The sequence below is a fragment of the Leptodactylus fuscus genome, chromosome 6 (assembly GCF_031893055.1).
Source record: "Leptodactylus fuscus isolate aLepFus1 chromosome 6, aLepFus1.hap2, whole genome shotgun sequence".
Classification (NCBI taxonomy): Eukaryota; Metazoa; Chordata; class Amphibia; order Anura; family Leptodactylidae; genus Leptodactylus; species Leptodactylus fuscus.
Genome location: NC_134270.1, coordinates 152,719,380 through 153,007,737, shown reverse-complemented (window position 1 = coordinate 153,007,737; position 288,358 = coordinate 152,719,380). Strand labels below are relative to the sequence as shown.

Genomic DNA, 288,358 nt, shown 5'->3' with positions numbered 1-288,358 from the left:
GCCCCTTTGCAGAGAAACAGCCCCAAAGCATGATGTTTCCACCCCCATGCTTTACAGTAGGTATGGTGTTTGAGGTGAGTTGCCCCGGCTCGGCCTATGTAGATTCACGGTGCGAGCAGGCCCGACACCGGGGGCGGCAGCGCCTTGAAAAAGGGGAGTTTTAAGCAAAAATGGATGAAATTAAAATAAAGAAAAATAAAAGTTTGTCGTGACGCCAGTTGGGGTTTTGGCTTGAGGTGAAGCCGGGCACTGTAGATAGGGCCTCTGGGAATAGGTGGTGATGCAGTGCCAGATGTTATACCCTCCCCAACCAGGGCAGGTCCCAGGGCCTGATGATATAGGTGAGGATGGGGAGATTTCCAGGAGGAGTAACAGAGGATCAATGAACGAACACAGTCCAGACAGGGGTTAACCAAACACTTACAGTTTACTTCTGTAGTCAGCAGGAGATAACAGATGTTACAGGAGGGTTCACCTTGCTCCAGTATAGTGAGATGCCAGTCTTCCCTTTTACCATTAGTAGGATTCAGCCTTCCATTGCTGCTCAAACTCTCTAATAGATTTCCTCTGGTCCTGGGTTCCAGGAGCTCAAAGGTTAATTACAACTGGGTAGATCCCCCTTCTGGACAGCAGGTAACGCGAGTTCTTTGGGATGCTGGATACACTCACCCCAACTCTGTATGTTACTGAGCCTCCAGGAATCTTGCATTCACTAGGCCTCGGTCCAGTGACTTTCTCAATTTTCTAAGTGTTTCTCACACTAGTTAGGAATTGAGGGTCCTATAACTGCAGCTCCGTGCCTGTGAGGTCTTGTCTCACCTCTGCAGGTCTCCGGCCTCCTGTGCTGTCACACCATGCGGCTGCAGCACACACTGCACCTCCACACACCTCTCCTCTCTCTTGCACACTCTGATCTGGAACTAAAAGAGAGACCCTCTTCCAGTCTGTAGCTCCACCCCTTTTCTTAAAGAGATAATGGCTGTGGAACTTTGTGTGTGCTAACAGGGTGACTGGATCTCACTATACCTTCACAGTACACAGTATAGATCACATAAGATGACATTTGTAGTGACCCACTCTGTGGGGCGCTACAGATGGATGCAACTCAGTATTCTTTTTCCTCCAAACACAAAAAGTTGTGTTTCTACCAAACAGTTCCAGTTTGGTTTCATCAGACCATAGGACATTCTCCCAATACTCTTCTGGATCATCCAAATGCTCTCTAGCAAACTTCAGACGGGCCTGGACATGTACTGGCTTAAGCAGTGGGACACGTCTGGCACTGCAGGATCTGAGTCCCTGGCGGCGTAGTGTGTTACTGATGGTAGGCTTTGTTACATTGGTCCCAGCTCTCTGCAGTTCATTCACTAGGTCCCCCCGCGTGGTTCTGGGATGTTTGCTCACCGTTCTTGTGATCATTTTGACCCCACGGGGTAAGATTTTGTGTGGAGCCCCAGAGCGAGGGAGATTATCAGTGGTCTTGTATGTCTTCCATTTTCTAATTATTGCTCCCACAGTTGATTTCTTCAATCCAAGCTGGTTGCCTATTGTAGATTCAGTCTTCCCAGCCTGGTGCAGGGCTACAATTTTGTTTCTGGTGTCCTTTGACAGCTCTTTGGTCTTCACCATAGTGGAGTTTGGAGTCTGACTGTTTGAGGGTGTGCACAGGTGTCTTTTTATACTGATAACAAGTTTAAACAGGTGCCATTACTACAGGTAATGAGTGGAGGAAAGAGGAGACTCTTAAAGAAGAAGTTACAGGTCTGTGAGAGCCAGAAATCTTGATTGCTTGTAGGTGACCAAATACTTATTTTCCACCATAATTTGAAAATAAATTATTACAAAATCAGACAATGTGATTTTCTGGATTTGTTTTCTCATTTTGTCTCTCATAGTTGAGGTCTACCTATGATGTAAATTACAGACGCCTCTCATCTTTTTAAGTGGTGGAACTTGCACTATTGGTGACTGACTAAATACTTTTTTGCCCCACTGTATATATATATATATATATATATATATATATATATATATATATATATATATATGCCACACTGGTCATGGTCCTACTATTCTTAGGACATTTCGATTTTCCTTCACTTTGGTTGTTGCCTATAGACCAACCAAGCAGGTAACTGGTCCTATTTACTTACCGATCCCCGCTTTTATTCACAGCTTCCCCTTCTGCGGACGTGACGTCTGGTCCAACATTGAAGATGGTCGAAAGTAGCAGGGAGTACGCCAGAGCCCAGGAGAGGTAAGAGTGTTTTTGATGTTTGTATCCTCCACCGGGTCTCCAATCTTTATACTTTGGGGTCTGAAAAGACCCCAGAGTATAATAATTATTCATGGGCCATCCACAATGGGGCATAATTCTGTGTGCAGGGGTCACTATAGGGCATAAAACTGTGTGCAGGGGCCACTATGGGCCATAATACTTTGTGGAAGGGCCACTATGGGGCATAATAGTGTGTGCAGGGGCCACTATGGGGCATAATACTGTGTGCAGGGGCCACTATGGGGCATAATACTGTGTGCAGGGGCCACTATGGGCCATAATACTTTGTGGAAGGGCCACTATGGGGCATAATACTGTGTGCAGGGGCCACTATGGGGCATAATACTGTGTGCAAGAGCCTCTATGGGGCATAATACTGTGTGCAAGAGCCACTAAGAGGCATAGTAGTGTGTGCAGGGGCCACTATGGGGCATAATAGTGTGTGCAAGAATGCAGTTTGTTCATGGGGGGGGGGGGGGGGGTGTTCAGGATCATGGGGGGCCGTGTCAAATGTTCGCCTCGGAACCCAGCCATTCCTAGTTACCCCACTGGCTCCATAGACTTCTATAGGTGAGAAATTACAGCTATGCTGAGGGCATTTGCAATACCATCTGGTGGCCATGGTTTTGGCTGAACTTGGCGACAATCGTGTAATCCCACCAAAAATCTAGTAGTGGTTAAACTTGGTTGATGTACAGTATACTTTTTCAACCTATATATGTGTATAATATACTATATACTGTATATGGGTAATGACCCTGGCAGCAGTGGATATGGGTTATACCATGTTATTAACCAGGACACTAAGTCAATTAGCGTTTACATAGAGAATCATCATTGGCACCACGCCAGCTCAGCTCCTCTCATACTTCTCATTCTTGGCGGTCATTATTCACCTCCAGCCCCCTCCCTACATGGCACCTTATAACACCCTACCAGGCCGGGCGCTCAGATAACTATACACAGTGATAACTTACAATAAACATGGAAGATTGCGAGGTTTACTTTGTAGTCTACACAATATTCGCCGGCGCGATGAACACGCCACGCACGTATTAAGCAGAGTATGGAATGTTTATGTCGGCAATGTTTAGTTTCCCCCCTGCTTTCAGCGTTTCTGCTCTCGCTGCAGCAGAATTCTTCATTAATAATGGATTCAGGTCTCTTAGTCACAGGAGTTCCCATTTATCACTCTCTATCTAAGCCTTCACCAAGCCATGGAAGAATTTCCTCCAGGTAAATCAATGGGCGGCATGTTTAATGCCAATATGCTATCTCCAAAGTAGTCCAATGATGGTCTCGTGCCACGGGCAAAAACATTCACTAAATGTCCTTTGAGACCCTTCTTCAGAATTAGAACATTGACAGATTCTGGTATAAAGAGAATCCCGGTATAACAGTAATAACTCGCTGCTTGAGTCTACTGACTGCACTAGTATCGCAGCTCAATGGCTCGATATAGTATATATTATATGTATTTTAATTACTATAATTACTTTAATTATCCTCTATCCGTATGCATTGCTGATCGGCGAGGGCCTGAGTACTGAGGCACCCATCAATCCTGAGAGGGAGGATGTTTAACCCCTGTTCTGAAAGTAGCAGTGAAGACTACAAGGGCGACCTAGAAAAAGTTGAAGGACAGCAATTGGCTATCTCCAGCGTTCCCATTGAAATGAATGGAGCAGGGGCATTCTATGTCTGCTGCTATGCTCAGAACGGGGGTAAAACACCCCTGTTCTCAGGATAGGTAGGCTCTCAACAGTTAGACCCCACCAATCCGGCTTATCTCACATCCATAAATAATTTTCTGCATATAACCCCATTAAAGTGTGTGGCAGGTAACGGGCCCTATTTACTTACTGATCCCCGCTCCTTCTCATGGTAAGTGGAGGCGGCTGTGAGCAGGAGTGGGGATCGGTAAGTGAGACTGCGAGCCCATGAACCCCATCAAACACTGCTATCTTTATACTCGGGGTCTTTTCAGACCCTAGAGTATAATGATCGGAGACCCAGGGCAGGGGCCACTGTGAGGCATAATACTATGCACAGGGGCCACTATGGAGCATAATAGTGTGTGTGCAGGGGCCACAATGGGACATTACACTGTGTGGAGGGGCCAGTATGGGACATTAAACTATCTAGGGGCCACTATGGGACATTATAGTGTGTGTAAATGGGGCATTATACTGTTTGGGGGTCAGTAAAGGGTCGGCTATGCCATGGGGGGGCCCCCAAGTCAAAAATTGCTGGGGAGCCCAGTCTTCGCTAGTTATGCCACTGACGTAAACATGTCGCAGTGTGGCGCAATGTGGTGCAGTATGGTTCATATTTGGCGCAGCATGGTGCAACTAGTTTGGGCTAAAATTTTGAAAATATTTCTAAATATTTTGGGCTTCTCCAAAAAAAAGATGTAGTGTAAAATGCATGCAGATGTCCAAAAATGTGCTTAGAATATGTCATAAAATTTTACCCGAAAGAAAATGAAATAAAACTATGCCAGTTGCAGTATAAGGGAGCATTCACACGGTGTAACGTCCCGCGAGATTTGGCACGTGTACGCCGCGTGACCCTTTGCGTGCCGTACACGCTCCCATTCATTTCAATGGGAGCGGGGATCGTATGCGCCGCGCTAGTTTGCGGCCGTGCATTTATTCACGGCCGCAAACTAGCGCGGCGCATACGCTCCCCGCTCCCATTGAACTCAATGGGAGCGTGTACGGCACGCAAAGGGTCACGCGGCGTACACGTGCCAAATCTCGCGGGACGTTACACCGTGTGAATGCTCCCTAAATGTAGACTAAACAGATTAAAGATATACCAGATTTATCATCCAACATAAACCACTGGGATAAACCGGGCATATTTCCAGACTACTTGTATATGTTTGCACTGTCTATTAGTAAATTTGGGTCTATATATTTTTAGGTTCACATCTTATCTTACTTCTTATCTTATCTTATCTTACTAATCTTATCTTACTAATATTATAAATTATGTTTGGATGTTTGTTCCTCAATCACACAAAAACGGCTGAACGGATTTGCATGAAATTTGCCACATACATAGATAGGAACCCCAATTAAAACATAGGCTACTTTTTATCCCAGTAAATGACGTCACTACATGACCACAGTGAAGGAATTTAGGTTTACACTACACTAAAGGACCTGTGATGACGTCATCACAGGTCCTTGAGCCATTCTCAGATAGGATCATTCTAGGCAGTGGGCGGAGCTAAACTCTATTTTGTAGGCAGAGCTATATAGGATGAAGCTGGGTAGTGTGAAAGCTGAAGAAAATGGAGTCTCATAGAAGATCAGGAGACTACAGAACATGCAGGCTGTGTGAGGGCAAGAGGACTATATCGGGTGTAGAGTTTCAGTGAGTACTACAGGGAATGTGTTGTTCTGCCTCTGATGGGGGAGGGGGGAGAACTTTGGCACATTTCAACAACATCCGTTCAGCCCTTTGTAACACAGAAGCTACTCAGACAGTCACATAACAAAACCCCTGTAATCACAATTGCCCGATGTAGCAGAATTTAGGCAGCGCTGTAGCACACCTCTATAGGCTCTCCATATGCAAACATGTACATACAGCTGGGTATCCTATGCATATACATTGATGTAGCAGAACCGAGACGTGGGAGCAGGCTGATCGAACTGTAGCAAATTTCTGCAACATCCGTTCAGCCGTTTCCAACACAGAAGTTGCTCAGACACTGACATAAGAACACCTCTCTAATCCAAATGGCCAGATGTAGCAGAGCTTAGGCAGCGCTGTAGCACAGCTGAGTATGCTCTCGATATGCAGAGATGTACATACAACTGAGTATGCTGCGCATATTCAGCGATGTAGCAGAGCCGAGATGCGGGAGCAGGCGGATCATCCACAACAGCAATTGGCTAAATATAAGTGCCAACACCAACATGCAGACGAAGTCACTGGCAGATGCTAGTAATAAATCAATCCAAAATTCTGGGCCAATGGGCTTAAAAAATTACAGTCATATACAGTACATTGGTAAATATAGTTAAGACTAGGAAGGGTTGTGCCATCAATACTAAGTACACTCAATGTTCATGCTAGAGTACTTTTGTAGAGTACTGTTACTAAAATGCGGTGCGAAATGTATTTTCTGTGCATATTATACTAGTGAGGCTATGTTAGACATGTATGCCCAGCAGTGAAAAAAAGCAGGTTGGATCATTTAGACTGGACATGGGCTTGAAGGCCCAATACGGGTAGAAGTATTTTTAACAGTAAAAAGTAGAGATTCTGATGACATGAACATTTGTCTTAAAGAAGCCAAATTATGCCAAAATGTTGGCCCAAAGTAAGCCAAATAATAGCAGTATAAACTTAGATTAGACAACTTAAAGATGCCCCAGATTTGCCATCCAGCATTGACTACTGGGATCTGGCACATTTTCAGACTCCAGATTTGGAGTCAGGAAGGAATTTTTTCCCCTGAAATAGAGCAATTGGCATGAGCCTCATGGGGTTTTTTGCCTTCCCGGGGATCAACACTGTAGGGATTGTAGGGTTATAGGTTGGACTTGATGGACTAATGTCTTTATCCAACCTCATCTACTACAGTATGTAACTCTGTTAGTAAATGTGGTCCAATGTCGTCTTATCCAAGTACCATTTCCATTTCACGTGCTTGGGACTGTTTGCAGTAAGTTATGTTGCTTACGCCCAGACAGCTGGCATTTTACTGCTGAGTACTAAGAATTTCAGCAATTCCTCCATTCGCATATATAAGTCCTGAACCCACGGTATGTGTAGTGGCAGTGACATAACCAATTGTGCTTCCCTCTGATGACTACAAGATGTGATACGCTATATTCTTCCCACATGCATAATACACACGACTCACAGAGGACTTAATGTGTCATGCTTACAAGTTATCCCCAATCCTCATGGATCATAAAAATGGGGGTCCCTAGAACCTCCGACTGAATAAAGCAGCGACCACCCAGGTCTAGTGCAGTTAACTATATAGGACTGTGGATACTGTCAGGCTCTATAGATATTAGATAAGTTGGAAACTTGACACAACCCCTTTAAAGAAACATAATGATGTTATTCTATGCCCCAAAAATGTGAGTATCTTATATTTAAAGGGGGTTTTGCAGGCTAAATAATTCCTTAGGATAGGCTATCAATAAAGGTTTGGCAAAGCTCAAGATTTATTTCATGTTTTAGTTTCAGGAAAAACAAGTTTGGGATGAACCACACTTGAAATTGGCTTAGAACATAACCTAAGCATGAACTCTTAGTATAATGTGGTGGCCATTTTAGTTCGCCCAAGACTAATCTCCATTTGTTGGGTTTCGTTAAAAAAAAATCAACAATTTGGAATATTCAGGAGGAACCCAGGTGTCAGAACTCTGGGCCGGAGCCTGCGCTGCGCTGTACGGAACCTGCCGGCCCGCTCTGTCTTCATCGCCTGGTCGGCGCTTCCAGTCCCTAGTGGAGGTAGGCCAGAACCTCCGCAATAGTCTGCAGGGGATTCCAGTCTCCTCATTTACGGGCTCAATGGGTCAGTGGCGAGCCGGAGGCTATTTAGGCCTCATTTTGGCTCCAACCCGCTGCTGGTTATTCATTATATTCTGGTGACAGCTTCTTCTGTGGTTTCTTACTCCTATTCTGATCCCTGTACCTCCTGTGTGCCCTCCTGTTGTTCCTGTGTATGACCTCGGCTTGCTTTCCAGACTACCTCTTCTTGACCTCCTGATTTGGCTACCTCCTGAACTCTTGTGGATGACCTCGGCTTGTTTCTACTTCTCTTTGACTTCTGCTTGGCTACTCCATGACTTCTTGTGCATGACCCGGCACTCCTGACTACGCATCTGCTCCTCCCTCATGCTACCACATGGCCTCCTGTGTACCGACCCAGCTTGATAAACTACGTTTTTTGGCTATCCCTGGAACCTGCATTGACCTCTGGTGTACCAACTTGGCCTGAACGACTTCCCTTCGGTGTTTCTGCTCCTGCCTGGCAAACCTCAGACTTCCGCTTTCTACGCTGACCAGCTCTCTTGATTATTCATCCGCAGAGGTTAGTTTTCTGTGTTTTTTGGGTCCTCTATTTGCTCGAGGTTCGCTGAGTGTGCGGTGCTCTCTGGGCAGTTGCGGTTCTTGGTTCCAGAATTTACCAAGTCCAACTGCACCATCAGGAGCTCTGGTGAAGAACTCCGGGGCCTGGATCCGCTCTGGTTAGGAGAGTGTAGTAGGGCTGTTTTTGCCTTAGTGTTTTGGGATTCTGGTTGCCCAGGACTTAATTGTCACATCAGGTTCTTAACACCAGCTCATTACTAGCCAATTTACCCACCTCTAATGAAATATTGACAGCGGTTCAACACCTAGGCCCCCAGTTGTTCAGCTGTTTCAAGAGGCTACCGTGTTCACATGAGCTGTGGTCAGGTCATGTGACTGATGAACGTGACGTGGTCCATGAAGTGGAAGCAACACTAAGGGACCAATGCCACGTAAATCGCTGATATGCAAGGGTTCCAAGTGGTGGATTCCCAAGGATCTTCATTGGATGAGCTATCGTAATGATCTCATCATCAATTAAAAGTCCCTCTTTTCATGAGTTGGCCCTTGAAGCTCCCTGAAATCTTATAAAGTAGACACAGCAATAGCTCTGGATATATCTGGTATCACAATAATATATTTTCTTAGAGTGAATACTGAGAAGAGTCAGTGATTATTATGAAGCTCAACGTGTTGGCCATACGGCAATGAAAGTTCTGTTATTTAGCAGAACTAATGTTCTCTATCCCATAAAACAGATAAGTACTCCAGCACGGTCACAATGGATTCCTTTCCCAGCCTAAAATGTCCGTGTCCAATGTTCTGTAAACCACCACCGTCGTAGACATAGCCACTGGCAATAGTGAAGTGTTGTGACCTTATTCCAGCATTCATTATGCAAAGTGTTGACTATGGAGGTCACAGACTATGTAAATGTTCAGCACAACTAACCAAGCGTAAATGACTGAACAAACACCAGCAAACCTAATGTCCTCCACGGAGAGCTAAGAATATTCTCATTTATATAGGACATACCATTTAGAGAACACAATGTGGAACCAAACCCATTCCTCATACTGGAAAATGTCACCAAACTGGGGTGGTCGTGAATTCCTTAAAGGGTACCTGTCATATGGAGAATGCTGTCCAATCTGTAGACAGTATGTTATAGAGCAGGAGGAGCTGACTGATATATAGGTTTAGTATAACTTGTCTATTATCTAAGTCATGTCCTCCATGTTATTCATAGAGCTAAGATCTTCTCTTACGTAGCAGATGGACACCAGGGCCTAGATGTGACTACATCGCCTATAGCTAGGACCCCGGACTTACAATGTATCAATTATTCATGCACTTGTACAATAAATCTCACAGCATCTTGTCATGATGTCCAGGATCTTTTCTATGACCCCATACTCAAAGGGAGTCTGTCACCAAATCCATCCATATAAAACCAGCCTTACCGATAATTTGGTTTGGTTTCCCTAAAACCAGATTTCTTTCCCCATCTTTATTCATGTCGCCATTCCCAACATATCGTTGTTTTACTATATATGCAAAGGAGCTGTTTGGTGCAACAAGGGCTTAACCATTGCTCTTGTTGCTCCAAAAAGCTATGCCCCCCTCTGCTGAGCACTACCCTCCATCTCTCCTCTTCTTGTATGATTGACAGGGCCAGGCAACATAGACAAAATCTCACCTAAGCCTGAGTTCTTGCCCAGATTATTGGCGCATGCGCTGTAGGGCTGACTCAGTTCTGACAAGCTTCAGAGCTGTATTGTGCATGCGCGAATATTCAGAGTCACAGTAAAGGGGCAAGAACTCAGTTCCAGATTAGATTTGAGCTACACTACCTAGCCCCCTCAATCAGAGAAGATAGGTGGGATAGAGGGAGGTACTGAATGGGGGGGAGGCACATCTTTTTGGAGCAATTAGAGCAATGGTGACATCCTTGTGGCTCATTTGTGTGTCTATCCAAATAGCTATAGCTCAGGAATGGAGGCACAAATCAAAACGCAGAAAACATTACTGGGTCAGGTGGCCCTAATCTATGGATGGATCTAGAGATGGAGTCCCTATACTAACAGTGGCCAACGTCATTTACCAGCAACAAGTAGATTACCATCTCCCTTCACTTCCATAGAGAACAAAGATATTGTCTGTCACATCTATCGCGCAGTCACTGAGTCACTCTCTCCATAGTGGTTGTTGATCTAGTACAAAAACTATTCTGGTTCTTGTGTGTGACTCTCTTTCATTGAAATCGAATGTCCAAAAAACTTTTAGTTCAAAGTGCCCTTGTAAAAGAAAATGGAATCTGAGAACAGACGCCTTCTGTTCACTGGAGAATACATGTTTTGTTCTATGAATCTTGTAAAATATGATTGGAGAAGAAAGCCGGCGTACAGTGTGTGCAGCTGATATCATAGCCCCAAATAGAAGATCCTATCTGACTACTGCGGAATGTCATTGTCTCTCAGAGTCTCACAGATCCTTACATTAATGAATGTCTACCAGGCTATTGTATTGGAAAAAAGACACTTTAGCAGAAGGTATAACAAAAAAAAAAAATTCATTTCTATAGCACCAACGTGTTCTGCATATTCTTTACAACTGGGAAACAAGTAATAGGCACAAGGGAACACAAAAAGCGTTGAGGGGCGAATATTTGTGACCAGGCCAGGTTGTATATGACCCATGGACAAGACATGTTTAACGCAGGGAATGTTAAACATACCTCCCAACCGTCCCAATTTCCGCAGGACATTCACGATTTCGGTGACGTGTCCCGTGGTCCTGGTTGGAGGGAGGTATGTCCCGATTTCAACTCAGATCTGCGTCCAGTGAACACGAGAGAGAGGCGCGGAGAGAGTGGCGGGGGAGTGAGGAGAAGGTAAATGTAATATGTACACTGAGGTGGAATGTGAAACTGGGGGCAGATGAAGGAGAGGACGGCATGACACTGGGGGCAGAGATGGGGGGACATGAATCTGGGGGCAGAGATGTAGAGGACATGAATCTGGGGGCAGAGATGGGGGGACATGAATCTGGGGGCAGAGATGGAGGGGACATGAATCTGGGGGAAGAGATGGGGGGACATGAATCTGGGGGCAGAGATGTGGGGACATGAATCTGGGGACAGAGATGGGGGGACATGAATCTGGGGGCAGAGATGGAGGGGGGACATGAATCTGGGGGCAGAGATGGGGGACATGAATCTGGGGACAGAGATGGAGGGGACATGAAACTGGGGGCAGAGATGGAGGGGGGACATGAAACTGGGGGCAGATGAAGGGTGTATATGAGACTGGGGGAGAGATAGAGGGGGGACATATAATTTACAGGTGACTGTAGGAGGATTATACTGTGTGTGGGCACATGAAAAATTAATGAGTGGGCGGAGTCAACACAAAAGTGGGTGGGGCTTAATATACCGTGGTGCGCTACGCACATTTTGTCCCTCTTTCGGTTCTTCAAAAGTTGGGAGGTATGTGTTAAAGTAGGCGCGCACAAAATTTTCTTGTCCACTGGCTGATCAGTAAGTCCAAAACGTTCATTTTAGTGAAGGTAATGTGATTAGCGGGGCTGTATTTTGTCCACTTTATTCGGGTCCTCAGTCGAGTCATGTGACCAGAAATCAGACTCTCCAATAGACACAGCATCCTAAGAAAGTCAGGTTCTCCATTCATTGCTATCACTCACGTTCACATAAAATGGTCAGATAGGTTAGGGCCACCTGAATCAAACAGTGAATTGGGGCCGCCATTGCTATGAGGTCACCATTTTGGTCAATAATGCAAATGAGTTCTTTGGAACAATGGTGTTGTTGCGAATGGAAGAGACTGGAAGACGCTCTGGAAAGAACAGGAGAGAGGAGGGAAGGTGAGTGTTAGTATTTTTACACCTCACCCGGACAGTCAATGGTTATCCACTGAGGTATGAAGATACCCCCGAGTATAATAACAGCACTTTCAAGTTGGGCCGAAACAAAACTTACAAATGAACCCTGAGGAATCTCATGAGGTTTGCCCATCTCTAGAAATCAGCAATAATGCCTGGACCTTTTGTGGTATACGGGCTCCTATGTGTCAGGAATGGAGACAATGGCAAAAGTTCCTACTTTTTTTAATAAATATTTCTATTACTGGAGTGGAAAGAGCTCCTATAGCGATGGTTGTTGATGGAGGGGTCATGGGGATGGAAATGGCAAGGATTTATCCTTCTCTTCCAAGGTGGTCCATAAAGCCCCGGGTCTCATATATAAAGGGATTCAGTCTATGATTGGTCTTTGTTCCTATTCACCTTGTATGAAGTTCTTCAGTACTTCTACCTGCAGGTAACCACCAGTTATTGCCTGCTGACAGTATATAGAGGCAATGCTACCACTGCAGTAGAGGAAACCTATTGGATTATCTAAGGGTTTTTACGTAGATGGTAAGTCACACATTCTCATGTTCTCAGCCTACAAAGGACCTCATTCATATCTTGTCTACAACAGCATAAATAGCAATAAAAATAAGCCCAAATCATCTGATTTTGTATGTTTATGACTTGTTAGCTTAACATTTAAAGAGGACCTGTCATGTCCTGTGACCTTGTGAGTTGTGTGCGGAATCCTATTATTTATTGTTTGATTTGCAAATTTTTGCAAGGATATCAGTGCTATTACTGATAGAAGTATACAAGAAGATAGCAAAGACAATAAGCTATGGAGTCCACCAGTACAAGTGTACAGTCACATGGGTGGTCTTCCACTAACTAACTATAACCTCCCACCCCTTGACAGTACATTTCTAAAGTAACACTAGGAATACTTGAGAGCAGCGGTATAACTAGGAATGGCTGGACCCCAAGGCAAACATTTAACATGGGCACCAACTCCCGTGTGTATGGAAGGTCATAAGAACAGCTCTTGGCCAAATACTAAATAGTCTTAGTGTAGATTTACCAAATATAGGGAACTGTGGACACTGCATGTATCTGCTTATAGGGTCGGCCCAACTCGAGACATAAGAGACGTCATTGCTTGTGTACGTTGGTGTCATATAAACAATAACAATAGAAATAACAGTAAAATGAATCCCCAGTGGCTTGTCCATTGCTTTCCGCCAGTCTCACAGCAGTATTTGTACGTGAAGAGTATTCTAACACATGTACAGACTGGTCATAGGAAGGAAAACACCAATGGCCTTGACTCAGACAATAGATTTTACAAGCCACTTACCAGAACTATTAACATAGTTTTTCATGTAGTCATCTCTTTACAAGAATGGACAACATAGCAATGGCTTATTGTACATCCACATTGGTCATTTTCAGGCTTTGGCTCATCATCAGAAGTTGAAATTTTACTAGTATGTGAATCCATCTGAATTCCCATCATTGGAGCAAATCAATACTCGCTAATATGTCGTTCATGAGTCTCCCGTCATTCCTCTTTCTATAGCTTATTCCAGTAGATTTCTGGTTATAGGTGTAACTGGAGGTAGTAGTAGTACCTGGGTCCTGGAGCTCTGTCCATAAGATGACACTAGTATGATACATGGCACATAGTACGTGGGGACCTGTTACACATTGGGGCCAATGGGCTTCCAGTTATGCCTTTGCTTATGAACTCTAAAAGCTTGAACTGACGACATTTTTCCTTCCTGACATCCACATCTGAACCCTGTAGCCTTGCTAAACTTTAAAGGGAGTCGGTCACCACAACCCAGCTTATCAATCCAGCTCTGTAGATGGATATGTTAGAGGCACCTGAATCATACATTCAAAAACAGTGATATCTCAGTAATGGAAGCAGCGATTCACAATGGGAAAACACTGTATGTGACCCTAACCTATCTATCTGTAGGGCTGGGGTGATAGATAGGTTAGGGTCACCAGAACCCAGTCTATCTGCAGAGCTAGATTGAAATTCTGGGTTCTGGTGACCCTAACCTATCTATCTGCAGGGTTGGGTTGATATGATGGGTTCTGGTGACACTAACCTATCTATCTGCAGGACTGCAATGATATGCTGGAATTCTGGTGACCTAACCTGTCTATCTGCAGGGCTGCAATGATATGCTGGGTTCTGGTGACAGTAACCTATCTATCTGCAGGGCTGCAATGATATGCTGGGTTCTGGTGACAGTAACCTATCTATCTGCAGGGCTGCAATGATATGCTGGAATTCTGGTGACACTAACCTATCTATCTGCAGGGCTGCAATGATATGCTGGAATTCTGGTGACCCTAACCTATCTATCTGCAGGGCTGCAATGATATGCTGGAATTCTGGTGACCCTAACCTATCTATCTGCAGTGCTGGGGTGATATGCTGGGTCTGGTGACAGTAACCTATCTATCTGCAGGGCTGGGGTGATATGCTAGATCTGGTAACGCTGGGTTCACACCTGCGTTCATGTCTCTGTTCTATGGTTTCCGTCTTCTGCATGGCAGAAGACGGAAACCATAGACCGGGTCCGGCCGTGAGCGGCGGTGAGCGTTTTAGGCTCTCTGCCGCGAAACCGGATTTTTTTATCCGGACACAGAGTACTGCATGTCCGACTCTGTGTCCGGACCCGGTTTCGCGGCGGAGAGCGCAAAACGCTCACTGCCGCTCACGGCCGGACAGCTTTCTCACCCATTCAAATGAATGGGTGAGAAAGTCTCCTGCAGGTTTCCGTCTCCTGCATCTGTTTTATGCAGGAAACGGAAACCTGCAATAAGGACAGTGAACGCAGATGTGAACGAGCCCTGACAGTAACCTATCTATCTGCAGGGCTGGGGTGATATGCTGGGTCTGGTGACAGTAACCTATCTATCTGCAGGGCTGGGGTGATATGCTAGATCTGGTGACAGTAACCTATCTATCTGCAGGGCTGGGGTGATATGCTGGTTCTGGTGACAGTAACCTATCTATCTGCAGGGCTGGGGTGATATGCTGGTTCTGGTGACACTAACCTATCTATCTGCAGGGCTGGGGTGATATGCTGGTTCTGGTGACAGACTCTCTTTAAGTTGTGGGTATCTGACCTATGTAAAGAATTGGATCACTTGCACAGAAATGTTTCCTGTTGTTTTCCTTGGCTTCTCCCATGCTTTGCCCTCATCTCATCTTTTTCTTCCTGAATTTTTTTTAATTTCAGTAGTATTGGCAAGTATGCTGTTAATAATGTAGGCGGTAGGAATAATTCCATGTGTCGGCTGGAGTTTTTATACCTTCGCCATAAAACACGAGGGGAATCAACTATTCAATCTGTCAGACAAAAATTCCAGAAGGCTTCTACTTGCGAGTCTTATCAGTTAATAACCTTGTGACAACACAATATTTTACTTTCATCTGAAATAACTGGAAAAATTCCAAATCATGTAAAAAGTCAGAATTTCTTATTGAGGGAGGTTGATTGAGCTTAGGATTTATGCGGATGGCAGAGACCTGTCCATAGAGGGTGTGGGGCAGTGCACAGAGGTTGTAGGGAAGTGTATGGGGGCTGTAGTGCTCTGAGTATGGGGTCACATGGTTTGAGTTCATTGCCGTAATGTCTCATATATATTATAGGAGGGCCCAATATACTACTTATACTACTATGGAATTCCTATGTACAAAATTGAGCCCTGTGACCAGGCGGAATGTGGTACAACTACAAAGGAAACCTCCTCCCACGGCTGTTAACCCCAACATACAATAAAAAACTCTGACACGCTCTTGGATGGTAAAATAGTGGGGGTCGGCCACAGCTTTATTAAACTATAAACATATCGGCAGGCCCTGCTATCCCCCTCCCCTTTACTCTTGGACCAAGCGCGTCACCGGAATGCCCCGCCACCGCCTGCGGTGTGCATGTGTATGATGTTCAGCGGGTGACGCGCTCCATCTTCTACCACCGATGACCAGAAGGGGGAAGGGAGGGGAAAGGCGCAAGGTCCCGCCAACATGCAAGCTGTGACACCTGAAAACATAAACCGGAATAAATAACAAGGTAAGGAAACAACGAAACCAATAAATAATAAACAACCGTAATAACACAAAGAGAACAAACAACAGTGGGGAGGGTGGGAGGGAGAATCGTCCTGCTCCGACGCTGGCGGGGATCCGAAAGGAAGTCCCCGCCCAGCGCCGGAAGTTACATAGGACGCGTAACTCCGCCTCCTCCGAAAACCCCACCCCGGCCAGCAACAGCCGCCGGGAGGGGAAAAAGAGGAGGGGAGGGGGGAGCCACACGCCCGGTCAAGACCCGGACAGCTTAGGCAGCCGTCCGGGTCGCAGACCGGGCGGAATGTGGTACAACTACAAAGGAAACCTCCTCCCACGGCTGTTAACCCCAACATACAATAAAAAACTCTGACACGCTCTTGGATGGTAAAATAGTGGGGGTCTGCCACAGCTTTATTAAACTATAAACATATCGGCAGGCCCTGCTATCCCCCTCCCCTTTACTCTTGGACCAAGCGCGTCACCGGAATGCCCCGCCACCGCCTGCGGTGTGCATGTGTATGATGTTCAGCGGGTGACGTGCTCCATCTTCTACCACCGATGACCAGAAGGGGGAAGGGAGGGGAAAGGCGCAAGGTCCCGCCACCGGACCCCGACGTAAACCTACAAAGGGGTCCGACCCCCCTCCAAGAGCATAAAGAGCGCACGCTCGATGCCATCCTGAAGCCCAGACAAGAAAATGTCTAGGCCAATGTCAGACAGATGGACACCATCCCTCCGGAGCAGCGCCCTGTTATCACCCTCAAGCTGCCTGTGCCGAACCACGACTCCCGATCGGGAGCGCACATGGCGCGACACACGCAAATTGAGCAGGCGCCTTGCACGCTCCAAAGCTTCTGGGTCACGAGCATCACGCCATCTGGCCCGAGGAACAATTTCGGACCATACAATAACAACATCCTGAAAAAAGGCAGGAAAGCGGTCAATATCAGATCTGATCAGCGAAATCAATTCGGACAAGCGTATCACGCCCAAATCGTTACCACCGGCATGAAACACCAGCACCACTGGGGCCTGGGAGGTCCTTCCAATTTCAACGACCTGAGGCAACATCTGCGACCAACTCATCCCTCTGACTCCATGCCAGCGCAGCAACGTTTCTTGAAAACCAAGCTGCAAACCTCCAGGCCGGATGGCAGCGCGCCGCGCCGCCCAATAGATGTACGAGTGGCCTAGAATCCAAACCACCGGATATGGACCTAAAATAGAGAACAACATTAATGATTTTTTTTTTTTTTTTTTTTTTTTATATTAAGGGGAACTAACCACCACAAAACCGCAAAAAAGGCAAAAAACAAAGCTAGGCCGTGAGAAGACCCGGGCGGACGTAACGCCGATAACAACTAAACCGCCAGCGGCCAATACGCTTAATTTCCTCCTCAGTGAGGCCCGCCGCATCGGCCGCCGTAGCTGCCCCGATGCGAAAAGAGTGGGTGCCAAAATCCTCAGACGGAACCCCTAAAGCCGCAAGACAGCGCTTAAACAACGATTCGAACTGGAATCTAGTAAAAAATGAGCCATCAGCATGAACTAAAAACTGGCTAGACAAGGGGCGAACCGCAACAAAACAACGCACTCGATCAACGGGGCATAAGGGGCCTTCTAAACGCGAGATAGTCAACCAAGTACCTTGCCCGTAGGGATCCGTTTTAGACCGTTTAACCCGGACCCGGATGGAATCCTGCAACAGCACCACATCGTCCACAGCCAACCCACCCGCTGCCCGCCGAGACGGGGCGACTAATTCACCCTTGCGCAACGCCCGAAAAAGGCTAAAACAAAAGCGCAACCCAACAATAACGCCTCAAACGGGGACGAACATACCGACTCAGATATCCCGACCAGGCGACGCAACAGGAAAAACTAAACCGGGCGACGTTTATCAACCGGGCGTGCCGCCTTCTTCCAACCCCGCAAAATCAACTGAAAAGCAAACTCTTTCGTCACATCCGGAAAACCCAACAATTTAAGCCCAAAGGCTACACCCGACAACCTCCTGGCCGCGGTAGCAGCCAACACGGCCTCTGACCTCAAACGGGCTAAGTAAGCAAATGTTAAGTCCCTACAGCAGTCAGGATCTAACAATCTCTCCGGGGGACCAAAGGACAGCCACTCATTCCACGCCTTACCATGCGCTGACCACGTCGCCGGCGTAACAGAATCTTGCAATAACGGGCTCAAGACTGCAGAACCAGGTCCCACAGCGAAGGAGGGCACGGGCAGCCCACCAAATCCGCTCTCGGGTGCATGTCTCTGAAGCGCTCCCACTGAAAACGAGAAAGAGAATCAGCAACAGTATTATCAACACCCGGGACATGGCGAGCCCTGAAAACCAAATTAAACTGTAAACATTTCAAGACCAAACGCCGCAGCAAAGACAAAACAGGCAAAGAGCTGGACGAGAGGCTATTTATAACAGACACCACGCTCTCATTGTCACACCAAAACAAAACTCGCTGGTTTGCCATGTCCGCGCCCCATAACTCCAAAGCCACAACAATGGGAAACAACTCCAATAAAGTGAGATTACTAGTAAAACCAGCAGACAACCAGCTTTGAGGCCATGGAGCAGCGGACCAGCGGGAACCAAAAACGGCTCCATAACCAGACGAACCCGCAGCGTCAGTGAAAAGCTGAAAGTCGGAATTGCACAACTCCTTCTCGGGGAAACAAGAAACACCGGTATAATCTAAGAGAAAGGACTTCCAAACCTTCAAATCCTCCCGCAGCACACTCGTTATCCGCACATAATGATGCGGCATGCGGACTCCAGCCGTGGCCATAGACAGGCGGCGAGAAAAAACACGCCCCATAGGAAAAATCCTACACGCAAAGGCCAGCTGACCCAGCAATGACTGCAAACGGGACAGCTGGACCTTGCGGGCCGACAGGCAAAAATCCACATCCGCCCTGAGGCGAGACAACTTGTCCTGCGGAAGCTGAAGGATCATACGGTCCGAGTCAATGAGTATACCCAAGAAGGAGAGAGACGAAACCGGACCCTCAGTCTTATCAAGCGCGAGGGGAACACCAAAATAACCTGTGAAAAAACGAAAGGTGTTAAGTAAGTATTCACACAAACGAGAAGAAGCAGGACCAACAAAAAGAAAATCATCTAAATAGTGAATTACCGATTGAGACCCCGTCTCTTGCCGAACCACCCACTCTAAAAACGTGCTAAACAACTCAAAGTAACGGCAAGAGATGGAGCACCCCATGGGCAAACACATATCGTAGTAAAAGGAACCCCTAAACTGACAACCCAAGAGATGATAACAATCGGGATGTACCGGCAACAGACGAAACGCAGATTCGATATCCGATTTCGCCATGAGGGCACCAGAGAGACCGCTTTATCAAAAGAGACATAGGACACCATCGTCTCCTCCTTCGGGATACCATCATTCACGGATTCACCCGGAGGAAAGGACAAGTGATGTATCAATCTGTATTTACCGGCCTCCTTCTTCGGGACCAAACCCAGCGGGGACACCCTGAAATTTGGAAAAGGGGGTTGTGCAAATGGACCAGCTAAACGGCCCAACTCAACTTCTTTATCAATTTTGGCCTGAGCCACAACTAAATCCTTCTGAACAGAACGTAAATTATCGGTAAACGTAACAGAACAACTAGGAACATGAGGTATATAGAAGCCGAACATAAAACCGTTAAGCAGTAGGTCTGCTTCCTGTCTCTTGGGGTACCTGTCGAGCCAGGGGCGCATCCTTACTGCGCTCACCGGCGTCCTCGGGTTTACCCGCACCAGACTTGGCGGCTCTGCCGCGCTTGGCGCATCGCAAGGCGGAATGCGCTCCTCCGCAAATTGAACATTCATGCTTGAAACGGCATGAAGTGAAGAAACGACAGTGTCCTTCATTAAACATCCAGCAGGCGCCTGGCCTGCGAATGGCTGCGGAGGGAGAACCAGCTCCCCCAGCGGCCGCGGATGGAAAGGGAGAAGAAACCGGCTTCGGCGAGAGCATCAGCTGAATCCAAATGTCGGTAGCCTTAGAGGCCCAACCAACTTCGGGCTGAAGCGCCAACCTACGCCGGAACTCCTCGTCGTACCTCCACCATGCCGTTCCGCCATAGAGCTTGTGAGCAGTAAAAATAGTTTCTAAATAAACAAAAAGATCAGCCGCCAAAGATGGAGCTGACTGACACAATACACATGAATAAATAGCAAAGGCTTGTAACCAATTGGAAAACGTCTTCGCTACTTTGGGCTTCTTATCGTCACCCCGACCAAACCCTCTCTCTTTATCTACTGTCATCTGGTCGGGGGACAACTAGAGCCAGATGTCAATATACTCATTAGCCGTGATCTTATGGCGAAGCTCCGCTGAGACATGAGTACCCAACGGAGCCACCGCACAGAAATAAGAATCACGGAATTTCAAACCAGAAGGAGGGGGAACCGGCTCAGGCTGCGTACCAGCCGCCCCTGGAGAAGCAAGTGACTGCCCCCTATCTTCCAACTGACTAACCATAGCCTTTAAGACGTCCAACACATCACCGCCAGCAGGTGGCGTTTGAGAAGACCAAGCCTGTGAACATGATAACTCACCAGCCGGAATCACTGGAATCTGCGACGAAGCGACCAGGGGTGGAGGCAACGGAGCCACAACAGGAGGAGGATCAGGAACCACAACAGCAGGCACGACTGGAACGCCCTGGGCGGAACCATATTCTCTCCTCCCACTCCGCCTCCTGGAACTCCTGCTATAATGCGATCGCCGGGACCTACGGGAATCACGTGAGGAAGAGGACGAACGGGACTCTGACCGACGCCGACTATAACGAGACCCACGCCGCCTGCGGCGACTTCGCGACCTAGAACGACTACAATACCGCCGAGACCGCCCGGAACGCATAGACACATCATCCTCAGGCCCAAAGCTCCTGTAGGAGCGGGCCCCAGACCCCGGCGCGTGACTAGACAGGGAACGGGAGTGAGCATGTGGCAAAACGAGTTCCAGGCACATAATCTACATCAAAGAACTCCTCCTCACTCTCCTGAAACAAAACCGGGGAGGCTGCGGCCGGCAACGGAGCCAGAGCAGAAGCCTGAGCGGATATGCCAGCCGCCGTATCCTGGGCTGGTGCGGCACTGTCTGCCCCGGCAGAGGCGGTAGTTGCCCTCCCAAACCACCGCGCCAATCTACTCGGCGGCGGTGGGGGTGCCACAGGAGGAACTGTAGAAACTGCAACACTAGGCCCCACAGGGGGCACAATCACTAAGGCCTGTTGGGAGGCTTCCATAGGGGGAGCACTCCCTGAAACATGCTGGGAGGGGAGCGGGGGGCCCATCACCGGCATAGGGACCGATGGGCCGCTATCAATTAAGGCCGGAGGAGGGGGGGGCGCCCCCCCTACACTGGCAGCAACAGCAGAGACCGGTACGCGCAGGAGCCCGGGCAGCACGCGACACTGAGCGCACGGCCCCCCGTGCCGGAGCCCTGCTCCGGCTACTGGGGGCCGCATCGGGAGACAGCCGCACGGGAGGCCTTGCCGTCCTACTAGGCCGGGTAGAGGCCTCACGCTGCGGCACCGGTGGAGCGGGAGGCAGGCTGGAGCCGCCTCTCGCAGTGAGCAGCGTCTCCAACCAAGCCGTCCCCTCGTCCCTTACCCGCTGTTGCAGCAGCTCCATGAGCTGCTGTTGCCGGGTCGTCGCATCCATCGGAGCTCGCGGAGAATCGTCCTGCTCCGACGCTGGCGGGGATCCGAAAGGAAGTCTCCGCCCAGCGCCGGAAGTTACATAGGATGCGTAACTCTGCCTCCTCCGAAAACCCCGCCCCGGCCAGCAACAGCCGCCGGGAGGGGAAAAAGAGGAGGGGAGGGGGGAGCCACACGCCCGGTCAAGACCCGGACAGCTTAGGCAGCCGTCCGGGTCGCATACTAGTGGCATAATGAGGAATGGCTGGTCATCAAGGCAGATGGGCACCCCCCACACACACAACCCCAACCGACCCCGCCCCCCCCCCCCCCCCACACACACACACACACAAACTGCATTCCTGCACACACTTTTATGCCCCATGGTGGCCCCTGTACACAGTATTATGCCCCATAGTGGCCTCTGTACACAGTGTTATGCCCCATTGTGACCCCTGCACAGAGTATTATGCCCCATAGTGGCCCATTCACACACTATTATGTCTCATTGTGGCCCTGCACACAGTATTATGCCCCACAGTGGCCCCTGTACACAGTATTATGTCCCACTGTGGACCACCCATGAACAATTATTATACTCTGGGGTCTTTTCAGACCCCAGAGTATAATGATCGGAGAGGGGAGAATGAGGGGAGGATACAAACAAAAAACAATGTTACTTACCTCTCCTGTTCTCTGGTGCATTCCCCACAGATTTTGGCCATCTTCAATGTTGGTACAGACGTCACATGAGTCAGGCCTGTGTCGCAACTCATAATGACGCAGCCCTGGCCCACGTGATGTCTGTAATGTCACCAAACAGGCCCAAAGCCTGCCGGAGTGCAGGAGAGGTATGTAACACCATACCGTCCCAACCGACACTCACGCTTTCCTACCCCTTTCCCACCATCTCACGCAGCTCCCTACATGTCCCGCTATGTCCCTTTAATGATTTACTGATCAATCATTCCTCCGATGACTGAGGGGGAAGGGGGGATGTGAGATGCAGGATGGAGAGAGAGAGTGTGTGTGTGTTTGTGTGTGTCTGTCTGTGTTTGTCATTATACTGGGGGCAGAGATGGAGTGAGGACATGAAACTGGGGGCAGATGAAATTGGATATGAAACTTAGGGAGAAATGGAGGGGAGAGATGAATCCAGGGGGCAGAGATGGAGGAGGGGGACATGAAATGGAGCAGATAAAGGGGGCACTTAAACTGGGGGACAACTGTAGAGGGCATTAAACCGTGGGAGGAGCTGGAGGGGGACCTGTCTGCCTCTAGTTGCCCCCAGTTTAATGTCACCCTCCAGCTACCCCTACGGTTTAATGTCTGCTTCTAGTTGCCCACCGTTTAATGTCCCACTTCATCTGCCATTTATTTATTGCCCCCTCCAACTACCCCCATTGCTACTGTCCCCTCCAGCTGATCCAGTTTCATGTTTAAACTGGGGCACCAGGAGAGGGACTTAATACTGTGGGGCAGTTGAAAGGGGGACATTACAATGTGGGGGCATATAATGTGCGTGTGACTGTAGGAGGATTATACCGTGTCGGGGGATATGAAAAAAATGAATGAGAATGGGTGGAGTCATCATAAAAGTGGGCGCCACACATTTTGTCCCTTTTTCTGTTGTTCAAAAGTTGGGAGCTATGTGTAACAGTGTTTTTATGTTCCCTCTGATGGCCATCAGATCATTATATTCTGGGGTCTGAAAATACCCCAGAGTATAATGATAGCAGTGTTTGTGGGGTTCATGGGCCTGCGGGCCAGACCCTATGGCAACCTCTACCTGATAGTTATGCCACTGCCTGATACAGCTGTATTCAACTCAAATTAGTACTTTGCACAATAATTTTGGAACTTTTTGCCTTTTCCACTTCTTTCACCAGTTTTATAGTGAATGGGGTTTAGTGAATTGGGAGAAGCCTCTGCAGGCAGAAAATTTTTACATAACTTTCAGCAAAAATTGCCATAAACTAAACAGCCAGAGATGCTCCAAATGTATGAAGAGCCAGGCATCTCTTAATAAATGTGCCATATTTTAATACAGTACTACTTCAGTTTAACCCATGAATTTTTTTAATTTTTTTTTTTTGCTTTTTAGTTTTTCTACTTCTGCCTTCTAAAAGCTATAACTTTTTTATTTCTCCATTCACAGAGCCCTATGAAGACTTATTCTTCTCATTATTCTGTAATGGTGCCATTTAATATTCCATACGATGTACTTAAAAGCTGAAAGAAAAAATCAGAATAGGGCAGAATGAAAAAAAAGTGCAATTGTGCGATTTCTTATGGGTTTTGTTTTTACGGCATTCGCTGCGCATTAAACTTGACACATTACCTATATACAGCGGGAAAATACAATCACAGCGATACCAGATTTATATTGTTTTTGGTATAATTACGTTTTAATACAAAAATTTGAAACGTTTAAAAATTGAAAAAAATTTACCATATATACTCGAGTATAAGCCGAGTTTTTCAGCACAGTTTTTGTGCCAAAAAAGCCCCCCTCGGCTTATACTTGAGTCAAGCAAAAGACATTTAATTTTTTTTTTTTTTTTTTTTTTTGGGGGGGGGGGGGTCTATGACCAGCCGCAGTATTTCCCTAGAATACAAATAAAAGTAGAAAATGACTGTGAAACACAAACACATTAGGTATCCCTGTGTCTGACAGTGCCCGGTCTACTGAATATAGGGGATCTGCAGTGCACCTGTTCCGTCGGGAAGGGGTTAATAGGAGCACTGCAGATCCCCTATATTCAGCCAGGCTGAATTCCAAGTGGGGGAAAAAAAAAACCAGTCCTCAGGCTCAGGGGGCAGACAGACAACCAAAACACCCCCTCCCCTTCCCCAGCAACTACTGCACCCAAAAACTCCGACCATTTTAATTTTTGAAATTTTCCAGTAGCTGCTGCATTTCCCCCCCCCCCCCCCCTCGGCTTATACTTGAATCAATAAGTTTTCCCAGTTTTTTGTGGTAAAATTAGGGGCCTCGGCTTATATTCGGGTCGGCTTATACTCGAGTATATACGGTAACTTGATTTGTCAAATTTTTACACCCATAATTTATTTTTATTTCCATGTATGGTGTAAGGAATCTCTTTGTGCAGGGTAAGTTGTAGTTTTTATTTCTATTATTTAGTGGATTATCGACATTTTGTTTGCTGTTATTTAGTTTTTTAAAGAGGCAAAACAGCCCCAAAAAATTATAGTTTGGCCATTTTGATTTTTTTTTCACAATTTAGTATAAATATATTTACATTCTCATTCCCCTCTGTTCAGACACAGGAAAATCTACATGTTTGTTTTTATTTATTTTTTTAATTTTTATATGTGATCTAGGGAAAGGAGAGTGATTTGATTTTTTTATTTTTTTTATTTAACCACTTCAATATCAGGCCAATTTCCCTGGCTCAGCACCAGACACATTTAGGTTTTTTTTTTTACGTGTATGTGATTTTGAGGGCTCTAACATTTTTTTGGGGTTACATACATGGGGCTTTATTTTTATCCTATTATTAATTTTTTTTGTTTTTTATTTTTTTATATTTGGGAAAAAGAAAAAAAGATAGAGGGCCTGAATTTCATGTTTTAAAATAGTTTTCCCCCTCTGTTACAGTAATTTTTATTTTGTATTGTGTCTTCGGGGGTGGGGCTAGAACCTTTCATAGAGGTCATAATAGCCTCTTGTCCATAACTGCTGAGCTTATCTGGATCGAGTAGCTGTAACAGGATCTAATCCATGTTGGAACACATGACCAACAGGTTAGAGGAGAGCCGCATCATGGTGGCTCCCATAGCTGTGTATACAGCACTCATCGAGCACAGTGTACACAACAATTGGGAAGGAGATCCCCAGATCTGCATCATTTTATGCAGCTGTAACACTAAAAGGAGTTCATTCTTGCAGTGTTAAGATTTTACTTTTAGACTTTAAGGGTTTGATCCTCTTTACAATATACGGCAATAGAAATGTGTTGCGGTATATAGTATAATCCATTGACTTGTCCATTGACGCTGTCATAAGCAGCCTATAATAGAAGTACAGTGATGACAGGCCTGGAACGCTTCAATATTCTCTGGAACTCATTAAAAAACTTTTATTAACTTTTACTTTTAGACCCTAAGGGTTCTGATCATCCATACAATATACTGCAATAGCAATGTGTTGCGGTATATAGTATAATCCATTGACTTCTAATCTACATTTAATAGAAGTACATTGATGACAGGCTTGGGACCCTTCAATAGACTCCCGACTATCATGGTACCAACTCACCACCCCAAGATCTCAATCCTATGGCAGCGCCCAAAACCTGCCTCTCTTCAAGTTACCTATCCCTTTAACCTCATATTATACAGAAGTAAAAGCAATGGCCCAGTGCAGCTGATGCAATTTCCTTCCGCCAGTACCTAGGCCTGGTGTGCTGGGAGCGGGCCTGTAAGCAGCTTGTAATTTATAATGGACTCTTTTATTGAACTCTGTTTCATTTTCATTGCATTGTGTATTTAATTTGAGAAGCTGAATGTCAAAACTGAACCGTAAGCGCCAAACATTTCATTCCCATATAAAGGGAGACGTTTTAATAACTCGGAGACTGAGAAAAATAAAAGACACAATAAATTTAATGGCTGCTCGGTTTATTTACTGAAATATAGCCAAGAGTCGTCGATGAAACATGAATGCGTGAAATCCTCCAAACAAATAGGATTTTCATATTGCACTAACATTTGACCAATAGGACATGGCTTAAGTAACAAATCTAGGCCTCATGTAAAGTTAGCACAGACCAGAACTGGAGATGTTGCCCCCAGCGAGCTGGATTCTGATTGATTTTCTAACTCTTTTCACATCTTTATCTAGTTTTCTGTTCTGACAGGGATGAATCTTCATATGGACTCTCGATGGACCTCATTGACTATGATGGTGTCCAGCTGGTATCTATTGTCCATCTTTTTTGACAGATGATTAAGTCCAGTGTGGAGTCCTGTGTGCAGAACTTTCAGTGGATGAAGATTTTTTTTAATGTGATGTTAGCACAAGTACAAGGGACATTAAAAGAGAATGTGAAAGAGGTTTTATATGCAAAAATATTAGGATGGGATATCAATATCATATCACACACCAAACCTGGCACCCTCACCCATTAGCTGTTCTCTGCAGTTGATACACAGAGAATGGAGCAGAAAGTAGACAGCGCCGTTCCCTGTTTAGTGGTCACACCAAGGTATTGCACATCAGCTCCCATTCATTTGAAAGCATCCTAAGCTTCAAAAAGTGCTTCCTGCTCAATGCTCTTTGTATCAGCTTCTAGGAATAGCTGATCGTGGGGGTGCCAGGTATTGGAATTTAGAATCTATAAGATAAATCCCCCTGACGAAGCCAGGAAGTGGCGAAACTCCATAAGTTCGGGTAGGCTCATTATATTGTGGACTATATTCTGTACCGGGTCTCTTTACATTTTACCTCAGGGTTGTGTGGTTCACTGTTGTTACATGCACTGTGTTACACTTTATTATTGGTATGCTTTTGGCACTTTAGTTTATTCAGCTATTTATAGGTTGTTTACACAGTTCTTTATATATGACCCAGTCCAGTTATACCACTATTATATTATAGCATACTAGCCACCCTACTATGGTATACATTTTTATATTGGTCCTTCCCATATTTAATATATTGTGGTTAATTGTGTATTATTGTTCTTATTTATTTCAATAAATACTTGAATTTTATTCATTTATAAGTAATCCTGTCTTTTTGACATTGTATTTTGTATTGCATAGTGGATTTACTTTTCAGCCTTATTTTTGCTTTTGTGGTTTGAGTCTCCATCTAACATGTTCATACTACTGTATACCTCTATACGGCTCTGGCGTCATACTTCTCCTATACTCCATTAGATGGTGTATTAGGGATCACTGTCTCTGTGTAATTCAGCGTGCACCATACTTTGGTCACTCTGCCCAAGACTTTTATATATACAGATAAATTTATTGAGAACATGCAAAAGTTATCCATCTTTGACATACTATTGACAGACACCATAAAATACTGAGCCATGTACATCAGTTAGGTATGTGCAGGTTTGTGCAAATTCTCTACAAACCAGTGCCGGCAGGTTCCTGCATATCTTTGTCGGGGCACTTACATGCTGCTATAGGCTGAATCCCATATGCATTATGTTCTCAGTTCCCCCGCCAACAGGGCTGTGCCCATCCTTTGTTACTATAATAGATTAATGGCTGCGTGCAATCTCTACTTAGCAGGCTGGCAGGATTATAAAAGGAAATTGCACATAAGCCCCTAGCAAAGTTTGTCCTTGTATATAGGAATAAATAATTTCCTTAATGAAGAGCTAATGAGCTGGCGTAACGCCACCCCGATCTGATTTACCTAAGATAACCCATAGCCCCTGGTGTGCTAGGTGAGAGCCATCATCAGCAACAAGATCAGGCCTCCGAGGTACATCTGTGAATTTTAATGATATAGGGACTCATCTGTATGCATGATAATACGGATTCATTATAATATATACTCAACAGCAGATTTTGCTATCCTTTATTTAAGAAGCACAGGCTAGAGGAGTAATTTAATCTGCTTCTCTGTCGATGAGATATAGCCATAAAGCCAACAATATTACTTGATGGAAAAACAGAAAAATCCATCTCAATTATACGACCGATATAAATCATCACAATATTACATAAAGGTAAGCTAGAAACGGGACAGAAAACCGAGAAAGTGCCCATAACAACAAGAAAAAAATAAGAAAAGTCCAGGTACATGGGGACTGTGATATGTATATCTACCAGTAGGGGCAGTGTCAGCGCTGCACCTCCCATGAGGCGACCTGAAGCGACCGCTTCAGGCGGCGCTATGCCAGGGCCTAGGGGAGGGCGGCATTTTTGCTTACCAGGCTTGCTGTCATCCGCATCGGGCGGCAAAACAGGTAGGTTCACCCCTGGGCAGTGTTAAACAAGAAACTGCATGGGGCCCCAGAAATGGATAAGGCCCACAGTGACCACATAATGATCTATTATACTGTGTAGGAACAATAAGGGGGCAGTATTCTATATGTGGCGGCAGTAACAAAGACCATATAAGGGAGGCCTCCAGACTAGGGTTGAGCGATCGGGATTGGGAAAGATTGGATCCCGATCGGCAATCGAGCAAATTTCACGATCGCGATCGGCTGGAAAATGATCGGGAATTGGATTTTAAAATCAATTCTGAATTCTCAAGATCAGCTCAACCCTACTCCAGACATAACTATGCATGGCCAAATCCAGTCCAGTCTCTTAGTCCACTTATAAGGGTGAATTTATCATACTAGACTTAGATGGCACCCATGTACTGGCTTCAAATAAAGTCATACTCACTTATCCCCAAACCAGTCCCATTTCCCATTCTCTCATGTACCCTCTTGTGGTTGCTAGAGAGGGACTGATGACATCACTTACATATGTAACCAGTTCCTTACCAGCGACCACTGAGGACCTTGATTGGTCACAATGGTCTTTTAAGGCTCTCTGATTCTGGAGTGGTGAGCCCAGGGATGAGATTGAAAGGGGACCACGATGGGCCAAAGGAGCACTGGGAATAGATGGGTATGGTTTTTTGTTTGTTTTTACAGCCATGCCTGAATTTGCTCAAAATCCTGTAAAACCCTTTAATAATTTAATAAGTAATACTAAACTACTAGAAACAACCCCGATAACACCTGCTAATGCGTCCAAATCCCTGATGTAGTTCCCTAACTAGGCCATGTTATATAGCAGAATAAATGTCTATTTTACGGTTCCTCTACGGGCATACCAGCACATTCTACGTTATTTGCCTTGGGATTCTCCATTCTTTTAACCCAGTGTTTGCAAATCCCAATTCTTATCAATTAAGAGCATCATATTGTCCAACAATTCCATTCGGATGGTACTGAAACAGTTAACAAGAACCTGCATGTTGCTGGAAAGCTAAAGAGATGGCTCACCCAATGTACAGCTGTTCAGGAAGGAAAAAATACAATTGTCCTTCATTAAAAACATGAGATCTTTTCATTGCTGGATGTATAGACATAAAATACTGGAAAGGTTCCATGTAGATTTAACGGCCCTATGGACAGCCTTGGACGCGGTGCGCTCCAGCTAAACAAAAAGTCTAAACATAGCAATTGGCCGTCTCTTCCTCGCTGCTGCTTTCAAAGCTAATCCCAGATCAAGCAATACCGGTTCACATTGAGAAGTAAAGCAGCGATCTTCAGACTTGGCAGCTCCCTTTGTGATGTTATCGTCTTGAGAAAGGTTTCTCTGCTGAAAGGGTTTGCATTTATATCGCTGTTTTAGATCAGTTTCTATAATGGAGAGCAGAAGTAGTAAATGGTTTCTACAGCCAGACCTTTAGAAGAATTGAAGTTAATCACCAGTTCTTGGCAGCATATATTATTCTCCAAAAAAGACTAGATTTCACTGCAAAGACCAGTCAGTGGGCCGTCTGATGCTGGTATGGATAAAAATGTTGCATAAAAGCAGATGTGGAAGCTGAAACAGATTGCTATGTCTAATGGTGATGGACAAGAGAGTCCACCACCGAAAGAACCTAGTAGAGGAAAGCAGAGAGGCCGGGAGTTGTAGTCAGTCATGGTTGGGTTCATGGTGGCTGTAGCTGGCTCAACCAACCCCTCAGCAATTCACAGGTGGAAGGTGGTGAAGGTAAGATCCTCCAGGACACTTCCAAAGTTACCCAAAACACACAGTCCCATAAAACATGAGCAGAGTGATGGCCAATCTCCTGACTTCCAATTGACATATGACATGACCATAGCTAACAGATTGACAACTTGATGAAGATACTCCAGCTCCTTCCTCCTCTCTGACTAGAGATGGAGGCACTTCTCCTTACCTGGGAAAGAAGAAAACGTCTCCCAATGGAGAAAAACTGACTAGTACCATCTGTTCGTCTTCAGCCAAAATGATTTGTCCCACTTGAAGCAGCACATAACAAAAATATATGTGCAAATTCACTTGGAGCATCATGTTCCCTTATGGTCACCACATAGGACTACCATAAAGATTAATAGGTCCTGATGTGTCGCAACCACAAGAGAAGCCAGATGTTCCAGCAGATGTAGCCATCGATCCTTTGTACTCTGAAGAGCTCATTTGCATATGAATCAAAATCAAATTTTCTCTGCAACAAGGTTGTACTTTTACACAAACAAAGGTTCACTGTTAGAGATGAGCGAGTAATATTCAATCAAGTAGGTATTCGATCGAATACTACGGTATTCGAAATACTCGTACTCGATCGAGTACCACTCGCTATTCGAATGGAAAAGTTCGATGCAGAACCAGCATTGATTGGCCGAATGCTATACAGTCGGCCAATCAACGCTGGTTCTTCTCCTACCTTTAGAAGTCTTCTCCTTGCAGCTTCCCCGCGGCGTCTTCTGGCTCTGAATTCACTCTGCCAGGCCGGCTTTACGAGCGCTCCCATTGAAGTGAATGGGAAGTGTTTCAAAGCGCTCGCGTGTACGACTCGGAATGAGCCGAGCGCTTACACCATGTGAAGGGGCCCTTACTCACTTCTCCTGGGCTCCGGAAGTCCCTTGGCATCCTTTTCAGGCTTATTCTGGCATCCTGATTCAAAATAAGTGGTCACGTGGGACATGCCAAGGTCATAACACTTGTCTCTAAACGTCATAAGGTTGGCATGCCCTACATGACTGCTAAGGCCCAACTACTGGTATAATGTTTTGTGGGTTGTGAACCCCAAGAATTTTGGATTCTGCTGAACCCAGAACTTTTGTAAAATTAGAAAAAAAACCTGGCTTGTTACAAATCGGTTCACTAATGCCTACTTTTAAGATGTCTAAATTAAAATGCATTTTATTGGCAAATTGGCACAGATATATATGGAGCCTGTAGCTTTAAGATGGAGGGGAGGTAGTCATGTTTGGCGGAAAGCCTCCTCAACGTCATAAGAAGACATCAGAATTACAAGTTGCATATGTTAATGGTGAATTGGAAGCAGCTTCTTACAGAATTTTGCATTGAAGACAAGGAACACTCCTAATGACTTATATACATAGTTATCTCCTTCATAAACAACAGGATCTCAACTCCCCCATTGTCTAAATGTCTCTACTGTTCAGTACAATGAAGATAATGCTTTGTTGGGATATGAGATTGACTTATGAGAAGTGACATTTTTAAAGGGCATACTTCACAGCTTTCCTTGAGAACTTAACATTCGCACAACTGATAAAAAAAGATCATTTGCAATCCATTGTTATTCACATAAACGTCACGCATAATATTTCCCGATGAAAGTCATATGTTTAGTTAATAAAGAGATTATTGCGATGTATGTTTCTTCTAGATTAGACTAAATTCACACAGCTTAGTTTGCAGAGGTATTTGGGGTGGTCTCCCACCTGAGTTACCTCTACAAGTTCCAATCCTCGGTTGGCCCACTGTTTAGCCTCAGATACAATGAAGCTTATTAACCTGACCCTCACACCGTGGGTTCCGTGGGTGAAGATTGAGCAGGACGCGTCTTTCTTCAAAATCCTGAAAAAAAGAAGAATCATCCGCCACTGATTTCCATTGAAAAAAATTTGTTACAAAATCAGCTCCAAATTCCTTGGAGTGAACGGCAGCTGAGATATAGTAAAGGAATATTCCAAACTCTACCTATTGTGATAGCCTGTTTTGATGACTTGTAAGTGCTACAGGCTTGTGATATGGGAGGCAAATTTGTGGTTGTGTTGAAAAGTGGTGAAAATAAAAGCCATCAAAAATTATCCCTTTATGGGAGCAGATCTGAAATCACAATGGTTTTGTTTTTTTTTGTTTTTTATGCCAGTACTGTGGCACCAACATTGTGGTGTAGTGGAATGTGGTGGTCTTATGTTTCAGCAAATATCACGAAATATCAGGATCTGGCTGATATAGAGAGCAGTAGAACTTTAATCTTATATAGTGCTAAGAGATAGGTCGAGACACCCAGCTGCAAGGCCAGATGGACTTTGCTGAATTTAAGGTCTGAGTTATCATCCCCAGAAACAGTAAGAGTAAGTTTCCTGTCGTCCTCAACAGCGGCACAATGTGGGGTATTTCTGCCCCTGTGTGCTGGTAGGACAGGCGGATATTTAATTAGCCAATCAAATGCGTGGCAGGCCCTATAAGAGGGCACAAGAACCTCCCCTCTGCGTGTTTTTTTCTGTCCTGTGTGGACAGAGGACAGGTGGGAGGACTTGTGTCCTCTTTGAGAAGCTCAGCAGGATCACTCACCTCCTGAGCGGTTGTTTTCTTCTTGTCACCTTCTGTGCCCTGCGGGGAGAAGGTGCTTGTTAGCCATGTGTGGCTACCCCCCTCTATCCCCCCTGCCCCCCCTCTCCTCCGCTTCCCCTGCTCCTTGTGACTTACCTGACATTTTGGTGAGAGTCCGGGGACTCCGCATGCCGCCTCTGGTGGCCGCGCGGACTGCCGGCGGGTGGAACCACACTGTTGTGTATCCTGTTCCCCGCCGGCCGCTGTAAGCGCGCACTTCCGGTTTCGCCGGAAGTATCATAGCGCCATGGCAACGGCCTGGCGCTGGCGGCCGCTCACTCAGGGAAGATTCAGGCCTTATTAAAGGCCGGAAAAGACGGGGAGATGTGGGGGTAAGTGCCCGTGTTAAGGGCCTCTTGGTGGGGGGGAATGTATATCTTTGCAGACCCCTGATTACAGGGTTAGTTGTCTGGGCAGGTTGCCTCACCTGCTTTGATTGTGGCTCCGCCCACTTCCAGCCGGCCAGAATTAAGAGGCTGGCTGGCCTGGTGTCAGAGACCTTCCTGCAGTATCTGCTGAAGGCGTGCGATTGTGGTGTTCATTGATCTTGAACTCTTTTCCAGTTTGCAAACTTTATTGGGAACCGGCTGTGATGGCCGAGTGGTTAAGGTTTTGGACTCGAAATCCAATGGGGTCTCCCCGCACAGGTTCAGATCCTGTTCACAGTGCCAGCCCGGCTAGCTCAGTCGGTAGAGCATGAGACTCTTAATCTCAAGGTCGTGGGTTCGAGTCGCACGTTGGGCGCCAAGTCACCTCTCTGTCCGGTCTACAGGACCTGGATATGTCATCCTCTACTACCCCTCCTGGGGATGGTAGGAGGAAAACCTCTTCCAAGAGGAAACATCTTTCCTGCTTCGATTGCGACACACCGTTCCCTGATGGTAGGTAGCGGCTTGAAAGGTTGTGCTCTGCGGGGTACTACTGGTCCTATAACTTGCCTATTTTCAGGCTATGAGTGGGCCCGTTGTCGCGGGTGCAGAGGTCCTCCTCCTGTGGAGCCCTCTCCCAGAGATATGATGGCATGGGTCAAGGAGATGGTGAGTTTGGGCATCGCTTGGGTAAATAGTTTTTCCCTTGCTTGTACTCTCCTTTTTGTTTTGCAGGATGATTCCCTCAAAGGGATCCATTGCACCTTGTCTCAGCTCACCAGGAGACCATGCTCTGAGCTCCGTTCCTCGTCTCTCCCCCCCCCCCCCCTTGTAACACCTGCGGGTGGCAGAGGATGATTCCTCCGAGGACGACTCAGTTATTCCAGCAGAACTGCGTTCCATTATGAACAAACGGGCAGGCTGCTGAAGTCCATCCGGTCTACAGTGGGCCGAGATGTTGACGGGGAAGCCTCCACGTCTGCCTCTGGGGGACATATTGCCTTCCATGCGGACGCCACGCTGACCGACCTTATGGTGCAGCAGTGGAAACAGCCAGAGAAAGGACATTCACTTTCCAGGATCTTCAAGTGGGATTCCTGGGGGCCTCCCCCGAAGGTGGATTTGGCCGTAGCAAAGCTGTCCCGCAGAACCTGGTGCCCTTGGAAGATGGTTCAAATCTTCAGGACCCTCTGGATCGTAGGGCGGACTCCGTTCTGAAGAAGGTCTACTCAGCTTCCTCCGCGCAAGCCTCTGTGGCCATAGCCTCCTCTATGGTTGGTGACTTTTTCCGCAACCGCTTAGCCGCCTTGGAGCGGGATATAGACTTGGGCATAGACAGAGATGAGATTCTGGCCTCTATGAAAAGAGTTCATAGGGCTGCAGCTTATTTGGCGGAATCCTCCTGCCATCAATTTAAAATCTCTGCCAAATCTATGGCGTTGTCTACTGCGGCCCGTAGACCCCTTTGGCTAAAGCCTTGGCGGGCAGATTTTGCGTCTAAAGCAGCACTCTGTGCTCTCCCCTTTGAGCCGGGAAGGGTGTCTGGCCAAAGCTTAGACGCCATTATGGAGGGATTAGCTGAAGGTAGGGGAAGGTCCCTACCTCAAGCATCCAGGGGCAGACGTGCTCCCCCTAGAGGCAGAGGTTCTTCCTCTAATTATAGACGCCCTTCCCAACAACGGCGTTTTAGATATCGCCCTAGGGGAGCTGGTCGTGGCGCTTCCAAGGAGGACACCAAGAGGAAGCCTGAGTTTTGACGTGGGGCAGCTCCCTGTGGCCCCCCTTCCTGTGGGAGGACGTCTTTCCTCCTTTTCCAGAGCATGGTTCACCCATATCCAAGACCCATGGGTGTTGAAGATCATACAACATGGGTATCACATCGACTTTCATCTTCCACCTCCAGATCGGTTCGTTTCCACCCGAACTCTTCCACCTTCTCAGCAGGCCAGTCTAGAAGCCTTGGTTGCCGAATATGTTACCAAGGGCGCCCTGGAGAAGGTACCAGCCTCAGACCTCGGTCTGGGAGTCTACTCCCCCGTCTTTCTGGTCCCCAAGTTCACCGGGGGCTGGAGGATGATAATAGATCTGAGGTACCTCAATCGGTTTATCAGGAAGAGGTCATTTCGAATGGAAACCGTGGATTCCGTGGCTGTGTTTCTTCAGCCAGGAGAGGTGATGGTTACCCTCGATTTGAAGGACGCCTATCTACATGTCCCCATTGCTCATTTCCACAGGAAGTTCCTCAGGATTGCCGTCGCTATGGCCGGCCACAGGGAGCACTATCAATTCACAGCTCTGCCATTCGGCATCACATCCGCCCCACTGGTATTCACCAAGGTGATTTCTCCGGTCGCTGCGGCCCTCAGACTTCAGGGTCTTTTCATCGTCCCTTATCTAGACGACTGGCTACTGAAAGCTCAGTCTCCTGCTGCTCTCCTCCAGCAGCTCAACCTTGCCATCAACTTCCTACAGGAGTTAGGATTATCAATTGGGAGAAGTCCGAAATCGTTCCATCCACCTGAAGAAAATTCCTCGGATTTATAGTGGATTCAGAAGCGATGCAGATCTTCCTCTCCAGTCCAAGGAAGGAAAGAATCCAAGCCAGTGCACGATTCCTATTGCGCACTCGGCAGGTAACCATCCGGACCGCCATGAGAGTCCTGGGCCTGATGTCATCCTCGGCCAGGGCGGTGCCTTGGACTTTATGGCATTTGCGTCCCCTGCAGATGGAAGTGTTGAGAACCTGGAACAGGTCTCCACGGGGATTGCACAAGAAGATCTGCCTTTCTCCCGCTACCCGTCTTTCCCTCAGATGGTGGATACACCTGAAAGACGGAAGGTCCATGGTCCCGACAGTGTGGACCCTGTTGACAACAGATGCATCCCAGTGGGGATGGGGAGCCCATTGTCAAGACAAAACTGTACAAGGACGATGGAGATGTCCGGTGCTGGGGTCATCCAATCTCAAGGAACTCAGAGCAGTGTACCTGGCCCTAGTACACTTTGCCCCAGAATTGAAAGGCAAGTCTGTCAAAAACCGGTCAGACAATATGACGGTGGTAGTCTATATAAACAAACAAGGGGGCACCAGGTCACCAACCTTGCTGAGAGAGACGAATCTCATATTTGCCTAGGCGGAGAAGAATCTGGTCCAGTTATCCGCTGTTCACATAAAGGGCTCCCTGAACATAGTAGCGGATCAGCTGAGTCAGGGTATTACCGTATCAGGAGAATGGTCTCTCAATCCAGACGTATTTCAACAGATCGTCCAGAGATGGGGTCTCCCGGAGGTCGATCTTATGGCTACCCGACTCAACGCCAAGGTGGGGACCTTCTGCTCTCTGTACCAGGAGGACAATCCCTTGGCGGTGGATGCCCTGTCCATCCCATGGAGGTTCAGGCTGTTTTACATATTCCCTCCAATTCCAATCATACCGAAGGTATTGATAAAAATAAGACAGGACCAAGCCTCGGGAATAGCCATAATCCCGTTCTGGCCAAAAAGGGCTTGGTTTGCTCAGCTCATACAAATGAGTCAGGGCATATATTGGAGGCTTCCCCCACTCCCAGACCTGGTAACCCAAGGAGAGCTGAGATGCCAGGATCTGAGGAGACTCAACCTGACAGCCTGGAGGTTGACCAGTCCCTATTGAGAAATAGAGGACTGTCACAAGCCGTCTTGAAGACCCTATCCAGCGCCAGAGCAGATTCGACTAACAGGAACTACCGTCGAATAGGTAACATCTTTAATGCCTGGTGTCTGCAGCATCAAGTGGACTCCACCGATCCCCCTACGGAGGTGATCCTGGACTTCCTTCAAGACGGACTAGACAGAGGTCTTGCTGCGGCCACACTCAAGGTACACGTAGCGGCCCTGTCCGCCTATCTGGGGAGGCGTTTGTCTCAGGATCCTTTAGTGAGCACCTTTATTAAAGGGGCAACTAGGCTGAGACCGGTGGTAAACACCCCTGTCCACCAATGGGACCTTATTCCGGTCCTGAACGCCCTATGTGGCCAGCCATTTGAACCTCTGGAAGAGGTCTCCCTCAAGTCGCTAACCGGCAAAATGGCGCTGCTATTGGCAGTCACACCTGCCAAACGCGTTAGTGAACTACAAGCTTTGTCCGCTGAGGAGCCATATACCACCTTTTTCTCTGACCATGTACAGCTTAGGTTCCTCCCTGGGTTTCGTCCCAAGGTGCCATCTGCTGTAAACAGGAACCAACTGATTTCCCTTCCAGTATTTTTTTCCGTTCCCTTCTTCTGCTGAAGAAGAAAGATGGCACAAGCTGGATGTGGTTAGATGCCTGCAGATCTACTTGCAGCGCACTCGCCCCTTTAGGTGGACTGAAAACCTGTTGGTCAGCTACACGGGGAAAAACAAGGGCGCCAAAGCCGCCAAAGCTACAATATCACGGTGGGTTACCGAGACTATTAGAGTCGCCTATACCGCCCAAGGGCTGTCGGCTCCATCTTTCCTTCATGCCCATTCAACCAGGGCAGTGTCCACTTCACGGGCAGAAAGAAGTGCTTTGTCTGTGGACCAAATATATGCAGCTGCCTCTTGGGCATCTGAATCCACCTTCATTCGGCATTACCGCCTGAAGGACCAAGTGGCAGATTCCACTGCCTTTGCCCAGACCAGTTTAAGTTCGGTCATGGGTTTGTCCCACCCATCTTGGGGACATGCTTGCTATATCCCCACATTGTGCCGCTGTTGAGGACGACAGGGAACGAGTGATTATGAAGATAATCTTGTTTCCCTTAGTCCTAACAGCGGCACAAGATTTCCCACCCTGGGAATCATATCTTATGTATAAAACTGTATATAAATGTAATGGAGGTACTTTTGTATTTACACGCAGAGGGGAGGTTCTTGTGCCCTCTTATAGGGCCTGCCACGCATTTGATTGGCTAATTAAATATCCGCCTGTCCTACCAGCACACAGGGGCAGAAATACCCCACATTGTGCCGCTGTTAGGACTAAGGGAAACAAGATTATCTTCATAATCACTCGTTCACACTGGGTTTTTTGGACAGGTTTCAATCCAAAAACCAGGTAGCCGCGACTGAAAGCCAGTGCGCTGCACCAGCACCCAGCCACGCACTCTGCTCAGGATTAGGCCCAATGAATGGGCCTAGTCTGGAGGAGGGAGTGTCTTCAAGCCGAATCGCGAGACGACTCGGCCTGAAGAATGAGCATTTTGCTTCTTTTTTCCGTGAGCCGATAGAAACAGCTCCTGGAAAAAAGACCTGAGCCGTATTCACCTCGAAACCCTGACCAAAAAACTCGGTGTAAATTTACCCTAAGAGAAATAAATCCCAATTAACTTAAATCAAACCAGAGCCCACAATTATGTTACAGGGCAGATCTGAACAGGAGAATAAAAGTCCAAGCCAATGGTCAGAACCAGGAGGTAACATCAGAGTTAGAATCAGGAGACAAAATAGATATCCAGTATAAAACCAAGTTTCAGTTCTAAAAGGTCACATCAGAAGCAGAATCAGGAAACAAACACATAAAAACTAGAGTACTAAATTAGCAGGCACCTGATTCAGGAGGAAAGGGTGTTTTATATACCTTCTCATATGCTAAATGGACAAGCCCAAGGAATTTCTGATGCTGCAGAAGCTTCTCAGGTTGACAAAGTAAACTTAAAGGAATAGCAGCTGAAATAAGATTCCTGAAAGATGGTAGCTGTGGCAGCACGAGTGGCAATACGGCATGGAATGATATAATGGATCAGGCCGCAGGACATTTATCACTTACAGGACTCACTTTTTCAGTAAAAATAATGAAAACATTCTCTCGACAGTCACAGAACAAATTGTTCTATTGTAAAACAGATTTAGACAAAATTAGTTTATCGGCACTGAAAGGGTTAACTGTCCTTTGTCTGTATTACTGCAGAAGCCAGACTCGCACAGCACACATATTCTCCCTCACGCCTATGATTTCTATCACTAGTCTGCCTGTAATTGATTAAATCTGACTAAACTTTGTTCTAATTCTCCTACTCCTATGATTCTCCAGCTGTATTGCAAGTCTTACTGCAGTCAGTGCTGTGTATTGAGTAATTGATAGGGGTCATCCATTCCCTTCTTCCACCATCACTGCAATGCCTCATGTTCCTACGTACAGTATCGTATATATTGTATGTGATATCAGCACTGTAAGGTAATAGTTATAACCAAATTATAGTATTTTATCACATAATGGTGGTGGGCAAGAGGACGAGCTGGGTGACTAGATAGGATCACCTCCTTGTTAGTACTGGGTGACAACATAAAGCAAAGGTTTGCTTGCCGCCCAACAGGAACATACCCTAAATGTTGCTCTGCACTCCCTTGTTGAAGCAAAAAAGCAGAGAGCTTATAGGTATCCATTATTAAGAAGGGGAAATTATCCAAACTCCATGTAGGTGTTACCAAGGTGAACTTCAAGCTTTAGTGCTAACCACCTCCCTACCACATTGCATAAATCACCTTGATTCACCACCAGTCCACAAAACATGGTGGCAATAGTACTTTATATGTATGTAGAATAGTAGAGGTCTTTGGGTAAGGACAGTAGGACTTTGGTGACATTGCTCTGCTTTTTACTTGTCTCAATTCATCTGGATTGTGCAGATTCCTAATAATTCTAGCAAAACCTAAAAAGTGAAAAGTCTTGTTCACATTGTTCTACTGCCAGGTGGCCATTCCCATTTGAGGTCCGGGAATATGGCGTAAAATGGACATAAGCTGCGACAACAGATAGCCCTGAATAGGTGTGGTCCTGTTTTTTGAAGAGGTCATCAGTAATGGGTGTGGTCCAGTTTGTGGCAGCCATCAGTAACTCCTGTACACTGTTCTAACTTTTCTAGTTAGATAGATAGATAGATAGATAGATAGATATATGATAGATAGATAGATAGATAGATAGATAGATAGATAGATAGATAGATAGATAGATAGTAGAGATGAGCGAACACTGTTTGGATCAGCCGTTCCCATAGAAATGAATGGAAGCAGCTGGCACGTACACTTTGCCAGCGGCCAGTCACTTAACCCCCCGCGTGCCAGTTACGTCCATTCATTTCTATGGGAGCGGGCTGTTCAGAACGGCTGTTCCGAACAGTGTTCGCTCATTTCTAATAGATAGATAGATAATGAGACACAGACAAGATAAAAGCAATATACCATTTAAAGCTATTTATACACCTGGCACCCTGACCCCAGTAGACATCTTAAAGTTGACCCTTATTTTGCTCGTCTTCTTCTTCTTTCCTCCCTTAGATTTGCCGTGATTAGAGAATTACTGAATAATTGATTGTCACCGCAGCTTCATAAGACAAAAAGAGAGTTTTTACCAAGTCTCAGCCATGCATGTCGTATTGGAGGCTTCATAAGGTCAGCAATAATTGCCGTCTACTTCTTAATGGCCCGGGGTCTACATAAAGCATCTTAATAGGACAGAATCTAAAGCTGTGAGTAGTGAAGTGCGCCCGCTGATTAATGGCAGGTCCATGGGGAGCAGCTACAGGTACAGGCTTTATACACTGAGCAGTAAGCCTGCCTCTTCACCCTGCCAATTACGGAGGCAGAAGTCCTAATGGTGGTCCATCTGACAGCATTAGGTGATGAATGAGAGGCGCACATTGTTCTTTTATGTAACAGCCAACATCATACACTTCTGGAACACGTCTCATTAGTCTTCGTTTCTTAGTTATCTGACGACTCTTAATGAGGTTGTGCCGGATTATAAACAAGTGCCGGCTTTATTTTAAAAAAAGCTGCTGAGTTTTATATTATTGGAGGCGAATTATTATATGGCAACCGTTCAGATAAATGACTATTTTGCTTACTTATATGGCGCCATCATATTCCAAAGCGCATTACAGATATTGTCTACACTGCCCCATATAGGGCTCATGATCTAAATTCTCAGATAGGATGTCTTTGGGGTCCAGGTAACGTTATTATATTATATTGTGTGGAGCTGGGGCAGGGCTTTGGTCATATGGGGCAGGGTTATAGGCGGGCGCCACCGTGTGGACGGGAAGGAACTCCACGGCACACAAGCATCTGAGTGGACATGGCGAATCACTAGACACTGAGGCTGCATATTTCACACTAGGCCCTGTTGTTATGGTAGTGTATAAACTACATGTTACGATAGTAACGCGGCCTAGTGCAAAGTATCCAGCTAAGACTGCGGCTAGCCTGCCATCCCACGGACCAGCGAAAACCCCCCAACAGCCCGGTCCTGGTCCGTAGACCGTTGGTTGGGGTCCCCTACTTTAGATACTTTGACAACATCTGACAATGACATTAGAAAGGTTAAATGTTTCTCATCATGGGCATTGCTGTCGAGTCCCTGCTGTGTAAAACATCCCAAACTCAGCGATCATGTTGCTAGCTCAGCTCCTGGGCCGGCAACATCCAGCCCAACATTCAGCAGGTTGTACATGTACGTCCTGGTGCACAAAGGGTTAATTATAGTTAGGTTTTATTTTGCGGCGATGCAAACTGTTCTGATATCCTCTTTTCTTTAATGCCCCGGATTCTTCATCATACCAAGTTGACATACCCTTATGTTCACAAGCACCAGAGATCCCATTGACTGTAAAATGTTCCATTGGATCTCTATGTCTGTCATTTGCAAATTTTATATTAAACATATTTAGAAAGATTTTTTTTCTATCAATCTACCTTTTTAAAAAGGACTAAATTCTGAGATGTTCACTCTGACCACTAAGCCTAATAATAGACTGACACTTGGCAATTCTGTTTCTTTGTGGTAGTGACCTCATTTTGATCACAAAACAATATTACAATAGAAGATAACACCTCTATAGATAACACTACTGACCCATCATTACATCCGTTACTGATGATAGATGATTCCCCGTCCCTGCAGAGAGCATTTCTATAAAACTCTTCAGCCCCGTTCACACGGGGCGATTCACGTCATAATCCGCCCCCTCACAATGATGGTCTATGAAGACCACTAGCTTACTTTTTTCCGTGAGTGGCATATTGCCGCTCACAGAAAAAAGAAGCGAGCTGCCCTTTCTTCAGGCGGATTCTGCGGCTCATTGAGCTGCAGCGTTCGCCTTGCGGTAGCAACCTCCAGGCTAGACCCATTCATTTGGGCCTACTCCGGAGCGGGAAGCTGTGACTATCGGAAGCCGCGACAGTCGTGGCAGGCGGATTTCGCCCCTATTCTGACGTGGCTTCTCGCATCAGTATCAGGACCGAAATCCGCCATCCACGCCCCGTGTGAACGGGGCCTTCAATGGACTCAACGACTATTCCTGTCTATGGTCATGATCATACTGTAAAGCAGGTCACTAAATGCTGTTACCGGAGCGCAGGAGAGAACGTTCCCTTTAACCTCTAAGTCCCGCAGGCCACCAGGGATATTTTTCATTAACCCTTCCATACCACCTACCATGGTCAATAACCTGACAATGAGCTTTCTTATAAATCAGGCGCATTTCTACGTGCGTCCGATATAATACTGCGCTATTGTATGGCAGTCCTTTATTACCCTGACAACACAATCTTTTGATCCAGCTTTCTGTTTGTCTTGCCGTTCTCGCTTTGTAAGGAATACCTTTTTAATGAAATGAAGGAATTCAGAGTCTTTGAACAAAATGTTATCCAGACTTCAGGTTTCTTGCACCTGTTCTTCTCGCTAAGATACGTGTTTGCTTAGTAAGATCTCTTCAAAGATTTCATAGAAGATCAGGTATAAGGAGCAGTGTGGGCTCCATCTGCTAGAGAAGATATTCAGACGTCCAGCCAATGCTATTCGGGGGCTCGGAGACTGTGTAATTCATATTGCTAGATAGAATCTTTTTCATTGGAAAATTCTGTTTCGATTTTTTGGGGGATTTTCTTTAAAAACCTATTTGTAGTGAAGGAAATAGGATTTAGATAAAAGAGTTGGTTGTCATGTAGATAAATCATAGACACATATGCAGGATTGAGTTCAAGAGTCAAGATCAACCTCTGAAGACCAATAGGACAGGAAAAGAACATGGTTCGGGATGAGAATGGTGGTCCCAGGGCGTACACAGCGATTGCCCAATTCTGGCAGGGTCTTGGGCTAAACAGTAACTGGTTCTCAGACACACAATGGATTTGGCATGCTAGTCTTTGGAATCAACAGTTTTGGTTCTGGAATTTCTTGGAATGGCACGACGGCCCTATAACAGTGAATGTCTGAACCAAAGACTGGAAAGAGGGGGAGAAAAAGACCTTCTCAAAAAACGTTATTAAAGGAGTCAAGTGATAGTGATCAATCTGCACCAAGAGACACCACCTGCTGCCCAGACAATGGAGTTAGCCCATTTGGAGAGCCATCGCACCGCCCGCACACCAGACCACGGTTAACACAATGGGGCACATTTATCAATATTGTCAAATTTGGAATCCTGTTCGTAGTTTTAGACATATAGAGTCTAGATAGCGTTACCATATATTAGCATACAGGGATTTACTTTAGCTCAGATTTGGTTAAAGGGGTTGTCCAAGATCAGCTGCTCAGAGCCATTTCCAGAACCAATACTGTACACAACACAGGGCAGAAGCATTTGGCTTTGACCTCTTCATAGTGGCCGGATACTGCTGCTCAGCTGCCATTGACTTCACGGACTGCATTATTGGTGCCCTGTCACTATGCAGGACATGGGGCTATCTGCTTCTGGCTCCAGGTTGTGAATGAATGAATGAATGTTATGAATGAGTTTTATTTATATAGCACTAAGGGGGCGTTCACACTACCGTCGGTGTCCGACATGTAGTGTCCGCTCCTAGTGTCCGCTCAAAATCTGTCACGGACACTAGGAGCGGACACTAGATGTGTCCGTGACACCTGTCATTCACTTGAATGGGCATCGGGTGCGTTCTTTTGCACTCCGTGCCCGTCCTTCCCTGTCCGCAAGAGAAGATGTCCGACTTCTCAAACGGACAGAAAAACCCTGCATGCACGCTTGAGAAGTCGGACATCTTCTCTTGCGGACAGGGAAGGATGGGCACGGAGTGCAAAAGAACGCACCCGATGCCCATTCAAGTGAATGACAGGTGTCACGGACACATCTAGTGTCCGCTCCTAGTGTCCGTGACAGATTTTGAGCGGACACTAGGAGCGGACACTACATGTCGGACACCGACGGTAGTGTGAACGCTCCCTAACATATTCCGCAGCACTGTAACATTGTAGGGTTGAAATACAGACAAAAAGATACATTACAAAGAAATAGTCACTTCACACAATGGGACTGAGGGCCCTGCTCGCAAGAGCTTACAATCTATGAGGTAGAGGGGGTGACACAAGAGGTAGCAGGGGCGGCATTGTTTATACAGTGGTCAGGCAATTTTGTAATAGAGGTGACTGTCATTACACAAACAAAACTGTATGAGCCGTCACCAGTCGTGTCCTGTAACATGTGAATGGAGCTTGGACCTATGAAGTTACAGCATGAAACAGCATCATATCATGTGGGGTAATGTGGGAGCGGGGACAGAGGAGGGTTCATTTTAGGGATTCTAATTACAGTACAGAAGGGTTTACATTAGAAATTGTGATAGGCCTGTCTGAAAAGATGTGTCTTTAGTTTGCGCTCGAAGCTGTAGAAATTGGGCGTTAATCTGATTGTCCGGGGTAGAGCATTCCAGAGAAGTGGTGCAGCTCTTGAGAAGGCTTGTATATGAGCATGGGAGGTTCTGATAATAGAGGAGGTAAGTGAACGGAGAACCCGAGTATAATACAATATAATATAATAATATAATATAATACAAGCAACAGGAGCGTCCCCATACAGCTGATCTGTGCGGAGGAGGTATGTCAGTCCCCATATTAAGATATTTATGGTCTATCCTAAGGGAAGAAATTCCTGGAGAACCCCTTAAAGTACAATATAATATCACGTCATGCTAGCAGAGTCAGTGACAGGCTTCAATTTAACACAACTGCTGGGTGTCTACCCAGAGACATATATAGGACAGGCATACACTGCAAAATCATATTCTGCACACATCCTCAGTAGCACTGCCATGCGGTGCCAGTAAAATAAAGCCGCCATACAGGGGAATAAACATCAAGTCCTTCTGTTCTGGGCAGTAAAACCCATCATAATAATGGGGAGTTTGATATTTCTTAATACCCCCTCCTTTCTTCTAGGCACACCACAGAAGGGGAGAATCCCAGAGTTCTTCTAAATATACTTACATATCTGTACATGTACACATAATAGTCCATTGCATTCATCTCGTTCTTTCGCTTCTATTATTTAGGACATGCCCCAAAAATGTATTTTTAATCCCATGTGCCATTTTCATCAAAGAGCTCTTTGTAATATCCTTGCAAGAAAGCCAAAATCTAGTGAAATCTCCGTCTGTTGTGGAGTCGGAAATGAGAGAGTATTCCAGATATGTTGATATAAAGCTAAAATTATATGTATTAAGTTATTTGTGAGATCTGAAAGCTGTTTCATAGGGACAAAAGAAGCTAAGAAATATGTCCTCATCCGCTGGAAGCTTCTTCAATATCAGAATATAAGTACACAAAGAAACCTAAAGAATCGGTCATACATGGCACGCAACGGAATTATGTAGGAGAGGACACCCCCACGGGTCATTGCTAGTTTACTATTGTCTACTATTGTCTTATTGAACTTTGAGCCCTCCAAGGTATAGGCGGATTTCTGCACCAAGGGTGAGCGAAATCTAGCAGTTAGGGATGGTCAAACTTCCCAAGACTCGTTGGGGTTCGGGTGGCTCTGGTCAAAAAGTTTGTATAGAACCGGAAGGGAAATTATTATGTTCTGGACTCTCTTCAGACCTCAGAATCAGTGGCGTAACTACCGCCATAGCAGCAGAGGCAGCTGCCACAGGGCCCGGGACATTAGGGGCCCGGTGACAGTCGCTTCCGCTGCTATCATTATACTTGGGGGGTCTTTTCAGACCCCCGCGTATAATGATTGGCGGACCGAGAGAGGTAAGAAACATAAAAACCACTGTTACCACTGTTAGAGGGTGAGAACCATTACAGAGATGTTATTGTGGTGTAACCACTCCGCCACAGGCCGTGCAGTATGAACAGGTGCTCGATCGTGTTGAAAGATACAATCGCCATCTCCGAATTGCTCTTCAACAGTGGGAAGCAAGAAGGTGTTTAATACATCAATGTAGGCCTGTGCTGTGATAGTGCCACGCAAAACAACAAGGGGTGCAAGCCCCCTCCATGAAAAACACCACCACACCATAACACCACCGCCTCCAAATTTTACTGTTGGCACTACACACGCTGGCAGATGACGTTCACCGAGTATTCGCCATACCCACACCCTGCCATCGGATCTCCACATTGTGTACCGTGATTCGTCACTCCACACAACGTTTTTCCACTGTTCTATCGTCCAATGTTTACGCTCCTTACACCAAGCGAGGCGTCGTATGGCATTGACCTGCGTGATCTGTGGCACCCAATCACCTGACCACGTTCGAAGTCCATGAGTTCTGCGGAGAGCCGCATTCTGCTCTCTCACGATGTCTAATGTCTACTGAGGTCGCTGATATGGAGTACCTGGCAGTAGGTGGCAGCACAAGGCACCTAATATGAAAAACGGATGTTTTTGGGGGTGTCTGGATACTTTTGATCACATAGTGTATATACCTATCTACAATGAACTGCAGTGTTTATTATAGCAGTAGATAGTACAGGGGATCAAGCTGTAAAAGTTAGTAAAAGTATTAAAACATAATAAAATCAATATAAATATGGTGTTGCCGTAATCATATTGACCCACTGGACAAAGTTGCCACAACAATTTTTAATGCAGAGTGAATGCCATAAAGACAAAACTTAAAATTTAATGACGGAATGGAATGTTTACGTACAGGGCAATCCAAAAACTTTAATAAACATCATATGTGCCCCAAAATGGTGGCAACTAAAAGTACAACTCCTCACGCAAAAAATAAGCCCTAATAGAAATAAGAAGTTATGCATTTTGGAAGGCGGAGATAGAAAATATGAGACGCCTTAATGCCCAAATTACCGTGCCCTAAAAGGGTTAAGCATAGAATGCGGCTCAGAGATAGAGCAGAGGAAATGTTATGTATATGCAATGTATATAATCTTATTATATATTCTATATAGTTTGTTGTGTAGTTTTTTTAAATCAGGGAGGAATTTAGTTGTTACATGACTTTATCGAGATGGGAGATTTCCTAAAGGGCTCGAGGAGGAGGCCAGTATAATAACAGACACAAAACTACTACAATGTACCGTATAATACAAAAGAAACAGCTTAGTCTGGCTATAGTGGGGCAATGTGTGCTTCCACTACCAAGGTTTGGACCCTGATAGGGCCAAGAAGGTCCGTCTAACACATAAAATACACCACAGTACTAAATGGCACAAGGTAGGTAGTGGCCCCATTACAGATTTTGCATTGGGCCCATGAGCCTGAAGATACTCCAAGTCCGTGATACATCTGCTATTATAATGATTACCGTCTATATGGTAAATGGCAGACCTCACAGTCTTAGTTGATGGCGAGAGGAGAGGGTTCGGACCGATTTACTTTCCATTTGACTCATTATATAGAGCTCCATCACTGTAATTTACCGCTGGGACTTGAAAAGACTTTCTGGTGAATATATTATGTCTTTGCTCTTTCTGCATTTCCCACAAGACATGATCCTGTGGTCTCTGAATTATTATAAGCCAGAAGAAAGCATCGGAAAGTGACGGGATGAGGCATGCAAGTGACTGGCTAATTACAAGGTAATTATAAAGGACGGTCATTAGCGGGAATGAAAGCCTCCCACTGATTACATTTCCCACGGTTCTCCTTACAGAACTGCTAATCTACGGACTGCAGGGGGAGAGTATGCATAGAAAAGGAGAGCGCTGCATTGTCACCTGCCTCCATGGCCGCATTGTGGCGGTATTATTATACCTGGATAGATTTAATGGAGTAGAAGAAGAAAATGACTCTTCATTCAGAATTCATAACCCATTACTGGAGACCAATTTTGGAAAATCTAGAGAGAGCTACAGATATACAGATATTTTTTTCTTGAATGTCAGTGATACAACAATTTTTGATGGGTTACAATTGTCACACAAGGCACATAAGAGAGACTAATGGCACCGATATCTCGGTGACTGGGGAGCATACTAAGAAAGCTGAACTCTATGCACTGTTGGCTTTCTAGTGGTATGAAAGGTCCTCTGTAAAGAGAATCACCAGAACCCAGCATATCACCCCAGTCCTGCAGATAGATAGGTTATGATCACCAGACCTCAACATATCAACCTAGCCCTGCAGATAGATAGGTTAGGGTTACCAGAACCAGCATATCAACCCTAGCCCCACAGATAGATAGTGTGATGTACGGTGGATTCAGAATCTCTGGTTTCTTTCCCAAAAGCAGTCTTTATTGCAACAGACAAGCTTAAAGGTACAGGTAGTGCTGCTCAGCAGCTCAGCATGTCAAAACAAACAAGTGAAAATAAAGACCTACACCTCTCCGGCGGCTTACTAAACGAGTTATTCCCTCACTAACCAGGCGGTCAGCCTACCACTGACCTCCTAACAAACAGGGTTCACAAGTAAACAAGGGGTACACATACCCGGCCCTTTAACAGCGTCCTTTTTGGCAGAGCTTTCCCAGACTGGTTGAGTGTGTGTTTCAGTCTCTCTCCTCTCTCTCACTAACCAGCACACCTGTGCTACTTACAGAGCTCTGCTGGTCTGTTTCCAAGCCTGGAATGGATTGCCCTGCAGGACTGGCCCGAACTTTACTCCAGTCTGGGACCTACAAGCTAAACGCCTGTGCATACTGCAACAGTCTTGGGGGAAAATAGCGGTTCTCCCACACTATACCTCTCTCCACTTCACAATAGGTTAGGGCCACCTGAACCAGCATATCACCCCAGTCCTGCAAATAGATAGGTTAGTGTCACCAGAACCTCAACATATCACCCTAGCCCTGCAGATAGATAAGTTAGTGTCACCAGAGCCAGCATATCAACCCAGCCCTGCAGATAGGTTAGGGTCATCAGACCTCATAAAGGCTTATACATAGGATTTGATATAAAGTAGGACACAATATAACATAGATAATATACATGTTAATAATGGTAGACTAGATGTAGCAGATAAACCTACAGCCTTTTACTAAAGGGACAGATGTCTGAGGTTCACCCTAGACAAATACATGTAGAAATACCTCGATAGAGGACAGTTCCAAACATCTCAAGATGAGATACTGTAGAGATCCTGGAAGCAGCTGCTCCCGAAAATGTTATTCATCCTTATCTTGACCTTTGCAGTGATTAAAATGATATGAAAAGTTGGATACCTATGAAGGAAGTGAGTCCTGTCTAGGAAGGAAGTGAAGATCTTATTTTAGGTATGGTCAGTCTTAGGTCACTTCCTCTACTCTGTTGAGGAAAACTAAACTTTCCAAGTACAATATCTATGGACTCTCATAAATCCTTAATATTTGGTTGGAAATGAATTGCCCCCTTTCTTGGAAGCAGCCAGAATGACACTAGATCAGGAATCTATAGAGAATTAGTTCTGTCTCTGGTTTTTGGCACCCGCTAAATACTGAGATCAGTCTTCTGTCAGGGCCGCGTAATTAATTCTGCCGTCATATCGCGCCAGAAGCCCGGCTAAGGAGTCTCACAATTGGGTTCACATCATTTGTCCAGTAACTGGCAATGGTCCTGGATGTTGTCAAGATAGAAAATAGTTTTACAGAATACTCCCCTGGAGATAAGCATTTGTTAAGCGTCCGTTCAGAACGTTGATACAACCAGGGCTGCCTATTAATACCATGCCCATGGTGGTCCGCATCACAGATACATGGGCTGCCTATTAATACCATGCCCATGGTGGTCCGCATCACAGATACATGGGCTGCCTATTAATACCATGCCCATGGTGGTCCCTATCACAGATACATGGGCTGCCTATTAATACCATGCCCATGGTGGTCCCTATCACAGATACATGGGCTGCCTATTAATACCATGCCCATGGTGGTCCCTATCACAGATACATGGGCTGCCTATTAATACCATGCCCATGGTGGTCCCTATCACAGATACATGGGCTGCCTATTAATACCATGCCCATGGTGGTCCGTATCACAGATACATGGGCTGCCTATTAATACCATGCCCATGGTGGTCCGTATCACAGATACATGGGCTGCCTATTAATACCATGCCCATGGTGGTCCATATCACAGATACATGGGCTGCCTATTAATACCATGCCCATGGTGGTCCATATCACAGATACATGGGCTGCCTATTAATACCATGCCCATGGTGGTCCCTATCACAGATACATGGGCTGCCTATTAATACCATGCCCATGGTGGTCCATATCACAGATACATGGGCTGCCTATTAATACGATGCCCATGTTGGTCCGTATCACAGATACATGGGCTGCTTATTAATACCATGCCCATGGTGGTCCGTATCACAGATACATGGGCTGCCTATTAATACCATGCCCATGGTGGTCCGTATCACAGATACATGGGCTGCCTATTAATACCATGCCCATGGTGGTCCCTATCACAGATACATGGGCTGCCTATTAATACCATGCCCATGGTGGTCCCTATCACAGATACATGGGCTGCCTATTAATACCATGCCCATGGTGGTCCGTATCACAGATACATGGGCTGCCTATTAATACCATGCCCATGGTGGTCCCTATCACAGATACATGGGCTGCCTATTAATACGATGCCCATGTTGGTCCGTATCACAGATACATGGGCTGCCTATTAATACGATGCCCATGGTGGTCCCTATCACAGATACATGGGCTGCCTATTAATACCATGCCCATGGTGGTCCCTATCACAGATACATGGGCTGCCTATTAATACCATGCCCATGGTGGTCCCTATCACAGATACATGGGCTGCCTATTAATACCATGCCCATGGTGGTCCCTATCACAGATACATGGGCTGCCTATTAATACCATGCCCATGGTGGTCCGTATCACAGATACATGGGCTGCCTATTAATACCATGCCCATGGTGGTCCGTATCACAGATACATGGGCTGCCTATTAATACCATGCCCATGGTGGTCCATATCACAGATACATGGGCTGCCTATTAATACCATGCCCATGGTGGTCCATATCACAGATACATGGGCTGCCTATTAATACCATGCCCATGGTGGTCCCTATCACAGATACATGGGCTGCCTATTAATACCATGCCCATGGTGGTCCGTATCACAGATACATGGGCTGCCTATTAATACGATGCCCATGTTGGTCCGTATCACAGATACATGGGCTGCTTATTAATACCATGCCCATGGTGGTCCGTATCACAGATACATGGGCTGCCTATTAATACCATGCCCATGGTGGTCCGTATCACAGATACATGGGCTGCCTATTAATACCATGCCCATGGTGGTCCCTATCACAGATACATGGGCTGCCTATTAATACCATGCCCATGGTGGTCCCTATCACAGATACATGGGCTGCCTATTAATACCATGCCCATGGTGGTCCGTATCACAGATACATGGGCTGCCTATTAATACCATGCCCATGGTGGTCCCTATCACAGATACATGGGCTGCCTATTAATACGATGCCCATGTTGGTCCGTATCACAGATACATGGGCTGCCTATTAATACGATGCCCATGGTGGTCCGTATCACAGATACATGGGCTGCCTATTAATACCATGCCCATGGTGGTCCGTATCACAGATACATGGGCTGCCTATTAATACCATGCCCATGGTGGTCCCTATCACAGATACATGGGCTGCCTATTAATACCATGCCCATGGTGGTCCCTATCACAGATACATGGGCTGCCTATTAATACGATGCCCATGGTGGTCCGTATCACAGATACATGGGCTGCCTATTAATACCATGCCCATGGTGGTCCCTATCACAGATACATGGGCTGCCTATTAATACGATGCCCATGTTGGTCCGTATCACAGATACATGGGCTGCCTATTAATACGATGCCCATGGTGGTCCGTATCACAGATACATGGGTTGCCTATTAATACCATGCCCATGGTGGTCCCTATCACAGATACATGGGCTGCCTATTAATACGATGCCCATGGTGGTCCGTATCACAGATACATGGGCTGCCTATTAATACCATGCCCATGTTGGTCCGTATCACAGATACATGGGCTGCCTATTAATACGATGCCCATGGTGGTCCGTATCACAGATACATGGGTTGCCTATTAATACCATGCCCATGGTGGTCAGTATCACAGATACATGTAATAGGGGATATTTAGCACAAAAGGAAAATTGGAACTTCCCGAAAGCAAAGAACGAGAAGCTAACTTTTATATATTTTGTTTTTATCTTGTGGCATATTACACGTCTGTAGAGTCTTTGTACGCCGTCATATGGCGCAATGCTTCTATGGAAGGGTACCTGTGTAGCACAACATGCAAAATAAACCGACGCGTGCCTTCTTGCAAATAAGGGGTACCGTTTGGACCTATTGTGGCATATGGTGCGATATCACACATTGGTATGACACGGATTGTTGCATGCATGCATTCTATTAAAGGGCTACTGTATATTGTTACAATACTGTATACTATGACTACCAAAGCTAATTATTATGGCACTTTATTATGGTGCCTCTATGTACTGCCCACTTGAGTCTTTAGCCACTTCCCCAGTTTATTGGTTGGTGGCTCTTAAAGACTAAGGTTACAGTCAACCTAGCATTGTGTGATCATTTGGGGACTCTGTCCCCCATTCTGCTTCAGAAATGCAAGCAGGAGTTTTCAGGCAGAAATCGGATTGAAACCCAGCGGACCCCATTATAGTCAATCGCAGAGGTCCTCAAACTACGGCCACATGTGGCCTGCCAAGGACATTTTTAATGAAGCTCATAGGGCCACGAAGGCCTACATGTGTATGTATACTGTGTGTTTACTGTGTGTGCATGTGGGGGGACTACTGTGGAGCATTTAATACTGTGTGGAGGGGGCTACTGTGGAGCATTTGATATGGTGTGGGGAAGGAGGCTACTGTGGAGCATTTAATACTGTGTAGGGAGGGGGCTACTGTGGAGCATTTAATACTGTGTGGGGAGGGGGCTATTGTGGAGCATTTAATACTGTGTGGAGGGGGCTACTGTGGAGCATTTAATACTGTGTGGAGGGGGGCTACTGTGGAGCATTTAATATGGTGTGGGGAAGGGGGCTAGATTCACACAACCATGAAAGTTGGTACGTGTGTTCACTGGATATAACCAACCTGAACAGTATGTCAGGAGAGGGACTCTTACCATAAGTTATACTCTATTACTAGACTGCTTCCCAGTGACATATTGTACTGTACCCATTATAGTATGGAGGCAGGGACTCCTATCCTAGTAGGATACATAACTATAATGCCAGGAGTCATTCTCCCGCCATAATGTTCAGGTTGGTAAATCCCACACTGACCAAGTTATATGTGTTGTGTGAATACAGCCTAAGGGTGCATTCAGACTACGTAACGCCGGGCGTGTATGAGAGCCGTACACGCCGGCATTACGGCAGACTGCCGAACACTTCCCATTCACTTCAATGGGAGCGCTCGTAAACGCCGCTGTTACGAGCGCTCCCATTGAAGTGAATGGGAAGTGTTCGGCAGTCTGCCGTAATGCCGGCGTGTACGGCTCTCATACACGCCCGGCGTTACGTAGTCTGAATGCACCCTAAGGGTGAATTCACACTGAGTAAACGCTAGCTTATTCTGAACGTAAAACACGTTCAGAATAAGCGGCGTCTAAAGCAGCTCCATTCATTTCTATGGGAGCGGGGATACGAGCGCTCCCCATAGAAATGAATGGGCTGCTTCTTTCACTCCGTGCAGTCCCATTGAAGTGAATGGGGAGTGCCGGCGTATACGGCAAGCTCTGCTCATGCCGGAGCGTACACGCCGGCACTCCCCATTCACTTCAATGGGACTGCACGGAGTGAAAGAAGCAGCCCATTCATTTCTATGGGGAGCGCTCGTATCCCCGCTCCCATAGAAATGAATGGAGCTGCTTTAGACGCCGCTTATTCTGAACGTGTTTTACGTTCAGAATAAGCTAGCGTTTACTCAGTGTGAATGCACCCTAAGTCTCTTTAGCTTAGCCTAGCACTTCCTTACACCTACACTGTGCAGACTGAATAATGTAGGGATTTTGTAGACTTTAGAGTAAAATAACTCCCTGCTCCAGCCCAGAAGCCTTCAGTAAATTGTACCTCCATGAATGGCTCTCACTATAGGCTGTGCCCTAGGGATAAAACTACTACTGCCACCATTCACATTGTAGGCCCCCTAATCTCTGCACCAGCCTGGAGGAGTGTGGAAACTTTGGTAGAGACCACCCCAGCTACCCTGACTAGTCTATGGCATAGGACCACCACATCCATCCTCTCTTCACTTACCCCTGGGCTACTGCAGAAAGATGCCAATGCTAAGGGTCAGTGCACATGGAGTTTTTTGGGAGGCTTTTTTTGGTGGCTGATTTTGCGGTGGATTCAGCATCAAAATCAGCGCCAAAAAACTCTGTGTGCACTGACCCTAAGTCCCTGTACCTGTCTCTTCCTAATGAGAGGTATTAACCCTTCTGTCACATTATTCAATGGATATTTGCAAAAGACTGTATTGAAGACTCCATAGCTGATGTTGTTTGCAGATCCTAGATATTCGCTATCCCATGCAACTCTTCAATGTGTTATTTCTGTAACACTCTAATGACTTTAACTGAGTCACAGGATTAATCGGAGGAACCTCCTTGTGTCAGACAGACAAGCTGACACAACCTCACACAATCCACACCCAGCTACAGGCTAAATCCGTCACACTGACTCACAAACACTAATGCAATCCAATGGCTGCAAAGGTTCCTCGAGGTAGGTAAACAGAGGTGTGAAGACGTACAGGAGACACATGCAGCTACAACCAGGCAAGGCACATACATATATAGCTACTACCTGCACAGGACACGGATATACAGAGCTCTATGTGATGGACACTCAATACATAACTCAGCGTAATAAAATAGTAATAACTGCAGACATGCCTGGAAAGATGCATAAACTGCAGTTCCCTTATATACTGTATATACCTGCCCCCTGTACCAAGCACCTATGTTTAATTTGGCTCCAAGCTACAGATTAAGTTTTAAAGGGATCTGTACTCTTATAGGGGTAGGTTGTAAATATGCCATATGTGCAACCTGTGCAGCTGCATAGGGGCTCAATGGTTATGGGGGTTTTCCTCTCTATTGAAGGCAAATGGGCTCCCTTTCCAGCCCAAAATGCATTTCTTATACTGATGACCTATTCACAGGATATGTCTTTAATATCTGATCTGTGAGGGTCCGACACAAGAATTGAGGAAAACCTGGTAACAAACCACTAATGCATATTACTAGATGACAAGAGTGGCTGTGTCCACCCCTACAGCAGCATGGACTTCCACAATTTGGTTATTTTAGCAGGGATACATACCTCCCAACTGCCCCAGATTATACGGGACAGTCTCAAATTCAGGGTAGTGTCCAGCGGTCCCAGATTGTCTTGGATTTAACTCCTCTACATTCGGGGGGGACACAAAGGAGTTGAATACAGTGGTGAAGCAGGAGCGGACAGCCTCCGCCTCACCACTGTTCCCCTCCCTATGTGCAGAGGGGAGCTGTAGGTGCGATGTGATGACGTCACTTATATCGCGCTTTCAGCTCCTTCAACACTATGGAACAAGAGACCTAAGACAGAGCGTCAGGGCAGCGAGGAGACTTGAGTGTCAGTTTTTTATGTTACACTGGAGGCAGATGAAGAGGAACATTAAACTGGGTGGGGGGGGGGGCAGATAGAGGAGGATGTTCAACTTTGGGGAAAGATAAAAGGGGTATTAAACATGACGCGGGGAGGAGGAATATAGTTCACTCCCAGCGATTAAGCTAAATGAGATCATATACCGCCTGAACATGCCCATAACCCCTCCCCCTTCCCAAACAAAGACACATACACCTCTGACTGGATTTAATTTGGCCTGTTCAGGCCGATTTATTTAAACAATTAACATATTACGAAAATACTGTACAACAATTACAACACCGCCATCTGACTGGGCAGTGTATAATTACCCCCCATGTAAACCCTTACAAAGCGACCCCTTTTATCAGTGCAAACTAAAACACCCTAGCCACTCCCACCGAGGGGATAGGCACCACCCCGAATCTGCCCAGGCGCAAGAACACCAACCTCGAGCAGGACTTGACAATCTGACAGCATAAGCCTGAGACCCCATAGGGACCCGAGCCCAACTAGGAGACACCCCAGGCTTGAACCATACCCCACTAGGAACCCCATACCACAGATGAGGTCGTAAAAACAGCCTATTAGGCCTCTAACACCCCAACCCCCCCCAGGCAAACGAACCCAACACAACCAAAAACGAACCGAACAAACAAGGGGCGGGAGGGCGGGCCACTTCGCGCTGTGATGACTCACGACTGAGACCCACAGGCCACACCCCTACCTTAAGTAACCTCCGACCCCACCCACTATTTTCCCGCTCTTTACCATTAAATTAACCCTTCCGTTTCCTAATCCTCCCCCCTGTCATGCCGTCCCCAGTCCCCAGGGCCTAGGGCCTTTCCTGTGCGGACAGATAGAAGGGGAACAATAAACTGGGGGTGGGCATATGAGGTGAACATTAAACTTTGGAGGCAGATAAAGGGAGGACATTAAACTTTGCAGACAGATAGAGGGGGCATTAAACTGTGGGGGAAGGTGGAGGAGAACATTAAAATGGGGGAAACTGGAGGAGGACAATAAACTGGGGGCAACGGGAGGAGGACATTTGTCTCTGTTCAAAATAACTGTCTTATGAGGGACATTAAAGCAAAATCATACTGATAGAGCCCCACATATGCGTGAATAGCCTTTAAAAAGGCTATTCAGGCACCGTAAATGTTATATTAAACTACCCCCCAGTTTTAAAATAAAACCCTAAAAAAGAATGTGCTCTACTTACCGAATGTGCACCCTGGGCGGGCATTCAGGGAGTGTCTTCATCTTCATCCACGCCTCTTCTTCCTCCGATGTCCTCCGGTCCCGTCTTCCTCCGGCGCTCGCGAACTGACACTGATAAAAAAAAAATGGCCTGGGTGCCTGCGCAGTAGCCGTAGTAGAAGCCGCATGCTACTGCGCATGCGCCCAGGCCATTTTTTTATATCAGTGTCAGTTCGCGAGCGCCGGAGGAAGACGAGACCCGAGGACATCGGAGGAAGAGGAGGCATGGATGAAGAAGAAGACACATCCTGAATGCCCGCCCAGCGTGCACGATGCCTAGGTAGATCACATTCTTTTTTAGGGTATTATTTTAAAACGGGCGGGCGGTTTAATATAACATTTACGGTGCCTGAATAGCCTTTTTAAAGGCTATTCACGCATATGTGGGGCTCTATCAGCATGATTTTGCTGATAGAGCCCCTTTAAGCATCCGTTATTTCTTAACATTGATGTCTATGGCTAACAGACGGTATCTTATCATAACAGACATCCAACAGTAGTGTGAATACTCCCTAATAGGACAGGGGGCTCTATTACAGATTTTGTTCTGGGGCCCTGAACCTCCATCTTACACCTCCGCAGCTAGGTGAGATGTATAATAACGGATCCTCTGATATACAATCCTATTAATATTATAAATGTGAAAGTTTGTGAGTTTGTGGGTTTGTGGGTTTGTGTATTTGGATGTTTGCATGTTCGGATGTTTGTTCCTCAATCACGGAAAAACCGTTCCACCGATTTGGCTGAAATTTTCCACAAACATAGTCATTACACTCGATTAAACAATAGGCTACTTTTTGTCACAATAGCGCACATACGTTTGTGCCAGGACCCCCACAAAACCCAAACTCACACCACCATCTCTGCAATCTCACACACTTTGGACCATAGCAAGCCACAAAATTCCTATTGCCCTCTACAGCCTCGCCCCTAACCCCACACAATCACATATACATATACTTTACCACTTTGCCCCTCACCTTAACGATTCTCCAGGAGGCTCTCTTTAACACTCCGGAGCAGCCATGTTTGCCGACCCCCACCGCTCTGACAATCCGCGACACCGCCCACCCATGTCAATACCCCTAGGCGGTCTAATAAATGCAAAAAAAAAGTTTAAAAAAAGTAAAAAAAATATAAAAAAAATAAATAAAAGGATTAAAAATTCAAATCACCCCCCTTTCCCTAGAACACATATAAAAGTAGTTAAAAACTGTGAAACACATACATGTTAGGTATCCCCACGTCCGAAATCGCCCGCTCTACAAAGCTATACAAATATTTTTCCTGTTCGGTAAACGCCGTAGGGGGAAAAATGGTCAAAAGTGCCAAACCGCCGTTTTTTCACTGTTTTGATTCTGCTAAAAATTTGAATAAAAAGTGATCAAAGCAATAACATTTCCCGAAAATGGTAGAACTACAAAGTACACCCGTTCCCGCAAAAAAAGACGCCCTATACATCCCCGTACACGGACGTATAAAAAAGTTACGGCTGTCGGAATATGGCGACTTTTCAAAAAATAATTTTTTAACACAGTTTTGGATTTTTTTTAAGGGGTCAAAATGTAAATAAAAACATATAAATTTGGTATCCCCGGAATCGTAACGAAGCACAGAATACAGGGGACATGTCATTTTGGTTGCACAGTGAACGCCGTAAAACCAAAGCCCGTAAGAAAGTCGCAGAAATGCATTTTTTCTTCAAATCCACTCCATTCTGAATTTTTTCCCTGCTTCCCTGTACATTATATAGAATAAATAATGGTGGCAACATGAAGAAAAATTTGTCCCAGGAAAAATTAAGACCTCATATGGCTCTGGGAGCAGAGCAATAAAAAAGTTATGGGGTTTAGAAGGAGGGGAGTCAAAAACGAAAATCAAAAAATGCCATCGGCGGGAAAGGGTTAACTTCAAATACTTCTGTCCCAAAGTCACTATGTAAAGTTTCTCACAACACCGTATATATAGCAGCGCAAATACAAATTAACTTCAACACAAAAGTCTCACGTATTCTCTGAATTACAGCAACAACAAGATACAAAGTTACATTTCATATCCCATACCTTATACACACTACGAAAACCTTACCCATGCCTGTATATACCCACTGCTACAATCACCGCAGACGAAGTCGCGGGTACCAGCTAGTAGGTAATATTTTTCGTTCTTAAAGGTTCTTTGTATTTTGTAGCTTTAATGCCTCTGCAATGTTCTGCCTCAGGTAAAGTTCCATATTACTTACAAAACTTTTGCGGACACCACGTCTCCTTATATGTCGAGGATTAACCACAGGATTTGCTGTCTGGGATGGCTGTAAATATAGAAGGTTATCACTTTATGGTGTCTGTCTACAGAGTGAATAACCCATCCGAGCCTCTGCTCCGCCACAAACAAAGAGAGGACAAGAATTCCATTTTATAGCAAGAAGTTCTCTCTTTTTACAACCCCCCGGTCGCTTATAGACGTTGCATCAATTTTATGAACTATCACATGGTAAGCAAAACCCAAGATAAAGTATATTACGTATTTATCTCTATTAGAATGAAAGTCTTCAGTGAGAATCGGAAATTATGGCTGTAATCTCAATGAACCCTAAACCCAGCTCCTTTATGTTGCTTTCTCGCAGGAAGTCCTCATTTCTGTGTTATGGAAAGATTTTCTACAATAATATTCAGAAAATGGGTCTGGGGGAGGAAATCAAGATCAAAGATGAAACGGGCCATGTTTTGCCAGCTTAGTTATACTGATCATACCGAGCATTCGAGCGCAGCAGACCACTACAAAATGGCCGCTTGGACATGCGCAGTCGGCTCTGCCCGAACCCACAGTGGCAGAGCCGATTGTGCATGTCTGAGTGGCCATTTTGTGGTGGTCTAACTGAGTATACTGAGCATATGAGTGAAGCAGACTTCCACAAAATGGCCGCTCGAACATGCACAGTCGGCTCTGCCCGAACCCACAGTGGCAGAGCTGACTGCACACGTGTGCGTGGACATGTTGTGGTGGTTTAACTGAGATTTTAGATAGATACAGTATGGCATCAGAGACACAAGTTCCGGAGAAGAGGAGAAGGGCAGTGAGCACAAGTATGAAAGGGGCGGTGGACAGGTATGACACGGGGGTGCTCGGAGCACTAGGGGAGCCACTTCCGATGCTCCGTAGACTTCATTAGAATACCAGAAAAAAACAAATTTTGAAGAAACGGCGGGGAGAACCATACAGTAAAGGTAGGAGTGGAATAGCTTTTTTTTAAAGACTATTGCTGTCAGGATTCGCGGATGCCATGGCTTCCCTGCCAGGCGGCGCATGCCCCGGAGGCGTGTCAGTGATTCCTCTGGCCGTGTTTAGTACACTAAGGGGTTAAGTTGCCTCCTTGGTGTCGGCTTGACTGGCAGGGTGTCTGGCCAGTCATTCCCACCTGTGATGGGTGGGGTTGTTTCCCAGTTCCTATTTAACTCCACTCACCCATCTTCATTTGCCTGCTATAGGTTCTATATACTTTGGTATTTCCAGGTTCTGTATTCTTGTACACTTGCTACAAACTCTTAATCTTTGTTTTCCCTTCCTGTTCCTTGCCTGCTTCGTCTTCTGGTTTATTTCAGCATTCTACTTCTTACCTATACCTACTACTGGTCTAGCTTGAACTCTATACAGCTATTGTTCTCTGTTACCTGCCACTACTAGTTATTCCCTGTTTCATTTTACATCTCAGCCCACTGTAGGGTTATTATAGGGAATCTATTTAGGTTCCTGTGAGGGGCGCCCTTGTAAGGACGTTACTCTGACGTTAGGCAGGTTCAGTCAGGGGTTCTTATAGGGCAAGTTTCCCAACCTGCTCCCGCCCACGTTCCAGGACTTGCACTCAGCCGTCACCAATCCAGGTCAGTGTCTTACAATTGCAATGTGCCTTTAGTGGAGAATAAGTTTTTCCAATAATAGACTCCCTTTAAGATGGGTTGGGGTATCTCTTTTCTCCTCTGTCTTGAGGACCTGCATGGGAGAGTCATGTGACCACAGATCCTGCAGCACATCAAATAATAGAGATAGAGTTAATAAGTCCACAGTGGTATTGGGTATTGTTTATATCATATTTTTTATCATTGATCTCCTGTAAGATCTTATTAGTTTATGGTGTAATGTATCATCAATATGTAGGGCCAACACTCACTACATAGAAGACTCGAAGGAATGGGAAAACCTCTGTTTTATACAACAGGCCCCACACCTGACATGACTACAGGGTATACGTCAATAGTGAAGACTGTATATTGAGCGACACCACCTGCTGGACAACCACTGGGTACAACTAGATGTCGCCCCCTTGGGGAATCATTGGAACTACATCAGTCCAGAAACTACCAGACCAAGGTAGACGCTTTGACTGGGCAGCAAATACACAATGAAAGTGACGGCGTAACATCATACAGTGCCAAAAGTCATCAATAACATACAATGATGCAATAAAATACACATCATAAAATAGAATAATGCAAATAATAAAATTCAATAAAATAAAAAATGCAACAAGACGTACAAGTAAATCTACACAACAGTTACACAGGCCGATCTTGGGTATAGACCGAAAGCAATCGCCATTTTTGGAAGGTGGTGGTTCCCATTACTCATATATTGCTAATAATAAGAGAAGGAAACGGCATAAGAAGTATAAATTCAGGATATAGGATAAGGCCCTTACCTATAGCACAGTCAGCCGTATGACTTTCATCTATACTGTATATTTTTACAACCTTTTATTGACATTGTATAATTTTATGACTGTTTTATTCTGTATTATACACGTAGTGTTGTATTCCTGCCGGCAGTGATATATTACCGCACTATTCCTCCTTGTACCTTGATATCATTTATATCAATGCCTTGTATCACACCCAATAAAACACATCTACATTTTTACAATAATTATACGGTATATTCACTCATTTTTTTTATTACCGTAATCATTTCATATCAGTATCTTGAATTTCACGTATTATTTATATAAATATGTATTTATGTTCTGTATTATATGTAACATCTAGATTTCTGTAGCTACTTGGCAGTCCTATAGAGATGAATGGAGTTGCAGTGTATACACGCGAGTTGCAGCTTCATTGATACAGGGGGTCATGTACTCATTATCAATGGGGGTCCCAATGAACAGACACCTCCAATGTATCGACAACATATAACTACCAAAATATGAAGTCCCTTAATAACTAACTGACCAAGGAGTCAAAACTTTCTGATAAAGTGATCTGTCTGACATCCCAATAGAGCGCTAGAAAAGGAGCAGGTTGGTTGCATTGCCTTATGTGAGTCTGAACTTCATTATGGACACTTTAAGGGAATTTACATTGTAATGTGCTGCTGCCCTTTAAAAACGTGGAACCTACCATTGCTGAGAAAATTATACAGACCTCGATTTAAAATGTTCTAGTGAAGGGGACATGGAGTTCTTTCCCTCCTTAGTTAGAAATAAGGAGGGTGTTGAGTTCTTTCTGAAGCAAGATGGGGTTCCTGTTTGACAGCAGTCAGTTATAGTCAGAACCACGCATACCTCCCAACCATCCCGGATTCTGCAGGATAGTCCCATATTCCCGGTCGGTCCAGAGAGGATGCAGATGAGTTGAATACAGTGATGAACCGGGAGCGGACAGCCCCCGCCTCACCACTGTTCCCCCTATGTTCTCTGGTCCCGGGAGCTGTAGGCGTGATGTGATGACGTCACTCACGTTGCACCTGCAGCTCCCTGTACACTCCAGGAGAAGAGACAGAGCAGCAGGGGAGCGAAGAGAGGTGAGTGTCAGCGAAGGGGACAATTAAACTGGAGGCAGATGTAGGGAGTCAATCAAACTGGTGGTAGAAGAAGGGGGCATTAAATTGGTGGCAGATGAAGAGGGACAATAAACTGGTGGCAGATGAAGGGGCAAATAAACTGGGGACAGATGAAGGGGGCAAGTAAACTGGGGCCAGATGAAGGGGGACATTAAAATGGAGGCACATATAGGGTGGCAATTAAACTGGGGACAGATGAAAGGGGTCATTAAACTGGTTACAGATGAAGAGGGGCAATTAAATTGGGGTAAATGAAGGAGGATATTAATCTGGGAGAGATGAAGAGGAGATATTAAACTGAGGCAGATGAAGGGGGAATTAAATTGGTAGCAGATGATGGTGGGAGATTAAATTGGTGGCAGATGAAGGGAGGACATTAAACTGGTGGCAGATGAAGGAGGGCAATTAAACTGGGGGAAAATTAAGGGGCCAATTAAACTGGGGGAATATTAAAGGGGGCATTAAATTGGTAGCAGGTGAAGGGGGACATTAAACGGGTAGCAGTTGAAACGGGTAATTAAACTGCAGGCAGATGAAGGGAGAACATTAAGTTGGAGGCAGACATGTTGGGTTTTTCTGTCCGCTTGAAAAGTCGGACATCTTTACAAGCGGACAATGAAAGACAGGCACGGAGTGCAAAAGAATGCACCCGATCGCCATTTAAATGAATGACAAGTGTCACGGACACAGCTAGTGTCCGCTCCTAATGTCCATGCGAGATTTTGAACGGACACTAGGAGCGAACACTACCTGTCGGACACTGACGGTAGTGTGAACGCCCCCTAAGACTTGAGGATTGATACTCTTATCCTTTGCACACTCCTCTACTGGATTGCTACATCTGTAGCAGACTACTTGTATAAGACTATGTTCACACTAAATCTAATACTGTCCGTTGCTGTTACCCATCATAGGATGACAGCAATGGACATTAAAGAGGTTATCCAGCTTCCGACAATGATCTGCAAATACATCCACAGCCGCGCTAAATCCTCACTTTTCCCTTGTGCAGCCTTTTTTGGCTTTATATTACTTGAGACTATGAACAATTATAAATAACAATAAAGATAATGAAGACAATGTGACATATTCTAACTTGATAAACAAGGAGCATCCCTTTAAATCAGATGACTTGGGAGTCACAACAACATTTTTTCGCCCTGAGCTGCAGAACATTCCCTGAAGACACTTGTTATTTCCTGGGCTGTTTCAGCAGATTGCTCCAGGCCATGGCAAACACAGTTCTGCAAGGCTTCACTTTGTGTCCATAGTTTTCACAAGCCTTGTACATGTGTATCCAGCTGTTGCTGTTGAAGTCACACAGTAAATGAATACTTCCCTTTAGTTAGACAGGCTGTAGGACCCTGCAGAATCCCTGCTCTCCCTGTAGTCTGAGTCCACAGAGGGTGTGTAGACTGAAAATCAAACTTTTGCTTTTCCTTCCATGTGGGGCACAAGAAGCTTTGGATGACTTCACCGCTTGTCTTTGCAGTTGCTGCCACCTGCTCCTTAGCTGTGCACCAGGAGACCTGCATTCTGGTCCTCACATGGTTAAAGCTGGAGTCACTGGAGTAAACTTCTCATCTTCACAAGTGGGTGTAGCAAAGTTCCCCTGGCACTGCAAACACAAGGACTGGGCAGGAAAGGGTGTCAGTCATGAATTAAACTTGATCCGAAAGGTACCCCAGTGATGAGATCCTTAGAAGAAGAAGGAATCGGTGATGCCCCCTGCTGAAGAAGGCTATGTGTGATCTGGAGAAGTTGTTTCGGTAGCAGCGAGTCCCACCAACCTGCACTTTGATATGTTTGTCTTGCTAGTCTTCTACCTGCACTCACTGCTCCCTCCTGCCCTAGGACAGACTATCCCAGAAACAGGTAAGTGCCCTTATCTGGTGGCGTCTTCCGTATCTATTCACACTAAGGTCATGGTGCAGTTCTTCAGGTAGATGAGAACATAACCAGTCTGGTGACATTGTTGTCCAGAAGATGTAATAAGATCCTTGCAAATAGTTCCTTGAGTCCTAGGAAAACAGGTAATAATATTCCTAGTGTTCCTAGCAGTCTATGCCCTGATAAGGATGCTGAGAGTTGTAGTTGTGCAGGAGCTGGCAGCAACTTGATGGACGTTTGCGAATACGGTGAAGAAGTGTATGGGGTGTGACCAACATGTGGTGTATGTAGTGCCTTATTTATTGAAGTAAAACGTGCACCTGTGCCAGCTGTGTGCCATGTGTGTGCGCAAGGACTTAACATATAGGATAAAACAAGGGAATTTTTGAAAATTTTGCACAATTTCGTCAATATTCATTGCCAGTCCTATGTACAATGTGGGACCTCTATTTATACATGTGCCCAAGAGAATGAATACAGGTGTTGTATGTATTGTACTGGAAGGAATGTGCAGCACCTAAAATACCACCGATGGGGTAAAAAAATTATTTAAAATACATAAAAATTTATAGATAATTCTTTGCACAGCCAGTTGGATGTTATGTCTTATCTGCAGGTGATACTATAGGTACTGGGGTGCAGAGAGAGCTGCTATAAATGCCCACTGTCGATTAAAAATAGTGAGCGCCATACTACAGATATATGGCAAGGTGGTCATCTGTACATTGAGAACTGCACAGGCGCGGAGGGGAGGCGAATGGGGAGTATGTATTGTAAGGAGGAGCTCACAGAACTCAACTATATATCACAGAGCTAAGCTTCTCTCCTCTATCATATAATCCTATATATCACAGAGCTCAGCTTCTCTCCTCTATCATATAGCGCTATATATCACAGAGCTCAGCTTCTCTCCTCTATCATATAACCCTATATATCACAGAGCTCAGCCTCTCTCCTCTATCATATAACCCTATACATCACAGAGCTCATCTTCTCTCCCTCTATCATATAACCCTATATATCACAGAGCTCAGCTTCTCTCCTCTATCATATAACACTATATATCACAGAGCTCAGCTTCTCTCCTCTATCATATAACCCTATATATCACAGAGCTCGGCTTCTCTCTTCTATCATATAACCCTATATATCACAGAGCTCAGCTTCTCTCCTCTACCATATAACCCTATATATCACAGAGCTCAGCTTCTCTCCCTCTATCATATAACTTTATATATCACAGAGCTCAGCTTCTCTCCTCTATCATATAACTTTATATATCACAGAGCTCAGCTTCTCTCCTCTATCCTATAACCCTATATATCACAGAGCTCAGCTTCTCTCCTCTATCCTATAACCCTATATATCACAGAGCTCAGCTTCTCTCCTCTACCATATAACCCTATATATCACAGAGCTCAGCTTCTCTCCCTCTATCATATAACTTTATATATCACAGAGCTCAGCTTCTCTCCTCTATCATATAACTTTATATATCACAGAGCTCAGCTTCTCTCCTCTATCATATAACCCTATATATCACAGAGCTCAGCTTCTCTCCTCTATCCTATAACCCTATATATCACAGAGCTCAGCCTCTCTCCTCTATCCTATAACCCTATATATCACAGAGCTCAGCCTCTCTCCTCTATCATATAACCATATATATCACAGAGCTCAGCTTCTCTCCCTCTATCATATAACCCTATACATCACAGAGCTCATCTTCTCTCCCTCTATCATATAACCCTATATATCACAGAGCTCAGCTTCTCTCCTCTATCCTATAACCCTATATATCACACAGCTCAGCTTCTCTCCTCTATCATATAACCCTATATATCACAGAGCTCAGCTTCTCTCCTCTATCATATAACCCTATATATCACAGAGCTCAGCCTCTCTCCTCTATCATATAACCATATATATCACAGAGCTCAGCTTCTCTCCTCTATCATATAGCGCTATATATCACAGAGCTCAGCCTCTCTCCTCTATCATATAACCATATATATCACAGAGCTCAGCTTCTCTCCCTCTATCATATAACCCTATACATCACAGAGCTCAGCTTCTCTCCTCTATCATATAACCTATATATCACAGAGCTCAGCTTCTCTCCTCTATCCTATAACCCTATACATCACAGAGCTCAGCTTCTCTCCTCTATCCTATAACCCTATATATCACAGAGCTCAGCCTCTCTCCTCTATCATATAACCATATATATCACAGAGCTCAGCTTCTCTCCCTCTATCATATAACCCTATATATCACAGAGCTCAGCTTCTCTCCTCTATCATATAACACTATATATCACAGAGCTCAGCTTCTCTCCTCTATCATATAACACTATATATCACAGAGCTCAGCTTCTCTCCTCTATCATATAACCCTATATATCACAGAGCTCGGCTTCTCTCCTCTATCCTATAACCCTATATATCACAGAGCTCAGCCTCTCTCCTCTATCATATAACCATATATATCACAGAGCTCAGCTTCTCTCCCTCTATCATATAACTTTATATATCACAGAGCTCAGCTTCTCTCCTCTATCATATAACCCTATATATCACAGAGCTCAGCTTCTCTCCTCTATCCTATAACCCTATATATCACACAGCTCAGCTTCTCTCCTCTATCATATAACCCTATATATCACAGAGCTCAGCTTCTCTCCTCTATCATATAACCCTATATATCACAGAGCTCAGCCTCTCTCCTCTATCATATAACCATATATATCACAGAGCTCAGCTTCTCTCCCTCTATCATATAACCCTATACATCACAGAGCTCAGCTTCTCTCCTCTATCATATAACCTATATATCACAGAGCTCAGCTTCTCTCCTCTATCCTATAACCCTATACATCACAGAGCTCAGCTTCTCTCCTCTATCCTATAACCCTATATATCACAGAGCTCAGCCTCTCTCCTCTATCATATAACCATATATATCACAGAGCTCAGCTTCTCTCCCTCTATCATATAACCCTATACATCACAGAGCTCATCTTCTCTCCCTCTATCATATAACCCTATATATCACAGAGCTCAGCTTCTCTCCTCTATCATATAACACTATATATCACAGAGCTCAGCTTCTCTCCTCTATCATATAACACTATATATCACAGAGCTCAGCTTCTCTCCTCTATCATATAACCCTATATATCACAGAGCTCGGCTTCTCTCTTCTATCATATAACCCTATATATCACAGAGCTCAGCTTCTCTCCTCTACCATATAACCCTATATATCACAGAGCTCAGCTTCTCTCCTCTATCATATAACCCTATATATCACAGAGCTCAGCTTTTCTCCTCTATCCTATAACCCTATATATCACAGTGCTCAGCTTCTCTCCTCTATCATATAACCCTATATATCACAGAGCTCAGCTTCTCTCCTCTATCCTATAACCCTATATATCACAGAGCTCAGCTTCTCTCCTCTATCATATAACCCTATATATCACAGAGCTCAGCTTCTCTCCTCTATCATATAACCCTATATCACAGAGCTCAGCTTCTCTCCTCTATCATATAACACTATATATCACAGAGCTCAGCTTCTCTCCTCTATCATATAACACTATATATCACAGAGCTCGGCTTCTCTCTTCTATCACATAACCCTATATATCACAGAGCTCAGCTTCTCTCCTCTATCATATAACCCTATGACTTGTAAGTCTCCGTACTGCCTATGTAGGCGAACACTCTCCCTAATGTGGACGAGTGCCCCCGTCCATAGCTGGGAATCTGTTCCTTTTGGGACAGAAATACTGATTTAGCAATTAAATCCACATTATGATTAAAAGACTTTATAACTGAGTCGTTCATGATGTTAAGGATGCCGCCCTCTATAGGGTGGTGTACAGAGTGCACTCTGTTCTCCTAATTCTATCCAGGAGATTAGATTTGCATATTTTTTACCTATAACCCTATATATCACAGAACTCAGCTTCTCTCCTCTATCATATAATCCTATATATCACAGAGCTCAGCTTCTCTCCCTCTATCATATAAACCAAGGCTTTTTCTGGTCATATATCTAGTATACTGCTTCCAGTGGCTGAAACATCTGTCGGACCCCACTGAACTCATGCTGATGACCTATCCTATCCCTTCAGGTCCTGGACACCCCTGTAAATGACCACATGCTATAACTCTTCTCCGTGCATTATAGATACCATTAGTAATATCGAGATGCTACTGCACACAGGTACACAGACTTGCTCATGTAAATACATGTATTATATATTCTGGACATGGTTGGTTTCTCGGGATGCAGCAGCCATAGTTATATGATGCCTCGGGGTCCTATATATTTGCTGTGCACCACTATGATATCTGCTGATACACTTATTATATCACCTACATACTAATTTCCTTCTTGCTCTCCAAGGCATTTACGTGGAGTAAAATATAATGCCAGGATTAAGCTCGCCGCTCTCTCAGATATTAAAAACATAACATAATAATGATTATAGTCTGTTTGTCTGGGAGCGTCGGTATTATTGTGACATAAAACAGAATTTGCCAGGGGCGCCATAAAAAAATAACAAAGAATCATTGAACCTGGTTCAGAATAATAACACTCAGATTTGTCCTGGCGAAATATAATTGCTCTGTATTCTTCCTAATTACCCTTTGTGGTTCCCGTCCACCCACAGCATGTAATGAGACATTAGTATCCTGTACACTCCAGTCCTTATTTGGAGCTAACAAGCTTAGTCTAATTAAAATGTCCTGCAGATACTGAATTTTTGGCTGTATTTTGTGTGCCGACTGGCAATATATGATAATCACTCATTTTAATTTTATTGACAGTTGTAATTCTCATTGAGTCCTGCGGAGGCAGTGTGGGGAAATTAAACACTTGCAGCTAAGATCCTGCACAGCTGATCGCTGTCGATCCTGTGATCAGCTTATTGTCAGGGACCCTATTTTATGTCAAAATTTTTAGGAGTACATTACTTATACGAAAAAGCATGAAACGGGAGGGGAAGTAGGCCACTCGGGGTGTAAGGGAACAAAACCTTAAAAAGTTTAAGTGGGGATGCCTAAATTAAAGTTAAATTTTAGGTTTTGAGTGTAGTTTAAAGAGGATGTTCAAGACTACAATATTGTTGGCATAGGTCATCAATGGCAGGTGGATGGGGGTCCAAAACCCCGCACTGTTTAAAGAGCTGCTTCTGATTCACAAGCTAGTGACATAATGATTATCAGTCACATGTCCTGTTTGTAATTCAGTCCCCTTCAAGTGAAAGGTACTGAGCTGCAATACCAAGCACAGCCACTACACAATCTGTGGTGCTGTGTTTCATAGTCAGTGAGGAGGCCTACAAATAGTAGAGAGGTGGAACCCCATCAGTTTGATATTGAAGGAAACCTTTTAGTCCTATTTAGCATCTACCGCAGGAAGAGCCCCGGAGCGGATGCTCAGCCCAGGACAGGTGAGTATAAGTATTTTTTATTTTTATACACCTCCCCTGGGCTGGCATTTAATGAAACGGAGCCCAGTTAGGCCTCTTTCCATTAACAATATGTATAGCGGTCGGGGAACAAGGCTTTCCCTGGCCACTGTGGTCCATTTCCAGGTGGCCGTGGGCCCTGCACCTCTCTGGGCCAGGTCACGGACACTCTCCCTATGACCACGATCATTACCTCCCACAATCAAAAGGAGCTGAACTCTTTGTCATGTGACCGACCCTGCTCTCCATGGAGTACAGGTACCAGGTGTAGAGCAGGGTTGGGCCGAAATAGAAGACTTCTGGTCCCCTGGCAGCACTGTGAAAAGCTTGAACTCCATGCTCCTGGGGTCCGGCCTCCATATTAGTAACCTGCTTCGGGGTATGCACTGCAGAATTTTTTCCCAAACAGTGGGAACGCTCTATAAGGCCGGCATTCGTTTTTGTGTCACTTACGGTGCCCTGTTATTTCTTGAATACTGTATATACGCTGGATTTGGCAGAAAGGTATTTCCATATGGTGAATAAGTGCAGACTGTGATGTAAGTGAGAGATAAATGGAGGTTGCCAATACCTATGTGATCAGCCGGCAAATATTTTAGTACCATAAATCCTGTACATGGAGGATCAGATGTTTTTTTTTTTTTGATTGTCCATCTGTTTCCATTTATTTGGTCCGGTTTCTATGGAATGTAAATAAAAGCGCCAGCAATTTCCATTTTCCGTTTGGCGTACAACGATGTATATTATATATGCATGGATATAACACAACGGTGTTCTTGCCATAGAGACAGGTCACGTCGTTGATGGAGTGCCGGCTCGAAAGGGACAATTTCTGTTCCCGCTGGCTCATAGGCACCATTATGGGAGGACCTGAATATAGAGCAAGCAAACCTTCTGCAGCAGGGTCCTTGTTAGGTCACATGTGCACGTCCATGGTTGATCAAAAAGTTCTGAAAAAGTCTTCATAAGACCAAGGACCCAACCCCAGACGGTATTCATCCATCTCTACGATACTAGAAATCTTCATATACGTTATTTTGGAATATACCATGGCAACAGCAAGATCTAAGTCAGAAACGCAACTCGTAAAATAAATAGAGATTAAAATATTTCTTATTAAAATAAACTCCAAGAACTGGAATCCATCCCCTGAAGCTTCTAGGTGAGAGCTGTCATCTTTGTATAGTCTTCACAGCATCTCTATTGTACTCTATATGGTGAGTGACAGCGACGTATTAAGGGATTTACATTGACATATATATTACTAGCATGCACGGAAGAAGGTTTTATTAAAGGGCTGCAATGCTGCAGATGTTACAGTTTAGTCATTGCTACAGGACGTATAGAGGGCACTCTAATACATAGCATTGTGGGGTCCAATACTTGTTAGACATATCCCTTGACAAGAAGTTAATCACAAAGTGTCCTCCTTCTGGGACCTCCAGTGATCATCTATAGTGGGAAACCAGGCCAGTAAGTGTTCGATTTTCCTGCAGCGCCTCCGCAGTGAAGATGAAGAACTACACAGTGTCCATTGAAATCAATGGCTTGCCTGTGTCATGCAGGACAGGACAGGTCTCCAACATCAGAGAGCACTCTACACACTGGTCAAGAGATCAGAATCCGGGACTAGATATTAGAGATGAAAAAAAACGACTCATACCGACCCAGATTTGACTCAGGTATTCTAAAAAGAAACCAAACAAATGGAAATTTGTCTCAGGAGAAATAATATGGCCGATGCATTATATTTTGTGGTGTTTTCAGACCCTAGAATATAATACACAGTCCAGTCATATTAATGTGACCAGCGCCTACTTTTGACGTCAACGTTAAATAACCAATCGCAGAAGGCGCGTGTCATCAGCCATCTGGGTGCACTCATCATTGTGGAAGGCACGATGGATCAACACAAGTATGCATCTATCCTTGCGGACCATGTTCACCCCTACATGCGAGATGTTTTTCCTCAGGATGATGGCATCTACCAGCAGGACAATGTGATGTGTCATAAAGCTCGCAGTGTACGTGCGTGGTTCGAGGAGCCCCAGGATGAGTTTACCGTACTCCCTTGGCCAGCAAATTCCCCGGACTTGAATCCAATGGAGAATCTGTGGGACCACCTTGATTGGGTTGTTCGCACCATGGATGCTCAACCGCGTAACCTAGCGCAGCTGGCCATGGCACAGTCTGTACACCTTAGACCCAATCCCATTTTTGTAGGGTTGTGGAGATTTCAGACCCTTCATCCTGCATTATTTCAGTCGATTTTGGGATAAAGCAGCAAAGTGCGTCATATACCCCAAGTAAACTAGATTAGTCATACGGGGGGTCAGTACTCCAACATGCACTCCTTTAAATGTCACTTGGAGGTTGGGCATTCCCGCTGATCTGCTGGCTCGTTGGCAATGAAGGGGTTTCTTCAGCAAGTCTTTGTGCCACTTTGAGTCACAACAGGGCTTTGTATTCTGGGCCTGCCAGAGCAAGCATTGAATGTCGGCTACTTTTCACTTGCAGTGGAAAAATCTTGTTGGCATTTGCCGTTCTCTAGTGGAGTCCAGAGTCACAGAGAACGTCCTCCGAAATTAAGATTAGAACTTTCTTCCTTCTCGCTGGAAGCTACGACTGAGCGTTCCCCTGACACATAGACTCTGCCATACATTCCCTCATATACTATAGTTGTAATATTTGCAGCCAAGGTTCCATTCTCCTATGTTACTGCACTTATTACACATAATACTCCACAAGTCTTTCCTCCCACGGCTATTGGAGTGCCGTGGCTTTTAGCCCTGGCGTAATGACATCCTTCAGAAGTGCTAAGCCTTTTATTAATATGCTTCTGATTTACAATTTGGAAAGTGACGGGGAAAATGAGAAGAAATATTCTGCTATGTAGCAAATATATTGTATGAAAAGACTGCAAATGGGTCTATACAGAAAGAAATCTTAAGTTAACCTAAAAAGATTCTTATCAAGTTAGTTTTTTACATGGAAGTCTATGGACTGGGGAGGAGGCTGCTGTAAAACAGACATACATACCGCAGATGCTACACTTTGAGTGAGACAGCTCTTTGGCACATCTACGTATATCTTCATGATAAGACTCTACCACTGCACAGAATTAAACAATAAATCAATTAACCGCTGTCACCTTCCCTCTCCATAGACTTCAGTTTGTGAGATGAATATAGAGACAGACTGTATATAAATAAACAGTCTGGGTGAAGGTGAGGAGGAAGAGAGCAGTCTAAGGGCTAGTTTCGCCTCAAAATCCGCCTCCATACAATGGTGGTCTATGGAGACCACTAGTGTTCTTTTTGCCGCTAGCGGGAAAAAAAAAGCGAGCTGCCCTTTCTTCAGACGGATTCCACGGCTTCCCGGGCTGCGGCTTCCGCCTGGCGGCAGCATCCTCCAGAGTTGGCCCATTCATTTGAGCCAACTCCGGAGGGGGAAACCGCGACGGTCGTGGCAGGCAGGTTTTGACCAGAGAGTGACAAAGCTCCCCATGTTACTCTTGGTGCAAAATTCGCCCCACCGCCCTCCATGTGAACGAGCCGTGCTAAGTCAAGTCAAAAACAGATTTCCTTAATCCTACTATTATTATATATGTGAAAGTTTGGATGTTTGGATACTTGTTACTCGATCACGCGAAAACGGCTGAACGGATTTGGATGAAATTTGGCACATAGATAGTTTATAACCTTGATTAACACATAGGCTACTTTTTATTCCGATAAATGACATGGCTTTATGACTGTTATGTTATGTTATGCTTGAGCAGACTTCTCAAGCAGAGCAGGCAGATCATCAGCGCCAACAATACACTCATTATATGGCATCCCAGCGAGCTGCTGAGATGCCGGAACAATCACAGGCACATTGTAAGGAGCGAGTTCAGCATCAGGCCAGCTTGAGAGCTGCTGAAACGCCAGAGCAGTTGAACTATCGATGGCAGAAATTTGCTGATTATTGGTGGATCATCGACACCAACAACCCGCAGATGAAGTCGCTGGCAGAGGCTAGTATGATATATTACAAAGTTCCTTATAGTCACCTGTACTATTTATTTCTAATAAAGTAGTTATAATCGGAGGTACACTTTAAGTTAATTCCTATTTCCTAGAACTGGAGTGCCGGGGGCAGAGATATAGACGGCTGTATATAGGCTTTTCAAACTTTAAAGCTGCTTAAGCTGTTCTGGTGCTCACAAAATTGATGTTTAGGGAAGAAAGTAGTCACTGATGGATTTCTTTGATGAACAAAATAGCAGCTTTGCAGAGTACAAAAATCTATAATTTTCGGGTTTTAATAGAAAGTGCTTTTAAGTTCTCGAAATTGATACTTTATGCAATAAAGGTCTTTGGTTCCTGTACCTGGAAAAATGTATTTTCTGACTTTTTAACCAATTGCTGTCCAGTGGCCCTCACCTCTACCATCCAGTTTATTTAACTTTTACTGCAAGTACAGGGAAAGTCAGAAGGACGATTCTGTGACCACAGGGGAAGTTGGGGATGCTATGACTACTGGGGAAGGTGAGGGGCTACTGTGACTACTAGGGAAGGTGAGGGGCTACTGTGACTACTAGGGAAGGTGAGGGGCTACTGTGACTACTGGGGAAGGTGAGGGGCTACTGTGACTACCAGGGAAGTGACTATTCAGGAGGTTGGGGTGCAGCTGTGACTACTGGGGAAGTAAAAAAAAGGGCTGCTGTGGCTATAGAATAAATATTGGGGCTGCTATGACTATTGGGGAAGCTGGGGCTGCTGTGACTGCTGGGGTAGTAAAGAGGGGGCTGCTGTGACTACTGGGGTAGTAAAGAGGGGGCTGCTGTGGCTATAGAGTTGAATTTGGAGATGCTGTGACTATTGGGCTACTGTGACTACTGGGGTAGTAAAGAGGTGGCTGCTGTGGCTATAGAGTAGATTTTGGACATGCTGTGACTACTGGCGAAGCTGGGGCTGCTGTGACTACTAGGGAAGTAAAGAGAGGGCTGCTGAGGCTATAGAGTTGAATTTGGAGATGCTGTGACTATTGGGCTACTGTGACTACTGGGGTAGTAAAGAGGTGGCTGCTGTGGCTATAGAGTAGATTTTGGACATGCTGTGACTTTTGGGGAAGCTGGGGCTGCTGTGACTACTGGGGAAGTAAAGAAAGAGCTGCTGAGGCTATAGAGTTGATTTTGGAGATGCTGTAACTATTGGGAAAGCTGGGGCTGCTGTGACTATTGGGGAAGTAAAGATGGGGCTTCTGTGGCTATAGAGTAGATATTGGAGATGCTGTGACTATTGGGAAAGCTGGGGCTGCTGTGACTACTGAGGATGCCAGAAGGGCACTGCTCTGACTACAATTTCTATTTAGGGACTACTGGGGTAGTTAGGAGATGGCTGCTCTGGCTATAGAGTAGATTTTGTGACTAACGCTGTGACTACTGGGAAATTTGGGGGAGGGCTTTTGGGGGGATGTCAGGAGGGCACTTCCTCTGATTCTGACTAGTAGGGGGTAAAGAGGAATAGACACTGCTATAACTACAGGCAGGGTCGGACTGGGGTGTCTAGGGCCCACCAGTGGAATTGTTTCTAGGGGCCCACCACCAGGAACCTGCAGACCAGCGATGCCGAGACAGGGCAGCTAAAGGTAATACCATCTCGGGAGCTGTGCTGCTCACCTGCCATACAATGTGCAACAACACACTACCTAAACCTACTGCTACACTCTGTATGGAAAGTGATCAGCATGGCTCCTAGAAATGTTACCATTACCTATAGCTGCACTGTCCTGGAATAGCTGATCTGCAGAGGTCCTGGCTGTTGTATCATCACAGATGTAATATTGACGGCCTATCCTAAGGACAGACCATCAATATTATAAAGTTGGATAAATCCTTTAAAGATTTGTCCAGGAATTGGATCAACCCATTTGCCTGGCGCTGCTGGGAAAAAGAACGTTCCTGACTGACTGTCAGACATGCCCTTCTGACAGTGAAGAGTTACAGTACCGGGACCGATAGCTCTTCACCGGGGGCACAGAACGGGAAAGCTGCACTGAATTCAGCGCACTGTCGGCTTTCTAGCGGTATATAAAACCGCATGTGCCCCAGGTGGTAAGAGCTCCTCCTTAACATCTCAATATACTGTACGTTATACTACAAGGATAAGACCTAACACAGCGTCCCACAGCAAAAAAGCGCTGCGGGAAAACCCCCGGCGGCAACATGTCAGTTTTCCTGCAGCGCTTTTTGCAGAAACTCCACAGAGGTTTGCTCTGAGGACTTTCTGCTTCCATTATACCTATAGGGACACTGTAGGTGTTTCCGTAGGTATAAGTGCTGCGATTTCCAAAAACTGCAACAGTTACCTACACACTCATACATATACATTCATATATACTCACACACACACTCACACACACACACACATATATATATATATATATATATATATATATATATAGATATCTATATATAGATATATATCTAGCATATACACATTTATATACATTCATATACCATATATACTAACATATATACATACACTCACACATTATTATAGAATGCTGTATATATACACACACACATACCTGTATACAAACATACAGTCCTCACACAGTATACAAGACACATGCTTTAACCCTTAAGTACTATCATGGTGTCTATCATAGTGATATGTGTATGGTAGTGGTGTATGATAGACACCATGATAGCACTTAAGGGTTAAACAAATGTACACATATACATATTAAATATTACATTTTACCAAAAAAAAAAAAAGAAAAAAATATACTCACATTTGTGAAGCAGCAGCAGACTCCTCTGTCCCCACACAGGCCCCTAAGATTGCACTGGCAGGAGGCCCCTCTGTGTAAGTGTCGGGGCCCTGGGAAACTGCAGCAGCCGTGCTTCTTTATTCATTACAGCGCTGCCAGCAGCCTGGGGCCCCGAGCTTACTGTTCCAGCCCCTGCCACTAGCAGCATCGCTCAGCTTATCAATGCAAATGCACTGGACAGGGGCCCGAACCAGTCCCTGACATTCCGATCGGGCCCCTGACCATTGCTTCTATATAGTCGAGGCCTGGGGCCCACCGGGGGATTCCCCGGTGCTCCGGCGGGCCAGTCCGACCCTGACTACAGGAATGTTACAGTCCTATGAAAAAGTTTGGGCACCCCTATTAATCTTAATCATTTTTAGTTCTAAATATTTTGGTGTTTGCAACAGCCATTCCAGTTTGATATATCTAATAACTGATGGACACAGTAATATTTCAGGATTGAAATGAGGTTTATTGTACTAACAGAAAATATGCAATATGCATTAAACGAAAATTTGCCCGGTGCAAAAGTATGGGCACCTCAGCAGAAAAGTGACATTAATATTTAGTAGATCCTCCTTTTGCAAAGGTAACAGCCTCTAGTCACTTCCTGTAGCTTTTAATCAGTCCCTGGATCCTGGATGAAGGTATTTTGGACCATTCCTCTTTACAAAACAATTCAAGTTCAGTTAAGTTTGATGGTCGCCGAGCATGGACAGCCCGCTCTCAAATGATCTGAAAACAAAGATTGTTCAACATAGTTGTTCAGGGGAAGGATACAAAAAGTTGTCTCAGAGATTTAACCTGTCAGTTTCCACTGTGAGGACCATAGTAAGGAAATGGAAGACCACAGGGACAGTTCTTGTTAAGCCCAGAAGTGGCAGGCCAAGAAAAATATCAGAACGGCAGAGAAGAAGAATGGTGAGAACAGTCAAGGACAATCCACAGACCACCTCCAAAGAGCTGCAGCATCATCTTGCTGCAGATGGTGTCACTGTGCATCAGTCAGCAATACAGCGCACTTTGCATAAGGAAAAGCTGTATGGGAGAGTGATGAGAAATAAGCCGTTTCTGCAAGCATGCCACAAGCAGAGTCACCTGAGGTATGAAAAAGCACATTTGGACAAGCCAGCTTCATTTTGGAAGAAGGTCCTGTGGACTGATGAAACAAAGATTGAGTTGTTTGGTCATACAAAAAGGCGTTATGCATGGCGTCCAAAAAAACAGCATTCCAAGAAAACCACTTGCTACCCACTGTAAAATTTGGTGGAGGTTCCATCATGCTTTGGGGCTGTGTGGCCAATGCCGGCATCGGGAATCTTGTTAAAGTTGAGGGTCGCATGGATTCCGCTCAGTATCAGCTGATTCTTGAGAATAATGTTCAAGAATCAGTGACGAAGCTGAAGTTACGCCGGGGATGGATATTTCAGCAAGACAATGATCCAAAACACCGCTCCAAATCAACTCAGGCATTCATGTAGAGGAACAATTACAATGTTCTGGAATGGCCATCTCAGTGCCCAAACCTATATATCATTGAACATCTGTGGGATGATTTGAAGCGGGCTGTCCATGCTCGGCGACCATCAAACTTAACTGAACTTGAATTGTTTTGTAAAGAGGAATGGTCCAAAATCCCTTCATCCAGGATCCAGGAACTGATTAAAAGCTACAGGAAGCGACTAGAGGCTGTTATCTTTGTAAAAGGAGGATCTACTAAATATTAATGTCACTTTTCTGTTGAGGTGCCCATACTTTTGCACCGGTCAAATTTTGGTTTAATGCATATTGCACATTTTCTGTTAGTACAATAAACCTCATTTCAATCCTGAAATATTACTGTGTCCATCAGTTATTAGATATATCAAACTGAAATGGCTGCTGCAAATACCAAAATATTTAGAACTAAAAATGGGTGCCCAAACTTTCTCATAGGACTGTATATTCTGTCTACTGGGAGATACAAGGTCACGTGACATGTAAGGCCAAGCTCACCTTGTTACAGAGTATTTTCATTGTTTTGTATATTTGCCCCTACATTGTCCTGGTTTTGGCCCCTGCACCTGTATATGATTTATTCTGTTATTGTATAGATTTACGGATATATATAACTTACTGACAATGGTCGTGTTCACACTGACATCTCCCCTGATGTGAATGATGTTGTGTGTTTGGTATGTAATGGAAATGTTACTTGACAGTATCCTGGGGTAAGGAAAAGAAAGCTTCTGTATATCCCTGCCATAACGTGCTATTTATACGGCCATGAAGGCTGCAGGGGTTTGGAGTAAACCCGCAGTCACAGATGAAATACATCACATTTTCCACTGATGTGGGGACACTGCAGTTAGGAGATAAGCAGATCCCCAGCGGTATTAGGATTATATAGGAAGCCTTCATATATGACGGATAATCTGCTGAGCTGTGAGGGATCATCTCAGAGAAATAGTGCACCGTATCCAGCGTGGAGCCGCCAATGACTGCTATCATTTACAGCGCTGCGGCCAGCCATCGATCTGGAGACTGGATTTTGTCAGCAACTTCACCACCGGGATTGATAACCTGTCAGGTTCAGAGCCTTCGATTTCTATTGTCAGACGGCTTCAAAGCCATACGACGTAAAATGAAGGTTCATATAAGTGTATGGAGAGCCGTAGCCGTAGCTCATGTTGAAATGGAGTACCCCAACCAAGTCAAAGTGGTTTGCTAGCACTGAACACTGTGGCCCATTAAAATGAACGGGAGCCAAGCTGCAGGGGAGTAGCATGACCACTAGACAGTGTACAGAGCTGTCTGCTTCCTGCTCTGTCCACTGAGTAGTTATGGTATGTAGTTACGGTATGGACACCAGGTGTCAAATCCCCATCAATCTGGTATTGGAAGGCTGACAGTTCCTTTAACTTTCTAGTAAATTATAAGTTTACGTTATATGGACAGGACTAAAGACCGGCGAACCCCAGAAGATTTGTTTTGTTCTGTGTTCTGGTTTGGTTCAGTCCAAGCTTGTTTGGATAGAACCAGAAGGGAAGTTGTACTCGCCTTCTGTTACCTCTTCTGGGTCTCCTCGTGGTGTCTGGTGGTCTGTTTCTTCCTCCTTGCCAAGTCTGGAATTCTTCTCTGATGTCATGCTCCCGGGGTCACCCCCGATGATTGAGCCTCTGCAGTCACATGGGCACACCGAGCACCAATCACAGGACCCTGGGTGCATGACATCAGAGAAGAGCACATGACACCAGCTCTGGCGCTCTTCTGTGACGTCATCCTCCTGTATAAGGAAGACCTAGATCGCCGGACACCACAAGGAGGCCCAGGAGAGAACGCACGGTGAGTATAAATGTATTTTTATTTTGGTCACCTCCCCTGGACCCCCACCTATTATACCCTGGGGTGTGAAGAGTCCTCATATATAATAATTTATTGGTGGAGAAATTTAAATTGTTCAATTTCACTATAAATCAAACAATTTGGGATATTCAGGTTGACTCTGGGTCAAGTTGATTTGGCCTCCATTTCCATTCTGTTTGTAATGTCCACATTGCATCCGTTTCTATCCATGTTTAATGGACTGGCAAATAAAATAGATTTATTATATTGGTGGGGTTTTTTCTGCCCCACTCATCCATTTTTACACCCGTCATTTGGATATGAATCAGTCATTGCTACTGCCGCTACATCGTCTTCATTTGCATAGTCGTAAAGAGATGTCTTTGGCTTGCGTTGATGGCGTCCTGCGGATCTTCATTGAGAAGCGGCTAAGTTTCTCGGCAATAGGCCAAGACGACTCATTTAAAATCTTTAGCTATCTCAGGGAAATTCAGGTCACCGCGATTCTACATAAAGGCAACTAAAAGAGCAACTCAGGATAAAGACTGTGATTATTTAGGTCAATATGCTCACCGCCACTTCCTGACTTCTCTACTTTGGGTTAGAAAGAGTCACTTGTCTTCATTTTCCGGAGAGCTCCTGGGCGCCTGCTAATAATCCTCTCTCGTAACGCCTATGACCAGTGGTCGGCGACCTGTGGCTCCGCACTACAACTCTCAGCATGTTCAGTGCACGATTTATTACAGTATGGCAATAATCTAATAGAAATCTATAAAGAAATTCATGTTCTGACTCATCTCTGAAAGCCTTTTTATGCATGAATATACTGGTGAATATAAGAAACTTTGTAACATATAATGTTTCTTTCCTCCTCCTTTATCACTATCAGCACCCGTGACCATATCCAGCCTCACACACAAAAGTCTATGGATAACGGCCGGGGGTACAGCATTATCTTACTAGATTTAGTAGGGTCAAAAGTGTCATCTTACAAGTGTAGCAGAGCTTAGCAGATGCATTATTTGTGTGTCTTTTCCAACAGTCTTCTCCTCCCCATTCCCTCTCCATAGACTTCGTGTTAGACTGATGAGTGGAAACAAAATATTTTTCTTTACCCTCTTCTGAACTGCCCATAGACTATATAGGTCTATATATGACTACCTGTACTTGTAGATGGTTTATTACTCTCCCTGCCTTCCTGATCGCTATGAACACAGCACTCAATGAGTGCTGTCTGCACAGCTATAGGAGCTGCCATGTTGCATGGCTGTAATCATCAAAAAAAAAGTTTTAAAAAATCATCCCCCCCAAAAAAAAGGTGAGCAGTAATACCCTCATTGCATATTGACAAAAACTAATCACTCGCCAGCAAAGTCAGCGGTTCACAAAGGGAAAGCACTGTATGATTCAGGTGACACTGACCTATCTATACTGTGTTCTGGTAGCCATAACCTATCTATCTGTAGGCATGGGGTGATATACTGTATTCTGGTGGCTGTAACCTATCTATCTGCAGGGCTGGGTTGATATACTGTGTTCTGGTGGCCGTAACCTATCTATCTGCAGGGCTGGGTTGATATACTGTGTTCTGGTGGCTGTAACCTATCTATCTGCAGGGCTGGGTTGATATACTGTGTTCTGGTGGCTGTAACCTATCTATCTGCAGGGCTGGGTTGATATACTGTGTTCTGGTGGCTGTAACCTATCTATCTGCAGGCATGAGGTGATATACTGGGCCCTGGTGACTGACTCCCTTTATGTATAAAGGTAGTCATGAAGCAGTACTTATACAGTATGCTGCTTCCAGTAGGTGTTGCAGTATGAAGTTATTTAGTTATATGGATGACTGGAAGGTTTCCATGTTATACTATGACAACGCCTGAGTCAGAAAAATAATACCAACCATTTCCTTGGAAACTTGGATTTTATGGAAACTTTCCTTATTCCTAGAGCACTTATTTGCATGTGTAAGTCAAAGAGATTTTTACCACTATTTGCTACTAGTAACTGTAAAGTGAATTTTCACCCTTCAACACCCCTTTGGCTTTTTGTTCTAAAGAGGTTTCAATTCTGTGCTGGTTAATTTCTTAATATATCTTTAGAGTTTTTAGAGCTCCATTTCTCTGATGCAGAGCTTCAAATCTATCACATATACTAAAAGTTAAAGGGAGTCTATCATGAGAAGACAACATATGAACCCAGCCCCGCAGATAGATAGGTTATTGTCACCAGAACCAGCATATCACCCCAGCCCTGCAGATAGATAGGTTAGTGTCACCAGACCCAGCATATCACTCCAGCCCCGCAGATAGATAGGTTATTGTCACCAGAACCAGCATATCACCCCAGCCCTGCAGATAGATAGGTTAGTGTCACCAGACCCAGCATATCACTCCAGCCCCGCAGATAGATAGGTTATTGTCACCAGAACCAGCATATCACCCCAGCCCTGCAGATAGATAGGTTAGTGTCACCAGAACCAGCATATCACCCCAGCCCCGCAGATAGATAGGTTATTGTCACCAGAACCAGCATATCACCCCAGCCCTGCAGATAGATAGGTTAGTGTCACCAGACCCAGCATATCACCCCAGCCCTGCAGATAGATAGGTTAGTGTCACCAGAACCCAGAATATCAACCCAGCCCTGCAGATAGATAAGTTAGGGTCAACAGAACCAACATATCACTTCAGCCCCACAGATAGATAGTTTAGTGACACCAGAATCCAGCATATGAACTCAGCCCTATAGATAGATATTTTATGGTCACCAAATGGAGCAAGGAGGTCATTGACAATAACTTGGCAACAGAGGCAGCTATTCACAAGGGCAATACATTGATACAAATTACCCTAACCTAGCTATCTGTCTATCTGGATTCCGCTGACAGACTCCCTTTAAGACTACATTCTGACTACCTGCAGTCACCACTAGAGGGAGCTCTCAGAATCCTGTTTCTATATTAATGACACAGTATATAGGTGGCTATCTCTAGCATCATCTGCAGGTAAACATGCTCTCAATCATACAGGTTTTCTGGGTCTTGTGCTTCAAATAGCTGATCAGCAGAGGTATCGGGAGTCAGACTCCTAACAATCTGACATTAATGGTCTATCCTAAGGTTGGGTCATCAGTATTGAAGTCCAGGATAAAACCTTTAAATCTGTGTCTATGTACAGACTTGGTATTTCTATGTTACTAAAAAGCTTCAACTACTATAAAATATATTTTTAGACCTAAGCTCAGCACGGTGTTAAGAAGTGTGCATTTATTTGAAAGGAGTCTTCCCAGTTGCACAGATTCACTGCAGCTCCATTTATCTACGTGGGATTTCCGAAGATAAGACATTTAGACTACTCGGCTATCTATGCCAGTCTCATGGAGTTGAATGCTGTGGCAGTGCGCCTACAGTCCTATGAAAAAGTTTGGCCACCCCTATTAATCTTAATCATTTTTAGTTCTAAATATTTTGGTGTTTGCAACAGCCATTTCAGTTTGATATATCTAATAACTGATGGACACAGTAATATTTCAGGATTGAAATGAGGTTTATTGTACTAACAGAAAATGTGCAATATGCATTAAACCAAAATTTGACCGGTGCAAAAGTATGGGCACCTCAACAGAAAAGTGACATTAATATTTAGTAGATCCTCCTTTGGCAAAGATAACAGTCTCTAGTCGCTTCCTGTAGCTTTTAATCAGTTCCTGGATCCTGGATGAAGGTATTTTGGACCATTCCTCTTTACAAAACAATTCAAGTTCAGTTAAGTTTGATGGTCACCGAGCATGGACAGCCCGCTTCAAATCATCCCACAGATGTTCAATGATATTCAGGTCTGGGGACTGGGATGGCCATTCCAGAACATTGTAATTGTTCCTCTGCATGAATGCCTGAGTCGATTTGGAGCGGTGTTTTGGATCATTGTCTTGCTGAAATATCCATCCCCGGCGTAACTTCAACTTCGTCACTGATTCTTGAACATTATTCTCAAGAATCAGCTGATACTGAGTGGAATCCATGCAACCCTCAACTTTAACAAGATTCCCGGTGCCGGCATTGGCCACACAGCCCCAAAGCATGATGGAACCTCCACCAAATTTTACAGTGGGTAGCAAGTGTTTTTCTTGGAATGCTGTTTTTTTGGACACCATGCATAACGCCTTTTTGTATGACCAAACAACTCAATCTTTGTTTCATCAGTCCACAGGACCTTCTTCCAAAATGAAGCTGCCTTGTCCAAATGTGCTTTTGCATACCTCAGGTGACTCTGCTTGTGGCGTACGTGCAGAAACGGCTTCTTTCTCATCACTCTCCCATACAGCTTTTCCTTATGCAAAGTGCGCTGTATTGTTGACCGATGCACAGTGACACCATCTGCAGCAAGATGATGCTGCAGCTCTTTGGAGGTGGTCTGTGGATTGTCCTTGGCTGTTCTCACCATTCTTCTTCTCTGCCTTTCTGATATTTTTCTTGGCCTGCCACTTCTGGGCTTAACAAGAACTGTCCCTGTGGTCTTCCATTTCCTTACTATGTTCCTCACAGTGGAAACTGACAGGTTAAATCTCTGAGACAACTTTTTGTATCCTTCCCCTGAACAACTATGTTGAACAATCTTTGTTTTCAGATCATTTGAGAGCGGGCTGTCCATGCTCGGCGACCATCAAACTTAACTGAACTTGAATTGTTTTGTAAAGAGGAATGGTCCAAAATACCTTCATCCAGGAACTGATTAAAAGCTACAGGAAGCGACTAGAGGCTGTTATCTTTGCAAAAGGAGGATCTACTAAATATTAATGTCCCTTTTCTGTTGAGGTGCCCATATTTTTGCACCGGGCAAATTTTGGTTTAATGCATATTGCACATTTTCTGTTAGTACAATAAACCTCATTTCAATCCTGAAATATTACTGTGTCCATCAGTTATTAGATATATCAAACTGAAATGGCTGCTGCAAACACTAAAATATTTAGAACTAAAAATGATTAAGATTAATAGGGGTGCCCAAACTTTTTCATAGGACTGTATGTGACTATTCTATTCAGATGGGGTTATACGGGACTAACGTTCTTGTGATTGTGGGGATTATATTGGTTGGACTTCCAAAGATCAAACATTTATCACCAATCTTCTGATACAGTACTGTCAAATCCTGGAACAGACCCCTAGATAGATAGATAGATAGATAGATAGATAGATAGATAGATAGATAGAGTCCTATGAAAAAGTTTGGGCACCCCTATTAATCTTAATCATTTTTAGTTCTAAATATTTTGGTGTTTGCAGCAGCCATTTCAGTTTGATATATCTAATAACTGATGGACACAGTAATATTTCAGGAGTGAAATGAGGTTTATTGTACTAACAGAAAATGTGCAACATGCATTAAACCAAAATTTGACTGGTGCAAAAGTATGGGCACCCTTATCATTTTATTGATTTGAATTCCCCTAACTACTTTTTACTGACTTACTGAAGCACAAAATTGTTTTTGTAACCTCACTGAGCTTTGAACTTCATAGCCAGATGTATCCAATCATAAGAAAAGGTATTTAAGGTGGCCAATTGCAAGTTGATCTCCTATTTGAATCTCCTCTGAAGAGTGGCATCATGGGCTACTCTAAACAACTCTCAAATGATCTGAAAACAAAGATTGTTCAACATAGTTGTTCAGGGGAAGGATACAAAAAGCTGTCTCAGAGATTTAACCTGTCAGTTTCCACTGTGAGGAACATAGTAAGGAAATGGAAGTCCACAGGGACAGTTCTTGTTAAGCCCAGAAGTGGCAGGCCAAGAAAAATATCAGAAAGGCAGAGAAGGAGAATGGTGAGAACAGTCAAGGACAATCCACAGACCACCTCCAAAGAGCTGCAGCATCATCTTGCTGCAGATGGTGTCACTGTGCATCGGTCAACAATACAGCACACTTTGCACAAGGAGAAGCTGTATGGGAGAGTGATGAGAAAGAAGCCGTTTCTGCACGTACGCCACAAACAGTCGCCTGAGGTAAGCAAAAGCACATTTGGATAAGCCAGCTTCATTTTGGAAGAAGGTCCTGTGGACTGATGAAACAAAGATTGAGTTGTTTGGTCATACAAAAAGGCGTTATGCATGGTGTCCAAAAAAAAAACAGCATTCCAAGAAAAACATTTGCTACCCACTGTAATATTTGGTGGAGGTTCCATCATGCTTTGGGGCTGTGTGGCCAATGCCGGCACCGGGAATCTTGTTAAAGTTGAGGGTCACATGGATTCCACTCAGTATCAGCAGATTCTTGAGAATAATGTTCAAGAATCAGTGACGAAGTTGAAGTTACGCCGGAGATGGATATTTCAGCAAGACAATGATCCAAAACACCGCTCCAAATCGACTTAGGCATTCATGCAGAGGAACAATTACAATGTTCTGGAATGGCCATCCCAGTCCCCAGGCCTGAATATCATTGAACATCTGTGGGATCATTTGAGAGCGGGCTGTCCATGCTCGGCGACCATCAAACTTAACTGAACTTGAATTGTTTTGTAAAGAGGAATGGTCCAAAATACCTTCATCCAGGAACTGATTAAAAGCTACAGGAAGCGACTAGAGGCTGTTATCTTTGTAAAAGGAAGATCTACTAAATATTAATGTCACTTTTCTGTTGAGGTGCCCATACTTTTGCACCGGTCAAATTTTGGTTTATTGCATAGTGCACATTTTCTGTTAGTACAATAAACCTCATTTCAATCCTGAAATATTACTGTGTCCATCAGTTATTAGATATATCAAACTGAAATGGCTGCTGCAAACACCAAAATATTTAGAACTAAAAATGATTAAGATTAATAGGGGTGCCCAAACTTTTTCATAGGACTGTAGATAGGAGATGGATAGATAGATAGAAGAGAGAGGGAGATAGATAGATAGATAGATAGATAGAAGAAGCACTTTCTTCAGCATATTATACTCTTCTCCTAACAACATAATCATTTCTGAAGCTGATGGAATTCAGCCTATAATAACAGCGATAAAGAACGTGATCCGTCACAATTATTGAATTTTTGCTTGAAGAATTTTCCATGTTGCCCTCGCTCTCCTTTCTTCCTGTAAATGCTGCAGCGTCTTCCTGATTTATGAGCCCTGGCGTGATGACAGCAATATGTTCGATTATTTGTCCGCTCTTCCCCCAGCTTTGTCTGTAGCCCCTACCGTAGTCATTAGTCTAATCCATTGACTCACATAGCTCTTGAATGGAAATACAGAGTGCGGAATTGGATATGTAAGAGAATGTGCCAATGGGTCCAGACAGAGCACAGCGAGAGATCTTCTAATATTTTACAATCAGACAACAGCAGAGAGATTGATGTTTGTGCCTCATATCCAGAAGGGTGACTGGAATGATAAGCAGGTATAAATGGTGGAGGAGGGGAATTATAACTGAGTGCACATTTTGTGATTTTTTTTATTTTTTTTTCTGAATTTTATCTTATATTATCCAGGGTTTTAGACTGATTGTTGGATTTGGAGTCGGTGAGTATAAAATGCTGCGCGTTTTGCCACGGTGTTTCCGTGAGGCCAAACTGCAGCATTTATGCAACGTGGAGCCAGACCAAAAACAATATAATAATATTGTCATTTTGTCAGATAGTGTGTTGGATAGGGTTAGGTTATGTTCACATTTTCAGGCATCATAAGTTACATAATGTCTGCCTGATGCATCAGATGTCAACAGCACCTAGTAAACACAATTGACCATTGACCTAGGGGATCCTATTGGCCATTGACCTAGTGGATGCCATTGACCTAGTGGACCCAATTGACCATTGACCTAGTAGACCCATTTTACCATTGACCTAATGGATCCAATTGACCATTGACCTAGTGGATCCAATTGACCATTGACCTAGTGGATCCAATTGACCATTGACCTAGTGGACCCATTTGACCATTGACCTGGTGGACCCAATTGACCACTGACCTAGTGGTCCCATTTGACCATTGACCTAGTAGATACAATTGACCATTGACCTAGTGGACTCATCTGACCATTGACCTGTTGGACCCAATTGACCACTGACCTAATGGATCCAATTAACCATTGACTTAGTGGATCCAATTGACCATTGACCTAGTGGACCCAATTGACCTAGTGGACCCATTTGACCATTGACCTAGTGGATCCAATTGACCATTGACCTAGTGGACCCAATTGACCATTGACCTAGTGGACCCATTTGACCATTGACCTAATGGACCCAATTGACCATTGACCTAGTGGGCCCTATTAAGCAAGAACCATTAAGTTAAATTGGGCATGAGCACTGTATGCTGTGCAATTCTAGCTTTCAAATATGATGGCTGTGTGAACAGGGCCTAAGGCTATGTTCACATGTTATAGAAATAGTTTGACCAAAACTTCACCACTAATGCCCTATATGTTTTTAGTACTTTTGCAGGCAAATTCAATTTGTTCCACTTTTACCCCAACAATGGTTGTATAGAGGTTAGACAGGTGCCATATTCCTACTAGATTTGGGGCATGGCTATCCCCAGCACCCAGCATATCTACAAGCCCTGCAGATACATAGGTTATGGTCACCTGAATCATACAGTGTTTTCACATTGTGACGCGGTTCCTCTGTTACCAAAATATCACTTCATTTGTCAATATGCAAATGAGCCTTTTGGAGCAATGACAACGCCCTTGTTGCTAAAAACAGCTCATATACATATTGACAAGAACAGTAAAATCTCAGCAATGGCGGAAGCAAAGGGGAAACATTGTCTGATTCAGGTGACTGTAACCTATCTGGTGACATTACCTTTAACCGAGACTCCCAGGAAACAGTTAAATATTCCGGTGTATTATGTTCCTCGAGTGAACTGGAAGTGAGCAAGAAAGCAGACAGTGCGAGCGGGAAAACACTAACAAATATACAAATGTCTCTTATTCTGACCTTTTCAAGTGGACAAGTGTATAATACAGAATAAACAATGTGATATTTACAAAATGGAAATCCCCCCAGAGCGAGCGGGATGATAAATGTCTGTGTATTCCTCAATCCTTGTCCCTGCAGAGTATCTCACCTGCCATAGTGTTGTGCGAACCAAGTCTGCTGGAAGAGTTACAGCAAACATATCCAGCCATCGCTGCTACTATCTCTGCAGGACCCCTGCTAGCTGTCAGTGAATGGGAACAGCACTCGCTCATCCGGAGATATCAGCAGCACAAATATCTCCTGTCCTGAAGATTTACTATAGAGCTCTGTCAATAGTATAGTCAATGTACATGAAAGCTGTGTGTCATAAATCCATTACAGGACTTACCTTGTTCTAATCTCACGTTATAGCCTGTGTTATACTTCGGAGTGGCATTCACAACTCCAGACCCCAACATGCAATATGGGAAGTATCCCATTATACCCCAAACTGTAAAGTAATCTCATGTAGGAAAAGTAACTACAACCCCTATGACTGAATCTCAGCTTATCATAAAAGACAACAAAAAGTATAAGTAAGTAACAGTGTTTCGTTATGTTGGTACCCCCCTTGGTCTCCGATTATTATACTGTGGGGTATTTTCAGACCCCAGAGTATAATAGGTGCCCACAGTGGGGCATAATACTGTGTGCAGGAGCCACTATGGGACATAATACTGTGTGCAGGGGGCACTATGGGGCATAATAGTGTGTGCAGGAGCCACTATGGGGCATAATAGTGTGTGCAGGGGCCACTATGGGACATAATACTGTGTGCAGGAGCCACTATGGGACATAATACTGTGTGCAGGGGGCACTATGGGGCATAATAGTGTGTGCAGGAGCCACTATGGGGCATAATAGTGTGTGCAGGGGCCACTATGGGACATAATACTGTGTGTAGGGGCCACTATGGGGCATAATACTGTGTGCAGGGGCCACTATGGGGCATAATACTGTGTGCAGGGGCCACTATGGGACATAATACTGTGTGTAGGGGCCACTATGGGGCATAATACTGTGTGCAGGGGCCACTATGGGGCATAATACTGTGTGCAGGGGCCACTATGGGACATAATACTGTGTGCAGGGGCCACTATGGGGCATAATACTGTGTGCAGGGGCCACTATGGGACATAATACTGTGTGTAGGGGCCACTATGGGGCATAATACTGTGTGCAGGGGCCACTATGGGGCATAATACTGTGTGCAGGGGCCACTATGGGGCATAATAGTGTGTGCAGGGGCCACTATGGGGCATAATAGTGTGTGTAGGGGCCACTATGGGACATAATACTGTGTGCAGGGGCCACTATGGGGCATAATAAAGCGCGCAGGAATGCAGGGGCGGGGGAGGTGTCGGTCAGGGTCTTCGGCGTCGGTCAGGGAAGGGAGGATGCCCCATGTCAAAAGATCGCCACGGGACCCCGCCATTCCTAGTTACCCCACTGAGTCTATGGGACATCTGTTACATCCTCTCCTCTTAACCCCACTCACTCTTTATAAGGGGAGACTGACATAAAATAAAAAAAAGGAGGAAGGGACTTTCAGGGAACCAGAGAAGCTCGGACACCAGAGGGGTATAAAGGTGAGGAGATATTATTCCTTCTTACAGTTTTAAGGAAAAAAAAATGATGGCATTTGACGAGCCCTTTAAATTTTACTGACATAAGACATATTCACTAATGTCTATTCCTTCATATTAGATCCTGGGGCTGTGGAGCTTGCAATCTAATCTCACTTACTGTGGTTGATATTACATGCAGCTATGTAAATAAGGAAGTGTTATGGACTGGTAATGGTTAATAAGTCTATACCTTGCCGTAGGGGCGATTACCGGTCACATCGTGTCTTTGTAATAATAGTCCCGAAGATCAAAGAGTAACTGGAATAAATTTACATGAAATATTAATATGAGCCTTTCATATAGAATCTGCTTTCTTCTCTTTGTGTTCATATTGTCAGGCTAAGGCTACATGGGATCTCGTGTCACACTGGTGGGTGTAGAGTTGTCACATTGCTATATCGTATCTGATACATCAAGGGGTGATAAAGATCGGTGGCTTCTTATCATCCACTATACTGTAGCCATGATATTTGGCCTAATAACATCATCTGATTGGCACCATCACAATGATCAAAACCGTCACCCTGATCGGCTACTGTCACCCTGAGCATTTTGATGTTTTGTTTATCCAAATCCGTTCAGCCATTCCAAAGATATAAGTCCTGTTAGTGTTGATACAAATTAGGATATACTAGTCAAGTGGGCGGTAACATTGTGATTTTTCTGTCTGCTGTATGTCATGTAGTGTTACCACCCACTTGGCTAGTAGACCCTTATTTGCATCAACTTTTAAAGGGCTTATATCTTTGGAATAGCCGAATGGATTTGAATAAACAGAATACTAAAATACTCAAGGTGATAGTACTTAGTGTGACAGCACCTATCAGAGTGATGGCACCTATCAGAGAGACAGTACTTATCAAGGAAACAGCACCTATCAGGGTGACAGCACCTATCAGGGTGACAGCATCTATCAGGGGGACAGCACCTATCAGGGGGACAGCACCTATCAGGGGGACAGCACCTATCAGGGAGACAGCACCTATCAGGGTGACTGCACCTATCAGGGTGACTGCACCTATCAGGGTGACTGCACCTATCAGGGTGACTGCACCTATCAGGGTGACAGCACCTATCAGAATGACAGCACCTATCAAGGCAACGGCGCCTATCAGGGTGACAGCACCTATCAAAGAAGCAGCACCTATCAGGGAGACAGCACCTATCAGGGAGACAGCACCTATCAGGGGGAGAGCACCTATCAGAATGACAGCACCTATCAAGGCAACGGCGCCTATCAGGGTGACAGCACCTATCAAAGAAGCAGCACCTATCAGGGAGACAGCACCTATTAGGGCAACGGCGCCCATCAGGGAAACATTACCTATCAGGGTGACAGCACCTATCAGGGGAAACAGCACCTATTAGGGCAACGGCGCCCATCAGGGAAACAGCACCTATTAGGGTGAAGGCACCTATCAGGGAGACACAGCACCTATCAGGGTGATGGTGTCTATCAGGGGATATATGTCATTGGATTATTCAGACCTGGTGACAAGTTCTCTTCAATAAGTGCCTTGTTTGTAAGCACCACAACTGACTAAGGTGCGAGGAGGACCACTGGGCACTGCCCTAATTCCTGGATGGTCAGCTCGTACTTGCATCTCCTTGTAACATACTGAATTGTATTACATAGTGAGATGATAGTCCAGGCACAGCACTGATCCGGCACTTCACTGATAGTCCATCATTTTATTAGTAAGTTATTATAATGCATATATAGAAGAACGCCAGCGCAACGTATAACATCAATGCCGCGCACCCTGGGGGCAGTTATGTGTTTTGATGCTTTCTTTTGTGTCTTTTCTAACCATGTAGCATAAAATTTCTCCTGCTGCAGTACTACTCACAGCCTGTGGACAGGTGTGGCGCTGTTTTAGGAACACAGTTTTTATGTTTCTTTTTTAATCCCGGACATCCCTATTACCAAGAACAAATTACTAAAGAGCGGCGCAGCATACACGTGATGTGTTAACCCCACGCACATGAGTAAGCAGCAGACAATGAACCAGTTATAGGTCACACCTCGCACCGGCGTGTCTGCCAGACTGACACTTCCACAGGTCTCTTCAGGCCAAGCTGTTTTTAATCTCTGGCAGGATGTGTCTGTTTTTGCCAGAGTTCCTGGGTGTGTCGGCTTTATTGGCACACTTTTGGCTTGGAATGTGTTTGCTCTTGTTCTTTTTAACCCTTTGAAGGTGCGCTCCAATGTCTACTGCGGAAACCGTCATAGAGTACAGATCTGAACTTCTGAAAGGGTACGTCCCCTAAAAAACTTAAAAGGCATCTTCAGTAAAAGTTCTACTCTTGAAAAAGTTGGACGACTACCAATATGACCTTGAATATGGCTCCCACATGGAGACTTTCTAGGACCTGGCTAGTAATGAAGACATGGGGATTGTAGACATGTCTTGAAGGGTTGATGGCTTATCCGTAAGCTTGGTCAACATTGTGTGATCAGTAGGGGTCGTACGCCCAAGACCCCAAACATCAGGAAGGTGTAAGAGATAACAATGGTGCACCATACAATAGTGAATACAGGGGTGGAGTACACCATGGTTGGCCAAATGTGGGCTCATCTGTTATGGTTGTGCAACCGTTAGTCACATTATCAATCCTGTCGCCTCCTGCATTTCCCAAGAATCAGGAGGGGTGGACTATCAATGTACACAACCCCTTCAGTTTTGGATCCGACCCAAGTGCCCATATTTTTGCATCCATTTTGCATTTGCTTCTGATCAGTGTGTCCTTTCTCAATATCTATGTTGCATCTTTTTTCCATGCGTATGATCCATTTTTCTGACCATTTTTTTTCTGTCTCTTGGCAATGGATCAATGAAAAATAGAAGACAAAAAGAGCCGTGTGAATGGACGCTTAGTGTGCACCGATTGTCTTTCTGCCTGCTCCGACCACCTGCAAGCATTGGCACATTACCAATTTTTGGGGGTTATCAGTGATTACTTCCATACCTAAAATATGACTACCCACTTGTGTGCGCCCCTCGTAGAGCATACGTGTATATTTGGTAAAGTATGGTTTACACTGCCCTGCCAAGACAAGAAGTTGCAGAAAATCCAGATGGAAATGTATATAGCACAAATCCTACTTATTGTAAGTCAGTGTTTGCTCTTGGACTATGGCAGCGTCAAGCACCATCTATTCAGCGGCTTTTACAATAGGAGAGGACTTTGTTCAGGTTAAACACCAACTCCGTTCATATAAAAGAAGATCATTCCTCCCCCACCATACTCCGAGGTAGATGTGTAATAGAATATTGAGTTTTTGGGGTCAAAGGCCAGGTTTGTCAGATTTACACGACATTTTATGATGCGCAGAATTACTGAAGGATGAGGTAAGACTCCGAGCTTAAGAGATCTGTGTCTACAATTATGTCTGTCAAAAGACCTGCACGTGGCTAATCTGACAGTCCTGAAATACTAGAAGATATCTAGGGAATTCAGATACAGGTGTTAGCTATGTATGTCATCTGACCTTTCTGAATGTAGATGAACCTAAGAAAGATGACATATCACCAAACATCCTCCTGATCTTCTAATTCTGATCATCCCTCATTCATAACAATGGACATCAAACACAAGAGGGCTTGTGAGGTCCTACAGTACAATGAAAGAAGACAATCCACTTGGGCGGATGTTGGGCACTCAGTTTTACCTTGACATGGCGGATCACTTCATTCATGACAATGGACTCCAACCCCAACAGGGCTTGTGAGGTCCTACAGTACAATGAAAGAAGACAATCCACTTGGACAGATGTTGGGCACTTAGTCTTACCTTGACATGGCGGATCACTTCATTCAGGACAGTGGACTCCAACCCCAACAGGGCTTGTGAGGTCCTACAGTACAATGAAAGAAGACAATCCACTTGGACAGATGTTGGGCACTTAGTCTTATCTTGACATGGTGGATCCCTTCATTCATGACAGTGGACTCCAACCCCAACAGGGCTTGTGAGGTTTTACAGTACAATGAAAGAAGACAATCCACTTGGGCAGATGTTGGGCACTCAGTCTTACCTTGACATGGTAGATCCCTTCATTCATGACAATGGACTCCAAACCCAACAGGGCTTGTGAGGTCCTACTGTACAATAAAAGAAGACAATCCACTTGGACGGATGTTGGGCCCTTAGTCTTATTTTGACACGGTGGATCCCTTCATTCATGACAATGGACTCCAACCCCAACAGGGCTTGTGAGGTCCTACAGTACAATGAAAGAAGGGTATCCACTTGAGCCAATGTTGGGTATTCAGTCTTATCTTGACATGGTGGGCTCAAGGATGTAAAGTCTGATCATTTATACAATTGTAGGTTGGATTGAGCAGCTGTCTCCCTTCTGTCCCTTATAGTCAATAAAGCTCAAGAGCAGCCCACCCCCCTGATATCATTATATTTCTGTTTTACTGACAAATTCTCACACTATAAGACTATCTGCCAAGGCATTTTCCAGGGTAATGTTGAGGTTGGGGTTTGAGCATGGTTTCATACTTGACTATGGTTCTCAAGTAGGAGGGTAGGTCTTGAAGTTGAAGAATAAGTTAGGTAAGTCAGATTTTTTGAAGGTTTATGGAAATCGGCCCCAAAATTCTGCCGACACAGAAGTAACCGGAAGCATCTGGGTCTTGTCCCTCAGGCACCAGAGCCTCAGTGTGACTTTGCACTATCCATAGCTGTATTCCACCAAAACACAAAAGTAGACATTACTGAGGATGAGCGTAAAATCCATATGCAGATTTATGGTATAACATTGGGCCGCCATTAAACGGGGTTGACTGTTTATAATGCAAATTTTTGAATAATTTTAAGTTTTCAAGTGTATAAATACTTTTCTTTTTGGTTTTCAGATCATTCCAGCTTTGTCCCAGACTCAGAAGGTGATCTTTTCTTTCTACTGGACAGTTCTGGAAGCGTCACCTATGATGAATTTGCCAAAGTCAAACATTTCATTGGGGATCTTCTCCAACCTTTCAAGTTTGGTCCACAGCACGTTCAAGCTAGCGTTGTTCAGATCAGCACTGATCCTACACTGGAATTCAACTTGAACCAATACAGTTCTAGTAAGGATATCCAGAAAGCTATCCCGAAAATAAGACAACGCATGGGAGATACAAATACGGGCAAAGCTATTGATTATGTGAAGAAGAACCTATATGCAGAAGACTTTGGTTCTAGGGCTGATGTCCCAAAAGTTCTGGTGTGGGTGACAGATGGATTGTCCACTGATGACATCTCTTCGCCAATGAATCTTCTCAAGGACATGGGGGTTTCAGTATTTATTATTTCCACAACGGGTCGAGGAAATTTCCGGGAGTTATCTGCTGCCGCTAGTGAACCAAATGAGAAATTCCTACAGTTTGTAGACAAGGATGATCTAGGCATTATTACCAAGGAACTGCGAGACTCCATCATTGGTACGTAGATCTACCTAACACAGATTATGGAGAACGGTGAAACCTCTTTGAGACGACCCCCAAAATTGCAGTAAAAAGTAGTCTTAAAGGGGGGTGGTCTTCTCAAAGAAAATGGTTGGTATGGAAAACTGAAAATCATTGCAGAAAATGTGTCTTGGGTAAGGTCTTCTCGAAGAGGTTTCACTGTATGGGTCTGTTCACACAGAGATCACACTGACTTCAATAGGAGCGGTTTGCTTCTTTTTTCTGCTAGCGTGATCGCATTGCGGTTCTTGCCGCAGCGCTTTGAAGAGAAAGTTCACAGAGTTTTCCTCCACGGACTTTCTCTTCCCATTATATCTACGGGAAAGCCGCCGGCGTTTTCATCGATATAATTGACATGCTGCGATTTGCAAAGCCGCAACGGCTTTACAAATCGCAGCGTGTCCACACTGCGTTTTTTTCCCATGAATCCCACCCACTTTGCCTGCACTGTACAACGCCGCGACTTTTCCTGCAGCATCTCTGCTGTGGGCTAACCGTGGCGTTTACGTCCTGTGGGGTCCCGGCCTAAAACAGGGTATTTTATAGCATTGAGATCTCCATGTTTAAAGTGCACCTACATAGAAGTGAATGGAGAGAGTCACACATGTGCGCACACCTCTACCAGGCAGTAGAAGGAACCGCCATTCTGGAGATAAGTTTGGGGCCGTGAGATGGGACTTTTCTTGCCGCTGATTTTCTGCAGATGTGATCCCAGCCTTACTATGATGTTTTTCCATCGTATCTATTTATATATTTAGCGGAATAGTGCCAGATATAGATTATGACACAACAGCAATTTTTATCTTTAGACCCGAGCAGACACGCCTGTGAGTACGCGATACAGATCAGATTTTTATAGCCCTGGCTCTGCTTAGTTGTCTATGACATGGCAAGAACAAGGACCAGCTAAATACAGACACTCCTGAGTCACTGGGAATATGGGAACCCTACAGCGTCTCACCTGTGTCCATGTGTTATAGTTACAGACAGCCGGTCACTTATTCATGTTCCTGCCTCCATATCTACACACAACAGATAGGATGTCCTATATGACATAGACTGGCGTGTCACCATATATCAATAGCAAAGTCATACCTCCCAACTTTGGGCTCCACCTACTTACATATTGACTCCGCCCATTCCCATCCATTTCTCATTGGATACACCCTGCACCCCACATCTCTCCCCTCAAAGTATACCCATGCACCCCACATCTCTCCCCTCACAGTACACCCATGCACCCCACATCTTTCCTCCACTCACAGTCAACCTTGCACCCCACATCCCGCCACAGTACACCTTGCACCCCACAGTCCACACTGTACCCCATAACTCTCCCCTCACAGTTCACCCAAGCACCCCACAGTACACCCATGCACCCCACATCTCCCCCACACACAGTACATACTGCACCCCACATCTCTGCCCCCACAGTACACCCATGCACCCCACATATCACCCCCCATAGTACACCCATGCGACCCACATCTCTCCCCCTACCTACAGTCAATCTCGCACCCCACATCCCTCCATAGTACACCCTGAACCCCACATGTCCTCCCCACATAGTCCACCCTGCATCTCACATACCCCCCCTCCCCCCCCCCCCCCAGTACCTTAGACCACACATCTTTCCATCTCTTGCTGCGTTGTATGGGATACAAAGACACGCCCACCTAGTCACGTGACGTCTGATGTCACACAGGTCCTTCTGAGTACAGGAGTGAAGCTTTGCTGTAATGCTGTAAGCTGTGCAGGACTGTGGCACAGCAGTCTAAAATCGGGACTGTCCCGCGGGATGCGGTACGGTTGGGAGCTACGGCAAACTTATGGTTTGCTGAGAAGCAACTGACAACCAATATGGCTGCACTTTCCATACCTTGCTCTACCAACCAGGAAACTGTTCGGTCTGGGTCATCACATGCCAGTCCTAATATGTGAGCACTGGTGGCAAATGTGCCAGAATTCTTTTTTTGGAACGTGCCAAGTAGGTCCGATAACGGACAAAGTGCAAAATTTTTTGTCATTCTTAAGCCATGTTCTAATGTTCTACGCACTGAAACGGTAACTTTAATACATTTCTCCATTGATTCGGTCACCCAATATATAACTAAGCCCTACAGACAGGTTAGGGTCACCTGAATCACACAGCCCTTTCCCTTTGGGCCTCCATTTTGCTTACAACAATGAAAGTGTGACAGTCAAAGATACTACGCCATAGTTATATACGGCTGTAAAAATGACATATGCCGTCAGGTTCAAGCACGGGATGGGAAAGACATGACTGACGTATGTGCACCGACTTGCAGATACTAAAAGCATTCCTGTAAACTGGGACCTATAGCTACACCGACAAAGCTCATGGCGCAAATTCCTACTCCTACCCGATTGACAGGTTTATGTCAGGATCTGTCTTTCCAATGGGCAGACATTTTTCTGCATTGCTGATGGATCCACATTCACATACAACACAAGTCCATGGCGACAGGATACTACAGGTTAGACATCCTGTTACACCGTCCTGATAGACATCCATATACTTCTTTATACAAGGACGCAGGATATTCAACAGGATGAAAAAAACTTGGCTTGGAAAGGCAGCCTGCCTGGCGGGTATAATACGCAGTCGGTACAATATGCAGAGCGTCAGAATAACTTGGACACAGTATAAAGTTATATCAAATATAAAAGCTCCAGGCGTGTAATTATTCTAAAAAAAATGCAATATCTCAGCCTTGTTTTTTTTTTTGTTTTTTTTTTGCTTTTTTTTTAACGAGGTTTATTTATTTCTACAACCCATTTTAGTGAAGTATATTAAATCGTGAGTACGGCGAAGACCACGAAAATAAAGCCATTTACTCTATGGAGGAGACTCCGATATTTCACGAAGGAGAATCTTCGCTAGAGTCAATGCTGCCATCTTGTGTCTATTTTGAAGTGTTACATATCTAGAATAGTGGACGCCTTAAGTGGAATTGGGAACACGAAAGTGAACCTAGCCTAATGTAAATTACATATATTACGTATATTTCATATTTCAGAACTGATCCAAGCAAAGAGACTTCAAGCAGTGAATATAACAAACACCAGCTTCCGAGTGACCTGGCCAAGATTACTGTCCAAAGATATAGGACATTACGTTTTGGAGTACGCACCGGTAACTGACGCAAGCAAGAAGATTCATCACAATCTGCATGGGGATCAAACTAGTTTGGATATTACAGGGTTAACTGCGAATACTGCTTATAAGGTCACACTGTACCCCGAGTCCAATATTGAATATTTCCAGCTCCAAACCATAGAAGTCTCTACACTCCAAGGTAAAATGAATGTTGTTAGTGCTATAAATGTTATATTACTAGTCTCCACTTGTCAAGGTGAAATATATGTGATACTACATAGTGCCCAGGTAGATGAATGGGGAACCATGGAATACATGGCCAGGAATAGAGCGGGAGATGCTGCTTCTTAATGGCTTTCTGGTCGGGCTCAGATATATGGGGCACTCTTCACCCCCATGATGAACAAATGATCTCAGGTTACAGCCCCAGAACAAAGTGCTAGAAAATAGGCACAAAACCCCATTGCAGGCAGAGACCTGAGGTTCAGGCCTTGGTCTAGTCCAGGAGGTCAAAGATAAAGCCAAATCAACGAGAGAGTATAACCAGGAGATCAAGCCAAATGTAGTAAACTGTGGAAACAGTAGAAAACAAGGAAGGTACTGGGGGTAAAATCTAAGAACATAGAGCCAGAAAACTATGGCAATCACAGGCAGATAATAAGTGTCAGAAAATGGTTAACATATCATGCCTCAGCCTTAGATTGGATGCTAAAGTAAAGCCCTGTTTGGCTTTGCACCTCAAACCATTGACTGGCTCAACAGACCCTGCCAAAGTTTGACCCGAAGGTGTAGCAACTAGAGATGAGCGAACACTGTTCGGATCAACAGCTCTCATAGAAATGAATGGAAGCACCTGGCACGCAGACTTTGCCGGCGGCTGGCCGCTTAACCCCCCCGTGTGCCGGCCGCTTCCATTCATTTCTATGGGAGCGTGCTGTGAGCACTGTTCCGAACGGCCGAGCGGCTGTTCCGAACAGTGTTCGCTCATCTCTAGTAGCAACCTTAAATCGACAGTCTTGTGGCAGATCCTGCACAGAATCTTCCACCTGCAGCGTTGCATATAAGAGAATGGCAACTGCTTGGACAGGGATTTATTGGCTGAGACAATCCATGAGAAATACTGAATTTACGAGATCCGGAACCTGAATATTTTCCTATTTCAGAAGTGAAAGAAGAAAGGCAGCTGGTGGCTCAGAATATAACTACGACAAGTTTCTGGCTGACATGGTCGAGGTTATCTGGCGATACAGGGGTGTATGTTTTGGAGTATTCACCACTGTCTGACCCAAGGGGAAAGTTACAGAAGAGGACATCGGTGGAGGAGACTAGTGTGGTCCTTAGCGCTTTAACCCCAAATACCACCTACCAGGTCACACTCGTACCTGACTCGAATGACCCAGATATTCAACCTGAAACCATCCAAGTATCTACACTCCCAGGTACGTCCATGTTCCGTGTAGAGCGCTATTGGTCTTTGCTCCATTATATCAGAGTGTGTTGCTCTTAAAGGGAAATAGAAGGGGAGAGGGCCCATAGGCTATATTGTAGCCAGTCAGCGCTGTATTAATCTACCATACTCTGGTTTTACAGATTACATCCAAGCAAGAAACCTCCAGATCTTCAATGTCACAACCACCAGTTTTACTACCACCTGGTCCAAGTTAGTAGGTGACACAGGACGTTACTTTCTGGATTATGCTTTGCTGTCTTATCCAAGGAGGAAGACAAGGAAGACATTGTATGGCGACCAGACCAGCGTGGTGGTCAGCGGTTTAACACCGAACACGACCTACCAGGTCACATTCATTCCTGAATCCAAGCTGGAGGCTTTACAGTCACAGGTTCTCCCGGTCACCACCTTACCAGGTAGGTAGGCAGATTACTATAGTCATGAATAAGTACACAGCACCTAATGCCAAAGACTACCCTGCTACTGCTCCCATCAATGATAACTACTGGTTTGGATACCCATGATCAGATAGGGGGTTCCAGGGTAACATAGGGGTCCACCTGCCATATGGGTTCTGGTTCTAGAACTGACATGTCCATTGAAATCAATGGGGATCACAGATGGGCGTGTCCTCAGGAGTTATTATACATTTCATGGCCTCTACGAAAGAAGGCTTGACCACTTGTTTGGCCCTTACCTGCCTCATTTTCTATTACAGACATGATCAAAGCAAGAAATCTACAAGTCTACAATATCAGCTCAAGGGGTGTTTATTTAACCTGGTCCAGATTAGAAGGAGATACAGGACTTTATACAGTGAATTATGCCTCAACGTCCCAACCACACGTCATATCAAAGATGACATTGTACGATGAGAGCAGAGCCGTAATAGGAAACCTCAGACCCAACACCACATACGAGATCACCTTCATACCAGAATCCAACATGCCGCACATCCAGCTACAGACGATAGAGCTCACTACTCAACCAGGTAAGACGCCATGGGGAGACGTGTTACATGTAGACAGATTATGTGATGTCCTGTGATACAGTATATGTGATGTCCTGTGATACAGTATATGCGATGTCCTGTGATACAGTATATGTGATGTCCTGTGATACGGTATATGCGATGTCCTGTGATACAGTATATGTGATGTCCTGTGATACGGTATATGCGATGTCCTGTGATACAGTATATGAGATGTCCTGTGATACGGTACATGCGATGTCCTGTGATACGGTATATGTGATGTCCTGTGATACGGTATATGCGATGTCCTGTGATACGGTATATGTGATGTCCTGTGATACGGTATATGCGATGTCCTGTGATACGGTATATGCGATGTCCTGTGATACGGTATATGCGCTGTCCTGTGATACGGTATATGCGCTGTCCTGTGATACGGTATATGCGATGTCCTGTGATACGGTATATGCGATGTCCTGTGATACAGTATATGTGATGTCCTGTGATACGGTATATGCGATGTCCTGTGATACGGTATATGTGATGTCCTGTGATACAGTATATGTGATGTCCTGTGATACAGTATATGCGATGTCCTGTGATACGGTATATGCGATGTCCTGTGATACAGTATATGTGATGTCCTGTGATACGGTATATGTGATGTCCTGTGATACGGTATATGCGCTGTCCTGTGATACGGTATATGCGATGTCCTGTGATACGGTATATGCGATGTCCTGTGATACAGTATATGTGATGTCCTGTGATACGGTATATGCGATGTCCTGTGATACGGTATATGTGATGTCCTGTGATACAGTATATGTGATGTCCTGTGATACAGTATATGCGATGTCCTGTGATACGGTATATGCGATGTCCTGTGATACAGTATATGTGATGTCCTGTGATACGGTATATGTGATGTCCTGTGATACGGTATATGTGATGTCCTGTGATACGGTATATGTGATGTCCTGTGATACGGTATATGTGATGTCCTGTGATACAGTATATGTGATGTCCTGTGATACAGTATATGTGCTGATATTGATCCATCCCTACAGAACACACGCGCACAAGGAATTTTCAGGCTCGGGACATCACACATACAGGTTTTCTCTTGACCTGGACGAGGCTGCCTGGAGATGAAGGGTATTATATATTGGAGTATGAGCCCATTTCTGATCCAGGGAGGAGACAACGAAAAACTGGGCCTGGAGATGAGACCAGTGTGGCTGTGAGCGGACTAAGAGCAGATACTATGTACCGGATCACATTGGATTACAGTGCAAGCTATGCTCTTCCGGAAGTCATCATGGTTGCCACTCGATCAGGTAGGTGTATGGTTTCTTCAATGAGATAGAAACACTTATACTGGTTAAAGGGCAAGTGGAGTTGATAGTAGAAGCAGGATCCCTGTCACTTGTAACCAACGAGGCTGAGGCCCCACGTTACGGAAACGCAGCTTTTTTTGTTGCAGATTTTTCTGCGTTTTTTTGAGCCAGGAGTGGATTGAGCAGAAGGGAGCAGTATAAGAACTTCCTATATATTCCCCATTACTTCTGTAGCCATTCTTGGCTTTGGTTCAAAAAACTTAACAAAATCTGCAACAAAAAAAGTTGCATTTCCGCAATGTGGTGCCTTAGCCTACATATGCTGCTTGTTACCAGATCAGTGGGGTCCGACAGGAAGAATGGACAGCTCCATTTTCTGGTGGTGGCCAGACTAGGTACTGCAGATCAGCTCCCATTCATTTGAGTTCAGATCAGTACACAGAGAACAGCGCTGTCTGCTTCCTGCTCCATTCTCTGTGTATCCGCTGCTAAGGAGAGCTGATCAGTGTGGGTGCTTGGTGCCACCATGCATGTTGTATAATAACTTATCCAGATTTCCATCACTAATAATGACTCCATTTTGTCTTTAGAACCTTTGAAAAGAAATTTCCAGGTCATTAATGTAACAATGACAAGTTTCCAGTTGTCTTGGTCCAGACTTCCTGAAGATTGGGGAAATTATATTGTGGAATATTTCCCCATTTTGGATCCAAGTAGAAAAGTACAGAAGACTTTATCAGGGGATGTGACTAGTGCGATATTTAGTAACCTGCCCTCCAACACCACCTACCAGGTCTCCCTTCTCCATGAGTCCGGGGTCCCATATGGAAGTATTCAAGTCTCTACTCTCATAGGTAAGTATACGGGGGATGGAGGAGGGGCGTCGTATTGATTTATTGGGGATATTCTGTAACCTAAAAGTGAATCAGGTCATTTATAATCTGTTAATTCTTGTAAAAATATTGCATTTCTCATCACGTGCATTCATTAGCTGCATTCATTTTACTGGCTTCAGAGCTAAGAATTCCTTGCTGGAATTTGTGAAAACTGGTCACACACGATTGCCATAAAAATTCAACCAATGTGTCCACTGTTCATAGCTGTTTTAATCCATGGTTGTTGGAATATAGACTAGCTTAGAGGGATTAATAATCTACTGTTTCTAATAGTAACCAGCAGAATTATAAACGCAGCTCTGAGGTATAATCCAGACTGTAATTGGGGTCATTATGGGATGTTTAAGTGGACCTCACATAAGATCCATCTATATAAATACATCATTGTTATCAAATACTTCATGTTTGCAGATCCAGTTAAAGCAAGAAACCTGCATGTCCTGGACAGAACGTCTACAAGTTTCCAGTTTGCTTGGTCCAAGTTGCCTGGAGATACAGGGCGATATGTGCTGGAATATGCCCCATTGACGAACTTAAGCAAGTCCGTACAGGAGGTTTTATATGGGGAGCTGACTAGTATGATACTCAAGAACCTAACCCCGGATACCGTATACCAGGTCACCTTTATCCCTGACTCCAAGGGGCAGTTTAAACAAGTGCAGTATATCCGGGTTTCTACCCTTCCAGGTTTGTTTCTGTATCCTTGTATATGTCTTTGTTTGAGCACCGTGCACTAAGCCTAGATTTATGCAACCAACAGGTCAAACTGGGTCCGTGTGAGTGTCCAATTTCATGGCTTGACCAGTATTCCAGGAGAGGACGCCTAGCAATGGAGTTATCTATGATGTTATGAGTCAGAAGTGTAACTTGAGGGGTGCAGAGGGTGCAGAGGATGCAGTCGCACCGGGGCCCATAAGCACTGGCATCAGTATTGAGATTGCAGCTTCCATCTGGCCCATAAACCAAGGAGACCCCCAGATTACCCCTAACCACACTAAGGGGGATTAAACTCCTTAGCACCCAAAACCATCACTATCAAGAATTCACTGTAGGGATGAGGTAGGGGGCCCGGACAAAAGATTGCAGCGGGGCCCACAAGACTGTATAATCCGTGCTGTCCTATAGGGTCAGTACAGGATAAGTAACACAATGACAGTATATACCGTAGTATCAGCAGATCCCGGATTATTAGACATTGCAGAGTCACATACATGTGGTGAGGAAGTAAAGAGCTGACACAGTCGTCTTCATGTGAACCTCAGATGTCATGAGAGATGGCGCGACTATATAAATAATACATCATGATGGTTACCAAGGACTTTTATATGTTTGCAGATCCACTTAAAGCAAGAAACCTGCATGTCGTGGACAGAACGTCTACAAGTTTCCAGTTGTCTTGGTCCAGGCTTCCTGGAGATTGGGGCAATTATATTGTGGAATATTTCCCTATATTTGATCCAAGTAGAAAAGTACAGAAGATTTTGTCAGGGGATGCGACTAGTGCGATGTTTAGTAACCTGCCCTCCGACACCACCTACCAGGTCTCCCTTCTCCATGAGTCCGGGGTCCCATATGGATCTATTCAAGTCTCTACTCTTGTAGGTAAGTTTATGGGGGATGGGGAAGGAGCGTCGTATTGATTATTGGGGATACTCTGTAACCTATTCTTGCCCTTCCCCCTCTCACGCCAATCATAAAAACGGGAGACACCTGAATACAGTTTGTGATCAAATCTCCTCCCATGATAGTACAGTATAGCGCTATCATTCTTTTACCTTGAAGGGTATAGTCTAAGATATGGCTGCTGTAATAATTGCATATATAGCAATATAGCAGATCGCCAGGTGAGCCTGGCCCAGAGTACGCTTGTCATAACCAAACTATGTGAAACAGGGTAACAATGTAATAACCATAATTATATACCTTCACAGACCTGAACCTGAAGAGGGCGCTATATGCCCGGGATATTACAACATCAAGTTTCCAGCTGGCCTGGTCAAGGATGCCAGGAGACAAGGGACCCTACGTAGTGGAGCTCGCATTAGTATCAGATCCACGGAGGAAACTTAGGAAGACTTTGTCCCTTGACCAGACGAATATGATATTTAGTCATTTAAGCCCAAATACCCAGTATCAGGCCACAGTGTTCTCTGAGTCCAATTTCCACAATGTCCAACCACAGAGCGTTCACCTCTCAACACTTGAAAGTAAGTAGCAAGAGTGGTTATATGGGAGCTTGGCAATGCTAGGGAAGATGGAACCAGTAAGGTAGTAAGAATGTTATCAGCCATCACTATGGCTATGCAATATATTTACATATAATATATGCATGAAATATTAAAGGGATTTTTTTTTCTTTTTTTTTTTTTAAAGAGAACCTTTCGCCACCTCCACAAACTCCTTTCCTGAGCAATCAGTGCTGTTAGTTTTGGTGCCGGATATGATAAATAGACTCTCTAATGCCAAGAGAGTGGTGTCAGGCAGGAGTAGGCAAACAGTGAGATTCTGATCACTCCTGACTTAGACAGGCCCACTTTATAGTAGAAGCCTATATATCATATCTGGTACCAAAACTAACAGCACTGATTGCTTAGATATGGTGGGGCTAGGTGGGAGAGTGGCTGAAAGATCCTCTTTAATCCTTAATCATCTTTAGTGATTCTCTGTGATTTGTCTAATGCCTGGCATGTGTTTAGAATTAATTGTACTTTTGATCATATTGAAGGGGTTTTCCAGGATTAGAAAAACATGCCACTTCCAAAACCAGCAACTCTTCTGGCCACATGTGATGTCTGGTATTAGAGTAGGTTCACACATAGGAACAAGCCATTTGCCAGAATCTACCCCCAAATCCGCAGCAGATTTTGCCCTGAATGGGACGCAGAGATTACAGCAGAATGTTGAAAAAAATGTGTCCTGCTCGATCTTGCTGAGGATTCCGGGGCTGATTCCGCTCAGGATTCCATGGCTTATTCTGTGAGGATTCCATGGCCGATTCTTCTGAGGATTCCGTGGCTGATTCCGCTCAGGATTCCATGGCTTATTCTGTGAGGATTCCATGGCCGATTCTTCTGAGGATTCCGTGGCTGATTCCACTCAGGATTCCTTGGCTGATTCCACTCAGGATTCCGTGGCTGATTTCGCTCAGGATTCCGTGGCTGATTTCGCTCAGGATTCCGTGGCTGATTTCGCTCAGGATTCCGTTGCTGATTCCGCTCAGGATTCCGTGGCTGATTCAGCTCAGGATTCATTGGCTGATTCCGCTCAGGATTCATTAGCTGATTCTTCTCAGGAATCCGTGGCTGATTCCGCTGAGGATTCCGTGGCTGATTCCGCTCAGGATTCCATGGCTTATTCTGTGAGGATTCCATGGCCGATTCTTCTGAGGGCTAGTTCACACGGGGACATGGACGCTGATTTTGACAGCAGATTTTGCGGCCAAATCAGCGTCCATACAATGTCCACACTATGTGAACTGCTCCCGCCGCGACCATCGCGGTCGCGGCTCTCACCTCCGCTGTCGGCTCAAATGAATGAGCCGACATGGAGGGTGCTGCGGCTGGGCGGAAGCCGCGGCTCATCGCGAGCGGCTTCCGCCCGAAAGATAGGTCATGTCGCTTCTTTTTCTGCTAGCGAGCTAGCAGAAAAGAAAAAGCGAGCAGTTCACATAGGGATACATTGTATGGACGCTGATTTGGCCGCGAAATCCGCTGTCAAAATCAGCGTCCATGTCCCCGTGTGAACTAGCCCTGAGGATTCCGTGGCTGATTCCGCTCAGGATTCCGCGGCTGATTCCGCTCAGTATTCTGTGGCTGATTCCGCTCATGATTCCGTGGTGTATTCCACTCAGGATTCCGTGGGTGAATCCACTGAGGATTCCATGGCTGATTCCACTGAGGATTCCTTGGCTGATTCCGCTCAGGATTCCGTGGCTGATTCTGCTCAGGATTCCGTGGCTGATTCCGCTCAGGATTCCATGGCTGATTCTTCTGAGGATTCCATGGCTGATTCCGCTCAGGATTCCGTGGCTGATTCCGCTGAGGATTCCGTGGCTGATTCCGCTCAGGATTTATTGGCTGATTCCGCTCAGGATTCATTGGCTGATTCTTCTCAGGAATCTGTGGCTGATTCCGCTGAGGATTCCGTGGCTTATTCTGTGAGGATTCCATGGCCGATTCCGCTCAGGATTCCACGGCTGATTCCGCTCATGATACCGTGGTGTATTCCACTCAGGATTCCGTGGCTGATTCCGCTCAGGATTCCGTGGCTGATTCCACTGAGGATTCCTTGGCTGATTCCGCTCAGGATTCCGTGGCTGATTCCACTCAGGATTCCGTGGCTGATTCCGCTCAGGATTCCGTGGCTGATTCCGCTGAGGATTCCATGGCTTATTCTTCTGAGGATTCCGTGGCTGATTCCGCTGAGGATTCTGCTGCTCCCTGAGCCTAATCAGCAGCAGAAGCCACAACAGAACGCGGATCCTCTCCATCGGCATCCCATCACAGCAATACTGAAGCCGATTATGGCAGCATAAAATGAAGAAGAATTTCTCTTCATTTTCCGCTGTGTGAACATACCCTTACACTTCAATTTACTTCACTTTACTGAATAGCAATAGCAAGCACAATTCATGGACAGGTGTGACGCTGTTTCTAGAAGAAAGTGGGCATTTTTTCTAATCCCAGACAATCCCTTTAAGTGTATAATAATTGATTGATATTTTGGTTATTTACAGAACTGCCTTCTCCATCCCACATCCTAATATCTGACCCCACTGCACACAGTTTCCGGGTGAGCTGGGGTCCCAGTCTTGCCAGTGTCGCTGGATATGAAATACAATACGGACCAGTCCCCAGTAATACAGTACGGTCCTTGCAGGTGGACAGCAGGGTGAACAGCACTGTTCTGGAAAACTTGAAGCCCAATACAACATACCTGGTTACAGTGTCTGCCATATTTAAATCTGGTGGCGAAAGAACCTTGTCGGCCATTGCCTGCACCCTTCACAGTAAGTCATTGCGTACAGCCATACAAATTTATCATGAGCTCTAAAAGGATGTGAGTTATTGGATTGTCCATATAGAAGGATGGAATATAAATGAAAACATAAATGGAGGCCTTGTTCACATTAGGTCGCAAAATTAGCACCAGATTCCACCGAATGATCGGGCCTTTGGGGCTCCTTTCTGATTTCCTTTGATGGCGGCCGCTCTGGGTATTGCCCTCTGGTCCACTGGAGTGAGAAGAATTATGATACACAGCCTTCCACTGTCAGAAAGGTGAAAATGACCCTTTCACAGTAAAAACAGCAGTTGGTCAGCAGCATATAGTCTTATCAATGTAGTGGGGGCAACTGTGCTACCAAACCCCCCCTAAATTTTCCACTATGAAGCAATAAGAAATAAATTGGTAGTGAAAGTGGACAAAATGTCTGCATTTGTTTCCATGATAATCTCAGGTGTCGATATTATTTTCCCGTTTTTTTTTCAGACGACACAAAGGTAAAGTACCTGAACATCAAAGACCTAGGCTTCAGCAGTGTGAAGGCCTCATGGGGGTCTGCAGATGGAGAAGTACAGGGCTATCGTGTCCGCTGCCGCAGACAGGCAGGCCGCTCCTCGGTGATCAGTGTAGCTCCGCAGACGCACAGTGTATATCTAACAGACTTGGCAGAAGGAACCATGAACAAGATATGTGTCATGCCTATTTATAAGGATGGAAAGGGGAAAAACCTGTGCCGGAAGATTCAGATACAACCAGGTAGGTAACAGAACCGGTAGCTAGTCCTGACACTGCTCTGCCATGTATGATGCTAAAGGGAGGCATGATGATAAAGGGAGTGCCCTCTATTGGATGTCTTGACTGAGACTCTGTCTTCCTAATTACATCATGGAAGATAGACTTGCACATTCTCAGTGAGCGCCCTCTATTGGTGTGCATACTTGAGGCACTGGCTTCCTAATTACATCATGGAAGTCAGATTTGCATATTCTTCCCATGTTCCTTTGCACAGTGGAGCGCTCATGGCTTAATAAGACTCCACTCACCTAAATGGTGGTTCTCTCCCTAGGGATTGATGATATCCCCTCAACCCTGTCTAAGCCTCTCACCTCACCTCAGATCAGTCCTCTCTGCACCAAGCTGATGAGATGCAAATACGTTGAAACAGCTGTCCTTGGCTGAGAGACTGTATCTGGTATAATCCCAACATCATTGCAAACAAAGGCCTCTGAGAAGGTCGGCATGATGTTAAAGGGAGCGCCCTCTCTTGGTGTGCATACTTGAGGCACTGGCTTCCTAATTACATCATGGAAGTCAGATTTGCATATTCTTCCCATGTTCCTTTGCACAGTGGAGCGCTCATGGCTTAATAAGACTCCACATACCTAAATGGTGGTCTCTCCCTATGGAGTGACGATATCCCCTCAACCATGTATTATCAAGTGAATGAACTGACCTGCAGTACCTGGACTGGCAACTGCACAAAGATAGCGCTGTCTGCTTCCTGCTACATTCTCTGTGTATCAGCTGCAGAGAACAACTGATCGATGGTGGTGTCAGTTGTCAGACCCCCACTGTTTTGATATTGATGACCTATCCTTGTGGCCATCAATATTGTTAACCCATAAAACCCCTTGAATTCTCCCACCTAAGACGATACTAATGAAAGGTTGTAGTCTCCACCACCTACCAAGTTTTTGCTCTGGCCAGTGATGCAGGGGGTGGACGATGGAAGGTAAAGTGATGCTGAATCATACAAAAGTGGGGGAAGTGAAGTGACAACTGCTCTGACCATGTTTCTGACTTAGAAGGCGGTTGTCACTTTTAGGGTAAGTTGACATGGGGTTCTTTGGACCGCAACCTGAGGCGGAGGCCGCCTCAGGTTCCGGTCCAAAATACGGGTAACTGTGACTGGATGCTGGTGCAGTAAACCGACATCCAATCGCACACTCCGCTCCGGATTAGCCCCAAATGAATGGGCCTAGTCAGGAGGAGGGAGTGTCTTCAGGCGGATGTCACGAGGCGAATCGGACTGAAAGAATGAGCAAGTCACGGAACAAAGGGCCCCCGGAAAAAAAGAACTGACCGTCTCCCATTGATTTCAATGGGAGCCGTCTTTTTGGTCAGGATTTTGAGGCGGATACGGCCTGAAATTCTGACCAAAAAAACCCTGTGTGAACTTACCCTTATAAGCCAAATAATTTATTGGATTCACAAAGTCAGATTAACCCATTTAGTACCTCAGCTATGGCTACTAGCACAGGGATAGATCTGTCACTTTAACCGTTTGTGTCCCGGCTATCATGCAGAAGTTTCCCCCAAGCAACAAACTGCTAAATATAGAAATCATTTAATACAATAGAAAGAAATGGATCGGAGTCTTCAGCCAACCTTAATAATATTGAGTGACTGTAGCCAGGAAGGTTAGAGATTGTCACAGAGCGCTCTGTCCTTGAGAATAGACTATACAGATGGAAAGCAATAAGCAATTATACTCAGTGTTCAATACGATTAGCGATCGAGCCGTATCCTTGACAAATGCTGACGGCTCAGGCCATGAATCTCTATCTCTGCATTTAGCTAAATGCTCTACAAGAGATTCTCAAAGTGGAGATGATTTGATTTCTGCAGATGATCGGACCCAACGTAAAATGGCGGCCATGCGTCATTCATGGACGATATAGACGGTAAAATGCAACTGGGTTGAATCGGGTTAGTAAGAATCATGGTAGAGATCTGTATCGATCTTGATGCAGCAGCGGGGTCAAAATTCCAAAGAGATCACAATTGCCGCCATTATTATATGGGATACTATGATGTTAAAGGGGTTTCCAACCCTTAATAATTGTTTCATATTCATGGTCCATCCTTAGGATAGGTCCTCACTATCTGATCTGTAGGGGTCCAACACCCAGACTCTGCAAAGATCAGCTGTTCCAGAAGCCAGAGGGCCCAGGCAGATATAGCAGTAAAAAAGTGGTTACCTTATGAAACCCATGGACCCCGTAGACCGGGGTAGGGAACGTACGGCTCTCCAGCTGTTGCAAAACTACAACTCCCAGCATGCATACTGGCTCTGCTGTTCTTGGAAGTGAATGGAGCATGCTGGGAGTTGTAGTTTCACAGCAGCCAGAGAGCCGAAGGTTCCCTATCCTTGCCGTAGACTATAATGCGATCCACAGATGCGGACACAATTGCAGTCATGTGTCTTAGGCCTAAGCGCCTGTGCCTCAGTGCAATACTATATTACATCAGGACATCCTTAAAGACACCTTACAGCTATTGACCACATACTCATTTTTCTTAAGGAACATTAGCAAACAGCTACTCGAGGACATCGGCTCGGTAAAAGGAGGTTAAAGAGAAGCCACGGAGGCCGCCATGAATGGAGCCACATAAATGGCACAAGCTCTACAGGATGAGAAACCTGAGATGTTTCTGCAGAAGAAGTGCAAAGCCCCACGAGAAGAGCTTGGCCATTTAGGACTCAAGAAAGGAGGAGATTATTTTGGGGTAACCCATTTTACCATCCCGCGTGGTCAGCGAGATCTCTAGTGACTACAATGAACCTGTGTAATTTTCTCATAACCACTTCAGACTGTTCCTAACACAACCATTTAAAGGGGATCTCCAGGACTGGAATATGTGGCCATCAATATCGGATCACCTGTCCGGAAAGGGCCGAGTGAGTGCTGCTTCCTTACTATTAGTGGTGGCAAAGCGCCATACTCTTAGTGGTGGTTGCCCCTGGTATTACAACTCTGGTCAGCTCAGTCCCATCCAAGTGGCAGAGTTACTGCCAAAAGCCTAAAGCTGTGCCTGGTAAACAGTGAGTGGGACCACCACTGATCTGATATCGATGGCCCCTCCTATGTATACACCATCAATTGTCTAGTTCTAGAAACCCCTTTTTAACCTTTAATGTCAAATGGAAGAAAGAGACTGAACACAAGATGGAGGTTTACCTGCTGTATAAAAAAAAATGGACGTCTTGCTGCGACTTGGATCTAGGAAATGGTATGGGTTGTGGTCCTAGCAGAAGCAAAAGATTTAAGGGAGTCTGTCAGCAGGAAAATGGGTATCAAACTAATGACAGTACCTTGTAGGGTTGTGTCTACACCTTCCAAAGATGTCGTTCTTATTCTGAATTTTATGAAAATGGAGCTGTGATAGAGAATAAGAAAGGCATCTTTGGAAAGTGTAGAAGCCGTCCTACTGATATTCCTGCTGACAGACTCCCTTTAATGTTGTGTGTCTTCATATGAATGCAAATGAGGAGATTTGTTACAAGAGGAAAAAAATCCTGTGTTTGGGGACAAAACCAGTGGATGGTAAGTACTACCGCTATACACCCCCACCCCAAATCACAGGCCTAGTGCAGTAATACAAGAAATGTCAATGGAACCACACACTCAATGTAATGTTAGTCAAGGTGCTAGACACAAAGGGGTGTCCAACCTGGGGCAACACGGTGGCTCAGTGGTTAGCCTTGCAGCGCTGGAGTCCTGGGTTCAAATCCACCAGGAACAACATCTACAAGGAGTTTGTATGTTTTCCCCATGTTGGCATGGATTTCCTCCCATTCTACAAAGACATACTGTACAAAATATACATTGTGATCCCTTTATGGGGCTCACAATCTACATTAAAAAAATAAAAAAGGGTTCTCCAACCCGTAATCCAGGATACCGAGTGGAGTAGACTGGTGCAGCGAGAATAATCCCTGCAGGCCTCCTAGTCCATCTCATTTCAATGTTTAGGCCTTGTTCACATGAACTTCAAAAACGGCCATGTGATGACCATTTTTTTGACTGTTATCACAGATCTCTCAATAGACTTACCGTAAGTCTATGAGGAATTAGTGAAAAGGCGTCTCAGAAGGATGCAACATGGCGTGAAAAAAATGGCCGCTCATCCTTTCTTTCCCGGCCATAGTGTGCTCTATAGCAGACATATTTATCACCCACTGGTTTCATTCTATATGGATGTATTATAGCAGTCCTTATTTAAAGGGGTTTTCAGGCCCCAAATGCACATTTCATACTGATCTGTGGGGTCCAACTCCTGCACCCACACAGATCAGCTGTTCCAGCATCTATAGCAGTGGATGGGGAGCGGAAGCAATCGGCTACTATTCATGTAATAGGTTCGGAGCTGCACCGCTATACAGTGTATGGGGTTGCATCCCTGTGCCTATTACTTGACCAGGAGCAAACTTCACGCTGATTTAGGATACGCTGTTGTGTGTGTACATGAACAATTCTACTATATCTGTCCATTATATGGCTTGCGTCACCAGAAGCCTCTCTCTACAGATGTTCCCTCCTTCTCTTTTCTCCATAGATTTAGACGGGCACCAGCAGTAACCCGAACTATCTCAGCCCGGCCTCACCATAGACATATATTACCAGTATTAGTATTGCTAAGAATGAGTGATGATTGTGTAAGGAGAAGGAGAGGACTCTGATAAGTGGAGAAAGAGGCATTTTTCTGTATTGCTAAATTTCTTATCACTCCTTGTATTATTGAATTGTGGAAAGAAAAAAAAAATATGATGGCTGCCCTTTAACTCTTCACTCGTCCAGGCTGCTCTCAAATTCACATTAACCTTAGGTCTCCACAGAGAGATTACTATTGTGCAAATCTAATGTTTCTTTATGGAAAACAGAAAAAACCTGCATGCAACTTTGTGACCATCACGAAAAAAAAATCTGACAATGTCACACACTTTGTCACAAAGTTGCTGACCATTAAAAGCACTAAGGTCTGTTCACCATTACGGTAATCTCATCCTATGTCTGTCCTAACAAGGTCAAGGTAAAGTTGAACTTAAAGGGAGTCTGTCAGCACAAGATTGAGATATAACCTAATCCCAGTACCTCGTAGGGCAGTCTATCACCAGAACCCAGCCCTATAATAACCTATCTGGGTTTACATGCTGGGTTTTGGTGACAGACTCCCTTTAAGATGGCATACTCCTTATAAGATGTATTTGACTTGGTCCTATCTGCAACTATTAAAGTGTACTGCTGCATTGGTTCCAGAGCAAATGTCCTTATCGTACAGAAGGTCAAAGAGCATGGACCACAAGGGGGCAGACAGACCGACATGTTACAGGACCGGCACAGAGAACACGTCATGTGTATATCCAGTGCATGGCCTCACTGCCTGTAAACATTGGGGGTTGTGATAACTGGAAGCCGACAGCTGTGATACATGTCCTGTGATATAAGATAATTATCGAGAACCACTACATCCTTTTCTTCTGCCATGTCACCTTTCCTTTTTGTTATATCTGTACTGTATTCTTAAAGGGATTTTCCACAATAACAGAAAACGGTGTTTTTTTTCTTTTTCCAAAACTAGCGCCACTCCTGTTCAAAGGTTACATTTGGTAATGCAGCATAGCCTAATCCAAATGAACAAAAATTGGCCTATAAAGCCGAACCTTTTTAACTCTGGACCCCGCCCCTTTAATGTATACCTCCAATTTGGAATGCTGGGGGCATAAAAAACCACTAGGAAAACCAATTCCCTGCAGCTTCCTGTAACCCCTGGACAGCCTGTAGACATTTTTGTATTTTAAGTATTTTTTGCTAACTTTTATATTTGTTGCACAATAAAGTGTTAACAGCGGGTTGGACAAGAACAGTGATATTGTCAATTTTTTTAGTATAAATTTGACAAGAAGCTCATGAACCCATTCATGCATTCAACAGTAGTAATGGTCTACGATTTCCACCAAACCTAGCCATGTAGTTTGACCTCACTGAATATTTGACCTACCTATTATAATGATCCTGTTTACTCTCATGCAGCATATAAGAGAGAATTGAAGTGTACCTGTAATACAGATAAAGAATCTAGAACTTTCCTCAGGCAGCTGGATATGTATACTAGCATAGTGCAGGTAGGGATCTGGAGGTCCCTGCAGTGAAGACCAGACCCCAAATAGGGGTTAAAAAAAGGGATCCAGTTATTAAAAAGTAATTTTTTGTGATTAACACGTAGGAATAGCCTTAAGAAAAGCTATTCTTCTCCTACCTTTAGATGTCTTCTCTGCACCGCCGTTTGGAATAAATCCTGGTTTTCTTCAGTATGCAAATGAGTTCTCTTGCAGCACTGTGGGTGGGCCCCAGCACTCAAACAGCACTGGGGGTGTCCCCAATGCTGCGAGAGAACACTCCAGTGCCGCCTCCATCTTCTTCACACGTCTTCTTCCAGCGCTGGGGTCAAACTTCTAGGCCTCGGACAGAGCCGACTGCGCATGCCCACAGGCCACAAGAAAATGGCTGCTTACTTACTATGTAAGCGGCCATTTTTCTTGTTGCTTTCACACTTGTATATTTTGGTCAGTATTTTGCATAAATATTTCTAAGCCAAACCAGGAGTGGGTCCAAAACACAGAAGAGGGGAAAATCTTTATGTGAAAGTGGCCTTACCCGCAGGATACACTTCCTTGGACACCATTCACCACTCCTTTACCGACATACATTACTGGACATAAGATCTTTGTTCAGAGGTAATTTATTAGAAGTAGATCGATAGAATAATACAATTATACAGAGACGACACCAACATCCACCCTGGAATAAGGGCCCAACGTTTCTTCAGTAAGAAGACCTAGGAGTTCTAGATTGAGAGGACTTCGATATTATAGCAAATGGTCATTTTTTTTAAGGATCATAATGTTAAAATATGACATTTTCTGGATAGATTTCCTTATTATATACACATCTCCAAGTTTCATATATACAGTATATAATATACTGAGCCTGTGCATGTCTACATCTAAACAAGTGTCTAATTCATCATCACATTAAGGAAATCACAATGACAAGCTGCAGTAACATCGGAAGTGTCAGGAAGTTTCTGCGCCGCCCATGCTACCTCTAAGGGAGCGTGGCATAGGTGTCCTAAGGGGGGGCCACTGGCTCTGCCGGATTGATCATTTATGGCAGAAAACTGGTGCAAATGAAGACAGAAATCTACACCACCTAGGAGTTAGCGTTGATTTCGGGGCAAATGCATGACCTGGCGGAGGGCGCGTCTCATTGTGCCCCTTGACATCAATGGGCCACAGCCTTTGGCGGTGTAGAGGATATGAAGACTGGCACTGAAAACTCCAATCTTATACACAGTCCAGTCATATTAATGTGACCACCGCTTACTTTTGACGTCAATGTTAAATAACCAATCACAGAAGGCGCGTGTCATCAGCCATCGGGGTGCACTCATCATTGTGGAAGGCACGATGGATCAACACAAGTATGCATCTATCCTTGCGGACCATGTTCACCCCTACATGCGAATTGTTTTTCCTCAGGATGATGGCATCTACCAGCAGGACAATGCGACGTGTCATAAAGCTCGCAGTGTACGTGTGGTTCAAGGAGCACCAGGATGAGTTTACCGTACTCCCTTGGCCAGCAAATTCCTTGGACTTGAACCCAATTGAGAATCTGGGAGACCACCTTGATCAGGTTGTTGGTGCCATGGATGCTAGCGCAGCTGGCCATGGCACTGGAGTCGGCATGGCTCAACATCCCAGTGACATCATCACAACATCCCCTCTCTTCCTGCACGTCTCGCAGCGGTCCGCTCTGCCAAAGGTGGTTATTCTGGATTTTGACAGGTGGTCACATTAATGTGATAGGACTGTGTATATAAGGACATCTTAAAGATGCCGTAATTTAAAAGGATTGCTAAGATGACATCTTAGAGATACTCCCCAGCATCCCAAGACTGCAGACTTGTCTTCCCCATGATGGATCCTCTTTAAGTCATCATATTCATGGCACACAATATGGTTATTTGTCATATTTCAGATCACATTACAACACACACAAGATCTGATATCACGTCCTCACCTCTGTTTGGTAATAAATAGGATTGCACAGGTGGAGCAGTAGTATAGAAACGTAGGTCATTCCCATAATATAGAAACGTAGGTCATTCCCATAATATAGAAACGTAGGTCATTCCCATAATATAGAAATGTAGGTCATTCCAAATGTTGCCTTCCCATAGAGCAGTGAGATAAGATATTAAAGGGGTTGTCTTGCCATAGCCATTAGTGGCATACTACTGTGACACTGACCTTTATGGCCTCGTGACCACCGCAGACAGCTAAACCAAAAAGATATAAAGTGATTTGTTACTTTCCTAGTGCCGCTACCACTTTGTCCTAGATACCAGCAGCAGATCACTACCATTCAGTTACTGGTGGTGTATATCCGTGGTATGCCGCCAGTGTCTGCGTGGAGACAACCCCTTTAAAGAAGGGCTAAATCATACTAAAAATGTGCAAGTTAGAGCTCAGAAAATTGTAGCAAACCCACAGCACTGGTTACACACACACCCCTGAGTGACTGTAACACGTACACCCGTCTCCATGTACTGTATCCCAGGTGTTGCATTTACAGACCTGTATACAGTTCTCCTTTCATTCACCACACCTATAAATATTTGCACACTGCCTTATTACCATCCCCCACAACTCTTCACAGGTTCAGAAAGCAGAAACGCATCGTTTTCTGCAAGCCGACGTCCACTTTATACCGGCTCCAGGTGGGTGATCTTAAAGTGTTCCTGAAAATCCTTGGAGGAGGAGGTGAGATCCTGACGGTAATTGAAGATGGACTGGTAATCCTTGCTGGTCTTCAGGAGCTCATTATTCTTGTGCGCTTCATAATGGAACTGCGAGTTCTTCATCTCGTACCTGCCAGGTAAAAGGAAGGTGGAAGCTTGAGAACTAATAAAGTGACTTCCCATCATGTCGTTACCCCGATCAAGGAACCATCACCAGAACACAACAACATGAAAGCATCCGGACATTACTAAAGGGGGAGCAGAGCGTCTCCGGCAGACACGGCGTGTCCATGCATCATATAGGCTGCCATCGCAATAACCAGCTATACCTGCCCTGCAGGGACAGCATGGCCAGACCTGGAGGCACCTGTGGACTGCCAAGGGTTAAACAAGCAAGGCCCAGTACAGCATTATGTCTAAGGGAGGGTTCACCGACATGTCGGGTTTTGCTGTCCGCTTGAAAAGTCGGACGTCTTTGGGAACGGACAGTTAAGGACAGACATGGAGTGTAAAAGAAAGCACCCGATGTCCATTTAAATCAATGCAAAATGTCACAGACACAGCTAGTGTGCGATGATAATGTCCGCGCAAGATTTTGAACGGACAAAAGCAGCGGACACTAGCTGTCGGACACCGACACTAGTGTGAACGCCCCCTAAGCTAAATCAGTACCTGCATGTATGTCCTCTAATGGAAGAAGAGCATGTGAGGGGCGAAAGGGCGCAGAGTAATCTGAAGACAGTGTCTCATTTTTATGCTAAATTGCTCTGTAAAGTTAGAACATTTTCTATCACAGATCTCTAGATCCTATAGAGCTCAGCTTCTCTCCTCTATCATATAACCTATATATCACAGAGCTCAGCTTCTCTCCTCTATCATATAACCCTATATATCACAGAGCTCAGCTTCTCTCCTCTATCATATAACCCTATATATCACAGAGCTCAGCTTCTCTCCTCTATCATATAAGCCTATATATCACATAGCTCAGCTCCTCTCCTCTATCATATAAGCCTATATATCACATAGCTCAGCTCCTCTCCTCTATCATATAAGCCTATATATCACAGAGCTCAGCTTCTCTCCCTCTATCATATAACCTATATATCACAGAGCTCAGCTTCTCTCCTCTATCATATAACCCTATATATCACAGAGCTCAGCTTCTCTCCTCTATCATATAACCTATATATCACAGAGCTCAGCTTCTCTCCTCTATCATATAACCCTATATATCACAGAGCTCAGCTTCTCTCCTCTATCATATAACCCTATACATCACAGAGCTCAGCTTCTCTCCTCCATCATATAACCCTATATATCACAGAGCTCAGCTTCTCTCCTCTATCATATAACCTATATATCACAGAGCTCAGCTTCTCTCCTCTATCATATAACCCTATATATCACAGAGCTCAGCTTCTCTCCTCTATCATATAACCCTATACATCACAGAGCTCAGCTTCTCTCCTCCATCATATAACCCTATATATCACACAGCTCAGCTTCTCTCCTCTATCATATAACCCTATATATCACAGAGCTCAACTTCTCTCATCTATCATATAACCCTATATATCACAGAGCTCAGCTTCTCTCCTCTATCATATAACCCTATATATCACAGAGCTCAGCTTCTCTCCTCTATCATATAACCCTATATATCACAGAGCTCAGCTTCTCTCCTCTATCATATAACCCTATATATCACAGAGCTCAGCTTCTCTCCTCTATCATATAAGCCTATATATCACAGAGCTCAGCTTCTCTCCTCTATCATATAACCTTATATATCACAGAGCTCAGCTTCTCTCCTCTATCATATAACCCTATATATCACAGAGCTCAGCTTCTCTCCTCTATCATATAAGCCTATATATCACAGAGCTCAGCTTCTCTCCTCTATCATATAAGCCTATATATCACATAGCTCAGCTTCTCTCCTCTATCATATAAGCCTATATATCACAGAGCTCAGCTTCTCTCCTCTATCATATAACCTATATATCACAGAGCTCAGCTTCTGTCCTCTATCATATAACTATATATCACAGAGCTCAGCTTCTCTCCTCTATCATATAACCCTATACATCACAGAGCTCAGCTTCTCTCCTCTATCATATAACCCTATATATCACAGAGCTCAGCTTCTCTCCCTCTATCATATAACCCTATATATCACAGAGCTCAGCTTCTCTCCTCTATCATATAACCCTATATATCACAGAGCTCAGCTTCTCTCCTCTATCCTATATCCGTATATATCACAGAGCTCAGCTTCTCTCCTCTATCATATAACCCTATATATCACAGAGCTCAGCTTCTCTCCTCTATCATATAACCTATATATCACAGAGCTCAGCTTCTCTCCTCTATCATATAACCCTATATATCACAGAGCTCAGCTTCTCTCCTCTGTAATATAACCCTATACATCACAGAGCTCAGCTTCTTTCCCTCTATCATATAACCCTATATATCACAGAGCTCAGCTTCTCTCCTCTATCATATAACCCTATATATCACAGAGCTCAGCTTCTCTCCTCTATCGTATAACCCTATATACCACAGAGCTCAGCTTCTCTCCTCTATCGTATAACCCTATATATCACAGAGTTCAGCTTCTCTCCTCCATCATATAACCCTATATATCACAGAGCTCAGCTTCTCTCCTCTATCATATAACCTATATATCACAGAGCTCAGCTTCTCTCCTCTATCATATAACCCTATATATCACAGAGCTCAGCTTCTCTCCTCTATCATATAACCCTATACATCACAGAGCTCAGCTTCTCTCCTCCATCATATAACCCTATATATCACAGAGCTCAACTTCTCTCATCTATCATATAACCCTATATATCACAGAGCTCAGCTTCTCTCCTCTATCATATAACCCTATATATCACAGAGCTCAGCTTCTCTCCTCTATCATATAAGCCTATATATCACATAGCTCAGCTCCTCTCCTCTATCATATAAGCCTATATATAACATTGCTCAGCTCCTCTCCTCTATCATATAAGCCTATATATCACAGAGCTCAGCTTCTCTCCCTCTATCATATAACCCTATATATCACAGAGCTCAGCTTCTCTCCTCTATCATATAACCCTATATATCACAGAGCTCAGCTTCTCTCCTCTATCATATAACCTATATATCACAGAGCTCAGCTTCTCTCCTCTATCATATAACCCTATATATCACAGAGCTCAGCTTCTCTCCTCTATCATATAACCCTATACATCACAGAGCTCAGCTTCTCTCCTCCATCATATAACCCTATATATCACAGAGCTCAACTTCTCTCATCTATCATATAACCCTATATATCACAGAGCTCAGCTTCTCTCCTCTATCATATAACCCTATATATCACAGAGCTCAGCTTCTCTCCTCTATCATATAAGCCTATATATCACAGAGCTCAGCTTCTCTCATCTATCATATAACCCTATATATCACAGAGCTCAGCTTCTCTCTTCTATCATATAACCTTATATATCACAGAGCTCAGCTTCTCTCCTCTATCATATAACCCTATATATCACAGAGCTCAGCTTCTGTCCTCTATCATATAACTATATATCACAGAGCTCAGCTTCTCTCCTCTATCATATAACCCTATATATCACAGAGCTCAGCTTCTCTCCTCTATCATATAACCCTATATATCACAGAGCTCAGCTTCTCTCCCTCTATCATATAACCATATATATCACAGAGCTCAGCTTCTCTCCTCTATCATATAACCCTATATATCACAGAGCTCAGCTTCTCTCCTCTATCCTATATCCCTATATATCACAGAGCTCAGCTTCTCTCCTCTATCATATAACCCTATATATCACACAGCTCAGCTTCTGTCCTCTATCATATAACCCTATATATCACAGAGCTCAGCTTCTCTCCTCTATCATATAACCCTATGTATCACAGAGCTCAGCTCCTCTCCTCTATCATATAAGCCTATATATAACATTGCTCAGCTCCTCTCCTCTATCATATAAGCCTATATATCACAGAGCTCAGCTTCTCTCCCTCTATCATATAACCTATATATCACAGAGCTCAGCTTCTCTCCTCTATCATATAACCCTATATATCACAGAGCTCAGCTTCTCTCCTCTATCATATAACCTATATATCACAGAGCTCAGCTTCTCTCCTCTATCATATAACCCTATATATCACAGAGCTCAGCTTCTCTCCTCTATCATATAACCCTATACATCACAGAGCTCAGCTTCTCTCCTCCATCATATAACCCTATATATCACAGAGCTCAACTTCTCTCATCTATCATATAACCCTATATATCACAGAGCTCAGCTTCTCTCCTCTATCATATAAGCCTATATATCACAGAGCTCAGCTTCTCTCCTCTATCATATAACCTTATATATCACAGAGCTCAGCTTCTCTCCTCTATCATATAACCCTATATATCACAGAGCTCAGCTTCTCTCCTCTATCATATAAGCCTATATATCACAGAGCTCAGCTTCTCTCCTCTATCATATAAGCCTATATATCACATAGCTCAGCTTCTCTCCTCTATCATATAAGCCTATATATCACAGAGCTCAGCTTCTCTCCTCTATCATATAACCCTATATATCACAGAGCTCAGCTTCTCTCCTCTATCATATAACCCTATATATCACAGAGCTCAGCTTCTCTCCTCTATCATATAACCCTATATATCACAGAGCTCAGCTTCTCTCCTCTATCATATAACCCTATATATCACAGAGCTCAGCTTCTGTCCTCTATCATATAACTATATATCACAGAGCTCAGCTTCTCTCCTCTATCATATAACCCTATATATCACAGAGCTCAGCTTCTCTCCTCTATCATATAACCCTATATATCACAGAGCTCAGCTTCTCTCCTCTATCGTATAACCCTATATACCACAGAGCTCAGCTTCTCTCCTCTATCGTATAACCCTATATATCACAGAGTTCAGCTTCTCTCCTCCATCATATAACCCTATATACCACAGAGCTCAGCTTCTCTCCTCTGTCATATAATCCTATATACCACAGAGCTCAGCTTCTCTCCTCTGTCATATAACCCTATATATCACAGAGCTCAGCTTCTCTCCTCTATCGTATAACCCTATATATCACAGAGTTCAGCTTCTCTCCTCCATCATATAACCCTATATACCACAGAGCTCAGCTTCTCTCCTCTGTCATATAACCCTATATACCACAGAGCTCAGCTTCTCTCCTCTATCGTATAACCCTATATATCACAGAGTTCAGCTTCTCTCCTCCATCATATAACCCTATATATCACAGAGTTCAGCTTCTCTCCTCCATCATATAACCCTATATACCACAGAGCTCAGCTTCTCTCCTCTGTCATATAACCCTATATATCACAGAGCTCAGCTTCTCTCCTCTATCATATAACCCTATATATCACAGAGCTCAGCTTCTCTCCTCTATCATATAACCCTATATATCACAGAGCTCAGCTTCTCTCCTCTATCATATAAGCCTATATATCACATAGCTCAGCTCCTCTCCTCTATCATATAAGCCTATATATAACATTGCTCAGCTCCTCTCCTCTATCATATAAGCCTATATATCACAGAGCTCAGCTTCTCTCCCTCTATCATATAACCCTATATATCACAGAGCTCAGCTTCTCTCCTCTATCATATAACCCTATATATCACAGAGCTCAGCTTCTCTCCTCTATCATATAACCTATATATCACAGAGCTCAGCTTCTCTCCTCTATCATATAACCCTATATATCACAGAGCTCAGCTTCGCTCCTCTATCATATAACCCTATACATCACAGAGCTCAGCTTCTCTCCTCCATCATATAACCCTATATATCACAGAGCTCAACTTCTCTCATCTATCATATAACCCTATATATCACAGAGCTCAGCTTCTCTCCTCTATCATATAACCCTATATATCACAGAGCTCAGCTTCTCTCCTCTATCATATAAGCCTATATATCACAGAGCTCAGCTTCTCTCATCTATCATATAACCCTATATATCACAGAGCTCAGCTTCTCTCCTCTATCATATAACCTTATATATCACAGAGCTCAGCTTCTCTCCTCTATCATATAACCCTATATATCACAGAGCTCAGCTTCTGTCCTCTATCATATAACTATATATCACAGAGCTCAGCTTCTCTCCTCTATCATATAACCCTATATATCACAGAGCTCAGCTTCTCTCCTCTATCATATAACCCTATATATCACAGAGCTCAGCTTCTCTCCCTCTATCATATAACCCTATATATCACAGAGCTCAGCTTCTCTCCTCTATCATATAACCCTATATATCACAGAGCTCAGCTTCTCTCCTCTATCCTATATCCCTATATATCACAGAGCTCAGCTTCTCTCCTCTATAATATAACCCTATATATCACAGAGCTCAGCTTCTCTCCTCTATCATATAACCCTATATATCACAGAGCTCAGCTTCTCTCCTCTATCATATAACCCTATATATCACAGAGCTCAGCTTCTCTCCTCTATCGTATAACCCTATATATCACAGAGCTCAGCTTCTCTCCTCTATCGTATAACCCTATATATCACAGAGTTCAGCTTCTCTCCTCCATCATATAACCCTATATATCACAGAGCTCAGCTTCTCTCCTCTATCATATAATCCTATATATCACAGAGCTCAGCTTCTCTCCTCTATCATATAACCCTATACATCACAGAGCTCAGCTTCTCTCCTCCATCATATAACCCTATATATCACAGAGCTCAACTTCTCTCATCTATCATATAACCCTATATATCACAGAGCTCAGCTTCTCTCCTCTATCATATAAGCCTATATATCACATAGCTCAGCTCCTCTCCTCTATCATATAAGCCTATATATAACATTGCTCAGCTCCTCTCCTCTATCATATAAGCCTATATATCACAGAGCTCAGCTTCTCTCCCTCTATCATATAACCTATATATCACAGAGCTCAGCTTCTCTCCTCTATCATATAACCCTATATATCACAGAGCTCAGCTTCTCTCCTCTATCATATAACCCTATACATCACAGAGCTCAGCTTCTCTCCGCCATCATATAACCCTATATATCACAGAGCTCAACTTCTCTCATCTATCATATAACCCTATATATCACAGAGCTCAGCTTCTCTCCTCTATCATATAAGCCTATATATCACAGAGCTCAGCTTCTCTCCTCTATCATATAACCTTATATATCACAGAGCTCAGCTTCTCTCCTCTATCATATAACCCTATATATCACAGAGCTCAGCTTCTCTCCTCTATCATATAAGCCTATATATCACAGAGCTCAGCTTCTCTCCTCTATCATATAAGCCTATATATCACATAGCTCAGCTTCTCTCCTCTATCATATAAGCCTATATATCACAGAGCTCAGCTTCTCTCCTCTATCATATAACCCTATATATCACAGAGCTCAGCTTCTCTCCTCTATCATATAACCCTATATATCACAGAGCTCAGCTTCTCTCCTCTATCATATAACCCTATATATCACAGAGCTCAGCTTCTGTCCTCTATCATATAACTATATATCACAGAGCTCAGCTTCTCTCCTCTATCATATAACCCTATATATCACAGAGCTCAGCTTCTCTCCTCTATCATATAACCCTATATATCACAGAGCTCAGCTTCTCTCCTCTATCGTATAACCCTATATACCACAGAGCTCAGCTTCTCTCCTCTATCGTATAACCCTATATATCACAGAGTTCAGCTTCTCTCCTCCATCATATAACCCTATATACCACAGAGCTCAGCTTCTCTCCTCTATCGTATAACCCTATATATCACAGAGCTCAGCTTCTCTCCTCTATCATATAAACCTATATAAATAAAGCTCTTGTGAGCAGGGCCCTCAGTCCCATTGTGTGACGTGACTATTCCTTTGTAATGCATCTTTATTTCTGTACTTGAACCCTGCAAATTGTACAGCGCTGCAGAATATGTTGGCGCTATATAAATAAAAAGTATTATTATTAATAAATAACAACAAACCAAAAGAGGTTCCTAGTCCTTTTAACACATTAGAAATACAGATTCTTACCACTTTGGCTTTGGTCCTCGTGTCCGTTCCAACTCTTGCTGCCTTTTAATCTCCAGCAACAACTCCTCCTCCACACGTAGCCGCTCCAGTCGTAACCGAGCGAGCTCCTGCTGATAGGGAGACGCTTCTACTACAGAAAGCCCAACTTCCGCCCCTGCCAGCGTCTTCAAGAATCTAACACAACAAAGTCAGTACTTATTATCAACATATAGAGCACATCAGAGGCGAAAAGCACATCAGGGTAAGGAATGAATATGTCTTCTCCAAAGCAGTCATTATCATGTAAGGCTGGGGCTAAACTGCGATACTGATCATCGGTACCCCATGGCAGCTCTAGTTTACAGTCAGGGCCAGTTGTATTTCCTTGTTGGTTTGTCTCATTTTCCATAGCATCGGACCAAAATTTCATATACAAAAACAAGGAAGAGTTAAAAAATCTACACGCATCTGGATGTATAGATGGTGCCATAGCATCTAAAATGTTCACATGAAAGCTACCGACCCTTCCCATGGACCACTGACTATACATGATATGTCTGAAAGGGTGCAAAACGTTAGAACTTATTTTCTGCTAAATGCATGTACAATAGGTTAATAAAGTATATTACAAAAACGTGCAGCAAGCCCTTCCCTATATAGTAGCAAAAACAGTGAAAAGACATTACAGTACGTTTTAAAATTTTCTCCTATCCATGTGATAAGGTAAAGGTGTCTTATCGGTGAGGGTCTGACTGATAGAAGTCCCGTGATCAAGAAACCAGGGATCCTGAGTCCCTGTCTATAATGGCTACAACCACTCTATTCAATTCTACAAGACTACTGGAGATAGAGAAGATCCCCTTCTCTTACAGACGACCTTTCACAACCTACACCAACTAAGCCTATGTTCATCCTTTAATAGGCTCTGCTCCAGGGGCGTAAGTACTGGGGTAGCAGCTGCCACAGGGCCCACGACATTAGGGGCCCGGCGACAGCCGCAACCATTGTGTTTTGTTTTTCTTTTTTAAATAGGCCATTACTGGCTGGAGTTACTCAAGCCGGTAACGGGCCCTATTTACTTACCGATCCTGGAAGCCGGGATTGGTAAGTGATGCCGCGGGCCACAAAAACACTATTATTGGCCTCGGGAGGTGTTTTTAGACCCCCGAGTATAATGATCGGAGGCCCAGGAGAGGTAAGGGAACATAAAAAAAGCTGCTACTTACCTCTCCAGGTTCCAGACTGGCTTCGGGCCTACTTCTATGACTGAGGCCTGCGTCCCGGGTCATGTGTCGTCACACGACCGAGGAGTGTAGCAGAGCCATGAATAGGTAAGTAACAGTGTTTTTTATGTTTGTATCCCCCCCCCCCCTTCTGGGGTATCCGATTATTATACTCTGCAGTCTGAAAAGAACATACCCCAGAGTATAATAATTGTTCATGGGTGTCTACTATGGGGCATAATACTGTGTGCAGGGGCCACTATGGGGCATAATACTGTGTGCAGGGGCCACTATTGGGGATAATACTGTGTGCAGGGGCCACTATTGGGGATAATACTGTGTGCAGGGGCCACTATGGGGGATAATACTGTGTGCAGGGGTCACTATGGGGCATAATACTGTGTGCAGGGGCCACTATTGGGGATAATACTGTGTGCAGGGGCCACTATGGGGCATAATACTGTGTGCAGGGGCCACTATGGGGGATAATACTGTGTGTAGGAGCCACTATGGGACATAATACTGTGTGTAGGAGCCACTATGGGACATAATACTGTGTGCAGGGGCCACTATGGGACATAATACTGTGTACAGGGGCCACTATGGGGGATAATACTGTGTGCAGGGGCCACTATGGGACATAATACTGTGTGCAGGGGCCACTATGGGACATAATACTGTGTGCAGGGGCCACTATGGGACATAATACTGTGTGCAGGGGCCACTATGGGACATAATACTGTGTGCAGGGGCCACTATGGGACATAATACTGTGTGCAGGGGCCACTATGGGCTATAATACTGTGTGCAGGGCCACTATGGGACATAATACTGTGTGCAGGGGCCACTATGGGACATAATACTGTGTGCAGGGGCCACTATGGGGCATAATACCGTGTACAGGGGTCACTATGGGGCATAATACTGTGTGCAGGGGCCACTATGGGACATAATACTGTGTGCAGGGTCCACTATGGGGCATAATACTGTGTGCAGGGTCCACTATGGGGCATAATACTGTGTGCAGGGGCCACTATGGGGCATAATACTGTGTGCAGGGGCCACTATGGGGCATAATACTGTGTGCAGGGGCCACTATGGGGGATAATACTGTGTGCAGGGTCCACTATGGGGCATAATACTGTGTGCAGGGGCCACTACGGGGTATAATACTGTGTGCAGGGGCCACTACGGGGTATAATACTGTGTGCAGGGGCCACTACGGGGTATAATACTGTGTGCAGGGGCCACTACGGGGTATAATAGTGCGCGCAGGAATGTGTGGGGGTGGGGGGGGAATCAGTCAGGGTCTTCGGTGTCGGTCTGCCATTCCTAGCTACGCTACTGCTCTTCTCCAGTGATTCTTGCACAGGTGGATTTTTTTTCTCTAGCTACCACCGTTCCCGAGCTGTAAGTGCTGTTAGTTTTGGTGCTTGATATACTAACTAGACTCTCTAATGTGAAGTGGGTGGTATCAGGCAAGGGAATGTAACTCAGAGCTTTTACACCGCCTGCCTCTGACTGGAGCCCCCTTGCCCAACACCGCTCACATGAGGTTACAGAGTCACCTATTAACAGATGCAAAATATTGGGTGGAGGTGGTTAAAGGTTCCATAGAGATAAATGGAGCAGCAGTGCTTACACAACCACAAGTCCATTTAAAGAGGGGGACTTCTATTAAATTTATGATAAAACCCCTTTAAATACATGAAATAGTATACTGGAAGAAAAAATAAAGACTATACCTTTCACTAATCTCTTCTGCAGTCGGTGCCGATATTGCAGATGACGGGACACTATAAGGAGACCATGAATAGTTCAGACTGTTTTTGATCTTTCTTGGGGGAGTGAAGGACCTAGTAACCAAAGTTCCTGGTCTGTAGAAGCGAGAGCGCGACTGCCTGTTAGAAGATGACGTCTTGCCACTAGATTTCAGTCTTGGTGGGGGTTGAGCACAGGCGTTGGCTTTGGCAGAGTTTGGCCTCCAGATGGGTTTTGGTGATTGTGAGCGTGACCTCAGCCATCTGGTTCTCTTAGAGGCCGGTGAGAACGAGTGGGAACGGTCTAAGGACTGTGATCTTCCTCGTACCGCAGAGACTCTAGTTCTTTCTGGAGAACGAGAACGGACAGTAATCTTGGGAGGTAATAAGGATTTGACTCCAACAACATGAGGAGCTCCAAGCTTCACGGGGAAGGATTCTCCATATGCAATGTCTGATGGGGTCAAAGATGAAGATGTAGAATTCAACTCAAATGTACCGCTGACAGCTGGACGGCTAGGGGGGAACTTTGAAAATGTCGGCAGGCCAGAACTCTGTACAGCGGAGAACATTCTGTGTGGCTTGTTGAGATGATTTGATGTTAGAAACCAGTCAGAGTCTAGATCAGGGTCTTTAGATAAGGAGTCATTCATTTTCTTTGGCCATTCATCAATAATGGAGTTTGATCTTTTGCTTTCAAAATTTAGACTAGAAGCCAAACTATCCACTTGCACCTTGAGCTTCCGCAAATTCTCCTCCAGGTCATCGATGGTGAGATTGTCTTTGGTATATGAGGACAGTGTGTTACCTAGATATAATGCAGGGTGTCTGGTTAGAAATATATATATGGTGTGTGTATGTGTGTATATGTGTATATATATATATATATATATATATATATATATATATATATATATAAAAAAATATATATATATATATATATATATATACATATATATATATATATACTGTCATATTAATGTGACCATCGCCTACTTTTGACGTCAATGTTAAATAACCAATCGCAGAAGACACGTGTCATCAGCCATCTGGGTGCCCTCATCATTGTGGAAGCCACGATGGATCTACACAAGTATGCATCTATCCTTGCAGACCATGTTCACCCCTACATGCGAATTGTTTTTCCTCAGGATGATGGCATCTACCAGCAGGACAATGCGACGTGTCATAAAGCTCGCAGTGTACATGCGTGGTTTGAGGAGCACCAGGATGAGTTTACCGTACTCCCTTGGCCAGCAATTCCCCGGACTTGAACCCAATGGAGAATCTGTGAGACTACCTTGATGGGGTCATTCGGGCCATGGATGCTCAACCGCGTAACCTAGCGCAGCTGGCTACAGCGCTGGAGTCGGCATGGCTCAACATCCCAGTGACATCATCACAATAATATTACAACAGACACACAAACTGAAGACCGCTAAAACATAAAATAAGTCATTCCTACCGTTTGATTCATCGGAAAACGTAAGTCTCCCCCCTCGGCTGCCATACAATCTATGGTTGTTCGCAGACCCTTGAAAGCTAAGATTATGGGTGCTTGTGGTCTTCTGAGTATTGCTGAGGAATTCATAGGGCTTCTCTCTAAAAATGAAGGGTCATAAGACTTAGAAGGGTATACAGTACTCAGGGAGCAAGAATGGCACTTACATAAGACAAGAAACATGATGTCTGCTCCATAAAGTTTCATAACCCCTGTGTATGCAACATGTTATCCGTCATGTATATTACTTTTCCAATGGAAGAAACATTCCTGCATGCAGTAATATAACACGTACCACCTGTTCACTACCATAGACCACCAATAATAAAGTGCATTACATGGGTTTTATATTCTGCTGACAGGTATACAGAATCCATCCTGGGAACAGAGTTGTTTTACTCCTATTCATAATGTGATAGAACATCAATGTAAAGTCAATAATCTTATAATATGGTTATAATAGTAAAAAACACCTTTTGTGATATGCAAATCAATCTGCAAGTGCACTGGGGGCGGGACGGATTTGCCACAATTGCCGATAGGCAGCCATGACACAGGCCAAGGCTGAAAAAGTCAATCACGGCCAAAGGGACAGCATTGGTGGCAATTCCAGAGAGCTAGAGCACTTGTGGTAGGCAAATCCAATACAAAAGGCCCCGCCCACAGTGCACTTGCAGACTGATTTGCATATACATAAAAACGATAATAATCTCTGCAATTCTTCATCAGTCTGTGGCCACACAGATACGTTTCGGCTCCTATAAATGGTCCCTACAGTTAATGACGGGGGACATTCTGGGCCCAATAGACTCCCTTAATCATAGTGATTATCAGGGTAGAAGCCATGGACATACATATTTAGATAGCAGACAGTTGCTTGATATTGCTTTTCATACAATATACACTGCAGGTAATCCCTCCATATACAACCTCTAATAATTCAGCCCCGCAGGATGGCAAAATCTAATACAATATAATCATCACGTCTCAGCGTCAGCCCCGGATCCTCAATAATAGCAAAATCTCCTTCCCCGGCCCGGTTACTGAGGATGTGTGGGAGGGCTCCGGAGGTTTCCATGACAGTGAGCGGACCTACAGCAAAGCCCCCATTCACACAATGCATTGTTACTGACAATATGGAGGGAGCTACGGGAAACTGGAGGAGAGAAGACTCATCGGCGGCATCATACAAGGAGAGCAAGACGTAACATACCCAGATCTGCCAACACTCCAGGAAGTATTGTAATAGATAGGGAATATTTACTACTGGGACAGAGAGAGGGCGTAGATGAAAGAGGAAAGCAAGGGAAGGAGAAGGAAAGGAAGATAGATAGATAGATAGATAGATAGATAGATAGATAGATAGATAGATATTGGAAGTTATACATAGATAGAATAGGAAATACAGGGAAGGAAGGAAGGAAGGAAGGAAGGAAGGAAGGAAGGAAGGAAGGAAGGAAGGAAGGAAGGAAGGAAGGAAGAATAGGAAACAGAGATATAAAAACAGAAATAAAGATAGATAGATAGATAGATAGATAGATAGATAGATAGATAGATAAGAGATAGATAGGAGATAGATAGATAGATAGATAGATAGATAGATAGATAGGAGATAGATAGATAGATAGATAGATAGATAGGAGATAGATACTGTAGATAGATAGATAGGAGATAGATAGAGAGATAGATAGATAGGAGATAGATAGATAGATGATAGATAGATAGATAGATAGATAGATAGATAGATAGATAGATAGGAGATAGATAGATAGATAGATAGATAGATAGATAGATAGGAGATAGATAGATAGATAGATAGATAGATAGATAGGAGATAGATAGATAGATAGATAGATAGATAGATAGATAGATGATAGATAGATAGATAGATAGATAGATAGATAGATGATAGATAGATAGATGATAGATAGATAGATAGATAGATAGATAGATGATAGATAGATAGATAGATAGATACGAGATAGATAGATAGATAGATAGGAGATAGATAGATAGATAGATAGATAGATGATAGATAGATAGATAGATAGATAGATAGATAGATAGGAGATAGATAGATAGATAGATAGATAGATAGATAGGAGATAGATAGATAGATGATAGATAGATAGATAGATAGATAGATAGATAGATAGATAGGAGATAGATAGATAGATGATAGATAGATAGATAGATAGATAGATAGATAGATAGATAGATAGATAGGAGATAGATAGGAGATAGATAGATGATAGATAGATAGGAGATAGATAGATAGATGATAGATAGATAGATAGATAGATAGATAGATAGATAGATAGATAGATAGATAGGAGATAGATAGATAGATGATAGATAGATAGATAGATAGATAGATAGATAGATAGATAGATAGGAGATAGATAGATAGATGATAGATAGATAGATAGATAGATAGGAGATAGATAGATAGGAGAGAGATAGATAGATAGATAGATAGATAGATAGATAGATAGATAGATAGATAGATAGATAGATAGGAGATAGATAGATAGATAGATAGATAGATAGGAGATAGATAGATAGATAGATAGATAGATAGATAGATAGATAGATAGGAGATAGATGATAGATAGATAGATAGATAGATAGATAGATAGATAGATAGATAGATAGGAGATAGATAGATAGATAGATAGATAGGAGATAGATAGATAGATAGATAGATAGATAGATAGATAGATAGATAGATAGGAGATAGATAGATAGATGATAGATAGATAGATAGATAGATAGATAGATAGATAGATAGGAGATAGATAGATAGATAGATAGATAGATAGATAGATAGATAGGAGATAGATAGATAGATAGATAGATAGATAGATAGATAGGAGATAGATAGATAGATAGATAGATAGGAGATAGATAGATAGATAGATAGATAGATAGATAGATAGATAGGAGATAGATAGATAGATAGATAGATAGATAGATAGGAGATAGATAGATAGATAGATAGGAGATAGATAGATAGATAGATAGATAGATAGATAGATAGATAGATAGATAGATAGATGTAGGTTACAGATTCCCTATCCTCCCTGGCAGATGACAGCAGCGTGCTCTCACCATGAAAGCCTCCATGATCTAAGGGGGAGTCACAATACAAACAAACTCATCACCCCCTTGAATTACTTTGAGCCCAAACGTTGACCCTGCCACCAGCTTCTCACATGAATCAGTATTCCCACAGCTGACACCTGGTTGATACAGAGACAGATACATACATACAGTATATATATATATATATATATATATATATATATATATATATATATATATATATATATATTAGCAGCTCGGTCTCTTCTCAGTGATACTTTGTAATTTCTGGTTCTTCTTGGATTTGTCATCCACTGATGAATGGCTGACGTACATGAGAATGTCTGACATAGAGAGCTGTGGTCTACAATCTGCGTCTCTCCAGTTGTTGTGGAGCTACAACCCCCAACATGCTGGCAGCTGGAAGGGCATGCTGGGATTTGAGGTGCAGGTAGCAGCCATGTCCGGGGTTCTCACTGGTGGGTGGTCTGTTTGCTGGGACCATAACCAATAGCTAGAACATAGGTGCTCAGCAGGGACCTGCACTTCTTTGTCTTGGACACATATACTATAGTCTTAGGGTTCAGCCACGGCTTCTTCTTGTGCAGGTTCGGGGATTTGTAGCCACTATAGAGGCTTTAATAATCTTACCATTACATTTTCTATTATCACTTGCCTTGGTCATGTTACATACATACTGTGAGAGATTGATTGAATGGAGTGGTCACATGACCGGGTAACGTGATGTCACTGCAACTAAGAGCAGTCTCCTCAGGCTCCAGGACATCCCTTTAATGAAGATCAGCCACTACTATACTGATAATGGGGGAATCGGGGGCCAAAGAGGTCAGAGCCCTGACATTCAGACTCCTATGGTACACTAGGCCAACATGCCATACTACATACCAAGTGTTCCGGATTCAGCATTCACCACTCCGCCCCTATCTCTGCTGCGAGCGCTAAGTGTCATGTAGTGACATGTAGCAGGCCACAAAGAGGACAATATACTATGTAGGATCACTACAGGGATCTTATTCTGTATGGGGGCACTAAGGGAACATTATAGTGTGTTGTGGGCTACAAGGGTGGCATTATACCGTACGGGTAAATTATATTGTGTGGTGTCCACAAGGCGGACATTATGATTTGCAGGGGCCACAAGGAGAGCATTATACTGTGCAGGACCACTAGGGGGCTGTTATATTGTATAGGGGCACTAAGAGGACATTATACTGTGTAGGACCACTAGGGGGATGCCATACTGTATGGGGCATTAAGGGGGCATTATACTGTGTAGGACCACTAGGGGGATGCCATACTGTATGGGGCATTAAGGGGGCATTATACTGTGTAGGACCACTAGGGGGATGCCATACTGTATGGGGCATTAAGGGGGCATTATACTGTGTAGGACCACTAGGGGGATGCCATACTGTATGGGGCATTAAGGGGGCATTATACTGTGTAGAACCACTAGGGGGATGTTATACTGTATGGGGCATTAAGGGGACATTATAGTGTGTAGAACCACTAGGGGGATGTCATACTGTATGGGGCATTAAGGGGGCATTATACTGTGTAGGACCACTAGGAGAATGTCATACTGTATGGGGCATTAAGGGGACATTATAGTGTGTAGAACCACTAGGGGGATGTCATACTGTATGGGGCATTAAGGGGGCATTATACTGTGTAGGACCACTAGGAGAATGTCATACTGTATGGGGCATTAAGGGGACATTATAGTGTGTAGAACCACTAAGGGGATGTCATGCTGTAGGGGGCACTAAGGGGGCATTATACTGTGTAGTACCAGTAGGGGGATGCCATGCTGTATGGGGGCATTATACTGTGTAGTACCAGTAGGGGGATGTCATACTGTATAGGGGCATTAAGGGGACATTATACTGTGTAGGACCACTAGGGGGATGCCATACTGTATGGGGACACAAAGGGGAATATCAAATTGTATGGAGAACTAAGGATACATTATACTGAGTGGCGGGATACGAGGATGATATTATATTGTGTGGGGCCACAAGGGAGCATTATACTGTGAGTGGCACTGGGTATAATTGGGCAGTACCAGAGGGGTATAGGCAGGGTTAGAGGTGTGGCATATCATGGGCACCGCACATGTTGTCCCTCTATCTGCCCTCTGAAACTTGGGTCCCCCAAAAAATCATTTTTGCACAACTCAAAAAGGTGCAACCTGCATGTGAATGGCCATGTCACCAGCAAGTGGTTAACCCCAGGCCTAGGATGGCAGGGCATGCTGGGACTTGTAGTACTACCTACCTCCAGTATTAGACCTATGGAGTCTTGTTGAGCACAATGTCACTGTGTTTCATCTCCCATTCATCTCCTTCCCCACCTCTTACCTGAGTGCTGCTTTCCTGCCATGCAGGACGAACGCTCCCTCCGCTCCCTGAGCCATGGTGTCTTCTCTGCATCTATCTTCTGTTACTAGGGGAGGAGCCAAACAAGACGTTGCTAAGAGGAAGTCTCCTCTTCAACAAAACTTCGCTTTTCCGAAAAGTCTATGAGTTATGTCCCACTGCGCTTACCGTCCACAGGAAGCTGAATGCCGGTCTGAGCTCAGCCAATAGAGTTCTGGTATGTCTCGTGACGTCATCAGCCGGGCAGGTTGTACGGAAAGTGACCTTGTAGTGAGGTTGATGCGCATGCGCGGTGACTGGCTGACTACCCCACGTGTGTACTAGTGAGAGGAGATCAGTGATCTGAGTGTTTGCTGCTCCGCTACAACATGTCCTGGCTATTCGGCTACAACAAGGGGCAGCCTGCACCCCCAGATGTGCCAGGCCTGCCAGTGCCCCCGCCACCACCGGGGGGCAGTGGAGATGGGGGAGACAAGAACAAGCCCAAGGACAAATGGAGCAACTTCGACCCCACCGGCCTTGAGCGGGCAGCCAAAGCGGCCCGGGAGCTTGACCAGTCACGTAAGTGCAGGATGTGACCGTGCAGGCCAGCAGATCCTGGTGCAGAGATGACAGCTGTGACTTGTAGTTCTCCTCGCACTATCTGGTACATCTGCCAGTCATGTCACTGTCCGGGATGTCGTTACCGCTGTGACATGTCACCATCGAAATCTTAATGTCGTATTGATGTCACGTGTGACTATTCGTGACCTTTAGCCTCTAACATGGCATCACTCCTATATATGGTATATTCCTGTCATAAGTCGTGACCACTGGAAGGATGGGGTCGGTAGCCCTATGGCTATTATCTCAAATGGCGCCACCCCTAGTGGTAAATTATAGTGCGCCCTAATACCTGAGCTATTTTATGATTCCTGCAAGTGGCGCTATTTTAGAAGTTACTCCAAATCCTGCGGCATCTTACCAACTAGAATGCAACCTCCATCTCTGACTATGGGGGCGCAATTACATTCCGGTAATCTCCCCCCCTGCCAGTCTATCAGATATTGGCTATCGTGCACGCCACATCACAAGATGGCAGAGCGCAAGATGCCGCACCGATGTCCGGTCAGCTTTGTCAGCCCCGGTTTCTTTGCACAGATTAGACATTAGGGCTGGACAATTAATTGCAAATTAACCAAAACCAAAAGTCACCTTGATGTACTTGCTGAGATTGTGAATGAGTTATCTTCTGTCATTGCCATTGGTTGAGTGATTTGTCCCTAACTGTATATAATGCAGTCAGGGTGGCTGATATGTACTTACGGTATATACTGTGCACACTAACAGTATGTGCAGGCGATTACAAGGGCTATATAGAGATTGGGGTGCAGATGGGTGGTAAGGTGGCGCATTTTGGACACATTCACCTTTATTCACAAATGCAGGTTTTGATCAGGCTTCTATTTGCATGTTAAGGTTTTACTCAACCAGAGGAGGAGGATGACCTAGTCTTTATACTTTCTTACCTATGGTACAATCCTCACCTGATACTCTAAAAATGGCTGCGTGTATAAAGCCACCATCTATGTACTATAACCTCCAAACCTCCACAATGTCATGACCTGATGTATGTTGTGTCCTTGCCTTGTTACCTTGTATTTGTATCCCCAGCTCCGCACTGATGTGCTATGTCACTGTTTGCACAGGGTTTCATCATTCTTAGTCTGTGGGCTGCAGGTCACATGATGATGCTATTGCCTTCTGCTTGCTGCAGTATTGTGTCACTATTGCTATGCAGAAGACTTTGCAGATGTGATTTCTAACTATACTAGACCTTTGCTGGCTGTCAGTGAATGGAAATGTTCTTGTTCTTCTGTTGCAATGTATCAGACTAAAATGGAAGATAGGAGAGAGTTTGCAGCTGTTGCTTTGTATGGCTCACAGGGCATTGCTTAGACTGATACACTGTAACAAGACTGTGTAAGCAGGACTGGCTACTGAGTATATAACAATGTTTCCATTTACCAAGAGCTCACAAAGATCTTGAAAATTGAGCTGACTCTTCAAAGACATTGTAGGTAAATCATTGAGACCCTCAGATCACTAGAAGGAAGAGGCCATGGTGCAAATGTCAAGTGGCAAAGTCGGATCAGGGGGTGAGGGGGTCACAGTGGTTGGACCCCTTCATACTGGTAATAGGGAGAATATCTAAAGATACTTGGTCCTTGTATACACATAGCATGTAAGGCGAGCTGCCGGTATCAGCCACATGTATGTGTTCAAATGAATCTGCAGAACTGAGGTCATCTAAGATAAAGTGGCGATCACAAGGGCAAACAATACCCGGCTGACCCTGAAATGGCAGACAACAGAGAACAATAGATTGACAGTGGAATTACACATTGAAGTTAATGGGCTGTCTGAGATTCTATAAGAAAGTGCCTCCATCTTAAGGGCACAGTCCAGAAACCACATTTTATTCACATTTTTTCCATCTTGTATATTACAGGACATGCCAAAGATGCCCTCAACCTTGCAAAGATGCAGGAAGAGACCCTTCATTTGGAGCAGCAGGCTAAGATTAAGGTACGGGGCATTGCTGACAGGAAGTGCGTGCAGTCCTTCAAGGGGCTCTGTCAGCAAAATTATGCTGTATGAGCCCCACATATGCATGAATAGCCTTTAAAAAGGTTATTCAGGCACCGCTAATCTTATTTTAAACCCCCCGCCCATTTTCAAATAAAACTATAAAAACATATATGTAAATCATAGCTTTGCATGCACGCTGGGCAGTCGTGCACGATCCGACGTCATCTTCGGTCCCGCCTTCCTCTTCTTTCTTCTTCCAGTGACGTCCTCCTGTCCTGGCTCTTCTCCGCCTTCATCTTCTGTTCTTCCGGCAGGTTGTGTTCAAATCCCGCGCGTGCACAGTAGCACTCCCGCCGACACCATTTTTGTTGTAGTTCTAAGTATCCCTTACAACTACGCGAGCATGTGCAGTACGCTCGCGAATGTCTTCACTCCGGAAGAAAAGAAGATGAAGGCGGAGAAGAGCCAGGACAGGAGGACGTCGCTGGAAGAAGAAAGAAGGGAAAGGCGGGACCGAAGATGACGTCGGCTCGTGCACGACTGCCCAGCGTGCATGCAAAGCTATGATTTACAAATATGTTTTTATAGTTTTATTTTAAAACGGGCGGTTTGATATAACATTAGCGGTGCCTGAATAGCCTTTTTAAAGGCTATTCACGCATACGTGCGGCTCTATCAGCATAATTTTGCAAATAGAGCCCCTTTAAGGAGAGTGATAATGCCATGACATATGGAAGAGGAGCTGCAGTGAAATAAGATTGCATTTAACTCACTAGGGCGTTATTCAGACTGTGGTGAATGCAGCTGTTGGCATATATGGATGTAGTCACATCAAACAGCGGTTTCCTGCGGAACCCATAGACTATAATGAGGTCCATTAGGTTTCCACCATCTTTACACTGAAAGTGGCGCAGAGAACAGTACTTCGTGCAATACATGACTTATCTTATATTGGACCTGAATTACAGTTTGAATTACAGATCAGAGCTGCATTCACAATTTTGTATGCTTCAGAGCTGAAAGCCGTTACCATTATCTGCTTATTCAGTGTCTGCACAGTGCTTGGTCTAGTGACCTGCATTCTTAGACATTTGGTATTTGGAACAGGCTGTGTTATTTTAGTGTCAGAGAAATTAAAGGGGTTTTCCAGGATTTTAATATTGATGATTTAGCATTAGGACATTGACATTAGGTTGATGGGGGTCAGTGTCTCTGCACTTCTGCTGAGAAGCAGATTTTAGCTTTCAAACTCCAAAATCAAATCCCATAAGCTTTTCAGGTGTCGCGGACAACAAGATAGCCGACTTGTCTTCCAGTGATGGCCAGCAGAATTTTGAATGCAGCTCTGGAGTTAGCTGTAATTCAGTTATGCAGTAAGATACAGAGATGTGTATAAGAAGTTAGAATCTGTATATAGAACAGTAAGAATATCTCTTAAGTCATATCTAACATTTATACGTCTTTTTAAGGAATACGAAGCCGCCCTAGAACAGCTGAAAAACGAGCAGATCCGCGTGCAAGCTGAGGAGCGCAGGAAAACCTTAAATGAGGAGACAAAGCAAAATCAAGCGGTGAGTTGAGATTGTTGTAATATCCCCCCTGTGATATGTCCAGATCCACAATTTTTACCGGAGTGGGGCAGTATTATATAGGCCTCACGCACACGACCGTGTTTTTCACAGCTAGCATACTGACCCGTTCACTTCTATGGCCCCTACACATGACTGTGTATTTTCTTGCTCTGGTGTATGGGGCTGTGAGCTTGGAGAGATACTCAGGACAGGTCCTATTCCTGCCCGTTTTGCAGATCGTGCTCACTGGCCTTAATGAATGGGGCCGCTGAAGCACAGGTAGCCTACTGATGATATCCTTGTGCCGTTCAATCACAGTCCGGCGACACGGTCACAGTCATGTGCATGTCGCCTTACGTAGCGCAATTCCAGGGGTTGTAAAGTGACTGTTATGCTGTGAGCCAAAAATCTGCTCTTTTGTTATGACTTCACCCACTACTCCTAGCATGTCATACAAGTGGTGCGACCAGTGAGCACCAGGTGTACTAGTAATGGTACTAAATTCGAAGGCCGAGGCCCCACGTTGCAGATACGCAGCTTTCTTTATTACAGTTTTTTAAGTCAAAGCCAAGAATGGCTACAAAAGGAATGGGAACTCTATAAAAAGTTCTTATACTTCTCCCTTCTGCTCAATCCACTCCTGACTTTGGCTCAAAAAACCACAAGAAAATCTGCAACCAAAAAAGCTGCATTTCCGTAATGTGGGACCTCAGCCTAATAGTAGGTTATGTAATGCAGAGTGCCCATCCAGACAAAAGATCCCCCCTTCTTTCCTGAACACCTCCGTCCTCAAGGAGTTTTCCAGGAATTTGATATTGTTGGCCTATCTGCAGTCACCGGTATCAGAGCAGCGAGTGGGCATGTCAGCAGCCCCACCAATCAGATGTCCCTGTTGCCTGTAACAACAAAATTATAAAGTGGGAGATGGCGGAAGCAACGTCTCAATAAAGTCATATCCTTAATTAAAGGGGTTGTCCGGTCAAAAATGGACAACCCTTTTAAAGTTTGAATCAGCTGGAGTTTTTTGGGGGGGATTTCATGATACCATATGTTGATGATCTATCCTTAAGCCATTACCCAACACCTCTCCTATGTATGGGAGCTTTACTACCACCAAGAGATTCCAGTTGTCACTTAGGGGATGCGGTTACCCAATTGTTTTGCGAAGACAACAGTGATTTAGACAAAATGCTGCTGCCTTGAGGGGCCAGTCTATTCTAGGGTTTAAGGTGACTTGCCCAGGCCACAGCTCTATTGGCCAGATAGGAGAGACCCTACAAAGTGAACCTGACTACTTACTCATTGGAGGTCATTTATCAAGACTAGCGTTCTTCATTTCACTCTTAATCCCCTGTTCACCATATTGCAGATGCGCTTCATTTATTAATAAGCACGTCCATTCATAGGAGTGAATGGGAGCGGCTGCGCGCCGGCCGCCGCTTAACCCCTTGCAGTTCGCCCGCTCCCATTCATTCCTATGGGAGCAAGGTATTCCAAACTAGAGTTTGGAATAGTATTCATTCATCTCTAATCCCAAATCAATTTGACAGGTTCTCCTTACTTAATAAATAATACGAATCTACTCCTTGCTGAGTTCTCCTTTAGAGAAGGGATCATGAAGGTAGGAGGTCCCCTTTAAGCAGTGTGAAGTTATAAAATGTAGTTTCCCTTAATTTGGCTCAGTCGCCATTTTGTTAATTTGTGTCACTATCTCTTTATGCCTTATAGAGAGCCCAGTACCAAGACAAACTAGCAAGACAGCGGTACGAGGACCAGTTGCGACAACAGGTAAGTACTATATTCACCACCTCGATGGCCTCATTGTTATTCACGTTCTCACTTTCCTCGTGACTAACCAATATAAAAAGCAGGCGTGTGTATCTGCTCAAATTGAAGGGTGTAGCAAGGCTGCATGTATTTACATGGGTATCGAGGCCATAAGAGAGATGCGGGACAAAAGTCCTGATGCACTAAGGTTAGCTCTGGTATCGAGGGACTCAGACAACACTTCTCACCATGCTCTTCCCTTGAAAAGCGGAATGGTTAACCCACGTCCCTGTCCTCTGGTGTCAGCCGCTGTACTTATTCCGGGTACCAGATTTCTGCACACTAAGGCAAATTTTGACTGTCCCTCCTCATCTTTAACGGACTGAGATTAACCCCCTCTGTCCTACTTTATTAAAGGGATCCTATCATTAAAACACAATTTTTTGTGACTAACACGTAGGAATAGCCTTAAGAAAGTCTATTCTTCTCCTAGCTTTAGATGTCATTTCCACACCGCCGTTCGGTAGAAATCCTAGTTTTCTTCGGTATGCAAATGAGTTCTCTCGCAGCACTGGGGGCGTCCCCAATGCTGTGAGAGAACTCTCCAGCGCCGCCTCCATCTTCTTCAGGAACGGGCTCTTCACGCGTCTTATTCCAATGCAGGAGGTCAAACTTCTAGGCCTCGGGCAGAGCCGACTGCGCATGCCCACAGTCCACAAGAAAATGGCCGCTTACTTACTGTGTAAGCGCCCATTTTTCTTGTGGCCGCTGGTATGCGCAGTTGCATGCACAGACTTTTTTTGTCTTCTCCAAGAGTACCAGCCATAGTCTGTAAACTTCAATGACATATGGTACTCCCTGGCAACAAGTGTTGCGAGAAGATAGGATGCGGAAGATTTAGCTTCTGCTTAGTAGCTGTCAGGCAGCGCTGGCCCGTGCCTGCTTTACCCACCAATGCAGATGGGAATCCATGGCAGTCCCAAGACGTCCTTCTTTTTTCAGAATCCGGCCAAGAGTTTAGGCTCATGCTTCCAAGCTCCTGGTCCTGATGGCGAGAAGAAGAAAGATCACAAGAAATAAAATGGTGGTCTCTAGAAGTTACCTGACACTGGCTAAATATTATCATCCACCATTACTTTCCTCTTATGACCACTAGGGGGCACCGTTGTCTGTTGCAGAGCCCCAGTTACCGCGCGTTTTTTTTGCTGGGAGATGAATTTTTATTAGATTTCGGCTACATCAGCCATCACCTGTAGTTTTGCGATGTGTTTCCTAGCCATGGGGGCAGCACTGGACGCCTTCCTAAGGTTATGTACTGTTGCAACCAATGTTTTATTTCTCAGCACATCTAACATAAAAAGAAAATTTAAAACAGCTTTGCAAAAAAAGCTTCATACAAACCCTCTACCGTTTTCTGTACACGGCTTCTCTGCACATTTGGCTGTCTTTATGGTCGCCGACTACAAATCGACCCCGATCTGTGTTAGCCCCTTCCTCTGTCCACCACAGACAATAGATGGGCAGGGGGGAGGTCGCGTCCTTAGTGTTTTCCCCACGGTTAATATTTTATCTTCTGTTTCTATCTCTAAAGCAAGCGCTGAATGAGGAAAATCTACGCAAACAAGAGGAGTCCGTCCATAAACAGGAGGCAATGCGCAAAGGTATTGGGCCGCACTTTTCCTCTATGCTTCTTTTCAAATACTGGTTCTTGAATGGGACCTAGCTGCAATACCAGTAATAGCCCATGGGCAGGAGAGGCGCTGTTTCTGGGAGGGGGTACCACAGGTTGAGAACCACTAGGCTACGTGTTAAGAGTGACTTCTACTGTATATTTAATATGTAGTGCACCTTATAGGGTATGCATTGTGTCTGGTGTTTGTGGCACAGATGGGTACTACACCAGTATACCCAGTATGACTGCCCCCGTAACCAGTGATGAGCCCTCTGTGTGGTAGGGAAGTTTCTAGTCTGGCGAAAATGCTTAAGCCTAGCCCTTCACCCATCTATGTCTGAAAGTATAGCTGTGATCTCTTAGTATATGAAGCATAGAGATCATCCCTTATTATAAGGCGGCCATGTTTCTAGCTTACATGTGCTTTGTGCTCTCTGTTCAGCCACAATCGAGCATGAGATGGAGTTACGGCACAAGAATGAAATGCTGCGGATAGAGGCAGAAGCGCGGGCCCGGGCCAAGGTGGAGCGGGAAAACGCTGACATCATCAGGGAGCAAATCCGGCTGAAAGCCGCAGAACATCGGCAAACTGTCCTAGAGTCCATCAAGTATGTTATGGGAAAGTGTCCTGGTAAAGGAAGATCTTGTGTTATCTTAATCCACATAATTCATTTACTTCTTCCTGTAGGACGGCAGGGACAGTGTTCGGAGAAGGTTTCCGGGCCTTTGTATCAGACTGGGACAAAGTGACGGCCGCGGTGAGTGTTACAGTACTGTACGGTATAATGTTACTGCCGGATTAAAGTCTCATGTGACCCCCCTCGAATCTCTTCTTAGAAGACTTAGAAGGTTTCTTAAGAAGTCTTAAGATCTCTTTATGATCCACACCTGTCTGTCTGTCCTTCCTCTTAAAGGGTTTGTCCATGACTTTTGGAAACCCTGGAAGAGACCGAGGAACTGATGCCTGGTCCTGCGCACGCCGGTCCCTGTGCTAGCAGAAAGTCCTCGCGCTGTGGCCTCACAGGCGTATTCCATCTATAAGCATTTATTACCCACCTATTCCCCGGATAGGGATGAATATCAAATTGGTGGAGGGCCATTCAAGCAACCATTGGGACCTTCTCTGATCACCAAAATGGCAACCCAGTTGCAATGGCATTGAGAAGTTTGACTTTGTTCAAGATTAACCAGTGAATGTGTCTGGTTAGAATACCCCTTTAATGTAGATTGGCATACATGTGTGGAGTGGCGTTGTGCCGGATTTCGCTTACATCGATACATCTGGATAATTGTTGGCGTTCGCACTGCGATCCTTCTATGGTATCTGTGTACGGTCTTGCCGTTGTAGTCAAGTATTTCCTTTAGGGGTTTTAGGTACATTGAAGACTTGATGTACGTAAACCTCAGGGATCTTGCTGCAATAGATAGCTGCTGATTTTCTTTTCGGGAATGCACACGCAGTTTTGTCTCTCCACCAGAAGATGGGGCCACAGAGTTGGAGATCGGCTCTTATCTGCAGGTAGCAGCTTTCTGCAGTTAGGGATTTGCTGGTAAACATGGCGGATTTCTGTGTTGCTGAGCTGAATGTGTCTGTAGTGCAATGCAGAGCTCTGCTTTCGTGGCGTTACGCCTGGCGCCCTCCCTGCTCTTCTCTATGGACATCATGACTAAACAGTATACGTATATATTTATGTATACCTGCTACTATTTATTTTGTGCTGAAATATTATAGCTTATCTATTATCTCATGCGTCAGAGATGGCTTTTATACACAAGCCCCAATGTGTACACCCAGGGGTTAATTGATCAGTTTTGGTACGTTCCCATCATGGCTGTGGATTTGGAAGGCCGAGCTATTGACTCCAACTCCTCTAAATTTTTTTTATGGTCGGACTCTTGCTCTGACTTCATAAATGGCTGACGGTCATAGTCAGACAGTAGCGGTAAAGATCCTCTAATCTGATTCCTGCACCCTCCTCTCCCCCCTACCCTCCCTCCTACCCCAAAACACACACACACACACACACACACACACACACACACACACACACACACACACACACACTGTACTCAGTCGGAGGCAGCCAGTGCCAGAACTCAGAGTCACACCCCTTGTCTGCTCCTGCCTGAAACCGCCTACCTGACAGTACAGAGCCTAACGCTAGGTTCACACCTGCGTTCTACTCTCCGTTCTATGGTTTCCGTCTTCTGCATGCAAGAAGACAGAAACCACAGACCGGGTCTGGCCGTGAGTGTTTTATGCTCTCCGCCGCGAAACCGTTTTTTTTAATCCGGCCACAGAGTACTGCATGTCCGACTCTGTGTCCAGATTAAAAAACCCGGTTTCGCGGCGGAGAGCATAAAACGCTCACCGCCGCTCACGGCCGGACTGCTTTCTCACCCAATCAATGAATGGGTAAGAGAGAATCCTGCAGGTTTCCGTCTCCTGCTCTGTTTTGTGCAGGAAACGGAAACCTGCATAACGGAGACCGGGCGCAGATGTGAACGAGCCCTAAATAGTATATCGGGCACCAAAACTAACAGAATTGACTGCTCAGGAACGGTGGGGGATAGAGACAAAAGTCCAACTGTGCCAGAATCAGTGGAGTGTCACCTATTAAATGATGTAAAGAGCTGGACTTGTTTGAGGTGGGGAAATGCACGCCTGTTCAAATATGAGTATGTATTAGGCAAACGTCATGAGATTCATCTTACAGGGTTCCGCCATTGATTTTGTTCAGACCAAACACAAAATCATGTCGGTTAGTCGATGACATGTATCAAGGAATTGCTCAGAATGCAACTTCCTAATACGCAAGGAAAGGTTCACCTTAGGTAAGCCATGAAGAGCGGGCTAGATCTGGCCCTAGAGGCTGATATATGATGATATCACACCGCACAGCCACCTAGAGTGCCCTTCTGCCAATATACCGTCATAGCGATTTGTGAGGTTGCTCCTACTTCTTCTTCTCATCAATGTCTTAGTCCCACCTCCTCCCACCCCAAACAATATAAATCTGAGTCCCAAATAAACCTGGACGCTAACCGCTCGGCACTGCCTGTGAAAAGCGAGTTTAATTCCCCGCAGTTCCCCTGCAGCTCATTCTGTTAATGGAGAATCTTCCAAAGCAAAGAGGACGCGAAGTTGGATGTGATGAGCACGTAATTGTCTGTTTCCTAATGCATGCACAGATGTCAGATGCGGGATAAAAGCTCCGCTCCTTCCCGGCCCCCTGCATGAGCTTAAAAAGGAAACGGCTCGACAAAGCAAAATGTAATTCTCGTGCCAGTGATCGAAGTGGAAAGTCTTTTGATGGAAGCGAATGGAGATAATTAGTCGTCGTGATGCCAACGCACAGGTGCTCCCTTTCTATGGGGCATTGGGTGGCGAGGAATAATGGATGGCGGTAATAGCATCAGTTATGTAGGTGCATCACTTAACTTGGCCCCTGTTGACCTTTTAAAGTCTCCTCGCCCGAAAGTACGTCAGGGTGCCCAGGCAACTAGGCAAAGGCAAACTGAATAGGAGGAGCAGCTACTTCCCCTGCACTGGTATACCCCATTGATCTTCATTTTCCCATCATTCCTTCTGCTTGATTACATTTTTACCAAATAAACCATGTAACCTTGAAAGGGTTTCCCATCTTCCTCTCTCATCAGTTTGCTTGCTGTCTCTTCTACTCACTTCCTGTATTCTTCCACAAGCTGGTGAGCGGCTTTGACTGCTTGATGGACAGGACATTGTGAAGTACATCACCAGGGATAGACATTGTCTTTACCATGGGAAATTATTATCATTACTAGAAATCTAATATAAATGGAGATCGAATAATATTCACACTAAATATATATTACATTACACAGGTTTGGAGATAAAAAAAAAAACTTACATGCTGCCAGGACCAAGAGAGGAATTGCAGTTTTTTTCAGCTAGCGGAAAAAAAACAAAAAAAAACGGCATGACCTATCTTCAGGCGGATTCCACCTAGAAGAACCCATTGGGAGGCGTAAAAAACGCATGGCATGGTTTTTACAAAAACAACTTCAAAAACCGCTAGCTTTTTTTCTTTTAAAGAGAAGTTTCCAGGTCCATATAGTGTGCTAGAGCAAAAAAAAAAAACAGTGTCAAAAACCATGTCACGCCAAAAAACGCGTTAATTCCTGAAGATTTATTTCAGAATCCTGTCCAAAAAACGCCTCCCATTGACTTCAATGGGAGCCATTCACAGATTTGTGCCGGTCGTGGAAAAAAGAAGCGACCTGCCCTTTCTGGCCGCGGAATTCACTGCAGCGTCCGCAGCACGACACCTCCCTCCTAACTAGGCCCATTCATTTGGGCCTAATCCGGAGCAGAATACCACGACTGGATGTCGGTACACCGCACCGTATGCACCGCAGCGGCATCCAGTTGTGGCTAGCTGTTTTTTGGACCGGATTCTGAGGCAGCCTCAGCGTCAAAATCCACCCCAAAAAACTCTGTGTGAACCCAGCCTAAGAGAGGAAGGTGGTGGGAAAAAAAAAACATGAAAAACTGAGTGAGAATCCCGATGTAGGTGTATATGGCAGACTGTGTGGTAGTTTCTTCCCGAAACACAATGATGAGTATATGACAATATGACATTGTAAGCCCCTCCCCTTTGCCTATATAACAGGCACTGCAGAGGAGTGTCCCTTGAAGCAGGGCTGAATATTTTGGTCATTTGCCTCCATGTTATAGAAGTCACACTATTGATGGATGTCATTCCTTGTGCGTAGAGCTGCGTACCGGCGACTGTAGACACGACATGATATGACCATATGCAATGATACGTGTTGTGTAGGACGTTGTCATTTGCCTATAAGCCGTGTGTCTCACCCCAGACTGGGCAGGCTAGAGCCAGGGCCGCAGGGACCAGTGAGCCATGGCTAATGAGGAGAATTACTTTACCTGTGGTCTTCCATCACCGCACTAATGAGTCCTAACAAGGTCTGAAAAGTCATTTAGTTTTGCGCGAGGCACAGAAGGGGCCTCATTTAACCTCCATGGTTCCGGAAGATGCCGCAGTGATTCATGGAAACCTCCAAGATGTTTAGAGTGCAGGGTCTGGACGAAATGGTCTGCGGTGATGTGACCTATTAACCATTTCCACACTATCCACAGAGGCAGTGGCTTAGATCAGGGGTCTCCAAGTCGGCCGGGTAGGTGGGCCGCACGTTCAGATTCAGTATAATACAAAATGATTGGTTATCAGGTATTTGTACTCTATAAGAGTACTACATTACTGTAAGGGCTAGTTCACACGGGCATAGAGGGTGCGGATTATGGCGTGTAATCCATGTCATAATCCGCCCCCTCACAATGGTGGTCTGTGTGTACCGCCAGGCTGCTCTTTCTTCAGGCAAATTCTGCAGCTCGTTGAGCCGTGCGTCCGCCTCGCGGCAGCAACCTCCGGGGTCGACCCATTCATTTGAGCCTACTCCGGAGGAGGAAGCCATGACTGTCCGAAGCCGCGACAGTCGTGGCAGGCGGGTTTTGACCCGAGAGTGACACGGCTGCCCCCATCACTCTCGGTGCCAAAATCCTCGCTTCCGCTCAGCGTGTGAACTTACCCTAATAATAGCGCTCCGTTTACCTTACTGAAAACTGCTAGAGTCCCCATAGAAATCTAGTGATTCTGCCCTTATATACAGTCAGATGCTTGCATAGACTTACAAAGTGAGTCTACGCTTATATACTGCGCTTATATACTGCTGCCCCCGTTGCCATACATAGTGGCTCTGCCCTTATATACAGTCTGCTGCCCCCTGTCGCCATACATAGTGCCACTACCCTTATATACAGTCTGCTGCCCCCGTGGCCATACACAGTGGCTCTACTCTTCTATACAGTCTGCTGCCCCTATCGCCATACATAGTGCCTCTCCCCTTATATACAGTCTGCTGCCCCTGTCGCCATACATAGTGCCTCTCCCCTTATATACAGTCTGCTGCCCCTATCGCTATACATAGTGCCTCTACTCCTATATACAGTCTGCTGCCCCTGTCGCCATACATAGTGCCTCTCCCCTTATATACAGTCTGCTGCCCCTGTCGCCATACATAGTGCCTCTCCCCTTATACACAGTCTGCTGCCCCTGTCGCCATACATAGTGCCTCTCCCCTTATACACAGTCTGCTGCCCCTGTCGCCATACATAGTGCCTCTCCCCTTATACACAGTCTGCTGCCCCTATCGCTATACATAGTGCCTCTCCCCTTATATACAGTCTGCTGCCCCTATCGCTATACATAGTGCCTCTACTCCTATATACAGTCTGCTGCCCCTGTCGCCATACATAGTGCCTCTCCCCTTATACACAGTCTGCTGCCCCTGTCGCCATACATAGTGCCTCTCCCCTTATATACAGTCTGCTGCCCCTATCGCTATACATAGTGCCTCTACTCCTATATACAGTCTGCTGCCCCTGTCGCCATACATAGTGCCTCTCCCCTTATATACAGTCTGCTGCCCCTATCGCTATACATAGTGCCTCTACTCCTATATACAGTCTGCTGCCCCTGTCGCCATACACAGTGGCTCTACTCTTCTATACAGTCTGCTGCCCCATTGCCATACATAGTGTCTCTGCCAGTATACACAGTCTTCTGCCCCCATCGCCATACGTAGTGCCTCTACCCTTATACACAGTCTGCTGCCCCCGTCGCCATACATAGTGCCTCTGCCTTTATACACAGTCTGCTGCCCCCGTCGCCATACATAGTGCCTTTGCCCCTATATACAGTCTGCTGCCCCGGTCGCCATACATAGTTGCTCTACTCTTATATACAGTCTGCTGCCCCTGTTGCTATACATAGTGTCTCCACACTTGTATGCAATTTGCTACACCCCTAGCGTTGGTGCCCCATAGACATACATAGGGGCTCTGCTCTTATACAGTCTCCTGCCCCCATGGAAATGGTGACTAACTTTATATACAGTCTGCTATACTCCTAGCGTTACAGTGCCCGATAACCATACATAGTGCCTCTACCCTTATATACAGTCTGCTACACGCCTAGAGTTAGGGCTAGTTCACACAGGGGCAAGGAGGCAGATTTTGACAGCAGATTTTGCCTCAAAATTCGCCTCAATACAATGGTGGTCTATGGAGACCACTAGCGTTCTTTTTTCCACTATCGGCATGTTGCGAGCTGCGGTTTCCACCTGGCGGCAGCAACCTCTGGTATTAGCCCATTCATTTGAGCCGACTCCGGAAGGGGAAGCCGCGAACGCGACGGTCGTGGCAGGCGGGTTTTGACCCAAGAGTGACGTGGCTCCCCGCGTCACTCTTGGTGCCAAAATCCACCCCACCGGCCCCCCGTGTGAACGAGTCCTTAGAGATGGCGACTCTAACCTTATGTACAATCTGCTGCCCCTGTAGACATAACTAGGCCTAACTCCCTGTTCTCTTCAGGGCTTCTGCCTATTGTCAGGCCTGTGCCTGAGCGTTCATGTGGATGACGCGGCTTTGCAACAATTGCGTCTATGCATCACAATGCCACATGACGCTGAGGCCCAATCACAGGCGTCAGTGGTCTCTGACATCAGTTAGAAGCACCAAAGACAACGGGAAGTCGCACCAGAGCCCAGGAGAGGTGAGTAACACATTTTTTTATGGATTGTCACCTCCCCAGGACCTCCAATCCCTGAAGAGACCCCAGACTATAATAGCAGTTTTGGGCCATATTCAGCCTGAACTAAATTGTTGGGCTAACCTTATGAAGTTCGCCTAAAACTGTCATACTTTGAAAGGGGCGTGAACTAAATAATTACCATTAAAAGGATCCTATCCTACAAACACTCTTTTTTCTTAGTAACACGTCAGAGTAGCCTTAAAGAGGACCTTTCACCACTTTTGGGCACATGCAGTGTTATATACTGCTGGAAAGCTGACAGTGCGCTGAATTCAGCGCACTGTCGGCTTTCCCGATCTGTGCCCAGTGTAAAAAGCTTACGGTGCCGGTACCGTAGTGCTCTATGGTCAGAAGGGCGTTTCTGACCATTAGCCAGAGACGTCCTTCTGCCTCGCGGCACCTATCGCGCTGTGCTGTGGAGCGGGGAGGAACGCCCCCTCCCTCTGCTCACACAGCTCGTCCATAGACGAGCATTATCAGGGAGGGAGGGGGCGTTCCTCCCCGGTCTTCGAGCACAGCGTGATAGGCGCTGCTGGGCAGAAGGACGTCTCTGGCTAATGGTCAGAAACGCCCTTCTGACCATAGAGCACTACGGTACCGGCACCGTAAGCTTTTTACACCGGGCACAGATCGGGAAAGCCGACAGTGCGCTGAATTCAGCGCACTGTCAGCTTTCCAGCAGTATATAACACTGCATGTGCCCAAAAGTGGTGAAAGGTCCTCTTTAAGAAAGGCATTGTCTTCTCCGTTCCATAGGAATCCCAGTTCTTGTCGGTATGTAAATGAGTTCTCTCGCAGCACTGGGGGTGGTCCTCAGCACTCAAACAGCACTGGGGGCGTCCCCAATGCTGCCAGAGAACTAATTTGCATACCGACAAGAACCGGGATTCCTACGGAACGGCAGTGCGGAGAAGACAACGAAAGGTAGGAGACGAATAGCCTTTCTTAAGGCTACTCCGACGTGTTACTAAGAAAAAAATGTGTTTGTAGGATAGGATCCCTTTAATCGTAATCGAGGTAACTTGCGATATTGATTTAGCTCGTAATCGCCCAATCCTCATCTGTAATATGGCCCCTGGCCTGGAGCAATACGGACCGTATTCTATTCCCTGCCGTGAGCTGTAATCCTCACAGCCGCGGGGATCTACCGATATACGGCGCAGTGAAGGTTCTGCTATGATCAATACGTAGTCCTTATAAATATTCTATGTCGGCCATTCTGCCCGCTGCTACCATGGTGATGCGAGGATGATATTTATGGGATACAAACACCTAACCAGATCTTTATTCAAATGAGGTTTTCTTAAAAACAGATGGCTTGTACATATCTCACATCGCAAAGTTTTGAAGCCCCCCCGCCCCCATCCAAATTTAATTTCTGCATTTACATATTCGGCATGATATCCTTTTTGTTACACGTCCTCCGTTTATCTGAATCCAGGGGGACGAATTCCCAGCTGCCTGTATTTAGCTTATGGCGCAGTTCACACGGGCAGTCATAAAACTTCCTGTCATTGTTGGTGGGCCGCAGCACTCTCTATGATCGCCGTTTCCCTCACTCCTAGCTCATTACATCCTATAGGGAGATAGGAAGAAGAGTTTGCTCACTTTTTGCCACTATTTTTCTACTAGCCTGTATTGATCCTGATTTACAGTCTGTACAATAGCACAGAGCTGCATTCACCATTCTACCGGCTTCACAGCTGAAATCTTCCGGTATCTGCTTGCAAGCTCAGTCTTTAGTTTGTTCTGGCAATTTGATATGTATTCTTATAGATGGAGTGTCCCAATATCTTGTATTGATCTTGATTTACAGCATACGCAATAGTACAGGGCTGCATTCATCATTCTGCGAGCTTCACAGCTGAAATCTCCAGCTTTTGTTTTCAAGCTCAGTCTTTAGATTGCTTTGGTGAATTGATCTGTATTTTTATAGATGCTGTATTGATCCTAATTTACAGCATGTATAATTGCTCAGAGCTTCATTCAGCATTCTGGTGGCTTCACAGCTGAAATCTCTGTGTTGGCTTGCAATCTCAGGCTTTTTTAGGTCATTCTGGTGATTTAATCTCTGTTTATAGATAGATGGTGGGCCATGATATTCTATATTGATCCTAAATTACAGCATCTATAATAGCACAGTGCTGCATTCACCCTTCTGGTGGCTTCACAGCTGAAATCTCTGTGTCGACTTGCAAGCTCAGCCTTTTTAGATCATTCTGGTGATTTAATCTCTATGTTTATATAGATAGATGGTGAGCCCTGATATTCTGTATTGATCCTAAATTATAGCATATGCAGTACAGTGCTGCATTCATCATTCTGCTGGCTTCACAGCTGAAATCTTCCAGGTTTTGTTTTCATGCTCAGTATTTAGATTGCTCTGGGTTTTTTTTTAATCTGTATGTTTATAGATAGATGTGAACCCTGATATTCTGTAGTGATCCTGATTTACAGCGTGTGCAGTAGCACAGAGCTGCATTCACTAGTCTGCTGGCTTCACAGCTGAAATCTCACAGGTTTTGGTTTCATGCTCAGTATTTAGACTGCTCTGTTTTTTTATCTGTATGTTATAGCTAGATGTGAACCCTGATATTCTGTATTGATCCTGATTTACAGAGTGTATAATAGCGCAGAGCTTCATTCACCATTCTGGTGGCCTCACAGCTGAAATCTCCTAGTGTCAACAAGCAAACTTGGTCTCTGCATCATTCTGGTGATTTGATCTCTATCTTTATAGATAGATGGTGTACCCTGATATTCTGTATTGATCCTGAATTACAGCATGTATAATAGCACACGCTTATTCCATTCTGCTGGCTTCACAGCTGAAATCTCCTAGTTTCTACCTGCAATTTCAGTCTTTAGATTGTTCTGGTGATGTGATCTATGTCTTTAACATTGCCTCTTGATTTCTTGCGAAGATCAAGCTGCAAGTGGGCAGTAGAAGCGACTGCTGTGTGAATTCCCCGGTGACATCAGAGTCTGTTGTCTCTTCTGCGGTTTAGGCTTCCTCCGTTGCTGACCCAAGTTGGTCTCCTCTCCTTGGACTGTGAATTTACTATTGCAGAATGTGCTGTCACCCAGGTGTCTGGTGCCGCTTGTGACCTCTCGTCATGCCAGCGGCTGGTGATTTACTCTGCTCCCCTGGGAATATTGCAGTTTATCTGCTATGCTATGCATCCGTTCTCCTGGCTGCTGTGACACTTCCCTAATAGGAGCTGTCACATTCCCCCTCGTGCCTGATATTTCCTGGTGAGTGCAGGATGATTGCCGCTTGCCAAGCAGAGATGGCGAGCTTCTGTCACGGGGAAAGTAGCCCATTTGTCTTCTGTCTTTGCAGAAAAATAAAGGCATGATCTAAATTTAATCTCATAACATTAGCCGTTCCCCGGTCTCCGTGCTGCGGCGGGTCTGTGTGATCTTCCTGCAGGCGTGCAATAATCTGTTCTTGCCATACTGCTTTGGCACCTGAATTGTAACGCCCTACATGACATCACCTAGGCTGCCATAAATTATAGAACGCTCTGTATTTTCTTATGTAGACCTTTTACCTCTGCTTGTATTCTCAATGAAGCAATAAAACTAGAGCATCTATTCTTAAAACTCTGTGTTGCATCGTTCCTCTGTTGTTCCTCCTGGAAACAAACAAATACAATGTGATTTCCCCTTGTCATTGTGCCTCATCTCTATGCAATAAGTTCTGACCTTCGAATCTGTATAGGGAATGGGAACACCCAGTTATGGTTTAGATCTGGTAGAGATCTGCCTTAAGAGACCTGATTTATTTTTTCAATGGACCTTATGCACCTTGCAGACATACGAGGGGGGACCCAAAGGTTTCCAGAATGAGGCTGCAGCGCGCGCGGTTTTCGTAGTACGCGATTCTGCAGCTAGTTATTTGTTCAACCACGCCTTCTCAGTCAGTGTGCCAAGCGGCGTTGATGCGGAAGGTTTCGTCTACCCGCAGTGAATTTTCTTGCAAGAGCTGTTTTTGTCCAGCCTTCGTTTTTCTTCATGGCGCGCGGCTGTGACGTTTTGCTTTCTGCTCGGATAAAAAGCATCGGAAACCGTTCAAATGTTGAAGACCGCTTACAAGGATGACGCTATGCGTCAAGCTCAAGTTTACTCGTGGTTCACCCGCTTTAAAAATGGTGAAATGTCAATTGATGATCAACCGCGTTCTGGACGTCCGTCAATTTCCCGAACGGACGAAAGTGTCCAAAAAATCAACGAGCTCGTGCGTGAAGATCGACGACGAACCATTGAGGAACTCGAAGAGTTGTCTGGAGTTAGTTGGAGCTCGATTCAGCGCATTTTATCGGAGGATTTGGGCATGTCACGGGTCGCTGCAAAGTTTGTGCCGCGGCTCTTGACTGATCAACAGAAAGAGCGTTGCATCGAAACATGCCGTGCCATGAAAGAACATGCCGAAACCGACCCAGAATTTTTTTCTAAAATTATTAGGGGAGATGAGTCTTGGTGCTATGCTTACGACCCAGAAACCAAACAACAATCAAGCCACTGGAAGACGCCATCCTCGCCCCGCGCCAAAAAGGCTCGTCAAGTGAAGTCCAATGGTCATTTTTTTTTTTTTTTTTGATGCAAAAGGGATTGTGCACTCGGAATTTGTTCCAACATGTCTGACCGTCAACCAAGTTTCCTACTTGGGGGTTCTCAAGAGGTTGCGTAACAGTGTGCGGCGAAAAAGGCCCGAAATGTGGCAGTCTGGTGATTGGTTTTTCCACCACGACAATGCCCCAGCCCACACCGCCATCTCAGTGACCACTTTCATGGCAAGAAACGGCATGGCTGTCTTTCCCCACCCACCCTATTCACCCGATACGGCTCTCAGTGACTTATTTTTATTCCCACGAATGAAGAGGAACCTCAAGGGGAAGCGTTTCGCCGACGTGGAGGAGGTGAAGAGGAAAACGACGGAGGCGCTTGCACACATCAAAGTCGATGAGTTTAAAAAATGTTTTGAACAATGGCAGACGAGATTTGACAAGTATGTTGCCGCTAAAGGAGAGGACTTTGAAGGAATTTTGTACAAAAAAAAATAAATTCAAGCTTCAAAAACAACTTTTCTGGAAACTTTTGGGTACCCCCTTGCGTACCCAGGTGGGTGTCATGCAGAAATCATGTAGTCCTGCACATGCTGTGTACATTCATATGTGTATTGTATGTTGAAATGTATATATCAGCTGCATACCTGACCCGTCTCTTCCATCCTACAGGCTGCTGGGTTGACGCTTCTTGCATTAGGTGTTTATTCTGCCAAGAACGCAACGGGTGTAGCCGGCCGTTACATCGAGGCACGCCTTGGAAAGCCTTCATTGGTTAGAGACACATCCCGGATTACAGTAATGGAGGCTGTCAAGCATCCAGTGAAGGTAAGGGGGTTAAAGGGATGTTGTGTCAGGGGTTGAAATAACAATCCTGAGTGGCCCTTATGGAGAGGTCAGCTGTATCTGCCCTGTTCTGTAGACAATTCATGTATACAGGGGGAAAATCCCTTTATTAGGATTCCATTTTCTCATTGGGTTGTATGATATGAGAAAAAGTAAGGCCTACTCAAAGCTCTCAGGATCTGATCCCATTCTCGTCGCTAAATGTACAACATCAACGGTTTAAAGGGGAAGTCCAATAAAAATGGATTTTCTGACGTGATGAGTTCCATAGTTGGCGACCACCCCCTATTCTCTGAACCTATGGGCTCTATTGAACTTTTTTTAAAATAATAAATCTATTTAGCATATCGATAAAATACAATATTCTTATGTTTTATTTATAAATAGGTCACAAAACGTGTCTTCAGCAAAGCCCAGGATGCCTTGGAAGGAGTTGTGCTTAGTGTAAGTATATGCGGTATATTGAGCAGCAGGTGCCATGCTTAGCGATAATACGTTATAGTATAAGACCGTAGTAGGACATCTAGTCAGTGGGCCGGGGCTCCTGTATGTGTTAGATGGAGTTTACCGGGTCCTATCAGCTGCTGCCCCCATTGAAATGAATGAGAGGAAGATTTCAAGTAGAATTTGAGATTCCGCCCCAAATTCCGTCTTAATCTGACATTATAGGATAGCTTCACCATCTACAGTATCTTCCTTATCTATCATCTATGATCATCCTTCAGAGCTGCATTTAGAATTCAGCCAACTTCCTCCCTGAGCTCCTAGCACGTCCTGCCGTCTCAGTGTCTGGTTGTGTTCACCATTGGAAACTACTACCCCAGCCCCGATGTCGCTAATAATGGCCCCTTATTCTTGTTCCCCTGATCAGACACTCATGTCTTACCCAATGACCGGTGAAGTCATCCTCGTTTAATGTCCTAAACAGATTAATTGGCCGAGCGAGCCCTTCCCTCCCTCCAACAAGCCCGTCTGCCATAAAACACCCCGGCGTTTATCTTTTGAAGTGGTCGGTGACTACTATTGATTGAACCATAAAGATAGGCACCGTCCCCTTTGTCATGTAATGCTTCCACTTCTATGGGTGGCATCTCTGGGTGTGGAATGATCTATTTCTCTGTGTTGCAGCCAAAACTGGAGGAACGTGTAAGAGATATTGCAATTGCTACGAGGAACACGAAACAGAACAAAGGTCTCTACAGGAATATTTTAATGTACGGTCCTCCGGGGACAGGGAAGACTCTCTTTGCCAAGGTAAAGCCCATTATATTAAATTAGGAATTCAAGGCCTGCTTGGACGGTAGTAAAATTGTACAGTTGTGCAGGCAACTATTATGGTCAATGAAAGACGTTGTTTGGGATTAGAAAAACATGGCGACTTTTTTGCAAAAATAGTGGTATTGCAGATCAGCCCATTCACTTGCATGGAGATAAGCGTCAAACCCAGATGCAACCCATAGACCATGGTGCTCATATTTTTGGAAGGAATAAGCCATGTTTTTCTCCATTGTTCAGAACACTTATGGATGTTGTGCATTTTTGCCTCTGACGGAAAATACTTGTATCAGTACCAGTATACGATATTTGAGAAAGCTCGTCAAAAATCTGCATGTGGTTAGCAGTAGAGTCTTACAGCGCTCAAGTCCTAGTTTCCGATTCTGCCATGGACCAAATCTGCATGGACTTTATATGTTCTCCCCATGTTTGTGTGTGTTTTCTCCAGGTACTCAGGGTTTCCGCCAGGTACTCAGGTTTCCCCAGGTACTAGGGTTTCCCCCAGGTACTCGGGGTTTCCTCCAGGTACTCGGGGTTTCCTCCAGGTACTCAGGTTTCCCCCAGGTACTCGGGGTTTTCCCCAGGTACTCGGGGTTTCCTCCAGGTACTCGGGGTTTCCTCCAGGTACTCGGGGTTTCCTCCAGGTACTCGGGGTTTCCCCAGGTACTCGGGGTTTCCTCCAGTTACTCGGGGTTTCCTCCAGGTACTCGGGGTTTCCTCCAGGTACTCAGGGTTTCCCCCAGGTACTCAGGTTTCCCCAGGTACTAGGGTTTCCCCCAGGTACTCGGGGTTTTCTCCAGGTACTCGGGGTTTCCTCCAGGTACTCGGGGTTTCCTCCAGGTACTCGGGGTTTCCTCCAGGTACTCAGGTTTCCCCCAGGTACTCGGGGTTTCCCCCAGGTACTCGGGGTTTCCTCCAGGTACTCGGGGTTTCCCCAGGTACTCGGGGTTTCCTCCAGGTACTCGGGGTTTCCCCCAGGTACTCGGGTTTCCCCCAGGTACTCGGGGTTTCCCCCAGGTACTCGGGGTTTCCCCCAGGTACTCGGGGTTTCCTCCAGGTACTCGGGGTTTCCTCCAGGTACTCAGGTTTCCCCCAGGTACTCGGGGTTTCCCCCAGGTACTCGGGGTTTCCTCCAGGTACTCGGGGTTTCCTCCAGTTACTCGGGGTTTCCCCAGGTACTCGGGGTTTCCCCAGGTACTCAGGGTTTCCCCCAGGAACTCGGGTTTCCCCCAGGAACTCGGGTTTCCCCCTGGAACTCGGGTTTCCCCCAGGAACTCGGGTTTCCTCCAGGTACTCGGGGTTTCCTCCAGGTACTCGGGGTTTCCCCCAGGTACTCGGGGTTTCCTCCAGGTACTCGGGGTTTCCTCCAGGTACTCGGGGTTTCCTCCAGGTACTCGGGGTTTCCTCCAGGAACTCAGGGTTTCCCCCAGCTACTCGGGTTTCCTCCAGGTACTTGGTTTCTTCCCACACTCCAGACCTACTGATAGCGCTCACAATCTAAGTTCCCTATGTGGGAAGTCTAAGGAAAGGAGCCAGGATGTCTCTACCATACGTCACCTGTGACACCCCCATACGTCACCTGTGACACCCCGTGTCCCTTCCTTAGGCTGCTGGTTGGCCTCAGCGGTCACGCGCAGCACAAACAAGACCCAGTAGCGCCCCTCAGTGAGAGGCACCAGGTTTGTTTTTTTTATTTCCCACCTTTCCGAACCTCCTTGTGGGAAAACTGTATATATCCTGGACAACCCCTTTATTCCTGCATTAAGCTTTCAGTCCAAGCCTCTGCTGCAGAAGTCGTCTCCATTTATTTGCGATCTGAATAGGACTCTGCTGGTTCCTCCTTGTCTTGCACGTGTAGCGAGGTGACCATCACTTTGCTGTTAGCACTGACTACCGCATTACAGCGGAGCCGAGAAGCTGTGGCGGTGCTCGGCATGTTCTTAGGTGGCACGGTTGCTAAGCAACAGAGTCTGAGCACAAGAGAGGAATCTAAATTGGTAAAAAAAAAAAAAAAAAAAAACTAATAAAATTATATCCCTATTTTATGGTGATGCTGGCTGAAGTAGGGGGTTACCGAAGACCCGAAAAAGACCCTAACCCAGAGTTAGTGGACTTTGACGGTCAGTCTATTGAGGGACTACATGTCCCAGCATGCCCACTTGCTGAGCTTTTTTTTAGAATTCCCATAAAAGTAAATGGAGCATGATGGGAGTTGTAAAATGCAACATCCCTTGACCGTGTCGCCCAGTCTGAACGTTTAATAAGTATATTACCAACATTGGGTACAGTCGCTGTATCCAAGCCCTTCATCTGACTAAGAAGGAAGAATAAAGCAGAGATGTAGACGAGAGACTGGCTCCCTGTATAACTAATCCAGTCCGTGGGGTGCCATGTGGTTGTCCACTCTCATGTCCGTGTGTATTGGGGAGAAGTGAAGATCATAAGAAAACAAGTTATATGCTCCCCTACAGAGCGTTATATGCTCCCCTACAGAGGATTATATGCTCCCCTACAGAGGATTATATGCTCCCCTACAGAGCGTTATATGCTCTCCTACAGAGGATTATATGCTCCCCTACAGAGCGTTATATGCTCTCCTACAGAGGATTATATGCTCCCCTACAGAGTGTTATATGCTCCCATACAAATCAAATCAAAAAAAGCTTTATTGGCACGTCCGAATAGATATTTGGCATTGCCAAAGCTAGTAAAGTGTGTGTGGGGGGGGGGGGGAGTTGGACTCGGGTGGGTGAGTGGTGGGGGTGGGTGGTTTGGGGTATAACAGTTCATGGAGTTTCCTCTTAGTTGGTGACCGCTATATGGGGAGGTGGGGGTGGGGTGGGGCGGGTGTATTGGGATGAATATAACAGTCCGTGGAGTCTCATCTTCCTCTTGTTTGGTGACAGCTGGACACGTATTGGGCAGCGATCTCCACAGTGGCCTCTTCTTCTCCCAGTAGGATGTAGAGTTTCCTCTTCTCGTTTGCAGATATGAAGTCTGGGATGTGGGAAGAGAGTCTTTGGTAGTAGACGGCCCTCACAGCTGAGTATTTGGTGCAGTGTAGCAGGAAGTGGGTCTCGTCTTCTAGGGCCCCCTGGTCACAGTGCTGGCACAGTCTCTTCTCCCGTGGCTTGTACGTCTGCCTGTATCGCCCTGTCTCTATCTCTAGGTTGTGGGCGCTCAGTCTGTACAGAGCATTATATGCTCCCCTTCAGAGCACAGTATTTTCTGGAAGTACAGGAGGTCAAGTCCACTTTTGTAGTGTAAATGACTGTAAAATGTACACCAGCAAGGAGATTTTTCATAGATTTTCCTCAGCACAGGTACACTGGGAGGATATCCCTGACTTGTGATATCCTAAATTAATGGGGTTATCCCATGAAATGATATCGGGAAGACCTTTCGCCCCATATTTCTGACCAAAGCGAGGCCATATATGGGGGCGTGACTGGTGCTGGACAGTGCCACCATTTACTTTAAAGGGGGCGCCAGCGATAGCACTATAGCTGAGTGTTATATAGACCGCTGTCTCTTGCACTGCAATTGAAGTGAATAGGAACACCTGTAATACCCACATTCAGCCTGGCCTGCAGTGGAAGAGAACCCCTTTAACTGCATCCTCTGCTGGTGCAGGAGTCCTAAAACCTGGCGTACAATATGACCATTCACCTGTGTGCATTGGAATAGCAGAGAGGAGATGAATGCTCCAGAGGGGAGCAAATAACTTCACAATAAAGTTGTCAGTAGAGGGTTGACAATTATGTATGTTTGCTGGGCTACATACAATGACGCTAGGTTGTAAGGCCTACCCTTCTGACAGTGGAGGGATATTGGTACCAAAACTGACAGCACCGACATCTCCAGCCAGCAGTGTGCTGAATTCAGTCCGGTTTATATAATACCGCCGATCTGCGGGAACATAAAAGGTCCTCTTTTAAGTGTCAAACTGAAACAATGAGGTTATAAAGTAATCAGATTATAAGTGAGTGAGATGTAATGGTGTGGACAGCGAGGAGTTAAGCAGACACCCCGTGTTGTTTTTGGCAGCCTGCTCCGCCGTCCCCTGTGTGTGTGTAATCCAGAAGCTGCCGCTATTGATTTGTGGGCTGACAGTGCTGAGCCATGTTTAAGCCCAATGTTGGTCGTCTCCCTAATTGAGAGATGGGCTATATTTATGTGACACGCACACACAGCACATTACATTGATGGGATTAATAGCCCCCCTCCCCTTTCCCAAAAGAAAAGATCTATGAGATCGCTCCCTTGTGTGCATTACAGTATGTTTAACAAGATCATTGATGGAGGCAGCCATGACAAATGAATGGCTTTCAAGATCAAAAACCTCTTTATAAGTCGCAGGACTATGCGGGATATATATGGTGTACTTGTCTCGCTACCTTGTGCTGGTCGGAGGGGCTTTGAGTTCACCCTTTGCTTTCTTTTCTCTTTAGAAACTAGCCACGCATTCCGGCATGGATTACGCCATCATGACCGGTGGTGATGTCGCCCCCATGGGGCGTGATGGAGTTACTGCAATGCATAAAGTATTTGACTGGGCAAACACCAGCAAGAGAGGGTGAGTGATCGATAATATATCCAAGATATAAATATTAGCTTTAAATAAAGTACTTTTCCATTTTTACCACTAATTCCAGCACAGTTGGAATTTTTTCTCTAGCTCCCACCGTTCCTGAGCAATCAGTGCTGTTATTTTCAGCTCCCTATATGCTAATTAGCCTCACAACTGTCAGGTGGGCGGTCCTTGGCAGGAACAGATAGTCTAGGACAGCCCACTTGACAGTACTGAGGCTACTTAACATATTGCGTGCAGAAAATAACAGCACTGATTGCTCAGGAATGGTGTGGGCTAGAGAAGAATTACAACGGTGTCAAAATCAGTGGCACAGCACCGATTAAAGGATGCAAAGAGTTGGTGAAAGGTTTTCTTTAAAGTGGTTTACAGAATAGGCATCCTCTCCAAACGACAGTCATTTATTCTAATATGCTGGCAGGGGGTGCCTAACAGTATAACCTGTACACTCAACTAGACATACACATTAGCCGGCACATTATCCTCACCAGTAGCGTAACTAGAAATGGCGGGGCCCCGTGGGGAACTTATGACTTATGGCAGGATCTGTTTGTGGTCCAACAGGTGTCTCAGGGGTGACTATGAAAGCATCTATGTCTGCTGGGTCTGCGTCTGTAATGGCATAGTCCACCACGCTGTTGCCCACGTGGGAGTTTAGTGTGAAGCACCCTTGATAGTTCCCTCTGGTACGCCCATTCATTATGTACAGTCCCAGACTCCAGCACAGGTTTAGAAGCTGTCTCCCGCTCTTGTGGACGACTCTGTCATAGCTATTTCTTCATAGTTGGTAGACCTCACCTCTCAGGATGTGCGGGTTTCCATCACAGAACAGGTAGACTTTTGTCTGTGCCCGTCCTGGCGTTTAGGTCAACACTCGGCTTTGGGACTGGAACTGGGCGGCTTCCCTTTGTACAGTATATATATATATATATATATATATATATATATATATATATATATATATATAAATAATGTATTAGCAGGAGGACCCGGCTTCGCGCGGGTATATAAAATTTTTTGTTTGTGTAGTGGCCCCATAACAATTGTCCAGTTCTGCACTGGTGTATTTTGTATATTGTTTTTGTGTGTGTCCATAAGCGCGTATCTAATCCTCCAGCATGTGGTATTGTGTGAAGACGTGCGTATTTAATCCTCTGGCTTGTGGTACTTTGTGCAGATGCGCGTATCTAATCCTCTGGCCGGCGTGTGGTACAGTGTGAAGACCTGCATATCTAGTCCTCTGGTGTGTGATACGATGTGCTGACTTGTGTATCTAATCCTCTGGCGTGTAGAACTGTGTGCAGACGCGTATATCTAATCCTGTGCCGTGTGATACTGTGTGCTGACCTGTGTATCTAATCCTCCAGTGTGTGGTACTTTGTGTAGACTCATGTATATAATCCTCTGGCATGTGGAACCGTGTGCAGATGCACGTATCTAATCTTTTGGCGTGTGGTACTTTGTGCAGACATGTGTATCTAATCCTCTGGCATGTGATACTGTGTGCTGACCTGTGTATCTAATCCTCCGATGCGTGTATCTGAGTTTGGATATCAGTGTTGGATTGTACATGTGGAGTGACTGTGTGTATTGCAGTTGGAATATGAGTGAAAGACTTGCAGGTTTGTTTTGGCTAATGGGGGGTCAGGGTTTTGGGAAAGCTGTATCTCCAGAACGGTAGGTCCGAGCGAGTTAGGGCCTTGTCTAAAACCTTCCTGGAAACCTGAAGTATCTGTGTACCAAATGTGGTGAAAATTGGTCTAGCTGTTTGGTCGCGCATAAAGAACAGACAGACAGATAGACAGGAATTCATTTTTATATTATAGAGATAGATATAAACAGGTCTTGGGAGCCCCATTCTTTTGGTCAGTGGGGTCTCGGCAGTGGGACAAACCTTTCCATTGGGCTTAGTGACATATAATGATTGTTACATACTAATACACAAAGATTTTTATTGTAATTCTTTTCATTCAGTCTCTTGCTGTTCGTGGATGAAGCTGACGCTTTCTTGAGGAAGAGGGCCACGGTATGTAGTCACTTTACGGTCTATGAGCCACTAACGCAAATAATAAACTGCATATTGTACAGAGCTGTTATATAATATCACATATTGGGGTAGATGACACTTCTATGCTAGGAAACTTGTGCACACACATCGTATGTTGATGAATCCCCCCAACCCACCGACTGTCAGACCCTTCCCATTGTTCTTCTGGCCATTCTCAGAAAGGCAAAGGAGAAAAATCATTGATCGGGAAGAAATAGAATACAACGTAGTTTTAGTGCCTTTAAGGTCCCCTTATAAACTACCATATGAAGAAGCCCTGGACATGTAAAGGGGTTATCCGGGCTACAAATATTGATGACCTATTAACACCCAATTGATGGAGACCTTCACATGGCACCCCCATAAATCAGCTGATACACAGAGAATGGAGCAGGAAGCAGACAGTGCTGTTCTCTGTGTAGTGGCCAGAACACGTTACTGCGGAATCGTTCTAAGCAGCTGTGGCTTGAATCCTATGGGGGGAACATCCCTAGTCATTCCTCTGTAGGTATTAACAAGGGCCATGGAAACAAGCAAGGATGAAACAGAAGAAAAGCAGGACCCTCTAGTTCAGTCTGCGAGGGAGTTGAACCTTCAAATAGGATCCATGGGGTCCATAAGGAAGTGAGGAATGAGTGTCCTGAAGTAACATGTTAAGCTCCTTCATTTGTATAGCCTCTGCTTTGTGGGCCTAGTTGTCCAGGCATGGTAGGTAGGTAGATTTCTAGTTTCAGTAGATAGGGGGTTTCAGTAGATAGTTTATAGGTTCTTGTCTAGTGTCTGGACACTACAAACCTTATTTCAGCTTATTCATCTCCTTGCCGCCATATATGTGCACCATGCACTTCTTTTAGTGGAAAGACAAGTATAAGATGCTGCAGAAACTTTTACCCCAGTGTTTGGGGGCAAAGTTGGGACATCCCATATGAGATAGTTGGCCAATCTGCCATATATATGGATACTGTGTACAAGTGAAAACTTGATCTGGAAGGTGGTTTAGTGGGAATCCGGACCTTTGCGCCCCTATGTCCTGACAGGTTATAAGATTCGGCTTGCTACCTCTCCAGACTGGCCTCCCTGTCGATAGGTGAGCATGTTGCAGAGCGCAATATTGCCCCGTCAGCAGTCCATGTCCTGAAGTTGTACGGTCTAATTAATTCCTCCATGATGGCGGCCGTGGCGAGTATAGCGGACAGCTGACCGCCTCTCGCCAAATGAAGTGACTCCGCATGCAGATTTATAATTCTCCATCTAAATCATTATTGGCAAGAGCTCGTCTTCAGAATCCGGTCAGGGACTGAAAATCCCATATAGGGCTCCAGAATTGCATTTTGCTCCGACCACTTACTTTTATTACATTTCATATTCATTCCTATAACTTCTGAACAGTCAGGCTCATCTCTAAGCTGTTGTTAAAGGGATTGTTGGTGATATGGGGCGGCTGGGTTGGGGGTTAGAGAAAAAAAAAGACACTCGCTTATCTCACATGACCACTGAGACCAATCATTGGAAAGGATGACATGTGTGAGTGATGTCACTGGTCCCTCTCCAGCCATCGCTGAGGTCATTGATCATGTGAGGCCCACTGCTTTTGGCACAATGAGCCCCATGACGTGAAGGGGCCGGGACCACAACACACCTCTACAGGTAGTACATAAGTGGACACTTGCTTTCCCAGTTTTCGCTTTCTTGGGCTAATCCGGTTGGTGTCTTAGAATTTCACTTACAACTGCTCGGCGAGGAGAAGTTTGATGGCAGAATAAGACATACCGCCATCCTGAGCCCACTGCAGTCTAATGTGGAGAGTAATGAGGGACCCGAGGCAGGATTCCGCTGACTTTAACTCTCCAGCCTAGCTGTTATACAAGGCTGGATAGCAGGCGTCACCGTTTAATAAAGACAGATGTGATTGGACAGCTGCCTCCTCTGTTTTATGTTACAGGAGAAAATCAGCGAAGATCTGAGAGCGACACTAAATGCTTTTCTCTACAGGACCGGAGAGCAGAGTAACAAGTGAGTCACGTCTTCATGCCGCACATCAGAAGCTTCTATTTCTTTATTTAAAGGGAATGTGTCAGCAGAAAATGACCGATTGTTTAAATCAAGACTTTATCTTAAAGGGAACCTGTCAGGAGCTTTTCCATCCCTGATCCACCACTAGTGCCGCAGGGGCTCGGGTTCCTAAGCCAGTCACTATGCCAGTGGGGGGGGGGGGGGGAGGAAAGTTTTCAATGGGTTTTTCCATGAACTCAACCATATATAAAAGCTAAGCACTTTTGGAAATATAATTCAAAATTTTTGCAGAGTTAGAGATTTTCTGCAATTTCTTGTCTTGATCTGTGAATGCGACCATGAATGAAGGAACTTTCTGTGGTCTGGGACTTGTCAGAAACCCAGCCATGATGTCCTTATTGTGGTCAGGTTATCTTCTCATACATGTAGTGTCCTCCTGATAACCAGCCATGATGTCCTTATTGTGTCCGGGTTATCTTCTCATACCTCATACATGTAGTGTCCTCCTGATAACCAGCCATGATGTCCTTATTGTGTCCGGGTTATCTTCTCATTCATGTAGTGTCCTCCTGATAACCAGCCATGATGTCCTTATTGTGTCCGGGTCATCTTCTCATAGATGTAGTGTCCTCCTGATAACCAGCCATGATGTCCTTATTGTGTCCAGGTTATCTTCCCATACATGTAGTGTCCTCCTGATAACCAGCCATGATGTCCTTATTGTGTACAGGTTATCTTCTCATACATGTAGTGTCCCCTCCTGATAACCAGCCATGATGTCCTTATTGTGTCCGGGCTATCTTCTCATACATGTAGTGTCCTCCATGATAACCTGCCATGATGTCCTTATTGTGTCCGGGTTATCTCCTCATACATGTAGTGTCCTCCTGATAACCAGCCATGATGTCCTTATTGTGTCCGGGTTATCTCCTCATACATGTAGTGTCCTCCTGATAATCAGCCATGATGTCCTTATTGTGGCCGGGTTATCTTCTCATACATGTAGTGTCCTCCTGATAACCAGCCATGATGTCCTTATTGTGGCCAGGTTATCATCTGATACATGTAGTGTCCTCCTGATAACCAGCCCAGAATAAGGACATCATGGCTGGGTATCTGACAAGTCCAAGATCATAGAAAGTTCCTGCATTCATGGTCATATCTATTGGCAACCGATCAAGACAACAAAGGTCACCACGAAAATGGTTAGAGAAAATCTATAAAACTCCTCAAAATTTTTAATTATTTATATCTGGAAAAATGTTGAACTTTTAATTGTCTACAAATCTGGTTATGTTTATGGGAAAAACCCTTAAAAAACCATAAGTCACATAGAAGTTGCTCCTCAGTAGTCTCGGAGGTGGTCTGGCTCTTCTGAATAGTCACTCTGGCCAGCCCCTTCTTTCCCTTGATGGACATCCCCTGGTCAATATAAGTTATTATAAGCCAGCGTTGATGCGGGCACAGTTCACAGTTGAGGCTGAGATTAGTACACCTCTTTTTATTGCGCATGCACCAGGTGCCACCAGAACTGGATTCTGGTATGGTATTGGCCTATAAGAAATACCCTCTTGGCCACTGACTTAGTTGGGTCACTGCTGCAACCAGGGATTGGCTTAGTGGTCATTTCTTTTGTGTCAAGACCGGTCCAGGAACCGGTTCTCGCGGCATCTGGTGCATGCGCAGTGAAGGAGCTGCCGTCACATACATTGGTTACATGGTGCCATTCACTTGCAATACCAAGCACAGCTCCTACAGTATATATTGATTCTTAATGAAGAGGCCGCAGCTCTTATCCCCTTCAACCAGCTGATCGTGGGGGGTCCCTGGTGTCAGACCCTCCGACAATCATATATTAATGGCCTATACTAACTGGAAAACTCCCTTCAAGGTTATGTTTGCTATGAGTCAAGTAAAAACGTATCCTGGTCCTTTCCTTGACTTCTCATACATCTATATAGGTGACGATGCCAGATATCTAGATGCAGAGTGGTCACCGTCCTGCCGTGTCTGATGTTGATATACCGCTTGTGTGTACTATAAATGGTTAATGGAGCCCCCGAGCGCTGCCGCTGCCTGTGGCGTAGATTAATGTCTCGTGATAAAGACTTTTTGTTCTATAATGAGTAATGTTAATGGTCCAGATTATTAAATGACAGTGCGGGGCGTGGAAAACTCAGGACAAATAAAAACCTGCCCGGTATAATTCTGCAGATTTGTGATTGTTTTTAGGGTGTAGGGCTGTCCGTGTGGGGTGAGGATGGGATACAGCCTGCCATTATCCAGCACTGCTGTCCTCATCAGAATCGTACATATACCTGGGGTGTTCCCTTAGTTATTTAAAGAGGGTCGCACCATAACAACCCCTGTCCATATGAAATAGGACATATAGAGCTCAACATAGCCCTATTGACGTAGAGCCGGGTTACCCGTGGACGACCCATTGACTGTAATGGGGCCCGCCATTTTCATATTGAAAGCGATGGAGTGAAAAATTCTCTTCTCGCCGACGATTTCTGGCGGTCTCTACGGTGGAGTCTTCAATGGAGACTCCGGCACAGATGTGACCCCAAAGCTACTTGTGTACCAGTACTAGTGGGGTGATGGTTACGTCACTAGGCTAGTTTGCTGCTCTGGAGTCTGGAAAAGCTGAGTGATGGCACCGATGGGATCAGGCTTAAGATTCCAACAATGCCACATCAGAAATCTGAGGCTAACCCTAAAGCCACAGCTGAAATCCATTTGTACTGATCCACGTGTGGCTGCTCGCAAAGACCTTTAAGGGATTCTACCACTAAAACACATTTTTTTCTAGTTAACACGTCGGAATAGCCTTTAGAAAGGCTATTCGTCTCCTACCTTTAGAAGTGCTCTCCGCCCCGCCGTTCGTTCAAAATACCGGTTTGTACCAGTATGCTAATGAGTTCTCTCGCAGCGATGGGGGCGTCCCCCATCGCAGGAGCAGCGATGGGGGCGTCCCCATTGCAGCTCGAAAACCGACCGCAGCACCGCCTCTATGGTCTTGGGTATCCCTGTCCATATGAAATTTCCCCAAGGTGGGACTATTAAAGGATTATCTTATCTTATCCTCCCCTTGCTTCTTCAACGTCCTGTCGGACGCCTGCGCAGTACGCTCTGTTCGGCGAAGATTGCCGAACGTACTGCGCATGCGCGAAATTGCGGTCCCAGCCATAGTGCGGGCACTGCAATTTCGCGCATGCGCAGTACGTTCGGCAATCTTCGCCGAACAGAGCGTACTGCGCAGGCGTCCGACAGGACGTTGAAGAAGCAAGGGGAGGATACCCAAGACCATAGAGGCGGCGCTGCGGTCGGTTTTCGAGCTGCAATGGGGACGCCCCCATCGCTGCTCCTGCGATGGGGGATGCCCCCATTGCTGCGAGAGAACTCATTAGCATACCGGTACAAACCGGTATTTTGAACGAACGGCGGGGCGGAGAGCACTTCTAAAGGTAGGAGACGAATAGCCTTTCTAAAGGCTATTCCGACGTGTTAACTAGAAAAAAATGTGTTTTAGTGGTAGAATCCCTTTTAGTATCCATTAACCCTTTCAGGTCATTAGCATTGGGGATATATTCCACGAGTGCTATGATGTTATAACCTGTGTATATTTCTCTCTTCAGGTTCATGCTGGTGCTGGCCAGTAACCAGCCGGAACAGTTTGACTGGGCCATCAATGATCGGATAGACGAGATTGTCAATTTTGCTCTTCCGGGCCTGGATGAAAGAGAACGCCTGGTCCGTCTTTACTTTGATAAATATGTCCTCCAGCCTGCAAGCGAGGGGAAGCAGTAAGTGTCTACAACGCTTGGGATCAAATTAGAAGTATATTTTGGGCGTTCTCCCTCTTATCATTGTTTTCTACAAGTATAATACAGCCTAAACCGCACTAGGCTGGACTGCTGCCCACACGTTCCTGACCCCAGTGCTGCAGTGTTTCCCTCCACGGTCTGGTCCTGCTGTTCCGGGGTCTTGTTGTGGTAGGTCTCTACTACACACCAGCCCGGACCGGCCATCATTGGTGTCAGTGGTTTTGAGATAAAGACATTCCTGGATAGCCTTTAAAAAGTTTTCCATATTAACAACCATCTGTGAGAAGGCCCCCCTCCCCAGAAGACGACTTTTTAAATGTAATTTTGGGTCATCGTCTCAAAGCAGTCTGAAGATAGATACACAAGAAGATATATTGTGCTGATTATAGACACTTTTTGATGATTTTTTTTTCTTTTAAACCAAGTCTGTTTTCATAAATCAATAGTACAGGTGAAGGGAACAAACTGTTCTGTCTTTACTTCTTGTCTAAGTAATTTGATTCATACTCAAGGAGTATGGTTTACAGTGAAGTCGAGAAGGTGGGAGGAAGAGGAGGAGTGAGACAGAGACATGAGGCAGTCTATAGCCTTACGTTTTAATTCTGTCGGGAGACTAGGAGGTAATTCCTGACCAAGGAGGTATGTTGTGAAAGAATACTGTCTCTTTATAGTGCAGATGTCTATCTGCTTTTAGGAGCTCTCCTCTTTACCTCCCTCCCCTCTCCATAGACTTCTATTGTGGAGGCAGCATCAGGCCATTTTCTTTAATAAACTATGTAACAAAGTGGTTTTCCAGTAAATATCATACAGTATAGAGCAGTGATGGCGAACCTTTTAGAGACCGAGTGCCCAAACTGCAACCCAAAACCCACTAATTTCTCACAAACATGGTAATTTAACCTTAGAAATGTGCGGATCCTCAATTGCACACAATTACAAAATATGGTCATACGAATGGAGCTTTATAGAGCTTTCTGCTCCACAGTGGCCCCCACACAGTATAATCTGCTGCACAGTGCCCCCCACACAGTATAATCCGCTGCACGGTGGTCCCCACACAGTACAATCAGCTCCACAGTGGCCTCCACACAGTACAATGAGCTCCACAGTGGTCCCCAAACAGTATAATCAGCTCCACAGTGGCCCCCACACGGTATAATCAGCTCCACAGTGGCCCCCACACAGTACAATCTGCTCCACAATGGCCCCACACAGTATAATTTGCTCCACAGTGGCCTCCACACAGTATAATCTTCTCCACACTGACCTCCACACAGTACAATCTGCTCCACAGTGGCCTCCACACAGTATAATCTGCTCCACAGTGGCCCCCACACAGTATAATCTGCTCCACAGTGGCCTCCACACAGTATAATCAGCTCCACAGTGGCCCCCACACAGTATACTCAGCTCCACAGTGGCCCCCACACAGTACAATCTGCTCCACAGTACCCCCCACACAGTATAATTTGCTCCATAGTGGCCCCCACACAGTATAATTTGCTCCACAGTGGCCCCCACACAGTATAATTTGCTCTACAGTGGCCCCCACACAGTACAATCTGCTCCACAGTGGCCCCCACACAGTATAATCTGCTGCACAGTGGCCCCCACACAGTACAATTTGCTCCATGGTGGCCCCCACACAGTATAATCTGTTCCACAGATGGGTGCCCAAAGAGTGGGGTCTGAGTGCCACCTCTGGCACCTGTGCCATAGGTTTGCCATCATGGGTATAGAGTCTGTATAGGACTGGTGTATGGTCTGGAGAAGAGGGTTCAAGTTTGCTGTTTCCTTAAAAAATAGTGGAGATGAATATACACCCACATGTGATGTCTGTCTGCAGCGGAGAAGGATTTTTATATTTTTTCTGCTAAGTGAGTAACATTTGGGTGCATTACCCTATGAAGTGTTTTTCAGAACCATCTGATTCTATATAAATGTGTATTCATGGCTATTGTCAGTTCTCTCTTCTCCCGGTTCAATTTCGGCCGTCGAATATGTCTGAATGGCCCTGTGACGTAAGTGGGTTGTAAATGGAGAGCTTCATCTTGTCAGGCGGTAGCCTCGTACGCAATGGCTCGCTTCGTCTATGCATTAGCTATGTTTAGAAGCCATTGTCCTGTGCTGTGTACTTTCCCCCATGCAGAGAAAAGTGCACCATTAGTTTATGTCTCGGAGTCGTTACAATCTGCTTTCATTATTTTGTTTAGGCGGCTGAAAATTGCACAGTTTGACTACGGAAAGAAGTGCTCCGAGCTGGCAAAAGTTACTGAAGGCATGTCGGGCCGAGAGATCTCCAAACTGGGTGTTGCCTGGCAGGTACATTATAACTTGGCATGCAATGATGAGGAGCCAAAAACGTACTGGTATATGGTATGCTTAAATGGTCACCAACCAGCTTAGTCTCATTTAATAGACCATGTGCTTCTGGAACAAAACGTAATGCACTGTATTTAAAAATGTCGCTGTTTTCTGCCTGAAAAACCTCTTTAATTTTCCTGCCACTAGGTGTCTCTCTTCTTGCCAATTTTCTGTTGACTCTCTGTCACTAAGGAAGTTCTGTCTTTAGAAAGCAGCAGGCTCAAGATGGGAACATAGGAAGGGGAGGGGCAGGTCTCTCTTCAAACAGCTTCTGCATATTTACACACAGATAAGGGTGGGCTCAAACCTGTACTCGGTCTCCACTTTTGGGTTTCCATCTTCTGTCGAGAGAAACTGGGCAGGAGTCGGAAACCCGGTGGTCAGTTTTCAAACCCATTCACTTGAATGGGTTTGCAAAGTGACCGCCCGTGAGCGTCTTCTGTCTCTCTGCGGTGAGACCATTTTTTTTAACGGGGCACAAAGTCGGGCATACAGGACTTTGTGTCCGGTTAAAAAAAACAGCCTCGCCGCAAAGAGACAGAAGACACCCACGGGTGGGCACTTTGCAAACCCATTCAAGTGAATGTGTTTGAAAACTGACCACCGGGTTTCTGTCTCCTGTCCAGTTTCTCTCAACAGAAGACAGAAACCCAAAAGTGGAGACAGAGTACAGGTGTGAACCCACCCTTATCTGTGTGTAGGGATGCAGAAACTGTTTGACGAGAGACCTGCCCCTCTCCTTCCCATGTTCCCAACTTGAGCCTATCTACTTTGGACTAGCTGCTTGTGTTATTGCTGATAGGATGTTAGTCATATACTGTAAGCAACTTTCCCGATTTCCAGAATTCTCTTTATCTCTGTCAGGGATCTTTTTAGCTGCATCATAACCTGGATTTATAGTCTGATGTCCCTGGATCTCCTATAGTATTGTCAATTGGACTTTTTTTCAGCTACTTGTTTGCTATTTTAGTTACTTCTGGTAGAATTATGTGTAAAGAAACCAGTAGTAGTAATAATGGATAAGGGGAGGAGTCAAACTGCTCTGTATTGTCTCCTGCCTCAAAGAGAAATGTAAAATGTGCTGCAGGCATAATGGGACTATTAGCAGAAGAAAAACTGTTTTAAACCGTAAAGAGGGCCCCCGTCTCTCAACTGCTGAGATGGTCATGCCTACATGGGTCTCTTTATTAGTGTCTATGGGAGATCCCAAAAATAGCCAAGCAGCTGTGGGATTCAGGTCTATCTCACGACATATCTGGTGGCGATGGGAATTCCCCTTTAAGATTGCGATTGTATTTTTCTACCTTATACCTAATGGGATGTAACAGTATGTATCATGGTAATGTCTTAGAAGACCTTATCCAATTCCACCGGACCTTTACGATGTGAACTCCCGTGTCTGAGTAATGTTTGCGGTGGCGGCGGCGACTACCTCTAACATCGCTGTCTTTGGCGTAGCTGTACTAAAGGCCTGCGTATGTCACTCTAATTAGAATCTATTTGCTGTCGGATCCCAGCTTTCCCCATTATTTCTGCATGTTTTCATGTTCCTTGTAGAAAAATGCAGAACTAAATAATGGTATTAAAAAGGGAGAGGGAGCGCAAAACGATGCCGCGACGCCCGATTGAGCTCAGGCAGCTGAGCCTGTGTGACAAATTGCAGAAAATGACTGCAGAGCAGTGTTTCAAGACCATTATCTCCGCTGGGTGGATAACCATTTGCATTAGCGAGGGCCAGGGAGCAGGAGGCCTCAATGCTACTGCATTGAACGAAAGCGTTTACATTGACTCTCCCCACAGGCTGTCTTGCCTTTTGTCGGGATTTGCTTGATCGGGAGAAGCTGTTTTTTCTTCGCGAACGTCGTCGTCTCTGCAGCAGATATGGAGAGCCTAGTTCACGGGTGCAACTGCGGAACGAGACAAGGCAGATGCTAGAGGGAAAGCCGGTGGCGTTCCTTATCTATCACCCATATATGACATTGGGGCTTTAAGGTGGTTGTCGTAGTCCGATGTCACAGAGCCCGGGAGTGTCTTTGGGGAGGGAGTGGGCACTGCAGTTAGGGGTGTTATTCCTACACGACCTTGTGGCACACATCATATAGCATAGCGGGGACTGTGACGCATTTGCCTTGTTTCCCGTCTAGAACCATTACGTAGCATCTTTTCTTACAGTTTTGCGTTGCCCTGTTCCTCTTCTATAAATGTACAACGACTGGGCGTTACAAGTTGAAGACGTATCCCTACGCAATCTAACATTGTCCCATCTGAGCTGACAGTGTTACATTGTATTGGACCACACCCCTTTGACAAAGAAAGATGACAAACAGTTGTCCATTTATTTATAAATTCCCAGGAGGGATAACAGAGGAACAGCATGGTGCAGAGTGATCAAGGAAGATGCTCCAGAATTGTTATTCCTCAGGGATATCATTATGGCCTCGTTAACATCTGCGTCGGTAATCCGTTCAGGGTAGTCCGCATGGGGACCCCCGAACTGACTACCGAAAGCATTGTCATGAGGTGTGCAGTGAGAGCACACAGTCCCCATAGACTATAATGGGGTCCGTATGTTTTCTGCACGGTCTCCGTACAGAACATGCCAACAGAAAAGTATTTCACGATCTACTTTCCTGTGCGGAGACCGTGCGTAAAGCATATGGACCCCATTATAGTCTATGGGGTCCGTGTGCTTTCACTGCACACGGCTTTCCAATTCATTCCGTAGTCCATTCGGGGGGTCCCCATGCGGACTTCCCCAAACAGATTACTGACGCAGATGTGAACCGGGCCTCAATCAGAAGTTGTAGCTTTTCTTTTTTAAAGGATATACATATTTACATGTGGACAATTAATAGTTAAACATTTATGCAAATATAAATAATTAAAGATTTTGCAGATTTAAAGATTTCCTCTAACCATCTTAGCGGTGACATCTGTTGTCTTGATCAGTTGCCAATAGATATGACCATGAATGCAGGAACGTTCTATGATCTGGGACTTGTCAGAAACCCGGCCATGATGTCCTTAATGCGGACGGGTTATCATGCAGGGGCACCACAGGGATAAGACGATAACCCAGCGGCTGAATTTGAGGTTCAATGTGAGCAGTGACCAAAATAATAAGTGTCCTGCTCGATCTTGCCATGGATACCACACGGCAGAACCCACAGTGCAAGGCAATAACTCGCAACTCATACAGAGGACCTTTCATGTCCTTGGAAAAGTGTGGTATTATATAATGCTAGAAAGAGTGCACTGAATTTAGCGCACTGTCAGCTTTATTGATCAGTGCCTGGGTGCCGGAGATATAGGTGCCTTTAGTTTCAGTACTGATATCCCTCCACTGTCAGAAGAAAATTTGTTTGCTGTAGTCTGTAGGGGTCCTGTCTATCAGAGCCCTGGAGATCTGGCATCAATGTTTTACCTTATGGAGGGGCCATCGGTTTGTAGAAGTTGGATGACCACTTTTTATCCCCCTCCCCTAACAGCCTCCACTGAAAGGCTTTCCACAAGGATTAGGGGTATTGTGCCAAAACTACAACTGTGGGGTCCAGCACTGATAATGATTGAACATCTTTGTTGTTCAGTTTTACCCTGAAGGTGTTGGATTGGGTTGGGGTTGAGGGTAACAAGGTTGTCCAGCAAATAGTTGGGGGGTTTTCCTGGAGGGTGAAACCCTGGTGGCCACTGTCTGGTCCAGCACTTCCCAGGGGCTTGTTCCAGTTGAAGACATCGCTGCACATAACCACTGAGACCAAGGAAAGGTATCGGGACGGCACTCACATACATCACTGGGTTCCTTATCTGAGGCCAATCATTGGCGGTCACGTGTGGCGCGGACTGGGATTTGAGTTTTGCTTTCCCCAGCCTCCTGGCCAAAACCTGTAATTCCTGGACAACTCCTTTAAGGCTGAGGCTAATCAGTGATTATGATGCCATACCACATATTAAAGGGGTTGTCCGGGATAACCCCTAAACTAAACCCCCTTCTATTAAATAAAAACTATACTGTATTTACCCATATCCCTGGGACGGTCAAGTGACTGCCGCAGGGAGATTCTCTGATAATCCAATGACGTTCCGTTTCACCGAAACATCACCAGTAATCTTATCATTACTTGTCTTTTTGTGACCTTATCGATTCACAATACTTGGGCCTCCTGCGCACGACCGTAGCAGATTTACAGTCCACAAATACTGATCCACCCATAGTCTCCCGCCATTACGGATCCCATATGATTCCATACCCTGGTCTGTGTGGACAAATATAGGACATGCTTCATAATTTGTGGACCCCTTGCTGACGTGTGTATGGGTCCACACTGACCAGCAATTGCGGATAAGGTTACGGTCGTGTGCATGGGGCCTTGGGATATTGTACGACAGTCCAAAATCGCCATATACCTGGGGCAAAGTAGGTGCTACGCATTCGGATAGGCGGCGTTTCGTAGATGTGTTATAAGGCAGCCATTTGGTATTGTGGGAATGGATGTTGGTTCCAATACTGCTGATTCAAGAGCGTAAAAGGTTCAGGGTGCGAAAGCTGCAGGTAATAGATTACACCAATTTATATCACGTTGCAGAATTCCATCCAAGCCGGAGAGAACATAGATGCGCCGCGTTATAAATGGATGCCATTACACCCGTGCCACTAAATGCTGCATTATTTAGCAGCTCTCGGAGACTTGAGGAACACATGGTCACCCGGCCTCCAGCGGCGAGAGGAATCTGTCCCGATAAACGCATGAACTCTGTCACTGTAACCTCCAGCCCGTTCCCCCCCCTCCTCCCCGATCCCCACCGAGAGGGTAACCTTGTTAAAGGGTATCTCGCCTTCCAGCTTGGCTCAAGACTTGCTTTGTCAGCCAAGTCTGCGGAAATGGGTTAACGTGTCCGCAGGGGGAGATAAAAAGTATGAATATGAATGAGGCGGGATGCTGGTTTTTAGTACGCCAGCAGCTCTCAGCAGGGACAGCCGCTCGCGCTCTCTCTCCCTCTCTTCCTCCGTCATCTTTTCTCATTCCTCTTCCCATTCCCCCCCTTCACCTCCCCTGACAGGCAGGGACCCCGCAGCTTGGCTATTTTTAGAAAGTCATTCAGAAAAGCAGCCAAGCGCAAAGCATCGCAGTATTCGGCGGCGAGATGCAGGGGTTTTGGTGATGACTTGTGAGGGATGAACACTTTATAGGTATTAAGCGCGGGTGTTAATGCGGCCAGACACTGCAGCACCTCCGATAAATGGAAGCATTAACCCTTTTGTCGTCCGCCGAGGGGGGTGGGGAAGTTCTAATCCATATTATCTCCCCCCTGACACCTCCCTTATATCACTAGACCTTGCCCTGTCTTTGCTGACATGGTAAATTTCAAGGACATAGCGCTACGCGGGTAAGAATAACCTTGACGAGATTATCTACGTAATAGCGAGACGTACATGAATGGCGTAGTGTCATTGACAGTCATCCGTACTATGTCCCTTTTCCTCGAAGCCGTCTCATTGGTTATTTTTTCCATTTTTTTTTTTACGTTGTCGTCAAGTCTTTTATTTTTTTCTAAACCTGCGTCATCTTGTCGCCATTCGCCGGTCACAGCGAAAGCCTTGACGCTTAGGTGTGTTGTCTGAGGACACGATAAAAGCGGCGCCCCAGATATCTATAAAATCATCCAAGGGTGTGAAATGGTGTAAAATAAAATAATAGCCTTTAATCGCCTTATAAATGTCCCTCCGCTCCGAGCGCTGCCAGCACAGTCAGGTCGTCATAGTCATCGGAAGTGCTGCAGCCTATCACCGAGCTCGGAGAACGTGAGATCATCACGGCGGGGACCAGAGTAGTGCTGGAGCGGAGGGATATTTATAAGGTTATTTCTTTGTATATACATATTATATATCGAACACCAACTAGGATAAGCAATTTTATTTTGTTGATGTCCATTATTTTGGATTTAAAAAAAACTGTTACTCACCTCTCCTGGGCTCCGGTGTGACTCCTTGCTGTCTCTCGGTTTTCTGATTGACACCAAGGACCGCTTGGGCCTCAGTAAATCATGTGACACATATGTAAGCGTCACAACTCTACTTGAGCCATGTGACTAGGCCTCAGCAGTCCCTGACGTCATTCAGAAAACCCAAAGACGGCATGGAGTTGCTTCGGGCCCAGGAGAGGTGAGTAATGCTGTGGTTGCTCAGGCCTCTGCTTATTATACTCCGGGGTATAATAGCAGTTTTGGTTTATAAAACCGCATGTGCCCCAACTGATGAAAGGTCCTCTTTAAGTCCTAATCGGAGTAATTTAGATTCATTAAAAATAAGTCATCCTTATCAAGTAATCTATTTTGAAGTCTGAGTCAGTAACTCTACCCAAAAGTGGCCCGACTCCACAGCCACAGGGTTGGACTCGAGTTTTGTTTGTAGTCTGTAGAGATGAATAGATCTGCAAAGAAATTTGTTAATGAAGATTGATTGTCACATTGCTCGCTCGTATATGCGGGCAAGCAATAAAAATACACACATAGCCATTAAGAATTATAGTATATCTCTAGCAAATATGGCGGTCATTAGTCTGACAACCAAATTTGTCATGTTTGTACATCAATGCATCTGAAGATAATGAGCACTGTGAGAGCTATAATGGTGGCCATATTGGTGACTTCATGGTTCGCACTTGGGTCCTGGGTGTAGATGTAAAAAATTGACCCACAGCCCCATTGGTGGTTATATTGGATCTACATAGCCAGAGCACCATTTGTAGCTCACGTTGGTCCCTCACTGTCTCCCGTACACTGATATCAAATACACATAACTGTTTTAAACTTTAGGGGGGTACTTTTTTCTCCTTGAGGAGACCCCCTAACCTAAAGAGTCTTCTAGGCCTGGCAGTGCCTCCTGGGAAGAAGTATGCAAATTAGTTCTCCTTCTGGAGAATAGAACAGCCCTCTAGTGCCACCTATTGTAGACACTTCTGGTTGGTGTAAGGAGCCTTATAAGCCAAGCAGTGCTTCCTGGGAAAATTGTATGCAAATTAGCTCTCTTAAAGAAGGGGGGGGGAAGCTTCCTCTTCAATAGTAACACCTATTGTGAAGACTACCATTCGACTTAGACTGATTTACAGGCTAGGCGGCGCTCCCTGGGAAAGAGTATGCAAATTAAAGGGGTTTTCTGGGCTAAAAATATTGATGACCTATCCTAAGGATAGGTCATCGGATCGGCCAGGGTCCAGCATTGGGCACCCCCATGATTTGGCTGTTCTAAGCAGCTGATACACAGAGAATGGAGCAGAAGCAGACAGCACTGTTCTCTGTGCAGTGGCCAGACCAGGTACTGCAGATCAGCTCCCATTCAACCACGGCACAGAGACCAGTGCTGTCTGCTTCCTGCTCCATTCTCTGTGTAACAGCTGATCAGAGGGGAATGTCAGACCCCTACTGATCTGATTAGGAGAGGTCATTAATAATTTCATCCCAGGAAACCTCATATAGGTATCGTATATACCGACACTAGAGAGCAAACTGATTTCGAGTCTTCATTTTATATTTCATGGCCACAATCGATTTGAGTACTATTCAAACACAGTGAAATTGGTGATAGTGTGCACCCCATTGCCCTCCCAGCCATCACCCCTTAGGCAGTGTAGTGATCATCTAGGTATGGTAACAGTATACCGCACAAGGGCAGCGAGTGAGAATCCCGAATACCCAGTGTGGGTTACACTACATGTTTTATGTGATTACGTATTTGTGCGTTATTTCTCGCCCGTCCTATATATCTTCAGAGCTCTGTCAGGGTAAATCTCGGCATTATAATGGCCGCCAGCTGTTTTTCGGATTCTGTTGGATTTTAAGTAAAAAGATGCAATTATGTCTATAGAATAAGACGCCTTCAGCGCTTCTTGTTGTCATTTGTAAATGTTTAATGGCAATTAATTTTTAAACGCACGATTAATAATTGAGATTCCAAACAGTCTTTATGTTGTACGTAGCGATGAAGATGCTGCCAGGCAGGCGTCCTTGTATTTCCTTCTATTGTTCCGATATTGAGAAAGCTCTGCTCTGGTTGGGGGAGTCCATTTTGTATGGGTTTTATATATTATGTGCAGTAAAGGGATGCAGATATTATTTTAGTTAGAGCAGGGGTCTCAAACTCAATTTACCCGGGGGCCGCTGGAGGTAGAGTCTGGGTGAGGCTGGGCCGCATCAGGGTTTTTTTTCCTAAAAGTCGCCATATTCTGACAACCGTAACTTTTTTATACTTCCGCGTACAGGGATGCATAGGGAGTCTTTTTTTTGCGGGGCCGGGTGTACTTTTTAGTTCTACCATTTTGGGGAATTTCTATTGCTTTGATCATTTTTGATTCAAATTTTTATCAAGCAAAACAGTGAAAAAATGGCGGTTTGGCACTTTTGACTTTTTTTCCCATTACGGTGTTTACCGTACAGGAAAATTATTTTTATAGATTTGTAGAGCGGGCTTTTTCGGATGCGGGGATACCTAACATGTATGTGTTTCACAGTATTCAACTATTTATATGTGTTCTAGGGAAAGGGGAGTGATTTGAATTTTTAAAACTTTTTAATTTTTAAAATTTTTGTAACTTTTTTTTAAATTTATTTTTGCATTTATTAGACCCCCCTATGGGTCTTGAACCCCAGGGGGTCTGATCACTAATGCAATGCATTACAAAGCTAATGCATTGCAATACATTGAAAAAAAAAATCATCATTTCTTTTGCAGGCTGCATAGACCAGCCTGCAAAAGAAAATCACTGCAGACCGGCCAGGGAACCTTTACAAGGCTCCCGGCTGTCATGTCAACATGATGTCGGCCCTGGAGCATGCTCCGGGCTCCGGCGATCACCGGCAAAATGGCCTAGGCACCTGAGGGGTTAATGCCTCCGATCAGTGCGGGCACCGACTGGAGGCATTAGCGCTGGGTGTCTATTGTAACAGTAGACACCCGGCAGCTATGGTGGCCGTCTGACTCCTGGGTGGCCGCCATAGTTAAACACCCGGCGCCTGCCAGGGACCGCAAACTAGATCGCAAGACTCCATGTTGATGGCCTATCTGTACACAGTATACAGAGCCATTTTCTTCTAGCCCTGTATACATTACACATTCGGACACCGTCTACGTGGAAGTATTAATGATAACTGACATAAAATCAGTATATTAGTAGGATATAGGGGACACATCATCCAATGAGTATTGTTGTAGGATCTGACTACACATGGTTTTTCTGTAGTCTGTAACCAAGGATACGGCGTATGAGTTTTATACTCAAAACTGTTGCCAAGTTATTATATATTTCCTCTGTATACATTGAAGGGCATTGCAGTGCAAATAGTTGGACATAGCCTTCAAAAAGAAATTGCGCCAAAGCGTCAAAGGAATTTTCTTGTATAATGGAGCGTAGCCCCAAATAACCATGTCCTATGGTGGAGTTATTCTATATTCTATGGAGCCGTCTAATATCACATGTATGTGGCTCCGTCCATCTAGTTTAGTTTTTTGTCAAGGCTGCCATTCCCCTACGATCACCCAGATTTGGTCCTAACCTAGACTATGGTCCATCGTAAGAGTTAAGCGGGCGGCGTAGTCCAGGTTGTGTCCCAGTAACCTCCGGATTCGCCGCGCTCCACCCTGTGTTAGGTGTTCTCGTGTTCCTTGAATGCATCTCCACGTTCCTGTGACCTTCAGCTGGAGATGAGAGGAGGGAGAACTCTCCCTTTCCAGTTAATCTACATTACACAGCCGCTGCTCTGGAAAATCCCTCAAGAAAGCAGTTTGTGGGGAGGATGGGCCTTTCACCTGCCAGCTGCCGATGTCAAACAGCTTACGCTGAATTGCTGCCGAATGTGAATACTCCAACTTCCCCGGCATTCATGAATAGAAATGGGGCTTCATTAGCCCGAGCATGTGTTCACTTTTTACTGATTGCTTAGCTTATCTTTTCCTTATTAACCCTCTCTGGGTCTTAAACATCCCGGCCTGGCTTGGGACCTGCAGTCCAGGAAGCCATAGCCACTCCCTTGACCCTATATCTAGACTAGAATTTATTGGTTGGGGTCATCACATTTATTACTGCGTTCGACTCCTGTATGTCTCTCGAAAAAAAACAGTAAAAATAATTTGTCAAGGTACAACCCCTCTGCCGAAATTTCCCAGGAAGCATCCTACCTTTTGAGGTCATCTTTGGACGTTGTGATCCACAACAAAACCCTGGACCCCTGGTAGATGGTGCAATAGCAATATAATGGGGTCTGTGGGTCCATTTACCATGTTCATCGGGACCATTGCCAGTGTTACATAGTTACATAGTAGATGAGGTTGGATGAAGACATCAGTCCATCAAGTCCAACCTATAACCCTACAATCCCCTACAGTGTTGATCCAGGGGAAGGCAAAAAAAAAAAACCATGAGGCTCCGGCCAATTGCCCCATTTCAGGGGAAAACAATTCCTTCCCGACATTTTTGGTAAAAGTACACTATAGACCCTTGGGTATTGGTTTATTGGCCATGAAAAGTGACGGCCATGTTTCTGAACTCGAAATGCCCAAACTTTTAGCTGCTCATACACAGTACATGGCTAGCTGGGGGCATTGGGTCCAGAAGACCACACAAGGGTGGAGAAATTCTGATGTCCAAACAGGTCATATGTGATTAAAAAAAATATGTCCGCCACCTTCAAAAACCAGCAATGACCTTGTCTATTAGCCTTGTTTGAGTGACTATTATCTGTATGGAAGAAGCCATGTTCTTCTAGTCTCAACTTTTTGGGTCATCCAAGACCTCAGCTTTAACTTGATGACCATAGAGACTTGGTCAAAAAAATAAAAATGAAAAAAATGTGAGGGTGCCTTCCCAGAGATATACATGGCAAGTACCTCTTAGGTTGTGTAGAGGTACAGCAAAAATCTTAAATTGCCTTTAAAAGGGGACTTTTGGGGGGCATTCAGGACACTATAGGACATTTGTATATTGTGTTTGACTACGGATTGGTAGGTCATGGACTAGAGATGAGTGAGTAGTATTCGATTGAATACCTCGCCGGCATAGGAATGCGTGCTATTGGCCGAATACCAAGGGGTTAAACGCATCGAATATTTGAAGTGTTTAACCCCTTGGTGTTCGGCCGATTACACGCATTCCTATGCCGGCGAGGTATTCGATCGTATACTACTCGCTCAACACTATCATGGACCTTTCCAGTGTAGGGTTCGTTGCCCCAAAAAGCTCAAACCCACCGGCACAGCACCAACATTCAGTAGCCAATAGCAACTCTGATGTCTTTTATGTTACCTTATCCTTCCCAATGTCTGTCTGCAGTGTCTCAGCTTCTTTAGTTCTTGGTCTTTTCTTGATTTACTCCTGAAGCCATTACTAAGGGGAAGGGGGATGGTATGGTGCAACCCCCGAAAGTGACCCATCATACCGATACACTACATTGGATGCAAACACCTATTTTCAGCTTGAGAGGACGTGTCACTTCATTTCTGTATGGTTCGTGACCCAAAGCTGAATGCACACGGTCACCGTGACCCCCCTCCTGCACCACTGTCATCAGGAGGAGGGAAGAGAGACGCTCAAATAATGGGAGAAGTGTCAGCAAAACTGCCTGAGAATCTCCGCAGGTTGATGTGACATGTTCATTGGATTGGCTGTATGTAGGAAGAAATGTATTAGGATATGAGTAGGAGAAATTGGAAGGTCTAATGTAGTCGGGGTCCTCTGCCCCGAAAAGAGGGATCTAATAAACCTCTGTAGGTATATGTAGCATAGAAGAGGACCTGCTTTAGTAAATGTCTGGAGTCCCTATGGGATAATAATATTGAACCATCTTTTCTTGTAACTTGAGAGAAAGAGATGTATAGCCACTTTTTTATGTTATCGCTATCCCTGGATAACACATTTAAAGACCTTTCACCACCTACGACTCTTATCTTTTTGCTACGTTTAATAGTCGCCACAGTTGGAATTTTTTTCTGTAGCCCCCGCCATTCCTGAGTAATCCCTTCTGCTAATGTTTGCACCCAATATGCTAATTGGGATCTATGCTGTCAGGTGGGCTCAGATTATCTGCTACATGTTGGGACATCCCACTGGACAGTAGTATATTGGGAGCCAAAAATAACAGCAACGATTGTTCAGGAACGGTGGGGGCTAGAGGAAATATTCCAACTGTGCTGGAATCAGTGGCGCAGCACCTATTGAATGATGCGAGGAGTTGGTGGAGGTGGTAAAAGGTCCTTTTTTGAGTTTCTTCCTTATCCTCCATGCGTGTTTCTTACCCTTTAACCATTTGTATTCCAGGCTGCAGCCTATGCCTCAGAAGATGGTGTGTTGACAGAAGCCATGATTGATGCCCGAGTGGCCGACGCGATCCGACAGCACCAACAGAAGATGGAATGGCTTAAAGCAGAGGGCAAGGAAGAGGGAAAGGAACCTGGAAAAAACCCGCTACTTCCCCATCTAGAGGGAACACCTGTATGAAGAGCTGGGACAGGACGACCACTGAACCACCTCAGCCTTGTGACCATGAAGATCAGCCGCTCAGCTGTGTGCCTTCTCTATGCCCATGAGGACAACCTGGAGCAATGGCTGCCTCCTAGCTGAGGGAACGCAGAGGCCACAGTTCTTCCATTCAGGAAACCGCCACGTCATCTTCGCCATTCCCTAATGAACTCGTGTCTTATGTTCTTTTTTTTTTTTTACGTTTGTTTTAGGGTTCACATAATTCTTATTATTAATGTCTTCTAGAAATGTACGACGTTCGTTTTAATCCTGGATGAAGCTGCTGCAGTAAAGTAATCTCTGGATGAATGTACAGCGCTGTGTCATTTACATACATACATATATATATATATATATATATATATATATATATATATATATATATATATCTATCCATTATTCTGAGTGTCCAGTGTGTGGTCAGAGCTGGTCAACAGGGCTTTGGAGTCCGTCACCAGACCCCTGCCCCACATATAGGTAGGTTGGGGTCTCCTGAATCAATGGTGCTTCCCCCTTGTGAATTGGTACTTTCATTGCCGAGATATCACGGTTTATATGTCTGCAAATCACAAGTCGAAAACATTGATAGATTGGGGTCACTTAAATCATACAATCGGTGGGGCTGGCATTGATATGCTGGGGTATGGTGACCCTAACCTATCAATCGGTGGGGCTGGCATTGATATGCTGGGGTATGGTGACCCTAACCTATCAATCGGTGGGGCTGGCATTGATATGCTGGGGTATGGTGACCCTAACCTATCAATCGGTGGGGCTGGCATTGATATGCTGGGGTATGGTGACCCTAACCTATCAATCGGTGGGGCTGGCATTGATATGCTGGGGTATGGTGACCCTAACCTATCAATCGGTGGGGCTGGCATTGATATGCTGGGGTATGGTGACCCTAACCTATCCATCGGTGGGGCTGGCATTGATATGCTGGGGTATGGTGACCCTAACCTATCCATCGGTGGGGCTGGCATTGATATGCTGGGGTATGGTGACCCTAACCTATCAATCGGTGGGGCTGGCATTGATATGCTGGGGTATGGTGACCCTAACCTATCAATCGGTGGGGCTGGCATTGATATGCTGGGGTATGGTGACCCTAACCTATCCATAGGTGGGGCTGGCATTGATATGCTGAGGTATGGTGACCCTAACCTCTCCATCGGTGGGGCTGGCATTGATATGCTGGGGTATGGTGACCCTAACCTATCCATCGGTGGGGCTGGCATTAATATGCTGGGGTATGACGACGCACTCCCTTTAAAAGGGGGGTTCCACTTTTTCTCTCTATGGTCTCATTAGCCTAATCCCCGAAATTTTCTGCTGTACCTATTCGAACCCAAAAGCTAATTTTGTGACAGCCACAGCTAAAAGGGGATGCTACTTATACAGAATACGTTTACGGACGTGTGTATACATACAGAACTGTAAACAACCTCCTCCCTTAAAATCGGAGGATAACACGTGTAGTACAATGTTTGGACACTAGAGGTGCTCAACTAGTACAGTCTTACTAACAAAAAATGGAATTGCCCTTTAAGATGGTTGGTTTGTAGTGAACCTATCCTATAATCTGGTTCCAGTTTTGAGGACTTATTATTTATAGGGGTTATCCAGGGACTTACTTGGTCCCGGACATTTGCTGCAGCTGATCTTTGGGGATTTTGCGCTGGTTCACACTGTTTGATCAGAACGAGCCCCCATCTCCGGGTCGCTCTGCCTCCTGTACCTGTGCTATTGGGGTCAGCTGACTATAGTAAAGCCAGATCCTATAGCATGGGTAAACGGGTGACGGGGAAGGAGACAGAATAACCTGAGAGACAAGCTGGTTCAGATTTCATGAAAGTGAATCGGAAACAGCCAAGTCCAGTTACAACAAGTGCCCAGGCCAGTAAGTGTAGATTATAGTCCTTAAAATAACCCCTTTAAGACTAAAGCCCCCATAGTGGGCTGCAGAAAAGACCATGGCGGAACCCATACTCACCAGTGTCTCCCACCACGGTCTGGTCCTGCTGATCCTGGGGTCTAGTTCTGGGGGGGGAACTGTTGGGTCACCTCTAGCCTGGACCCAAGATGAGATACAGGTTCTCTATGGTACCTTGTTGTGCACATTTGCCCACACGTTGCAGCTGGACTTGTAGATCTTGCACACTTGTAGGTTGCTGAAGCTGGTCCATGAATGCTTAATAAATCTGGTCAACAGGCAGGACAAGAAGTGGTGTCATCTGGTGGAGACATTCCCAGGAACCATTTACTGTGTGTGGGTGTGCTAAGGTCATGCCCAAATATTTGGCAGGCGTCTCCTTTGATTTGCCAGACCACATAAAATTGCTGGAGTCTTCCTCCACTTGTTGTTGCCATCCTGTGCTGCAACTGTAGCAGGGCATTGCTGGTTTCTTCGGTGGTCACTCTGCAGTGACATTAGGAGTCATGGGAGACCCTGTGTAGATACAGGGCTGAATTTTTTTTTCCGTTACATCAGTAACGATCTCAGCCCACTGTCCGAAGGGCGTTCCTTACCACCGAGCCATGATGCTGAGTGGTGAGGAACGCCCCCCAGTGCTAGTCTATTGTTGAGTACAGTCAGGTGGGGTGTTCCTCACAGCTTGGCATCATCGCTGGGCAGTAAGAAACACCCTCTCTGACAGTACAGAGCTATGGACGAGTACTGTTAGGAGGGGCGTTCCTCACAGCCCACCTAGACGGTCAGGAACGCCCTTCTGACAGTGGGCGCAGATCGTTGCCGTTATAACAGCACCAATATCTCCAGCCCCAGAGCATATAATGGGAAAACCAACAGTTCACTGAATTCAGCGTACTGTCAGCTTTCTAGCGGTATATAAAACTGCCTGTGCCCCGAGGACATGAAGGTTCTCTTTAACATCATACATTATTTCTTACATGGTCATAAATATACTTAGGCAAACTAGGTCAAGTTAATCAGACTAAATGAATGTTCATCCCAAAAATATACAGATGACCCCTCCTTTACCTTGTGCTCAACATATCCTTTGATATGTTTTTTGGTACTCTGCCACGAGACGTCTGTCCTATATGCATCACTGTACGGCCACCCAGTGGTTATATAGCGCCTTGCAGCCTCTTACTTGCTTTGCTGGAATGTCATATTATGCTGAACTTGCTTCTTGAGAAATTTGACTCCTTAGTCATATCAAAGGGAAGGTAAGGCTGGACACATCTGTGTTCTTAAAGGAGAAGTAAGGTATTTTTTATCATTTTATTTGTTTGAGCCTCTCCTCCACTCTGTTAACCGCATTTAGAGATATGCTTACAACATACAGCATAGTCATTGCCCTGTCCATAGAGGTGTTATCTTCTATTGTAATCCCTTCTGTGATGTGAAGGAGATGACTGCTGCAAAGAAAAGCTCTATAGAATTGACAATCTAATTACCAATCTATTATTAGGCTTAGCGGCCGGAGTGAATATTTTTTTATTTATTTTTATTAATCATTAAAAATTCCTTAAATATTTAGGTTAAAATTAAATTAAATTTACAAAAAAAGTTCATTTTCTGGAGACACGTACCTTTTAAATTAGAGGGACCTTTCTAGGGTGGTTTCATGTTCACAATGTCCGCAGTTCCTTCCCTCCCACCAACGTTATTCCTTCCTCCAGGGGTTGGATGTTCTGCAGATGTTGACATGAATAGGACACTTATTGCATTGTATCTATGATGCAGATAGAACATCTGCTATTGAGGCATGACAAATCTGTGCATCAAGTCACTTCATTTCTCGCTATTATTTCTTAATGCCTTTCTCTTGCTTTTTTCTAGAGTCCACAGCTCTCTACCTCCCCCTATAGACATGCGCATTTATTATATAGAGGATTTCCCCCCTAAAATATAAATACGAATACTGTTATCGGGATCCTCAAGACAAGAGGAGTGGTCTCTGGAGGACTCGGCATGTCAGTGTGTTATCAATCTGTGTAATACTTTGCTTATCCTGCGGGGGTGCTGCAGAGAAAATGAATACTTGTTGCTAGATCACAGTTTATCTCATGATTTCTATAGAGCTTCTCATGGTGGGGATTGTGCAAAGAGAAGGATCCCTTTACTGCTTACACTAGGTTCACACCTGCGTTCTACTCTCCGTTCTGTGCTTTCCGTCTTCTACATGCAAGAAGACGGAAAGCACAGACCGGGTCTGGCCGTGAGCGGCGGTGAGCGTTTTATGCTCTCCACCGCGAAACCGTTTGTTTTTAATCTGGACACAGAGTACTTCATGTCTGACTGTGTCCGGATTAAAAAACCCGGTTTCGTGGCGGAGAGTGTAAAACGCTCACCGCCGCTCACGGCCGGACATCTCTCTCACTCATTCAAATGAATGGGTGAGAAAGAGTCCTGCAGGTTTCCATCTCCTGCTCTGTTTTATGCAGGAAACGGAAACCTGTACAACGGAGAGCGGGCGCAGATGTGAACGAGCCCTTACTTCTATATGTAAATCTCTGTAAGGCTGAAGTTCCACGTTGCAGAAACGCAGCCTTTTTTGCTGCGGTTTTTGAGCCAAAGTCAGGTGTGGACTGAGCAGAAGGGAGAAGTATAAGAACATCCTGTGTATCTCCCATTCCTGTAAGCCGTTTTTGGCTTTGGCTCAAAAATCTGCAACAAAAAGGGTGCATTCACACTGAGTAAACGCTAGCTTATTTTGTAGAGTAAAATTACACTTGTAAATTTTGCTATCCCATTGACTTCAATGATATTTTTTTACAAGTGTAAAAATACGCCTGTAAAAAATACGCCTGTAAAAAATACGCCTGTAAAAAATACGCCTGTAAAAATACGCCTGTAAAATGTCATTGAAGTCAATGGGATAGCAAAATTTACAAGTGTAATTTTACTCTACAAAATAAGCTAGCGTTTACTCAGTGTGAATGCACCCAAAAACTGCGTTTCTGCAACATGGGGCCTCCGCCGTAGGTACGTCCACACAAGAGGAATCTGCAGAGGAATCACAGGTGGATAATCTGTACAGTAGCGGCAAAATATCTGCAAATCTACACAATGTGGTAAAAAGACACTATAAACTGACCTGCGGTGCGGAGTTTCTTTGCAAATTTTACCTTTTCCAATCCATGGACTGGATCCATAACAATTTTGCACAATTTTAGTGGCTAAAAAAATGTCCTACCTGATGTGGCGTGGATCCAGTAGCTGTGGCCACCACTTTCTGTGGACACATCAAACCAGGTGGGCTAGAGTTAGGGTTGCATTTAGGAGAGCCATATTTAGTCACTATTTGGACCTCGCTGCCACCGAGGCACAGTAGGGGCAAAAACGCCCAAAGCAAAGGTTGCGCCACCTACTGGACCCACTACACAGCAGGGGAACCTTCTTTTACCCACTCCATTCTAGAATTAATGCTATGTTGTCTGGCAGACAATAGTAAAGAACCCTATGGCACAGGAAAATGGGGGAGGCGGGAGGACGAGCAAGGAGGGGTCGGGGGTCACCAAATCCTATCACAAGGACGACTTCTGTAACTCAACTATTTCCGTTTTGTTAAACAATTTATATCACCCAGCTTTTCTAGAATCCTGACTGTTAACAGTGTCAGTGATCAGCAGCACTGAACTGGGAGAACGATGAAACCTGGGGTGGCAGAGTGACAACTCCTATGGGACCCGGCTTGTCACCCAGCTTTCTCGGAATCAGATAAACACCCATATGACTGAATAAGACAATTGGCTTGCCCCGTACATTGTTTGTTTCGGAATATACTTTCCATGTGTTCCTGCACTTCCTATAGTGATCCCAGTTACTCATGCCTGTATGAAAACCGGAATTTCTCAGTCTATTGCAGGAAACCATTGAGTGCCATCCCCCCCTCCCCCACTCACTGCCCAAATACTCATCCACATTCAGACAGCGCTGCCAAATGAAGACAAATCTCTTTATTAACACCGGTATCGGCCCTGGATTCCTGGCCTTCAAGACACATTGCTCATCTAACCCCTACACAAGTCTTTCTGGCATCTTATTTCATGCCCCAGTGGCTAGTGAGCGGCAGATCAAGTTGGTCAGGGTGACAACTAAATGAATCCGGCTCTTATTGTCTGAAAAATGCTGGCCAACAATTTCACTTTTTTTTTTTTTAAACTAGCGTCATCCGGAGATGTGTACCACCAGTGGCGAGCATTGGGGTGTGTGTATATATATATATATATATATATATATATATATATATATATATATATATATATATATATATATATATATATATGTATATTTAATGATATGTGCCCATTACTGCGTGTCTATACATCCCAAAGGAGTCTTATAGTGTTGAAGTTAGATATGGTAATTTATTCCCGATATTAATGATTTATGTTAGGTCTCACGCACATGACTGACCATATAGCAGCACTGAGCATATCAAGCCTCTATAGGTTTACGTATATGGCATCTACAGCTCACATGAAATCTGACCAAATATATATATATATATATATATATATATACACACAGTCCTATGAAAAAGTTTGGGCACCTCTATTAATCTTAATCATTTTTAGTTCTAAATATTTTGGTGTTTGCAGCAGCCATTTCAGTTTGATATATCTAATAACTGATGGACACAGTAATATTTCAGGATTGAAATGAGGTTTATTGTACTAACAGAAAATGTGCAATATGCATTAAACCAAAATTTGACCGGTGCAAAAGTATGGGCACCTCAACAGAAAAGTGACATTAATATTTAGTAGATCTTCCTTTTGCAAAGATAACAGCCTCTAGTCGCTTCCTGTAGCTTTTAATCAGTTCCTGGATCCTGGATGAAGGGATTTTGGACCATTCCTCTTTACAAAACAATTCAAGTTCAGTTAAGTTAGATGGTCGCCGAGCATGGACAGCCCGCTCTCAAATCATCCCACAGATGTTCAATGATATTCAGGTCTGGGGACTGGGATGGCCATTCCAGAACATTGTAATTGTTCCTCTGCATGAATGCCTGAGTCGATTTGGAGCGGTGTTTTGGATCATTGTCTTGCTGAAATATCCATCCCCGGCGTAACTTCAACTTCGTCACTGATTCTTGAACATTATTCTCAAGAATCTGCTGATACTGAGTGGAATCCATGCGACCCTCAACTTTAACAAGATTCCCGGTGCCGGCATTGGCCACACAGCCCCAAAGCATGATGGAACCTCCACCAAATTTTACAGTGGGTAGCAAGTGTTTTTCTTGGAATGCATAACGCCTTTTTGTATGACCAAATAACACAATCTTTGTTTCATCAGTCCACAGGACCTTCTTCCAAAATGAAGCTGCCTTGTCCAAATGTGCTTTTTCATACCTCAGGCGACTCTGTTTGTGGCGCGCTTGCAGAAACAGCTTCTTTCTCATCACTCTCCCATACAGCTTCTCCTTGTGCAAAGTGCGCTGTATAGTTGACCGATGCACAGTGACACCATCTGCAGCAAGATGATGCTGCAGCTCTTTGGAGGTGGTCTGTGGATTGTCCTTGACTGTTCTCACCATTCTTCTTCTCTGCCTTTCTGATATTTTTCTTGGCCTGCCACTTCTGGGCTTAACAAGAACTGTCCCTGTGGTCTTCCATTTCCTTACTATGTTCCTCACAGTGGAAACTGACAGGTTAAATCTCTGAGACAACGTTTTGTATCCTTCCCCTGAACAACTATGTTGGACAATCTTTGTTTTCAGATCATTTGAGAGTGGGTTGTCCATGCTCAGCGACCATCAAACTTAACCAAACTTGAATTGTTTTGTAAAGAGAAATGGTCCAAAATCCCTTCATCCAGGATCCAGGAACTGATTAAAAGCTACAGGAGGCGACTAGAGGCTGTTATCTTTGCAAAAGGAGGATCTACTAAATATTAATGTCACTTTTCTGTTGAGGTGCCCATACTTTTGCACCGGTCAAATTTTGGTTTAATGCATATTGCACATTTTCTTTTAGTACAATCAACCTCATTTCAATCCTGAAATATTACTGTGTCCATCAGTTATTAGATATATCAAACTGAAATGGCTGCTGCAAACACCAAATTATTTAGAACTAAAAATGATTAAGATTACTAGGGGTGCCCAAACTTTTTCATAGGACTATATATATATATATATATATATATATATATATATATATATATAAAAAGTATACCAGGCATATACATGGATATAGGGAAAATATCTATATAATATAGTGCATAGACATATAGGAACTGCCCACAAATCTATAATACAGAACCATAGGAATACCTAGTACCGCCATACAGACGCCATACAGACTGTGACTCAATATGGAACACCTAAGCATGGCCATACACACCAGATGAATGTTGGCTGAACTTACCTATTTGAGTAGGACTAGCCAGTATAATATGTATAGCAGTGTACTGACCATACCCCACCAGCAGATGTTATAGGAAAGAAGGATTGAACATGTTGTATATCAACATGCCTGTTCCTTTGCATTCAAGGAGACAAGCCACTGCCAGGAGAGACTGAAGGTGGATTATTCTTCTCTCCCCATCTGGCCATGTGTGACCACCTATGTAGGAGGTCACTAGTAATAGACATACCTCCCAACAGTCCCAGATTCAGCGGGACAGTCCTGGATTCTGGGTTCTGTCCCGCTGTCCCAGTTGGGGTGAGTCATGTCCCGGTTGGAAGACACATATGGTTGAGTACAATGGTGGGAGGAGTAGAGGTAATATGGTGACGTCACTTATATAGCACCTCCTGCTCCCTCAAGTCTGAGGGAACGGGTGAGGTGAGTATTAGATTTTTATAATATTTTTTGGCACCACAAGAGGGACATAATATTGTGGGGGTAACTGTAGGGGGGCATTAAACTGTGGGGGCAGCTGGAGGGAGACATTAAACTGTGGGGACACCAGGAGGAGGACTTTATACTTTTGGGGCAGATGGAAGGGAACATGATGCCGTGAGGGTTACTGGAGGGAAATTTATATTGTGGAAACATATCATGTCAGGGTGCCTATAGGGGTGTTATACTGTGGTGGGGGGGGGGGGGGTACAAAGAGGAATATATGAAATTGGCGGAGTCAGTAAGTGGGTGGGGCTACATCTGTCATGGCACCCACAACCCGCCACGCATTGTATCCCTCTATGTGTCCTTTGAAAGTTGTGAGATATGGTAATAGGTGTTAACCAAACTAGCTTAACCCCTTCTCAACATCCACCCCACTGCATCACAAGCATGAAGGTCCCCGAAGCCTCATTCAAAGCTGCCTGAGACACCATTTTCTGGGGTCGGCAATCTGTTCCTATTGAAGGCTCCCAGGCTTGTCTGGCATTAACTTCTATTACAGGCTGCTCTATGCATTGTATTAGTGATCAGACCCCTGGGGTCCAAGACCTGTCATGGGACTTTTCAGATCTGATGATCGCTGTGCATGAAACACAGGTTTCAATGAGGAAAATACTGAATACACAACCCCAAAGGATGACATCATAGTAAAAGTGGCAATTTCCTTTGGATAGTGCACATAGACCAGAAAAAAATTAGGATAGGGCACGTAAGGTTAAAAATAAGAAAATGAAGAATCTGAATAATACCCATGTACCTATTTGCAGATCCCTGGACCCCGTTGTTGGTCTACGGCTCCAGTCATGGGGGGAATACTAGTTATTTTGTGTCCTTACCTGATTTTTGCTTCAGCCCTGGAATGACAGCACAGTTGGGTGGAATCCCACATAGTAATATACAGGAGATAAGAGCAATAGCAGAATCTGTATATGCATGGTGTGCTTAAAGATAGATAGGTTAGGATCACCAGAACCCGGGATATCAACCCAACCCTGCAGATAGATAGGTTAGGATCACCAGAACCCAGGATATCAACCCAACCCTGCAGATAGATAGGTTAGGATCACCAGAACCCGGGATATCAACCCAACCCTGCAGATAGATAGGTTAGGATCACAAGAACCCAGGATATCAACCCAATCCTGCAGATAGATAGGTTAGGATCACCAGAACCAGCGTATCACCCCAGCCCTGCAGATAGATAGGTTAGTGTCACCAGAACCAGCATATCATCCCAGCCCTGCAGATAGATAGGTTAGTGTCACCAGCGCCGCACCTCTAATGAGGTGAGGTGAGGCGGTAGCCTCAGGCGGTGTTATTGTTTCAGCTGCAGGGAGCGGCATTTTGGCTGACCTAAGCATCTTCGGCGGGCCACGGGGGAGGAGAGAGATAGCTTGGGGCAGCCCAGGAGACCATTTGTAACCCTTACCCCCCTCGGTATTCAGTCTGGGGGGTGGGGGGTGAGCGTCTGTTGATCATCCGCCTCAGGCAGCAGAGAGGCTAGGTTCACCACTGAGTGTCACCAGAACCAGCATATCACCCCAGCCCTGCAGATAGATAGGTTAGGGTCACCTGGGTCAAGCAGTGTTTTCCTTGTGATTTGCTTTAAGTGTCTCCTGTATATTGATAGGTTTATACAGACCTCTGGGCCCCGCTCAATAGAGAAAAAATAACACCAAGCAGTGGTGAAAATATTACCGTCATAAGGTGTCCAACTGCGCCACATTGTCATACCAAAACCATGACTGTACACGTGATAAACCTTCAGCTCATGTAGGCGCCATGTCCCAGATACTCTTAGGGCACTGCTCTATACCAGATGCCAAAGGGCAAACTGGTGGCACCCAATATACTTTAGGACAAGTGAATTGGCAGGAGATTTTATAGCCAGAGGACAGCTGACTATATCGCTACGACTGAATTTCTAGTAATATGATGCAGTAAAATGATATCACAAACTTCATTAATAAACTCTTAAAACTATATTTCAGCTGCACCAACAATTTTCATAATCCAATTTACAGGCCTCGGTAATATGAATGTAACACTTTAATGATAGCGAATTTCATGGCTGTCCCAGCGGTCATAAGTCTTCTAAAAAGTTCTATCACTTCTGAAATGAATCTGCTCCTTAAAGGGGATGTGCAGGACTCAAAAGCATGGCTGCTTTCTTCTCAGGAAGTGACATCAAATGCGTGGGTCTCATGGCAATGCCACATCGCCATCCCATGGCCATGTGACCAACGGACATGATGTCACTTCCTGAGAAGAAGAAAGCAGCCATGTTTTTAAAGGGGTGCACAACCCCATGTGTCACGCTCAGCTCCCTTAGAGGCTGCACTGCATAGGTCACAGTGGAGGGAATTTCTTAAGACTGGTATTTCTTGTGCCAGTGCTAATCCATTCCCCGAGGTGAATTATTAAAAGACTCAGGGCTCTTTAAAGGGTTAACACCTTCAACAGCAGGGGAAGTGCTGCAGTACCAAAACCCACCACTACATATCGTATGGCAGTGTAAACATTACCAAGAGTCGCACTGCCCCCAAACAGCTGATCTTGGCTGTCGGATCCTCACAAATCTAATATCTTAAAGGGATTCTATCATTAGAATCCCTTTTTTTCTAACTAACACATAGGAATAGCCTTAAGAAAGGCTATTTGTCTCCTACCTTTAGATGTCTTCTCCGCGCCGCTGTTCGCTAGATATTCCGTTTTCCGTTTTAATGCAAATGAGTTCTCTCGCAGCACTGGGTGCGGCCCCCAGCACTCAAACAGCACTGGGGGCGTCCCCAGTGCTGCAAGAGAACTCTCCAGCACCACCTCCATCTTCTTCAGGAACCAGCCTCTACACGTCGTCTTCCGGCCTGGCTTTCAATCTTCTTTGCATGCGCAATTGGCTCTGCTAGTGGGCAGAGCCGACTGCACCTGCGCGCGGCCATTTTTTTGTGGCTGCTTACGTGAGCTCTTGTAGTAAGCAGCCACAAAAAAATGGACGTGCACAGGTTTGTTAGAAGAAAATGGATTCTAATGATAGGATCCCTTTAACCTAACTATACGTGTGGCTTACTACCAGCCACACAAACAAAACAGGAACAATATTGTCTCACCGGACTCAAGGTTACAGGACAGAACCATACACCTCCTTTCACCTCATGGACCTGCACTGCAATACCGGAGCTGCAGCCGTTTCTGGCCCAGTAATGAGCGCAGCATTTACACCTGGACTGAGGCCTACTCCACTGGCAGAGCTGATTGCGCATGCGTAGAAGATTGAAAGCCAGGCCGGAAGATGACGCATAGAGGCCAGCTGCTGAAGAAGATGGAGGCAACGCTGGAGAGTTCTCTCACAGCACTGGGGATGCCCCCAGTGCTGCGAGAGAACTCATGTGCATAAACACGGAAAATGGAATATCTACCGAATGGCGGTGTGGAGAAGACATCTAAAGGTAGGAGAAGAATAGCCTGTCTTAAGGCTATTCCTATGTGTTAGTTAGAAAAAACAGGAATTCTAATGATAGGATTCATAGATTGTAAGCTCTTGCGAGCAGGGCCCTCAGTCCCATTGTGTGAAATGACGTTCTTTGTTATGTATCAGTCTGTATTTGAACGCTACAAATTGTACAGTGCTGCGGAATATGTTGGCGCTATATAAATAAAAAATTTTATTATTATTATAATTATAGGATCCCTTTAAGAATAGGTAATCAATATTGGAACATGATATAATTTTTGGACAATAAAAGTAAAATCAAATGGGACTACGCCATGGCTTTAAAGGGTTGTACTGGATTAGAAGTACAGCGCCACACTTGTGCATAGGTTGTCTGTGTTATTGCAGCTTCAATGGAACTAAGCTGCAATACCAAGTAAAGCCTACATACTGTGGTGGCGCTGTTTCCATCGTTATTATATTCCTGTACAATCCAATGACCTACATTCTGTTAGGCAGCTGCTATTAGACTACAACTCCCAGCATGCCCTGCCAGGTGAAGAGTCACAATTCGGAGACCACTGACATCAGAATAGTTTATCCCTGACTTTCACACCTTCATATTGTCATATAATAAACCACAAGCAACAATAACACCGCAGACATCCAAAGAGCAAAAACCTCTTTTTATTATGGTCACATTTCCACGTGGTTTTGTTTGAACAATAGTTTGTTTCGGGCAAATTCTTACAGTATTGAGGTTACTCCTGCCACACTTCTTCCTGTGCCCTCTTCTTTTCCGCACGTTCGGTGCCACTGGACTCAGAAAAAGAAGGACAGACATGGTCATCAATAACTCTAGAGGGACAATAAAGTTCAATGAGTAAGAAGTGTCACACTTTCCGTCTCTGCTGTAAAACGGTTTCCACCATTTTGTAAAGTGCTCTTCTGGGAAACCCACCTATTTTTTGTAGGTTCCCCTTTAACCCTTTCTATTGCACATGGGATTAACCAAAATAAATATTGAATATAAGAACATGCAGGTTAACCAATGGGACCGTTGCCTCTATTCCTTCCTCTTGGACTAACCTATATATCTAATTCTTTGCATTACACTACGATTACTAACAACCAGGACCCAGAAAGTGGAAATGTTTTGTAGGGGGTTGGAGGGTGGGATATGGGGGTGCAGCAACATCATTTCTGCCTAAAAGAACATCACCGGTACAACAGATATGATGGGGCCAAGGGTGTAGCTAGAGAGGGTACAGCGGCAGCAGGGTGCTACTGGGCCCCAGACCCTCAGGGGGGCCCAACGGTCTCTCTATTAGAAATCTAAATCAAATGGCACAAGTTAAGTCGGGGCCCCATTACATATTTTGCATTGGGGCCTAGGAACCTTATCTTATGCCTCTGAATGGGGCAAATGTATAACAACAGTTTTCTGGCGTAAAGGGGGCACATTTTTTAGTGCAAAAGCTTTTTTGCACCAAAAATATAGCACTGTGTTATTTTTCTGACTCTTGCACCAGTTAAGTGAAAGTGTGTGGGGAAGGGGGTATCAGGGCAGGGATGACACAGCCAGGGACGTGCAGAGGGTGCAGAGGACTGGGGCTGGAAGCCTTAGGGGGCCTGTAAAGTGTCCCTTCCCAATATAAGGAGACCGGTATTGTAAAGGATTGAATGGTATAGTAAGTTACGCCTCTGGCCTTACCATATGGTTTATGGTAACCCGGAGTTAAGATCTGAAATCTACGTCAGTTCTTGTCTGGCATAGATTTCATTTCTGGTGAATGGGACCTTCCATGGTGTACCAGAATTACTAAGAGGCCAGAGCCTCCTCACAATGCTGGCACATCTACCGCCATTGCACTGTATCTTAAGACCAGTGCCATAAGCCCCCCTACCCCATGTATTATACATAGTGCAGGACCTAAGGGGGCCAAGCATAACAAACATTCTCTCTTTGGTGCTCTATGACTCCCAGTGTCATGTTCTGCCCCCTATAGCCCTGCTCTTGGCATAGGTCAATACATTAGTTTTGCCTGGAAGGTTTCTTTAAGGGTCATGTGATTGTTCTTGGATTCTGTGTTGTTTGGTGCACACACTGAATTCACAAAACCTATACGGTATAATGTGGTGATGGTCTTCAACTGGCCAAAGTATATTCCCCATATACACCATTCCTCTTACCCATGGTGTTGGGATCATTTGCAGTTGGGGTTTTCCTTTCCCAACATTACAGAAGGAGGTGATACCAAGCCATGGACGCAGAGGTGCAGTAGTGGGAGCCCGCACCCAAGGAGGTCCCATTTTGATTTTAGCTGCGGTACATAGTGCAAATACTACATTTTATATCAGTATTGCCTTCACAAAAGCTCAGCAGTCTGTCCATACATGGATGACCGAGAACACGAATTCCAAACCAATCCACAACTGAAAAGGAAACCTACAAATCTGATTCTGAATCTTAGTCCTCCAGGTGCTTTAACCAGAGACCCTACTGGCCAAGGGTTTGCATAAGAGGACGGTTTCATGGCCAGCACCGCTCTTCTGAATGATGATACAGTAGAAAATAGAGTTGGAAGTGTTCATTGGTTGCGGTGGTGCCCAAGAGTGAGTGGTGACTATGATAGACAGTATTAACCGCTACTAGGACTCCCGATCCCTTATATGTCACATAGGCGCCAAGACCAGAGAAGAAGTGGATCCAAGGGGCGGTAAGTACTGAGAACCGCTCATGCCGCTATAGTGTGGAGGATGATACCGCATGGGATGTGGGGACGTTATATTATGTGGGGCCCCTTGTAGCATGGGGTGCTCCTATCCTATCCCCCAATATGTACTTCCCATTCTCCCATTCTCCCACACTAGCTCTTATACGATTTATCTCACAGTATTTTCCTTTTAATAAATATATCTCATATAAAAAATTAAAATCTTATATTAATCGGGTTTACCCTATAAAGTGCCAGTATGCTCATGCACAGCAAGAATATGGACATTTAGGTGTCTCCAACCTGCCCAATAGGGTAGCAAATCTACAGAAATCAGGCTCTGTAACAGAGGAGAACTTAAAAGGGGGTCCAGAATTCTGGAAAAAAAAAAGTTTATGCTTTTGCTTACAAAAACAGCGCCACTCTTGTACATGGGCTGTATCTGGTATTGCAATTCAACCTCATATAAAGGGATAGTATCCAGATAAGAAATACATGTCGGCTCTCTTCCAGCCAAACCTGTCCATGGATTGTGTCTGGTATTGCAGTCTACTGTTTTCTGTTCCCCTTTAAGGCTAAGGCCCCACGGGCCGTAAACGCAGTGCTAAAGCGCTGCAGGAAGAACCTCTGCGTGATCGCATCACGGTTCTTCCCAAAGCGCTTTGAAGAGAAAGTTCACAGAGTTTTCCTCCGCGGACTTTCTCTTACCATTATATCTATGGGAAAGCCGCCAAAGTTTCCATAGATATAATTGACATGCTGAGATTTTCAAAACCGCAACGGTTTTGGAAATCACAGCGTGTCCGCGCTGCGATTTTTTGTGCAAAGTGGGAATGGGATTCGCATGCGCAGAAGTATTCAGATGTACCGTTTCGGTGTCATTGGATAACTCTGCCTGTACTGTGAGCACAAGAAATGAATCCAATGAGATAATCATGCTAAAATGAAAATATCCCTGGCACAAATAGGCAGACTGTAGGTATTTTTAGGATATTTTGGATACTAAAGCGCCACTCCATGAGGACCTGATGGTGATTGAGTGTCCCAAATTCACCTGCCAGATTCCCTTTATGTAGAAACACTCCATACTTCCCAAACAGATCAAATAGATAGCAGCGGTCCTGGGGCGATACAGAATTCCCAGGGCTGATCTATTTCAGATCACTCAGCAGATAACTGGAGCAATTCTATTAATAGCTGCAAATTATGAATTTGCTATTTAAAGGAAAATTCCATACTTCAGCAACAAAAACTCAGAAGCCAAAAAAATACTTGCCTATTACTCGGCTTTCCTTATCTGCCACTGCTATTGAGTTACTTGTCTCCTTCTCCATTCACGCCTTAGGCTAAAATCAGAATTCTGCGGGTTTGTCTGATTCTACAAAGCTTGTTGTGAACCAGCAGAATTATGAGACATCTACAGATATGCTATGGGTTAAATATTGGTATAAAACTACTAAGGTTTTATTGTAGATGCTGCTAAAGATGGAGATTTTCTTTAAGAAATAATCTAACATTTTATAGGGATCGTTTGGTTGTGTCTGGTATTGCAGTTCATCTCTAGAGAAACAAAAGAAACAAAGGAGTTGCAGTACTACACACAACCTGAAGACAATTGTGGCACTGTTTTAGGATGAAAGTATGCATCTTTTTCTACATTCAGGCAACCCCTTTAAAGTAGAATTGTCATGTGATTTCTGCTGTCCTGTCTGAGTGCAGGATATAATAGAGGAGAGAAGCTGAGCTCTATGATATATAGGGTTATATGATAGAGGAGAGAAGCTGAGCTCTGTGACATATAGGGTTATATGATAGAGGAGAGAAGCTGAGCTGTGTGATATATAGGGTTATATGATAGAGGAGAGAAGCTGAGCTCTGTGATATATAGAGTTATATGATAGAGGAGAGAAGCTGAGCTCTGTGATATATAGGGTTATATGATAGAGGAGAGAAGCTAAGCCCTGTGATATATAGGGTTATATGATAGAGGAGAGAAGCTGAGCTCTGTGACATATAGGGTTATATGATAGAGGAGAGAAGCTGAGCTGTGTGATATATAGGGTTATATGATAGAGGAGAGAAGCTGAGCTCTGTGATATATAGAGTTATATGATAGAGGAGAGAAGCTGAGCTCTGTGATATATAGGGTTATATGATAGAGGAGAGAAGCTAAGCCCTGTGATATATAGGGTTATATGATAGAGGAGAGAAGCTGAGCTCTGTGATATATAGGATTATATGATAGAGGAGAGAAGCTGAGCTCTGTGATATATAGGGTTATATGATAGAGGAGAGAAGCTGAGCTCTGTGATATATAGGGTTATATGATAGAGGAGAGAAGCTGAGCTCTGTGATATATAGGGTTATATGATAGAGGAAAGGAGCTTATATATATCACAGAGCTCAGCTTTTCTCCTCTATCATATAACCCTATATATCACAGAGCTCAGCTTCTCTCCTCTATCATATAACCCTATATATCACAGAGCTCAGCTTCTCTCCTCTATCATATAACCCTATATATCACAGAGCTCAGCTTCTCTCCTCTATCATATAACCCTATATATCAGAGCTCAGCTTCTCTCTTCTATCATATAACCCTATATGTCACAGAGCTCAGCTTCTCTCCTCTATCATATAATCCTATATATCACAGAGCTCAGCTTCTCAAGAAGACAACTCTTTTTTATAAAAAAAAAAACCTGACTCCTAAACAGCTGATTTTGCTGCGGGGAGCTAGCGCTAACAGTATAGTGCCACCTGCAGGGGAAATGCAGCATTACAAAATGACCATTAAAATAAATATCTAACCCTATGGAGAGACCGGGTTGCCATAGTGGGAGCCAGCACAATGAGAGGGGCTGCCACTATTTTCGGGTTCAGTCCCTTGTCTATATGAGAAATATTTGTAGTATTTTGGGGTGTCATATGTCAGTGTCAGTGAATAACAAGGCCTTCGCCTTTGAGAAATGTCTCGTACTAAAGTTTTCGTTTGTTTAGAACATGTCTGTGTCAGTCAACTCGGAATTACATTACATCTAATTCATTATATAATTAGCCGCCGAATTCTACTAATTAGTCAGTAATTACCTGACGGTAAGCCAGCTGCACTAACCTATGGCAATTCTGCTGTGAGCGAAACAAGGATATAGCAAGTGGAGCAGAATTCAGGAACGTGCCGCCGCTGCCCGAAACCGGTACAGAATAAACAGGAACAGATGTCTTCTTTAAGTAATGAGAGATTCAGTAATGATCTGAGACTGATCATGGAAAATATTTACCAGAAATGACCCCTAACCCACCAAGTATGGGGCTACGTAGAGGCCAGAATATTGGATTTACTAAGCCCACCATCCGAGAAGACGTATCCTACTGATCTGACTACCCCACGCATTATACATCTGCATTCAGGTCCTAAAAATTCTCATGGGTCATCATACATTTATGGGTCCATTGATCCAGACCAAATGGTATCGACCCGAACAAAAAATGTACAAAAATGGAAATGGTCAGCAATACCAAACCATGATGTAACCCAGTATACGTGTAATAATACATAATGCATTGGCCAGACTATAGACTAGTATACAGATTACTTTACAGACTTAGAACCCGCCATATCAACCCAGCCCTGGAGATAGGTAGGTTATGGTTACCTGCACTACCCCTTGTAATTTGGGGTCTCCATCACTGTTTTTGCCAATATCTAAATGCTCTTTGGAGCAATGGCAACACCCTCAGTGCTCCAAAGCGCTCATTCGACCAATAACAATAACAGTGATATTTTCGGTAATAGAGGCAACAATTCACAAGGGGAAACCACTACTTGACCCTAAGGGTAAGTTCACACAGAGTTTTTTGGTCAGGGTTTTGAAGCTGTAATCATCTCAAACCCTGACCAAAAAGACGGCTCCCATTGAAATCAATGGGAGGCGCTCAGGAGCTTTTTCTGGGAGCCATTTCTTCCGTCTTCTGGAAAAAAGAAGCGGTGTGCTCATTCTTCAGGCCTAGTCACCTCGCGATTTGGCCTGAAGAAACTCCCACCTCCAGACTAGGCCCATTCATTGGGACTAATCCGGAGCGGAGCGGATCCAAAAAACTCCGTCTGAACTTACCCTAAGACAGTGAAGGGATATATTCCTGGCAGTCTATGGTAAATTCTGATTTTTTTCCTAGGGGTCGTCATTATGACCCCCCAAGGAGATAAGGTCATTGGGCAATGGCCTGGTTTTGCTTCCACTAAGAGGCTTCACAACCAGTGACGTAACAAGGAAGGCGAACATTTGACGTGTTACCCCCTAACCTAGTATAATGATAGCGGTTTTTGTGGGGTTCGCGGGCCTACGGCCTCACTTACCGATCCCCAGTCCTGCTCATGGCCGCCTCTGCAGAAGGGGAAGCGCCGGTGGCTGTGAGCGGGAGCCAGGATCGGTAAGTAAATAGGGTCTGATACTCCATCCGGTAACGGCCTATTAAAAAAAAAAAAATCTGCAGTAGTAGTGGCTGCCGCCAGGCCCCTTAATCTCCCGAGCCCCGTGGCAGCCAGTATCCTCGTAGTCACGCCCCTGCTCACAACTCATATATGTAGGGAACGGGAAATCGAGATCGCCATACATATAAGACATATTCTCCCTACTTTCTGTAGGGTTGGCCATCAATCTACGGGTTGTACACCCAGCTCTTAAATTCTGTGAATCCTCTCGGCCAATCAACAAAGATAAGATGGGTCACATGATCCGTTACGGACAGGCAGCACCCTGGAGGGTATTTATTGGGTACCATCAGGCCGTCTTTTCAACATCATTCCCATACTCCAACATAAAGAGAACTATACCTGGTTATATTGGCCTTTGGTCATTCTATTGTATGTTGACCTTAAAGGGGTTATTCAGGATTAGAAAACATGGCCGCTTTCTTCTTTTCAGGCCACATAGCCATGCTAAAGCCCAGTCCCATTCATTTGAATGAACCATATGACCTACAGACATGATTGTGATGCATACTTTGATTTTTGTCAGACGTTTGCAACCCCCTGTCACTCAACTGGAAGCCCCCTTTAAGATCTACAGCTAGTGCTACAATGAGGGTCACATCCTTCCATCTAGGAATGGAAGACAGGGCTAGATTTTTAGGACCCTACTCCACCTTTAGCTAGGAAAACCTATTACCGTGTGCAACTTTTTCACAGTGATATTAGAGAATCTGGTCATACCCCAGCCTCAAAAGCCGAAGCCATCTGCTTCATGAGATTCTCATAGTGCAAAGAATACTAATGCTTACATCTTCTAGAAATGAAATCTTCACCCCAAATCTCCTCATTGACTTCATCACAATACAGTGCGCATATCGTAGTGTTATACAAGGGAACCAAGCAAGTGGAAGCCATTTAAAGGGGAACTATTGTGCAAAATATAGACTTCCTAATAATTCTATACCTGGCAAGGTAGCACTTGCAACAAACACCAGCAGGGGGTGACATCACTCATTCTGCACCCTGTATAGACATCACTTGGGTCACTCAATATAGGGCATTCATAGGCACACCCAGCTCTGTACCCTGTAGATTACAATACGAAAAATGGCGGCCACATTGGAGCATGGGTTTTATGTAGTGTTCCCTCTGGGGTCAGGGTTATAAAAACTTTTTGCAATGCAAATTTTCAAGTGGTAATAGCACTTCCATAATTGGGTAGTCTGCTTTTGACAATAAAATTCTGTTATATGGGTGCCCTACCAATAAGCTGATCACAGGGTGCAGTACTGCCAGAACCTCAGTCATCAGCTGTAAGCAATCGATCAATTTCCCTGCAGTGCCCCCACAGGAGAAATTTAGCATTACACAATTCTCCCTAAAGATGGGAGTCTGTATAGTGCACGGACATGCCAGGTCCTCCAGAATGAAAAACACTTTGTAACACTGACTTGCTGCTCAAATAGAGAAGGGTCCTGTGATCGGTCTAGATTTTACGAAAACAGACCTAAAAGCACTAAGTCACCCATGTGTATTCTGGTTCAAAAAATGTTAATAGTTTAGTTTTGTCAATTAACAAAATGAAGACAGTTTCTGAAGGATCTGAGCAGGGACATTGTTCCCGCCGCCATCTTGGAGAACTAAGCCCAGATCTTCTGTGGATGTAGGCTTGCTCCAATCCGTCTGTCTCTTCATGGCATCCCAGACAGACTGGATGATGATGAGATCAGGGCTCCTTGGGGGCTGTATCATCACTTCCAGGACTCCTCCTCCAAAGGGCAAAGGTCACACCAAATATTAATGGGATTTACATTTCACTTCATTTTGTTAATTCACAAAAATAAACTATTAACCCTTCTATTTCTGTAAGCATTCTTACTTTACGGCACTTCTACATCGTCCTAAAGGTTTTGCACAGTACTATAAATCCACACACAGAATCCTACAGAAAGGCAGCAAAAAGTTGCCAGTCCCTGAGACACAACAAAAAATTCCAAAAAATTAAAACCTCCAAAAACAAAAGCCTCTGTCATCACACTGCATTCAGGTTTCTGTTCTGGGGTCCTCTTGAGGACCCTCCTAATGGAAAACCTAATCCGCTCAAGAAGCGGTTACCTTCGGAAACCCGCAGACTCTATAGACTATAATGGTGTCTGCCGGGTTTCCGCACAATAGGTTTGCCGCCTGTTCCCCATTCCACATTTTTAAAGTGAAATGGGGAACTGAATCTCCAGCCTGAGACCGGGTGCAGGTGTGAACCTAACCTAAGAAAAAACTGGGACACGTACAAAACCAGTTCAGACAAAGACTGGAGATGATCCCAGAAGCAGCAAATCAGATTCTAGATTTTATTTTTCCAATATACGAAAATAAATACAGTGATCAATTTGGGGGTGATCTAGTTTGCAAAATCCATTTTCAGAGATTGTACCCTACAATGCAATTCTCAGCCAGAGGGAAGAGAGAAGCTACAAAGAATATACCGTATCTTACACTGGAGGACCCAACATGTACTGCTTCATTTCTCCTGCGGTGGTGCTGCAGGCAAATTGAACACTTTCTCCATGAATATCCCAAAAATGAAAGTGATTAATTTATGATCACAAGATACTATTATAACAAAACACGAGACTGTCCAAATAGAAAACCCTTATGGCTAGGCTCACATCTGTGCTGGAGTCTCGGAGACGGCCAGATATCGGTGGAGAGAAAAGTTCTGGATGGAGGACTTACTGAAAACTGGGGACACCCAGTGGACCCCATTATAGTCAAAGGGGTCTACAGGCGTAGATGCGAACCTACAGTAATTCTGATTCACAGTTCCTTCAAAAAACGTAAGGCAAGCTGGAGACAGATCTGATATACAATGGACACCAACACCCAACAGATCCCACTGACTATAACAAGTTCCATCAGGCTTCCCTTATTGGGGTTTTTTCTCATTTTTCCAGACAAAAAAAATCTATCCACAAGCTTCTCATGGAACCTCAGACACAGATGTGAACAAAGCCTAAGAAGAATATAGGTGGATGGAAGAGAAAGCAAAACATTTTCAGAAAAGATATTTTGCTGACTTTTTTCAGTCAATTTTTAAAAAAATTTGCCATAAATCTTTCAATCCATTTAGCCCAACTCAGATGAAACAGGTGTCTCGAACCAAAAAATAGTGAAGATTTCCTTATTCTATCTCCACTGAGAACAGGGACAGAATTCGTAAGAACACGTTATTCTGAACATTTTTTATATAAATATTCCCAGAAGAATTTGGGGGGTTTTCAGAGATTTCCCAGAATCTCCAAAGCCCTTCTAAATACTGTACATTTATTTTTAGCACATGATCCACTGGGGATCGGAGTGTTTGTACCAGCAATGCTTCTGGGAATAGCGGTGAATTTTTTATTTTCCAAAAACTCACATGCGTGTGGTATCCATGGGGTGAGGAGAATAAGCCAATGTCAGACATCTTTAATGGTGGCTTTTCTCCTGTGGGCACAAAAGATTGGCCATGTTAAAATTCACATGGCCGATTATTCTTTCCTCGACACCACCAGTTGGGATGCCCACATAAGATAATTGGCCATTTTTGCTACAATTAGCGGGTTTGGCATTTTCTGCCCTTATGTATAAGCATACTTCCAAATCATGATGTGCAAGGGACCGAATCATTATGGGACCCATAGGCATCGGTTCAGAACTAGGCTCCTTTTACAACATAAGTGAATGGGTCTTATATGTGATACAAGGCATAGCCCATGGGTAAGGGTGGCGTCACCATGTCCATACACTATATATGGTATTGTAGCCCAACCACACTCAGGTGAATGGGGCAGAGCCACAATATCTGGCACATCCCATGGACAAGACTAGTGTTCTTAAAGGGAGTTTGTCACCAGAACCCACAGGGAAATAGGATAGGGTCACGTAAATCAAATGGTGTTTACCCCTTGTGAATCGGTGTCCTCATTACCAAGATATTCCCTTTATCAATAAGCATATGATCACTTTGGCACAAAGAGGGTGTTGCCATTGCGCTAAAGATGTCACCATACCCACCATACGTCCCTCCTTTGACAGGTACAGGAAGTCTACCTACTCTTGCCTGGCCCTGAGTCCTGTCACACCCACTGCTGCTGATATTCTTGGCGCATGCGCAGTACATGTGAATGTGCATGTACAGTACTACGCATGCGCAGAGTATCTCGGCAGCAGTGAATGCAACCAACCTCATGGCCAGGCAGGATCAGGTATACAATGCTCGTTCCTGTCAATGAGAGGAAGTTGGGAGGGCCAGAGATTGGTGAGAGGTTTATCTCTTTGGAGCAACATCATGCCCTCATTACTCTTTTCCAAAAATGGCGATATCTCAGCAACGGAAGCGGCGATTCTCAGGGGGTAAGGGGGCACTGATTCAGGTGACCCTAACCTATCTAACCGCTGATGGATGACCTTTAATAGAATTTGTCATGATACGTTACACCTGCTATTTTATACACACTGTGTTCATGTACAGCAGGTATAGATGAAAGATGTAAGAGGTGTGTATGGAGACGTAAACGTAGCACAAAAAAACCCCTCTTATCGGGCTGTTAAAAAACCAATTACAGTTTCATAGGAATGCAGCAGAGATGCCTTCTCATTGAGGAGTGTGAGCGGCCATCACATTGCAGTGTGCAGTGCCTTACGTTGCACATGAGATGCGTATCATGATTGGCGGATACTGTTGTCATGGCAACACTGGCCCTGCTTCCTCTGCAGCTTGTGAAACATCCCTGGCGTTCTCTCCGAATATCTCGTTATGTCTAACTATAAGTGCTTCAGTATACTAACCCATGTCTTATAGCAAAGGCTTTACACTTGTGGTATCCCATTGTATCATAGCAATTAACATATCAATGTATGTGTGTATATATATATATATATATATATATATATATATATATATATATATAGTATATATATATATATATATATGTAGCTGTAGTAGGTGTGCAAATATAATATATATATATATATATATATATATATATATATATATATATATTAGAGAGCTGGTATTCCCATCTTATGATATTATGATATAGTGCTAGGATAATTCAAGGAACTCTGGTACTTCCCGATCCTGACCACCCATTGTTTTACAGTTCCACACATCATGTCAAGGACACAATGTAAAAAAATATGATTGAAAATTTAGGTAATTTCCAGTTGACACGTTCCCTTTCTCTTATACTCCATTCTTGTGTACCACATCATAATACCAACGCATGTCAAATGATAAACTTCTATATCTACCAAACTCAACTGGGACCCCATTGGCCGATAGTAGGGTTGAGCGATCGAGATTGGGAAAGATTAGATCTAGAGATGAGCGAGTACTGTTGGGATCAGCCGATCTGAACAGCACGCTTGCATAGAAATGAATGGACGTAGCCGGAACGCGGGGAGTTAAGCGGCCGGCCGCCGTCAAAGCGGAAGTACCAGGTGCATCCATTCATTTCTATGGAGCGTGCTGTTCGGATCGGCTGATCCGAACAGTACTCGCTCATCTCTAATTAAATCCCAATCGGCGGTCGAGCAAATTTCACGATCGCGATCGGCTGGAAAATGATCGGAAATTGGATTTTGAAATCTCAAGATCGGCTCAACCCTACTTGTATGTATAATATAAAATTAGGGTTGAGCGATTGGGATCGGGAAAAATCGGACCCCGATCGGCAATCGAGCAAATTTCACGATCGCGATCGGCTGCAAAATGATCAACCCCAGCCGATAGATATACACTCAACATCTGAACTGAATCTCCTTAGGTCGATCCTGCAAGGAGCCAACTGCACACTGGAAATTTAAAGGACTGACGTAACTAGTTGGTCCAAAAACAAAGAATATTAATATTAAGATATTGACAGCATTGAATAAGAGTGGCCAGGGATTTATTAACTAAATCTAGGGTCACACCAGCGTTGGAACTTCGTTTGGGGTTTCTGTCCCCAAATCTGCTTGAAAATGCAAGCAGGACTTTTTTCTCAGCATTTTTCAGGTGGAAACCGGGCAGAAACTGGACGGACCCCATTATAGTTTATGGGGTCTGTGGGTTTCCGCAAGGAAACCGCTATTTAAGCGTATGAGGTTTCCATTCTTCGTGTCCCCAAGTGGACCCAAAGAATGGATAGTTGAAGGCCTAACGTTAAAATAACACCAAATTTAGTAATGAGCAAGAAGTAGCACAAGCCTCACCCTTGATCCTATAAAGCATTCACGGTTATGCGGATTCATAATTCTCCCTATGAGTGAGGAAAGGTCAGTCGTGGTCATGACGGTTGTCACCATAACAGTCAGACCACCAATTCTCTCCGTGATGAAATGGCAAAAAAGTGTAAAGCCGAGACTATAATAATGATTGTAGCTAGACACCAGCACGGACTAAGGTGGGCAGACATCACTCACCAGTATCTGGCCACCAGTACCATCTCTAAGTGACGAACCAGAAGAGGAACCATGAGGCACAAAATATGGAACATTGTAGGTAGGTTAGATCTTTGTGAGCTGTTCGAGCTGTTCCTGCACCCCTTTATCCCCAACCATGTTTGCTTTGAAGGTGCACGGAAAGCTATGGTAGCTCTACAATTTGGGTACCCCATAAAAGGACACCTAAGAATTTATGAGTCTCCAGAAATTTCTGGATAAGGAAGACTATGATAAGACTTGACAATAAATCATAAATTTCATCTAGAAACACCAAAAAGAAACAAAATATCCCATTAATAATAACGAAAAAAAGTTCCATCAGCATAAGAACCATTTATTTGCCTAACAACTACCATCTAGGTATCATGAAGTCCTGTAAACACGATCAAGGTCTAAGCTTTGGTTTCCTGTCAGTCTTGAGGACCTTCTATACCACGTGTGATCACCAGAGCTTCTTCAGAGGGAAAATCCTGAACTAAAACATGCTAGAACCTCATTTCAGTAAACTTGTCATAAACGGCCAAGGTCGGGATACAGCTGAGGATCGATAAGCTTGAATTTTTCTACTATTTGGAGCTAAAAATTTGGAGCTAAAATCTGGGATTATATTCCTATATGCTCATAGGTATACAGCTTGGGTAGGAGGCATAGGTTGGGCATACTTGAAGGCATTCAACACCATGCATGGCTGACCAGAGCTTTTTCCAGTACAGAGTGCTTTCCTAACTTCATGCTTTGGTACAAATGTGATGACTTGTGACGCATCCTATAGACGTCTAGATACCGAATGTCCTTAATTTGGTCAACATCTTGATTCCTCCTTTCGTAATAGTCCAATATCCATTATCAAAGTGATCATTCAGGTTCCTCTAGATGAATCAGAGGTGTGAAAATAAAGTGCATTAATGAAAAATAGCTTAAATGTATGCCTTGGCTAGGACTAAAATGCAAGTATGTAAAAATCCTAGTTTAGCAAATCTAAATATGGCTTCAGCTTTCAACCACAAAAAATAGAATATATATTTGTTTAGGACAGTTAGAAGCAAACGATAAACCTGTTGATGTGTACTAGGTCTATGCAATGGGACTACACAAATAAATATACATGTACGTACATACAACAACTGCACGTCCGGTAGATGCAACCACAAGTAAACCTCTCAAAAAATCTGAGCGCAATTATATATCCAGCTAAGTGACACCAACGAAACAGGAACGCGTGAGGGATACCAAAATCAAAGACAAAAAGTCTAAAAGAATGATCAGAATGTCAGAGAACTTTCATGCAAATCCTAGGGAGTTCTGCTACATTCTCATGCAGGTCCATTAACACCACCAATTCAGTATCATCGTCAGACCAATTGATGTCCTCACAGGGAACAAACGCAAGAAACATACGGAAGGAATTAACACAAAAAAATGGCGACATCCATGTTTCCATTCAGATTTAATCGTCGCTGCATAGTTAGACATTGTACCCTATGGTTTCTGCGTGGAGAGGCCCATAGGGTCCAGTAACTGATGCAGAAGCCAGGTCAAAGACCACATTGTCGATCATGATGAACCATTGTGGCAGCCATAGCAGACAAAAGTTTTAAAGATGCAGTCCACTGCGCAAAGTAGAGTCGAAATCACAAAAGTGGCAAATGGTAAAGAGGTCACTAATATTGGCAAAAAACGGTCTCGGAAAAACAACCCCCATGCCCCTGTAGCACTAAGCTTTTACAGTACACATGGTCATCATAGAGAGGAATCTTGGGCAACCTCTCCACGAGCCAGAACAATGGTTGTAAAAGCAGCCTCGGCTATGGGGGACCAGGTGCAGCCATGTCCATGACCATTCATTGGAAGGGTTGTAAGAGATGTTTGCCCGCAGGTGGTGAAGCTGGACTACTTCACAAGACAGCCTCTTCAGGTGGACGGAGTGGTGGTGTTACTATTTTTGAAGGACTGGAAAAATAACCATGACTCTTGGCATATTTCGACCGTAAAAAACATGTCACATGTCAAGAAGATGTCTAATAAGTTTACTAGACCATCTTTAGAAATAATATAAGGTTGCCCCATCGACAAAAATATAGACCTAGTTCATGACTGGTGTTATTCTTAGTAGGAACATAAAAACTTGAAAATTCTGGGTTCAATAAAATATGATAAAAGTTGACTTACTGACGCTCATTGTACTCATGGGACATGGTATCCTGACTAGGGTTGAGCCGATCTCGAGATTTCAGGATCGATTTTAAAACCCGATTTCCGATCATTTTCCAGCCGATCCCAATCGTGAAATTTGCTCAATCGCAGATCAGAAACCGATCTTTTCCGATCCTGATCGCTCAACCCTAGTAAATGCTTCTCTATGGGAAAAGTCACTTTTGGGGTTGAGCCGATCTTGAGATTTCAAAATCCGATTTCCAATCATTTTGCAGCCGATCCCGATTCCAATCGCGATCATGAAATTTGCTTGACTGCCAACCGGGATCCGATCTTTTCCAATCCCGATCGCTCAACCCTAATCCTGGCCTTCATTCTTCAGCTCATTTTTATTGGCCATGCATTGTGAGTGGGCATAGCGCATTATCAAATTTTGGCGAGTCTATCAAGCTTCACGGCCATTTTAGGCCAATTCATGGTCCAAATAATGTCCAAACCAGACATAAGCTTTGGAGGACTTTTCTATAGGGCATTCTGTTTTCCAGCTTTGTGTAAAATTCCCCTTAACCTCAGGATTTACCATCAAAAAGTTTGGTGTCAAATTTTGTAAAATTTTCAGTACAAAGATTAGAACAAAAATATAGTTTGATAATTTGAACACATAAAAATCCTTCCAAAAACTGAGGATTCCACCAATTTTTTTTTAGATTTGTTTGTCCACTTTTGTGATTTCAACTTCAAATGAATTGGAGAACAAAAACGTGGAATACTTTTAGCCGCTGTTTTCCGTTCTGAAATTTAGGATTTGGAAAATGACCCTCACGATAACAAAGACCACAGATAGTTGGAACTGTCAGACACTTTAACATTATCCACAAAGATTTTTTTTTGTTGTTTTTGTTTTTTTACATAGATAATTTTTAAAACATAGAAAACTAGTTGATTCCACAACTAAGAATGTGCTCAGGGACAAAATAAGTGTGATCTGTAAAAAAGACGACTTTCGTATTCGAATAGAAGTGGAGCTGCACTTTTAAAAAGCTGCTTTAGGTTCTGCTCACAAGCAAACAGTAGGACAAGGTCTATGGGAACGAACTGGTCAATGAGGACCATCGTCTTCGTCGGTACTATGGTCCTCATTGGACGTTCCTTGATTTGGCACAAAAATAGACACATCAATTCACCTACAAACCAGTGACTGTAAGGACAAGTTATGGTTTTTCCTTGTAGTGCCCATCCCAGATCTTACAATTAATGACAATTAGCAATAAATGACACTCAACTCCTCCACTCCCCCAACACTACACACACAGAAGATAGAGAAAGTCTTGAGGTTTCCACACCTTGCACTTCTGAAAGTATTAATGACACGTCTTTTTAGAATTTCTGTTTTTCTTGTTTTTACATATTTACAGAAGTTCAACGCTAAAATCAGATGCCCCAAGACATGTACCAAGGTCCGAGGATTCCCTTGCACTCTACGTTGAGTCCTTCCCCTACCAGATAAGGGCAGGAGCAGAAGGTGTGAAGGAAATAAAACTGGTTTCCTACTGTCTTCCCGTTTCGGAAAATGAATTCACTTGGTTTTTGCTTTTTCTTTTTCCTCAATAGGAAAGAAGAGTTCTACATCCCCTGTCCGTAGAGGATACTGTCTGTAGATAGCCCCTCAGAGATGCCGAGGACTTGGATGGCCATTATGATACAGCTTCTGCTTGATGTGAACCATGTTTCCACTGGTGTCGTCATACTGCCGCGGGTGACGTTTTCGAAAATCTCTTAAGTTACAAAACTTAGGAATCCACGACCAAGAGTTGTCTGTGAAGAAAGGCAAGGAAAATAGTCAATATACCAAGCAAACGAAGCCAAAAATTACCAAAATGTAGATTATTTTATTTGGAAAACCATTGAAAAAGACAATGAAGATAGAAAGAGTCTAAGACCCCGGACATAGGCCGTGTGTGCATGTGTCCTAAATAGAAAGAGGGAGGTTGAAGGCTGCCAGACATCTTGAGAAATAAAGGAACGGACATCTTGGAATCCTACAGCTGATTGTAGGGGGAGAATCGGAACGCTCCGTAAGAGGGTTGGCCTGTTCTACCAAAATCAGGCAGGTTTGGACAATAATAATCCAATGTGTAGGGTCAGCTAAAGAAAAAAACGGGACGACCTGCAACAAGATGGATTGTCTGTTGAAAATTTATTGGGCTATCGAAATTAAAGGGATTGTCTCATCAGATATAACTTTAAATGTAAGGCTGTATTGACACTGAGTAACGCTGGCGTTTCTTGTGCTTATTTTTGCACATAGCGCCGCGTTAATGCCGCGTAGCGCCGCGTTTACGCCACGTGTACGCTGCGCTATTTTGCGGTGGTGTTGCCCGGCGTTAACGCAGCGTTAACGCGGCGCTACGCGGCGTTAACGTGGCGCTATGTGCAAAAATAAGCACAAAAAACGCCAGCGTTACTCAGTGTGAATACAGCCTAAGGCTGATATTAAGATGAATATATAACCATGCAATACATTGTAAGCTCAAAGGAGTATTCAGATTAAAACACTGCTAGGACCCTCGCTCATCTTGGGAATCAGGTGTTTTGCACCCCACTTCTAGAGTGCCTGGTTGTACAGTGCCTGCCCCTCCATTCATTTGAATGGGGAATGTCAGAGATAGGCAACGCTTACTCAGCTATTTCCAGTTTTCTCCACTCAAATGAATGGAGTGGTGCGCGGTGTAAAACCAGGTATACTGGTCGGCACTGGAGTTCAAAACACCCTGGTTCTTAAAATCTGGGGATCCAGAGTTGTGGGACACCAACCGATCAGCAAGATACCCCCTATCCTCACTGGAATACCCCTTAAGTAAGTTACACTTACAGGTGACTTACTGTCCATTGTCTATGATGTCCAGAGGCACTGATAGAACATATATGCACAGAAGACAACCCCTTTATTTATAAAAGAAAATGACTGTACACATAAGCTATACGAGTATAGTACCGTGAAAAAGTTTTAGGCATCTGCGGGGAAAAAAATGCTGCAATGTAAGAATGCTTTCAGGAATAGAAGGGTTAATAGTTTACGTTTGTCAATTTACAAAATGAAATGAATGAAGAAAAGAGAAATGTAAGTCCCGTGAATATTTGGTGTGACCTTTGCCCTTTGCAGGAGGAGTCCTGGAAGTGATGATACAGCCCCCACGGAGCCCTGATCTCAACATCCTCCAGTCTGTCTGGGATGACATGAAGAGACAGACGGATTGGAGCAAGCAACATCCACAGAAGATCTGGGCTTAGTTCTCCAAGATGGCGGGAACAACCTCCCTGCCGAGTTCTGCCAAAAACGTCTGCAAGTTCCGAGAAGAAGAGCAAAGGTCACATCAAATAGTGAAGAGAATTTTTCTCATTGACTTCATATGGTCAACTGACAAAATAAACCAGTGGCGTAACTAGGAATGGCGGGGCCCCGTGGCGAACTTTTGACATGCCCCCCCTCCTCCAACCGACACCGATGACCTCGACCGACCCCCTCCTCCGCACTCTATTATGTCCCTTAGTAAGCCCTGCACACAGTATTATCCCCCATAGCGGCCCCTGCATACAGTATTATGTCCCATAGTGGCCCCTGCACACAGTATTATACCCCATAGTGGCCCCTGCACACAGTATTATGCCCCATAGTGGCCCCTGCACACAGTATTATGTCCCATAGTGGCCCCTGCACACAGTATTATGCCCCATAGTGGCCCCTGCACACAGTATTATGCTCCATAGTGGCCCCTGCACACAGTATTATCCCCCATAGTGGCCCCTGCACACAGTATTATCCCCCATAGTGGCCCCTGCACACAGTATTATCCCCCATAGTGGCCCCTGCACACAGTATTATGTCCCATAGTGGCCCCTGCACACAGCATTATGTCCCATAGTGGCCCCTGCACACAGTATTATGCCCCATAGTGGCCCCTGCACACAGTATTATCCCCCATAGTGGCCCCTGCACACAGTATTATGTCCCATAGTGGCCCCGCACACAGTATTATACCCAATAGTGGCCCCTGCACACAGTATTATGTCCCCATAGTGGCCCCTGCACACAGTATTATGTCCCCATAGTAGCCCCTGCACACAGTATTATGTCCAGGATTGGCAAGTAAATATGGCCCATAACGGCCAATTTAAAAAAACAAAAAAAAAAACCTGCAGCGTTAGTGGCTGTCACCGGGCCCCCTAATGGCCCGGGCCCTGTTGCAGCCGCCTCCGCTGCCTCTGAAATAAACTATTAACTCTTCTATTGCTGAAAGCATTCTTATTTTGCAGTATTTTCTCCACACCTATACTTAAAACTTTTGCACAGCACTGTAGTAAATGGGGAATTATGTGCCTAAGGGATTTCAGTTCCCCCGGGTATAGTCCTGTTCTAGACACAAAAGAAAAGAGAAAAGGACAAATGATCTTCATTTACTTCCATGAGAATACGAAGCGCAATCTCCTTAGACAAGTAACACAGGTCCTGGAGCATTAGCACAAAGTCTCCTTCTGTCTTTCTCATGAAATCAATTCTGACTCTTATACGGCTTCCATGATTTGGTGCCTCAAACATATCTGGTTAAAGATCAGAAGCCTTCGGACCAACAATTTACTTCCACAGTAATAAGAATAAATGTCATTCTTCTAAGCTTAAAGTAGTTTTAAAGCAATTATCCTTATCTCCGAGAAAGAATAATGGAGATTCCTCCTTGGAAATTGTGGAGGTTAATGACCTTGACATAAGATCTGTTAGTTCCTGCTTTGGATACTTGAGTTTTGTTAAATGAAAAACTGCAGGTGAATCAAAGAAGATTAACAATGTATTGTCCACGTGGAACATATATAAGGATGGGTCATGTCATCTACATGTTAAGGGGCTTCTATTATAACAAGTACTGAGGGGCTAGGCCCAATAACCAGAGTCATCAAACTGGGCCTAGCCATGGATTTGATAACAAAGATGGAGGGTCTGGTGATGTATCTCCTTCCATGCCCTTTATACAACCCTTGGTTGTAGTTCCTTCATTGACAGCGTCCCTCATGTAAAGCGCCCCCCGTAAAGGCGCGTTCACACTACCGTTGTTAATGTCTATTACTGTCCTGCACACAGAACTTTATCTTCCATCATATTGTTACATCAGTGTCAATATGAACGGACACATAATCAGACTGGGACCTTTCTCTGTGACGGTTTAATGTCCGTTGCTGTCATCCTATGATAGAAGACAGCAACGGACGTTAACAATGGTAGTGTGAACAACTCCTAAGGATAATCTAGCTCGGTGTATACATCATTTGGGGAGGCAAGGACAGTAAAAACACATCCCTGTCTTCTTTCTGGGATGTCCATCTGCCTGCTAATGCAGATGCATGAACTTGAGCAGCTACTGGACGCCTGCCTGGACAAATATAGTCAATAGGGTTAAAGAAGTTTACAAGACAATGAATACAAGAACTTTCTATGACTTGTAAGAACCCAAGCCATGATGTCCTTATTGTGGTCAGGTTATCTTCTCATACATGTAGTGTCCTCCTGATAACCAGCCATGATGTCCTTATTGTGGTCAGGTTATCTTCTCATACATGTAGTGTCCTCCTGATAACCAGCCATGATGTCCTTATTGTGGTCAGGTTATCTTCTCATACATGTAGTGTCCTCCTGATAACCAGCCATGATGTCCTTATTGTGGCCAGGTTATCTTCACATACATGTAGTCTCCCCTCCTGATAACCAGCCATGATGTCTTTATTGTGTCCAGGTTATCATCCCATACATGTAGAGTCCCTGCCTGATAACCTGTCCACAATAAGAAAATACAGTGAATTTTCTCCAAAAGAGTACTTGTTACGCTAGGTTCACACCTGCGTTTGCGTTTGGGAGGTCCCTAAATGGAGTTACCCTCGGAAACCCGCGGAACCTATAGACTACAATGGAGTTTGCTGGGTTTCCGACTGGTTTCTGTGCTGGTGTGAACCCAGCCTTAGACAAGATGTCTCATTTTATTTACCGTATATACTCGAGTATAAGCCGACCCGAATATAAGCCGAGCCCCCTAATTTTACCACAGAAAACTGGGAAAACTTATTGACTTGAGAATAAGCCGAGGGGGGGGGGGATGCAGCAGCTACTGGAAAATTTCAAAAATGGTCAGAGTTTTTGGGTGCAGTAGGTGCTGGGAAAGGGGAGGGGGTGTTTTGGTTGTGTGTCTGCCCCTTCCCTGAGCTTGAGGACTGTTTTTTTTTTTTCCCCACTTGGAATTCAGTCTGGCTGACTATAGGGGATCTGCAGTGCTCCTATTAACCTCTTCCCGACAGAACAGGAGCACTGCAGATCCCCTATATTCAGTAGACCGGGCACTGTCAGACACAGGGATAACTGTGCTGAGAAATTCAGCTTATACTCGAGTATATACGGTAGGTTATTTCCATCTCACAGATTTTTTTGGAGCATCTTTTCAGAGAGGACCACCCTCTAGAAGACCATTTTTCAAAGCAATTGGATTGATGTTCACCTTGAAGAGATTTCATTGTATACTGCTTAGGAAATTTATAAGCCTTATAAGCCAAATACTGGAATATATAAAAACATAGAAATCAACCCAAAGCGTTACATTCGGACCCTGTAAAACTAAAAAATGTCTTCTTCAGGCCATCAATTTTTTACCTACATCTAAATTTCAAGAATCCCAAAGTAGAATAGGCCAAATATTATCTGCATGGAATTTGCCCCCTGACAACCTTGGTGTGTTTGTAATGTATTCTCCCTATTATACCATTCACTGATAAAGACACCTACAGAATATTGCTGCTTAAATTGTGCCTTTTATCGAGTCGTGCGCGGCTTCCCTCTATATATTTATTCTTCCATCTGGAATTCTTATCCCGACTCTTAATCTTTTCGCTATAAATTGTCTTAGTGGTTCCGGAAAAATACATGCACTGCTACCTCCCTACAAAGAAGAAAGTTCTCTGTATTATATAGGGTGGACGTGGTGGAGTTTATCTTCTAGACCAGGACCTTAAATAAACCGAGTGCACAACTTTATATTATTTTTATTGTAGGCAATGGAATTTAGAAACAGTCTTTGTGTCCAAAAACAACCACTTTTTTATACATTTGGGTAAGGCTAGGTCCACAGCTGCGCCGGTCGCTCTGTCGTATGGGTATAACGGGGGACTCCAACAACAGAGAGCTGGACCGCTGATTTATACATTTGGGTAAGGCTAGGTCCACAGCTGCGCCGGTCTCTCTGTCGTACGGGTCTACCAGGGGACCCAAACAACAGAGAGCTGGACCGCTGTTTTATACATTTGGGTAAGGATAGGTCCACAGCTGCGCCGGTCTCTCTGTTGTACGGGTCCACCGGGGGACCCAAACAACAGAGAGCTGGACCGCTGTTTTATACATCTGGGTAAGGCTAGGTTCACAGCTGCACCGGTCTCTCTGTCATACGGGTCTACTGGGAGGCCTCAACAACAGAGAGCTGGACCGCTGTTTTATACATTTGGGTAAGGCTAGGATCAAAGCTGCGCCGGTCTCTCTGTCGTAGGGGTCTACCGGGGGACCCCAACAACAGAGAGCTGGACCGCTGTTTTATACATTTGGGTAAGGATAGGTCCACAGCTGCGCCGGTCTCTCTGTTGTACGGGTCCACCGGGGACCCAAACAACAGAGAGCTGGACCGCTGTTTTATACATCTGGGTAAGGCTAGGTTCACAGCTGCACCGGTCTCTCTGTTGTACGGGTCCACCGGGGGACCCAAACAACAGAGAGCTGGACCGCTGTTTTATACATCTGGGTAAGGCTAGGTTCACAGCTGCACCGGTCTCTCTGTCATACGGGTCTACTGGGAGGCCTCAACAACAGAGAGCTGGACCGCTGTTTTATACATTTGGGTAAGGCTAGGATCAAAGCTGCGCCGGTCTCTCTGTCGTAGGGGTCTACCGGGGGACCCCAACAACAGAGAGCTGGACCGCTGTTTTATACATTTGGGTAAGGCTAGGTCCATAGCTGCGCCGGTCTCTCTGTTGTACGGGTCCACTGGAGAACTGGACCACTGTTTTAGTGGTTACACATAGACGACGGTTAATCCATTGACTGTAACAGGGTCCACTGGGCGCCGCCATTTCAAAACTAAAACCATCGGAGAGAACGGTCCTTTGGGCAAGACTTTCCTCTCACCGATTTTTAGCAGTTTCTGCAACGGAGTCTCTTGCAAAGATGTGAATTTAGCCTAACTTTTATCAAATCTGAAATTGATAGTTAAAGGGGTTGTCTGCTTTGAACAGTGTCGGACTGGTCCAACATAATACTAGAGGATCCTCATTTTGGGTGCTGGGTGGCAGGCAGTCATTTCAACTCCGTCTGTGTCCTTAGGACACAGATAGAGGTTGAATACAATGGTGGAGGAGGGAGCTATCAGCTCTGTGCTCCATTATTCTGCCTTGGGCTGATGTTGTCTGCAGCAGGGAAGCACAAAGAGCCCCGAGCCACAGATATCATTACAGCCAGAGTTGGAATGGAAACGGTGAGGTGAGTATTCTTTATTTTTGGTTTTATTGTAGTGGTTGAGGGGACAGGGGGTCTCGTGATGGGGCTTGTTATGCGGAAATTAAACTATATGTGTGGTGATACGATATACAAAAAATTGAACAGGGCCCCTTAATGTATTGACCTTTCACCATTTTGCCCACAGGCAGTTCTATATACTGAGTTCAGCGCACTGTTGGCTTTCCCGAACGCCCCCCTCCCTCTGCTCGCAGTACTCGTCCATAGACGGAGGGAGAGAGGGGGGCGTTCCTCCCGGCTCTCACAGCACAGCGCGATTGGCTGTGCTGTGAAGAAGGACGTCTCTGGCTAACTGTCAGAAACGCCCTTCTGACCATAGAAGAGCTACGGTACCGGGACCGTAAGCTCTTCACATCGGGCCCAGATCGGGAAAGCCAACAGTGCACTGTCAGCTTTCCAGCAGTATATAGAACTGCCTGTGGGCAAAATGGTGAAAGGTCCTCTTTAAGTGTAAAGGGGTTTGCTGTTTGCAAGTTCTGATACCCGAGCTGACAAGGGAATGCACTAGTGTAAGTGTGACTTAGGCCAAGACCCAAGGTTGCGGAAACACAGCTTTTTTTTGTTGCAGACTTTGCTGTGTTTTTTTGAGCCAAACTTAGTAGTGGACTCAGAAGGAAAGGGAAATCTTATGGAAGTTCTTATACTTCTACGTTCTGCTCAATCCACTCCTGGCTTTGGCTCAAAAAAATGCAACATAATCTGCAACAAAAAAAGCTGCGTTTCCGCAACATGGGGCCTTAACCTAAAGAGGTTTTCTGATTTTGCAGGGTGAGGTGGACATAGCTTAGGGTGGCGACCAACCCTGGATGTCAAGATGATTCTGCACATCTCTGCCTTGTCATTTAAGTCTTGCTAGGAACAGGTTAATACAGACATATACGTAGTGTTATCAGTCGGAGTGTCGTAGCAGCCAGTCTGATCATTCAGGCCTTCATCTCAAGAGCCAACTACCATTTAGCAGAGAAAGGTCAATGAGACTTGGCAGAACTCCCATCAAGTTTATTAAAACTATATTTAGACAGGGAACCTGATTTAAAGGGATTGCCTAGTTTACAAAATGTATTGTTCAGTCCCCTATTAGGCATCTATATCTTTCTTCTTGCATCTGCCTTGATCTGGGGCGGCTTAGGGGCCCCCCTGCAACATAGGGCCTGGTGTGGATGTACTATTGGCCTTATGGATAAAGCAGCCCTGGTTCTGTATACAGCAGGTCATACAAAGACTAGGGTTGAGCCAATCTTCAGATTTCAGAATCATTTTTAAAATCCAATTTTCAATAATTTTCCAGCCGATCCCGATCGCAATCGTGAAATTTGCACGATCGCCGATCAGAATCCGATCTTTTCCAATCCTGATCACTCAACCCTAACAAAGAGATTTTATTGCCATTTTACAATAACTATAGCCAGATTTTTGTTTGAACAAGTTTTCTACCCCAAAAGTAAGATGGTAATGATAAATATACTCTTCAGTGACAGAAATCTGAATATAGATAGAATAGTAATAGATACATGTAAATGTAGTAATATATATGGAAAAATACCCTCCTCAACAGTAAACCGATGAGACAAGTACTTGTAATGTCCATTATCTACAGCCTGGAGCCCTCGCAGGGTGACATCTGGATTTATCCTTATTGTGTCCAATACTTAGAAACACAAGGCCAGGAAGACAACGCGTTTCTCAGCAAGTGAGGGCTTCGTCTGATATTCATTTTCACACAACCTTATATATTTTTTCATTCTATGTTTGGCTAAGCGTACTAAACTCCAGTACATGGTTTAGGGTCATGACGTCTACGAATTGCCAAAAGAGAAGACATACTGGATCATCAAAACTGGTGTGTAATATGCCAGTCTTGATGAAGCGGCTTGGTAATTTCTACATTGTATGACTACACCTCATGGGATACCCAGAAGTTACCATACAGGTTATCATTCATTGCATAGAAGGCCTTGTCTTTTGTGCTAGCCAGTATTCCTGGGCCCGCTGGCACTCTGAATGCCGCCATATGGTGCCCCCATGGCAATGTATACATCTATTGTATTTATGCATTATGAAACAAACTTCTATGTGTCTAGGATGAAACATTTCTGACAACAGTCCAGGATAACAGCAAGCCGGGGACTACCATGCCCCCTTCATACGAGACCATGACCATATTGGAGCGTACCACATCCCCTTTTTTTGGAGTGAGTAGGAAAATATTCTAGCCCCGCTCTTGTTTGGAACGTCACCAGCCATTACTGTGCCCACATCACAGAAAGATTAAGACCTCATGCACATGGGCACAATTTTATCTGCAACTGCGGATAAAAGTACAAGCCCATATTTTTCAATATGCCCCTATACACAACAGTAGCTTTTAGGCTGAGTCCAGAAGGGTTTTTTTTTGTCAGGATTTTGACACGGAATCCGCATCAAAATCCTGCTAAAAAAAACGCCTCCCATTGAAATCAATGGAAGCCAGTCATTGATTCATGCTCTGTCCTCAAGCAGATTCCGCCTCTGATTCAGCCGCGTACATCCGCCTGAAGACACTCCCTCTCGATTGGGCTCATTCATTTGGGCCTAATCCTGAGTGGAGTGTCACGACTGGATGACGGTGGCTACCCGATTTTTGGTCCGGAATCTGAGGCGGCCTCCGCATCAAATTCTGGACCAAAAAAACCTGTCTGACCTCAGCCTTACTGCTGTTTCTGGGCTGCAAATGTTGGAGCAGATCCCATACCTGTCCGCATTTGTGGCCCATTCAGTATGGCTGGGTCAGTGAAGACCGAAGATGACACCTGGATAGAAATCTGGGCTACCTGGGCCTGGACATTTGCCAGCTCTTTCAGGAGTCTGGGTGGACTCTTCTTATTTTGGAAGCCCAAGTTTGGATTAAATAAAAGGTACGGTATGCCCTATACCAGGCCTATATCATATTAGACATCCATGGGGTCATTAGTCATTTTCTCTTACCTCCGTGTATGGGATCCATGAGAGTGAGCCCTACTGGGAATAGGGACTGATATGCACAATGACAATCCTACTATACATCATTGCAAAATATGGTAAGGCTATGCAAACACGAGAAATAAAGCAATACCATTGGCCCTAATGTACATTCCCTTCTATATGCAACTCTGTCAACCTTTGTTACTGGAAGCGTTTGCTTATAGAAAGATAAGCAATAGTTAAAATCCGGCATAATCCGGGAGGCCAAGCGCAGATCTCGAAGCCCTGCACCCAAATATGTCCCCTCATTTATCTATATTGTCAAGAATGTTTTCATCTCAAATCTGAAAGGCCGTCATAACAAGAGACATTATCTGCTTGATGTGAATGCCAATGTGAGCAGCGGCGGGCGCAGATGTGCACACACAGCTCCTCCTATCAGCTGCAGCCATACACTACATCCACGCTATAGCAGAGCCGAGATGATGCCCGTTTTGGGACGACGATGGCAGATATAGTCGCATCGCCTCCGATCACGGCCACCTGTCTGCACCGCAATTCTCCAGAGCGGCCTCTCACTGAGGCTAATGAGAAACTAATAGACTTTTAATGGAATTACAAAAAAAAAAAGAAGCAGAAAAGGTAACAAGAGGTAACAAGTGTCCTATAATTGTAAGTATTGTCAGCCCGCGTGTCAACCGTCTCATTAAAATCATCACCGGCTGGATGGTAATTTATACTTCCTTTCATTTATTCTTAGTGTCCTAAAATTAGACATTATTATCTGCTTTCCTCTAAGGTGGTGGTGGTAACGTCTCAAGAGAGAAAAAACTTTGAGTCCCTGCAGAGGTTAAAAATAAGACAATAGAAAAATCATGGTGGAACATTTCCGCTATCAAGTATTCTCAGCTTACATTTCTTAAGATGTTAGCAATGTATAAATACTATGAAGAACTAAGGAGGCCGACATTACAGCTCCGGAGGAGGACTCATAGAAGACAGAGTATAAGTACGGGAAGGGTAGATATAGAGATGCCAAAGTTGGCCCGGGATAGCTGCATGGACAAGTCCAACAAAGTACCAAACAATCCACTGGAGGACCAAGGCTTTGACATAAGAATGGACTCCAAAGGTCCAGCAGAAGACAATACGTTTTAAAGAGGACCTTTCACCTAACTCTTTGCATTTTTCTATAGGTGCCCTCCACTGATATCTTCTCTAGCCTCCACCATTCCTTTTTCCAATATTCTTGTTAGAATCTCTGCTGTCTAGTGAGTGGTCCTGGGCTGGGGCAGTAGTCTGAGAACGCCCACCTGACAGTAGAGAACATAATAAGTGTATTAGTTGCTGAAAATAACAGCACCGATGGCTAAGGAATGGTGGAGGATAGAAATCAACTGTGGCGGAATCAGTGGAGAAGAATTCCAGAAATTGGAGTTGGTGGACATCTTCTTTACCGTTGGTCTTGGAGCCAACAGAGATCACTGCCAAGCTGGTCCACCTAAGGATCTCCCAAGAAGATCTAATCTTCACAAAAAAATAGGACATAGCATTAGGGTTTTCCCCATGTTAGTGGTACATGTGTGTTAGAGAGGGGAAAGGAGCGGGCCCATGGTTAGAGGTTTAACTTGAAGCTCCTAGGCACCAAAGCAAAATTTGTAACATCTACTATGTGTCATTAAGCAAAGGGACCTTTGGCCGTGTTAGCAGGGTCCAAGTGAGACTGCTCCTACTACACAGAGTATTACAGAAATGCACTGTCTATGGCTCTATGGCCAGATAAGAAAGGCACCATAAAAACTAGCTCCAGTTCCATCGGAGGAGAATCCGGTGGTCCCTGCTGGTCAAAGCTCTTCCAGGGGGTGTTAGAGAAGATGGATCAACAGTGATCAGTTGACTGGAATCCTTCGTTATTGGAAAATGTGGCCCAGGTGGGACAACCCTTGTAACCAAACCCATTCAGTCCTATATGGGGACTCCCAAAAGTAAGTTATTCCCATTCCCATTCTCCTGCAATCCCAGAAAACCGCAAAACCAGGCCAGAGATAAGCAGGAATGCTGAGATACGGCTGCTACCATGTAGGTACAGAGAATACACTTTAACTAAACTTTTCAATGCTGTCAAACAAAGTCAGTGTCACAAATGATTCCTGTTACTTTTCTAGACATTTTTGGCCTCCAGAAACAAGATACATCCTGACATCTCCAAGAAACACTTGATGACAAGCCCTCCTGGGCACAGTCTGAAGAAGTGTTTGAGATGATCATATGAACAGGGCAATCCTTATATAATGATATGAGAGTGCCGGGAATCAAAGAGATTCTGTTCCTAGAAAATTCTTTATACGTCTTAAAATATATATATTTTACAAACAATTCTAAAACTTTTCTTTTCTATTTGTATCATTGCAGTTTCCTCAGTTCCGCAGCTGATGATTTCCCCAATAGCAGAACCTTATTTACATTGGGAGAAAATTAACAGTTAAAATTTTTGTAAATATAAGAAATTAAAAATTTTTCAGCGTTTTAAAGATTAGACATGTCGGAATTTGGAAAGTTAGGGACTGGCCTAACAAATTTGGGATAGTCGGTAACTTTGCGCTAGTTGTTGTGTCTCGGATGTTGTCTGTATGGTCCAATATCTTGTCTTCTCTAGATAATAGTGGGCTGTCATGTGAAGTGACACCACCGGACCCTGTTACATAGTTTCGTAATTTGGTATGTTGCCTATCCAATTTGTCAAAAAATCTAAAGCCAGCTAAAAATTGCAGAATATACAAGAGTCAAAGGGGATCCCCAAGTGATCAATGGGTGCCGGCTCACGCACGCTAACCATTGAAATCAATGGGTTAAAGAGCCTGCAATTGATTTCAATGTGTAGCGCCCGTAAGCTGGCACACATTGAAGTGAATGGGATCTGTTTTGAGCGCTCTCACTCTGACACGTGTATAAGTGTCTGAATGCGCAACGCGTTCCTCCGTGGGAACGGAGCCTAAGACTGCCAATGAAAAAGACTTCGGGATTGTGGTGGACAGCAAGCTTACCTTTAGTGACCAGTGTCAGGCAGCTGCTGCCAAGGCAAATAAAATTATGGGATGCCTCAAAAGAGGACGAGACTCTCATGGCAAGGACATAGTTATGTCTCTATACAAATCACTGGTATGGCCACACTTAGACTATTTTATGGGCCCCAATATATAAGATGGACACAACTGAACAGGAGAGAGTGCAGAAGAAGGCGAACAAGATTATTAGGGGAATGGGTGGATTGGGGGACAGAAAGATGGGCCAGTGACACTGATATGGGGACATCCTCCACACCTCAGCCAGAGACAGTGACAAGCGGAAATCCTGTAACCTAGGCCATTGACAGTGATAAGGAGACATCCTCTACACCTAGACCAGTGACAGTGACAAGGGGACATCTTCCACACCTAGGCCAGTGACAAGGAGACATCCTCTACATCTAGACCAGTGACAAAGGGACATCCTCTACACCTAGGCCAGTGACAAGGAGACATCCTCTACACCTAGACCAGTGACAAAGGGACATCCTCTACATCTAGGCCAGTGACAAAGGGACATCCTCTACATCTAGGCCAGTGACAAAGGGACATCCTCTACATGTAGGCCAGTGACAAGGGGACATCCTCTACACCTAGACCAGTGACAAAGGGACATCCTCTACACCTAGGCCAGTGACAAGGAGACATCCTCTACACCTAGACCAGTGACAAAGGGACATCCTCTACATCTAGGCCAGTGACAAAGGGACATCCTCTACATCTAGGCCAGTGACAAAGGGACATCCTCTACATCTAGGCCAGTGACAAGGGGACATCCTCTACACCTAGGCCAGTGACAGTGACAAGGGGACATCCTCTACACTTAGGCCAGTGACAGTGACAAGGGGACATCCTCTACACCTAGGCCAGTGACAGTGGCAAGGGGACATCATCTACACCTAGACCAGTGACAGTGACAAGGGGAAATCCTCTACACCAGGGGTGGGCAATTAATTTTCCCATGGGGCCGCATAAGAAATTGAAACTATGCTAGAGGGCTGTGCCACGGCAAATTTAGCTCCACCCACTTCTACGTTGACTCCACCCATTCCCAATCATCTTTCCATGTGCCCCCACAAAGTATAATCCTCCTACAGTCACCCGTACACTATATGCCCCCACACATTATAATGTTCCCTTCCAACTGCCCCACAGTATTAGGTTCCTCTCCTGGTGCCCCAGCATAAACTGGGGGAAGCTAGAGGGGACACAAAACTGGGGCAGCTGGAGGGGGACATTAAACAGTGGGGGTAGTTGGAGAGGGGCAATAAATTGACAGCTGGAGCAGGACATGAAACTGGGGGCAACTAGAGGGGGACATTAAAATCGGGAAGCAGACATTAAACTATAGGGGTAGCTGGAGGGTGACATTAAACTGGGGGCAACTAGAGGCAGACAGGTCCCCCTACAGCTTCCTCCATGGTTTAATGTCCCCCCAGTCTAAGTGCCCTCTTCATCTACCCCTAGTTTCATGTCCCCCCCTCCATTTCTCCCTCAGTTTCATATCCCCCTTTATTTTCCCCATTTCATGGTCACCCCCCCCCCTCCATCTCTCCCCCAGTTTCATGTCCCCCCCTCCATCTGCCATCTCTGCCCTAGTATAACATTCCCCTTCCATCTCTGCCCCTAGGTTACTGAGACACACACACAGATAGACAGACACATATAGACAGACACACACACATATATATAGACACATATAGACAGACACACACATATAGACACACACTCTCTCTCTCTCCCCCCTGCAGCTCACCTTACATCTCTCAGTACTTTATGACACGCCCCACATCTCCATCTTCGGCCGGCACTAAGACACGCCCCCTAGACACGCCTCCCTAGTCAAAGCTGTGCGGGCCGGACTGAATCAGTCAGAGGGCCGGATGTGGCCCGGGGGCCGGACTTTGCCCAGGTCTTCTCTACACCTAGGCCAGTGACAGTGACAAGGGAACATCCTCTACACCGAGACCAGTGACAGTGACAAGGTAACATCCTCTACACCTAGGCCAGTGACAAGGGGACATCCTCTACACCTAGGCCAGTGACAGCGACAAGGGGACATCCTCTACACCTAGACCAGTGACAAGGGGGCATCCTCTACACCTAGGCCAGTGACAGCGACAAGGAAACATCCTCTACACCTAGGCCAGTGACAGTGACAAGGGGACATCCTCTACACCTAGGCCAGTGACAGTGATAAGGGAACATCCTCTACACCTAGGCCAGTGACAGTGACAAGGGGACATCCTCTACACCTAGGCCAGTGACAGTGATAAGGGAACATCCTCTACACCTAGGCCAGTGACTGTGACAAAAGGACATTCTCTACACCTAGGCCAGTGACAAGGGGACATCCTCTACACCTAGGCCAGTGACAAGGGGACATCCTCTAGACCTAGGCCAGTGACAAAGGGACATCCTCTACACCTAGGCCAGTGACAGTGGCAAGGGGACATCCTGTACACCTAGACCAGTGACAGTGACAAGGGGACATCCTCTACACCTAGACCAGTGACACTGACAAGGGGACATCCTCTACACCTAGACCAGTGACAGTGACAAGGGGCCATCCTCTACACCTAGGCCAGTGACAGTGGCAAGGGGACGTCCTCTACACCTAGACCGGTGACAATGACAAGGGGACATTCTCTACACCTAGGCCAGTGACAGTGGCAAGGGGACGTCCTCTACACCTAGACCAGTGACAGTGACAAGGGGACATTCTCTACACCTAAGCCAGTGACAGTGACAAGGGGACATCCTCTACACCTAGACCAGTGACAGTGACAAGGGGACATCCTCTACACCAAGACCAATGACAGTGGCAAGGGAACATCCTCTACACCTAGGCCAGTGACAGTGACAAGGGGACATCCTCTACACCTAGACCAGTGACAGTGACAAGGGGACATCCTCTACACCTAGGCCGGTGACAGTGACAAGGGGACATCCTCTACACCTAGACCAGTGACAGTGACAAGGGGACATCCTCTACACCTAGGCCAGTGACAGTGGCAAGGGGACGTCCTCTACACCTAGACCGGTGACAGTGACAAGGGGACATTCTCTACACCTAAGCCAGTGACAGTGACAAGGGGACATCCTCTACACCAAGAACAGTGACAGTGGCAAGGGGACATCCTCTACACCTAGGTCAGTAACAAAGGGACATCCTCTACACCGAGGCCAGTGACAAGGGAACATCCTCTACACCTAGGCCAGTGACAGTGACAAAAGGACATTCTCTACAGCTAGGCCAGTGACAAGGGGACATCCTCTACACCTAGGTCAGTAACAAAGAGACATCCTCTACACCTAGGCCAGTGACAGTGACAAGGGAACATCCTCTACACCTAGGCCAGTGACTGTGACAAAAGGACATTCTCTACACCTAGGTCAGTAACAAGGGGACATCCTCTATACCTAGGCCAGTGACAAGGGGACATCTTCCACACCTAGGCCAGTGACAAGGAGACATCCTCTACACCTAGGGCAGTGACAAGGCGACATCCTCTACACCTAGGCCAGTGTCAAGGGGACATCCTCTACACCTAGGCCAGTCACAAAGGGACATCCTCTACACTTAGGCCAGTGACAGTGACAAGGGGACATCCTCTACACCTAGGCCAGTGACCGTGGCAAGGGGACATCATCTACACCTAGACCAGTGACAGTGACAAGGGGACATCCTCTACACCTAGGCCAGTGACAGAGGCAAGGGGACGTCCTCTACACCTAGACCGGTGACAGTGACAAGGGGACATCCTCTACACCTAGGCCAGTGACAGTGACAAGGGGACATCCTCTACACCTAGACCAGTGACAGTGACAAGGGGACATCCTCTACACCTAGACCAGTGACAGTGACAAGGGGACATCCTCTACACCTAGGCCAGTGACAGTGGCAAGGGGACGTCCTCTACACCTAGACCGGTGACAGTGACAAGGGGACATTCTCTACACCTAAGCCAGTGACAGTGACAAGGGGGCATCCTCTACACCAAGACCAGTGACAGTGGCAAGGGGACATCCTCTACACCTAGACCAGTGACAGTGACAAGGGGACATCCTCTACACCTAGGCCAGTGACAGTGGCAAGGGGACGTCCTCTACACCTAGACCGGTGACAGTGACAAGGGGACATTCTCTACACCTAAGCCAGTGACAGTGACAAGGGGACATCCTCTACACCAAGACCAGTGGCAAGGGGACGTCCTCTACACCTAGACCGGTGACAGTGACAAGGGGACATTCTCTACACCTAGGCCAGTGACAGTGACAAGGGGACATACTCTACACCTAGGCCAGTGACTGTGACAAAAGGACATTCTCTACAGCTAGGCCAGTGACAAGGGGACATCCTCTACACCTAGGTCAGTAACAAAGAGACATCCTCTACACCTAGGCCAGTGACAGTGACAAGGGAACATCCTCTACACCTAGGCCAGTGACTGTGACAAAAGGACATTCTCTACACCTAGGTCAGTAACAAGGGGACATCCTCTATACCTAGGCCAGTGACAAGGGGACATCCTCTACACCTAGGCCAGTGACAAAGGGACATCCTCTACACTTAGGCCAGTGACAGTGGCAAGGGGACATCCTCTACACCTAGACCAGTGACAGTGGCAAGGGGACATCCTCTACACCTAGGCCAGTGACAGTGACAAGGGGACATCCTCTACACCTAGACCAGTGACATTGACAAGGGGACATCCTCTACACCTAGACCAGTGACAGTGACAAGGGGACATCCTCTACACCTAGGCCAGTGACAGTGGCAAGGGGACGTCCTCTACACCTAGACCGGTGACAGTGACAAGGGGACATTCTCTACACCTAAGCCAGTGACAGTGACAAGGGGACATCCTCTACACCAAGACCAGTGACAGTGGCAAGGGGACATCCTCTACACCTAGGTCAGTAACAAAGGGACATCCTCTACACCTAGGCCAGTGACAGTGACAAGGGAACATCCTCTACACCTAGGCCAGTGACAGTGACAAGGGAACATCCTCTACACCTAGGCCAGTGACTGTGACAAAAGGACATTCTCTACAGCTAGGCCAGTGACAAGGGGACATCCTCTACACCTAGGTCAGTAACAAAGGGACATCCTCTACACCTAGGCCAGTGACAGTGACAAGGGAACATCCTCTACACCTAGGCCAGTGACAGTGACAAGGGAACATCCTCTACACCTAGGCCAGTGACTGTGACAAAAGGACATTCTCTACACTTAGGCCAGTGACAAGGGGACATCCTCTACACCTAGGTCAGTAACAAGGGGACATCCTCTACACCTAGGCCAGTGACAAGGGGACATCTTCCACACCTAGGCCAGTGACAAGGAGACATCCTCTACACCTAGGGCAGTGACAAGGCGACATCCTCTACACCTAGGCCAGTGACAAAGGGACATCCTCTACACTTAGGCCAGTGACAGTGACAAGGGGACATCCTCTACACCTAGACCAGTGACAGTGGCAAGGGGACATCATCTACACCTAGACCAGTGACAGTGACAAGGGGACATCCTCTACACCTAGGCCAGTGACAGTGGCAAGGGGACGTCCTCTACACCTAGACTGGTGACAGTGACAAGGGGACATCCTCTACACCTAGGCCAGTGACAGTGACAAGGGGACATCCTCTACACCTAGACCAGTGACAGTGACAAGGGGACATCCTCTACACCTAGACCAGTGACAGTGACAAGGGGACATCCTCTACACCTAGACCAGTGACAGTGACAAGGGGACATCCTCTACACCTAGGCCAGTGACAGTGGCAAGGGGACGTCCTCTACACCTAGACCGGTGACAGTGACAAGGGGACATTCTCTACACCTAAGCCAGTGACAGTGACAAGGGGGCATCCTCTACACCAAGACCAGTGACAGTGGCAAGGGGACATCCTCTACACCTAGACCAGTGACAGTGACAAGGGGACATCCTCTGCACCTAGGCCAGTGACAGTGGCAAGGGGACGTCCTCTACACCTGGACCGGTGACAGTGACAAGGGGACATTCTCTACACCTAAGCCAGTGACAGTGACAAGGGGACATCCTCTACACCAAGACCAGTGACAGTGGCAAGGGGACGTCCTCTACACCTAGACCGGTGACAGTGACAAGGGGACATTCTCTACACCTAGGCCAGTGACAGTGACAAGGGGACATACTCTACACCTAGGCCAGTGACAGTGACAAAGGGACATTCTCTACACCTAGGTCAGTGACAAGAGGACATCCTCTACACCTAGGACAGTGACAAGGGGACATCCTCTACACCTCGGTCAGTGACAAGGGGACATTCTCTACACCTAGGACAGTGACAAGGGGACATCCTCTACATCTAGGCCAGTGACAAGGGGACATTCTCTACACCTAGGCCAGTGACAGTGACAAGGGGACATCCTCTACACCTAGGTTAGTGACAGTGACAAGGGGACATCCTCTACACCTAGACCAGTGACAGTGACAAGGGGACATCATCTACACCTAGGCCAGTGACAGTGACAAGGGGACATCCTCTACACCAAGACCAGTGACAGTGGCAAGGGGACATTCTCTACACCTAGGCCAGTGACAAGGGGACATCCTCTACACCTAGGCCAGTGACAGTGGCAAGGGGACGTCCTCTGCACCTAGACCGGTGACAGTGACAAGGGGACATACTCTACACCTAGGCCAGTGACAAGTGGACATCCTCTACACCTAGGCCAGTGACAAGGGGACATCCTCTACACCTAGGCCAGTGACAGTGGCAAGGGGACGTCCTCTACACCTAGACCGGTGACAGTGACAAGGGGACATTCTCTACACCTAAGCCAGTGACAGTGACAAGGGTACATCCTCTACACCAAGACCAGTGACAGTGACAAGGGTACATCCTCTACACCAAGACCAGTGACAGTGACAAGGGTACATCCTCTACACCAAGACCAGTGACAGTGGCAAGGGGACGTCCTCTACACCTAGACCGGTGACAGTGACAAGGGGACATTCTCTACACCTAGGCCAGTGACAGTGACAAGGGGACGTCCTCTACACCTAGACCGGTGACAGTGACAAGGGGACATTCTCTACACCTAGGCCAGTGACAGTGACAAGGGGACGTCCTCTACACCTAGACCGGTGACAGTGACAAGGGGACATTCTCTACACCTAAGCCAGTGACAGTGACAAGGGTACATCCTCTACACCTAGACCGGTGACAGTGACAAAGGGACATTCTCTACACCTAGGTCAGTGACAAGAGGACATCCTCTACACCTAGGACAGTGACAAGGGGACATCCTCTACACCTCGGTCAGTGACAAGGGGACATTCTCTACACCTAGGACAGTGACAAGGGGACATCCTCTACATCTAGGCCAGTGACAAGGGGACATTCTCTACACCTAGGCCAGTGACAGTGACAAGGGGACATCCTCTACACCAAGACCAGTGACAGTGGCAAGGGGACATTCTCTACACCTAGGCCAGTGACAAGGGGACATCCTCTACACCTAGGCCAGTGACAGTGGCAAGGGGACGTCCTCTACACCTAGACCGGTGACAGTGACAAGGGGACATACTCTACACCTAGGCCATTGACAGTGACAAGGGGACATCCTCTACACCTTGGTCAGTGACAAGGGGACATCCTCTACACCTAGGCCAGTGACAAGGGGACATCCTCTACACCTAGGCCAGTGACAAGGGGACATCCTCTACACCTAGGCCAGTGACAAGGGGACATCCTCTACACCTAGGCCAGTGACAAGGGGACATCCTCTACAGCTAGATGAAAGGACATGTCACCAGCATCATAGACGGGGATTCTTTACTGTAAGAGCAGTGAGGTTATGGCAATTACTGTCAGGATGTGATGATGGCGGATTCATTCCATTTTAGAAGGGCCTAGATGCCTTATAAGGAAAATTATTACAGGTTTTAGATTTCGATATGGAAAAGTTTTAAATTTTTTTTCTACATCCATGTTGCATCCATATCTGAACTTTGTGTCAGTTTTTAACATCCATGTTGCATCAGTTTCTAACCGAGCCAACATTCACTGATCACTCTGTCTCTCGGCAATAGATCAGATGACACCTGACACATAGACAGATGACACATAGACTTCAATGGATGTCTTGGGTCAATGAAAATGAACCTGAAAAGGACATGCTGTGAAGAGAAACGGACTGGATGCAGTAACATGAACATGAATCCACAGGAAATACCTGATACTAATACCATGACAAAAACGGCCATGTCCATGCTTCCAAAAACTCCAGATTATCGGAACATACGCAAGTACATGTGATGGTCATCTTATTTGTTCCTTGGATGGTCGGTTCTAACGTTCCCTTTACTTTCCCGCTTCATATTACATTCTTTCACTCATTTTTTATATGTATATATACATCTAAAAGGTCCTATCAATAGGTATGTAATAACTTATCTCCAGTATCTCAGACCCCCATAGAACAAAAATTCATCCTGTGTGGCTAAATAGAGAAAAAAATTCAGATTTTGAAGAAATGAGTTCACCACTGCCCATGGACAAGAATGGCACTGACAAACCTTTTATCTCATCTTAGACAACCCTTTCAAGTAGGATTAAAGGAACTCTAAAGCTAGGAATGAACATAAAAGTGAAGAAGGAATAGAGTTGCCCTCCCATTTTCTACATGAGTCTGAAAAGGTCTCGTAAAAATCCTTCTGCGAACAAAGGAGGAAATGTCTAACTTCATTGGAGACCGATCGAGGGGAAGGGCTCAGCCAAGGGGCAGGACTTAAAGGGGTTTTGGGGACATGAATTGATGACCTATCCTAGGTCATCAATTAAAGATTGGCAGGGATCTGATAACCAGTTGAAGAGACTGAACTATTTGGATGAGGGCTGACCGTGTATATAGCAGAGGAACCTCTGAAGATAGATGGACCCCAGTCGGTGGCAGGAACGCATTAAACCACGTTAAATCGGCAGGAACGTCCAGTGTAAAAAGAAGAGAGGCAGTGGGCGCGCTGGTCCAAGTGTAAAATACATTAACACACAACGCGTTTCGGGAACACTTGAAAAAGGGACCTGATCCCGAAACGCGTCGTATGTTAATAAAGCATTTTACATTTGGACCGGCGCGCCCACTACCTCTCTTCTTTTTATATTGATCTTACAGGGGTTGTGCAGGATATTTTATTACTGCAGCAGGAGGCGGGGGAAGGTGAATAATAAAAAAAAACTGTCCGGTCTCATGGCACCCTGGGGAATTTCTGGCGGCCTCAAGAATGTAAGTGACGTCCTGTGTCCTTTCCTTAGGACAGTGGCCTCAGCAGTCACGTATGTCAGTGGCCCATGGGACTAGACAGTGGCCTGGGACATCGGAGCACCAAGACTGATGTGTATGTTTTTTATTTTGTTTTACCTTTCTTGACCTATTTTTCCTGGGCAACTCTTTTAAGTGTATGGGGACTTGTACAGATCCATCACAGTCTTAATCTCTAATGTTTCAAATGCAAGAAAAATGCAATTTAAAGAGCCAGTTTTTTGTTATATAACAAGTGTTTTTGAATTATTTTTTCTAATTAGTATCTGTACATTCCTATGGTAAAGACGCCATACCGAGCACCAAATGCCACATCCTAAACACTTGTGACTTTGATGTATCACCTGGCTACAGGGATTGAGGCCAAAAGACACACCTTGCACAAAAACAGATATTTCTCCCTTTAAATACATCATTTACAGGGTCACTACAATTAGCAATGCAGAATGTTAATTCGGGATTTTTAAAGATATCCAACAAATCAAAGGGGTTGCTCAGAACTAGAATACCAATGGCTGCTTTCTTCCAGATGAATTTATTTAGCTTCTTCTGGATCAACACATCAGGGAAACGAACCTTGACCTACACATTGACTCTGCCGCAAGGTATACTCCAGTCTTAATGGTTACATAGTAAGGAGATCTCAAAAACATTGGTAGGTCCATATGTGAAGGCACCTTCAGTCTCACCTGCTTTGCTGGTGGTAGCCCAAAATGGCTGGCAAAGAGCCAGTTAGAAAGGAGTAAATGGTGCACTTACCATATCGTCTACTGGTCCTCCATGCTCTGACGGCATAATGTAGAACCCCATCCATCCAGACCAAGAACCAGCTTATACAAAATCCTAACAAGAGTCCCAGCATCAGGTCAATCTCCTGCTTAGTTACATTGTCAGTGACAAAGTAATTCTCTGATGAGTCCACCACTGACTGGTCTCCGTCGTACGGGATGACATAGTGAACGTGGTACCTGAGAAAATGGTTGTGGTGACAAAGAAAAGGCCATAGTTAGAACAGTATGGATACAAGGTAACAAGTCTTATCAATCAATACAATGGGAAAAATTTGGTAAGAAAGGTTGAATGGATTTCCCATGGAAGACTTCTACGACGTGTCATTTAGAGGTGTCTTATGGGTCATGTTGGGGTTCGAAATTGGGACCTCAACTGAAGCCAAGAACTTTGGTTCTACGAGAAGGATGATCGGATATAGCCAATGCCAAAATCAATAGGAAAAGTCATCAGATCATAAAAGTCTTGTGAGAAATCCCATCGAACCCTTTAGCTACTTACCTAATGGAAGATAACACTCATATGTAGTAAGGTATGGGGGTAGCTCAGGACAACTAGAATGGAAAGAGTAAAGCGTACAACATGCTAATAACACCGATATTAACTTATAGAACTTATGATTTTTTGGTAGCTCCCGATGATTATTATGGCACAAGGGCCTTTTACGCCCAAGGACATACTTATCTGTAGTTCTCTGCTCAGTGGGGCTTTCCTCTTCTTCTTTGGAGTTTACAATTTTTCTATTTTGTCATAGTTTCTGACCCAAATTCAATATACAAGTGGGCAGGGTTAATTAAGAGGGGCGTGGTCAGAAAATCTTAGACTCATAATTTCCAAATCTAAGGCCTGGTTCACATCTGTGTTCGGTATTCCGTTCGGGGAGTCTCTGGAACGGAATACCCAATGCATTGGCAAGCAGTGAGCTTATGAAAGCACATGGACCCTATAAACTATAATGGGGCCCGTGTGTTTTCTGCACGGTGTTCGCGCATGGAACTACCTTCATGTCCCCATAACTCGTGCGGACTCCGCGCAGAAAGTACACGGACCCCATTATAGTCTATGTGTCCGTGTGCTTTTAGTGCTCACCACTTGTCAATTCGTTCGGTATTCTGTTCCCATGCGGGCTCCCCGAACGGAATACCGAAGACAGATGTGAACTGACATGTGAACTGACATACTCATTCGCATACATGGAGCCTATAAGGCCCTAGGCACACGACCAAGTGTGCTGCCCCATAGGGCGGCCGAGTTATGCAGCAGAATGTTCTCGGATGACGGCATGATATCCGGGTGACATCAAGTGTCTCATGTGATGTACTCACCTCTATGGGGGCTTCTGATCCGTTCTGTTCTGATGACACAGAGCAAGATAGGAGGTCTCTAACAGACCCTTCATATACTGCAATCTCTCCATTACCCTACCTGTATGTGGGTCTGACCTCCTATTAATGAACCAGAAGGCTCAGGATGAACATAGCACATAGGTGAATACAAACATGGCTATTGCCGATATGGCCTCCAAGAACGGATTCAAAGTATTTTTTAACCATTTCACTACCGAGGACCTATTTGTTCCCTATTAGGCTAAATACAATAAAAACTGTTCCTTTCTGTTATTTTGATTGCGGTCAATTATGAGATTTCTTTCCACATAATCTTAGCGCTGCGCCAATGAAAAAGGGAAATCCCAGATTCATCACTGGGATTTCCTATGCAATAGAATCTCCCTGTTACAGCTCCCCCTAGTGGTAGACAACATGTGTACATGACATCCAGGTCTATTATACAACAACAAAGAGTTAAAAGAAGTATATCATTCAGGTTAGGTATCGGTATCCTGAGTCCTAAAGAGAAATGGGACAGGGTGTAAACCCATGAGAGGAGTGGGCCCGGTCAGAGATCTGTAATGGGGTGCCTATGTACCTTGTGCCATTTAGAATAGTATAGTATATGTGTCAGGGGGACCCTTTGGCCCTCTTAGTGTCCCGGTCCTGGTGATGGCTACCTCTGCACCCCTGGGCCCAGGCGAAGAGGAGACAGAGGTCTCAAGCCAGCGTGGCCCTTTGGTCCCCTTACATTCTTGCCCTCACTTGGGGGAAGTTTTGCTATGGGGCTCCCTCTCCTTTATGTGCACCGTGTGCTCCTTATATCTATAATACATCTTTATTACACAGACTATTACTATTACAGCCTTCAATCCCGTCCCAATGGCCCGAACTAATAGCATCATATATCTATCGTATGGCCCCTGAAATTGTGTCCATATTACATCTACATCAATACTATTGAGCCATTGCATTAGATTACCATGTGTATGGGGTTATTATATGGTCACTGTATGTTTGTAGTCAGGCAGTATAATATAAAATAGATTAGTATGAGGATATGACCTCCATAGATATAGCCCTGATCTCAGAATCATCCAGTCCGTCTGGGATGACATGAAGAAATAGATGGATTGGAGGAAGCCTACATCCACAGAAGATCTGGGTTTAGTTCTCCATGATGGCGGGAACAACCTCCCTGCCAAAAACTGTCTGCAAGTACCGAGAAGATTTGTTGCAGTGTATATACTGCTGAAAACATATACGCCCTAGGACAGAGCAAATTTGCACGGAGAGGTTTGTAGCAATGCCATTGGGAACAAGACGAGAGAAGACATCTTGTATTGTCTCATAGACTTGTTGCGTAGTGGAAATTATTTGGGAGGGCAACTTTAATTTTTGCTAATAACTTATACTTGACAACCTTTATTATTTTAGCATAAGGACACAATGAGACAAGATTGTTATCTGTTTTTGCTGGACTTCCCCTTTAAGAGTGCCAGTGTGCCCCTTATTTCATGACCTGGGGTGCTATCGCATTGTCTGTAGGTATTTGGCTATAGAGAAGGTCTCGGCTTCCTTTGCAGTCAGTCGTACTCGTGTCTCTCTGCAGTTGCTCAGCAGGGGATTAATGGCACAGAGTGCTGCAACCATCGCTGCAACCTCACCGACACAATGCAGCAAGAACTCTGCACAGGTAGCGAGGGTTCTGCGGAGATAGCAGGGCTGCGGCTGTCAATCACACCGGGATTAGTATTAGGTCTTGGCAGAAATGCTGGAAACATACAAATGTTGTCTGTAAACAAAGAGCTGCACGGCTGAGCACATCCTCAAGCAGACACCATTTACCAATGACTTAATGTCACACACCTGCACAGGCAGAGCCGCTGCTTAACTAGAGACTAGGAAAGCAGAGCTGGAGCACACAGCGGGCCGACAGATTGCAGACATGGAGATGCTACACTGGCAAGAATCCTTCAAGTAGCGGAAGCAGGTGTTCAATCCACAGCCTGTTGTGAATGCACCCTCTCCGAGATATTAGACGTGGTCCAGTAACTGCAAGTGCTGAAGACAGAGAACCCGTATACTGAGGAACAAGCGCTCCGCACAAGGCACTCACTATGGGAGCTGCAAGCCATAAACCTTACTGGTAGGGAGTGTTATTAAAGGGGGTGTCCAGTGTCAGAGAATAAAGGTTATGCTATATCTAATGAAATGTTCTACAATGTTCCAATATTCTTTCTGTATCAATTTCTAGATCTTTGCTTGATGTTGTTCATCCTGCTTACTCCAGTGGATAGAAATCAGTCCATGGTTGCATGATATACAGTCCATGGTCATGGGATATACAGTCCTGAGTCATGTGATATACAGTCCATGATCACATGACATATAGTCCATGGTTATGTGATATACAGTCCATACAGTCTGTATATCACAGTCCATACAGTCTGTATATCACATGACCATGGACTGTATATCACATGACAATGGACTGTATATCACATGACCATGTACTGTATATCACATGACCATGTACTGTATATCACATGACCACAGACCGTGTATCACATGACCATGGACTGTATATCACATGACCATGGACTGTATATCACATGACCACAGAATGTATATCACATGACCACAGACCGTGTATCACATGACCATGGACTGTATATCACATGACCATGGACTGTATATCACATGACCACAGAATGTATATCACATAACCATGAACTGTATATCACATGACCACAGACCGTGTATCACATGACCATGGACTATATATCATATGACCATGGACTGTATATCACATGACCATGGACTGTATATCACATAACCACAGACCGTGTATCACATGACCATGGACTGTATATCACATGACCATGGACTGTATATCACATGACCACGGACTGTATATCACATGACCATGAACTGTATATCACATGACCACAGACCGTGTATCACATGACCATGGACTATATATCATATGACCATGGACTGTATATCATATGACCATGTACTGTATATCACATGACTATGGACTGTATATTACATAACCATGGACTGTATATCATATGACCATGGACTGTATATCATATGACTATGGACTGATTTTTTTTATCCACTGACAGTTGGCAGAAATCTAGAAAACCATTAGGAATTAATACAGAAAGTATATTGGAAAATTATACAACTTTGTATTACAAACAATAACATTTTTTTGCTGTAACTGGACATCCCCTTTAAGGCAAGGTCTAATCAATGTCAGACTGACAGCCCATCCTCCATGTATATACAGTCCTATGAAAAAGTTTGGGCACCCCTATTAATCTTAATCATTTTTTGTTCTAAATATTTTGGTGTTTGCAACAGCCATTTCAGTTTGATATATCTAATAACTGATGGACACAGTAATATTTCAGGATTGAAATGAGGTTTATTGTACTAACAGAAAATGTGCAATATGCATTAAATCAAAATTTGACCGGTGCAAAAGTATGGGCACCCTTATCATTTTATTGATTTGAATTCCCCTAACTACTTTTTACTGACTTACTGAAGCACAAAATTGGTTTGTAACCTCAGTGAGCTTTGAACTTCATAGCCAGATGTATCCAATCATAAGAAAAGGTATTTAAGGTGGCCAATTGCAAGTTGATCTCCTATTTGAATCTCCTCTGAAGAGTGGCATCATGGGCTACTCAAAACAACTCTCAAATGATCTGAAAACAAAGATTGTTCAACATAGTTGTTCAGGGGAAGGATACAAAAAGTTGTCTCAGAGATTTAACCTGTCAGTTTCCACTGTGAGGAACATAGTAAGGAAATGGAAGACCACAGGGACAGTTCTTGTTAAGCCCAGAAGTGGCAGGCCAAGAAAAATATCAGAAAGGCAGAGAAGAAGAATGGTGAGAACAGTCAAGGACAATCCACAGACCACCTCCAAAGAGCTGCAGCATCATCTTGCTGCAGATGGTGTCACTGTGCATCAGTCAGCAATACAGCGCACTTTGCACAAATAGAAGCTGTATGGGAGAGTGATGAGAAAGAAGCCGTTTCTGCACGTACGCCACAAATAGAGTTGCCTGAGGTATGAAAAAGCACATTTGGACAAGGCAGCTTCATTTTGGAAACAAAAATTGAGTTGTTTGGTTATAAAAAAAGGTGTTATGCATGGCGTCCAAAAAGAAACAGCATTCCAAGAAAAACACATGCTACCCACTGTAAAATTTGGTGGAGGTTCCATCATGCTTTGGGGCTGTGTGGCCAATGCCGGCACCGGGAATCTTGTTAAAGTTGAGAGTCGCATGGATTCCACTCAGTATCAGCAGATTCTTGAGAATAATGTTCAAGAATCAGTGACGAAGTTGAAGTTACGCCGGGGATGGATATTTCAGCAAGACAATGATCCAAAACACCGCTCCAAATCCTCAGGCATTCATGCAGAGGAACAATTACAATGTTCTGGAATGGCCATCCCAGTCCCCAGACCTGAATATCATTGAACATCTGTGGGATGATTTGAAGCGGGCTGTCCATGCTCGGCGACCATCTAACTTAACTGAACTTGAATTGTTTGTCCAAAATACCTTCATCCAGGATCCAGGAACTGATTAAAAGCTACAGGAAGCGACTAGAGGCTGTTATCTTTGCAAAAGGAGGATGTACTAAATATTAATGTCACTTTTCTGTTGAGGTGCCCATACTTTTGCACCGGTCAAATTTTGGTTTAATGCATATTGCACATTTTCTGTTAGTACAATAAACCTCATTTCAATCCTGAAATATTACTGTGTCCATCAGTTATTAGATATACCAAACTGAAATGGCTGTTATAAACACCAAAATATTTAGAACTAAAAATGATTAAGATTAATAGGGGTGCCCAAACTTTTTCATAGGACTGTATGTCTTGTGCATGTCCATGTAGGACATATCACCTATATGAGCTATTAATCTATAATATTAGTAAATCATCCCTTAAACAGAATGTGTCACTAATTATTTTATTACATTAATAAAATCAGATGAAATATATATATATATATATATATATATATATATATATATATATATATATTTTTTTTTCTAATCTGTTCTTATTTTCTGAGTGTAGATTTTCTTTAAATCTATTTATTCTATCTCTAGGATTATGAGGCCATTACAGAATTGGGCAGTGTCTATCATTAGGCTTTCTGGTCAGAGTGAAAATTGCAGGATAAAGTACTTTTTTATAATGAAATTGATTTTTTCTTGTTTTTAAAATGTAGAATATAACAATTTGGTTTACAATGTAGGTCATATTCTGGTGGCACACTTATTTTAAGAAATAGCCCATAGTGTTGAGTGACTGCTATAAAGTTGCAGGATCTATTTATTGCTATCTTCTGCTGAATCTCTCTATGCAGAAATATATGGGTCAATCTTGGAATTCTGCCTTAGATAACACACAGCAGATTTTAAATGCACAGTGTGAACATACCTTAGGGAAACTAACCCTGCATTCACATGACCGGGTTTAACCCATGAAATTTGGTCCATTTGTCAACTTTAGTGGCATGAAAATAGTATTTTGTAGGACAGAATGATATTGTGTACTCATAAATAGATTTTGTGGCACAAGATGAATTCTGTACTCACAAAATACATTACGTCCCAAAATGATTTTTGTGCGTTCTCTTTAAGCGGTTTACCTTTGAAACGCGCAGACCCTATAGACCATAATTGGGTCCATGTGGTTTCGCTAGGTTTCACATGCATATAAGTTTCTGTTTGGGGAGTCCGCTTGGGAAACCTGAACACAGATGTGAACTGGGTCTTATATGCTCTATGTACTCTCACTAGTAGGATTAGGGAGGGTTCACACTACTGTTGGATGTCCATTAGGATAGGGACCATTAAAGCAAAAAAATGGACAATAACAGACACTATTTAATGGATTAGTTAAAAAAAAACGGCCTTGTTCACATCTGCGTCGGTAATCCATTCAGGGAGTCCTCATGGGGCCCCTCCCCTGAACGGACTACCTAACGCATTAGCAAGCGGTGTGCAGTGAAAGCACATGGACCTCACAGACTATAATGGGGTCCATGTGCTTTCCGCGCAATGTCTGCACGAGTCATGCAGACAGAAAAGTAGATCATGGACTACTTTTCTGTCCACATGTTGTATGCGGAGAGCACACGGACCCCATTATAGTCTATAAGGTCTGTGTGCTTTCACTGCACACCGCTTGCCAATGCGTTCGGTGGTCCATTCAGGAGGTCCCCGTGCCGACTCCCCCAAACGGATTACCAACGCAGATGTGAACGAGGCCTGAGCGTTCATTAGCGTCCTTTATTATACTGTCTATTTTATTAGGGTTTTTTGTTCTACTTTTTGAGCATGCACAATAAAAACAGAAAGTAATAATGGACAGAATGACGGACAATCGTCCATTATCATCCATCATATATCCGCTAGCCATAGGCATTAAAGAGGTTCATTTTTTTTTAAATATTAGGTCCTGTTTTGACGGCAGTCCCCACCACACTGTGACGTCCCGTGTCCCTTTCCTTGGCCCTCTGATTGGCCTCAGTGGTCACGTGCGGTGGGGACACCAGAAGAAAACCCCGAAGCAGCAGGACTGGACTATGCTGGGAGCCAACGGAGCAGCAGGGACAGGTGAATATAGGGTTTTTTCCACTTCCCACGGCCTGACATAATTTTTTTTATTTTTTTATCCTGGACTTTTAACTTCCATCATATGTCCGTTATTTTGAACGGGCGCTACTGACAATGGTAATGTGAACGCCCCCTAAGTCACATATTATGTAGCATTAATATTTGTGTGTGTATGACAGTGTACTAATCCCTATTCTAGCTGGATTATTTCTTAAAAAAGGGAGCGGAACCTTCTATATACACAGTCCAGCCTACTTTTGACGTCAATGTGTAATTTAACCAATCGCTTCAGCCATCTGGGTACACTCATCATTGTGGAAGGCACGATGGATCAACACAAGTATGCATCTATCCTTGTGGACCATGTTCACCCCTACATGCGAATAGTTTTTCCTCAGGATGATGGCAACTACCAGCAGGACAATACGACGTGTCATAAAGCTCGCAGTGTACGTGTGTGGTTCGAGGAGCACCAGGATGAGTTTACCGTACTCCCTTGGCCAGCAATTCCCCGGACTTGAACCCATTTGAGAATCTGTGGGACCACCTCGATCGGGTTGTTCGCGCTATGGATGCTCAACTGCGTAACCTAGCGCAGCTGGCCACGGCACTGGAGTCGGCATGGCTCAACATCCCAGTGACCATCATCACAACATCCCCTCTCTTCCTGCACGTCTCACAGCGGTCCGCTCTGCCAAAGGTGGTTATTCTGGATTTTGACAGGTGGTCGCATTAATGTGATAGGACTGTGTAAAGAAAAGTTTGTCCTGAATAGACATAAGACCTCAATACGACCCTGTAGGACACCCCATATTTTGTTTGTAGAAATGTGTTCAGGGCAGGGCCGCTTTAAACATGGGGCAACCTGAGGAGGGCATGATACGGTGGGGGGCAGCCGGGAAGCAGGGACATGAATTTGTGGGGGCAACCTGGACATTATAAGGGTCATATCGTTTGGGGCCACTAGGGAGCCATCATACTGTGTGAGAGCCACTAAGGGGCATTATACTATGTCGGAGCCATTGTATACTTCGTGCAGGTCAGGTATTTCTAGGTGGTGGTGATGGAGGCCCCAGTTATGAAATCTTTGCGCAGAGCCCACCAATGTGTTAATATGGCCTTGGTGCAGGAGCAATGAGAGCTTTGCAAAGACCACAGACCAGTGCTGAGCAAATGTACACCGGGCCCCAATACTATCTATGTCTCCAAAGAGATATTATCATGTCCCTGCCTGCAGTATGGCAGTGCTATCCTTAGAGAGGACAATGCTACAGACGGTAATACATAATGTAATTGTAAAGGGACAGACAGTCCCATAGCTGCATAGGAGGCCGGCTACTTCTAGACACCAAACTAAAGACGATCGCTCCACGGGAAAGCAGAAATGAGAGCTTGTAGCTAAACCCCAGAGCGACTGAATGATACTAGAAACTATCTGGGATTCAGTGTAATAAAGGAGATGTTATAAAGTGGAAGAGCTCTTAAAGACAATGGCTTTTGTATGTGTTTGCTGATGCAAATAGGGCTCTGTTCACACCGTGGCATATGTTTGACATGGGCATTTACCGCGGATCACCAAACTTATTATTTACACTGGTACACCTGCCTATCATAGGAACGTATATCCTGCCTATAGGGGGCATGCTACTGACATTGACTTCCATTGTAAAGTGATTGTATACAGAATTACACTCATGTTCTGCCTAAGGCATTATTGACACGTTCGCAATGTATGTATGCTGTATGTGGACAGGTTATGAAGCAGGGACACTACATGTATGAGAAGATAACCCGACCACAATAAGGACATCATGGCTGGTTATCAGGAGGACACTACATGTATGAGAAGATAACCCGACCACAATAAGGACATCATGGCTGGTTATCAGGAGGGGACACTACATGTATGAGAAGATAACCCGGCCACAATAAGGACATCATGGCTGGTTATCAGGAGGACACTACATGTATGAGAAGATAACCTGGACACAATAAGGACATCATGGCTGGTTATCAGGAGGACACTACATGTATGAGAAGATAACCCAGACACAATAAGGACATCATGGCTGGTTATCAGGAGGACACTACATGTATGAGAAGATAACCCGACCACAATAAGGACATCATGGCTGGTTATCAGGAGGACACTACATGTATGAGAAGATAACCCGACCACAATAAGGACATCATGGCTGGTTATCAGGAGGACACTACATATATCAGATGATAACCTGACCACAATAAGGACATCATGGCTGGTTATCAGGAGGACACTACATATATCAGATGATAACCTGACCACAATAAGGACATCATGGCTGGTTATCAGGAGGACACTACATGTATCAGAAGATAACCCGACCACAATAAGGACATCATGGCTGGTTATCAGGGAGACACTACATGTATGAGAAGATAACCCGGCCACAATAAGGACATCATGGCTGGTTATCAGGAGGACACTACATATATCAGATGATAACCTGACCACAATAAGGACATCATGGCTGGTTATCAGGAGGACACTACATGTATCAGAAGATAACCCGACCACAATAAGGACATCATGGCTGGTTATCAGGGAGACACTACATGTATGAGAAGATAACCCGGCCACAATAAGGACATCATGGCTGGTTATCAGGAGGGGACACTACATGTATGAGAAGATAACCTGACCACAATAAGGACATCATGGCTGGTTATCAGGAGGACACTACATGTATGAGAAGACAACCTGACCACAATAAGGACATCATGGCCGAGATTTTGGATTAGTACTCTGCAGAGAAGATGCTGAGGACACCACATCACCCTTGTTTGGAGAGACGGTGGCCCTTTATGGCCTATCCTGTGAGTATCCTATAAATGACTAGGCTAGGACATGGGGTAAGTCTAGCAAAAAGCAAGTATAGAAGAAACCTGAGGTCTGTAAGTATAACATCAGCTCTGCAGGCACGGCTGCGTTACGTGCAAAGCTAGAATCAATACATGGCCTCCAGGTATAAGAATCTCTGCAATACCAAGACCAATGTCATCCTCTACTCGACATGGACCATATGCAGAGGGAAAGTGTCCAATCTGTGTCCTGTCCTTTATCCATCTCCCATGCAGCAACATTGTGGTTGAAGAGTTAACAGATATGGGGACCAGAATACTCATTGTGAGACTCGTATGGCCTGATGTCAGGAAGTCATTGCATAGTATTATGACCCATAGTGGCCCCTGCACAAAGTATTATGACCCATAGTGGCCCCTGCACAAAGTATTATGCCCCATAATGGCCCCTGCACACAGTATTATGCCCCATAATGGCCCCTGCACACAGTATTATGTCCCATAGTGGCCCCTGCACACAGTATTATGTCCCATAGTGGCCCCTGCACACAGTATTATGTCCCATAGTGGCCCCTGCACACAGTATTATGTCCCTCAGTGGCCCCTGCACACAGTATTATGCCCCATAGTGGCCCCTGCACACAGTATTATGCCTCAGAGTGGCCCCTGCACAGAGTATTATGCCCCATAGTGGCCCCTGCACACAGTGTTATGCCCCATAGTGGCCCCTGCACAGAGTACTATGCCCCATAGTGGCCCCTGCACACAGTATTATGCCCCATAGTGGCTCCTGCACACAGTATTATCCCCCATATTGGCCCCTGCACACAGTATTATGCCCCATAGTGGCTCCTGCACACAGTGTTATGCCCCATAGTGGCCCTTGCACACAGTATTATGTCCCATAGTGGCCTCGTCACACAGTATTACTCCCCCATAGTGGCCCTTGCACACAGTATTATGCCCCATAATGGCCTCGTCACACAGTATTATTCCCCCATAGTGACCCCTGCACACAGTATTATCCCCCATAGTGGCCCCTGCACACAGTATTATGTCCCATAGTGTCCCCTGCACACAGTATTATACCCCATAGTGGCCCCTGCACACAGTATTATGCCCCATAGTGGCCCCTGCATAAAGTATTATGCCCCATAGTGGCTCCTGTACACAGAATTATGCCCCATAGTGGCCCTTGCACACAGTATTATGCCCCATAATGGCCTCGTCACACAGTATTATGCCCCAAAGTGACCCCTGCACACAGTATTATGCCCCATTGTGGACCAACCATGAACAATTATTCTTTTCAGACCCCAGAGTATAATGATCAGAGACCCGGGGGAGAATACAAACATAAAAAACACTATTACTTACCTCTCCCTGGCTCTGCCACACTCCCAACAGATCTCTTCAATGTTGGACCAGACGTCACCTGACCCAAATCGGTGTCCCGACGCATAATGACGCTGGCTTGGGTCGCAAGACGTTTGTAACGTCACCAAACTGGCCTGAAGCCTGCCAGAGTCCAGGAAAGGTAAGTTACAGTGTTTTTTATGCTTCCTCACCTCCCATGGGCCTCCGATCATTATACTGGGGGTCTGAAAAGATCCAATCCTGTTCACAGCCACATCCGCAACCCGGTAAGAAATGTAATGGAATTGAAGTTTAGCCACAACTGTCACTAAAGGCATTGCAAGACACAGACTCCTTGGACAAATGCTGGACCCATTATTGTTATACCTATCCCTTGTTCTGATCTGTTTAACCCTTTAACTCTCTCCACCTTCTATTGCATTGCACTGAGTATATAGTGAATGTTCAGTTCCATAATAGAATGGCATTGAGCTGTAGCAAACACAGTAGTGGTGGCTGCTATATGTTATTAGGGTAGCAGCTGTACTATAGAACTGGGGCCTGATAGCTGCAGGGGTCCGAATTCTGCAACTTAATCCCTCAGATGTCATTATGAATAGCGATCATGACATCTGGCCAGGGGCGTAACTTGAGGGGGTGCAGAGGGTGCAGTTGCACTGGGCCCAGGAGACTTAGGAGGCCCATAAGCACTGGTATCAGTATTGAGATCGCAGCTTCCATCTGGCCCATAAGCCAAGGAGACCCCCAGATTACCCCTAACCACACTAAGGTGGATTTAAACTCCTTAGCACCCGTAACCATCACTATCAAGAATTCGTGTAGGGATAAGGTAGGGGCCCTGGACAAAAGATTGCATCGGGGCCCACAAGACTTTAGTTACGCAACTACATCTGGTCTCTAATGTCATCCCCTCAAGGTCCCACAATCTTGAGGGATTGAGCTGATCAACAGTCTCCTGTTCCTACTACCCATAGGGATCCTATGTATAATATACTGTAATAGTAGTGCAGTACGTTGTACAGAGGATCAAGTTATTAAAAAGAAAAAAAAAAATCACTTCAAATAACAGTACAGTGAAGGCTATAAAAATGCAAAAAAAAACAGCAATAAAAAGTGCTTGAAACTCTATACTATACTAAAAAACCGTACCAATAAAAACTACAACCTGCCGTACAAAAAAAGCATTTACATAACTGTGTAAAAAAAAATAAACTTAAATAAAAGTTATGAACATCAGAATACGGCAAAATAATTTATTTTTGAAAAAATGACGTATATATATTTATATTAAAAGCGGCAAACCATATAAAGCGTAATAAAAGGAATATTGTATACAGTACTTACTGTAATTGTAATGACTCACCAGACAAAGTTGCTGGGTCATTTCTAATGCAGAGCGGATGCCGTAAAACGAAATGCAGTAAATAAGGATAGAATTGTATATAGTCTCATATGAACCCCCAGAAACTTCACTAAAAGCTAATCAAAACATTATATGTACCCCAAAAGGGTTCCAACTAAAAGAACATCTTGTCACACAAAGAAAAATCCCTCATATGGCTATGTTGGCAAAAAAAAAATAAAAAGTTATACATTTTGGAAGGTAAAGATGGAAAATGTGAAGAAAGTTGCTAAGCCTTAATGTCTAAACTACCCCGTGTCCTTAAAGGGTTAAAAAACGGAGATATATGGATAGATGATAGATAGATAGATAGATAGATAGATAGATAGATAGATAGATGATAGACAGACAGATAGATAGAAGGATAAATAATAGATATGAAATACACAGATACTAATTCTGAGTTAAAGATTGATATAAGAGGGAGAGATGATAGATAGATAGATAGATAGATAGATAGATAGATAGATAGATAGATAGATAGGAGATAGATAGATAGATCGATAGATAGGAGATAGATAGATAGATAGATAGATAGATAGATAGATAGATAGATAGGAGATAGATAGATAGATAGATAGATAGATAGATAGATAAGAGATAGATAGATAGATAGATAGATAGATAGATAGAAGATAGATAGATAGATAGATAGATAGATAGATAGATAAGAGATAGATAGATAGATAGATAGATAGATAGATAGATAGGAGATAGATAGATCGATAGATAGGAGATAGATAGATAGATAGATAGATAGATAGATAGGAGATAGATAGATAAGAGATAGATAGATAGATAGATAGATAGATAGATAGAAGATAGATAGATAGATAGATAGATAGATAGATAGAATATAGATAGATAGATACGATAGATAGGAGATAGATAGATAGATAGATAGATAGAATATAGATAGATAGATAGATAGATAGATAAGAGATAGATAGATAGATAGATAGATAGATAGATAGATAGATAGATAGATAGATAGATAGATAGGATAGACAGACAGACAGATAGACAGGAGATAGATTAGATAGATAGAATATAGATAGATAGATAGATAGATAGATAGATAGAAGATAGATAGATAGATAGATAGATAGATAGATAGATAGATACGATAGATAGGAGATAGATAGATAGATAGATAGATAGATAGATAGATAGATGATAGATAGATAGATACGATAGATAGGAGATAGATAGATAGATAGATAGATAGATAGATAGATGATAGATAGATAGATAGATAGATAGATAGATAGATAGATAGATAGGAAATAGATAGATGTCCACATTACACATTTTAAATAGGTGGGGATTAAGCCATCCCCATACGAGTTAATATCTTAGAATTCCGCCAATCCCTTGGATGTGTCTTCTGGCTTTCCCTCGAGCACCTCTGGAGGTCCCGCACTACTCTACGCATTTCCTCTCAGCTATTTGCAGCGGTTTGGACCGTATTGAAGGTCTCGGGGTCAATACTACAACTGTTTTCTTGTGACTATTTCCCATATTAAAGAATTTTGCTAATTTTAAGCATAAGTCTGACATACGGCCACTTGTATGTTTGTCTCATTCCTTGTCAGTGACCTTGAAGTATACAGCCGGGCAGTCTTCTGTCTTGGAGGTAGTCATAACACTCAGCAATGCTAATGACATAGATGAATGTGAGTAGGAACCTGCGCAGCCTTCAGACATCTATTGATCTGATATTTAAATACTATAAAGCTTCGACTTGCTTTTAATGTATATTTTCCCCTGGAGATCTGGCTCTGTTTGTGGCTGAACCCTCTAACCTCATGAATGTATGTACTAGATTCACTATTAGAAGGAACAATGACTTGGTGGTTAAGTCCCTCAGAAACAGAAAGACATAAAACACCATCTGGAAGCAAAAGGTTAATTCCTTGGGGCTGAATAATTCTGAAAGACAGCACTGAAAATAAATGAACAAAACATAGCAGTGGATTTACAGTGCCGGGCCCTATAGGCGTCGGGCGCATCACCTACGGAACATTAAAGGGGATGTCTCATGAAAGGTCTCAATGCAGAGGCCTTCACGGAATGGGAGGGGCAATGTGGATGGCAAGTGGACTTTTAAAGAGACGTGGCCTATAAGGGGTTAAGTTTTATTCTGATCTGTTTCAATGGAGATGTATAGGACATGCTGCATAATCCTCGGACTGTATACTCATGCATATGGCCTGCTTGAGATCCCCACTATTAACCATTGCCATTAACAAAGAGTAGACCCAGCTCTGCCCATTTTATTGAATGGACAGGATGCAATACTACATTTGCCCTGTAGCGGCCACTGCATGATAAATATACGGCTGCTAGTCTGCTGAACTCTACTTACAAAGATGATATATTCATTAGACAAGATTTTTAACCCCTTCTCATCATCCATTGTATTTATACAGGAGAAGGCAAAAGTAAGTGAATGGAGAAGGCTCAGGAGCTGACCATGGCTCATAAACGGGAGCATCCAAGATCAGAAATTACTCCCTTTAAGCCCTCAAGTGTAGTGGTCAATAGCAACTGTGGTTAGACAGAGGTAGGGAGTCTGTCCTAGATCACCCCACGTCTGTGGTTAGATAGAGGTAGGGAGTCTGTCCTCGATCATCCCATGTCTGTGGTTAGACAGAGGAAGGGAGTCTGTCCTAGATCACCCCACGTCTGTGGTTAGATAGAGGTAGGGAGTCTGTCCTCGATCAACCCATGTCTGTGGTTAGACAGAGGTAGGGAGTCTGTCCTAGATCACCCCACGTCTGTGGTTAGATAGAGGTAGGGAGTCTGTCCTCGATCAACCCATGTCTGTGGTTAGACAGAGGTAGGGAGTCTGTCCTAGATCACCCCACGTCTGTGGTTAGATAGAGATAGGGAGTCTGTCCTCGATCACCCCACATCTGTGGTTAGATAGAGGTAGGGAGTCTATCATTGATCACCCCACGTTTCTGGTTAGACAGAGGTAGGGAGCCTGTCCTAAATCACCCCACGTCTGTGGTTAGATAGAGGTAGGGAGTCTGTCCTCGATCACCCCACGTCTCTGGTTAGATAGAGGTAGGGAGTCTGTCCTCAATCATCCCACGTCTCTGGTTAGATAGAGGTAGGGAGTCTGTCCTCAATCACCCCACGTCTCTGGTCTGGTTAGATAAAGGTAGGGATTCTGTCCTCAATCACCCCACGTCTCTGGTCCGGTTAGATAAAGGTAGGGATTCTGTCCTCAATTACCCCATGTCTCTGGTTAGATAGAGGTAGGGAGTCTGCCCTCGATCACCCCACATCTGTGGTTAGATAGAGGTATGGAGTCTATCATTGATCACCCCACGTTTCTGGTTAGACAGAGGTAGGGAGCCTGTCCTCAATCACCCCACGTCTGTGGTTAGATAGAGGTAGGGAGTCTGTCCTCAATCACCCCACGTCTCTGGTTAGATAGAGGTAGGGAGTCTGTCCTCAATCATCCCACGTCTCTGGTTAGATAGAGGTAGGGAGTCTGTCCTCAATCACCCCACGTCTCTGGTTAGATAGAGGTAGGTAGTCTGTCCTCGATCACCCCACGTCTCTGGTTAGATAGAGGTAGGGAGTCTGTCCTCAATCACCCCACGTCTCTGGTTAGATAGAGGTAGGGAGTCTGTCCTCAATCATCCCACGTCTCTGGTTAGATAGAGGTAGGGAGTCTGTCCTCAATCACCCCACGTCTCTGGTTAGATAGAGGTAGGTAGTCTGTCCTCGATCACCCCACATCTCTGGTTAGATAGAGGTATGGAGTCTGTCCGCAATCACCCCATGTCTATGATTAGATAGCGGTAGGGAGTCTGTCCTCGATCACCCCACGTCTGTGGTTAGATAGAGGTAGGGAGTCTGTCCTCAATCACCCCATGTCTCTGGTTAGATAGAGGTAGGGAGTCTGTCCTCAATCACCCCACGTCTCTGGTCTGGTTAGATAAACGTAGGGATTCTGTCCTCAATCACCCCACGTCTCTGGTCTGATTAGATAAAGGTAGGGATTCTGTCCTCAATTACCCCACGTCTCTGGTTAGATAGAGGTAGGGAGTCTGTCCTCAATCATCCCACGTCTCTGGTTAGATAGAGGTAGGGAGTCTGTCCTCAATCACCCCACGTCTCTGGTCTGGTTAGATAAAGGTAGGGATTCTGTCCTCAATCACCCCACGTCTCTGGTCTGGTTAGATAAAGGTAGGGATTCTGTCCTCAATTACCCCACGTCTCTGGTTAGATAGAGGTAGGGAGTCTGTCCTCGATCACCCCACATCTGTGGTTAGATAGAGGTATGGAGTCTATCATTGATCACCCCACGTTTCTGGTTAGACAGAGGTAGGGAGCCTGTCCTACATCACCCCACGTCTGTGGTTAGATAGAGGTAGGGAGTCTGTCCTCGATCACCCCACGTCTCTGGTTAGATAGAGGTAGGGAGTCTGTCCTCAATCATCCCACGTCTCTGGTTAGATAGAGGTAGGGAGTCTGTCCTCAATCACCCCACGTCTCTGGTCTGGTTAGATAAAGGTAGGGATTCTGTCCTCAATCACCCCACGTCTCTGGTTAGATAGAGGTAGGGAGTCTGTCCGCAATCACCCCATGTCTATGATTAGATAGAGGTAGGGAGTCTGTCCTCGATCACCCCACGTCTGTGGTTAGATAGAGGTAGGGAGTCTGTCCTTGATCACCCCACGTCTGTGGTTAGACAGAGGTAGGGAGTCTGTCCTCAATCACCCCACGTCTCTGGTTAGATAGAGGTAGGGAGTCTGTCCTCAATCACCCCACGTCTCTGGTTAGATAGAGGTAGGGAGTCTGTGCTCAATCACCCCACGTCTCTGGTTAGATAGAGGTAGGGAGTCTGTCCTCAATCACCGCACGTCTCTGGTTAGATAGAGGTAGGGAGTCTGTCCTCAATCATCCCACGTCTCTGGTTAGATAGAGGTAGGGAGTCTGTCCTCAATCACCCCATGTCTCTGGTTAGATAGAGGTAGGGAGTCTGTCCTCGATCACCCCACGTCTCTGGTTAGATAGAGGTAGGGAGTCTGTCCTCGATCGCCCCACAACAAAATCACATAGAGCTAAATGGTGGCCTTGGCTGTCATGAGCCCAGTAAGTCCTGTTAGCACTCCCATTAGACCCTGCCAGAAGCATAATACACAGCAAATAAAAAGCATTGTAGTATATTGTAGAAGCGATCAGCTGTTTAATCCCCCTAAAGAACTATAAAAAAGGGGGGAAAATAGTTTAATAAAGCTTATAAAGAACAAAAAGTTAAAATACCCCTCTGTTTTAGTCAGTACAATGAAAAAATAAACCATTGGCATTGCCAGGTCTGGAAATGTCCGGACCATAACATTATAATATTATTTACTGAATCTGGGATGGTGCGCACTGTAACAAAAATACATCACAGTGCCAGATATGCTGTTTTTTGGGGACAACTTGCCTTCCCCCCCAAAGGTCCCCCCTAAAGTACCTCTGTGTCCTCCATGTGAATGAAGCGCCAGCACTCTATTCACATCTATGAGACTTGCAGAGATTGGAGTCCCAGAAGGTTCTTTGTGTAGAGGATATGACAAATGACAAAACCCCTTTAGGCTAAGGCCCCACAGCTAAATCACAAGGCGGAAAAACTGCGATGGCGGCGCATTACAGTTACAGAAAGTCCAGAAACTAGGGAAACCGCCGACGTTTCCGTAAGTATAATTGATATGGTGCGATTTCCAAAATAGCTATGGTTTTGGAAATCGCAACTTATCCTCTGCGTATATTTTTCCACAATGTGTTGATGGGATTTGCTAGATTCTCAAACCCCTTGTAGTGACTGCAAGTGACATAAGACACAACATAAATAGCCAGGGTCACACCTGCCTTGAGGTAACAGCCTCAGGCGGCGCCTCCTGGCCCAATCTGCCAGCTATCTATTGGTTTATTCCAATAGGTAGTAGCTGATATTTTACTTACCGATCCCCGCTCATGTCCGGCCCGGCAGACATGACAGGAGCGAGGTTGGTTGTGTAAAATATTGGGGCTACCTGTTGGAATAATCAAATAGGTAATGGGCATATTTTTGCGGCACCAGGGGGCGTGATAGTAAAAAAAAAAAAAAAAAAAGAAGTTATAACTACCTGTCCAGGGGGCCCCTGGCATCCTCTTCTGGCGTCTTCCGTCACACGCCAGGGTCTCTGATGAGGCCTGTGATAGGACTTCATTGTTCATATGGGGTGCGCCAATCATCGTGGATGCCCCACGTGACCACTAAGGTCCAATCACAAGCCTCAGCAGTGATCCTACCCCCTGCGGCATTTGATTTCAGATGGTAGCATGATACTGTATTAAAGCTGTGCCGTGATTGGTCGCCAAAGACGGAAATTTGTCCAGCAGTTTCGTGATTTTGTCCCATGATCGTGTTTACTTGATTTACGTTGAATATCATCTTTGCTGCAAGTTATTCTAGTGTCACCGGAGTCATATAGACACGGTCGCCCAAATGCCCCCTGATGTTCATAGCACGGCCCTACCCCCAGACCCTCTATAGCCAAGTCACTGGAGGCCATGGATAAAGGAAACACTAAAATAGGTAAAATCTATCGCTATTATTGAAGAGCCCAGGAGGTAGGTGACCCCATTACACTGACCCCAATGGTAACTAAAGGGAGTCTATCATCAGAACCCGACATATCAACTCAGCCCCAAAAAGCTACTTCACTTTGCTGCATTTGCACTATGAGGGCACTTAACCTTACCCCTAATTCCCATGAAACTCGGTTCATGTGTTCGCCAGATTTATTGGCCTGAGCATCATGGTGGGAGCCGGACCCCTCGCTCTATGGTTTTCTATGCTGATAGTAGTCCCTGCTCCCCAGTATTGTCCTTACAGTAGCATGGAGTGGCAACCATTTTTTTTCACAATCAAACCGCTGGTGATAAAATAAGCTCCTGCACTAGGAGGACGCAGGTAGGTATCAGGGCGGGTACCCTAACATTTTATTAGTTTTTATTTTTCAGCCTATTCCTCACACAGGGGCATTGGCTACCATATATACAATGGCCATGACGTTGTGCCAGATTCATCCTACAATGACGGGCAAACCCTAATTCCGTCAGATTGAGTTCCCTCAACATTGCCATAATTGTTGCCACCAGAATACGGCAAACATAATGTCTAAAGTAACACAACCATTGGTGAAACCGATAACACTGCTGAGGTATCATCACAAAAAGTATCTACAACAGGGGTAAAACTACTGGGAGAGCTGCTATGGGGCCTATAACTAAGGGGGGCCATGTACACTAAGAACCTGGGGGAAATTACTCAGAACTAGGAGTGACAGGAGGTGATACTTTACTGGGATATGATGATGTCTACAGGTGACATCGTTATGATAATTTTCTTCATATGCTGTGATGTCACAGTGTACACAGTGATCTTTTTATGTATGCATTATCTCATCACTGTATGTATTATCGGCACTGTGATATCACTGTGTGTATTATCCCTGTACTGTGACATCACTGTGTGTATTATCCCTGTACTGTGACATCACTGTATGTATTATCGGCACTGTGACATCACTGTGTGTATTATCCCTGTACTGTGACATCACTGTGTGTATTATCTGCACTGTGATATCACTGTGTGTATTATCTGCACTGTGACATCACTGTGTGTATTATCCTGTACTGTGACATCACTGTGTATATTATCCCTGTACTGTGACATCACTGTGTGTATTATCCCTGTACTGTGACATCACTGTGTGTATTATCCTGTACTGTGACATCACTGTGTGTATTATCCTGTACTGTGACATCACTGTGTGTATTATCCCTGTACTGTGACATCACTATGTGTATTATCCCTGTACTGTGACATCACTATGTGTATTATCCCTGTACTGTGACATCACTGTGTGTATTATCTCTATACTGTGACATCACTGTGTGTATTATCCCTGTACTGTGACATCACTGTGTGTATTATCCCTGTACTGTGACATCACTGTGTGTATTATCCCTGTACTGTGACATCACTGTGTGTATTATCTCTGTACTGTGACATCACTGTGTGTATTATCTCTGTACTGTGACATCACTGTGTGTATTATCTCTGTACTGTGACATCACTGTGTGTATTATCCCTGTACTGTGACATCACTGTGTGTATTATCCCTGTACTGTGACATCACTGTGTGTATTATCCCTGTACTGTGACATCACTGTGTGTATTATCCCTGTACTGTGACATCACTGTGTATATTATCTCTGTACTGTGACATCACTGTGTATATTATCTCTGTACTGTGACATCACTGTGTGTATTATCCCTGTACTGTGACATCACTGTGTGTATTATCTCTGTACTGTGACATCACTGTGTGTATTATCCCTGTACTGTGACATCACTGTGTGTATTATCTCTGTACTGTGACATCACTGTGTATATTATCCCTGTACTGTGACATCACTGTGTGTATTATCTCTGTACTGTGACATCACTGTGTGTATTATCTCTGTACTGTGACATCACTGTGTATATTATCCCTGTACTGTGACATCACTGTGTGTATTATCTCTGTACTGTGACATCACTGTGTGTATTATCCCTGTACTGTGACATCACTGTGTGTATTATCCCTGTACTGTGACATCACTGTGTGTATTATCCCTGTACTGTGACATCACTGTGTGTATTATCCCTGTACTGTGACATCACTGTGTTTATTATCCCTGTACTGTGACATCATTGTGTGTATTATCCCTGTACTGTGACATCACTGTGTGTATTATCCCTGTACTGTGACATCACTGTGTGTATTATCCCTGTACTGTGACATCACTGTGTGTATTATCTCTGTACTGTGACATCACTGTGTGTATTATCTCTGTACTGTGACATCACTGTGTGTATTATCCCTGTACTGTGACATCACTGTGTGTATTATCCCTGTACTGTGACATCACTGTGTGTATTATCCATGTACTGTGACATCACTGTGTGTATTATCTCTGTACTGTGACATCACTGTGTGTATTATCCCTGTACTGTGACATCACTGTGTGTATTATCCATGTACTGTGACATCACTGTGTGTATTATCCCTGTACTGTGACATCACTGTGTTTATTATCCCTGTACTATGACATCACTGTGTATATTAACTATATACTATGACATCACTATGTGTGTTCTTCCTGTGTGTGAAGCAGACCAAAATAATTCTACAGCCTTCAAGTTCTGAACTTTCTATATAAGGTGGTCATGGTAGGGGCCCTGGTTATGGGGGCTCCATGGTTATTTGTTATGCCCTGATGTAAATGATAATTCCATTCCTCCAGTCATAGGGGCTGCCGAGCTTACAAAATATTGTGATATAATTTCCAAACACCCTATCAGGGGATTCTTAGTTAATAGGGCCCCCTCATCTAGTGGTCACAGGATAGACTTACGGTACTATAAAGAGTCTCTTTCTGTAGGACCTGACACATGCATACATTACATGGACGACACATTCATTACAACAGATACCATGTGACGCTCCATTTACTCCATTGATGGGGGGTCCTAATAGTAAGATACACTGCCATCAGCTTATTGTTAGAGGAACCTCTACCACAAAGCAATCGTCTAAAGCAGACAAACCCTTGAAATCATTGTGTCATGTTAATCTATGCACCGCCTGTAAGATCTGTGCGGCTATTAGTGGATATTTTCACCATACAAACTTAATACTTTTGACAACTGGGAATTTCCTTCCATTTTATCCAGTCCAGGAAAGTGAAAGTAATGATAACCTGCAGTGCAGTGAACAATTCCTCGTATTCGCTCCGAGCCGTCATTAGCCTGTAGATGGATTCTGCAGATGTTCCCAAAGCTTTAGAGATTCTACACCCAATAGATGACTTAAAGGGGTTATCCCAGGAACTTAAAGGGGTTGACTATGATTATTTCTTATTGGCTTTTTAATATCCTTACGCTAGGTCTGAAATATTTGATGGGGAGAGTGGAGGTTGACAACCAACCTTCCCATGGATCATAATAGGAAAACCCCTTTAAGATAGCCATTTTGGCTGTCCAAAATCGAACGGGTATGGTCAACCTTGAAGAGGATCTGGTGACCTCTCCTGAATAAAACGTCTGAAGATTAAGTAGTTGTATTCCCCATGATATAATAATCCTAGGTCACCTTTATTTTGTAATTGGTTCCTCTGCTATTCCTCCTGGAAATGTATGACTCCATTGTTACCTTTCCCTTGGGTCGTGTCACACAGTCTGATTGGGTAGCGTCAGATTGTGCTGGGACCCATACCCAATTGGAAACACCCAGTTGTTAATATAGTTATACATTTCCAGGAGGAATTACAGAGGAACATCACAACACAAAGTGATAGGAAAAGGTAATCCACAATTGTTATATGGTGCTGAATATTTGCTAAAAGAGAGATTTCAGGAGAGACATGTCGTCTTAAGGGCACACATGGACACAAGGAGCGTCATGACATCATAATGCTTGATGTGCCTATGTCACTGCTGGGGGCCCAATCACAGGGCTCAGTGGTGACCCTGGACACATGACATTCCCAAGAAGATGGAGGGAGAGTTCTAGACACCGAAAGGAAGCCCTCAGGAGGTGAGGGAAGCCCCTGGGCCTCCACCTATTGGGGTCTGAAGAGACTGCAGAGTATAATAATTTACCTCAAGGCATATCGCAACGGCAATTTATAATTTATATAAGGGCAGCATTATATAAGGACAGCGTTATATAAGGGCGGCATTATATTAGGACAGCGTTATATAAGGGTGGTATTATATTAGGGCAGCGTTATATAAGGACGGCATTATATTAGGACAGCTTTATATAAGGGTGGTATTATATTAGGGTAGCGTTATATAAGGGCGGAATTATATTAGGGCAGCATTATATAAGGGCGGCATTATATAAGGGTGGAATTATATTACGGCTGCGTTATATAAGGGCAGCATTATATTAGGACAGCGTTATACAAGGGTGGCATTATATTAGAATAGTGTTATATAAGGGTGGCATTATATTAGGACAGCATTATATAAGGGCGACATTATATTAGGGCAGCATTGTATAAGGGCGGCATTATATTAGGACAGGGTTATATAAGGGCGGCATTATATTAGGGCAGCATTATATAAGGGCGGCATTATATTAGGACAGTGTTATATAACGGCAGCATTATATTAGAATAGTGTTATATAAGGGTGGCATTATATTAGGATAGTGTTATATAAGGACGGCATTATATTAGGACAGCTTTATATAAGGGTGGCATTATATTAGGGTAGCGTTGTATAAGGGCGGCATTATATTAGGACAGCGTTATATAAGGGCGGAATTATATTAGGACAACGTTATATTAGGACAGCATTATATAAGGGCGACATTATATTAGGGCAGCATTGTATAAGGGCGGCATTATATTAGGACAGGGTAATATAAGGGCGACATTATATTAGGGCGGCATTATATAAGGGCGGCATTATATTAGGACAGCGTTATATAAGGGCGACATTATATTAGGGCAGCATTGTATAAGGGCGGCATTATATTAGGACAGGGTTATATAAGGGCGACATTATATTAGGGCAGCATTATATAACGGCAGCATTATATTAGGACAGCATTATATAAGGGCGACATCATATTAGGGCAGCATTATATAAGGGCGGCATTATATTAGAACAGTGTTATATAACAGCGGCATTATATTAGGACAGTGTTATATAAGGGTGGCATTATATTAGGACAGTGTTATATAACAGCGGCATTATATTAAGACAGTGTTATATAAGGGCAGCATTATATTAAGACAGTGTTATATAAGGGCGACATTATATTAGGACAGCGTTATATAAGGGCGACATTATATTAGGGCAGCATTATATAACGGCGGCATTATATTAGGACAACGTTATATAAGGGTGGTATTATTTAAGGGCAACGTTATATAAGAGCGGCATTATATTAGGGACTAGGTGCAGCAGAGGAGCTGAATACATATATATATATATATATATATATATATATATATATATGTATATATATATATATATATATGTATTGCTATATATGATCTGCCATTAAAGTGGTTTTTACATTTATAGACAATTAAACAAATATAAATATATATATTTTTTTTTAATTTTTGTAGATGGTGAGCCCCATATAGGGATCACAATGTATTTTTTTTTTCCTATTAGTATGTCTTTGTAGAATGGGAGGAAATACACACAAACACGGGGAGAACATACAAACTCCTTGCAGATGTTGTTCCTGGCAGGATTCAAACCTAGGACTCCAGCACTGCAAGACCCCAGTGCTAACCACTGAGCCACTGTGTTGCCCCCAAATATAAATAATTTACATTTTTTCAGAGTTTTATAGATTTCTCTAACCATCTTAGTGGTGACATCTGTTGTTTTGATTGGTTACCAATGGACATGACCATGAATGCATGCTCGTAACCAGCTATGATGTCCTTATTGTGGCCGGGTTATCGTCTCATACATAAAGTGTCCCTGCTAATTTTCTACAAAATCAAGTATGACTACGTTCATAGGAAGACCCCCGTTACATCCCCCACTCTGTGACTCTGCAGGCCCTTCCCCAGTCTACACAGCAAAGCGAAAAGGTGACCTGTGGAGAGCAAAAAATGTCAGACTACTGGATGTGATCGTGTGAATAATGGATAATTTTTAGAATAAAATAAAGAAGTACAAAATATTAAAACAAATTTTTATAATAAAATCCTGATCTGATATGAATTTTGCATCTTATGGTATTTGGGCACTGGGGTAGGATGAGCATAGAGTCCGTATGGTAAATATATGTGCGATAGAAATGAACATCTTATCAGGGCCTATATGTATATATGTATGCTTTCATCATGCCTAATAAAACCATTGCAGCTTTATTTATAACATGACTGTGAACGTCCAGCATCCTTATTACGCCCTCCTTGCTACATGTATTGTTCAGGCCGTATGTTCCCGACCTGTCTCATACTACACGGTTATTCTTTTAAGTGTCCGACATTATCACTCCATTACTATATTCATTCTCTCCCCTCCCCGCAGATATTGGTGTGATCCAGGTTTCGTTGATGGGCAGCCAACTTCACTGTATCTCCGTTTTACACATCAATACTCATTTATGGCTTTGTAATTGCAGAACTGCGTCCCCTGCCCTTATCTATCATAGTGACCGGAGGAATTATAGTTACATTAAAGCTGCGCAATTTCTTGTCCAAGACAGTGTATCATCTGCGGCCTATAGAGTTGGGGCTAAGTGTGGACACGCGGGGATACCGGGCAGACTGACAAATAAGGTTTTAGGGAGTGTGCACAATGGGCGGGGGGGGGTATTATTTATTTAATGTAGATTGGGAGCCCCATATAGGAATCACAACGTACATTTTTTTCCCTATCAGTATGTCTTTGTAAAATGGAGGGGTATGTCAAGGTTAAAAGCTCCATAACTAATCTGAAAAATGTAAATTATGGTCCCCAGTGGGACTGACCCTATCGAGATTTGTAGACATTTATAAAGCTGGAAGCAGACGGCCCCCCCATGCTGTGTATTGGCCCCACTACTCTATTGGGCCACTACACAGTGCATGGAGCCATCAGCTTCTGGCTCTGTATACTGTACTAATATCAGCTGATCAGTCTATGGCCCAGGTCTTGGGACCCCCACTGATCTCCACTTAAGGATCTATCCAAAGGATAGGCTATTAACCCATTCAGGACTCGGCTGCTTTTTGTCTCCCAGTAAATTTTTTCATTTCCATTGACAGAGCTGTATGAAGACTTATTTTTTAGTTGTACTTTATATTAGTCTCCATTTAATATTTCACACAATGTACTAGGAAATCGGAAAAAAATTCATAGTAGAAATTTCTTATAGTTTGTTTTTTACGGCACCCGTAACTTAATCCGATTTCTGTGTATGGGGTTGAGGAGGGCTTCTATTAGGTAGGAGGAGATGTAGTTTGAGTGCTGGGGCCCGCCCTCAGTGCTGCGAGAGAACTCATTTACATACCGGCAAAAACCGGGTTTTCTATGGAACAGCGGCGTGGAGAAGACATCTAAAGGTAGGAGAAGAATAGCCTATCTTAGGGCTATTCCTACGTGTCAACCCAAAAAAAAAGCGTTTTAATGGTAGAATCCCTTTAAGCCTTGCATGCTACTTCTCTGACATACCAGGCACAGAAAGTTGTAATTTTTTTTTGCCCAAACCTGCATTTTGTATAAAAAAGAATTGTGACTCTTTTACGTCGGCGCCGCCCTATTGGGGATGTGGCGAGAGCGGATATGAGTGGGACCATAATTTATGTCAGATATTTGGCATAAATGATGTGGAAGATGTACGCCAGCTATGAGGCTATTTTTATATATGATCTAGGGAACGGGGGTGAGTTTATTTTTTTTTAAATTTTGTTGTATTTTTAAAAATATTTTTAAAACTTTAATTTAAAAAAAAAAAAAAATTCTTTTTTTTCCCGAACTCCTAAGGAACCCAAACCCTGGTATGGTCAATGCACTTTTATGTTGTAATTGAGTTTTTGCTGCTAGACTAGTCTCACATGGAGGAATCCACGGAATTTGGGAGTGGATTCCACCCCTGAATCAGTGGCAGGTTCCATCTCGAATCTGCCTCCCATTGCATTCAATGGGAGGCAGTGATCGCAGCAGGATGCGGAAAAAACTAGTGACCTTCTCAATCTTGCCGCGGAATCCAGAAGTCACAACGGAATGCCGATATAGGGGCCATCGCATGGACGAATATGGTGGAAAATGAAGAGGCATTTCCACTGTATGAATATAGCCTAAGGCCCGGTTCACATCTGCGTTCGGGATTCCGTTCAGGGGGTCCGCTTGGGGGTAACCTATAAAAGTGGGAATCCCAAGGACCCCATAGACTATAATGGGGTCCGTGTGGTTTCCAACTGAAACATGCAGAGAGAAAAGTCCCAAGCACAAATGTGAACCGGGCCTATAACTCATTTGTCCATTAAAAATTGGCCAGTTTTTCATTCATACACATTAATTTTAAAAAAACTTGCAAAAACTCCAAATCCCATCCTTTTACCCATAGCCAAATCTGACTTATAGTACAGCCATGTTTGTGCTAGAGAACAGGGTTAGCTCATCCATGCACACGTGACTTTGCAATTTGCAGGTTTGTAATTGCACCTACCACTAATCTAAAGTAAGTGCCCCTGTTCTGCTAAGTTAGTCAGTAGTAAAATGCGTCGTCCAGCGAGCGCTTCATGTATTTACGGCACCGCTGCAAATAAATCCTGGCGTCCTCTTTTGCTTTCTATGTTGGATTCTGCTTTTTATTTGTTGCATCGCATCCTCTGTGCTAGGTGACAGCTCTACAATGTATTGCATCTGTCAATAATATCGATGGATTTGTGCACAGAACCTACTACTGTACTAGGACTCTGCCCTGTGACTCCAGTTAAGCAAAGGCCCCCTCCATAACATGCGCCATCAATTCCTCAGCTGATCGGGACATTGGATTTATCAATATTCTCAAAAAAAAATAAAAATTATAGACATTAAAAGTGCAATGACTGCCACAAGTGGTAAGATATGTGAATCTGCTGCAACATACCCAAATCTGGCCCCCGAATTAGCAATGGGGTTGTAATATCAAGTGATGTACAACCTTGTAAAACCAGGGATCACCTATGGGAAACCTACACCCATTGGAACAAAGGAACAACTTTATGTCTGTAAGTATTGGCCACCTTATTGGTCAATGACACTTTGGCTTGTTGCTAAAACGTGTGGTCTTCCATTTAGACTCAGGATCTACAACCATAGAGGCGAATTTGGCGTGCACGAGAGTAGAGTACGTTTTTTGGGTATTGGCCTGTGAAATCCATTGAGAGTCCAAGGTAAATAAACAACTGCAGTATGCATCAGCATTCAGACACAAGCATGTTATCACCCGGGCCCGGGACTCCCCTCAGTTACAGAAAGTCAAGGCATTAGTTACAACAGATTCCATGCACAATAACCTTAGCCGTAACATGAAGAGAAGGATGCGTCTGTGCTAACCATTAGTGCATTGCTATAGGCCTGGGGTCTCGGGGGTTAAAGTGATGAGGAATAGATTAAATGAACTGCGTTGTGATCATGCAAACAGGACGCAAGAAGGAGGGTGAAAAGAGGTTGCTTCATAATATATACAGCACAACAGGCAACGTTCAGACCCAGAAACCTACATATGTCAGTAGTGCTCAACCCAACTAACGTGTGACCACACCAGGGTATATATATACATCATATAGGGAATGTATCTACAGTGCTGAAACGAAGGCAAGTGTGATATGTCATAGTGCTGAACCGAAGGCAAGTGTGATCTGTCCTAGTGTTGCACATGACACAAGTGTGATCTGTCATAGTGCTAAAAATGACACAAGTGTGATGTCATAGTGCTAAAAAATGATACAAGTGTGATATGTCATAGTGCTGTACATGACACAAGTGTGATCTGTCCTAGTGCTGTACATGACAAAAGTGTGATCTGTCCTAGTGCTGTACATGACAAAAGTGTGATCTGTCATAGTGCTGAAAATGATACAAGTGTGATATGTCCTAGTGCTGTACATGACACAAGCGTGATCTGTCCTAGTGCTGTACATGACACAAGTGTGACCTGTCATAGTGCTGAAAATGATACAAGTGTGATATGTCCTAGTGCTAAAAATGACACAAGTGTGATCTGTCATAGTGCTGTACATGACACAAGTGTGATATGTCATAGTGCTGTACCTGATACAAGTGTGACCTGTCATAGTGCTGAAAATGATATAAGTGTGATATGTCCTAGTGCTAAAAATGACACAAGTGTGATATGTCATAGTGCTGTACATGATACAAGTGTGATATGTCATAGTGCTGTACCTGATACAAGTGTGATCTGTCCTAGTGCTGTACCTGACACAAGTTTGATCTGTCATAGTGCTGTACCTGACACAAGTGTGATCTATGACAAGTGCTGCACATAGAGCTGAATCTAATACCGTGTGCTTAACAAATATAAGGTGTCCATAAAGCTGAACCTGACACAAGTGTCCGCAGAACAGACATCAACAGTACTGTCATGTGTCCATGGTGCGGAACCTTACACTAGTGTGATATCTACCTGCCACAAGTGTAAAGTGTCCATGGTGTGGATTCTGTCCATGGTGTCAATGACCCTATACAGCTGTGCCCTATGCATGCTGCAAACCCGCACACAAGTGTGGTCCATTCATGGTGCTAAACCTTGCACCATCTCACCTTGCAAATCTCTTCATGCTACTCAACCACAAATATAGTGTCCATTGTGCTAAAACCAACTTATATTTGATCTATCCATGTGCTGACAATTGTGCTTTATGTGTACTGCTTAACTTTAGAGAAATGTGCTCTGTCCATACTATTGAACTTTACACAACCCTGATCTCTCCATACTACTGAATCACGTGTTTAAGGTCAACACAATTGTGATCTGGCCTTTGTGCTGAACCTTAGTGCATAATTACTATGCATGTCACTGAACGTTACACAATTGTGCACTAAGGAAGTCACTGAACCTTACACAATTGTGCACGAAGGAAGTCACTGAACCTTACACAGTAGTGCACTAAACATGTCACTGAACCTTACACAAGTGTGCACTAAACATGTCACTGAACCTTACACAATAGTGCACTAAGCATGTCACTGAACCTTACATAAGTGTGCACTAAACATGTCACTGAACCTTACACAATAGTGCACTAAGCATGCTACTGGACCTTACACAGATACGATTTCTCCATATTTCTAACTTTTACACAACTATGTTCTCACCTAACAAATGAACCACACATATATATGTGATACGTCCATTGTACTGAACCTTACACGATTGTGCTCTATGCACGCTATTGAGCCTAACACAAGTGTCAGCCGTTCATACTACTCATACCACTAAATTTAACACTATGTGATTTTTCCTAAAGTCTGATCTTTACGCTATTGTGGTCTCTACTAGTGATTGAGCCACAAATATATGGTGTCCTTAGTGCATGATATGTATGTGGTCTAGGGTGCTGAATCTTACATAATTGTCTTTTGGGCATTCTACTAAATCTTGTGGTCTGTCAATACTATTGAATATTACACAAGTGTGGTCTGTCCATACTACTGAATATTACACAAGTGTGGTCTGTCCACACTACTGAATATTACACAAGTGTGGTCTGTCCATACACTGAATATTACACAAGTGTTGTCTGTCCATACCACTGAATATTACACAAGTGTGGTCTGTCCATACACTGAATATTACACAAGTGTGGTCTGTCTATACCACTGAATATTACACAAGTGTGGTCTGTCCATACCACGGAATATTACACAAGTGTGGTCTGTCCATACTACTGAATATTACACAAGTGTGGTCTGTCCATACTACTGAACATGACACAAGTGTGGTCTGTCCATACTACTGAATATTACACAAGTCTGTTCTGTCCATACTACTGAATATTACACAAGTGTGGTCTGCCCATACTACTGAATATTACACAAGTGTGGTCTGTACATACTACTGAATATTACACAAGTGTGATCTGTACATACTACTGAATATTACTCAAGTGTGGTCTGTCCATACTACTGAATATTACACAAGTGTGTTCTGTCCATACTACTGAATATTAAACAAGTCTGGTCTTTCCATACTACTGACTATTACACAAGTGTGGTCTGTCCATACTACTGAATATTACACAAGCGTGGTCTGTTCATACTACTGCACCTTACACAAGTGTGGTCTGCCCATACTACTGAATATTACACAAGTGTGGTCTGTACATACTACTGAATATTACACAAGTGTGATCTGTACATACTACTGAATATTACTCAAGTGTGGTCTGTCCATACTACTGAATATTACACAAGTGTGGTCTGTCCATACTACTGAACATGACACAAGTGTGGACTGACCATACTACTGAATATTACACAAGTGTGGTCTGTCCATACTACTGAATATTACACAAGTGTGGTCTGCCCATACTACTGCACCTTACACAAGTGTGGTCTCTCCATACTACTGAATATTACACAAGTGTGGTCTGCCCATACTACTGAATATTACACAAGTGTGGTCTGTTCAAACTACTGAATATTACACAAGTGTGGTCTGTCCATACTACTGAATATTACACAAGTGTGGTCTGTCCATACTACTGAATATTACACAAGTATGGTCTGTACATACTACTGAATATTACACAAGTGTGGTCTGTCCATAGTACTGAATATTACACAAGTGTGATCTGTCCATACTATTACACCTTACACAAGTGTGACTTCTGACTACTACTGAGCCTGACACAAGTGTGGTCTGTCCATAATACCGAATATTACACAAGTGTGGTCAGTCCATACTACTGAACCTTATGCAAGTGTAGTCTGTCCATACTACTGAGCCTTACACAAGTGTGGTCTGTCCATACTACTGAATATTACACAAGTGTGGTCTGTCCATATTACTGAACCTTACACAAGTGTGGTCTGTCCATACTACTGAATATTACACAAGTGTGGTCTGTCCATATTACTGAACCTTATACAAGTGTGGTCTGTCTATACTACCGAATATTACACAAGTGTGGTCTGTCCTTACTACTGAATATAACACAAGTGTGGTCTGTCCATACTACTGAACCTTATGCAAGTGTGGTCTGTCCATACTACTGAATATTACACAAGTGTGGTCTGTCCATATTACTGAACCTTACACAAGTGTGGTCTGTCCATACTACTGAACATTACACAAGTGTGGTCTGTCCATACTACTGAGCCTTACACAAGTGTGGTCTGTCCATACTACTGAATATTACACAAGTATGGTCTGTCCATATTACTGAACCTTATAAAAGTGTGGTCTGTCCATACTACTGAATATTACACAAGTGTGGTCTGTCCATATTATTGAATATTACACAAGTGTTGGCTGTTCATACTACTGCACCTTACACAAGTGTGGTCTGTCCATACTACTGAGCCTTACACAAGTGTGGTCTGTCCATACTACTGAATATTACACAAGTGTGGTCTGTCCATACTACTGAATATTACACAAGTGTGGTCTGTTCATACTACTGCACCTTACACAAGTGTGGTCTGTCCATACTACTGAGCCTTACACAAGTGTGGTCTGTCCATACTACTGAATATTACACAAGTGTGGTCTGTCCATATTACTGAACCTTACACAAGTGTGGTCTGTCCATATTATTGAATATTACACAAGTGTTGGCTGTTCATACTACTGCACCTTACACAAGTGTGGTCTGTCCATACTACTGAGCCTTACACAAGTGTGGTCTGTCCATACTACTGAATATTACACAAGTGTGGTCTGTCCATACTACTGAATATTACACAAGTGTGGTCTGTCCATACTATTGAATATTACACAAGTGTGGTCTGTTCATACTACTGCACCTTACACAAGTGTGGTCTGTCCATACTACTGAGCCTTACACAAGTGTGGTCTGTCCATACTACTGAATATTACACAAGTGTGGTCTGTCCATATTACTGAACCTTACACAAGTGTGGTCTGTCCATACAACTGAATATTACACAAGTGTGGTCTGTCCATACTACTGAATATTACACAAGTGTGGTCTGTCCATACTACTGAATATTACACAAGTGTGGTCTGTTCATACTACTGCACCTTACACAAGTGTGGTCTGTCCATACTACTGAATATAACACAAGTGTGGTCTGTCCATACTACTGAATAGTACACAAGTGTGGTCTGTCCATACTACTGAATATTACACAAGTGTGGTCTGTTCATACTACTGCACCTTACAAAAGTGTGGTCTGTTCATACTACTGCACCTTACACAAGTGTGGTCTGTCCATACTACTGAGCCTTACACAAGTGTGGTCTGTCCATACTACTGAGCCTTACACAAGTGTGGTCTGTCCATACTACTGAATATTACACAAGTGTGGTCTGTCCATACTACTGAATATTACACAAGTATGATCTGTACATACTACTGAATATTACACAAGTATGATCTGTACATACTACTGAATATTACACAAGTGTGGTCTGTCCATATTATTGAATATTACACAAGTGTGGGCTGTTCATACTACTGCACCTTACACAAGTGTGGTCTGTCCATACTACTGAACATTACACAAGTGTGGTCTGTCCATGCCACTGAATTTTACACAAGTGTGGTCTGTCCATATTACTGAACCTTACACAAGTGCGGTCTGTCCATACTACTGAATATTACACAAGTGTGGTCTGTCCATACTACTGAATATTACACAAGTGTGGTCTGTCCATACTACTGAATATTACACAAGTGTGGTCTGCCCATACTACTGAATATTACACAAGTGTGGTCTGTCCATACTACTAAATATTACACAAGTGTGATCTGTCCATACTACTGAATATTACTCAAGTGTGGTCTGTCCATACTACTGAATATTACTCAAGTGTGGTCTGTCCATACTACTGAATATTACACAAGTGTGGTCTGTACATACTACTGAATATTACACAAGTGTGGTCTGTCCATACTACTAAATATTACACAAGTGTGATCTGTACATACTACTGAATATTACACAAGTGTGGTCTGTCCATACTATTGAATATTACACAAGTGTGGTCTGTTCATACTACTGCACCTTACACAAGTGTGGTCTGTCCATACTACTGAGCCTTACACAAGTGTGGTCTGTCCATACTACTGAATATTACACAAGTGTGGTCTGTCCATATTACTGAACCTTACACAAGTGTGGTCTGTCCATACTACTGAATATTACACAAGTGTGGTCTGTCCATACTACTGAATATTACACAAGTGTGGTCTGTCCATACTACTGAATATTACACAAGTGTGGTCTGTTCATACTACTGCACCTTACACAAGTGTGGTCTGTCCATACTACTGAATATAACACAAGTGTGGTCTGTCCATACTACTGAATAGTACACAAGTGTGGTCTGTCCATACTACTGAATATTACACAAGTGTGGTCTGTTCATACTACTGCACCTTACACAAGTGTGGTCTGTTCATACTACTGCACCTTACACAAGTGTAGTCTGTCCATACTACTGAGCCTTACACAAGTGTGGTCTGTCCATACTACTGAATATTACACAAGTGTGGTCTGTCCATATTACTGAACCTTACACAAGTGTGGTCTGTCCATACTACTGAATATTAGGCAAGTGTGGTCTGTCCATATTACTGAACCTTACACAAGTGTGGTCTGTACATACTACTGAATATTACACAAGTGTGGTCTGTCCATACTACTAAATATTACACAAGTGTGGTCTGTCCATACTACTGAATTTTACACAAGTGTGGTCTGTCCATACTACTGAATATTACACAAGTGTGGTCTGTCCATATTATTGAATATTACACAAGTGTGGTCTGTTCATACTACTACACCTTACACAAGTGTGGTCTGTCCATACTACTGAGCCTTACACAAGTGTGGTCTGTCCATACTACTGAATATTACACAAGTGTGGTCTGTCCATATTACTGAACCTTACACAAGTGTGGTCTGTCCATACTACTGAATATTACACAAGTGTGGTCTGTCCATACTACTGAATATTACACAAGTGTGGTCTGTCCATACTACTGAATATTACACAAGTGTGGTCTGTCCATACTACTGAATATTACACAAGTGTGGTCTGTACATACTACTGAATATTACTCAAGTGTGGTCTGTCCATACTACTGAATATTACACAAGTGTGGTCTGTCCATACTACTGAATATTACTCATGTGTGGTCTGTCCATACTACTAAATATTAAACAAGTATGATCTGTACATACTACTGAATATTACACAAGTGTGGTCTGTCCATATTATTGAATATTACACAAGTGTGGTCTGTCCATACTACTGAATATTACACAAGTGTGGTCTGTCCATACTACTGAATATTACACAAGTGTGGTCTGTACATACTACTGAATATTACTCAAGTGTGGTCTGTCCATTCTACTGAATATTACACAAGTGTGGTCTGTCCATACTACTGAACCTTACACAAGTGTGGTCTGTCCATACTACTGAATATTACTCATGTGTGGTCTGTCCATACTACTAAATATTACACAAGTATGATCTGTACATACTACTGAATATTACACAAGTGTGGTCTGTCCATATTATTGAATATTACACAAGTGTGGGCTGTTCATACTACTGCACCTTACACAAGTGTGGTCTGTCCATACTACTGAATATTACACAAGTGTGGTCTGTCCATACTACTGAATATAACACAAGTGTGGTCTGACCATACTACTGAATATTACACAAGTGTGGTCTGTCCATACTACTGCACCTTACACAAGTGTGGTCTGTCCATACTACTGAATATTACACAAGTGTGGTCTGTCCATATTACTGAACCTTACACAAGTGTGGTCTGTCCATACTACTGAATATTACACAAGTGTGGTCTGTCCATACTACTGAATATTACACAAGTGTGGTCTGTCCATATTACTGAACCTTACACAAGTGTGGTCTGTCCATACTACTGAACATTACACAAGTGTGGTCTGTCCATGCCACTGAATTTTACACAAGTGTGGTCTGTCCATATTACTGAACCTTACACAAGTGTGGTCTGTCCATACTACTGAATATTACACAAGTGTGGTCTGTCCATACTACTGAATATTACACAAGTGTGGTCTGTCCATACTACTGAATATTACACAAGTGTGGTCTGTCCATACTACTGAATATTACACAAGTGTGGTCTGCCCATACTACTGAATATTACACAAGTGTGGTCTGTCCATACTACTAAATATTACACAAGTGTGATCTGTACATACTACTGAATATTACTCAAGTGTTGTCTGTCCATACTACTGAATATTACGCAAGTGTGGTCTGTCCATATTACTGAACCTTACACAAGTGTGGTCTGTCCATACTACTGAATATTACACAAGTGTGGTCTGTCCATACTACTAAATATTACACAAGTGTGATCTGTACATACTACTGAATATTACACAAGTGTGGTCTGTCCATACTATTGAATATTACACAAGTGTGGTCTGTCCATACTACTGAATATTACTCAAGTGTGGTCTGTCCATTCTACTGAATATTACTCAAGTGTGGTCTGTCCATACTACTGAACCTTACACAAGTGTGGTCTGTCCATACTACTGAATATTACTCATGTGTGGTCTGTCCATACTACTAAATATTACACAAGTATGATCTGTACATACTACTGAATATTACACAAGTGTGGTCTGTCCATATTATTGAATATTACACAAGTGTGGGCTGTTCATACTACTGCACCTTACACAAGTGTGGTCTGTCCATACTACTGAATATTACACAAGTGTGGTCTGTCCATACTACTGAATATAACACAAGTGTGGTCTGACCATACTACTGAATATTACACAAGTGTGGTCTGTCCATACTACTGCACCTTACACAAGTGTGGTCTGTCCATACTACTGAATATTACACAAGTGTGGTCTGTCCATATTACTGAACCTTACACAAGTGTGGTCTGTCCATACTACTGAATATTACACAAGTGTGGTCTGTCCATACTACTGAATATTACACAAGTGTGGTCTGTCCATATTACTGAACCTTACACAAGTGTGGTCTGTCCATACTACTGAACATTACACAAGTGTGGTCTGTCCATGCCACTGAATTTTACACAAGTGTGGTCTGTCCATATTACTGAACCTTACACAAGTGTGGTCTGTCCATACTACTGAATATTACACAAGTGTGGTCTGTCCATACTACTGAATATTACACAAGTGTGGTCTGTCCATACTACTGAATATTACACAAGTGTGGTCTGTCCATACTACTGAATATTACACAAGTGTGGTCTGCCCATACTACTGAATATTACACAAGTGTGGTCTGTCCATACTACTAAATATTACACAAGTGTGATCTGTACATACTACTGAATATTACTCAAGTGTGGTCTGTCCATACTACTGAATATTACACAAGTGTGGTCTGTCCATACTACTAAATATTACACAAGTGTGATCTGTACATACTACTGAATATTACACAAGTGTGGTCTGTCCATACTATTGAATATTACACAAGTGTGGTCTGTCCATACTACTGAATTTTACACAAGTGTGGTCTGTCCATACTACTGAATATTACACAAGTGTGGTCTATCCATATTATTGAATATTACACAAGTGTGGTCTGTTCATACTACTGCACCTTACACAAGTGTGGTCTGTCCATACTACTGAGCCTTACACAAGTGTGGTCTGTCCATACTACTGAATATTACACAAGTGTGGTCTGTCCATATTACTGAACCTTACACAAGTGTGGTCTGTCCATACTACTGAATATTACACAAGTGTGGTCTGTCCATACTACTGCACCTTACACAAGTGTAGTCTGTCCATACTACTGAGCCTTACACAAGTGTGGTCTGTCCATACTACTGAATATTACACAAGTGTGGTCTGTCCATATTACTGAACCTTACACAAGTGTGGTCTGTCCATACTACTGAATATTAGGCAAGTGTGGTCTGTCCATATTACTGAACCTTACACAAGTGTGGTCTGTACATACTACTGAATATTACACAAGTGTGGTCTGTCCATACTACTAAATATTACACAAGTGTGGTCTGTCCATACTACTGAATTTTACACAAGTGTGGTCTGTCCATACTACTGAATATTACACAAGTGTGGTCTGTCCATATTATTGAATATTACACAAGTGTGGTCTGTTCATACTACTGCACCTTACACAAGTGTGGTCTGTCCATACTACTGAGCCTTACACAAGTGTGGTCTGTCCATACTACTGAATATTACACAAGTGTGGTCTGTCCATATTACTGAACCTTACACAAGTGTGGTCTGTCCATACTACTGAATATTACACAAGTGTGGTCTGTCCATACTACTGAATATTACACAAGTGTGGTCTGTCCATACTACTGAATATTACACAAGTGTGGTCTGTCCATACTACTGAATATTACACAAGTGTGGTCTGTACATACTACTGAATATTACTCAAGTGTGGTCTGTCCATACTACTGAATATTACACAAGTGTGGTCTGTCCATACTACTGAATATTACTCATGTGTGGTCTGTCCATACTACTAAATATTAAACAAGTATGATCTGTACATACTACTGAATATTACACAAGTGTGGTCTGTCCATATTATTGAATATTACACAAGTGTGGTCTGTCCATACTACTGAATATTACACAAGTGTGGTCTGTCCATACTACTGAATATTACACAAGTGTGGTCTGTACATACTACTGAATATTACTCAAGTGTGGTCTGTCCATTCTACTGAATATTACACAAGTGTGGTCTGTCCATACTACTGAACCTTACACAAGTGTGGTCTGTCCATACTACTGAATATTACTCATGTGTGGTCTGTCCATACTACTAAATATTACACAAGTATGATCTGTACATACTACTGAATATTACACAAGTGTGGTCTGTCCATATTATTGAATATTACACAAGTGTGGGCTGTTCATACTACTGCACCTTACACAAGTGTGGTCTGTCCATACTACTGAATATTACACAAGTGTGGTCTGTCCATACTACTGAATATAACACAAGTGTGGTCTGACCATACTACTGAATATTACACAAGTGTGGTCTGTCCATACTACTGCACCTTACACAAGTGTGGTCTGTCCATACTACTGAATATTACACAAGTGTGGTCTGTCCATATTACTGAACCTTACACAAGTGTGGTATGTCCATACTACTGAATATTACACAAGTGTGGTCTGTCCATACTACTGAATATTACACAAGTGTGGTCTGTCCATACTACTGAATATTACACAAGTGTGGTCTGTCCATACTACTGAATATTACACAAGTGTGGTCTGCCCATACTACTGAATATTACACAAGTGTGGTCTGTCCATACTACTAAATATTACACAAGTGTGATCTGTACATACTACTGAATATTACTCAAGTGTTGTCTGTCCATACTACTGAATATTACGCAAGTGTGGTCTGTCCATATTACTGAACCTTACACAAGTGTGGTCTGTCCATACTACTGAATATTACACAAGTGTGGTCTGTCCATATTATTGAATATTACACAAGTGTGGTCTGTTCATACTACTGCACCTTACACAAGTGTGGTCTGTCCATACTACTGAATATTACACAAGTGTGGTCTGCCCATACTACTGAATATTACACAAGTGTGGTCTGTCCATACTACTAAATATTACACAAGTGTGATCTGTACATACTACTGAATATTACTCAAGTGTGGTCTGTCCATACTACTGAATATTACGCAAGTGTGGTCTGTCCATATTACTGAACCTTACACAAGTGTGGTCTGTCCATACTACTGAATATTACACAAGTGTGGTCTGTCCATACTACTAAATATTACACAAGTGTGATCTGTACATACTACTGAATATTACACAAGTGTGGTCTGTCCATACTATTGAATATTACACAAGTGTGGTCTGTCCATACTACTGAATTTTACACAAGTGTGGTCTGTCCATACTACTGAATATTACACAAGTGTGGTCTATCCATATTATTGAATATTACACAAGTGTGGTCTGTTCATACTACTGCACCTTACACAAGTGTGGTCTGTCCATACTACTGAGCCTTACACAAGTGTGGTCTGTCCATACTACTGAATATTACACAAGTGTGGTCTGTCCATATTACTGAACCTTACACAAGTGTGGTCTGTCCATACTACTGAATATTACACAAGTGTGGTCTGTCCATACTACTGAGCCTTACACAAGTGTGGTCTGTCCATACTACTGAATATTACACAAGTGTGGTCTGTCCATATTACTGAACCTTACACAAGTGTGGTCTGTCCATACTACTGAATATTACACAAGTGTGGTCTGTCCATACTACTGAATATTACACAAGTGTGGTCTGTACATACTACTGAATATTACTCAAGTGTGGTCTGTCCATTCTACTGAATATTACACAAGTGTGGTCTGTCCATACTACTGAATATTACACAAATGTGGTCTGTCCATACTACTGAATATTACACAAGTGCGGTCTGTCCATATTACTGAATATTACGCAAGTGTGGTCTGTCCATATTACTGAACCTTACACAAGTGTGGTCTGTCCATACTACTGAATATTACTCATGTGTGGTCTGTCCATACTACTAAATATTACACAAGTATGATCTGTACATACTACTGAATATTACACAAGTGTGGTCTGTCCATATTATTGAATATTACACAAGTGTGGGCTGTTCATACTACTGCACCTTACACAATTATGGTCTGTCCATACTACTGAATATTACACAAGTGTGGTCTGACCATACTACTGAATATTACACAAGTGTGGTCTGACCATACTACTGAATATTACACAAGTGTGGTCTGTCCATACTACTGAATATTACACAAGTGTGGTCTGTCCATACTACTGAATATTACACAAGTGTGGTCTGTCCATACTACTGAATATTACACAAGTGTGGTCTGCCCATACTACTGAATATTACACAAGTGTGGTCTGTCCATACTACTAAATATTACACAAGTGTGATCTGTACATACTACTGAATATTACTCAAGTGTGGTCTGTCCATACTACTGAATATTACGCAAGTGTGGTCTGTCCATATTACTGAACCTTACACAAGTGTGGTCTGTCCATACTACTGAATATTACACAAGTGTGGTCTGTACATACTACTGAATATTACTCAAGTGTGATCTGTACATACTACTGAATATTACACAAGTGTGGTCTGTCCATACTATTGAATATTACACAAGTGTGGTCTGTCCATACTACTGAATATTACTCAAGTGTGGTCTGTCCATTCTACTGAATATTACACAAGTGTGGTCTGTCCATACTACTGAATATTACTCATGTGTGGTCTGTCCATACTACTAAATATTACACAAGTATAATCTGTACATACTACTGAATATTACACAAGTGTAGTCTGTCCATATTATTGAATATTACACAAGTGTGGGCTGTTCATACTACTGCACCTTACACAAGTGTGGTCTGTCCATACTACTGAATATTACACAAGTGTGGTCTGTCCATATTACTGAATATTACGCAAGTGTGGTCTGTCCATATTACTGAACCTTACACAAGTGTGGTCTGTCCATACTACTGAATATTACTCATGTGTGGTCTGTCCATACTACTAAATATTACACAAGTATGATCTGTACATACTACTGAATATTACACAAGTGTGGTCTGTCCATATTATTGAATATTACACAAGTGTGGGCTGTTCATACTACTGCACCTTACACAATTATGGTCTGTCCATACTACTGAATATTACACAAGTGTGGTCTGACCATACTACTGAATATTACACAAGTGTGGTCTGACCATACTACTGAATATTACACAAGTGTGGTCTGTCCATACTACTGAATATTACACAAGTGTGGTCTGTCCATACTACTGAATATTACACAAGTGTGGTCTGTCCATACTACTGAATATTACACAAGTGTGGTCTGCCCATACTACTGAATATTACACAAGTGTGGTCTGTCCATACTACTAAATATTACACAAGTGTGATCTGTACATACTACTGAATATTACTCAAGTGTGGTCTGTCCATACTACTGAATATTACGCAAGTGTGGTCTGTCCATATTACTGAACCTTACACAAGTGTGGTCTGTCCATACTACTGAATATTACACAAGTGTGGTCTGTACATACTACTGAATATTACTCAAGTGTGATCTGTACATACTACTGAATATTACACAAGTGTGGTCTGTCCATACTATTGAATATTACACAAGTGTGGTCTGTCCATACTACTGAATATTACTCAAGTGTGGTCTGTCCATTCTACTGAATATTACGCAAGTGTGGTCTGTCCATACTACTGAATATTACTCATGTGTGGTCTGTCCATACTACTAAATATTACACAAGTATGATCTGTACATACTACTGAATATTACACAAGTGTAGTCTGTCCATATTATTGAATATTACACAAGTGTGGGCTGTTCATACTACTGCACCTTACACAAGTGTGGTCTGTCCATACTACTGAATATTACACAAGTGTGGTCTGTCCATACTACTGAATATAACACAAGTGTGGTCTGACCATACTACTGAATATTACACAAGTGTGGTCTGTCCATACTACTGCACCTTACACAAGTGTGGTCTGTCCATACTACTGAATATTACACAAGTGTGGTCTGTCCATATTACTGAACCTTACACAAGTGTGGTCTGTCCATACTACTGAATATTACACAAGTGTGGTCTGTCCATACTACTGAATATTACACAAGTGTGGTCTGTCCATATTACTGAACCTTACACAAGTGTGGTCTGTCCATACTACTTAACATTACACAAGTGTGGTCTGTCCATGCCACTGAATTTTACACAAGTGTGGTCTGTCCATATTACTGAACCTTACACAAGTGTGGTCTGTCCATACTACTGAATATTACACAAGTGTGGTCTGTCCATACTACTGAATATTACACAAGTGTGGTCTGTCCATACTACTGAATATTACACAAGTGTGGTCTGTCCATACTACTGAATATTACACAAGTGTGGTCTGCCCATACTACTGAATATTACACAAGTGTGGTCTGTCCATACTACTAAATATTACACAAGTGTGATCTGTACATACTACTGAATATTACTCAAGTGTGGTCTGTCCATACTACTGAATATTACGCAAGTGTGATCTGTCCATATTACTGAACCTTACACAAGTGTGGTCTGTCCATACTACTGAATATTACACAAGTGTGGTCTGTCCATACTACTAAATATTACACAAGTGTGATCTGTACATACTACTGAATATTACACAAGTGTGGTCTGTCCATACTATTGAATATTACACAAGTGTGGTCTGTCCATACTACTGAATTTTACACAAGTGTGGTCTGTCCATACTACTGAATATTACACAAGTGTGGTCTATCCATATTATTGAATATTACACAAGTGTGGTCTGTTCATACTACTGCACCTTACTCAAGTGTGGTCTGTCCATACTACTGAGCCTTACACAAGTGTGGTCTGTCCATACTACTGAATATTACACAAGTGTGGTCTGTCCATATTACTGAACCTTACACAAGTGTGGTCTGTCCATACTACTGAATATTACACAAGTGTGGTCTGTCTATACTACTGAGCCTTACACAAGTGTGGTCTGTCCATACTACTGAATATTACACAAGTGTGGTCTGTCCATATTACTGAACCTTACACAAGTGTGGTCTGTCCATACTACTGAATATTACACAAGTGTGGTCTGTCCATACTACTGAATATTACACAAGTGTGGTCTGTCCATACTACTGAATATTACACAAGTGTGGTCTGTACATACTACTGAATATTACTCAAGTGTGGTCTGTCCATTCTACTGAATATTACACAAGTGTGGTCTGTCCATACTACTGAATATTACACAAATGTGGTCTGTCCATACTACTGAATATTACACAAGTGTGGTCTGTCCATATTACTGAATATTACGCAAGTGTGGTCTGTCCATATTACTGAACCTTACACAAGTGTGGTCTGTCCATACTACTGAATATTACTCATGTGTGGTCTGTCCATACTACTAAATATTACACAAGTATGATCTGTACATACTACTGAATATTACACAAGTGTGGTCTGTCCATATTATTGAATATTACACAAGTGTGGGCTGTTCATACTACTGCACCTTACACAATTATGGTCTGTCCATACTACTGAATATTACACAAGTGTGGTCTGACCATACTACTGAATATTACACAAGTGTGGTCTGACCATACTACTGAATATTACACAAGTGTGGTCTGTCCATACTACTGAATATAACACAAGTGTGGTCTGACCATACTACTGAATATTACACAAGTGTGGTCTGTCCATACTACTGAATATTACACAAGTGTGGTCTGTCCATACTACTGAATATTACACAAGTGTGGTCTGTTCATACTACTGCACCTTACACAAGTGCGGTCTGTCCATACTACTGAATATTACACAAGTGTGGTCTGCCCATACTACTGAATATTACACAAGTGTGGTCTGTCCATACTACTAAATATTACACAAGTGTGATCTGTACATACTACTGAATATTACTCAAGTGTGGTCTGTCCATACTACTGAATATTACGCAAGTGTGGTCTGTCCATATTACTGAACCTTACACAAGTGTGGTCTGTCCATACTTCTGAATATTACACAAGTGTGGTCTGTCCATACTACTAAATATTACACAAGTGTGATCTGTACATACTACTGAATATTACACAAGTGTGGTCTGTCCATACTATTGAATATTACACAAGTGTGGTCTGTCCATACTACTGAATTTTACACAAGTGTGGTCTGTCCATACTACTGAATATTACACAAGTGTGGTCTGTCCATATTATTGAATATTACACAAGTGTGGTCTGTTCATACTACTGCACCTTACACAAGTGTGGTCTGTCCATACTACTGAGCCTTACACAAGTGTGGTCTGTCCATACTACTGAATATTACACAAGTGTGGTCTGTCCATATTACTGAACCTTACACAAGTGTGGTCTGTCCATACTACTGAATATTACACAAGTGTGGTCTGTCCATACTACTGAGCCTTACACAAGTGTGGTCTGTCCATACTACTGAATATTACACAAGTGTGGTCTGTCCATATTACTGAACCTTACACAAGTGTGGTCTGTCCATACTACTGAATATTACACAAGCGTGGTCTGTCCATACTACTGAATATTACACAAGTGTGGTCTGTCCATACTACTGAATATTACACAAGTGTGGTCTGTCCATACTACTGAATATTACACAAGTGTGGTCTGTCCATATTACTGAATATTACGCAAGTGTGGTCTGTCCATATTACTGAACCTTACACAAGTGTGGTCTGCCCATACTACTAAATATTACACAAGTATGATCTGTACATACTACTGAATATTACACAAGTGTGGTCTGTCCATATTATTGAATATTACACAAGTGTGGGCTGTTCATACTACTGCACCTTACACAAGTGTGGTCTGTCCATACTACTGAATATTACACAAGTGTGGTCTGTCCATACTACTGAATATTACACAAGTGTGGTCTGTTCATACTACTGCACCTTACACAAGTGTGGTCTGTCCATACTACTGAATATTACACAAGTGTGGTCTGTCCATACTACTGAATATAACACAAGTGTGGTCTGACCATACTACTGAATATTACACAAGTGTGGTCTGTCCATACTACTGAATATTACACAAGTGTGGTCTGTCCATACTACTGAATATTACACAAGTGTGGTCTGTCCATACTACTGAATATTACACAAGTGTGGTCTGTTCATACTACTGCACCTTACACAAGTGTGGTCTGTCCATACTACTGAATATTACACAAGTGTGGTCTGACCATACTACTGAATATTACACAAGTGTGGTCTGTCCATAATACTGAATCTGCCCAGGTTGTGATCTCTCACGACTGCCCTGTACACCAGTGTGATGTTCCCCGATGTTGTGTGATCTGTCCCTGGTGCTGAACCTTACACAATCGTGCTCTATGCATGCTAGTGGTGCTGCTGAACTTAAGACAAGTGTGAGGAGCCCAGAGAGCCCAGCACAGGCTGCTAGAAGCCATTCATTGCTATGTGGACAGACAGGCAGCCTGAGAAAGATGCAAAGGGAAGAGACAGAGAGAAAATCCAAGACGGACTCACCTTCCACAGTTGCAGTGACAAACCCGGTCTTCCCCTCTTAAATGCGGTAAGATATAATTGTGAAATCGGTCCAAAAGAGCGTTCATGTCCATCAAGCAAGCTATTGCCTGTAAGAGCCCATAACCAAGGCATCTGGTCAACTCTAGATGGAATAAAACATTGACTCTAGTTTGCTGGCTAAAAAGACTGGAGCAGTCTTGACAATGCTGCCACTAAAGGACACACAATGCACATGCACATACAGTGACACACAGGGACACAATGCACATGCACATACACAATGAGACTCACAGGAACACACACAGTGACACACATACAGTCACAAACACAGGGACAAACACTTAGTGGCACAAACACAGGGGGACACACAATAGCACACTATGCACATGCACACACACTGACACACAATGCACATGCAGACACACAGTGACAAACAGGGACACAGAATGCACATACACACACAGAAACACACAGGGACACACACTTACAGGGATACACACAGTGACACATACAGTGACACACACACATAGTGATGCACATAGAGTCAATATGACATTGCTACAAATACATCAAGTCAGCAGAGTTCCTCTTACCATCACAATGGACGCCCCCAGTACCATAAATATCATGGTGTTTGCGCTCATGTGCATATATAGGATATTGACAAGGTTCTGTCTATTTCCCCTAAAAAAGCCGGTTCTCTTCTATTTCCTCCCTCTTCTCCGCAAAGGTCAGAATTGGTCATCTCCCCTCCCCCCCCAAAAAAAAGCTGCAATCCTTGATGTTGAAGAAGAACCAAAGGGATCCAGTTACATATAGATGTATATAGTCATGTTGGTAAACTACTGTACTGCACCCCCTTAAGGATTAATGAAGACCCCCCCTCCCTCCCCTCCCTTTCTTAGAGAAGTGTGGGGGTCGTCTCAGTCTTGATCGCCCTTCTTGGACTCCCCCCCATTATAAAACAATGTGTCAGGCTTCTCTTCCCCCCTCCTCTGAGTTTTAGGGCTGCCACCTTGCAAGGATGGCATACACCCCTTCTCTGCATCAATTGATCCAAGGAAAGGGGAGAAATAAGAAAGTCAATGAATAATTGAAGGCTCCAGGATGGAGGAGGCTGCTGGGCACATGGGGCTTCCTCTCCCTTTGCTTC

The 288,358-nt window shown here is 44.4% G+C and overlaps 4 protein-coding genes and 1 non-coding gene across 8 annotated transcripts; 3 read left to right on the top strand and 2 right to left on the bottom strand.

Moving 5' to 3' along the window:
* The first annotated feature begins 33,879 nt into the window (after positions 1-33,879).
* Positions 33,880-33,961, top strand: TRNAS-CGA (transfer RNA serine (anticodon CGA)). Its single transcript has one exon. It is a non-coding gene; the product is annotated as a tRNA-Ser (tRNA).
* A 30,874-nt stretch (positions 33,962-64,835) lies between these two features.
* On the top strand, positions 64,836-116,598 carry VWA1 (von Willebrand factor A domain containing 1). 3 transcript variants are annotated; one of them, XM_075277592.1, is made up of 14 exons: positions 64,836-65,495; positions 96,578-97,144; positions 100,210-100,488; positions 101,453-101,728; positions 101,880-102,155; positions 102,458-102,730; positions 103,783-104,052; positions 104,643-104,906; positions 105,360-105,635; positions 106,284-106,550; positions 106,880-107,155; positions 109,684-109,956; positions 110,439-110,708; positions 113,258-116,598. In XM_075277592.1, the coding sequence occupies exons 1-14, from the start codon at positions 65,423-65,425 to the stop codon at positions 113,296-113,298; spliced, it is 3,681 nt and encodes a 1,226-aa protein (XP_075133693.1). In that variant the 5' UTR covers positions 64,836-65,422; the 3' UTR covers positions 113,299-116,598. The 3 variants fall into 3 exon arrangements, with proteins under 3 accessions (XP_075133693.1, XP_075133694.1, XP_075133695.1); XM_075277593.1 differs by lacking the exon at positions 105,360-105,635; XM_075277594.1 differs by lacking the exons at positions 105,360-105,635; positions 106,284-106,550.
* A 2,718-nt stretch (positions 116,599-119,316) lies between these two features.
* On the bottom strand, positions 119,317-137,630 carry LOC142208864 (uncharacterized). The gene is made up of 5 exons (XM_075277658.1): positions 137,572-137,630; positions 132,071-132,207; positions 130,591-131,413; positions 127,644-127,817; positions 119,317-119,670 (listed from the first exon to the last, which is right to left on the bottom strand). Exons 1-5 carry the CDS (start codon positions 137,625-137,627, stop codon positions 119,505-119,507), a joined length of 1,356 nt encoding a protein of 451 aa, XP_075133759.1. The 5' UTR covers positions 137,628-137,630; the 3' UTR covers positions 119,317-119,504.
* Positions 137,631-137,901: 271 nt separating this feature from the next.
* On the top strand, positions 137,902-187,066 carry ATAD3A (ATPase family AAA domain containing 3A). The gene is made up of 16 exons (XM_075277630.1): positions 137,902-138,150; positions 140,081-140,157; positions 141,630-141,731; positions 143,460-143,519; positions 145,090-145,159; positions 145,613-145,778; positions 145,859-145,928; positions 158,063-158,218; positions 158,624-158,680; positions 159,365-159,490; positions 163,963-164,087; positions 166,077-166,128; positions 168,092-168,162; positions 171,804-171,971; positions 174,206-174,314; positions 186,659-187,066. The coding sequence occupies exons 1-16, from the start codon at positions 137,958-137,960 to the stop codon at positions 186,836-186,838; spliced, it is 1,782 nt and encodes a 593-aa protein (XP_075133731.1). The 5' UTR covers positions 137,902-137,957; the 3' UTR covers positions 186,839-187,066.
* A 28,629-nt stretch (positions 187,067-215,695) lies between these two features.
* TMEM240 (transmembrane protein 240) lies at positions 215,696-288,064 on the bottom strand. Of its 2 annotated transcripts, none has more exons than XM_075277674.1 (4): positions 287,799-288,064; positions 287,206-287,347; positions 239,602-239,810; positions 215,696-216,743 (listed from the first exon to the last, which is right to left on the bottom strand). In XM_075277674.1, exons 2-4 carry the CDS (start codon positions 287,295-287,297, stop codon positions 216,595-216,597), a joined length of 450 nt encoding a protein of 149 aa, XP_075133775.1. In that variant the 5' UTR covers positions 287,298-287,347; positions 287,799-288,064; the 3' UTR covers positions 215,696-216,594. The 2 variants fall into 2 exon arrangements, with proteins under 2 accessions (XP_075133775.1, XP_075133774.1); XM_075277673.1 differs by having other exon boundaries at positions 287,206-287,312.
* Between the last annotated feature and the right edge of the window lie 294 nt (positions 288,065-288,358).

Excerpts from the sequence above, each read along its gene's own strand:
- VWA1 (XM_075277592.1), top strand. The coding sequence starts at position 65,423 with ATGTTTGTCTTGCTAGTCTTCTACCTGCACTCACTGCTCCCTCCTGCC. Across the intron at positions 65,496-96,577 it reads ACAGACTATCCCAGAAACAG|ATCATTCCAGCTTTGTCCCA; the intron begins GTAAGTGCCCTT and ends TTTGGTTTTCAG. Across the intron at positions 97,145-100,209 it reads ACTGCGAGACTCCATCATTG|AACTGATCCAAGCAAAGAGA; the intron begins GTACGTAGATCT and ends TTCATATTTCAG.
- LOC142208864 (XM_075277658.1), bottom strand. The coding sequence starts at position 137,627 with ATGGCTCAGGGAGCGGAGGGAGCGTTCGTCCTGCATGGCAGGAAAGCA. Across the intron at positions 127,818-130,590 it reads GCAGAAGAGATTAGTGAAAG|ATTCTTGAAGACGCTGGCAG; the intron begins GTATAGTCTTTA and ends TTGTTGTGTTAG. Across the intron at positions 119,671-127,643 it reads CGAGGACCAAAGCCAAAGTG|GTACGAGATGAAGAACTCGC; the intron begins GTAAGAATCTGT and ends TTTACCTGGCAG.
- ATAD3A (XM_075277630.1), top strand. The coding sequence starts at position 137,958 with ATGTCCTGGCTATTCGGCTACAACAAGGGGCAGCCTGCACCCCCAGAT. Across the intron at positions 145,160-145,612 it reads ACAGGAGGCAATGCGCAAAG|CCACAATCGAGCATGAGATG; the intron begins GTATTGGGCCGC and ends CTCTCTGTTCAG. Across the intron at positions 158,681-159,364 it reads TGGAAGGAGTTGTGCTTAGT|CCAAAACTGGAGGAACGTGT; the intron begins GTAAGTATATGC and ends TCTGTGTTGCAG.
- TMEM240 (XM_075277673.1), bottom strand. The coding sequence starts at position 287,855 with ATGCACATGAGCGCAAACACCATGATATTTATGGTACTGGGGGCGTCC. Across the intron at positions 239,811-287,205 it reads TGTCACTGCAACTGTGGAAG|GTACCACGTTCACTATGTCA; the intron begins GTGAGTCCGTCT and ends CCATTTTCTCAG. Across the intron at positions 216,744-239,601 it reads GAGGACCAGTAGACGATATG|ACAACTCTTGGTCGTGGATT; the intron begins GTAAGTGCACCA and ends CTTTCTTCACAG.